At 46.5% G+C, this 288,358-nt stretch overlaps 6 protein-coding genes across 17 annotated transcripts in view; 2 read left to right on the forward strand and 4 right to left on the reverse strand.

Annotated features, from left to right (window-relative positions):
* The window catches only part of oxr1a (oxidation resistance 1a), a 106,340-nt gene extending 90,294 nt beyond the window's left edge, over positions 1-16,046 (reverse strand). For 2 of the 3 annotated variants that reach the window (XM_035525886.1, XM_027009529.2), the window contains exons 1-3: positions 15,913-16,046; positions 15,635-15,775; positions 6,551-6,644 (exon numbers count right to left, since the gene is read on the reverse strand). In XM_035525886.1, coding sequence (XP_035381779.1) covers positions 6,551-6,567 — 17 coding nt within the window. In that variant the 5' untranslated portion in view covers positions 6,568-6,644; positions 15,635-15,775; positions 15,913-16,046. The remainder of the gene's footprint in view (positions 1-6,550; positions 6,645-15,634; positions 15,776-15,912) is intronic. The other variant, XM_035525883.1, reaches the window with a different exon arrangement.
* A 14,367-nt stretch (positions 16,047-30,413) lies between these two features.
* On the forward strand, positions 30,414-49,655 carry si:dkey-122a22.2. 2 transcript variants are annotated; one of them, XM_027009474.2, is made up of 11 exons: positions 30,414-30,531; positions 31,739-31,898; positions 32,616-32,687; positions 33,153-33,229; positions 35,057-35,157; positions 37,247-37,363; positions 39,164-39,238; positions 46,441-46,579; positions 48,839-48,921; positions 49,064-49,160; positions 49,273-49,655. In XM_027009474.2, the coding sequence occupies exons 1-11, from the start codon at positions 30,469-30,471 to the stop codon at positions 49,438-49,440; spliced, it is 1,152 nt and encodes a 383-aa protein (XP_026865275.2). In that variant the 5' UTR covers positions 30,414-30,468; the 3' UTR covers positions 49,441-49,655. The 2 variants fall into 2 exon arrangements, with proteins under 2 accessions (XP_026865275.2, XP_026865274.2); XM_027009473.2 differs by lacking the exon at positions 30,414-30,531 and adding an exon at positions 30,545-31,197.
* Positions 49,656-49,721: 66 nt separating this feature from the next.
* On the reverse strand, positions 49,722-158,904 carry zfpm2a (zinc finger protein, FOG family member 2a). Of its 2 annotated transcripts, XM_027009469.2 has the most exons (8): positions 158,533-158,904; positions 129,868-130,023; positions 121,691-121,786; positions 104,684-104,808; positions 89,201-89,312; positions 54,738-54,944; positions 53,660-53,884; positions 49,722-53,272 (listed from the first exon to the last, which is right to left on the reverse strand). In XM_027009469.2, the coding sequence occupies exons 1-8, from the start codon at positions 158,570-158,572 to the stop codon at positions 50,790-50,792; spliced, it is 3,444 nt and encodes a 1,147-aa protein (XP_026865270.2). In that variant the 5' UTR covers positions 158,573-158,904; the 3' UTR covers positions 49,722-50,789. The 2 variants fall into 2 exon arrangements, with proteins under 2 accessions (XP_026865270.2, XP_026865271.2); XM_027009470.2 differs by lacking the exon at positions 129,868-130,023.
* A 53,249-nt stretch (positions 158,905-212,153) lies between these two features.
* Positions 212,154-227,200, forward strand: dpys (dihydropyrimidinase). 2 transcript variants are annotated; one of them, XM_035526601.1, is made up of 10 exons: positions 212,154-212,738; positions 214,282-214,440; positions 214,623-214,802; positions 216,428-216,617; positions 217,071-217,227; positions 217,312-217,453; positions 218,177-218,319; positions 220,301-220,508; positions 220,694-220,733; positions 227,115-227,200. In XM_035526601.1, the coding sequence occupies exons 1-10, from the start codon at positions 212,487-212,489 to the stop codon at positions 227,144-227,146; spliced, it is 1,503 nt and encodes a 500-aa protein (XP_035382494.1). In that variant the 5' UTR covers positions 212,154-212,486; the 3' UTR covers positions 227,147-227,200. The 2 variants fall into 2 exon arrangements, with proteins under 2 accessions (XP_035382494.1, XP_035382495.1); XM_035526602.1 differs by lacking the exon at positions 227,115-227,200 and having other exon boundaries at positions 212,155-212,738; positions 220,694-221,136.
* Positions 221,300-223,869, reverse strand: LOC113577068 (dendritic cell-specific transmembrane protein). Its single transcript, XM_027009527.2, has 4 exons — positions 223,774-223,869; positions 222,341-223,401; positions 221,821-222,153; positions 221,300-221,549 (listed from the first exon to the last, which is right to left on the reverse strand). Exons 2-4 carry the CDS (start codon positions 223,385-223,387, stop codon positions 221,472-221,474), a joined length of 1,458 nt encoding a protein of 485 aa, XP_026865328.2. The 5' UTR covers positions 223,388-223,401; positions 223,774-223,869; the 3' UTR covers positions 221,300-221,471.
* The window catches only part of rims2a (regulating synaptic membrane exocytosis 2a), a 72,351-nt gene continuing 8,997 nt past the window's right edge, over positions 225,005-288,358 (reverse strand). For 2 of the 7 annotated variants that reach the window (XM_035526597.1, XM_035526599.1), the window contains exons 3-24: positions 288,035-288,154; positions 286,966-287,065; positions 286,590-286,713; positions 286,101-286,147; positions 285,806-285,918; positions 281,623-281,753; positions 281,314-281,485; positions 280,591-280,744; positions 278,607-278,675; positions 275,493-275,631; positions 274,340-274,405; positions 270,728-270,919; positions 268,259-268,365; positions 261,731-261,763; positions 259,591-259,697; positions 253,769-253,938; positions 246,577-246,845; positions 228,676-228,817; positions 228,396-228,508; positions 228,110-228,211; positions 227,880-228,019; positions 225,005-227,710 (exon numbers count right to left, since the gene is read on the reverse strand). In XM_035526597.1, the coding sequence (XP_035382490.1) occupies positions 227,495-227,710; positions 227,880-228,019; positions 228,110-228,211; positions 228,396-228,508; positions 228,676-228,817; positions 246,577-246,845; positions 253,769-253,938; positions 259,591-259,697; positions 261,731-261,763; positions 268,259-268,365; positions 270,728-270,919; positions 274,340-274,405; positions 275,493-275,631; positions 278,607-278,675; positions 280,591-280,744; positions 281,314-281,485; positions 281,623-281,753; positions 285,806-285,918; positions 286,101-286,147; positions 286,590-286,713; positions 286,966-287,065; positions 288,035-288,154 (2,826 nt within the window). In that variant the 3' untranslated portion in view covers positions 225,005-227,494. Of the gene's footprint in view, positions 227,711-227,879; positions 228,020-228,109; positions 228,212-228,395; positions 228,509-228,675; positions 228,818-232,004; positions 232,518-246,576; positions 246,846-253,768; positions 253,939-259,590; positions 259,698-261,730; positions 261,764-268,258; positions 268,366-270,727; positions 270,920-274,339; positions 274,406-275,492; positions 275,632-278,606; positions 278,676-280,220; positions 280,248-280,590; positions 280,745-281,313; positions 281,486-281,622; positions 281,754-284,485; positions 284,534-285,805; positions 285,919-286,100; positions 286,148-286,589; positions 286,714-286,965; positions 287,066-288,034; positions 288,155-288,358 lie in introns of those variants that run through there. The other 5 variants (XM_027009477.2, XM_035526596.1, XM_035526600.1 and 2 more) reach the window with 5 other exon arrangements.

Consider the following 288,358-nt stretch of genomic DNA (forward strand, 5'->3'; position numbering starts at 1 on the left):
TGAAGTCTGTGATTGGAGAAGCACCCTTGAAGACTCCACTTCTCAACCCTAGTTTCGGAAGGTCATACAGGACACTGACAGACTATCAGCCTCCATGTTATTAAAGCCTGATTGAGCCATCATGGTTTTGTAGGAGATTAAAATATCCCACCAGGACTTGTGCTCCCTGGGGTGTTTGTGGGGTGGAGGGGATGGGGTGCTTGCCTCCAATCCTTCTGCATACATAAATAATTAAGTACAGAGCCCTTGATGTTATTCACCTTACAGTCCTCTAGAGAGGCAAGCTCTGCTGTAGTAACTACATACGGTGAAGACCAGGAGTATATGGAGGACAGTCATGATAATGAGATGTAAAGGCAGTGCTACTTGTAGTGAACATTGGTGTTATTCCCTGCAGCCATCCTTCACACAAAACTTCCATGATTCATAAACTAAATCTTTTAAGCAATAATGTGAAGGCAAGAATCAATACCATTTCATACAGTAAAATGTTTTTGTTTTGTTTTTTTTGTTTTTTTTTACATAACCTTTCGCTCATTTAGTCACAAATTTCCTCAGATACATTCAGCTCGTGGCACAAATGTGACTCGAACCCGAGCCCCAGTGCCAGGGCTCTCCTCTGCATACCGAAGAGAACATTAGCTTGAATGTTAGCTTGGTTCTGTGCTGTGCAGGTTTTCACTTATTAATGTATTCACGTGACATTCATCATCCTGTTTGAAATTTCCCCTCTGAGGACTGCAGGCTGACACTGGTTCCCATTAACGTACGTGCCACTCAGTCTGCAACGACGACGCTCTAATGTCAGATATGCCAATTTCCCCTCATCCTGCCCTACACTCTGGTTAACGAGCGCAACTCGCACCGCTTGCGCATCGCTCCCATGGCTAGCCGTTTCAAACCTCAAGCTTCACGCCAGCAGGGTTCCCCGTCCAACGCAGGCTGGACGACATCCCCTCTCGTGGTTGTCCGTAACGACCGTTCAGCTCGGGAACGGGAGCCGAGGACAGGGGACACGCGGCCCCGAGATCTGGCGAGCGAATCCCTGGCTCGTTACGTCTCCCCTCAGCCGTGCGGCGCCGTGGGTCAGCTGGGAGGTTTTAAGTGACAAGGAAGATAGCTGAACTCAATCCGGGCACGGTGGCTCAGAGATGATGGGCTAGTAATGAGTCCAGTGCCTGGGGCAGCAGAGGAAAGGGGCCTTGGGTTGGTGCTCTAAACCGCCTGTAGCCATTCTGAGAAGTAAACATCAATGAGTCTCATTAGAGCCTAGCCTATCTGTGCTGCTGGGCAGATTCGAACATGGCTCCAGCCCCAAAGAGAATTAGGGCCCCTTATTTTCATACGGTGGGGGTGGGGTGTGTGTGTGAAAGATTTACAGTGGCGTGTCTGGGCGAAGTTTTTAATGAGTTGCTCAAACCAATGGCCCTTGCAAAAAACAGTTTCATTTTACATCACCCTCGTTAACTTCTTAGCGAGCACATCTGAACATAAGCATTTATAGTTTCAGCATTTCGCAAAAAAACATGCAGAGCAATGTACATATTTATTGGTATGAACGTTGGTATGAATGTGTGCTTCCTTAGACTCAAACCCATGACCTTGTTGTTGTTTATTATTATTAATAATAATAATAATAATAATAATAATAATAATAATAATAATAATAATAATAAGACTACCTGGTAGTAAACAAACTCATCAGTAGTTCTGTAGTGGAGAGCATCTTGGGATTTATTACATCCTGTCACTGATCCTTACTTCCTTCTAATATAGTCAACAATGGAGTGCTGTCAGCGGCTCAGCTGATTAAAGTTTCATGGGGGAGTGTTAATTAAAGGTGTGTTCTGTGTATTTCACGGTCAGCTCCTGTAACTCACTGGGATGCACTGGGACAGGATGTGCAAGGCTATATTAGACTAGTAATGCAGCTGAGCGTAAGACTTATAAACTGATAAACCCAGAGGAACAAGTTCTTTCTCTCTCGATCAGATTTTGAGATTTTCGAAGTCCCAAATCTGCCGAGAGAAGGTCTTCTACTTCTTGTCACCTTGGCTTGGTAAAACTGGTTTGATGTATTTCCAGTTTTTTTTATATTCCTACGCATATTCCTAATTTAGTATATAATTACTATTACAATTACAATGTAATTAATATATATTAATAAAATTATATATTCCTAATATGCTTATCATTACATCAGAACAAAGAATCCGTGCCCTACTGCAGTTTTCTGAATGAAAAAGAGGGTCTTTCAGTGACTTCAGTGCATCGTTTGAATGTTTGGTAAAAGCTGGGTTCCTTCCAATGAAGTGTTCCATTGCAGCAGCCTGGTGACATATGGGGTCTTTCTTACTCCTAACAGCCAGATTAAAAGCTCGGTTATGATGGCTTCATGGGAGAATATTTTGCTCTGGGTAAAGTTAATAACATTAACAACAACAACAAAAACAAACACAAACAAACAAACAAACTACAATGCAGGGTGGTTTTGTTTTATGCGGTATTGGACGGAGTAAAAAGGTAAGGAAACACATGCCATAAGTCAGCTACACCAAACCACAAATGTCCTTCTACTTATAAACTTTTAAAATTTATTTATACATTTCCTTAACTGCGTATGTGAGCAAAAATTGCAAATAAAATTGGGATCAATTTGCCGTATTCAAATCCAAATGCAAGGCTCACGCTTCCATCACTACAGTGGTAAATATCACTCTGCGTTTGTCGGATCCTTCGTATAACGCGTGTCATAGTGGTTACCATGACAACAGCACCATGCGTTTGCTTTCGTTTCGCTTTCGTTCAGTCTTGTGTTCTGTATTCGCTACCCTTCATTGTTTTCACTGAACTTGAGTTGTCCCCAGTCTACTTGTGTATATACACCCCTCATCTTCCTGTTTGTCATTCGTCGATTCCTAACTATTTAGCAACCAATTTTCCTGCCATTGTGTTCATTTATGTTCCATGTGCCCAGTTTCTCTGTTGAAGCTTCAGACATCAATAGTCACATGGTAATGATAACAAATGTTATCAAAGTTAACTTTGAATCAGTGCAATTTGTAATAGTGAAACAAGCTGTGTTTCAGTATTGAACATCCTATCGCTAAAAATTTGGAGTTACCTTCATAAACATTGCTCTCAAGCGCACTTCTTTCCTGCCTCAACTTGCTATGAGACTGACCGCTCTACGCAGAGAGGGGATACTCTGGTCGCTTCCTGTAGCAACACATGTCTTTAGACATATTTACACGTTCTTCATTCTGAGCCATTCTCCCACGTGTTGGTGGACTGCGTGGGTACTTTACCAAAGTCAAAGCCAGTGAATCCGTTTCTGCTTACTACAATGTGTATGTTAACATGTTTTCCTGAAGCTATTCCTGACAACTAAATTAACTGCTGTTGCTGTTAAGGCCTTGATTTGCTACTGATGTGCTTCCTGAGGTTCTTCAGACAGACCTTGGTAATAATATCATCTTGTCCATGTTGTTATAACCAGGGCAAACATCTTATAAGGTGAAGCATCACAAGGAGCTATTGAAAGATTCCATCAAACCTTGAAGTCCACACTTCTTACTTGCAACATGTGGCACAGTTCAGGAATCTCTTGGCCTTAGCCCTTCCGAGTTAGTTTATGCTGTGGTCCTTTGCAGGTTTTAAAGGAATCAGATGACAAGCCAAAATGAAATGTGTCATAGATCACATCAGTAGATTCAGAGCGAGGCTCTGTAAGGCATGGGCATTAGCCAGGGAGACACTTGGAAGTAACCAAGGCTCCATGAACAAGCATTATCATGAGAAAACGGCGAGCAGACATTTACCTCCTGGTGATGAGATTTTGGTCTTGCTTCCAGTTTTTGAGTCATGTCTCTTACAGCTGGGCTTTCCGGCCCATACGTGGCCATAAGCTTAGTGATAGAAACTGCCTTTTCACACTCAAGACAGAAAAGGGAAAATGCATTTGGTTACAGGTGATAAAGTGAGAGAGCCAGTTTTAGGTAGAGGCATGTAACTGGCTCACCTAGAAATGATGGACAATATAGAGTCTCTTCTTGGCTATTCAGATGTAGCTTCCCATCAGTATTCCAACGTTCACCTTCTCAGTGCAGTGTTTTGCAGCATGATGTACTACGACCTTCCCATTAATCAGTTTCTTCATCATGCCAACGTGGTTAACAGAGAAGCCTTAAAGAAGAAAGTCTCCTACTTCCTTGAACATGGTTTAGCGAAACAGAGTTTGATCCCCTTGCCCTACTTGGCATTTTCACAAAGATTGTATTTGTCGATTCTGCACAGACTATAGATGATTAAATTCAGTTTCTGTCTTGCTTCCTTTGCCTTGTATGGAATATTGTATACACAATTGGTTCACCTCATCACGTTCGTTACAATTGGTTCACCTCATTACGTTCGTAATTTATATCTACTTAAAGGTCACTGGCAAGTGACTCTTGCTCCCTTGAAGTGTTTGCTTTCGTGACTCCTGATTTCCTCAAGTATGTAGTAATGGATTTTGGTCTTTGAGATGTCCCAACTCCATTTCAAAAGTTGGTTAACAAGCACTGTCGGACGAATCTGGTCTGGCTGTGTAACATGTTTAGATGATATAGTGGCGTAATGGTTAAGAGCACATGAATTCTTTTCGGTTGGGGTTCTAGAAGCTGACGTTAATGCTTCCCATACGCTGAATTTAACCAAGTGTGAATTTGCCTGTGAGATGTTCAACATGAGTGGTTCGATCCAGTAAGTGGGGAGAGAAAGCCTGCTGGCACAGAGAAAGAGACTACAGAGGGGACACTGTGGCTGTGAAGGACAACCATCAGACGCAAGCATGTGCAGTGAACAGAAGAACATTGAAATTTTGTTGCACTACTGTTACGTGCATCTGCTGAGGCACTCACTGTAATCTACAAAGATGATCCTTTATCTGGTTTTTACATCATGTTTTCTTTCTTTTTGAAATTCCCTGAGGTCAGAAGTAAATTTAAAAACCTGAGTTTTGCTCATTAGAGACATATCTAGTCTGTCATGGATATGGGTACTGATATTAAGCTACTAGAAAGTACCAAGAGGTATTTTTCTGAACCAGACAAAACTGAAAAGTACATCCTAGGACACGCCCTCCACACAGGCTCCTCTCACGGTTAACAGTGTGCTCACCAGACCAATTAAAAAAAAAAAAAAAAACACTGGGAAGGAATAGAGAAGAATACAAAGAAGAAAAGAGCATTTTGGTTACTGTTAGATGTGATCAGTAACTTCTCTTTTTCTATCCGTAAATGATGAGAAGCACTTTCCCCTCCCACACAACGGAGTACAGCCCGCCCCCTGCCTGTGCGGTCTGTGCATGATGGGATATGTACAAGTAAAGTCTGAAATCAACAACAATCTCCTCCACAACAAAACACCACAATGAAACAACATTTTCCTGCATAGAGAACTAGGTGTTTGCTTCCATCAAAGCTCATGCCACCTTCAGCTCCCAACCAAACCGCCTTGTGGCTTTATGAAAAACACTACTTCTCAATGAGCTTTGCACTTGCATTTTTTTTCCTTTTCACCCATCTGCTCTGAAGACAGACAAGGCAGTGTACTGTGGTAATTGAGTTATTAACTAAACTTAAATCCGTAAAGTGTTTCTTTTAAAGCTTTGCTTAATTCATTCAACGATTGTTCACATACTAATATGATTGCCTTGGTCAATAAAATAAAACTTATGTTCCTAATGACAGAATCAGAAAACATCCATGCTTATGTTTGTCACATGATACCAAGATAATAAACTAAACAAAACAAATGAATTTGTCAATGTAAATAGAAAACAATTGTACGACAAATGGGCCATATTTTAAACCAATAGGCTTGACAAATGCAGCCATAAAACCCTTTTGTGAACTTCTCCATTTCTTTTCAGTGAACATGCGCAAGGGGTGACGATTTGTTAAAGGGAACATGAATTTGAATTGAACGCAACACCGGGTCTGCATTCCTTTCCCACCACTTTCCAAAGCAGTTATGCCCAGGAAAAATAATAATTCATGTTACTGACAAGTTGGGGCCAATTTGTTTTGTATTCAACCATCATGCAAAAAGGCCCCTGTGAATTGTAAACGAAAACAATAACTTATGTTTGATTTGATTTTGAGCAACTTCGCTTTTTGTTAACTGTGTTAATTAACACATCACTTGTGTTTTATTTTTAATTTAATGTTGGAGTGCACTTTAATTTTCTTTAATATAATATGCTTTAACATAATTGTCATTCTACTTAGTTCGATAGAACCAAAATGCATGTTGTTGAAGCCACAGTATACTTGCACACGATCGGGATGCAACCCACTCTGCCTCATTTTGAGCCAATAAAATCTCTGCACAACAAAACAACAACAAAAGCAAATCAACTGTCACTTTAGCCCAGATGCATTAGCCTTTCCCAAACAGCCCGCACAGAGGTCTCGTAGGTTTTGTTGTTGTTATTGTTGTTGTTTTCCCTTTCCCCCTTCACAAAGCACCAAAAAAAAAAAAAAAAGACGAACTTTGCCGGCCTCACCTTTTGGTGCTGAACATGTTGACAATGTCTCCGGGCTCCTGAGTGGACAGTTCTGGAAGTCAAGGGGAGAGGCTTTTCCCTTTAGGGAGCTGACCTAAAAAAAAAGGAGACAGAGAGAACCATTAAAGCAAAAAGAGCATCTTCGAAAGAGAGAGGGTTTTGAGGGTTCCACAAACAGCCCCAGACTGTTTGTTTTAAGGGCATTCAAACTGAAGGATCCTGCTAGCTCAGGGAGGACTCTCAGTAGAGGTCAGAACACCAAAATGCTTTCCTGCTGGTTCCTAATGAAATATAGGTCTGAGTCATTGAATCTCTAAGGTTTTTGGAAAGTCATCATTACAAATGTTGGGGCTGACCTCACTTTGTGCACATTCAAACACTGCAAAGCATTTCCAGGGACCAAAACCGGGTGTGCAAAATAAAATCCGGAAATAAAAATATCCTGAGAAAAGGAACACGGCGAACAACCAATCTTCAGTGGTGTTTCCCATAAACCTTCATCAGTAGCTGAATATTAGCTGCTGATTGCTGAATGCTACAAGCTGGGCACTTTCACAGATTGCACTATGTAGGTGATCAGGGCTACAATGCGCTCTATTGCAAGTCATCATAATCAAAAGTGCCCTCTTTCTTATCATTTAGATTAAAAAAAAAACAAAAACCAAAAAAAAAAAAAACATAGCAGACACCTGCTAATATCAGAAAGGGCAGCAGACATGTGCTAAGACTTAGGAGATGTAGGGAAAGGTTTTTCAAGTCTAGACAGAAGGGGTCATCACACAGCACGGTTCAATGCTCTCCTTGTATTCGACACACCCCATTTGTGATGCCACCGGCAGTCAGCTGATGAGATGAGCTCAGCTTCATTAGCGCAGAGAAGACGCTACGCATGCAGCGCCGTTGCCCTCGATGACTGGCGATTGCCGAGGTATTTAGCAGAGCTATCCATTTACACACAGAGGCAGTGGAAGGTATTAAAAACACTGAACACAGACTCTCACGGATCGACTTTCTCCTGCAGGTCTCCATTCATTTGGAACGCAGTGCCTTCTGGGATACAGGGCATAACGTGTTTGCGATTGAAGAGGTTAGTTCACTCGCAGGGAGGACTGGCCCACGTCATTACTAGTACAACTAGTAATTCCCCCCCCGGGAATGCCTGGGAAGAGAGGGAGAGAAAGTGGGTAGCGTTGGGGACGAGAGGCTTTAAAGCTGACTTCCGTTCGCCAGAGGGTTCAACCGTGCAGAGGTCTTCATTTTCATATCATGCATCCACACTGTGTGTGTGTGTGTGAGTGAGAGAGAGAGAGAGAGAGAGAGAGAGAGAGAGAGCACACCAGGGCAAGATGATTGAGAAACAAAAGGGGGAATGAGTGAATAGATAAAGATTACAGAAATAAGAGCAGGAGAGTAAAAACTTAGAGAGGGAGGGCATGAGCGAATAAGAGAACAAGGCATGGCAACACTGCGGGAGGGTATAGATGACACTCCTTTTTATCTTCGGAGGACGTGCTCCTTTGTGGCCGCTCAGACAGTCCCCACTCAAGCTCAGTTGGGATCTGATGTTGTGGTTGCTTTAAAATGATTCAAGTCTGACCTTAGAGCCTGAAGAATTCTGAGCAGGCATTACATTTTTTTTTTTTTTTTTTGGGGGGGGGGGGGGGGAGGAATTGAGAAAAATAAGCAAACAAAAGGTGGACACACAAGCCGTTTCATCCTTATTTAATGACCTAAACCTCATCAAAAACAGTGTTCCTGTAGGCCAGTGTTATAAAATGGGTCAAACACACAAAAACAGTGTTTTGGGGGTCCACATCTTTTTATAAACTAGTAAATCTGAGATGTGCTGACAGGAAAGTATACATGATTCAAATTTCTTTTCCGGTTTCTGTAATGTCCTGGCATAAACTGGGAAAATACATTTTAAAAAATAGGCGGTACCTTAAATACACTTTTGTAATGTGAAAAGTTATTTGTGCGTGTCTTTGTGTTTGGGAAACAGGGCATTTTCAGAGGACTTTCTTCCTGGCCTAATAAAAACAGATTTGCGTCCCTCATCTGACCATTCTGCAAATATACAGTAATTAAACTTGGAGGATTTGAAAAACAAACAAAAACAAACAAACAAACAAACAAACCACAACAACCCATCTCCCTACAGGATACTACAAAAAAGCAGCAAAATGCACAATAAAAACCAGCTGATTCAAATAAAAAATCTTGACTGCGCTAAAAATCTGCACGGCGTACATTTGAATTGCAAGTTCCTAATGCATCAAGCGTAATTTCATCAAACAGCTGATGTGAGAAATTGCTTCTTTATAGTAAAATGCCTCTTGAGGCCAAAACACTACACCACCACACAAACAAACTAATTAAATAATTAAATTACATGTAATTTAATTAAAAATCCTAGAACACTGAAGGTGGAACAGACGAGCATTATTAAACTACAAAAAAAAAAAGCTTCCCCCCCCTTCCCAAATGACTTGATCTTACACACTAGTTACAAATACTTAAGTAGACTTGGTGTTGTGTCTCCACTGGGTGGGAGAGAGGCTGGCTTGTTGCTCGGTGTAATTGCCTTGGCAAACTCCAAGTCCACAGACAAACACAATTAGCATCCAGGCAGCTGACGCGCAGAAGGACTACTCCATGTGTCTCTTGGGCAGGGCGTGAAACACACCCAGCACTCCCTGCACTCCCTGCACACCTGCAGACACAGCTCCCACACAGCAACGGTTAGCCGAGACACCATTGCCGCTGTGTCCATGATCAGCGTCCGTACATGTGTCCATGACGTGGAACATCTTTTCCATTTGACGGACAGGTCCATGCTTCATGCTTCAGAGAAGAAAGGACATTTGACGGACAGGACCATGCTTCATGCTTCAGAGAAGAAAGCATCCTTGTTTTTTCTGCCCTGAACGCATAAGGAATAAAGTAGAAAGTCAACAGTTCCATTTGTCCATTTTGGTCTCAGCAGTGAGGACTTGGCTGTTTTTAATCACTGGCCAAATGACTGATGGGGGTGCGAGTTGAAAACGTGTTCTGTCTCACTCCATCACTCACTCACTCCCTCCCTCCCTCCCTCCCTCGCTTTGTCTCACTCTGCCTCCCCCCTGTTTTTCTCTCAGGGTCTCAGGGGATGATTGTGATTTTAGACAGGCCCGTTGGAGGCACCCATATTCCCCTCTCTGCTTACACATTAAAGGTAGACCATGTTTCCAGAGATTAGAGGCCCCATTAGCCCTGCACAAGACCCACAGCAATTATGGAAATTCCTCCCACAATTACAGCAGATCTGTGCATAGGCCTGGTGTGGTTGCTGAACTCTCGCGTTCACATTGGCCTGCCCAGAGGCCCGTTATCACCTCAGGGCATCGCTCTCTCCTGCCTGTCGGCTCTCTTTCCTGCCTGCGACCTGCTGCGTGATCAATAAACACAGAATTGGGAATTTCTGGGGGAAAAAAAACAAAACAAAACAAAACCAAAAAAAAATAAAATAAATAGTGGTAGATTGATGATCACCTTGGGATGCTAAGGGGAGGTAGAACAAAGTGCAGGAGGACTGCACATTTGAACAAAGCTTAAAGGACGGACTGGTTTTTGGGTAAGCAAAATCACGACTGCTAGTTTGAAACATTTTTTGTTGTAAAGTAGATTTAAAGCAAATCTTCACTTGGGTGCAGTGCTATTACGCATCACAGACATTCATTTCGATGTTTAAACCTGTACTGCATACAAATCAGGGGAAATTCTTCAAGCTGCAATGAGGCCACTTACAGGCCACTCTCGGGTACTGAAGTAAAGTGGCCTGTTTAGGCATGGAAGTCTGAAATAACTGCTCACCAAGGCTGCTTCCTTGACTTTATATTACATTACATTATAAAAGCCTCAAGCAATATTGTTATAGGTCAGTACTTCTGGTTGCACCACAGTTACATGCACGAACATTAACTGTAGGTCAACGCTCTACCTCATGCAATTCCCTTTTTATGGCCGCCCTTGCTACGACGCAAGGTCGAGACCCCACTGATCCTGGCAGGAGGGCATGACGGAGCAAAGCCTCCAAACCATTGGACAGCTTTCGCCCTTACAGATCCACAGCCTCTGCTCCCCAGCCACGCCCCACTCATTTTCTGCAGCTGAAGGTCCTCGTCTGTCACGCCCCTGACAAGAGGCACCCAGCCCCCTCCCTAATTCCAGGCGCCGCCACTACGCCCGGTCATCAAAAAGAAGGCTGGGCGAGTGGCGTCGCATCACTCTCGGACATTAATCCACGGCTTTTCTTTTCCCTTTTGGCATGGCAGGTATGTTTTTCAGCTTCGCATACACATGCTGCCAAGCTGGGGAACAATGCAAGACCTCTGACTCAGAAAGGTGGGTTGCCTGCCAGTACTGTAAGACCAAGTGTAGATATTTGCCAGGACAATCAATCAGAGAGAGCATCTGCACAGGCCGCTGTGCGAAGATCTGCACTGCCATAACACTCTGCTGGACTGGTGGTGATCGAACGAACCGGTGATTTGATTGACAACAAGCCAGATGAATGAAGTGCTTCTGAAATCCAGCAGAGCAAATGAGAAACAGGAAAAAAAATGGCACAGATAAAGTCTCCTGTAACAAGACCATATGACCTTTAGCGGGATAAAACATGGCTGCAACTGATCTGAGCTGATGTGCTTAACAGTTGTATGTGGATGTGGGTAGAATACAACCGTCAAGCGAACACCCGGTGACAGCAAACAAGGCAACAGGATGGCAAAAACACAGAACATTTGCAGAATAGTTTCCCCTCTGTATTAGCTGAAAACAGAGTGCACAAAATAGGATTTGATTCAATCACCATTAACAGCTCTGTTAACCCATCTGCACCCTTGATTCACTGAATGGATCTTTGGGTGTGCCCATGCATGCATTCAAAAACAACCCCCCCCCCCATGCTTCGGAGAAGACAGCCATTTCTTCCATCCTTTTCTCCCAATTAATTAAGCTACTTTAATACAAAAGCAGGAAAAACATCTGGACAGATGCTTGGAGACAATATGAAGAGCACAATTTGTTTAGCAAAATGAAACTTAAGGAGTATCCAGAATTCTTCTGCATTTGTTTGTTACTTTTTGAAAACTAAGGCAAACTAAATCCATTTCATAACCCCAAAAGATGCCAAGAGATCTTCTGTAAAGATTGGTGATTGATGGAGTGCTTATATTACAAGATACTCTACCTCGTTTAAAGGAAGAAATGAATTGAGATGAAGTGTTTCCCGATTTCCTAAATTCGATCATACGGAAGGAATGGATGCGGCCTATATTTAGTGGAAATAAGCCTCTAGCCAGGCTGAGGCTCTGGCCAAACTATACGCTCAGGAGTGACGGCATCAGCAAAACAGTGGAAAACAGCCCTTAGCAGTGTCGTGGCTATTCAGCCATGCCCCGTAAGACTGCCTGCAACATGAAGAGACAAGGTTTAGGGTTCTTTTCGCCAACTCGTTCCACCAGCTAATATTCTGTTGATGGAGGCAAACACTTCTTGGGGCAACTGTTCTCCACTGTGACCTCCACTCCTGGTCGTGATTTCACCGGAAGTGCTGCGGAGAGAGCGGAGTGGCCTGGGAGGTTCTGCTTAGTGAAGGAAACGTACCACAGATGGACAGACTTCCACTGGAGTCATCAAGCTGTTTGTAATATTTATACAAAGTAAGGACACCTTCGTCCTAGGATGCTAAGCCATCTAACAGTTAAGGCCAGTCAGTACCTGTAGTTCCTTGTAGAGGAAGGTGCTGATGACACCAAGATCCTGGGTTTTGATTTCTGTGGAGCGCACATACTGTCATACTGATGAAAAGATGATGAAAGTTGAAATACTTCAGCATAGCCTGCACTGCTAAATGGTCCTCACCAGTTTGCTGCAGTAGCAACATTAGCATTTTTGGGTCACTGGCTACTGGTGGAATTAACTTGTGTAGTTACAGAGGCCCCTGCTTTAGCTGGTCCTCTGCCGTTTCCAGTGATTTTGTGTGTCCCCCACTTACGCCATTACAATGTCTTGAATGCTAATATAATAGAAATCTATAAAGAACAAACTGCATCTTAAATGTTGTTACAAACAACTATTATAAGAGGAAAAAAAAAAAAAAGAAAGTTGAGACTCTGCAAAGCCGACAGCCCGTGGCAGTCGCACAGCATTGGAGTACCTGTTCATGAAATTTTTAAAATCTGTTGATCTCTTCCTGTGACAAACAGTGAGATCATGTTTCCTCCTGAGGCATTTATACAGAGATAGGGCATGTGTGCCAAAACAAACAGCATCCTCAGCATCTGCAACCAAATTCATTCAAGCTCACGCATCTTACCAGTAAGACTATTTATGTGCAGGACGGGGATTAGGCGTGCTGACCCAATAGCATGGGTTACTTGAGTTTAGCTATCCGAATCCCTCCCTAATCCCAAAACAGTGCCATCCTGTTAGGTGTTAGTCACAATCTCCACTGCTCTCAAACTGCTCCCAAACAAACTGGCTACTTCAACTAGTTACCACCAATTCTTCTACACCAAAGCAAAAGGAAAGAAGCTTCCTGATTATTAATTTATAGAACAACAAATCAAAAACCACTGTGTTTACTGGCTCATCTGAGACATCTCCAGGACAGCAGGAAATTCACCAACTAAGGTTAGAGAGGACGGAAAAGTGTCGTTAATAACTGCCAATAATCAGACGGCTAGTCTAATCCATCACTAGTGGCAACACAGGGAACACCCACAGCTAATAAAAACTTGTCTATAGCCATGCTGCAGACACGGGGTCATACACAAAGGTGCACTGCAGGATTAATCGCAATAGTTTTGAAAAAAGGTTTGGGGTTTTTTTTGCTTTTTTTTTTAAAATCCAAATATTTCCATGCACCTTTTAAAACCGAACTATCTGGCAACCTAAATCCACAATGTTCCCTTTTCAAAAAGCGTCTTTCCATGAACAGTCCTGCTCATGTGGGAAAATCCTCTCTCTACTAAGATTTACCTTGTTATGCAACTCTGTGGGGTGAACTGCTGATACAGCTGTGTACAGAGGACAGCCACTGGGGTGTCCTAACTGAGCCATGTGCAGATATTGCATATGCACACGTACGGTGTGCTATTGTGTTCATGCATGGCAATTTAAAGCCTGAGCTTTAAATAAAACTACACCTAATTCAATCAAAACCCATTCAAATCAAGTAGCGGTTTGTTTTGCTGCTACTAAGTCATTGTGCAAAGCCGGAGCACAGGCACAACAAAGGACAGGGTTGTTTCGTGGACATACTGCAGATTACATCTAATCTTGGTTGAGTGCTCTCGTGAAAAAGCTTTCTGATCAGACAAGACTCATACGGGGTGCGGTGCACTCTAAGCCGAACACGCAAACGCGTCTCACCTGTATAGCACGTGACAGCGATGTGCTTTCAGCAGTAAAGAGCGTCTGCTCAAGGCCCGCCACACGCGCGCCCGCCCGCGCGCAAGCACTTAGCCTTTCAGTACAAGGTAAACTGTCACGTTTGCGTTGCCCCTCGCGCTATGCTGCTGTCCTATTTTGCAAACGTGAGCTGAAATTAGCCGTGCGTTTTACCCCGTTCACGTAGCCCTGTCGTTACAGCGATCGGACATCCGGTGAGGTAACTCTGGGCCGCCCTGAGTGGCTTTAAATATTTAAGAGTCAATGTGTGCAGAGGAGACAGTACAGGCTTTGGTGCAGTGGCGCTCTACAAGTTTAGCGCAGGTCGTGTAACTTCTGAAGCATGCTGCCTCTTCAAGAAACACTGACGCCAGCGCCTTTGTTAACAGTCGACAATGAAGTTTCGGAATTGTACGCGTTACTCAATTCACAGTTACTTCGGGCTTTTGTTTTGTCGCCAACTCATTCCATTTATATATATTAATATTTATCTACGACGGGACGCATTTTGAATTTGTGGCTTGTGCTGAATGCTCACGTAAGGGAACAGTCTTGTTTTCGCACATATAAGCGGATTTCCCCTTCTGTGAACTCCAGCGGCGGGGTTTCTGCTCTAGGCGGGTTGCTCAGACAAGCCCCCAGGAATTGCTGTGCCCTGCAGGCTTAGTTCTGTGGTACTGTGCATCCGCCCCGCAGGCAGCCGCGACACTATTATGAAGCCACTCTCACATATGAATAATAGAGCACCGGCCTGCCGTCTGTATGCAATCTGTGAGGCAATGCTGCTTAAGTCATGCCACTTCAATCAACTTCAGAAGACGGATCCTCACTGACGTTGATTTATGTCTCAATTAAACGTTAAAGCACCGGAGAGCTGCCATTTAATCCTGATGTTACATATTCCAACTTCAATTAGAATTTTAGTTACAGTTGTGCTAGTGGGAGGCGTTTAGAAATTGGCTAATTGTTACAAGTAAATCAAATCAAAATTTATGTATACAGCGCTTTTTACAACAGATGTCACAAAGCAGCTTTACAACTGTCTGAGTCCAAGCCCCCAGTGCGCAAACCAAGGGTGACAGTGGCAAGGAAAAACTCCCTAGAGCACGAGAAAGAGGAAGAAACCTTGAGGAATTGAAGAAGTAGAGCCATCGTGATAAAACATCACATCACTTTTTCTATATAAACAGAATCGGGACCAAACATTTTCAGCTAGTTCACCTGACTCAGACTACTATAAGAATCCTGGGACGGCTTACCCCAACTAATACCTGCTTCTAATCAACCATTTACAGGCAAAACCACTGTCCATGATGTAATACTTCCTTTGATCACATGCATTAAAAAAAAATTTTTTTTGAAACCTAAATAATTTAATTGTTAATGTAATTAATTAACTGTAAATGTCTTCTTACTCACCTATTATTAATTAGTATTGTTGGTGTTGGTAATAGTATTGATATTACTATCGAAAAGTCAAGAAGCCATATTTGTTTTTTCGGCCGCATATTTACATTACTGTTATATGCAAAGTATTACTAACTATAATGACACTTCTCGGAGCCACAAGAAATGAATAACCATCAGTACTGAGTAATCATGCACTTGGCGCATTTCTGAGACGTTAATTTAACAAAAGGTCCAACTAACCGGTTCCTATCCCAAGTTGCAGCAGCATTTAAAGTTGACGAAACGCTATCGCGGTTCATCGCGTACAGTTGCATAGATAAAACCCAGTGTATCCGCTCCGTCCGGTATCTGGGCACCATTCAGATCCACCATACATAATGTCTGTCGAATGAAAAACAGCAGCACAAAATTAACGTTCAAGAGTTGTGGTAGTAGACTTTTCGCTGTCCAGGCAAACCGGCTACATCATCTAAGGACCTTTGCGAAACAGGGCAAAGCCGAGAAATATTGTTACTTACTTTTACATTAACGCGTCTGGCATGTTCCAGCGTAGCTATTCGCGGAAAGGTTCACCGAAGAAACGCGCAGGTCCGGCGTCTATCAATCTGACGGGAGTCGCATTTCTGCAGAATGCGGGAGACATGCAGAGTAATTTGACCTTCTCAGAATAGAAAGTACCATTCCTCCCGGGCGGGGGACAGGCTCGGACCATACCAAAGCGCGGCACACTAGAATATATCAACTTTTTTCCTTTGTTGCCGGAAAGGGAACAAACACCTATAAAGTTATTTTAAAAATCAACATTTTTTATTTGTCCAACTATATTACATGCTCCAGATTAGCATTTTTTAACGTCCCAGCTAGCATCCTAAGGATGCTTGTCCTGCGAGTACTCTGAAATAAATATGGAAAATTCCTGCGGGAAAATGACGTTAAAGTACAGCTGTCTTTCTGGCTGTACTTTATACACATAGGTGTAGGTCAAACAAACAAACATCTCACGAAGGACAGTCCATGTGATATGTGCATGGGCAGGGACACAAGACGAAAGTTACTGGCACTTTTCTGTGCTGCCGACGGGAGCTCGCGCTGTCACTGCGGCACGCGGCAGAGCTCGCTGACTCCAGCGTTCTGGTTTGCTTTGAAATGCCACTGTGCTCGTGCTGGGAACCGCCCAGAGACTCCCACCTGGCGTGCAAACATCAGCCACAGACACATGCATTATCAGGATTTGAACCCTAACTGATGCAGTTAGCAGCTTCTCATTTGTTAAGCAACCATGTCGAAAGACACGGCCATGGAAAAGATGATAATCTGTTTCAGAAGGGTCAAATTATTGGCCTGCATCATGCAGAGAAAACATTTAAGGAGACTGCTGAAACTACTAAAATCAGGTTAAGAACTGTCCAACACATTATTAAAACGTGGAAGGACAGTGGGGAAACATCCTCTTCAAGGAAGGAATGTGGTCGGAAAAAAATCTTGAATGATCGTGATCGGCCATCACTTAAACGTGTGGTGAAATCAAATCGTAGAAAAACAACAGTAGAACTGAGGGATGTGTTTAATAGTGAAAGTAAGAGCATTTCCACATGCACAATGTGAAGGGAACTCAAGGGATTGGGACTAAACAGCTGTGTAGCCTTAAGAAAACCAATTGTCAGTGAGGCTAACCATCTTTAATTTGCTAGGGAGCATAAAGATTGGACTCTGGAGCAATGGAAGAAGGCCATGTGGTCTGATGAGTCCAGATTTACCCTGTTCCAGAGTGATGGGCGCATCAGGGTAGGAAGAGAGGCGGCTGAAGTGATGCACCCATCATGCCCAGTGCCTACTGTACAAGCAGTGCTATGATCTGGGATTGCTGCAGTTGGTCAGGTCTAGGTTCAGCAATGTTATGTGCCCAAAGAATGAGGTCAGCTGACTACCTGAATATACTGAACAGGTTATTCCATCAATGGATTTTTTCTTCCCTGATGGCACAGACATATTCCAAGATGACAATGCCAGGGTTCATTGGGCTCAAATTGTGAAAGAATGGTTCAGGGAGCATGAGACATCATTTTCACATATAGATTGGCCACCACAACCTGAACCCCATTGAGAATCTTTGGGATGTGCTGGAGAAGACTTGGTGCAGTGGTCCAAATCTCCCATCATCAATACAAGATCTTGGGGAAAAATGAATGCAACTCTGGACAGAAATAAATGTTGTGACATTGCAGAAGCTTGTGGAAACGATGCCACAGCGAATGCGTGCTGTAATCAAAGCTAAAGGCGGTCCAACGAAATATTAGAGTGTGTAACCTTTTTTTTAGACAGGCAGTGTATATGTGTATGTGTGTGGCTGGGATGTACTACATCAGGAGACAAGTGGCTGGCATAGTATACAGAAAAAAGTGGGATACACCCCCAAAGGTGGTGGAAAATGACCATAAGATCCCGTGGGACTTTGAGATACAAACAGTCAAAGATGGTAATGGCTAACCAGCCAGACAAAGTGGTGGGTAAACAACAGAAGATGGTGAGATAGTGAGAGATGTGGCAATCTCAAGTGACTGCAACATCGGGAACAAGGAACATTAAAATCTCGAGAAATACCAAGGGCTGAAAGAAGAGTTGTGGAAGGTGAAGGCAACTGTGGTTCCCATTGTAACTGTAGCACTAAGGGCTGTGTCCCCCAAACTGAGAAAATGGCTCCAGCAGATTCCAGGAAGAACATCCGAGACCTCCGTCCAAAAGAATTCAGTACTGGAAACAGGTAAGATACTATGCAGGACTCTCAAGCTTAAGATATATACATATAAAAAAAACACAGACGTGTGTGTGTGTGTGTGTGTGTGTGTGTGTGTTTGAGAGAGAGAGAGAGAGAGAGAGAGAGAGAGAGACAGAGAGAGAGATAGATAGCAGTGAAGTACACCTTTCAAGAAACAGAATGTTTGGTCAGATCCTTTACCAGTTGTGCCAGCAAAGCACAAATATACATATAAATGTCCCATTTCTCTGGAAACTTTGTGTGCTTCATTACAATTTTGAATCTTTGAATAAATAAATAAATTATATATATTATATATATATATATATATTATATATATATATATATATATATATATATATATATATATATATATAGTAGATGGATAGATATAGATAGATAGTGCCATATGTGCATAAATATTTGGGGTGTGCCTGCAAAGTTCCCTATTCTTACATGGCTCTTTTCTCACTGGTCAGATACTGCTTAACTACATAATCCCACTCTTTGAGCTGTACCTGGTTGCTATGGTGATCCAGTCCAAACTCCTCCTCAGTTCAAAGTGACCATACAGTCCCTAACATACAGGAAGGAAGTCTGTTCCCAAGGCTCGATGAGGCAGAAAAAGCATGTTAATAACATTGCTTAAAGAACCTTCCTCATTGGTTAATTATTATGATCATGTTGAGCCTGCCCAGCCCTTAAATTACTTATCCCAAATCCACACAATCATGGCAAACTACAGCTTGTGACATGGTGAGGTAAGATTGTATGTTCACAATAATAATGCTTCCAATGACACGAACCTGAATCGGCAGAATCCGTTATAAAAGACTTAAGTGTCATTTTTCTACACGTGATTATGGTCGGGTTGTCATGGTGACCATAAAGAATAATTAATAAAGAATTCGATGTAAGGCCCTCACACTTCATACACATGCAGAAAATTATTTATCTGAAGAGATAAATAAGGGATGTTGTATGTCACAGTGGGCCTGGAACAAACTCCTGAGTGTGAACGTAGGCTACTACTTTCAACAATGACAATATATTCTCACAAATAATTGACGTTAAAAAAAACCCCACTTTGTTTCTCATAGGTTTGTTTTCAGGAGTTGATTACCACACTGAAGTGATTCACTCTATATGAATGTGTTAACATTTATTAAAGTCCTGTCTACAGTGTTCCCTTAGATAGTACACAAAAATAGCATTTCATATTAGAGTACCATTCACAAAAAACAACTACAGATGAACAGCCAATTTTGTAGCCCTATGTACCAAATACCTTACAGAATATCATCAGAAGTGATTTATAGCAATAGTTGGTTCATGGCTAGGGTGGTCACTTTAATGACCTCTACAAGGAGCACAGACAGGGAACAGGAATATGACACTACAACACACAAAATTAAAAACACAACCTAACTAGCATTACAGAGGTGACCTATTTGATCTGTAATATAAATTAATGTTTACTCACAAAACTTAGCAACTATGTGCAATATTTAATCTGGCACAGTGTACAAAAGGCATGAAATCCATCTTTCCTACTCTTCAAAAGGGAAGGATTTGCTGACCACTGAAGTTATTTTTCTTTTTGCTGTTTCCAACTGTTGCAAATATCCTAACTGTCTAGCATTTAGATTGCATGGTTTCTGTTGTTAGCCGGTGGGTGAGGTACACATCCATCTGTTAAACCAATGAAATGCAAGTTATTTTCTTCACATTTATAAAATTGGCAGACAGTCTTATTTAGAGCAACTTACATTTTCTATCATGAAACAAAGGTAGATGAATGTAGTGTCAGTAGTCTTGCCCAAGGACTCTTATTGGTATAACCAGGCACTTGTCCAGGCAGGGACTTGAATCCGGGGAGGGGGGGGGCAGCATTATTACCCACCACACTATACCAAACACTGTCCTAGACTATAACCTACAGTACACAGACCAGCTCATCTTGACTAGAAATAGGTGGTGACTACTGAAGTTCAAATCACAGCATTCTTGCTGGATTCACATGAGCCGCCAAGTCTAACAGTTTTATGGATAACACAACACTTACATCCAGCATGACTCATACAACCAGATTGTCTTAAGTAATAACTCAGCCAAAAATTCACAGTAACAGTGAAAGAAGGCTAGCAGGCATGAATGTCAGCAGTTAGCATATTCTCGTCTGAGCTAACAGCATGAGCTAAGCACCATGCAATTTCGATTCTTCTGTCTACCTCAGACCTCTTGGCTGGTGAGGATAAAGGCTTTATAATGTTTTGAATACCTATTGTTTTATGCTTAAAATTTGTAATTAAAATTTTTCTTTCTTCTTTTTTTTTCATTCAAATATCTGCATTCCCGCTAAACCACATAACTACATTTCTACGTAATTCAAGGTATATGGAGTAGTCTGGGCTACATAACCTTCGAGATCAAACCCTTATCCAAACACAAGCCACTATCATGGGCATAACTTTACTTTGAAAAGTGCTGGTGACCAGAATGCGGACCGGGTGTTGCGTTCAGTTCGGCTCCCGTCGCATTCCCTTTAAGAAACATGGGTACACATATTCACTGACAGAAAGGAAGAGGTTCAAGTAAGGTTTTATTCGCAGATTTGTCAAGCCTATCGGCATTGAACAACAGCAGAATTAAGGTTTAAAATATATTTGTAGTACAATTGTTTTCTATTTATTCTGATTTTAAAAGGACTAATGTGTTTAATTTCACAAAATGTCAGTTGCATTTATTATATTTATTATATAATAATATATGTAGCATCAAGTGGCAAAATATAAATACTTTGTTTCTGTCATTAGGAACATAATAGATTTCATTTTATTGACTAAAACAAGCAAATCATTGATTGAATTATTATTGAATAAATCAAACAAATACTGCTTGTAAAGGAAATACTAATATTTTCAAAAGTACCCTTTCAAGAAGTGGTGGGAAGGTCAGCCATTTCAGAAGGTGGTGGGGATGTCTCCAGCGTCCCCAGCGTAATTATGTCAATGGCCACTACACTTACTACACAATCACACCACTTTAGTGTTAATCACTCACATAAAAATCGGACATTTTTGGATTTACAATTTTCAATTTTAAAGTCCATTTTTGAACAAACGCACCCCAAAGAAAGCAAACCAAACTCTTTGGGCGTGTGTCCGCCAAATTTGCTGCTGGCAGTTGTGGAAGTCAGGGGCCGCGGGATTGAAAGTGGCGCGTTTTCTGAGCAGAAATGAAGACTTGTTATCGTATTGATTGATGGGGGTGTCAGAGGCGAGAGAAGGAAATCAATGAGCACTGTGTGGAGTCTGAGGGTCTCCGTGAGTGATGTTTCTGATGCCGCCCATGAACACCCTGCTGGGCTTCCATTAATAAGTCAGGGAGCTGGCAGGGTTTCTTAGCCACAGAGAGGGCATTTAAAATAGTATTTTGCTTAAATTGCTAATGTCGTTATTAACGAAGGCCACTGGGAAAGGTTGTTATAACATTATTCAAATGAATCATGTTAAGCTGTCCCCACTAGCGTTCACTGACTGCTAAGCATCGTTAGCAATTTTTGGATTGCATATCCTTTTTAGGTGGATTTCAATGGCCATTCTAGCTTTGCGAGCACGTGTGGGTGACATCTGCACATGAAACGGCAGGGGTCTGTTAATGCATAGTTCTTCAGAGACCCTCCCAGAGCGTTACAGACACTCAGCCTTATCCCCTTCAGTGTACACGAGCTCTGGCCTGTGGGAGCATCGTTATCAGTCCAAGGATTGGGGGGGGGGGGGTGACACTCCAGGACAGGTGTGGAAGCAATAGAGTGCAAACGCTATACCTGTGTGACGTGACCTTCGGAAAGATCAGTGCCAAACACATCGCCTCTCCCTCCTTACACTTCTGCACTGCACTCAACATTTGGAAAACCATTTTAAAAAGGAAGAAGAAAAAACAGCCTTGCATAAGAAAAGGAGACACGTTCACAAATGTCAGGTTAACCTGAAGCGTGATAATATGCCCGTGCCCAATAAAGCACAAGGAAAAATGGGGATGTTTTTTTCAGAGACGCCCTAATGCACGTGTATTCGGACACTGGAAAGCTGCTGCCTGAGATGTAAAGTTGGATTAGATCCATGCAAAATTACCACTTTGAAATAGTGTTTGATTGGATTGCACACTGCTTTTGTGGTCATTGTGTAGAGAAATTAGGCTTTATTATATGTCTTGCCAGTGTTCTGCATAAGTTGTTTTCTGTTCTGGCTCTGAAATACCCGTTGCACTGCACAGTTTGAATCTTTCTACTGCTTGAAGACTCCAGCGATTACATTCTTGATGAGTTGAATGAGTTGTGTAATTTCTATTCTATATTTATTCCTACAAAATCTTTGCAATGCTTGAAAGTAGAACAATACAAATACTCAGACCTTTTCATGTGAGCAAAGGTACATAATTAGTTCATAATTGTATATTTCATCTCTTATGGAAAGGAGATGCAAGCTTACTGTACTTATAGCTTACAATACAAAATGTGTTGAGAGGGTCATAAAAGTCCATAGGAGACCAAAGTTTAAAAAGACTTCTCAGGTACTCCTCTACATTAACATATGAATCAGTGACAGGGATAAATCTAACCTGCATGAAAATAATGCCATGCTTTAAAAAAAAACCCAAACCCAAACAAACTCCGATATGTATTTTACATTAGAACAACGGGAAACTTGGAACAATGGGAAAACTGAAAGAACTAGGGAGGATGCTGACCTGCACAGAGCCAGAACCAATGAGGGAAAAGGAGGCGACGGAATTTGACGACTGCGATGTCCAGGGCTGAATTAATATTGGCAAGGAATCCGGTTGGGGTGGGGGTGGGGTGGGGAGATATGAACACCTGCCGCTTTTCCAGAGGGTGCCTGGCAGAGACGGATGATGCCCTTCTGTGATAAGGTTCACCCTGCGTGGATATGTTTTCCTGTTAACCCAGCCTATCTGATGAACAGATATGGCTTATAGGAAATGGGTTTTCACAGGCTCTTATGTTATCTCAATTACTGCTACAGCTCCCGCTGTCACTGTGGAAAAATGTGGAGAAATGTCGGGGGGTGCTCTGATTTTGGTTTGCTAATGCCACCACTGCTCGCTAAAATTCAACTGCAGTTTTGCTTTTTTAAATGCTCAAAGAAGTATCGATTAAGTTCAACGGACAATGCAGAGAGACATTTAAAGGTCTGCTGTAGATTATTGGGAATTATTGGGAGTCAAAAGACAGACTTGGTGCTACATTGTTACCAGACTCATAAGCATGTGTGAGTGTTCTATTGTTTAGGGTGTTTTTTGTGTATGCACAGATGAGATCTGGACTTCTCTTGTTGTTCACAATGTGTGTGTGTGCAGTCAGTTGCACACGGGAATGCAGACCAAATATGAAAAACCAGTGTGCTTGCGTTTTTTTTTTTTTGCCAGTGTTTGTGTTAGTCTTCCAGTGAGATGTACCGCTGGTTGTTTTTGAGTTGCATCTATCGGGGCCAGCTTGGCAGTGAGGAGTAGGTCCTTCCTGCAAGGTGAGATAAATCAGACTGCGCGAGCTGCTACTTCATGTGCCCTTGTTTGTTAAACCTTTTAGAGCGAAAATAAGCTCACCCTGTCCACTAAACTGCACTGAAACTAATATGGAAAAAAAGTTGTCAAATAAGCATTTTTGGAATTTTGATAACTACGTCACATGAAAAAAACTCCAGACTTGTGGGGGGTAGGTGGGGGGTGTCTGGCGTATGAAGACACAGGAAATGTCAGGGAAGATGTCAAGGAGACCTGGCTGTGCTGTGCGTTTCCATCTTAGCAACTCGATTATGCTGCTTCCATTGTTCTGGCAACTAGAGAGAGGCGAAGTGTAGAGGGGAAAGGTCACGTTTTATGACACTGTACAATAAAGAACTTTGGAAAATTACACTGAAATGTGTTTGTATAATTCTGCATATGATTGGCTCTCTAATAGTTGTTCATGGATTTATAGAACAAAAAAATTGGATCATCATGCAATGCATAATCATTTTAAACCATCTAGTTCAAAGTCTTTTTTTTCTCTCTATGGTCTCAAGGCACTGTATTCTTTCTCTGTATTATACAATAATTTGAGAGCTCAAGCACATATAAGCAAGGATATATTCTGTCCCCCTTTAACACATAACATTCTGTTAATGCCTGTACTGCATAGGAGCAGATCAGTCCACTCTGGAACTAAAAACACGGGGGAGAGAGTTGGGGGGGGGGGGGGTGTGGATCTTGGAATCTCATTCCCATTTTCTGAGCATTTTATCCACAATCTGCAGTGTGCAAGGCTTGGATCTGCGTGCGGGTAATCCAACAAATCACGAACATGTCTGCCAACAGCCGAGCATGTTGAGGACATCTGATGTGTAAATAACGAGACGCCGGCTACTCAAGTCCTCTCGGCAGTCCATGGGTGTCCTTACCTCTTGGCTTTACTGATTCAGTTCAAAGTAGACTAGCGGGATACTTCAAGAATTCAAACCTGCCTCGAGCCTGCAGCACCGTAGGAAAGGAGGCTGGATCAGAGGTTAACCATATGACAATGCAAATTTATGAGTATATTGGTTTTAGCAGTCAAAAGTTGAAGAATGGAATTTTCAAAAAGATTGGTGTTGAGTAACTGCCAAATGTCTTTCCTAAACATTAACTGAATTCTGCTTTTTACCACAGGTTTCAAGTTTCAAGTTTGGTTTATTTGTCACATACATAGTCATACACAGTATAACTCGCAGTGAAATGGTTGAGAGTGCTCCGTCCAAATTGAGGAAAAAGAAAAACAGGGGTGCACAGAGAAATATATATCTATATATATACAAAATATATTAACAATGTATGTACAGTATATGTATATTATGTTTATATACACAATGTACAATGTATATATGGATATGTATATATGTATGTACACAATGTACAGTTCCATCTTGTAATTGAACATGTTTGCAGTTATATGTTACAGGGTGGTGGTGGTCCCCACAGTTTATCAGTTTCCCTGATTCAGGGCCTGAATGGCAAATAGCGTAGAAAGTAATCATAGAAAATACACTGCAGTCATTGTGATGTTAAAATGTGTGGTGAAAATAAAAGGTGTTATTAAGGTGGGGGGGGGGGGGGGGATATTATGCTTTTCTGTTTTATCTCTTTCCTTTAGTGGGTTATATTGCATTTCGTACATTTAAACCTTCTTCAAAGTTACAAGGCCCAAAGTACATTCCAGAGTGAGTAACGCTCCTAAAGAAACCACTTTTCTCAGCTGCCTGAAATACCTTGTTTGAATTTCAGCCATTTTCTTTGTTACAATATGATGCAATCTCATAACACTTACCCACCTACCGGCAAGTTTCGGCACACCCTCACACAACGCATGGTAAATACTGCTGTAGACTTCTCGGCTAACAAGGATAGCTTGATAACTAACCTTATTGTGTTATAATGGATTTGTTAATCAGCTGCAGGACAACTTTTACCTAAAATTGTGTGTAAATATTGCAATGTTTTTTTCTCAGTCACTAGAATTGTGGATGTGGATTTATCATCACAAGCTGTAATATCATGGTTATAATTCATTCTACTGTAATCTTCTGCTAACCGGCTAGCTAAGTTTCTAATGACCTGTCACTGTCTAATCAGTAGAGAACTAACTACAGGTTTTCACTCCATTTTGCAGAATTCCTGGGAGAATCAAGAAAATTGTCACAGCACACAATCAGCCTATCTGGAAACAATCCGTACATCACCCTCTCCAGAATACTAATTGAACTCACCTGTTTCCATTTTATAGTCCCTATAAGGACTCTCTGGTTAGATTCTCGCCTTGTGGAGTACTGCTACTGTTTTTTCATTGGCATACAATGGAAAAAAAAGAAGAAAAACACAAAACAATTGCTGTTTACCTGTACTTAGTTGTTGTTTAAAAAAAAAAAAAATCTGGTCTAGTTGTTATTGTTTGGATTGCCCTTAGGATTTGCTTGGTATTCTTTTGCACTTTAGTTATTTTGTTCTTGGATTTGGACTGATTTCTGACCCTGGCTCTGACACCCCTTTGGCTGATGGTTCTCTGCTTTCTGGTTTTGCGTACTCACTACTCTTGTGGACTCATTTTTTCACATTAAAATGTTTGGTCCTTTTCCACGAGCATCTGCTTGTTTGAGATCTGTCACACCCGGGTATTTTTACACACATATTGCGCCAAGTTCTGCCTGCCTGCAGATAACTGCATGTCCGTTTGGAGGGGCTTAAAGACACATGAGCTCTAACAGACCATTTCAAACAGAGGGTGAAAAGAGATGCACATATGAGAAAAATAATGTGTGTTTGGAAGTATGTAAATCTATACTAGTAGATCCCAAAAATTAAATTATAAACACTGGAAATTAGCATAATAGGTCCCCTTTAAATTATACAATAGGCAATGTCATTGTGACAAGTCAAGGTCATTTTGGCTTTGATCTCACACACTCTATAAGAGCACTCAGCCAAACATGAAACATTTAATACGAAACTGGCCTATTAAATGGCTGTAAAGTGCTGAAAATGATTACTAATGTATCACAAGCGCACGTCAGTTTGAAATGCCGCCTCTTTAAAGTCGTGTAATGAATGCTGAATCCGCCAGGGTTTGTTCCCTCCCTCTGTTAAATGATTCATGAACAATTTATCCCCCTTTCCCTGAGCATGGGGTCCAGCAGGATTCGTGTAAGTGGGTGTACATGAAACAGAGAGCTGGCGGTCGCCGCGTGTGCCTGGCCCTGGGTCTCCTTCTCCACCGACCTTCCGACAACAGTGCTGCCAATCTCATCTCAGCAAAGCCGGCAGCGTGATCCACATTAGATTGGAAAGACTGAACTATCGTGTCTTTTTAATTTTTGGAGCACTCTTTCAGGGCGATGAACATGCAGCAAAATTACAGCTAACTGTTAAAAAGGCTCTGGTGTTCTGTCAGAGCAATTTAACATAAAGACCTAGTTTCCAAGGGCCAGCCTGACCATGGCCATCCGCTAAAAGCTGATTTTTCAACAGAGAAAGGCCACTTACGGTGCTGTTTAACACTAGAGTGTGTCTGCAGCTTGAAGTGAACCCAAATGAAGAGTGCTTTTCACTTATATACAAACAAACCAAGTGACCAATGGCAAGACACCTGAAAATACAGCACACAGCTGACTGACATGACCATTTTGCACTTCTCTTTTGCTTGCTTCCCTCAAGCATGTCTTGGAGTTCATTTCGCAGGAGTAATTATTGTAAATCAATGACTAGTAGGAGATAGAGTACCCCAGGATTTCAACCCATTTACATCGGCTGTCGGTGAGACCCAGATTATTATACCCTGAGACAACATAGGCCAAATATGAACAAAAACACAAGATGAATAACAGTTTAGAGAGCGGGAAACACACATCTGACTAGGACTAGCCATTCTGTTGGGCGTGGTACAAATGTGGGTAAAGCAGGCTACCCTTGCGAAGTAAAAATATGGAATTACAAAGGCGCGTTTCTATGTCCTCATGTTGGAAGCCTCTCCTCAGGATTCTATTTTTACTCAGTTACTTAAAAATTTAATTATCTATTGTAACTGAGTCTTCATTGAGTTGATATTCTTCCATAAATTTAGCAAGGTTGGATTAGGCCTACATATGAGCAAAAAATATGTATGCAAGACACTGTCAAGACACCGTTCTGTCATACAGGTTTATTTAACGTGCCTGGAGATGACGAGCAGAGCTGTCCCACGAAAGAGCTGAAGGAGGACGCGTTCACCGGCACACCCTCCTGTCTCAGGAAACATAACCCTCCGCTAGGCCTCAGCTCCGCTGCTTGGAAATACATAACCACGCCACCTGACATCCGAGTGAATAACTGCCATTTATCATTCTTACCTGCCTGCCTGTTTTTAATTACCGCAGTGAATGAATGCGCTGCTCCAGCACCCTTCACATGTGACATACTCGCTTTACGCCTTCTGAGGTCTTTTGGTTCCCGTTGTACAAAGCAGTAACAGGCTCCATGCTCGTACAGAAGCTGAGCATTTGAGGTGTTTTCTGTTGCAAATATCAAAGGTGTGTGTGGCAATATTGGTTTGAAATAATATAGACTATCTTCCCAGAGTTGTCTGAATAGTGTGTGATTGGCAGGTGAAGATTACTCCTATCTGCTTCCATGCAGCGGTGCTATCAGGGAAGACATTGCTTGTGCTGAACGTCGCAGACAAACTGTGTTTGCAATTATGTGCGATTTGCAGACCCCGATTCCAAACATAGCGAGGATCTATTTCTCTAGGCCTGGTTCCCTTTTACATGGTTTCTTTATCTGGAAACAGGCCTGGTTTCATTTAGCCTACCTCAGTGGCCTCCTGTGGAGAAGTGTTATTCTTTGCCAGAGTATAGTTTACAACAGTCAAATATATTTCAAAGGTCTTACAGAGGATGATACTGCTTTTGACTTTTCATTACTTCACATGAAGACACTATTTCCCTCTTGGAAATTCCACTTATCATTGCATACATAATTACAAATCTAACTGGACATTATAGATACACGGCTATAAGCCTCTGCATGTTCAGAATATATTCTGTTAGCTATGACTAAGACTAGCTATGTTCAAATTTCTCTGTTGATGCAGTTTTGAGCTCAGTCTGTATATAACTTTGCTCCAAACACCAATCTCAGTGGAATTCACCCGTTTTTCAATCTCGAACATGTGATGTTACTGACTAGGAGCGAGTGCATCAACTGCTGCCAAGCTGCAGCCCAAAGCAGAGGATGTTGGTGGGAGACTCCAACAGGTCATTAGTGGCACTGCAGGGTGGACCTATGACAAGTGAGCTCCCACTGTCTGGGACATAACACAACAGAATGAGGATAAAGTCATCGCGGTTAAAGTTTCACATGTGGTTGATGGTTGGCATGGGGTGAAAACATGTGTAGATCAATCATGCAGTAATAAAATAGGTGTTCTTCCCCTTTAAGACAGAGGGCATTGGAGCTCTGTTGTATTCTCAGTGGATGCCACTCACCTACTTCCCTAGTGACAGATGCATCTTCCTCTAAGAGAGTATTAAAAGCATCTTCTGGAACTGCGGTCCACCAGTGGCCCAATTCCTGAGAGAGTGAAACCTGCTATATCTAATCTGCTCCGGAAACCGGTTAGCACAGTAGCAGATGGAACAGTACAGCCCTATATGAGAACATTCTAATTACTACACATGCTAAAAGAAACTCTGGATACTCCTGTAAATGATACATGGTGTGATTTTTCAGTCATATAAGAATGGTTCTAACTGGTTTATGATTGTGGTCAGTATTGTTATTTCAAAGATAGGGTGGAATTTAAATTTTTTAAATATGTTTTTGTATTGTGGGTGAAACCTGTTTTACCAGTTGCCAGTTTTAAGTTCATTAGATACACCTACTCTATACAGGCACCTATACGCAACCATGTTTTATGGGGTTAATTCTATAATCTGAAGTTAGTTCACGGCACACTGCCTTGTTTCCAGTGGCATTTTACATGAATGGGCCAGTGATGTGGGCATATTCTTTGTATGTATGTATACATAAGAAAACTGACATTTTTGACCTTGTGGTTCCCACTGTTACAAATGTGTACATATATATGAAGACCATTCCAGAAAGCAAGTGGAATACTGTTAAGTTAAAGAATGCAGTATAGTTTACAAGGTTTCCAGAGAAATAGGAATATCCTTTATCATCTGTGCGAGAAGTGTTTTTGTTCATTTCGATAACATACTTTGCAGTCCAACGTGTGCACCTCGTTGAATATAGCATCCACAAGATCGAAAAACGAAAGTGAAGTGAAAACAAATATGTTAACGTTAACAGTGAAAACTGGTTTCACGTTACCCAAATCTTTGTGGAGCTGTCATATAAACGAGCCAGAGGTCTCGATTAGCTTCTTCACGCACTTTAAGCTGGCAAACTGAGCTAACCTACATGACCTATCCAAATTTAGTATATCCACCAACTCCTATTCGCCAATTTAACGTCCAAAGGCACGCACCTGATCATTGTTTTCCTGCCCAGACTGCTTATGTTTGCTCTCCATTAATCTGCAGTAACGTTAACTAGTGCTTTTGAAGAGTATACGGAGTTCTGGTGGCTGAAAAAACATATCATTAGTGACCCAGCTAGGACAGTTAACGTGCTATTGAGGCGTCAGCACAGACGGTCCCCTACAAACCGAACGTAGTTTGGTCTCCGGCGGCCACCGTTCTCTTCTCTTCCCCATTCATTCGCCGAACCGCGGCTCGGTTGAGCGCTGAAAATGTCACGAAAGAGAGCAGTCGCCCAAGAAACCGGTGAAAACGTTCGGGGTGACGGAAGGAAGGTTATATCCCTTTCCAGTCTGCGATTTCAAAAGCTTGGATTGATCATATATTGGAGTAATCTGTAGCCATACATAGCTAGCGGTTAGTGTTGAGATAGGTTAGGTTAGCACTAATGCATCGTAGCGTCACCTCACATCAGCCCCTGGCAGTGGCTTGGTCAGCGGAGGCTTGTTTTGCTGTCACTGCTCAGGCCAGTAATGATGGCCTCTGGGTACCGGGTGCAAAGTAGTTTTGGCTATTTTTAAAAGGCCAACTTAAACGTTGACGTAGCGGTTTCACTGAGCATTACAAGAGCATTTCAGTCTAGCGAGGTTATACAGTCAGCGTTAGCTAATGTTTAATATTAATTGTAACAGGATAGCTAGCTGTCCAAATAATATGCTAGAAGAGTGACCTCAGATTAAAGGCACAATAAAGATAGATAACAATAGATAGCTAACGTTATTTGATTGTTCACAAGAAAAGGTTAGCTATTTGGCTAGCTCCGCAGCTGTCGTCAGCGGTCATTCCATATGTAGCTTAGCTAAACTTAAATCCTACAAGGATCACGTCCGTTTACCTACTAACGATTTGCTATAGCACGTACAATTCATGCTAAAATGATACTTCCAACCTTAACAATAGTTAACACAGGAACCTCCATGTTGTATAAGACCCGTATGCAAGTATGTGAAAGGGCTCACGTCAAAAAATGTTACTCTGTATGAAATAAGCATAATCATGTAAAAATGTACGTTTTGTATAACCCAATAACAGTGCACACAGGACGTTTTCTGCATTTGTGTACGCTTCAAACTCATTTTAAAATGGATTAAACTCCTCCTGCCTCATTACTCTACAGAATATTCCATAATATTCAACGTGGGCAAATATTCAGACCCACAACTCTTGGAAGACTTAGTGGTTATAAACTTCCATTTGAGACTGATGGAGACCCTGCTCTTGGACACACACACACACACACACACAATATATATATATATATACACACACAGATGCTTCATTGTAAAATTGTGTCCTGCACATTAGTATGTGTTGTTATGAATGGAAAATTATGGTCAAGCAGCATTAACAAGAAGAAAACATTTCTCAGCTCAGTTGGATATTGGACATAAAAAAAAAGATCCTAAATGATGGAAGATATTGGAGAGGTTGATTTAAACAAGAAGTCCAATTCTGTAAAATGTGCCATGTTTTTTCTTGCAGGCCACAGAGGAGCCATTTACTGTGAAGCAACAACAGCCGGAGAAGAGCTGCTCAGCCACGTTTATTTTTTTAGGCAAAATTGTCCTCCTCGTTTTCTTTGTACCACCTTTCCTCAACTATGCTTCACTCCAACGAGAAGGACAAGAGCTCAGACCCAAAGGTAGGGCTGTCACCTTACCTGGACTGCACGATCTCAGTGAAGCATGCTGGCAAAAGTATTGGGACACCCCCCGGAGATTTTGTGGCGTTCCATTCTAAAGCCACAGGCATTAATATGGAGTTGGTTCCCCCTTTGCAGCCATTACAGCTTCCACTCTTCTGGGAAGGCTTTCTACAAGATCCTAGAGTGTGTCTGGGAATATCTGGATATTTAATTACATCCAGGATAGCATTTGCGAGGTCAGACGTTGATGCTGAATGAGAGGGCTTGGCTTACAATCTCCATCCCTGTTCATCCTAAAAGTGTTCGATGAGGTTAAGGTCAAGTCCAGTTCTCCCACACCAGGCTCACCCAACCCTGCCTTTATGGACCTTCACTTTGTTAACTGGGGCACAGTCACATTTCCAGTTTTCTACAATACCACTCACAGTTGATCGTGGAATATCTAAAAGGGAAGGCATTTCTGGCTTGTTAAAACAGTGGTATCCTACTACTGCACACCACTTGTTAGAAGGGCCCATTCTTTCAAAATGTTTGGAAAGGCAGACTGCATGGCTGCCTGCTTGATTTTATACACCTGTGGAACTGAGTGAATCATCTGAATTGAATAATTAAGAGGTGTGGCCCAATATTTTTGTCCGTATAGTGTATCTGTAAGTCAATTTAATCCAAAAAAAAAAATGATATTGCAATTTGTAATATATTTTTTTCTTCTAGGTGCACAAATGGTAGATATAGGTCTTGGCCAGAAGATCAGCCTAATTTGCAAAGGACAAGGACAACCAGTTGGTAAACACATTACTTGTTTTGGTTGTTGCTGCTTTGTTTTGGAAGTTAGGGCTACACAATATATTGTTTGTTACTTGACATTGCAATATTGGCTCTGAAGGTACCGATATTACACAAGTCTGCAATATGCAAATGAGATGTCTGACATCACAACACTACTTCTTGTTTGCTGTGAGCATGCTGGCCAGTCTCAGTCTTGGGAGATTTAATGAATTATAGGAGTATTCTAAAAAGAGTAAATAAATTTGACTATAAATAATAAAAGCTAGTGTTTAATTACATCAAGGGGTCCTCAGAGAATTCTTAGTGTTATCACAAAGCATATCACAATCATCGCAACGTAGTATATTTCTGCATCGTCCACTGTGATGTTCTGCTGGAAACCGCCAGCAGTCAAAAAATACATCCGCATATAAAGCTGTTGCTCCACGGCCTAAACTGCCTTTGCTCTCCACCCATTTGTAGTGATTCTCGACGCACCAACGGGGATGTCCTCCGACATTTGGCATCACGTGCAGGAGAGTGTGTCGCAAGCAACCAAGGCAAGTTGAAACAGGTTGTTGACTTTCTAGTGGTTGCCTAGCGATGGCAACACTGACAGACTACTCAACCGTAGGTCTTTCTGCAGTCTTTCAGTGGCGCAGGCGTCATCACACGTTGCTTGTGCGTGCGCACTTTATACACTGAAGCTGGACTAAACTAGACTGAATGTTTAAGAGAATAGTTGGTTGTTTTGGGATGTGTCCTAATGATTCCGGATTAGGGACCGGGAAAGCGCATGTCATGCGAAGTGATGCCGGGAGCACCGCGGGACAGATGGGTGTTACGGATGGGCCGAGAGCGTGTGTCGGCAGGTGTCTGTGGTGACTTGATGTCGACCCCACCTTTGAGTCCGCATCAGTCGAGACCTTGCTTACAGCCAACAGTTACGCTAGGCAGTTTACTTGTTTGTGGTGGCACTGTAAGGACTAGTGAAGACTAATGAATTTGTAATGTGTGCAGTTATTATCAAGAGATCAAAAGACCGAGACCTGCTTAAGTCAACTGATGTGAGATTTTTGTACTTATCTGCTTTTGCATCTGAGGATTGCGATTAGATTACGATTGCCTGAGACCTGTTTTTGAGCAAAATATAGCATTTTAATAGGTTGGCTAGTGTCAGCTACTTACGTCAGCCAAAGAAGAACACACAATATCACCTCTTTATATCATCAGATCTGCTAGTTTGCAGCGTCTTGTTTAAAGGTCACTGGCTTTGTGCGGATCGTTACGTCTACACCTCAGACTTGAAAAGCCGTTTCCAAAATAAATAGCTCCATCAAACGTGATTTAACAGACAGGAGTGAACCATTCAAGCAGGCGAAGCACGATGGTGCTGAGGTAATGCCCCCAGTGAATCGGTGTGGTGTGTGTGAAGAGCCTGGGCGGCCAGCCGCAGGTGCGGAAACATCTGGAAGGACATGCCGCAGAGCTGGACCGCGTGGCTGGCCCATCCTTTCTGTATATATAATGGGCTCGTGATGAGACAGTGAGCTCGTAATGCCAGGTGCGCGTGCCAACTGAAAGCAATCCCTTTCTGCGCCCAGCTGCTGGCAAACAACAGAAATAGTAGCTCACCGAGTGACCTGATTGGATTGTGCTGGCACTGCAGCCAGGGTGCTTGGTGCGGTCCTTAAGGTGCATTGAGAAGGATCAGCAGCTATATGGTATATATGGTCAGGATTATTCATCTTGTGGTCTGACCGTAACAACATGTAGATCTGTCAGCCCAAGGCATGAAGACATCAGCCTAATACCTCTTCAGAGTTCTTTGTTCTTCTGTTGTGGCCTTTATTGTGTGAATTTATGGCAGATTCATGATGGTTAGGTTGGACAGTGGCCACCGGAAATTTCCGTGATACTGAGATGTTTTCAGAGGTAGGTCTGTGGAGTAGAGATGGCCATGACATTGGTTTGTCGTAGATGTGTGGCGCTGATATACGTCTGGTGCTGAGATGGGTCTCTGGTGCTGACATAATGATATATGTCTCTGGTGCTAATGTTGGTCTGCAGTGCTGAGGCATGTCTGTGGTGCTGAGGCAGGTCTGCAGAGCCGAGGTAGGTCTGTGGTGCAGAGGTAGGTATGTGGTGCTGAAGTAGGTCTGCAGTGCCAAGGTAGGTCTGCAGTGCTAATGTTAGTCTCCAGTGCTGAGGTAGGTCTGCGGTGCTGAGGTAGGTCTGTGGTGCAGAGGTAGGTATGGTGCTAACGTTGGTCTGCAGTGCCAAAGTTGGTCTGCAGTGCCAAAGTTGGTCTGCGGTGCTAACGTTAGTCTGCAGTGCTGAGGTAGGTCTGTGGTGCTGAGGTAGGTCTGTGATTTGTTCTCTTGCAGGTGTGTGCCTATGACAGAGCTGGACTGGGCTTCAGCAGGCGAGCCATGCAGAACGAGACCACAGGAATGGAGAAGGTGTGGCAGCAGTCAACATCCGGAAGGTACCTTGGCTTTGAGGCCACGCCCCTTCTACACCTACCCAGCTTTCTCTTACAGACCTCCCATGACCTCCCTCTCCTGGTTTACCTTTCCACTTAACGGCCAGTTTTGCTTGGAATAAGAACTAAACCTATCGAAGAAAAAAAAATGAAATTAAAATATAAAGTGGATTATAAACTTAAATGAAATTAAAATCATCATCACAGTGCTTCATGGTGTGAGGAGAAAAGCTAAATGCTAAATGTGAAATGCTAATTGATGGTCTGTATATTAGTGGCTACGTGAGTACTCTACTATGATCCCTAACTAAAAAAAATACATAAACACTTTCAAATATTCAGAACTACAACTAAATGAAATTTGATTGGATAATGGAAAACCTATATAAATAAAAACCATCATATACTAACAAATGTTTGACTAACTCGAAGCCTCACAATCCAATTTTCAGATGCACTACAGTGCCGGCGTCTCTCTTCCCAACGCTGCACTCTGTCACCACAGTAATTGGAAATCTACAATAAGATATTCCAAAAGGGATTGAGACTTTTCCCACAATAATTGAAGTGATCATAGGTCATCCACAACATTCCAATGCAATATGCCGGATGAATCGGTGACGGGAGATGTCGGGCTGGACGTGATTTAAGCTGACATTGGCACGGCGGTGGGTCATGACGTCCGTCTCCATGGCGCGGGGCTTCTGTTTGCCATAATAACTTGCTTGAATGCTGTGAATTAATTTGAAATGATTTCTGAAATCTTTCCACAGCGTTCAGCTTGTTAAATGGACCCATCTCCGAGCAGCTGGCCGCTATGTCACCGTATCCACCACGGTGACTGTTCTCTTGTATCGGCTCTATCAGACTTTTCCCAAATGAGCCTGTCTGATATCTGAGCATCGGTCTGCCCTGTAGCCTCGAGGCGGCGATCCTTACCTCTCCCCTAGGGAAACCTTTCTCATCCCAATGAGGGCACGCGGCCGGCCCCTCTCCTGCGTGAGGGCCGGCTCCTGTTTTCAGGCACCGCAGGGCTCCCCATTTAACCATGTCGTAGAGTTTAGATGCGTATGTGCGCGCCCGCGTGTGTCCTTGGCCTTCCACCTTTTTCCGTCCTGCTCCGCTGTGTCCATGATTGTCCGTGATGCTCGCTTGCTGTTATGCCGTCGACACAGGTTCGCTCCACCCACCCGTCGGGACAGTGACCTGACTCCATATCAGCTGCGGAGAATGCAGTCCAATGCTGTTGCATTCATCAGTTTTTAGCGATGCTGATTAGTAATACTCAACACAGCTGCCTGAGCTTTCTGATATTTCTTATGTGGCTTTTATGTGTTTTGTAATACACATTTCTTGGAAGTGACTGTAAACAGCTTGCAAACAAAAAAACCCCACAAGTTTAGTTTGGGCACTGGACCAGCTAAGACAGTAATAACTCTGCCTCTTTTGTGCAGAAAAAAAACCCTCACAAATAACTTGCCAATTCAACAAATAGGAAGGGCGTCCTAAATACAGCCTTGACTCGCTTATGTTGACAGTTTAGGTACCGAGCATCAGTAACAACGCTCTTACAGACATCTGAGGTGCCTGATGTCTTGTGACTATTTCATGCAATGTGTCACTGAAAATGCTTCCAGATGGCATTGCACAGGACAGAGTTGTCTAGAAATCAAGACAAGAATCATTACTTTTTTTTTTCCTGTCTGGTAATTCAACATCACGCCTGTAACGTCAGTCCAAATGGCTCAAAGATTTATGATGCCTTAAATCTTCCCAAGTATGTGTTTTGGGCCCTCTGGCTAATGACAATGTCAGAAAAATTCTCCCTCTCCCTCTCTACATGGTGCATATTGCTAATTGAATTTATATGTTTTGACCTGGTGGGTCTCCTGTGTCACAGACGAGGACGGAGCTGACCGCTGAGCTAATGACTGCTCCTCTGTCTAGAAAATCTGAGCTTGAGGGGGGTGGGGGGGGGTGTCGTAGGTCAGCGGACATGCTGAGTCTGGCCTCCACTCACTGCGGTGCCTATTCGCTGGTGCGCCTCCAAGACGTCGCCTTATATAACTCCTCTTCCTCCCTCTCTCATCAGGATGGTGGACGACCTTCACCGGTTGGTCAAGGCTGCCGAGATCGCCACGCCCTTCATCCTGGTTGGCTCGGAGCTGGGCGCGCTCAACGGCCTGTTCTACAGCCACGTCCGTGACGTGTAAGTCTTCTCGCCTCAAATTGCTTGACAAGGGTTCGGCAAACTTTTGGACGGTAGTTCGGCAAACCTGGAAAGCGGCCGATTTGGAGCGTTGAGGTCACAGCCTGGACGGTTCCCTGCCTGGCACGTTTTAACTAATGTAATCATTCAGTGGGGGAGAACAGTACAGGGATGATGCCAGAATCACAATTCTTTTTCTATGAGATTGCTCAGAAGTCATTAAGGTTGATGTCTCCAGCAGTCTGGAGGCACTCAGCGGAATGAGTTTGGTGTCTGCGGTGCCCGGTAACAGACCCGTAATTGGTTATCTCCTCATTATCATGCAACACATTCGGTGCTTTAAAAGGCTAGTTCAGTCAAAAATGCTAATTTTCTCCAACAATGAATAAAAGTGCCTCGCCACCAATAAACATTATGCAAATGACAGCGAATGTAAACTGGTAGCCACCAATTAGCATGTTTGATCGAGCTGTTCCTTTAAAGCGCTGAATGGGGTAGATAATTACAAGGAGCAGGGCCAACGCGTCGCAGCTCTGGGCCCAGGACTAAACAGCAATTATAGCTGGTGGGGGTGATGGTTGCTGACCAACTTCCTGCTGTGATGTTAATTTCACCTTGCTCTGATTTGCAGTAGAGAAGACAGCTCGTTTGTGTTTACTTATGTTTGCTCATTTGTGTTTACTTTCGTTTGCGTTTACTTTCATTTTCTCGTTTATTTACTTTCGTTTGCTCATTTGTGTTTACTTTCATTTGCTCATTGGTGTTTGTTTGCTCGTTTGTGTTTACTCCCATTTGCTTGTTTGTGTTTACTCCTGTTTGCTTGTTTGTGTTTACTCCTGTTTGTGTTTGTCTTCTGCGCTCTTTTCTCTTCCCTTTCGTTTTTTTTTTTTCGGCTTTACCCATGGGGCTACTGTGGGCAATTTTGTTTTGTGTTTCAAAATTAGCAGGACTAAACCCATCAGGCCAAATAAGAGGTAGCTCAGCAACCTCTGACCAGTTTTCTGTATTTCATCTCATTATTATGGAGGAAATCCTCACATTGTGTTTGTAGCCCCCCTCGTGAGTTAAGGAGGTTCTTTCCAGTTTTTCATTTCATATTTCATTGACTCTATTTTTTTTAATCTATGTTTGTTGCCCTGACACGAGACAATAGATCAAGGGCAGTTCTGGAATAACAGATCCTCAGGATTGTAAGGTCATGGAGTGTACTGTCAGCAGTTGCTGCATTTTAATGTTTACTCCCATTCTAAGACAAATAAGAGAGCCAGACCTAGTAGTGGCAGTGATCCCCTCTAACCACATGAAAGAGCTTTTGGACCTTTCCTTTAGGGCTGTGTAAGTTCCCATTACTTACACCTGCAGGGCTAATCCACGCCTCCGCCTCCACCTCCACCAGTGCTGGCCAGAGGCGCAGCGGTGAGCGGTGGCGCTCCATAAATCCCATAAATCCCTCCTCCACCGCAGGTTAATTATGCTGCCTCCCTCCGTCGGGCAGATTTAGCTCTCCATCATCGGCGATGCAAAACCGCAAACCCCATAAATTTATCCTGCGCCGCAGAACGAATACGCCGCCCCCGCGGCACCGCCAACCCCATCTGTCCCGGGGGCGGGGATTGGCCCGGTGACGGCGCGCGGCCTGGCCCCCTCGTTAATCACCCGGGGAGGCTGCAGCTGGACCCCGCCCCCGGCCTGCGCTCGCGCGTGCTCGGCCTTCCCGTGCGTTTCCTCTGCGATGACCCAGCCCTCCGGTCGGTCATGCCCAGCACGCCGGACCCAACTGCCGTCTCTGTCTCCGTTCAGGCAAGTGTCGGACCTGGTGCTGATCGATCCGATTCCGGAGGACATCTTTGAAGATGAGTCGTGGCAGCAGTACTGGTGAGTCATCAGGAGAGTGAGACTGAGTGAGTGAGTGAGTGAGTGAGGTGGAAAGGACACACTGGCATAGTTCTGCTGGCCATTCGCTTCAACATGGAGCCCTCTTATTGAGTGGGCAGACATGGTTAGCGTCCCTCCTTATGTCAAGAAAGATCCATCTCCTTTGTTAAACTCGTCCCAGCCAGCAGAATCGATAATACATCACTCATACATTTTTTAGCAGAGCAGTAATTGGTCATGGAGGCACAAAACACACACAAATATTGTCCTTATAATGAATAAATATTTGCACTGCAGTTGGATCAAGAAATGGTGAATACATTCTGTATGCAGTACATTTACCGCGTTTTGCAGACGCTCTCATCCAGAGTGATTTAGGTATTTGTCAGTATAACGGTACATGCGTACCCTGGGGTTTGAACCCATGACCTTGGTGTTGCCATGACCGTGCTCTTCCTGTACTATGTGGAGCTACATTTTTTATTCTAAGAAGCAGAACGGAGTGGTGAATAGGGACGGTGTGCCAGAGGTTTGCTGCGTCATTCTGAGCAAACAGCCAGGGCTGCCTGCCCCTACCATGTCCCGTCCCGTACCGTTCCGACTCCCAACCTCTTGACAGCCGCTATTTATCCCCCTGCTTCCGTGACGCCGGCCGAGCTTGGCGAGATAAGGCATGAATTCTTCACGCTGGGCTCATTTATATGTGACCGAAAGTGATGCAGGCGCCATTTATTTGGGATGCGTGTCCAATTACCCTTTGATTAATAGGCGCTTGGTCCCCGGCAAGTATGAAATGGCGGACATGGAGTCCAATTACTCAGGCACGGCAAATAAATAGCCGGGATATTAACTTACGACTTAAGTTAATATAATGTACATGGAGTTGTATAACTGATTTTGTTACTTCTGTAACAGGAGGATGTCTCCCACAGCAGGCTCCCTGAATTAAAGATGCCCGTGCAGACACCTGATACGTTGTTAGCCCTGTGCTGTTTAACCCGGGCTGTTGCTTGCTTGATTTATCGGAAACAGGTTTTATTTGTAAGAGAACCCTTGCCGTCTGCGCGCTGCTGTGACGTGGCGCAGGATGCGGTCAGTCACGCGTCGCCGTGGTCCGTCGTATCCGAGAGATGTAACGGCATCGTCAGCCTTTTGGGTCTCTTGACGGACCCTTCACGGGGTTTCGTACCAACGACATTAACAGGAGTGGCGAAGGTTTTAGTGCGCGGGTGAGCGCAAGGCGTTGATCTCACACCAAAGTATGAAATGCGTTCGTTATGACGGGGGAGATTTTGGTCTTGCTGAAGTGTTCAGACTGATGTGGGGCCCCGTGTGAGTTAAAAGCAGCGAACTTACCGGCAGGTTTTGGCCCGAGACCTGCAATCCCAGATACATTTTTCAATATTTCACACCACAACAGTGACTCTGTGAGAGGTTTTCCATTGAGTTATAGTTCACAAATTGTCTCTTGATTAAAATAAATGTGAGAAAGAGTTCTAAAATGAGTTTAAACGTGAATGAATATGTGCTGTATATAAAATTTTAGCTGCTGAGTTAACAATAACCTGAACCTTAATAGCAATGAATGCAATGAACATAATAAACAGTTGATCTTTTTCACCCACAAATTTACACGGTACCGTCACTTAGCGGCTACTTCATTAGGGATTGGATAATGAGTGTCCGATTACAGCCTGCTGCCTGTGTGTTGCCATACTTTTTCCATCAGCCCTCTCTGTCCCAATTAGAATTGTAGTTTTAAATGATTATCAGCTGCCGTGTCCATTCCTGTCAGTGAATGCTGGATGGGCGTCTGTTTGCCTGGCCTCCGGGCCTGCTCTAGGTAGGAGTCTACCTAATAGGAGCTAGAGGGAGTCCTTCAAAGCCGTATTGATCCAGACGCTTCCTGAGTTTACTCAGCAGGCTACGGGGAGTGGACATCAAACCCGTTTTATTGACCCGGCCATCGAGTGGGGCCGAGGCAGACGGCGTGTGCTGGCTGGTCCCGCCGCCCGGCCTCGGAGGAAGAGGGCCAAATGAAAAGACTACAAAAGAAAAACCCGCATCGCGTCTAAAACCCACCACCACTTTCAGTTTGAGACGTTGGTGCCTCAGGCCGAGGACCGACAACTAGGCGGCCCATGGAGGTGTCCTAGATGAGGTGACGCAGATTAAGATCAGCCGCGGTCTTAATTACATGGCCAGTGGAGATTTGCGTTTGAAGATATCTGGGACAAGGTCGCTCTACATTTGGTAACAGGGTAGAATCCGTTGCGCCCGGCCCCGGTCAGGGAGCTCAGGTTTCTGCTGGACGCTACGCCATATTTAGCCCCATATTTATTCTCGATTTGCTCCTTCTGACAAGTTTTCCAAGCTGGAAGTGAATTTCCAGGTCGGGAGCTCGATTCGACCCGACTGTCGCTTCATCATCTTGTAGAATAAAGGGGTAAATGAATCAGTCTTGAGCCTTCTTATATTACTCTAGGGTGATGAGTCCTTCAGATGTTACGTTTTACAACATTTAGCTGACGCTTTTGTCCAAAGCGACCTACAATTATGGCTGAATACAACTTGAGCAACTGAGGGTTGAAGGCCTTGCTCCGGGGCCCCACGGTGGCAACTTGGTGGTAGTGGACCATGAACTGACAACCATCTGATTACTATTCAGGTACCTTAACCACTGACCTACCACTGCACCAGATGTTTGAGAATGTACGGAATGTAGTGAGAGATCGTAGTTGATGTATTTAGGCGACTAATACGTGCAATACAATACAAGGAAAAATTATTATTTGTAAGTGATGTATAATGTAATCTTTTTATATAGTGTGCACACCACAATACACTTGTGTGTGATAGTTCATCTAGTGACTGGTATTGGATTGTATGTAACCTAAAGGAATACTTCTGCAAAGGATCAATTGTTAACCACTCTAGCTCTGACATGTAGTCATTTGTAAGAAACAAAATGCGTATATAGTATAGATAAAAAAGCTATCCTAATCCTGCCATCGTTTTTTTAGACTTGTATATTAAACGTTTTCCATTTTAAATGCTTTCTCTGACAATTTAGCAAAATGCATTAATTACCTAAGAATATCTTTTGAACAAAGTGTGATGCTGTAGGCACAGTGCTTACTGGCAGCTGTTTCTTTTTACACGCGTTAGCCCGGAGGCACCAGTGCAAAACCGTAGACACAAAATCGAGAACAGGACTTTATGGTATGGTAAGACATACATGAACTAACTAACTAAATAATAACAATTACAGGTATTGCTCCTTCTAATGGTGTCAGCTTAAACATACATTTTGACCATAAATTGCATTTTGTTCATTGTAACATTATTGTATTTTGACAGGGGACATACTAACTGAGATACAAAAGTAGGGATTCAACAAAATATGGCGTCCATAAAACAATTGCAGAAAAATAATCAAAGACAGGAACGAGGAAATAAGCAAACAGCTTGCACGATGCCTAGCCATCAAAGTAACCCGTACTTTGGCATTCAGTGTCCATGAACCAGCAACCTACCGATAACAAGTCGAGTACCTTAACCACTGAGCTACCACTGCCCTTATGTAAAAAAATTATGTAACATTTAAGGCAAAAGAACCATATGCATGTCAGGATTTGCTTAACTTGGACTATTTAAGACACGTCCCCAGTCCCCGTTCTAGTGAATAAACGTGTCTGAAGGTTTAAGAGGATACAGACTCACTGAAAGGAGAGCAAAGCAGGTAAAAGAACCACGCCGGGACTCAAGTGCTCCCATGTCCTTGGCCCCGCCCACGGCCTTGGCCCCGCCCCCGCCCCGCCCCGCCCTCGCCCCCGCCCCCGCCCCCGTTAGGGCTAGTGGGGAATGGCACTAGACGTCAGAGGTCTGCGGGGTCTGGGGCTGAGATCGTGCGCTAGAAAACGACTTCAGAAGCACAAATATGAAGAAGTACGGCTGCTACACACTGAATGTGTGTATGTTACATTTGTATGTTACAACATCCTTTGTATATCTTCATACATTATTTATGTGGTGAGTTCGTTGTTGTTTGTTTTTTTTTTGATTACTTATGTGTAGGCTAACGTGTGTGTCTGAAAAACAGAGTGAGAGAGAGAGAGAGAGAGAGAGAGAGAGAGAGTGAGAGTGTGGTCTTTGCTATGTGAATTAAAGTAACTAAGTTTTACTTTAGTACCAAACACAATGGCCACGCATGCTTTGTATATAGCAGTTCTGTTCAAATCTCAGAGGCGATCTGTTCGTGGTCCGATGAACACTGCTCTGAATCTTACCTGAAGAGCCAGCCTGGCTCAGCGGCAGCAGCTTTTGATGTCCGTGTGCTCATTAGCATAAAGTATACGCTACGGTGATGTGAGAACCCCTGTGAGATTTCAGAGGGGAATCCGGGATGTCGTTTAACAGCAATTAGCACTCCTAACGATATAACTCCTCCTGCCGTCTCCCTTAATGAAGCAGACTGTACAGAACCTTATGTGTTTGCCTCTGCCTAATCTATAGTATTGATTCACATTTAGAGGGAATCGCAGGGCTCGGCGATACTGCAATAATGCCAGCGAGTGGACCTCTATTGCCCCCTTGTGGCTGTGAGGGACACTACGCCAAATGCATGCTGTCGTTCTTTTATTGCGGTGTCGAGCTAGGCTGACCTGCGATTTTCACTTACAACATACACTTCTTGTTTGACGGTTACTGTAAGAATAGTTTCGCAATAGGCTTTGGGAGAGAGATACTGTGCTCATCCAGCCAAAAGACCACGTGTACAGTATTTAGTGTTTGTCAGATGTGTTTGGACCCAGTGACCCCACCAGGGCTGAGTCCAGTAAAAGGACCATAGCACAGACACTATTGTAACATTATTATAACGTCATGGTAGTGATACTGTTCTGCAAGTGTCTCGTCTTTAATAGTTGAGATAATCTTGCACTCGTGCGTTATCTGTACTCTCATACCATGGACGATGGGGAGGTGTCCAGGCACCCACACACACAGCCACGTAAATTTCTAATGGTCCTTATCGGACCTGAGGATGATCGGACTGTGTGAGCGTGTGCGTCCGTGCTTGCGCTGTGGCGCGCGTGTGCGCGAGTGGCAGAGAGAGTGAGTGCGTGACATTCCGACAGTGGGTCATGCGTTTGCTCCTTACAAAAGAAACAGACTCCATTCAGCCTGCACTAATCCAGATGGGAAAGTCAAAGAGCAGAAAGTCCACAGCTTCAACCTCATTTCATCACTTTCATCGCTACCAAAGGAGAGGGAGAGACAGGAGGAGCGAGGGGGTGGGGGTGTGTGTGTGTGTAGGGGGCGGGGGCGGGAGAGGAGCAGCTCAGGAAATGACCAACATCGGCGCCGCACCTCGCTCGACGGCGCCTCACAGGCCCGGTCCTCTGTGCCTGTTATCTGGTTAATTCATCCCACCAATCTGGGCTGTCTTTTCCCTCGCTAAATTGCCCTTTGACACGCATGCCTTCCCGCGCATAATCCAGAACTCCCGGGCTGAATTTAAAAATTTTTTTAAAAAAAAACGCCCGTGAATGGGACCTGAAGATGACAGGAAACCTCGAAATAAAATGTCAATGCCGGCGGAGTGATTTGACTCCGAATCAAACCACCTCGGCAGACACTGGATGTGTGTGTGTGTGTGTGTGTGTGTGTGTGTGTGTGTGTGTGTGTGAGAGTGTGTGTGTGTGTGTGTGTGTGTGTGTGTGTCGGGGGGTGGGGGTGCAGGGGGGGAAGGACACGTATGCAGATGCAAAGGTGTCAGAGGAGCTCTCAAGCCTCCAAAGTCTCCATGGCGATGGGGGAATCTAAATTGGGAGTGGAAATGACTTTGGAAACGGATGGCAAGGTAGCGAGAATGAGATGAGTGTCAGAGCGGCTGTCTTTAATTTTCGGTATGAACATTTCCCCGTGCTAAAGGTGGCAAGCGAAGCAGGAGTGCAGGTTTCTCCGTAACACCGGGTTATCATTTTGTCACCGGCTCCGAGGAGCTTCTGAACAAGTAGTGCCTGAAAAGTTTCTCCCTCCCAGTACTGAAACGGAGGAGAAAGGCGTTTTCTCCCAGGTTCAGTCCCGGTCTGGCAGCGTTTTCTCAGCTCCGTAACCGCAGAGCCAGTATTAACCTGGCGAGGGCCTTGTTAAAGGGCTGGGGAGCTGAGGTGGAGCTGCGGTGAGCCGTGAGCTCTCTGCGCTCTGCGGTGGCCAGGACCTCCGTAGCCACGCTGGCAAGGATTCATCTCCTACAGGATCCATTTCAGCAGGGCACGGAGCACAAATAAAGTAGCAGGCTTTACGGGAGCAAAAGAATAAAGTCTGCAACTTTACGGGTCGCGATAAATCTCTCGCCTAAGTAGCTCTTGCAAGTATGGGCCACACTGCTGCGCCTGTGGGGATACCTCTGTGTGTGTGTGTGTGTGTGTGTGGGTGGGTGGGTGGGTGGGTGGGTGGATGCCTGTGTGTGTGTGTTTGTTCTGTATTTATTGATTGGGCTCAGTAGGCTAAGACTAGTCAATTCACAGCACCAGTGAGCCGAACCGGATGGGGCCACTTGATTTACAAAGCCCCCAGCAGCCGACCAGCCCGCCCCCGTTTCCCAGTCGCAGGGCAGGTGGAGGCCCAAGAGCCAATAAAGACACGCTCATACTCAGAAACGTGGATTATGGAAATAGACGCAAGACTGCCGGACTCTGTGCGGCAAGTCCGTTTTACAGGTGAATGTCTGTGTTTGACGCTCCTGTTTTTGCCTTTACGGATCTGTTTCGGAAGCCCGGAGTTTCTTAATGTCTCACACACACACACACACACACACACACAGAGTGCTTACACAGGCAATGACCAGCTAAACGCTTCTGCTTTGACCGGTGGCTCGTTTCGCTCCCTTAAGCCTCGGGGGGAGAGACGTCTTCTCCCACTACCTGCTCACATAATAAGCGTTCAGTCGCTGCGGCCTGTCCAGCACAGACACTCGGCCTGTGCACACGGTTGCCACGTTTACCGTGTTGTGCAGTGTAATCTCCACACAGGCTCTCCTGTGGTAATATACGATGTGCGAGTGCTGTCTACCCACCTGGCCTGTCTTGTTTTAATCACCTGTGTTCTCGGGGATAGTTGAGTGTGTTTGCCTAAGCGCTGTGCATCTTTGCGATGGCACCAAAGCCAATCTCGGAGAGGTATGGTGTGTGTTTCAGGTCGGCCCACCTGGTTCCCTCCCTGCAGGCGATGCAGCTCTCTGCTGCGGCGGGCGCGAGCCGCCTACTCCTCATCCTCGGCCTCCTGCGACCGCCGCTCGACGGAGACGCCGTCCCGGAGGATGTGCTCCAACGGCAGGTAAAGTCCCAGAGTCCTCGCCTGCAGGCAGCCGTCTGCACCCATGCGTGCTGCGCACGCTGGAGCACTGCTACAGCCGTAGTGCAGGTCTTTGCGGCCCGACCGCGCAAACCTCACGAGTCCACATTATAAACCTGAATTTTTACGGCAAACTCGGTTACATCAGCTCTAGTGTGTAAGAACGTTCCGTTTAAAGATGGCTCATTCGTTGGAACTTTTTAAGGAACTTTTGAACTTTTTTCATGCATTTTAAGTGCATTCGTGAGCTAGTTTGCGAAGACTGAACCGGACTGAATCGGCTTCCTGACTTTGCTCTCTTTTTCATGTCTGACTAACTCTTTCATCCAGCATTTGATTATGACCGTGACAATGAATCTCCAGACCCTGTCCTTTCCTTAAACATTACTGCCCAGGTCAGCACAGGGTCAGGTCGTCTGAAGCCCCTCCCCCGTCTGCTGCCCGTCTGGCCCACGTGCACTCTGACTGGCCGTGTTCTTCAGCTCTTCTGCTCTCTGAACCCGAATAGGTTACTCTTACACCATCACCTATGGGTTTTTGGGTTTTTTTTTGTGTGTGGAGGGGGTGTTGTTTTTTTTTAGTGCACACACCGTCTTCACCCCTGCTTGATGTTTGTCCACCTCGCTCCACGCAGCAGAAAACGTTAACCAAGCCGTGCGATTCACGATCTGTGACCACGATTTTGTGCGTGCGCTTCTCCCAACGGCCACATGGTGGTGCTGTAGCGCAAGCTATAGCAGACGCCGACGGTTTGACGGAAGCGCGGGCAGCAACGCGAAGCTTAACGACTTCCCACCGATTTGATCGAGCGTGGCGGCGGTGAGGCCCCGGCGCCGCGGTCCATTCGGGTCTTCTTTTTTTCCCTTTCGTGCTCCCTTCTTTTCCGTCTTCAGACAGGCTCTCCGAGGTCGAGGCGGTCAGGGTAGCTGCCTGTTCTCCGCTCTACTTCCACCCAATTTCATGCACGTTAACGTGTGTCCAGGAATATGCAAACCGCTTATTAGAAATTTTTAATTTTTTTTTTTTGTATAGCCACTCTGCCTCTCAAAAGGCCGCCGATTCCCATTTGCGACATGAATCGAAAGTTGACCTGAGTAATAGAGAGGAGCGATACAGGAGGAATGTTTGGCTAAAGGAGGTTGGAAATAATGAATGCTAGAGAACCGGCAGCAGCGGTGACGGTGGTGGTTTTTTTCCCCCCCTTGATGCGTCCATCACATTTGCTCTATCTGTCCAAACACACCCGCGACGGTTTGAAGGCCTCTGTCTCTTTTGTATAGGAATGCTAACAAGCCGCTGATGGAAGTAATACTAATTAACGTCTGCCTCTTGTAAATAAACAAACAAGCAAACAAAAAGTCCAACAAAAAAGTTTTCCTGCGCCGATCAGAAGGAAAGGGCCGACGACTCCGTAACACCACCTACACTGCGTAGCTTTAACCCCACCTATGCTGGGTGGTTTTAATCCCATTGAACTCCATGCTGTCTTTGGATGCGACGCCACGTTGGTGTGCGTGATCTTTATGTCCATAATCCGTATTCTCTCGTCAGCAACACGTCAGATCATCACAGCCGTGACACTCGCCGCAGAAACGGCGCCTACGCGCTCACGCTCGTCTCTTCCGTGAGAGACGGGAAAATCTGCCGGTCACGCGGCTCTTTAGTGCAACCGACGAGACGGACCCCAATGATACAGACTCCCGTGGGACAGACTCTGTGATTGTTCTTCGCCAGCAGGACTGGGACATTTGTTGTGCAGTGGAAGCGTTTGTGTTGAGGCATGAGAGGGCGGGAGTGGGTCCCCCTGTTATCTGATCCGACCTTACCAGTGCCAGGTCATGGGATCGCTGGAGAGAAGGTCACCAAGAATAAGTGTTTCCGTTGCCCAGGCAGACAGGTGAAAGAACACTGCCAGCTTCTCTAAATGCAGATGTTTTAGCTTATTCCAGTTTTCATCATGTTTATTAAAATGTCACTCACGCTGTTGGTATTACTGATATCAATAGGGAATATTAGAGAATATAGAATAGCTCATTGTAAATTGCATGTCTTTTAACGAGATGGCGTGTAGTCATACTGCACGTTGTACAAATGTCAGAGGAAAAGTGATGTGGTTCAAACTCAAATGATTCAAATGGTTCAAAACCACACTGTTCAAAATGAACCCAGTGTTCCTTGGTGTCAGGCTATGTGTATGATTTTAGTCATTGCCCCTGTGATGGTCCTCTCTGCTTGCTTCAGAAATACCTCCTGAGTAACCCGGCCCACCAGAGCGGCGCTGTGGACGAGCACTTCTTCCTCAATGAGAGTCTGGCTCAAGTCAGGTACAAAAACCAACCAACCCACAGCAACAAGCTTATTATTATTAATGGTTCCAGATCCAGAGTGCATCTGGTTTTTTTTTTTTTTACCTCCTTTTCCTTGAAGTGTTTGTGTTGGATTTGCGTCGCTTTGCCCTTTATTCAGGGAGATCTCCAAATTCAAGCCACTTTCTACCCAAATCTCCCTGAGCGTCATCACCGGAGACTGTTTCGACGAGCACCTCCCTACGCACCTCAACCAAGTGAGTGTTCCCTGTATGAACAGCGCCTGACTTAAAAGTGACTTTAGTTTTTTATGAGGATTCTGGGAAAACTAGTTGACGTACGTTACTCCCTGCTTTCTCTCGGCATCAGGTTTTTGCTGAACGTCAGAGCAGGGCTCTGGCGCGCATCTACCCCCAGGCCTCGCGCATTCACATTCCAGGGGCGGACCGGCGCGTGGTCTATAAAAAGCCGTCATCTGTGAGCAAACATTTGCTGGAGCTGGTGTCAAAAAGACAGACTAAACAGCTCAGGCAATGAGGCGCCTCTCAAACATGCCTGACTTCCTAACAGCAGCCTGAGGGGGGGAATAGTCACTGGCATTCACAGCTCTGCTGCGTCATCAGAATCTGTTTTGCAGGCTTTTATTTTATTTTTTTTATGTAAATAAACGACATAGAATGTGAAACCTCAACAAAATGTAACTTGTCAAGTTTTGATGCTTCACTATAAATGTAAATAAAAAGTTTTCTGAATTTTTTTTGATGAAGAAATCACATTTGTTGTCGTGAGAGAATACTGTTTAATATTTTTTAAAAGAAAAGAAGACAAAACATCATCAGATTTATCCTGAGGATTGAAGTTTAATTATGACACCACATCAAAATAAAAGTTTCCAACAGCTCTGGAATTTTATTCCATCCATATACATGCATAGCAACAACATTTTTAAGAAATATTTTTTTTCTTCCATAATAAGGACATTGGAATGATCATCTTTACAGGAACCCTCCCAAAATCCCCTTGACCCTATTTAATAATTAACATCAATAAACTTACTTTCATACAATCGTTTTTCCCCATGGATTAGAAATACTCTGCCACACTTCCATTGCCGTAATACTGCTTTCCGTAATGTTCCCTTGTTTTTTATTATTTTTTTTTTTACAAAGTATTGCGTCGAGAGCAAATTTTAAAAAGGGAGACCAAAATGTTTCGCCAACTGAAATACGAGTACTATACAAGAACGCTGCCGTCCTGGTTATAACATCCACTTCTGAATTGAAGAAAAGGAGACAGAGACCAACAGCTACATACAAATGCAAAGCCATATGTATATGCCAAAACATGAGATGCAGAGTTGTGCCTGGTTATCCCTCCAAACAGTGTTTTAAGGCTGAGAAGTCATGAGTATCGCACTGCAAATGACATTTAGGCATATACAAACAAAACAACAACAAAAAAAACCTTACAGCAAATGAGAATACACAAGTGCTTCAGTAGCTATTTTTGTGTCTAAAATGCATTTAAGTTTTGTATTGTGTCTATCGTCTCATCGAACCTACAATACAGTGTAAACAATGTTTGCTACACAAGAATGACTATACAATAACATTACAAACAACTCTGATATAAATTTGCTTTGTGTTTAAATTAAGATCACTACTCCTATTAATACTGATTGTAAAATAAATAAATGTGAAAATGGCACCAATATTACACTTTTTTTTCTTCCCTTGTCGATTTTGCATTAAGTCGTGATGAAAAATGACAAAAGATGAAGCTTCTCTTGATTGTCCACAAGCAGCTCATAAAACTGCATGATGCTCTATTCCAGACACAACAGTGTAGCCAAAAAGATGGGGGGGGGGTCGAGGGAGGGGCCGATTTCATTTCACATGCTCGGCTGCATGTGATGAGCAGTAAAACTTCTTGTGAGTGATAAAGTTTGACAAGTTATTGAACTGGATGTCACAGAGGCGGCAGTACTTCCCGCTCCCTGCTGGCTGGGCCGACCCATTCATGCCTTTGGCTGCGGTGGGCAGCGTATCCTCGGCAGGCGATTTAGACGTGGGCGATGCATTGTCACTGAGGTCCGGGGGGTTCTCCGAGCCCCACGTGGGCGACGCTTGCCCGTCTGGTGGCGAGGTGCTGTTGGGCTGGTTCTCTTGCTGAGTGGGTCCCGGCGCCTGGCACTCGTCCAATTTGTGCCCGCCGTTGACGATCACCATTCCCCTGCTTTTCGGGAGCAGAGGCAGGGCCTCTTTGCCAGGGTGTGGGCAGCCGTTGGCCGCCGGTTGCTCCTTGCCTTCTTCACCTGCCCCGTTGCTGCCCTGCTCTTGCTCGCTGGGTTCACCCTGCTTAACCGTGCCCCCCGCCATGTAATCACTCGGCTTTATCCCGAAATATGGCGATATTGGCTCTGCGCCTTTTGCTTTTTTTATTGCTCCAGGATAAAGGCAGTGAGGCAAAAACATATTCTTGTTCTCTTCTTTGGAGGGCAAGAGCTGGGGGTCACCGAAAGCCTTCAGCTCCGGCATGGTCCCGAGGTGTGGAGGGAACAAACCGCCGTTCTGCCCCATCGGCTTGGTGACGCCGTTTTTCTCACATTTCACAGGGCTCTTGTCAAACACGTCATCGGGATTATTGCCTTCGCTCTTCATGCCTGGAAACACGGGCTGATCCAGGCTGGCGAGCTCGCTGTGCTGAGCAGCTGTAACTGGGCAAAAGTTCTGTTTATGGGCTAAGTAATTCTCCACCTTGTTAAAACTTATCTTGCAGACGGTGCATTCGTGATAGTCCAAGAGTCTTTTGGGCGAGTTGCACGTCTTGTCAGAGACCGGCGAGCACTTTTTGCTGAGATCGATCGGCGCGTCCAGCTCGTGTGGGTCGGTAATTGCATTGCTTTTGGGAGCAAGAATGGATTTCGTGACCGTAAGAGAAGCCTCGAGGTGTTTCGGGACCATGCCCGGAAAGATGTCGCAGCGGGGGTGGAAGCGGTCAGCGAGGCTTTCCACGCTTTCTTGGGATGTGCAAGGGTTTCCCAGAGTGGGAACGCCCAGGAATCCAGGCTGTGGTCCCATGGGCTGTCTCTGTTCCTGGTCTGGCAAGCACATTTCGTACATCTTCCTACGCTTCCGTGTCCTCATGGTCCTCTGCATGGCGGGAACCTTGTTAGAAGACATGCGCTTCATGGGAGGGTCATGGCGCGTAGCGCAGTAATACTGCTTGTGTACCATGTAGGTTTCATGGCGACTAAATGTGATGTTGCAGGCCTCACAGGTGGTCTTGTTTGGGTCAATGTCATTGTCCACCAATGAAGTGTTTGGGCTTTTCACCTCTGCCTGCTTGCCGTTGAGCCTGTCCTCAGCACCCGTTGGCGTGACGACTTTCTTCACCTGTCCCGTTAGGTCTTTTTCAGGCACTTTGCCACCAGCATTCATAATGTCCAAAACTGATGAATTCAAGCAAGCCGAAGGCATCAGATGACTGTCGGCGTCTGATGGGAGGCATCCGGTGAGCATTCCGACTGAACTGTGCCCACTGTTGGGACTCACAGAGTCGGTCACCTTGTCTGAAACGCTGGAGAAATCTGGAGACTTTGCCATATGTTGCCAACGACTGTTGCAGTAGTGCTTCTTATGGACCAGGTAGTTGTCCAGGTTATTGAAAGTTATGTTGCATTCAAAACAGGTTGCCCCTTTGGGCATCAGGGGACTATAAATGACCGGTGGGTAACTGTTCCCACCGTGGCGTAGTCTTCGGTGCACGAGCTCTGACATTTTGGCTAAAATTTCGGACGCTTGCGGCACTACTGAAATGTCTTGGGAGAACGCGAACTGCGACAGGAAGGGGCCCATGGGAAAAGTGGGTCCCATGTTGTGCTGAACCGGTGAAGAGGCCAGTCTGGGACTGGAAGGCTCCGATTTGATCCTGGTGTACGAGAAGCTGGCCTTGCCACTGGGGTGGCCTTCTCCCTTCTGCAGACCCAGCGAGAGCTTTTTCTCTGTCCTGTCCGGCTCTCCGTCGGGGCTGCCGTCCTTGTGGGGCGTGCCCTTGGGACTCTGCATGACGACGTCCTTCCTGGCGACCAGCTCAGCCCGGGCCTGCTGCAGGCTCTCCTCGGCGCCCCGCGGGGAGTGCTCGCCGTCGCTCTCCCGGTGGAGCTTGCCGGAGTGGCCGTGCAAGTCCTGGTGCTGTGAGAGCTCCCTGTGGTTCTGAAAGCTGATATGGCAGTGATTGCATCTGAAGGCCGCCTGAGAAAGGTGAGTGAGGATGTGGTGCTGGAATGTAATGAGAGAATCCGCTGTGTAGTTACAGACTGTGCATTTCAAGCTGGTGCCAGGGGGCAGAGTCTCCTCCATTTTGACACCTGTGAGTGAGATAAAAGGCGCATTTCAGATCCTTTGCTCTCACGTCTCCCTTAAAGATAAGTACAACACATCACAAAATCTTGCATTATGCCAAACGTACCCCCCACCCGCATGATACTGGACTCAAATCACACAGAAAACACTCAAGAGAGTTGGCTAACAGAGACGGGTACATTTCTGAGACACCGTAGAGCTGTAATGCTAAGTGATTTACTATAAAACATCAAACCATCAACTAAACCATTCAACCAAAGAACACTTGATCGCTGTGGAGACCAAGCACACTTCGCACATGAAGGACACAAAAGCAAAAAGCCGTTTAAAATGTGTAATTATGTCACTTCTTTGAGGGCGTAGGCTTAACGGCTTGATGACATTTCGCTCACCGCTGTGAGTGCTGAGGTGCATCTCCATGGCACGGGGGCTACTGAAGTTCTTGTTGCACTGTGGAAAAGGGCAGATGCTGGGGGTCTGCTGGGGGTTTGCCTCGTTCTCTTCAGTCACACTCTCGGGCTCCCTCTGCCGCCCGCTGCAGTAGTACATCAGATGAGCCTGCAGGTTCCTCTCGCTTCTGAACCAGATCCCGCACGCCTTACAAGGGAAGATGTCCTCTGAAAGACAGGTGGAGAAAACCGAGTACAAAGCTGTTCAAACCAAGTATTTAAGCCAAGTACAAATGCACTTTCATTCTAATTGCATTCTGGGGTTCGGGTTTGGGATTTTTCTCATAATAGTTAAATGGAGGAGGTTTGAACAGCTAACAGGAATTAGATACGTGGGTAACCAGAATTTTCACTGTAAATTACGAATAATTACAAATCATAAATGACACATTTAGTCTCTACATGATGTGTCATCAGCAACTTGCTAAATGGCTCTCCATAACCTCTTGGTTCCTTTATTACCAATATTAACCCCTTTAACATATCTGGCTAAAACATTTGCTTCAACAACAATCCTGTCATGCAAATTTGAACAGCAGCTTGAGAAACTTCCAGAAGGTTAGTGGCCTTTCCTCCAGGGCAAAGGAAAGCAGAGCACCATCTATTAGTAGAAGCCTCGCTGGCATATTCGAACTCTAGACGGGTTAATCTAGTCAACAAAAACCATCTTGAATTTGTCACAGGTCGGTCTGAACGAACCGCGCCGAAAGACGGCTGTTCTTCCACGCTACAGCGACTGATCCGTGAAAACCTGATGCGTGCGGCACGTCGCGTTTTGTAGGTGACTATGTGACGGGGGCCGGGCTGGCTCAGATGGTCGGCCAAAACGGGGGACAATAGGGGTCGGGGGAACAGGTGAGCGTCCGTACGAAACGCCCTTGCCGCCAAATTTACAGCGGGGGTGAGTGCCGTGGCTCTACCAGGACACTGTGTGACTGGGCTCGCGTGCCGTTGAGCCTGCATGCCTCCCACGTACCATAGCCTGAGAAGGGTCCTGGCGTGGGAGCTAGCTGCTACTCACTGTTGACTATAGCAGTGGGGAGGATGGAGGCCATGGCAGCTTGCTGGGGCAGGAGCTGGATGGTGTCCAGCAGGCGCGCCGGGTACATGCCCTCGCTCAGGGACATGTGGTTGACCGCTTGCAGCCGAGAGTCGAAGTCCACGACGAACGCCACCAGCTCCTCTCCTTCCATGATGTTCTTGGTTGTTGTGCACCATAGCTGGCCGCCTGCAGGAGAGACGAACACAACGTTGACTGGCTTCGCACTCGTTTGTTTCCGAGCCCATGCGGCAGCTGGGCACAGACATATATGAACATATTGTTTAATGAATTGTTTGATGCTTGCGATACTGGTCACCGTGCCAAATCATATGTGGTAACACATTTAAAGGTGCATGTGCAGTTAGCGTTGCGTGTTTAGACTTTTACATAAATAGACATGTCGGCATATGTAAAACAATTCCGCTACGTATAACGCTGAAGGTAGCTATGTTCCCGCTGCTGTTGCTTTCGGAACCCGCGGTGAGGATGTCGGCGGATGATTCACGGCAAACAACCGTCGTTAGATTAGAAGCTGGTGTGTGAACAGCTGAAACTTTTCTTTAATCAGTTCGTTCCTTAGCACTGCGGAGGTTCAGGAATTCATCGATAACGCTGAGAGACTACAAAGGAGACGGGTAGAAGCGTTTTCCCTTCAAAAGGGAACATCCAGTTATGTACAGAACCAAAAAAAAAAAAAAAAAGGGGCGTACTACTCTCTAGCCGTGGGTAGATGAAACATTCGACTGGAGTATTCTGAACACATTTATTAACGAAGAAGAACAGAGACAGCGTTGGTGGTGGCGTACTGGAAGGTTTAAGCTCAGATAATATTTATCTCTGCACATGACAGGGCTTTCACTGGCTCTTCATTTTCCATTCAAGAGATTAAAGTTTTTAATATGACTATTTACAAAAATCTGGCTGCCGAGATAACAACAAACTATGATATGCCGGCACTAAACGGCAGAATTAGGACATTGTTTCGGAGGGAAAGCCGGACAATTAATTAAAGCGCTCTGTTAGCTTTCAAAGATGTGCAAACACTCTGACAGAGTGTAAGAAGGAAGAAGGACCTGTAATTTCAGTCCAGCTGTTGGCAGAGGGAGACGAGGGCTGGGAGGGGGTGCATTCGTAAGAGCAGAAACAAGAGAGGTACAAGAACGTTAGTTCCAAACCCAGTGCCAAAGGAGCTCATTAGGAATGTTTATAATAAGAGGAAACTTGAAGTGAGGTCGCTGCACGCACACGTCCTCGCCCCGCAAATGCAGTCCTCATTCTCAGTGGGTTTCATTCTGCTTCCAGACCTTTTATACAAATGCCACAACGCTGCAGAGACACGCCGTCGACACGGCCCACCCAGCCGGGAACGGAGGGGGTAAAGGAGCGCTCGAAAGCGGGCCCTATCTCTCGGCGCATCTGCAGCGAGGACACGCACTCTTCACCCCCCCCCCCCCCCCCCCCCCCCCCCCCGGCCTCTTCATCGGCTGGAGCCTGTCACCCATGCTGGCTGGAGAGACTCTCTCCATCCTTATCTCCTAATTAAAAAAACAGGTAGCATCAGCACAGGTTCAAACTGTCACCTTTGGGGGGGGGGGGGGGGGGGGGGGGGGTCAGGGCCGGGGGTGCTCTCCACAGCACTCGCCTGAAAAAGTGCCAGGCGTTTCATTAAAAGCTCGTCACTTCACCTGGTGAGGGTGGAGATGAAAAGGGGCCAAAAAGGCAGAAACGTTGCGGGGATGATTTCCTGTCAAAACATCCTCTGCCAGTTGCATGTTTGTATTTTCCCAAACCAAAAGGCTTGTTTTCTCTTTTTAAACGAAATAGCCACTGTTATGGTGAACAGAGCTAGATGCAAACATTTTATGAATGGTAATAGTCGCTTCTTGTCTGTTAATATGTTCATACCTACAACATAAGCAAGAACACAACTTAGAGATGGTCATACTGGAATGGGAACACTGGTATTGGTATTTATTGGAGGCACACTGATGATGTAACTGAGCATGAGGGATGACCAAGAAGGCCAGCAGAGTAAGAACAAAGACTCTAATGATTCGCATTTTTCATATAATTAGAGTTTCTCTAAAAGGCACTTGCAAATCAGATGTTTTGTTATTATTATTACTACTCTCTCGCTTGTTTTATTACTTAGAACAGATGATAACACGTCTATCGATCATCCAAGCTATAAAAATCAAACCATTTGTAGGTGACACTAGAAACCCACACGTCATGCCGATTTACTGCAGAGCCCAAGCAAGGCTCGACCTCGTTCAAGACTCAAGAGGCAGCAGTCGTGGAGGAGCAATGGCTGAGCACAACCACACCCAAGAGCGACCATCTCCACTTCTCCACTGCAGCCAGGTCAGATAAGCTGCAGGCAGCGGCACGGTGGTCACCGGCGTTACCATACGCACCGGCGCGGCACCTGTAGAGGCCCGAGGCTGCCCAAGCGATTCCCAAGCGCGTCCGCCTCCCGTTTGGAGGCTGACTCTTGCTCCCCCGGCGGGAAGTGGTCGCTCGAGGCTTCCGGTCCGCTTCTCTGCGTTCTGGTTGGCTTGGAAGCAGCTGGGAGAGCACGGTCGAGGCTGGGGTTTGTGGGTGGTGTCCACACCTACCACGCGCACCCCCCACACCACCCCACCCCCACCCACACCACCCATGACAAGCAGCACGCAAGTGCTGAGGGCCTTTGTGTGCCGGCCACTGCCGCTGCAGCATGAGGCTATTGTCTACCTCCTCCTGCATTGCACCTGATAAAAGAATAAAGAACTCTGACATATTCCAAAAACAATGGAGCAATTAAGGGGAGACAATAAGCCAGCTGCTTCATTTAACCAATCAAAACCTCGGCATCCTGTACACAGTCCAGATGATTAAAAAAGGAAGTACGTTTTTTTTTTAAAAAAAAAAAAAGCCTTTTTCTGCATTCCCTCAGTACAGCATCTGGTAGCGGACCTACATCAGGACTACATGTGCATCCAGTCAGCAGGCTAATAAAGGCTTTAAACACACAGAAACGAGGAGATGGGAAAAGAACAGAAAGCAGAAAAGGTTGTTGAGTTGCGCAGCTGAGATCCCTCCCCCCAACACACACCCACACCTCTCTGGCGATCCAAGGGATGGGGTCCAGCCCCCCCCCCCAGTGTTCACAGGGGGCCCGATTGCTTGGACGTTGTAGAAGCACATGAGGGGGCGGGCCGGCACACGGAGCGCCAGTCCACTTTGCCCAAACACTGGAAGCATACCTTAATGCTAATGGAAACACACACCGCGTCCACACACTCGCCCACGCCCTCCCCTTCTCCCAGGGAGATGAGAAAGTAGTGATTGCTGACAGAAGGAGGAGGCTAATGAAACTGGCCAGAAGACAGGTATTCAAATGTTTGTGCGTCTACACGGCACCGAGCCTCCAACAGTTCGCAGTAAAACGCGTAGTTAAGCACACCAGCTTGTCCCTCGCCCATCTGTCCAGACGCGCGGCCGTGGCGCGAGCCGTTACAGTGTACAGGAAAGCCACGGCACACGAAACGCGAGTCCAGGAGAAACACCCACTCTGCCTGTTCCAGCAATTACGGCGGGTTAAAAGGTCCGACAACGATCAGATCTATCGAGCTGGGCTCCTACGTTCGGTTCTCCACGCCCTGCTCCAGTCGGGCCACAACTTCAACCACTTCATACGAGCGTGGGCCTGAAAAATCCTTTTCGGATCCCCTTCAGATCTCACCATGCTTTAGGGTAACGCGCGATGAACGACCCGTCAGCGAACATGGGGTCCCAAGTGATCAAATTTCCAGTTCCCACCTCTGAATGCCAGGAGACAAGGCCTTGGAGTGACTCACACTGACTGCAACCCCTTTTACGATGATCTTAAGAAACAAATAACAATAAATGTGGTGTGTGCGTTCCATGAGATGCACTGTGTGGTACCTGAAATTTAACAGCTGCAGCTGTCTTCAAACAGCTGCAACAAATTGAAATATTCGAATCCCGGATAGATTTGGGCACCATTCCAAGCGCTGACATGGTGGGTAATACCTTCAGGATGTCCCCAAACTAAAACGGCTTCTCTTCAAAGCAAAAGTGGGTTTATGTGGACGAGAGGTGCAAGGGTCGAGGCGATCCGGCCAGCGGCATCGGCACAGCGGGGAGCCAAACGCGGATGCTGGTGATTCCGGTTTGTGTTGATGGAGCTCATGTCCATGCCCACTGTTGGCCTGCTAAAGGTGGCGTGAAATTGTATGGAGAATGCAATCGGGCCTGAGGCTGTGTGCTATTAAGGTCCTCCTTAAAAAGTGCAACTGACTGCAGCGCACTGGCGGGGCTGTCCAATCACATGCTCCTGTCCAATCACGTATTCTGGTGATAAGTACCCAGGATTCTCTCGCAGCCTCTAATGGGCTTTAGAACCTGATATCTAGAATCTGGAGCTTGATGGTACACACGGTACTAATCTCTGCTGTCGCGTTCCAAGCGGGAACAGGAAACCTCGGGCTGCGGCCGGCCAGCCTGCCTGCTGCTGCTCTGCTTCTAACCATAAGGGGGCACTGTTCCCATGCTGCAATACAGTGGTGAGGTTTCATGATGGCAAATTGGGGGATTCTTAAAAGCTCTAAAAGCCCTAGACAACTGAAAGGTGAGAGGAGAAAACTAAAAGTTTTTCTCCTTCCCTCTAGCCAAAAACAGGAACCTCAGCTTTAAAACACAGGTTTTGTTTGTTTAACGTATTGAGGGGGCCTGTGTGGCATGCTATATGTATGTAAATACATATGTACATGTAGGCATGTCTGAAAACATGAAATCAGACTGACTACCTGTAACGCACGAATATAACCATGGATTCTTCAAAAGAAGAGAGAGCTTACAATCTTTCATCCTACAAACCAAATGTACAGTGATCAGTCTGTGCCATAAGCTGCGTTTGGCCAATGCAAAGGAAACAGGATTTTTTTTTTTTTTTGTATCTTTGTTTTCAATAAAGCAAGACGCACGTATCCAGGTCACTGAGACATAACAGGTCCTTGAGAGAGGACCCGAGAGAGCCAAGACATCAGGCTCATTTAGAGGAGTACAAGAAAACGACATCTTTCATCAGTTCCCTTTTATTCTTTCTCTGTCGCTCTAAGTCACACACACACACACACACACACACACACACACACACACATTGCTGCTTAGAAAATACTCTAGCTTCAAGTTCTGATCTGATAAAGCCAATGATTCATAGTATCTAAAATGAGATATTTTTCCACATAATGAAATGCTGTTTCTTTGATAGGTCTCTGGAGATGCCAGCTCGTTCCTGACTGAAACTGATACTGGCTCAGTTTGCGGAAATGGTTGGAATAAAAAGAGCTATAACGTGAATTACTGTAAACCATTCTACACGTCAATTAGTGCAAAATTACCATTTATTTATACACTACCTTAAATAAATAAACAAGAAAGAAAGAAACAAGAATCTCTAGAAATTGTTTTTTTTAAATGTTAGTTAAAATAAATAATGTAATAGCTAATTTCTAATTGTAAATCATTTTGGTATGACCAATATATACTATTCATTTACAACGCAACAGTTTTGTATAGCTTTCTTCTCAAAAGAGCACGCATACAAACGAAACAAAAAGCAGAAACAAACAACTCAAAGTCTACATGCTAGTTATGCTAACCATTAGAAAAATAACCGTTAGAAAAATGACCATTAGAAAAATAGTTACAAATATTCCGAATTCAGCAAAGGGCATTCAACAGCCAAGTGAAGGCCACAGAACGTTCCGCAGTGGCTTTGGCAGAGGGATGAATTTCAGCCACATTTATCAACACAGTACCAACTAATCTCTCCGGCGCTTATTTCTAATGGCCATGCCACAACCTCCACGGGAGTCAGTGGGACTCCGAGACCCTGAACTCCTGCCTTTTCCCCAGAATAGCAGGTCGCGTCTTATTTGTTTTCTTCTCTGTGTACTGGTTGTGGCTAGTCGACATGTGTTTACCGAGGCCCCTGCTGGGATTCTCTCTCACACACACACACACAGCCCTGACCAGCACCATTAATGGGACACTAGTCTCCCTGCGGCAGTGGTAAGAGGCGCAGGGATGAGCGGGCCGCTGGACCCCCAGCTGTGGCCGGTGGCCCGTGTCCCCCCTACCCAGCATGCCCTGCTCTGGGGAGCAGGTGAGCCACGCGGCCCGCCTCCAACATGGCTGCGTCTCCCTGCCACATGGGCCCATGGAACACTGCCCTCCCACAATTGCGCTTTGGCCTGGATGAGGCCGGGGGGGGGGGGGGGAGGCGGGAGACGAGGCTCTGGCTCCTCTTTGGAAAAGGTCCGTTCAGGCCTGCTGGCAGGGCCAGCGCCCGTGGGAGAGTGCGCCAGATTGATGCACCTGTCAGCCATTTCGGAAGATGACAGATCGCCGCGACACGGGCTAATCGGCGGAGGAGAGCTGACAGAGATGTCGGCTGGGTCTGCGCCGCTGTGATCTGGCATTCCGGGATGGGCAGGGCGCTCACACACGCGCACGTGCCACGTGCACGCCCCACATCCACCCAGAGACGGGACCCGCGGCGGCCCCCGTGCCGGCCCGCAAGACCGCCCCCCCCCACCCGAACCGTCCTGTCGTGCCGTGCTCCCGAGCCCCTTCCGCATGTTACTGGGCGAGGGTGCTAATTATGCTCCGCCGCCGCCTCGTGCGGGTAACCGCTGCCTGAAGGGGCCTAATTGCGTTTGTCGGCTGGAGCGGAGGGAAGGCGCCCGCCGCCGTTCTGTCGTCCTGGCGCGTCCCCTCTCCTGCCCCCAGGTAGCGCGGCGTGGCCATCTGGAGCCGACATCTGTCCTTCCATTGATCGTGAGGGTTTAGCACTTGATCAAACACACGGCGACAGGAAATTGCTCCTCTCCCTGCAGGAAACGGCGCGGGGCTTATGCGGGGGTAATAGAGCGGAACAGAGCTCCTCGGCCCGCTGCTAACACCGCCACGGGCAGCGGGCGTGGCCCCGGCCGTGGGTGGTAGCAGTGCCGCTGCCACATGAGCTGCCAATGTGTGTGTGTGTGTGTGTGTGTGTGTGTGTGTGTGTCACGGGGTATTTTAGTCCAATCTACATATCATTTCTTGTCTTACTTTCTCCTTTTCACCTCTTTGTCTCTCTCTCTCACTCCTTCCACCACCCCCCCCCCCCCCCCCCCCCAAGCATCCTCAGAAGAAGAAGGAGGGGAAAGGGGGAATTTGAAATTAAAATCATCCCCTCAAAAGGTGTCAACACGGCGTTAATTGTGGAGAGGAGGGAAAGTTGGCTCCTGTGAATTCCGCAGCGGGCTTCACTCCGAAGGCACGCGCTCGGAAAAGACGAGAAGCGGGAGAGGAGATCGAATCGATTTGAAGAAAAATAAAAATAAAGAAATAGAACGTCAAACGTGACTCTCCCCCCCCCTGCAAAAAAAAAGACTCCTGCAAATCAAATGCACCAGATGGTAAGCAGTTCTTCTTTGTCCAGGAAAGCGCCGGTATCTTTGTCCAGGAACCGGCAGTATCGTTGTGGTCTCAGCCTGGTGATGACTGTCATTTTGAGTTTAATGTTTTTGGAACAGCTGCTAAAATTCCTGAAAATGCCCATTCCAGATGTCACTAAAAACTCTTCCGACTGTTCGGCACTGCCACCTAATGCCTGCGTGATGATAAATATTTGTCTTTTCTTTAATAACACAAGCCAACTAGTCAATCTCAACAGTGCGTTAGGAGCTAAACGTGTGAGGCATTTACTACAGCGTGTCGTTCGACAGGAGAAAAGAATATAAATGACCCTGCCTGAGTTCATAATTAACCTGAGTTCATAATTAACCCTGCGGTACAGGGGCTGTGGTCTCCTAAGCCAAATAACCACTTGGGTGATTTCAGTGGTTTTTGAAGGCTTCTGTGCGCTACTCACTTTTAAACTATACGTACATGCTGACATCACAACCCAAGCAGCGGGGAACACTCATCACATTCGGTCCTTGGAAAATACCGCGTCCGACCCGTGAAGGTTCGCGGACCTTTCCCACTGGCGTGCTCACAGCACGCGCCACCCTCCTGGGAGAACCCGAGCAGCTGCACCCAGCCGCCGCGCTGCCTCTCCGTCACGCGACCGCACGGGCCGGCGCGGTGAGGTGCTCCGTCACTTTCGGGGGTCCCCTCCGCCCAGGGAAGGAAGTGAGGCGCGCGAGCGCGCACACGCGCGTCGGCACTCGCGTGTTTGCGTGCGTGGCGAGGAATATGACCAGGGGAGGTGATAAAAAAAATTATCAGCGAGTATGTTTTCCTGTTTGGTTTTAATCTACATTTAATTAAATTCTTATCTACTGTGTGCTTATGGGTGCATTTGAATTGCGTTCCTGCATTCATTATGAATGGTAAAATTGAACGGGCTGCATTGTGCGCGACCCAATAAAGAGGTGCGACTCGTGCTGTACCGCGCGCACGGGGCTCGGGAGAGGCGCGCAGGAAAAAATAAGTCAATTAAGATGGGTCGTTAAATTACTGCTGTATGAAAACAAGGGGCGAGGGCGGGCAAGTGGGTGGGTGGGGGCAGGGTGGTGGTGGTGGTGCTCCATAATAGAATCCTGACAGTCGGGTTGCGCGGAGCTGACTGCGGCTAATGTACATCACATTCCAAACAGCCAGCCAGCTTGTTAGCGCAGAGCGCGGGTGTAGATTTAGCGTTCCTGGTGCTGATAGGGTAAAGGCGCGGAGTCGGGGATGCTGTTTAATAAACACAACGAGGTCAAGTTAAATAATATTTGTCAGGAGCGCAAAAGTGAATTAGCCATTGCAGGAGGTAATGCAGGAATGCGGAGAAAATATGTGCGACGAAGGTGACAAGATTAAACGCTGGTAGGTAGAAGACACACACACACACACACACACACACACACACTCGTCTCTAAACAAAGGTTAAGAAGATATACTGCATCCAGCTTATGGCCTGTGTGCTCCTCCATAAAGCTCAGAGATGGCGTGGGGCGTGACAAAAGCAGGTGGTGGTAGAAAGCGATAGACGCCTGTGCTCGGCGAGGCCGGCCTGCCTTTTCCTCGCGCCTGCCCCTGCTGGTCCTTCTGCAGCCACCCTGCCCTCGCGCTCTTCCTCATCTTCATCCTCATCCTCAACTGCATACAGTACTAGCGGCATACCCCTGGTTGGAAGCACACATCAGTGTGTGTGTGTGTGTGTGTGTGTGTGTGTGTGTGTGTGTGAGAGAGAGGTGTATGCGTAAGGTGTGTGTGTGTGTGTGTGTGTGTGAGAGAGAGGTGTATGCGTAAGGTGTGTGTGTGTGTGTGTGTGTGTGTGTGTGTGTGTGAGAGAGAGGTGTATGCGTAAGGTGTGTGTGTGTGTGTGTGTGTGTGTGAGAGAGAGGTGTATGCGTAAGGTGTGGTGTGTGTGTGTGTGTGTGTGTGAGTGTGTGTGTGTGGGAGGATGAACGACTGCTGCGTCGGTGAGGGATCGCGGCAGATAATCGCTGCACGGTGGAGCGCTCCGATCCGCTCCTCTGAAGTAATGTGGGGAGTGTGGAAGGTCCAGACCCCCCCTCCCCCTCCGCTCCCCAACCCCCTCACCACATGCTGCAGGTTATCTCACCCCTCCTCTGTCTGCTGTTTAAATCTTAACGGGACACAAACGGCCGTGGAGAGCAAATACGTCTGGAGTGGAAACGGGAACTGGAGTGGAAATGTTCCTGCAGGGGGGGAGGCAGAGATTAGCTGTCGCGCAGGCCTAAGGAAATGAAACTCCTGTATTGCAACGGCTTTTGCTTCCTCCCGCAGATGAGCAATAAGCAGAGGTGGAGAGTTGGGACGTCTCACCTGCCGCCGTCCGGTCTGACGAGCCCCGCCCTGTCCGTCAGCACCGCATTAGTGCATGGACCACGGAGACGCCGCTAACCTATGGCGCCGAGGCCGTGAATACGTTACTGCAACTATAGGAAAACACTTCTGCAATATTTATGCAAGTATTTCAGTCCCAAAGTAGGTCAAAGGCATAAATTCTTTAGTTTCTTCGATGAATACGAGTGCCTCTTAGTGCTGTCGCTGCCATCACTTGAAGTTTTGTAAATCTTTTAAGCGCGCCCAGGCGCGCGCGCGCACGCGCCCTCACACCACCCCCACGCGCCAGTTGATAGCCGTCTCGTTTTGTTTTATTTATTTTTTGGGGGTTTTTTTTTTTGCCATGCTGTCTGAATGATTCATTTGTGGCACTGTTTCAATTGTCTTTGTAATTGACCGCTGCCACGGGTCCAGAGCGCTGGCATACGGCCGTTATCAGCGCGGCGTGCCCGTCCGCGAGGCACCGCGGCGACCTGCGCGCTCGGCCCGGCCTCCGCTCCGCTGCACGCCGGCCCACTTCATTACCATCACAAAGCTGAGCGTCAGCGCCGCGGCGACATCCGCCAACCTTTATTTGCGCGCGCTAAAACAAAGGCAGACGGACGCGGGGGGAGACAATTACCTGTGCTTTTATCCGCCAGCTAATGTATGCGCCCATCAAAGCTTACGGAATATTCATTTTCCCAGACACTGGATCTGGAAGGGACAGCATGTGATATTTACGCAGTCCATAAGGATGGAGCGAAGTTCGAAGAAACGCGGCTCGGGGCTTTTTAGGAAGGATTGCGGCCGCTTCCGGCTGGCTGTCGGTCCGGGTAACCGGCTTGCTGTCGTTCGGTGCCACTGCGCTGCCCGGCTGGACTAAGCTGCTTTAGAACGGACACTCTTCGATAGGCCGGCGCTTCCCAATAGAGCCTACCCGCGCCATCCAGCCTCTCCGGGAAGAAAGGCAGCCTGCCTGGCACGCACCCGGAGTGGCTGCGCTGTCGCCGGGGCCAGGGGGGTGGGGGGGAGACAGGGAGGGGCTTCAGATCGTCGCATCCGGGGCTGAGGAATGCGCGGCGTGCCACACGAGATGCCCCTGCCTCTCAGATGCCCCCAGCTGGATGTGGGGATTTCATCAGGGCGGCGCAGTGGGTGGACCGGCGGCCCTGCACCTCATTAAAGACCCTTTGACAGACTACGCCTTTAATGCTCCCTTAATCTGCTCCAAATCACTCTAAATGTCAAGCCCGGGTTGGGGACTTAGAGGCCGTTGCGTCAATGGCTTAGCGGAGGAGGAGCCCCGCCTCCCCCCCCCCCCCAACACCATACCCAACACCGCGGACGCGCAAACTTTTGGAGCTTTTGTTAGAGAGCTCTTTTGGAACATGGCGAAAGTCTGAGAAAAGCAGAACCTCCACCCATGTAATCAGAGCCTCTACCCCAGCGAACAGATCCTCCACCCATTTCCCATCTTCCTCACCTGAAACCGTCCGAATCTGTTCTCTGTCGTTCTCCCTCGGATTCTTCCTCTCTTTCCTAATGAGAAGCAACGTCCCTCGCTCATCTGAGAGAGCCAAGGGTGGGGGGGTGGGGGTGTCGTCAGAGAGGGAGTTTGAGAGGGACAGAGAGAGAGAGAGAGACTGGGGCTGTTTATTAATAATGAATTTGGATGTTGGCGTGGAGGAATGTTATCACCCCACACACAATCCGTCCAATAGTCTGCCCTGATGGGCTAGCTGGGTTCCTCATTAGCCCAACATATTTAATCCAGAACTTTCTTATCAAATGTCACACCTGCATCTCCAAATGGCATTTTCACATTGAGTCGCATGTATTTGGGAGATGACGCTCCAAGGTGCTCGGCCGAGATTATGCGCCCAGTAGAGAGAGCGAGCTTATTTTATCATTCCACGGGTCTGGAATGATTCCAAGCAGTTTTTGTCTTGTTGTTGTAATTAGAAAGCCTTTTAAGTGATAACGCCGGCATCGGAATATGAATATGGAGCGATCAGCTTTGCTCCATTCTCCTGTTCCCCCACCCCTTCCTGTTTTTTCTACCCCCCCTTTCCCCATTTAATTGTTGAATGCAATGTGGGCTTTTTTTTTTTTTTTGTATGGTGAAGCAAGGATTAACTCCAGCTTCAGAAGTTTAATGAAAGACTTGAAAGTAGGCAAACACTCCACTAGGGAAGTCAAACATTTTTTTTTTTTTTTTGCTCTTGACAATTTTTTTTTTCCTTCCATAAAATCGGAAGGCAGCCGTGACCAGACCCCTCTCTTTGCGGCCTCTGTGGGACTACAATAAGTGAGCGTCTCCCCTCCCTGAACTCGAGGCGGGCGGGTTAGGGAGGGGCGCCTGTAGGGCTGCGGCCTCGCCCCTGCCCTGTCCGAGCTCGTGCGGGGCGGGGGTGGGGGTTTATCCGCGCTAAAAGGGGGCTTTTACGGGTGCAACCTCGGACGGGACTCCTGCACGTGACAGAGACACCCCCTCAGCCTTGTGAGATGAAAGGGGGGGGGGTTAGAGAGAGTGAGGGGGGCGGCAGAGCGCGAGTTCGGTCCCTGGTGTGCTTGAGGTGAAGCTGCTAACCACTGGGCCTGAGATAAGTGCAGAAGTGAGAAGTATTGATCCAGTAATAGCAGCGGGTGCTTTGGTGGAGACACCTCGCCCTGCTCTGCCAGAGTGACAGGGCCTCTCTGGCCCGCCCCCTTAACACCTCTCTCCCCAAACCCAACAGGGCGCACTCGCGCACCGCTCCCAAAGTGCCCTAATTCACCCAAATCATGGCATTTTCCCCATATTGGTTATTTTTTCACTTTTAAGAGAGAGGAAAGTGCAAAGTGAGTTAGAGTTCAAGAAAAAATGGTTGTTTCTTTTTTTTAAATTACTAATCCCCAGTTAACCTGTTTAATTGTTCCTTCTTTGTATGGGGTGCAGTACAGCAATTACCATGGAAATGGGGGGTAATTGTTTGTGGCTACACCGCATGACATGCGGCGAGGAGGGGGTGGGAGTGAAGCGAGGGGTTGCTCTGCAGTGCTCCGCCTTCCTCCTGCATGTGCCGGAGCTCGGAGCAGTGTGGCGGCCTTCCATGTCGTCTCGCTCACCGCGCAGAACTGTGGAGGGCCACCTGGGTCACTCGGGCCACGGACCAACCGCAGCGTCCGACACCCTCACAAGTATCGTCTTACCCTCACTGCGGCTAGCAGAACCGCAACGGTAGTCCAGGTTTTTTTTTTGGCTTTGTGCCTTTTTTTTTTAACGAGCAAAGGATGATGGGAGACTGCAGGAGGGTGGCGCCAAACGCTGACATTATATGCAAATGTTGTTTATGAACCGGCGGGCACTGCGGCGCCTGGCGCGGCTGAGCTCGAGGAGCCCACGGCAAGTTCCCATCGGCGTGGCAACGCCGGGGCTCCTAATGAGATCTCCGGGGCCGTAGTTAGCGCGCCACTTTGTTCCACGGTAGTTGGGAAGTTGTGCAGCAACTCTGAGCCTTCCACACATTTCCCAGGAGGCTGGGAGATGAGTGTAGTGGGGTTCAGCAGCGCACACAGACACACAGACACACACACACACACACAAAGGTAAAGAGTGCATGCTATACCAGAGGGGATCATTGTGTGTGTGCGTGCATATTTTATATATATATATATATATATATATATATATATATATATATATAATAAAATAAAATTTGATGGCAAAAGAAAAGTTAAGCAGCTATGAGCACAATGGATATGTATGCCTCTGATTTAAGAACTAGGCAGACACACACACTTGCTACACACACAATGTATACTACAAAATACTACAACGCAGAACTACAAAACTCATAAGAGATGACTAGTACCCCCCCTTGTTCTGCCTGATTCACTGGCTGGAAGTGTATTTTTCACACACACACACACACACCCATCTTGAGGGTTGCAACGCCGTGTCGTTACTGGCCACTTGACGTGTACGTTAAAATCCAGCCCAGCTAGACCCAGGTCCATGGAGGCCCTCTCCCCATGCCCAGTCAGCTTTCCCATCAGCAGGCCGGCTCTACCCTTCAAGCCCAGCACCTGTTCTCACGCCGGCCGTCCCTCACCTCAGCCTCGCCGTGACGGGTCACGGCGTATGAATGGAGAAAAGGAGTCTGTACGGCTCATTAGCTGAGGTTGAAACCCCCCTCCTCGCAACCCCCCACCCCCACCCCCACCCCCTGGGGTTTTTTGTCTCATCCTTCGAATCCGGTGCTAGATCTCTATGTTAAGGAACGAAAAGGCGGGAGATTAGCATCGCGCATACGCCGCTAGTCTCAAATGAAGAGGTTCACACCGAGCAGATAAGAGAGATGCGGGGAGATAGTGGAGACACTGTCGAGACTTTGTGCGGGAGCTAAAAAAAAAAAAAGGGCAAAGAATGTGTGCAAATTGGGACTCACCCACTGCGCTGCCGTGTTATTATCAATTAGCGCTAGGTTTTCACTGACATCTCCGCACAAAAGCCTCCCCCCCTCCCTCCCATAGAAAGAAAGAGGCTATTGTGCGGTGCGTTTATTCGAGCAAGTGCACCAAAGCCGCTCGCACTTTATTCGCGTCGCCAGAATGCGAGCGCTTTAAGGCGGAGACCGCGGCCTGAAGGCCGGCGAGGAATCAACCAAGCGCAAAGCGATTAGGGAGCGCGTTTTTCTCTCCTGGGTCGAGTCGGGTGTCGGAGGTCCGGAGCCCTGCTCCCTCACGAGGCCACTATCCAGCCCGTGCCGAAAACGGGGTTAACGACTCTGGCGATTAGCCGGTGCGGAGTTGGGGACTGATCGTGCGTCACCGTGGTCCGATATGCCGCAGACCGCGATAAGGTTTCGGATACGGAGAGGAGTGTTCCTGTGTGCCAGGACGTTATCGCCATAGCGACTGAAGACAAAACCAGCATCAAGGTGAATGGACCGTGCGTTATTTATTTTTTACTTCCGTGCGCAAATTCGACGCCTCCCGCTGCGATTAGACTGGCTTAGCTCTTGTAAAATTGAGAGTGAAATGTGTATGGGGCGTCCATGTGGGAAACGAGTCTGGCATGGCGGGGGAGAGAGAGAGAGAGAGAGAGAGAGAGAGAGAGAGAGAGAGAGAGAGAGGGAGAGGATGAGATTGCTGGCAGGCGGGGCTGAGGCCATATCAGCCATGCCAGCGCCATGCGGAGAGGCGGGGGAGGAGGGAGCCAGCGAGTGCTGTGTGAGGAGAAAAGATCAAACAACCAGGGCTGCAGATCTCCGCCAATCTGCTCCGCGAAGGCAGCGGAGCCAAGGGGGAGGCGGAGCCAAGGAGAAGGCGGAGCCAAGGAGGAGGCAGAGCGAGCGGCGGCCACGGACGCGTGGCGGGGCGAGGCGAGGAACCAGCCTGGGCGGGGGACGGGACGGGGGCATCGCTAGCATGTGCGCAAACACGCACCCGCGGACACACAGCCCATACAGAGCCCTTCTGCTCCAAACACACACACACACACACACACACACACACACACACACACACACACACACACACACACGTCGGTCCAGCTGTGTGCAGGCTCAGACCCAGCTGCAGCTCACAGACGCTCAAACCACTCCGCGGTTCCATACAGCCCCTTCTCCACCTCCTCTAACATATGCCTGTTCTGCAGAACATTCAATTAAAAAAAAAAAAGTTTTTTTTTTCAAAAATCACCCTGAGTGGAACAGAAGGTGCTTCCTCACAAGGTAGAGGCATTTCCTGAGCCGGCTGCCTTTTTCCCGGAAGGCCCAGCTCTGCGTTCTCACACAGCCGCGGTGGGGCGCGTCAGCGTGGGGCCCAGGTTCACCACGCGGCGACACGCTCCAGGAAGCGCCCACCGCAAAAAACAAAAGAAAGAAGTAACCCACAGCAGACGGCGTACGGACTTGGGAGGGGCCCCTCCATCTCTTCCTCGCGGACAGATGGTGGAACGAGACAATATGCTTTCCAAAAACACACACATAAACCCCCCCCCTTCCACACACCCCCGGCGGCTGTGGTCATGTGCGCCGGGTTTGGAGTGGCAGCCCTAGCGATGCCGGATCTGATGGCACGCGGGAGCCAGGGTTGGGGCCAGGTTTGGCACGGTCAGTATGTGGGTGGGGTTGTGGCCATGGGTGAGGGCACCCAGCAGGTACGAGTGTTTCTTGGGAGCTGGGGCCTGCAACCAAACTTTAGTGGTCTAAGAGAGTGAGAAGGGCAAGGAAAAAGAGATGATGATGATGATGATGGTGATGATGATGATGGTGGTGATGAGGGGCCTGGCCTACTGAAGATATGAGGTCAGAGACAGAGAGGATCTCACCTGCGGTGATACAGGAAACAAGATACAGATTTGAAAGAACAATGCTTCTAATTCTCTCTTAATGTGTTAACATGAGACCCAATACCGTGCAAGACATAAGGCTCTGGAGATTTATAATAAAATAATGCCATTAATACGTAGCCTCCTGTGTGAGCCATCTCAAATCTATATTCAGCACACGTGGTTATCACATGTATTAAAATTAAAATATGTCCTACTGTATTTCCCACAAGAAAGCAAAAGCTTCTTTGTGTCAGAAATTCTATGAATTTCATAAAATAAAGCATATGAACCTGATAAGAAGGAATGTTGTTGTTTTGTTTTTTTTTTAAATAAGGAGTGAGAATTCAAGGCATTTTTAGGGGTTAATTACAGAGCGATGTGCTGTAAAATCAAATCTCCTAGGACTCCCAGGCAGCAGCGAGGACCCAGGTGACTGGAGCCGACACGGCCCCCGGGGTCCCACCGAAAGGGACCATCCTTTGTACCCCCCCCCCCCCCCCGTTCAGGCAATTAAGCCCCACGCGCTGTTTTCCGAGCGGAGCGGTGGAGGGGGGGGTGTGAGGCTGTCACATGAGGAAAAAGTCATTTTGTGGCAGCGAGCTCCTCAGTTCCAGTTCTGCTCCATACCGGGGCAAATTAAAACCTCCCGCTGGCCCGTATGTAAATACGGCCCAGCGGCCGAGATCCGCTTTAATGAGCCGTGATATGAAGGACCGGCGGTAGACTCGCACAGTGCTCACTAGCCACTTGGCCACTCACAGGTGTGACAAACTTTGAAGACGTTGCGGGGGTGGGGTGGTGCTCTGGAATCTTCCAGCAAAGTTTGGGCGCGACACGGAGCAAGCTCGAGGCACTTTGGAAGGAGGATTGTGGGTAGAGGTGGGGGGAGGGGATGAGATGTGTACTTTCTCCTGCTCTCAGACGCTTTTAGAGAAGAAACAGAAAGAATGCACATGATTCAATCCTTAAATAAACTAACTGCTAAAAGCGTGGATTACCAATCGCTAAATCTGCTAAATCATGCAGTGGGCTAAGCTGTGAGGAAACTGAAACTGATGTATTTAATATGACGTCTATCACGGGATGCTGCACCTCCGATTAATCCTCGAGGCGTGCGCCTGACACGCCTGCACTACACGCTGTATCGCAGGAACCGTAATCAAGAATGGGCCAATGAGGTGTGGGGGAGTGGGGGGTGGGTGTGAGGGTTGCAGTTTTGTTCCATAACCTTTAATAAGGGGCAGATGCACATGTTTGCGTGAGGCGGAAGATCACCGTGACACTCGGTGGTGAAGGATGTATCAGCTTCGGCTGGAGCATGGGACGCTGCTGCTGACCCCGTAACGGACACGGTCGCATCGGCTAGGTAGCGGACGTGCAGGAAAGTGGTGTGTTGTGTGTAGAGCTAATTGCGTTAATTAAGATTTCCGTGTTTGCTGTTGAGATTATGGGCTTATTTGTGTTAATGCCAAAAAGGCAAACAAGGTCTATGACTGTCAGTGCTACTGGAATAAAAACATAATCTAGTCAACTGGGGGGGAGATGTATGTGTGTGTGTGTGTGTGGGGGGGGGGGGGGGGGGGGTAAAAATAAATACTTTCCTGAAGTAGTAGTGCATACGAGTATACTAGTAATAGAGTATCTGTGTACTAATGTAGAAGTGTACTAGTGTATTAATGTAATAGTGTAGTAGTACACTAATGTAATAGTGTATTAATGTAGTAGTGTACTAGTATACTAATGTAGTAGTGTACTAGTGTATTAATGTATTAGTGTAGTAGTACACTAATGTAATAGTGTACTAATGTAGTAGTGTACTAGTGTATTAATGTATTAGTGTAGTAGTACACTAATGTAATAGTGTATTAATGTAGTAGTGTACTAGTATACTAGTGTAATAGTGTACTAATGTAGTAGTGTACTAGTATACTAGTGTAATAGTGTACTAATGTAGTAGTGTACTAGTATACTAGTGTAATAGTGTACTAGTATACTAGTGTAATAGTGTACTAATGTAGTAGTGTTCTAGTGTAATAGTGTACTAATGTAGTAGTGTACTAGTATACTATAAGTGTACTAATGTAGCTGTGTACTAGTATACTAGTGTCATAGTGTACTAATGTAGAAGTGTACTAGTGTATTAATGTATTAGTGTAGTAGTACACTAATGTAATAGTGTACTAATGTAGTAGTGTACTAGTATTCTAGTGTAATAGTGTACTAATGTAGTGGCGTACTAGTATACTAGTGTAATAGTGTACTAATGTAGTGGCGTACTAGTATACTAGTGTAATAGTGTACTAATGTAGTGGCGTACTAGTATACTAGTGTAATAGTGTACTAATGTAGTAGTGTACTAGTATTCTAGTGTAATAGCATACTAATGTAGTAGTGTAATAGTGTACTAATGTACTAGTGTATTAGTGTAGTAATGTAGTGTGCCAGCATCTCCGGAATGAAAACAAGGAGAGCAGATATGAAGATTTGGGGATTTTGAGGCCTGAACCAAGCAAAGTCATGTTAAATCCGTTCTCTAAAGTACCAGAGCAACTACAAAGGTGTTCCAGAGAAATGAAATAGTTCTATTGTTGTCTCATCTGACAGCTTTGCGCAGGAACAGCAGGGGTGGGGTGGGGGGTGCGGAGACAGAGAGACAGAAAAATGGTGGAATGTCATGAATTTAAACTGAGCTGCAATTCAGAATCCACCATTTCATACCAAATTCCCAAGGACTCAAAAAAGACAGGGAACAGGAAGGGTGTGTACATCCAAATATGAAGGCATCACACGCTGGTCTAAAGAAAAACGGGTCAATATGTGTTAAGCCACCGTTATATGAAAACAACAGTGGTTCCTTTGAATCAGTCTAATGGTCCGTAAAGTACTAATTCCAGGGCGGAAAATCTTAAAATGCAACCAAACTCCAGTTATAGATCAAGAGTGTGGTAAGGAGCCTTCACGGACCAATGGCTGTGGCTCTCAATGCACTGACAGCCAGCACTGTTCAGTTCTCTTCCTTTCTCTTTATTTCTCCCTACGCACTGCCAGCTAGCACTCAATTTCTCTTCCTTTCTCTTTATTTCTCCCTACGCACTGCCAGCTAGCACTCAATTTCTCTTCCTTTCTCTTTATTTCTCCCTACGCACTGCCAGCTAGCACTCAATTTCTCTTCCTTTCTCTTTATTTCTCCCTACGCACTGCCAGCTAGCACTCAATTTCTCTTCCTTTCTCTTTATTTCTCCCTACGCACTGCCAGCTAGCACTCAATTTCTCTTCCTTTCTCTTTATTTCTCCCTACGCACTGCCAGCTAGCACTCAATTTCTCTTCATTTCTCTTTATTTCTCCCTACACAGTGCCAGCTAGCACTCAATTTCTCTTTATTTCTCTGCATTTCCCTCAATTTCTCTTTGCCACTCTGCATTTCTCTTGATTTCCCCTAAAAGCGCTGATAACTTCATTTCTCTTCGTTGCCTGGTCCATGGAGGCTGTGGAGCACTGATCATGGAAGCCTGCCTTTATTGATTTATTCAGATGTATTTTTTTATTTTTAACACAAGCGGCTGGTTTGTCCTGACAACTTTGCCTGACCTTGCATGAGGTGTGAACACGACAGTAAAATTGATTGAGCTCCTGCTAATAAAAGGGCTCCAGCATTATCTGCATTCTAACTCTAATGAACAGAAGCTGGGGCGGATGAGTGATTCTTTACGAGGAGGCCGAGGGGCCGTTCAAACCCCATAATAATCAGGGTCCTGTATTTCTGTTGATGTGTTGATGAATGACTATTTTAAAAAAACAAACAAAAAAAAACAAACCTGGAATGTCTCATAGCACCAATCACACACGTGCACACACACACACAAACGTGTGTTTGCTAGTACAAGATGCACCCTCCCTCCCTCCCTCCCTCCCTTTCTCTCTCTTTCCCTCTCTCTCGCTCTCTCCCTCTCTCTCTCTACTGTTCTTTCATTAAGTCTTTCTGTGTGGGCATCATCTCACTGACCTGAACCTTCATCTAGGGCAAACGGTTTAGGTGATCAAATTGCCCAGGCCAGATAGAGCTGAACCTTCCTTGAAAGTCACATATAAGCACATGGATGCGCATACCCACACACACTTTTTAAAATGTAATTTTAGGGACAAATTCAGCTGTATACATTCAAGGCTATAGCGTAAACGATCACAGTAGCTCGGCATACTAATCAGATAACATACAATACATGTAAAACTGTATTATAATACTGGGCAACACACAGGAGCCTATCCAAGTACCACAGAGCACATGTCCAGGAAAGGCTGGCAGTGATCTGGTTAACCTCGACAGTCTGAGGTGAGGTGCTGGACACTCCGATCCAGCCCGCCTTGATAAATTGTGGGGGAGGGGGGGTGCATCTCAGTTATCTCTCATAATTAGGAGCCCGTGAAGTCAACACTGCCCCCCTCGGTAAGATAACTGTGGTCCATCCTTCCTAATTTTGCTAAGGAGGGAAAAATCCTGCATTTGTCCCCAACGTCTTATTAATTCTCGCAAATCCTTGATTATTTTCCAATCTTTCACTCTGATAGGATGCCTCAGTTTCCCCCCCCCCTCTCTCTGGCTGGCCTGTCTGCCTTCTCAATCGCCTGTTTTGTTTCTCCTTTTAATGAACAGTTGGATTCTTTTATTTCCCTACAAGGGCTGGATTTGCCTTATCAACCCCGCTCCCTTTGAGGGTTGCCAACTGGTTTTATCCGTGGATGTATCACTTCTTCGTCTCTCTTTCCCCCTCTCCCTCTCTCTCAATCACTCTCTTCCCCTCTACATCTCTCTCTCCCTCTCTCCGTATGGAAGAAAGGGAGCCTCTTCGTCAACGAACCTCTCTGGTGCGGGAGAGATTAAAAACCTCGGCATCACCTAGCTTCCAGCTCTGCTCCCGACCAGCACGCGTAAAACTCAATTAAACGCGTCCCCGCTGAATTCCACATTACAGAATGTTAAACGGGAATTCTTCGAGCGTGATGACAAAGCCGCCGACGTCAGCCGTGCCGATTCTCGCGCCCTCTGGAGCCTCCGCGGGGCTCGGGCCTCTTCCTACACAGCCACAAACAAAGCTGGCGATCCGCTGAGGGAGAGGACAAAACTTCCGGTTCTCCGTCTGTAGAGCAGGGGCAAAGTGCGGGAAAGGGAGGTCGGATCAGATCCGTCCGTGGCCGCCGTGTGAAATCCCAGCTTTTAATGGCTAATGAGGGCTAACTGGAGGCCGCTGGCCCCTTTGACAATTAAAGGTAAATATAATCATATGGTCTCCCGTGCTGAGAAATTGTGTCCACGGTGGGATTACGCCTTAATAAGGTGAGACGGTTCCCACGGTTACGTGTCTGGCTGTGAAGCTACTCAAACAGGCTTTAATGGCATTTTGCTGGCAGCAGTATACTGCTGGCTTGAGGATGGTCACATGACCGGTCACATGGCTTGCCCTGACAGACAAAAAAACAAAAAAAAACAAAAAAAAAACCCTACATGTTGACTTAGCAACTAGAAAAAAACCCATCCTACTTTCCCAGTCTATTATGTTCATTGCTTCCTACTTACTACCATGAAATAATATTCATTTTTTATAAACTTATCCATGTTTTAATGGATATTTCCACTTAAAGCATTTCCCCTTTATGTTGACATAGCATAAAATCAAGATAAGATGATGAAAAACAGGCCAATCTGATGACACTGAAAAATATCATAATTACAGTTTTATAATAATGGATGAAGTGTTATCTAATCCAGGCCTAAGCGCTCTGCCAACACACAGATAAGAGCCTCGCACTTTAAACATCTCAATCTTTAAAAATTAAGGCAGGACCAATTATTTTGGGATCAAAAGAGGGAGCCAACCACACCGAATTCAGCTGCAGCCTTTAAACTGCATGGAGGATCTGGCCCCCCACTTCAGTATGTCATTCTTATCAGGGAGGGTGTGTGTGTGTGTGTGTGTGTGTGTGTGTGTGTGTGTGTGTGTGTGTGTGTGTGTGTGTGTGAGAGAGAGAGAGAGAGAGAGAGCATGTATTTCCTCCTTTCCTGCCCTGGAATGCAGGAGAAGCACCCACACACCCTCAGACACACACACACCCACACACACATCCACACCAAGACACACAAACACACACACACACACACACAGTGTGGTTTACTCCCAGGTTGGGTGCAGGCCCAGCCGCCCTCCTTCATGTCTAGAGTGGTTCCTGCGTGGCCCAGCAATGGCCATTCAGATCTGCGCATGCGGAGATACTTGGGATGAAGGTCAGAGCATGCACACATGCGCGCGCATGCGCGTGCGCACACACACTAAAAAACACCTCACTCCAGGAGTTTTTAGGACTCATGTTAAGCATTTAACTATCAAGGACATGGTTTCACAAACATCCAGGTGGCTCTCAACTTTGCACCCTCCATGGGTCAACTCCGCATCCTCAACTCCACACCCTCCGTGGGTCAACTCCGCATCCTCCATGGGTCAACTCCGCACCCTCAACTCCGCACCCTCCATGGATCAACTCCGCATCCTCAACTCCGCACCCTCCATGGATCAACTCCGCATCCTCAACTCCGCACCCTCCGTGGGTCAACTCCGCATCCTCCATGGGTCAACTCCGCACCCTCAACTCCGCACCCTCCGTGGATCAACTCCGCACCCTCCATGGATCAACTCCGCATCCTCAACTCCGCACCCTCCGTGGGTCAACTCCGCATCCTCCATGGGTCAACTCCGCATCCTCCATGGGTCAACTCCGCACCCTCAACTCCGCTGCTTTGCGAAGCCTGTGAACGATTCGGTGGGACAGGGCTGTGTGCGGCTGGAGCCCACAGAGCCTCCCACCGAAGCAGAGCCTCTCTGAGCCTGTAACTCCGTCTATGCTCATGGCTCCGTGCTCTCCCTGTTTAAAAGTACTGCTCTGTCATTCGCCTTTGTCAGAGAGGAATTACGGCACATTTTGGAACACATTAATGAAGTTAATGTTGCGTCCCCCCCCCCCCCCCCCACTGCTGTGAATAGGCTTGGGTTGGTGTGTAAAAGATTTTCACCAACACACTACTCACCCACACACACACCCACACAAACGGTCTACTGTCGCCTGACAGCTCAGGCTTGCTGAGGGAACTGTATTTATGTAAAATGAAAACACACACACGTATACAATGCTTATAGCCCTTTAAGTCCTTAATGACTCACCCATGCCTATAACAGCATGTCTGAAAAGCCCCCCGCCTCTGAGACCTCGCGCTTCCGAGGAGATGATAGATGCTTCACTTTTCTACTTCCGTGAAAAAAAGAAGAAGAGAAAAAACAAAACAAAACAGAAATCTCACAGTGCACGTCGGGGTGCACTTGCCTAATTCACAACAAGAAATATTACCTGTACCGTGCAGCGAAAACGAGCATCTCTGTTCGGCGGGGGCCGATAGCATCCGTCCGCCCGGCCCGAAAAACCAACAGCAAAAGGATGGGGGAAAAAACAAAACTCTCTGACCTTTCACCTGACACAGGAAGTACAACTGATAAGTCCCTACCAGTTTGGTTTCTTTGTTTTTTCTCCACATGTGACTTTTCCTGGCTCTCCCTCTTCTCTGGCCCGAGTTTCACCTTGCTGAGCGATTGCCCTTCCGTTAAAGACGGGAGCGGCTGCCAGCCTCCTTTCTGCTTCTCCCGATTTGTCAGTCACGAAAGGGGAGCGGGCCGGATGATAAATCTTATTTTGCCAGCTAAGGGCTTCTATCTCACCGAGCGGAGAAACATCCGGAGCCAAAAACACTTGCTGTGTGCGCTCGGGAGCTCCGGATTTAAGCCTTGTCCGCTCTGATCAAACCAGGATTTATAGAAGCATCATAACTCCCGACAACATCCAGCAGCTTATTAATTTTATATATTTCTGTCTGTTCCCTGATATTCCTGGCCTTGACAGTCACTCAAGATAAGCCAAAAGCCCTCTGACAGGATAGAGTGCGTATATATTTTTCACTGCACGAGCTCCCTCTCTGTGAATAGGTCTGAGCTGAAACCTTGAGAGAGCGTTCCTGGAGTTTGATTTGTCGGGCCCCTTTTCCCTTTTTTTGTCTTCTCTGGCAGGTCTGTAGAGCTTTGCGGCCTTTAAATCAAGCCAGAGTGGTGGAGACCCTCACGGTGACTGACACACACACACACACACGTGCGCACGCGCACGCCCAACATATACCCCCACTCCACACACATGGACACAAAACATCCAGAATCACTACTAGTTGCCAGATACTAGTCAGAGATTAAAATGCTATTTATTGGGACACCCTCTTATATGAAAGGGGAAAGATGCTCTTGGAAGTTTGATTTCCTCCATGCTGGGATTTAGGGACCACCGCTCGGAAAACCTCTCCGACACATGTCCTGAACACCTCTCCGGTCCTGAACACGCCTTGAACACCTCTCCGGTCCTGAACACACGTCCTGAACACCTCTCTAGGTCTGTTCTGAGCACTGCCCTTAACACAGTTCAAGCTTAACTTCTTTCTCCTGAAAAGCTGGAAAGATCCCCTTTAAAGACAGAGGGAGAGCATACTGAACGAATGTCTTACAGGGTGCTGGGGGGGGGGGGGGGGGGGGGGGGGGGGCGCAAGTTCGAGACCACCACTCCAACAGCAGGCTGCTCCAGCACATCTGAAAGCCACCTCCAGGTCCTCTGTCTTCTTGACATGAAATTCAGTATTTACCGAATTTCCTTTACAATATCTGAGCCATCCTGACATCTACTAAGGGTATTCTTGTCAAGTGTGTCATGTCTTGTTGTGAACCAAAAGAGGTTTGATTCCCCCAAACAGAAGAATCAGAAAAATTATTTCTTCACTTCAAGAATGCCCAAAAGGTCGTGTCGTCATTTGGCCTTTTGGTGAGACTGTGTTCCAATGTTCGCCTCATTGATGACTCGTGAGTTCATCTGTCATAAATTTTCATGAGCCTCAATAAACCAGGATGACCTCGGCCATGTAAAGTTTATGACCGCATTATGGCCACTTTATGATAGCACCCCTAGAGACCGTCCAGATGGCAGTACCCACCGTCTGGTGGAAACGTGACTCCCCCCCCCCCTTACACACGTGTGTGTGTGTGTGTGTGTGTGTGTGTGTGTGTGTGTGTGTGTGTGTGTGTGTGTGCTGGGGCATGGAGGGGTGTCCTCATCTGAGTGATCAGCTGATAAAGAGCAAGCCTGTAATTTTTTTCTTGTGGGGGGGACAGTGGGAACAGGATTAAGGGTGAGGGAGATTATAGCACCACTGACTTCACACAGCAAACACAGCATTAGCAGCGCCCCCTGCAGGTCTAGCAGGTCAGGGCCACAATCATAGGGCTCTCGGGGTGACCCCGGGTGACGGGGTGGTCCCACGCTGCAACATAACTACACCATTTGCACAGAGGGTTGTGGCGAGCACTGCAATGCACAAACAGCAGGGCAAAGATAGGGAACGTACACACACACACACACACACACACACACACGTGCCTCCGTGAGGACGTGACAAACGGCCTCCACACGGATGGCTCACTGGCAGAATGTAGAGGAAGCAACATGACCCTATAACATACCCCCTCTATACACACACACACACACACACACACACACACACACACACACACACACAAGGATGGATGGTGCTGTCTAGCCAAGCAGACACACACTGTCATCCAGTCTCCTGTACCTACAGCAGGTCTGTACACCAAGCAGCAGCCAAGTCCTGTCAGCAAGTGCCCACACCTCCACAGAGAGGTCACTAGTGTCTCTCTCTCGCTCTCTCTCTCTGTCACACACACACACACACACACACTATTATCAGCATTATGGCCACTTAAATCAGCAGAGGCACAATATCATTCTCAACCACACTCAGAGATGCCATGACTATACAAATCCAATCATATCCTTTAATTTTAAATAATTTACTTTTTAAAAAATATTTCAAGTTTTTTTTTCTTTCTTACAATTTTTTTGTTTACAAAAAACAACTGCTTACATTGGCTATATGGTTGAAAACATAATATGCTTATGGAGGTCAGAACAGGACCGTGCCTTCAGAAAATTGTGATTATGTTGTTTACAAACAAGTTACAGCTTATTCACACAAATGACTTGAATCAATCTAATATTCGCTCAGAACAATGGCTCTCTGATCTGTAGATGAATTCAAGCCTTTCCTTCACATTTGTAGAAAATAAAAGCAAATCCTTAGCGATAACTATCGCAAATCTTTCTTCTTCTTCTTTGTTTTTAGATTTAAAGCGAATTCTAACACAGCTTGGGTCTCTATAATAGTCACTTCCTTCAGCCAAGGTGCTTGGACAGCTCCGCGGACAACCGGATGCCCACACGCCGCTGACCGCGTCCTCCCGGACAAGACCGAAACCTCAGAACCGCACGACCCCTCAATTACACCGAGCCAAAATGCCCGGAAACATCCGAGCGGCGTTAAAACGGCATATAATCACATTAGTCTTCGGCGAGTTGTTGTTTATTATTAACGCTCGGAAGCGGGCACCGGGTAAAGGGAGCGGAGACCCACGAGGAATCTGCACGGCGGAAAGATCCTAAATCCACTTATCCTGATCTCCAAACATGCAGCGAGATAACCGCTGTAATGCACTTTCCAGCCGCGCCGGAGGGGCTGGAGAGGGGGCTGGGCCCGGGGCAGGATTTCCGCGTTCCGATGCTCCCCTCCGTCCTTTACAGCGCGCGGCTGAACGGGGAGGCATTACAGAGCACAAGCAAGATGTCGCGCGCTGCACACAAAGCGGAATTAGAATGTAAAGATTAGAACGCTTAAAAAAAACAAAACAAAAAAAACCCCAACAAAAAACAAAAACAGGAGCCCAGATGTCTTGTATTTAAAGCCCTTTGCTATATTAATTTGTCCTAATGTAATATTAAATCTAACTCTGACAAACCCCGAACAGCGCGAGGAAGGTTTAATGTTAGAATACAGTGTGCTGATTTGCCTAACTGTTAGAAGATAAGAGTACCTTTGTGTATTTTGTGTATGTGATTGTATATATGTGCATGTCATGTGCACACACACACACACACACACACACACACACACACACATATATATTACACACACACACACACATATATGTGTGTGTGTGTACACACGTATGTATATTGTGTGTATTTGTGTATGCGTCTGTGTCCTGCTTGTGTGTTACACATGTATGTTGTGTGCATGCAGTGTTTGTGCGTCTACACCTGTAATGTGTATGAGGGTGTGTGTGTGTACTGTGTGTGTTTTATTATGTTTATTATGAGTGTGTATGCTGTGTGCATCTGTTTGTGTTTGTGTGTATGTGTGTGTGTGTGTGTTGTCTATGTGCATGATGTGTGTTTGTATTTGTATGCATGTGTCTGTGTGTGCTATGTATGTGTTACGTGTTTGTGTGTGTGTGCGCGCATGTGTGTGTTTGTATGTGCATGATGTGTGTATGTGCATGTGTGTGTATGGGAGTTGTCTATGTGCATGATGTGTGTTTGTATTTGTATGCATCTGTCTGTGTGTGCTGTGTATGTGTTACGTGTTTGTGTGTGTGCTGTGCGCGCATGTGTGTGTTTGTATGTGAATGATGTGTGTATGTGCATGTGTGTGCGCATGTGTGTGTATGGGAGTTGTCTATGTGCATGATGTGTGTTTGTATTTGTATGCATGTGTCTGTGTGTGCTGTGTATGTGTTACGTGTTTGTGTGTGTGTGCTGTGCGCGCATGTGTGTCTTTGTATGTGCATGATGTGTGTATGTGCATGTGTGCGCATGTGTGTGTATGGGAGTTGTCTATGTGCATGATGTGTGTGCTGTGTATGTGTTACATGTTTGTGTGTGCTATGTGCGCATGTGTGTTTGTATGTGCATGATGTGTGTGCGCGCAGGTGTGTGTGCATGCGTGTGTGTGTGTGTACACGTATGTATATTGTGTGTGTGTGTATGCGTCTGTGTGCTGCTTTTGTGTTACACGTGTAGGTTGTATGCATGTGTGTGTGTGCATGTGTATGTTGCGTGTATGTGTTTGTGTGTGTGTGTGTACATATGTATATTGCGTGTATATTTGTGTCTGGGACTGTGTGCTGCTTGTGTGTTACACTTGTATGTTGTGTGCATGTGTGTGTATGTTGCATGCATGTGCTGTTTGTGTGTGTATGTTGTGTGCATGCAGTGTGTGTGTCTATACCTGTAATGTGTATGTGGGTGTGTATGTGCTGTGTGTGTGTTATGTTTATTATGAGTGTGTATGCTGTGTGCATCTGTTGTTTGTGTGTGTGTGTGTGAGTTGTCTATGTGCATGATGTGTGTTTGTATTTGTATGATGCATGTGTCTGTGTGTGCTGTGTATGTGTTGCATGTCTCTGTGTGTGTGCTGTGCGCGCGTGTGTTTGTATGTGCATGATGTGTGTGTGCACACGTGTGTATGTGTGTGTGTGTGTGTGTGTGTGTGTTCAGATGAAAGCCGAGACCAAGGCAGTGCTTAAACGTCCTCGCTCCCATGTTGACAGCGAGCTCAATCTGCCTTCTGTGAATCGATACGCAGGCATTTCTCACCATCGATTATATAATTATGCCGGGTTAAGTCATCACACCCACATACACCATTTAACGACACACACACACACACACACAGACGGAGCTGCGGCACTCCAGGTTGCAGGTACTTCACAGAGCTGATTAGGATGCCGTTCGGGTGCAGTACATCACTCTTATTAGCCCCTCTGCCACACAATGGGATCATAATTAATGTGAGCAGCAGGACCCAGCCCAGGCCAGACACAGGGCGAAGCACAGCGTGTGTACGCTTCATAGCCACTGCAAACACACACACACACACACACACACACACACACACACACACACACCTCGCCTCTTCACTCCGCTTTCACTGGTCTTCTCTCTCCCTCTCTGCTTCACTATCTCTCTCTCTTTCATTCTTTCTGTCTCTTTCTCTCTCAAATAAACCTCCACAGCACTGATGTAAGTGCCTACAAAATTAACGCCCGGCATTTAACTTACAGGGGGAAAAAAAGTCATCAGTCAAAATACACAATGTGGTGCTATTTATTGATACTCCCAAGTGGATCATTTATTTTGGGTGAATTTTGTGGATTTATACTTACACATCGGTGGATGCCTCCTAAAGTAGTGTCTGTTTGTGATCAGTGGGGGGATGAGTGATGTGGTGAATGGGAGGAAGTAAGAGAGACTGGAGTGAGTGTGTGTGTGTGTGTGTGTGTGTGTGTGCGCGTGTGTGTGTGTCCATGATTTTCCCTCCATGCATGCAGGTTGGTTCGAGGTTTGCATTTTCTCAGCTACTTACATTTTCCGGCCTAATATACCTCACCACACTTTTACACACACTTTACACAGATATACTTTCACACAGCTACACACACTTGTACACAGCCGCACACGTTCTAAGCTTCACAAATTCCAAGCAAAATGGCACACTGGTTTCAGCATCAGTACCACTCCTCCAGTTACATCAAAACACCACTTGCCAAAACATAGCACACATCCTCCTTTTTGCTACAAATTTGCTACAAGCAGACAAACTGACAAAACAATTCTTCGTGTTCTGCTGAACTTGCGATCTCCACTCATACCTGAATAAATGTGAAATTTCATTCAAAGATTAATTTTCTGAAATGTACTTTGACATAAAAGGGAAAAGCAGAATTAAAAAAAAATGACATTCTTGGGAAGAAAATGATCGTCCTGTCCAAACAAAGTTAGAGAAAGGCGCTGCGCACCGACAATGACACGCTTCATCTCCGTGGGCGTGTAGAATCATCGACGTGTACTCGCTACCGTCCCTGAGATCCTGTTCTTACTGGCAGACGAACCGGCTGCCTCAACGTATTCCCTGCTTGCAGATTACTTAGCGGGATTAGATGGCAGAAAGTGTTTGCGTTTCGGGGGAAAATTGCGTTCTTGCTCCGTCACGCTTTACTCCCGATCAGCTCTTTTGACGGACTGGCGGATCTTTTTCCTGCCTTTGGACTGGGAGGAACTACGACAGAGAGGTCACCGGTCTGAAATGTGGGTCTTTTTTATTTTGCTGTGCACATCCACTCAGGATGCAGACGTGCCTAAATGTCGCGTCGAGTCCGGCGTCGGGCCAACTGAAGGCATGCGCACTAGATTTTTCTTGAGCGACTTCTCGAGTGTGTTCTGACGAGCTGTGAGAGCAGCTAACGGCGCCGAGGAGTGTGTGTTTTTAAAACAGGACTCGTCAAACACCGGAGATACTGTCACGAGTGTTATGCTTCCAGCTCGGGGGGTGGGGTGGGGTGGGGTGGGGTGGTGGGAGGTGTTTTGCAAACAGCGTTTTGGGAGTTTGTGATTAGAGAGAGCGAAAAAGGCTGGGGGGTGGTTTGGACGAGCGGTTCCTGGAGAAAGGCAAGGGTGCAGCCAAGCGCCCGGATCCGTGTGAAAACACTGAGCGACGGCGCGCAAGCAATCAGGAACACTTAGAACTCCCGTTCACCTTCGGGGTACAGGGATCTTCTATGTGGATTTTCTCTTTTGAACAGAAACTCTTGCTCTGCCTACACAGTTGCTTCTGAAACACCTCAGCTAAGAAACAGCGTCTCGAAACCCCCCCCCCCCCCGGCGCCCTCGTTTAGTCAGTCTCTCTCTCTCTCTCCACACACGACCCTGACCGCGCACACTTATCGCCTGGCTCAGTGCAATCAATTATTGTTGCGGCGGAATCATTAATAATTTCCTAATGAAAACGATTCTGTTGATCTCCGTTGTGTTTTAATTAAACGTAATTACGGCGCTGCTCGGCACTGCGGCAGGGACCCCTTCAGGGTGCCGCGAAGTTTTAATACACTGATAATGAATTTTTTACATTGTGTTGGGTCGTTCGGTTATTATGCGCTCGCGCTATTTCCCTGTGTTCGCAGATACGAGATAAAAAAAAGTAAAAAAAAAAAAAAAAAAAAAAAAAGAAGAAGCAAGAAAAGAAAAAAGAAATCCCGAGCAGCTCTCCGTGCTTCGTTGCCGTGGCGCTCAAAGGGGAGGTTCAGACGGAAAAAAAAAACAATTATGGCTCACCGGCTGTTTTGAAACCGCGGCCTCTAGCTTTTGCCGAAGCCGTCCCAGAGGCAGGCGGCCCGGGCGGAGGCTCGGTGTGCCGCTCGCCGCCTGGCTGAGTCGTTTCGTCCGGTACGTGCCTGTCGTGCGGGAACGGAGGCAGACGCTTTGCTGTGAGGTGCTGATTTGTTTAAAAAAAAAAAAAAAAAAGGCAGGATGGGAACGGTTTGGTACCTCGTGGCAGGGGAAGTCGGGGCGACAGAGAGGGAGGGACTGGAGGAACGAGAGGGGGTGAAAAAAATCCCTCGCTGGGAACAAAACGAGAGAGAGAGAGAGAGAGAGTGAGAGTGTGTGTGTGTGTGTGTATCTGGGGTAGAGGGCTCCGAGACCACTGTGCATGAGGGCTGAGTGAATTAGTCTGATCCAACAGTGCGCAGTCTTATGTAAAACACCCTCGTTACACTGGTCAATTTGCACTGGCACAAAGGCAAGCACTCAACCCCCCCCACCCCCAACCCTCCAAACCCAGCCCATCAAGAGTCCTCCGGCTGGCTGTAGCTGAGCGGATTTGGCCTAAGAGACTTAACACTCAAAATTTAGGTGACCTTTGCAGAATAATAACACCATTGTGAGATATTCATTGTCCCATGTCCGAGCTCAGGAGCGCTGTGATATCAGGTGATGGCAGTGGAAAAGACTAATTGTGAGATTTGTTCAATGAATAGATCACTTCTTTCCCCTTTGGAAACACTTTTGGAGGCACAAAATGTAGTAATATTGTTCTGACGTGTGTAGAATATTGCATAATCCATCTGATTATTTTGGTGATGTGATTATTTTGTACTTGGTAAGAATGCAACAAAAAAAGTCCAAAAAGTTTAATGCATAACATACAAAGGATGCTAAGCTTAATCCTATTTTTTCATAAAAATGTCTTAGTTCTAAATGTTTAGTGAACAGTATTTTCAGTTCCCTTCACTTGAGCCAGTAGAGCCAACACTGCTACCACTGCCCATGCAGCATCACACTACCATCTGAGCGCTAGCTCAACCCTATTTGCTTTTATTCATTTTTAGCCGAGTTAGCAAGTTTGGCTTTACAGGTTTAATGGGAGTGGAGCGGTATGGGAAGGGGCGGAGCTTGTTGGAGGGGAGGAGCTAGAAGAAGCTACTGTTGTTTATACATAGTGAGTGGCTAGGGGGAGGGGCTTAGCGCAGGCTGGCTGGAGCCCGGGGGAGGGGCGGGCAGTAAATACGGTCATGCGAACTGCAGCATGCATGGGCAAATAAACGCACGCACGCGCGCGCACACACACACACACACACACACACACAATCTCTCTCTCTCTCTCTCTCTCCTTCTCTCTCTCACAAACACACACTCTGTTTTACCCTCAGAAACACAAGCACCCCCGCACACACTGTATTCACACACGCCACAACAGATAAAAAGAAATGCTTGAATGGACAGCACAAGGCAAAAGTAACTGCTCCTCCACGCAAGTGTCAGTCTGAACGTACGAGACTCCGCAACCAAAGATCCATCATCAGCCTGTGTGACATGAGTTCTATTTTACAGTACGACAACCAAACCTGGAAATGTAATCTGGCCCGATAACTCTACTAACTTGGCTCGCCTGCTTGCTGTAGTTATTAGCCAGTGTTCTATATATAGGACCGAGCCTGTCCTAGCTGCTCAGCGCCTTACAAAGAGGACTCGCACTCGACCAGCAGGCTTCTATATAATGAATTAACAACCACATGGCATGCTGGGATACATTCATTTCCAGTGCATCCAAACATTTTTCATACAAGCCCCTCTCCTTGCCGAGCACGTGGGGCCTGGGAAAGGTGTTGCCAAATGCAGGTTTGATACACGCTTGTGAACGTGTGAGGCGTAGAAGATTTGACTACGGGCTGATGCAAGTGCTAGCAACAGAAGTGTCGCGTCTGTACGCACGGTGGGCATCGCGCTCCCCCAGTGCACTCGGGGCACTGGGGATTGTCTCGGGAAAGCCGGTGGAAGGGGAGAAGCGCCGTGGACCTCCGGCCCACGTTTTCCACCCTCCCTCCACCCGGCAGCAATGACACAGTGGCGGCCCCGTGGCCTTAATGAGCTCCGTTAATGACTGGCGAAGACTAAATCCAGGAGTGGATTTAGAATCAGTGTGCCGAGTTTAATACCTGTGGACCTGTTTAGGCAAGCTGAGAACGCAACACGCACACGGGGGAACGCACAGGGACCCACCACCACAGCCCTGGCGCTCCTCTATTAGTGTTCCTTGCTTCCGTTTCTTTCGCTCCGTTATTTATTTATTTATTTTCATATATTTCAGTCCTCTGCCGAAAAGACCGGGTGACTTTAAAGCACAGTGTAATCTTCTCCAACAGCTTATCAAAAACTTTAATGATTTCATTGATAAAAGAGCAGAAAGTTAAGTAGCCGGTTAAGAGGATAACTCCCTCCAGTGCCGGCTAGTGATTAGCAGTCGGGAAGCTGAAAATCCCGGCCGGCAGATCCGGATCCTGCCTCTTCTTGCCGAACGGAAGGAACTCCGTTCTGGAGGCGAGGTGCAAACGTGGAGTAGTCGGTTTGGAGGCTGATGAACGCGTCCCGCCGAGACCCCTCCTCCACCTCCCCCTGTCCCCTCCCCTATTTATTCATTTATTTCCCCACCCGGATGTCTTGTAAAGGAGCATACCCATCAGGAGGGAATTACCAGCCGGAGCGTCGTGTATTCTTAAAAAAGCGAGGCCTTGAAATTTGTGGTGTCAGCGTGCCACGATCTGTAACCGCGGCGCGAGCGCGCCAGCCGCCTACATCCGGGATGAGATAAATGCGTGTTGGCGGCGGGTCACGGATATCATCCTCGATGCTTTGTTGCGTCCTGACAGCGCGGTTGGGTCACGCCGCCTCACTATGAAGATGTTCGTGGAGGATAACGCGCGAGGCGACTCGACAGGGCGGAAAACGACAGGCGTTCCTCGCTTGGGACGCAACTTACTTACTTAATGACTGACTTGCTGGCTTTGGCGTTTATTTATCTCAATTTGCGTTCTTCTTGCATGGCGGCTGCGTGGCTCCGGGAAGGACCGTCCCGGTCCTGCCTTCGCCTGGCCTGCGACTGTCCCGGGCTGCAGAAGCGGGGCTCCTCTCCAAAGCTACATGCCAGCACTGGGAGCAGGAGAGATAAAGCCAGCCACTTACCTTTGCTGTACACCACACAGTTGTTTTTGTTGTCTTCTGCTCCCTGCCAAGTGACATCCAGAAGCCACCTGGGGCCTGAGCTCAGAACTACTGGCACTGGAGCCTTGGTCTTCTGCAGGAGGAGAGATAACACACACACACATGGCATTAACTTATTTTGGCGGTGATTAAGGAGCACATTAATAAGTGCGAGATACGCTCAACTGCCATGAAGCTATAAACATGAACCCTTTTTGTAATGCCGGCTAAGGGTGGGATCTCGTGTGCCTATGGCAGGAAGGGGAAGGGGGCGGGGCCTGGGGTGGGGGGGTGGTCAGGGGATCGAGGGCGAGGGTTAGAGAGTTGTTAGGGCTTGGTGCAAACCACCCCCCTCAATCCCCCACCCCCAACCACACTGTCCTCACACAAGAGTCCAGAGCAGGGAATTGTGGGAATTTTTCCCCCTCAGAAAACCGGTATCAGATCGCCCCGATTAGCTGCTGATCCAGGGTGCTTGGGAAAATTACGAAAAGAATGCAGATGGCTTTGGGCGAGGCGAGGAGCCGCGGGCTGCCCGCTGAACTTTGGGCACATTGTCCCGTGCTTATCCCGCCTCATCTCGCCATTTCCTGCAAAAAGCGGAGGAGCCAGGGAGGAATGTAAAGAATCGTATCCGTTTCAAAGGCCGGCAGAGGTTACGTTTCATAATGCGCTGGCAAATTATTCCGAATGGGTAACGTCATTTTTCTTCCTCGGGAGCCGGGTCAGAACCCGGAGCTTTGAGTTATTTCTCTAAATCAAAAGGGAAGATACCGGGCCAAGCCTCTCCAAACGGGCCGCTGCACAGGGAGGGGCCCAACCCCCACCTGGGATTCATTCTCCATCTGATTACTCAGTTTGTTGTTTGTTTGTTTTTTTTGTTGGGGGGGGATTATTTGACCCCCCCCCCCCCCCACATACATAAAGGGCAGTGAGAGCTTCGAGTGCATCCTCTGTTCGGGAGGGGTGCGAGTTGGTCAGCTGTTACGGCAGCCTATTACCAGCAGGCAAAATGTCAGACTTTCTAGGCCATTACTTGTGAAGCCTGGGGCTCTGCTTCATTAGAGAGCCACAGGAACGCTTTAGCTAAGAGGAACCGGCTCGGCGCGCTGCCTCCTCTCCCTCGCCAGCGGGGGCGCGTTCTCACGTGAAACCAGGGCCGCCTGGGCGCGCCGCCGCGATCGTGTTGCGGGAGTGGCGTGTGTGCCCCCCACCACCCCGGACTCAAAACAACGTGTTGCATGCGGGCATTACGCAATCCTGCCAGGGATCCGGGCCGTGAACGTCGTCAGCGACGGGGCTCTGAACTGGGCGTCGGCCGGTGCCCGCTGACCCTCGCTGCACCCCTCCCCCACCCACATGTGCGTGCGTCTCCCCGCTGACAGCGAGACCGCGGCGGTGGTCATTCATGTTGGCTCTCGTTTCACCAGCTCAAATTAGCCGGACAATAACGTCTTACATGCAGGCAAACCTGCAGATCCCGGGACCTGTCACAGGAGCAAAGGACACGGCCTGATTGTTGCCACGGTTACTATCTAAAATGAGAATCGGATTAACCCTTTCTCTTATCCTCTCCATCCAGAGCCGATCTCTTGTTCTAAGGCCTGAGGTTTTTTTCCTCCCTCTCTCTCTCTCTCTCTCTCTCTCTCTCCTATATTCAAGTTAAAAAGATGCAGATGTTGCTGACTGGTGTGCGACCATTTTGATTCTGATATAATTACTGGCGTAAATCAAACATTTGTTTCACTAATATCAATGGCAAGATTTAAAATGATAAAATGGAGCTTAATTAATTGAACTGAAATCCTGTTAAATAGATATCAAATATCTTCTTCTGTGCTTCACTACATTAGTATTTTCACAGATGCAGTGGTAATAACGAGATGTAAGAATATGTACATGTACATATATTACATGTTAACATAATAATAACTACTACTGATGTAATGACATATTAATATATCAGGTTGATAAACCAAGGGCTAAAAATGATAAATGTACAATTAAAGTGATAAAAGACAAAAAGTCAAAACACATACTTGGGGGGGGGGGGGGGGGGGGGGGGGGGGGGGGGATTAATCTACCTGACATTTGTTATATACAAGTTGCTTAAGGCAAGAAAGGGTACAGTTTAGCTTCCAGTTTGCAGCAAATATAACAGAGGATTAGGTGGTTACAAATATCTGAATCACGTTTGGTGGTTGCTGACAAGTTGTTAAACAGTGACGGGGTAACAGTGCAGGTTTAATAGTAAGCTGCCCTCTCAGCAGTGTGTGTGTGTGTGTGTGTGTGTGTGTGTCCATGCGGGTCTGCATGTGCGTGCGTGTCTGTCTCTGTGTGTGTGTGTGCGCGTGTGTGTCTGTCTGTCTCTCTCTCTCTCTCTGTGTCTGTCTGTGTGTGTGTGTGTGTGTGTGTGTGTGTGTGCGCGCGCGCGTCTGTCTCTCTCTCTCTCTGTGTGCGTCTCTGTGTGTGTGAGTGAGTGTGTGTGTGTGTGTGAGTGAGTGAGTGAGTGAGTGAGTGAGTGAGTGAGTGTGTGTGTGCGCGCCTGTCTCTCTCTCTCTCTGTGTCTGTGCGTCTCTGTGTGTGTGTGTGTGTGTGCGCGCGCGCGTGTGCGAGTGAGTGAGTGAGTGTGTGTGTGTGTGAGTGAGTGAGTGTGTGAGTGAGTGTGTGTGAGTGTGTGTGTGTGTGTGTGTGTGTTGGTGGCGGGCCTCCAGGCGTCCTCTCCCCTCCTCTCCGTGTCCACGCGGCTCTCGTTTTTCATCCGAGCTCGGCTGCCTCTCTCCGTGTAAGAGATACAGTGGGCCAAACGGGGCAGTCCGCGGCCCAGTCATTACAAACTGATGCTCCAAATTCGCTATAAAATGAAAATCAATATTTCCGCGAGTTGCTGCAACATAAAAGATAACCTTCATTGATTTTCCCTGACTCGGGCTCGTGCGATAAAATCTAATATAAATTTTCAGCCGCTTGGATTTGGATCAGAACAGGAGAAGCAGGGCTGCCGATAAGTTTCCCTCACACATCTGTTAGAGGTGATTTTTTGTTCCTTCTGCCCTTCTCTGAGCCACGGCTGTACTATTTATAATTGCCCCGATGCGAGCGGAAAGCTTCTATCAGGAATCTGCTCTAATTTTTTATTTATTTTTTATAACTGAGAAGCTAAAGCCAGTTCCGGATAATTTGGAAATTTCAGGGGGAATTGTGATGCCGCTGATGTCGGCGGTGGCGAGGCTGGCGCAGAAAGACGAGCTAACCTGTAATAGCTTGTGCGCCCGACTCTGATTAAATGATGAAAGACCCTGCCTTCGCTGCAATAAATTAACCAATCGCACAAATCCCAAATCACGGCTAATCCCGCCTTGATACCATGATCCTCTGATCAGCTGAAGGAGGTGAGAGGAGACAGAGTTGCTGGTGGCAGCCGCGACCCTCCCTGACTCCTAGCTCCCGGTGTAAACAGCCAGCTAATGATAGCACTCCTGACCGCCTTCGTGACACCCCAGGAGCCTTTTAAACCCCAGTCTTTGCTTTTTCGAGCTGCCAGAAACAGGAGTTAATTTGTTTTTTCCCCCCATATTCCTCTTTTTCCTTTCCAAACATTGAACTTCCCCCCCCCCCCCCACTTGCTATTATCTCTGACTGTTAGGCGTTGCATTAACCTTGTTTTGTTTGCTTACCCCTAGAACATACAGTCATTTAGAAACGATGGAGGATGAACTATGAAATCCTGCTGTTTCTTCCTTGGGCCAAGCGTGGGTTGAGGGATTCCCCCCCCCCCCCCCAAAAAAAAAGCCAAAAAAACCCCCAAAAAACAAAAAAACAAAAAAAATTAAAAAATAATAAAATCAAACAAACAACCCCCCCCCCCCCAAAAAAAAATTTTAGTAATGCAAATTCAGCACCACGAGCAATGCTTTTGGTAAAGGCAGCATATCCACGGTAAGACTCCCTGAAGAAACATTTTAGAAATTTGGGTTGGACCAAGATGGTGATGGTGGGGCAATTTATTCAGCACTGGAACATACCATTGGCATTTGGTACCTTGCACGCACAGACTACTCTAAGACTTTATTCAGTATTGTTTTCCAGGAACATGTATTGTTAATAAGCATGCTATGGACGATCACAATCATAATATAATTATTGTTAATTATGTAAAGCGATTTTATCAAAAATATTTAACAGATTATTATAGTTGTGTGCAGTGCTGGAACTGTGTATAAAGGGGATTAAAATAGCTAAAGAGAAACCATCTGTAATTCCATCTACATCTACATCCATTCGGTGTCTCGTCAGAAAACGAAATGCTACATAATACACTGAACAGACCTTTTGTTTTTGAAGGAGGACAAAATAAGGGTTAGACTTGATCATTATTTCATACTTCCTATATACCTGAGACCTCCGTAATATCTGCGGCATGTGAAAATGGTACGATAGAGGATAACACGTCTTTCTTCTGTCCTGGTCTCATGGACAACCTTCAGATGCAACGCATCTGCCCTAAAATCACGTGTAACGTACATCATCGATTAGGATATTTAAACCCACAATCCAAACCAAATAACAGCGATTTAACTACACAGGAACACCGTTAACTATTTACAAATGCAGTGAGAACCAGTACAGACCAGTAAAGAAATGGAGTTACTGTGTTGGGCTGATACGGCTCTCTGCTCCAGGAGGGACCCTCCGGCCCAGATCCACGACGTCAGCGAGCAGTCAGCGTGAAGCGGTCATGTGCGGGGTGGGGGTGGGGTGATCGCGGCACGCACGTGTAGGACAGGACGACGGCCGTCCCAAAGATTCTGTTTACATCCCGCCTCGTCCTCCCACGCCCCGATAACGCGACCCGCAATTAGTTGTTCGCCATGATGAAACAAATTGCATGTGGTCAACTGGAACTTTCATTAAGGGAGATTTACCTCCAGCCGGCCTTATCACTGAATATTAATATTTCCCCCTGGCTTCTGGCATGGATGACTTACAGGGAAGGTTTCCTCCCCATTTGCAGACGAAAGGTCCCAGGCCTGTTACGTACACACGGAGGCGATCGTGGATTGAACGTTAAAAAAAAACCTAAAAGAAGCATGCCACATTTTATTTACATTTTCTGTCCCACTATTTAGAAGGTGTGCGTTTTAAAATCGCTGTCTGCCTAAGAAACGCGGCTTGTCGAGTAGAGGCCAACATCTGCTTTGCTTCTTCCCTCATTTAAACAGCGGTGGCTTCATCATCTAAAAAGAAACGATACCTTCTTAGTGCTTTATTACTTGTTTATTTATTTAAATGATGCATCCCCCCCCACACACAGCCCCCCCACCGGCATCTGCTATCGGGAGACTAAATAACAGAAATATGCAAGAAAAAGGAATTGCACGCTAATTCCCTTTGGAGATAGATCTTGGCACCTGCCCTGTCATAAATCAGAGAATTTTTTCGATATGAAATGAAGCAAGCTGCTCTAATCATTTCTGCATTTCAAATTGGATCACTGGCTCAATCGCTTGGCTTTTAAACTGCTCGCCTAAGAGCAAATGTGAGGTGTGAGATAATGGGGGAGATTTGGAGGTGTCGGGTGGGGCTGGTCTCGGCAGTGCCGTGCTGTACTTAGTTTACTGCTTGAGTGAAAAAGAAAGCGTTTCTCTGCCCCGCTCCCCTCCGCTCCCTGGCTTTCTCTTTTCAACTTTGTTAAATTGACTTTTTCTTTTGAAATCGATAAAATTGAGAATCGCGGCGCGGCCGCCAATCTCTTAAGGAACACCCATTAAGGTTCCCACAAGCCATTATTTCCTGCCATTCGCAGTCACTATAGGGACAGTATGTTGCGCACTGATTCAGAATCGCCTTTTGCAAAACACCATTTGATTGTATGCTGATTCAGGCTGCAGAAAGGCTTTACATTCCCTGGGATGGCAATTTGCGCAATGCAATGTCAACATTAGATACTGACTATGCACAGAGAGCGAGGAATGTAAAGATTACACACATGGCCAGATGTCGGTAATGTGACAATAGGCACAAGGCTTTAATGTGCGATTTCGTAACAGGCCAGTTAGCTGCTCCCAGTCCTTCCTGACAAGCACGGCCTTAAAGTGTTAATGACGAGTGTTATTAGCGTTTATCTGATGCTGCCCAGGAATCATTTCGGAATATCTGTGTTATCTGTGCGCATTTTCTTCCTGAAACGTAAGACACAATAAAGTGTCAGCGAATGCAATGAAAAGAGTGAGGGTAGAAAGGAAAGGAGTGTGTGTGTGTGTGTGTGTGTGTGTGTGTGTGTGTGTGTGTGTGTGTGTGTGTGTGTGTGTGTGTGTGTGTGTGTGTTCATGCGGGGGATGCCTGCCAATTCCAAGCATCTTACATTCTCACAGAGCTTCAGGCATGGAAGTATGCTCCAACTCTAAAGCCATCAAGTTTAGTACATGCTTAGCCTGCCTTCGGGACAAGAACTCTCTCTCTCTCTCTCTCCCTCTCTCTCCCTCTCCTTCCCAATGCTTTGCTCACAGTACTAGTTTTAAAATACAAATTTTATAAAAACTTATTTTGACAAAGCTCTTGAGACATTTACAAAATGCATCTTTAAAAAAAAAAGTTATTTGCAGTAAAGCACTTCGCAGTACTGGACATGTTTATGCAAATATATTTACAGTACCTGAAGATACATGCATTAGGTGAACTTCACAAATAGAAGATGACCAAAACCAACTCATGAAATACAGACATCCTAGACGGTGGTAGCAAGAAAAACCACCACACACCTTAACCGAAGACGAATCCGCCTCCAACATGCGCGCAACAAAGCCACAAGTGTCCGGGACTCGGAATTTTTTGCTCTGCATTCTAACAGTGACTGGAAGGGACGGAGCGCGCCCTTTCCTTGGGTCCCGAAGCAACGCGCAGTGACATGCCTGTTTGCGAAGACCTCGCCATTTCAATTTGAATGTCCCCCTCCTCGCTCCGAATCCCGCCGCTGGTCTGTTTGATCTCGTTGCGGGGGGAGGGGGTGTCGGCCGCCTCCCGCGGTGGGGGTGAGCAATAATGGGGCTGCTCCCTGCCAAAGTCCCGCCAACCCGTGCGAATCATCCCGACGCCCGAAGGGGAGTGGGGTGCATTCTGACCGGCCAAGCCAGGCACAACACAGAGGGCCAAGTCTCCATATATGCCGCACTGCACCACAGACAGGCAAATAAACCCCCCCACCCCCACCCAAAACATTAAATGCCAGACTTTTCTCAGAACTCCTGTTGGAGCGCGCACCGGAGAGATATGGCACCCATGGCCTCCTGAGAAGGGGTTATTAACACATGCCGGGAAATAACACGCAGGTTATTATAGACCTCCAGAGATGGGGCAGAGAAATTACTTAACGATGCCCGAGTCAAGACCGTATGCGAACCTTTCGCACCTTTGTAGGAGAAGCGACAATTTGCATAATCTGACAGAGGCTGTACTAAAGGTGCACAATTTGAGCAGGGTGGGTGTTTTTTTTTTCCTTTGAAGGATGCACTTTGGAAAGATGGGTTCTTCGCAAATGTACTCTAAAGAGCAGCAATATTTACTCAGAGGTAAAGCTGATAGATAACCGGGGTGAACCCGGCCCCCATCTGAATGCATTAGACGTGAACTCCCTTATCGGGGTGTCTCGGCACCACGGCATGTCACTCAAGGACGGGCTTCCGGCCCCTGCTATGCTCTTTGTTACTCAATTAATTTACCCACGGGCCCCTGCGGTCCAATATTCCTGCTCCGACAGCCACATAGACACGGGCTTCATGTGCTAGACCGCCAGCACAGACGGCCAGACGCCGTCCAGACGTCCGACTCTCCGGCCCCTTCTCGAGCGTTTTCATCTTACGAGAGAACCGGCTGCGATAGCGCACCAGATGACTGCCATGAGGAGAGGGAGAGGAGACGAAAAAAGGAAAAGACAAAAAAAAACAAAAAACAAAAAAAAAAAAAACCCACACAAAAAAAAAAATCCAAAAAAACTAAATCGCCAACGATTTTCGCACTGAATACTTTCATTCTGTGCTGTTCGTCCATCTGGAGTGGCAGGGGGCTGGCGCAGGGGGGCTCGCTGGCATCCGACAAAAGGAGAGCGCGTATGGATGACCACGGGTTTCGGGGGGGGGGGGGGGGGGGGTTGGGCTTCAAGTTCTGGGGCTCGGGGACGGCGGTCGGGGGCCAGAGCACGAGGGCTGGGCGGCAGAAGGGCCGCCCTCCCGCTCGGAGCAGGGCAAGGCGAAAGGTTTGAAGTCCCGGCCAGAGCGGCACGTGGGGACGCGGAGAGACTGAAGTGTCGGATCTGAGAACGGGAAGGGAGTCGCGCAGGGAGAAGCGCGCCGCATTCGTTACAGGCCCCCGCTCCGAGACGGCGGCAGAGTTTACGGCGACCGAGTCCAAAATCAGCCTAGATCAGAGTGGCAAAGCCAAAAAACCCCCCCCCAAAAAAACAAGCAAATTCCTACGGAAGAACGAAGGTTTCGCGTTAACCGCACACGATGGGCTGCCAAGGCTCGAACGCGGCGGGCCGGCGGCGTCCCGCTTCACACTCCGCGCTAGCAATTAGCTCGCTCGCCGAGCGGAATGCCGAATTCCGGTGGGGGTACCGCGTTCGGCAGCGAAAAAACAATTGCGGATTATTTCCCCGACTGCTTTCCAGGGAAGTTGCCTGGGCGTCCCATGCGGAGAGCCTTGGCGGCGACAGATGGAGAAGCAGCTGGCGTAGCTCATGGCCCTCTCCATCCCACTCGGCTCTGTTTGCCGTGGAGTTTACTAGTGTACTGCCGCACCTTTGGCTGGAGCCTTGCGCGCAGGCCAGGGAGAAGACAGAGGGCGCGCCGTAACCGGGGCCATCTCCACCGAAGGCGAATGGCATTGTGGAGATAGCGCTGACGTGCAGTTTGGTTTTCTTTTTTTTTTTTTTTAACGATCGATTTCGTAACGGATGTGGCTTCTTCTGTGTTACGGAGGCGCGATCTTAAACGGGCTCGTGACTCAAAGTTCTCGCAGGGAATTGATGACAGACTATTATGTTGTTTTATAGGCAAAAATAACGAGAAACGCTGTACTTTGGGAATCCTGAAGGATGCAGCACATGCTGGCATGTCGTTGGCACGGCTCGGATCCCATGTTCCTGTCAGTCTCCAGGACCCCTCGCTACCTCCGCCGGACACAACGGAATTGTGGTAGAGAGACGTCTTGCCAACTCTTGATCTGGGATAGGTTTCAAAACACCTCTGTCCTGTTCCCAGACCATTTTCCTTCAGAGAACTTTCCCTTACTGGCTTCTCCCTGAGCCGAGACCAACCGAAACTATCCATGCAAACAGCTCCTCACGTTCCCAGTTCTTCCCTGATCTGAGACCAGCCTGAACTTTTTATGCAAATGGGACGGTACTGTTCCTGGGAGCTCCCCGTGTTCCCAGCTCTTCCCTGACCTGAGATCAGCCCAAACTGTCCGTGCCAACAGCACTATCCCGTTCTGTTCGTGCTGTCCAGATAAATCAGCTCTTAACATGATTCAATGATCTCATGAGCTTCAGGTTCCGGCTCGTAAACAAACAAAAACCACCTTGCTGTTTCTCATTTTTCGCTCTCGAGAAACACTTCTGGCTGACTGTAAACACACAAAGAGGGAGGAGCGGGGACTACGGGAGATGAGATCTTGCCAAATATCAGGCCCTGAAAAGCGAGCGAAAGAAACCGAATGGAGATGAATAAAACACAGCGAGTAGCGAATAAACATCACTATCTGGCACGCTGCCCCCCTCTTTCCAAAATGAGACGCTATCGTATTATGGCCCAATTTTTGCCACTCTGTGTCTGGGAGCAGCGTTCTCCGGCCGAGCGTCGCGAAGCTTTGAACCTGCCGCTCCGCCCGCCGTCCGACGAGCAGGGGTACGACAAGGGCCACGTTCGCACGGCACGCAGGATCCCAGCATTGCTCATCTGTGGCCCCCAAAAGAGGCCCGCATGACGAACGCTGTCTGGCCAAGAGCCGCGGGGGAGAGTCTTTAGAGGGAAAAACGAAGAAAAAAAGAACCCCCGACACCTACGTATCACAACACCCCTTCCTCGGCGGGGTCGCCCACCCCTGCTAATCTACGCTTCTCCACCCTCTGGGTTGTCAGGGTTTCTTTGAGGAGAAAGAGATGAGAGAGAAGCCCGTCTCGAGGAACATGGCCTCTGTGTTTGTGGTTCCGGGTGGCGCCACACGCCGCCGCCTTCTGATCCGAAATCGACGCCACACCAAGCGCCATTTATTTATCTGCCGCCGAATTCTTTTGCTTAATTGTAAATGAGTTTGCGCCAAAAGCAAACTGCAAAGCCGAGGTCCAGGAGCAGCAGATCATTAGAGACGGCCCCCCTCCCCCCGCGTCTGACGGCTGGGCAAAACCCAACAACGTAATTGGTGCATGCAATCACAAATTGGTTCTCCGCCTAAAATTTGGGCCTATTATTTCATTAGATAAAGCCACACTCTGGATGCCAAAATCATTTGTGTGTCCAACATGGAATTAAAATCCTGTTATTGCCTGATACTAGACCACATTACCAGCCTCTGACGGGGAAGATTTCCACTCGGATAAAAATAAAGTAAGCCGACGGAAATATGTGAGAACGTTGTAAAAGAAGAGCGGTTTGCCCAGCTGTGCTCAAGTGCGCTGCGCGTCTCTACGTCAGTACTCCCTCGGTTACGATTATATAAATACCACTTGCATATATAATTAGATGTAACTGTATATAATTGGTTATGCATGTGTGCACATGAGAATAATGTTTGTGTGTGTGTGCGCGTGCATGCCTTTTTCGGGGCGTGCGTGCGCGTGCATGTGTGTGCGTGCGTGTGTGTGTGTGTGTGTGTGTGTGTGTGCGCGCGCGTGCATGCCTTTTTCGGGGCGTGCGTGCGCGTGCATGTGTGTGTGTGTGTGTGCGCGTGTGTGTGTGTGCGTGCGTGTATGTGTGTGTGTGTGTGTGTGTGTGCGTGTGTGTGTGTGTGCGCGCGTGTGTGTGTGTGCGCTCCAACCATACTCCACTCTCAAGTCCCACTGATTCTGGGTTCCAGCCACGCTGAATCCTCTTTCCTTATCAGGCCAGCCCAGGCCTGCATCAGGCTCTCCTTGCTATGACAGAGGCTACAACAATGGGCGTGCGATACCGCTGCTTAGCGCTGCGTTTCGGAGGGGAAACCTGCCACGGGCACAGATTAACAACACACACACACACACACACACGCGAACTCTCCCTCACAAACATACACTCGGTATCACACGCGCACATCCCCGCGCATCCCACAAGAACAGATTGCAGCCGCCAAAACAAAACATTTTTCAGAAGTTCGAGCTCTTGATTAATGAAGTAATGACAAGAAGAAAAATATAATTTGGGCACGGGAAAGAGGAAATAAAAACGAGCCGCGGTCCGCCGCCGCCTGCTCGGGTTTGGGGCTGTGAACAGCAAGCCTATGTGGAGGAAGAGGGGAGGAGAGAGGGAGGGGATAAACAGAGGAGTGACGGCTTGAAGAATTCCTCCTGTGCTTTGCCTGTGTTGGACCCTCTTGCACCTAACCTCCTGCCAAATTACAGAATAAAAGCCTCCAGTTCACCCTCTCTCTCTCTCTCTGCAAAGGAAGACACTATCTTGTCATTCTGCACTGGTTATGTGCTCCACAGCCACCGCCACTGTGACTGGCTACAGGCTGATGCTCTGTCGGTCTCATTAATGGCTCAGAGAAGGCGCAGCACACTCTGGACCGTACAGTCCAGCTCTTCAAGGTTCTACAAGCCACACCTCCTGGACGTAGGACGAACCTTCTGGACAGAGGACATGCCTCCTGGACAGAGTGCACATCTCCTGGACGCAGGGCACACCTCCTGGACAGAGGGCACGTGTCACGGACAAGGTGCACATCTCCTGGACGTAGGACACGCCTCCTGGACAGGGCGCAGGCGTCATGGAAAGAGCGCAGAGCCGGACAGAGAGCCCACACGCCTACTTGGACTGAGCTGGCTCAGGACGGGTGCCCTTGCCTCTAGCTGGACGTCTATAGCCTCTGTAGGTGTTTATCCAGTGCTACGCCCGTTCGTTAGCCGCCGTTCAGCAACGGGTGCTGCCCCCTGACCTCCAGCCACTCCCCTGGCAGAGTCTGGGCTCCGTTATTAGTCGGCTTCCGAATCAATTATGGGTTCTTAAAGTGGGATGCGGGCGGACGGGCAACCCGATGCCGTAGGGCACCCGCGAGGGCCCCAAGGGCCGGGTCTGGGCCCCGTAATTATCGCCACGGAGACACCTGCTACTCAATAACCCTGACCTAGACTGGCAGGCGGGCCGCTGCTTGGCACACATTTGTGTCGGCGTGTTTTCATTAATTTGCGTCAATTTCGGTGGTGTGTTTGTGTTTGCACGTGTTGGGGGTGGGGGGTGGGGATGGGGATGGGCGGGGGGGCGAGCTCATAGCTCACCTGGAAAGGACCTGCTGGGTAATTGAGCTCTAATGACCTGATTGATCTGTGAAGAGAGAAAAGAAAGAGAGAGAGAGAGAGAGAGAGAGAGAGAGAGAAAGAAAAAGAGAGAGAGAGAGACGGAGAGACAGGGAGTGGGAAGAGAAGAGGGAGATGAGGACAGAGTGACAGAAAGAGTGGGAGAGAGAGAGAGAGAGAGAGAGAGAGAGAGAGAGAGAGACAGAGAAAGATGGAAGCATTCAGCTCAGCCAGCCCTAATCACACACACCTACGCAGGCAGGGAGAAAGAAGACACCTCAGCAAGACCAGGGGCGTGAACATCAGCACTGCCCAGGGACTTACAGCGTGCTGAACATGCAAAACACCACAAACCTCCTTCACCAAGCTGCCTGATTCAATTTTCAGCCTATAGTCCTTGTTTCTCGGTTTCTCTCCCTACACGCGCTGCTCCTCCTCCCAATCAAACGCTCCACGACCTGCCCAGAAGTAGATGAAAGTGCGCAAATTCTTATTTGAAGAATGAAGCTCTTTTTTTCGCCCCTTTAATGCAAAACCTTAATTTGAACGCACAGGGCTGAGCAGAACAGCAGCAATGCTGCTTGTTTCCTGAAGGGCCAATATTGTATGGAACAACGTCACAGTCCGAATGATTCACTATCCCGACATCTTTCAGGCAAGCACTTCAATGTTTAATCAATAACTGGAACTTTTGTGAGAGATGACTCACAGAGTCATACATTATTCCGGTGAGTCATTTAATGGCATGGTGGATGGCGTCCAGGCTGCATTGTGTTTTGTGTAAACACACACACACACACACACACACACACACACACACACACACACACACACACAGAGACCCCCCCAAATACACACACACACACAAACAAACACACACACAGACCCCGACTCCCACACAGAGACCCACCTCCCCCCCATACACACACACAGACCCCCCCCACATACACACACAAACAAACACATACACCCCCAGACCCCCCCAACATACACACCCCCACACACACACACACACAGACCCCCGCACACACACACACAGACCCCCCCCATACACACACAGACCCACCTCCCCCCACACGTACACACACTATCACACTGTCCTATCAGCTGTGAGATCTGCCCTCCATGCTGGCCAGGTGTCGTTACGTCTCAGGCCTGCGGACGCCCAGATTTGGCATTGCCACACTCGCTCCGTCTCTCTAGCCCCGATTCCATGACACCATTGCCCCCAAATCTGCACCAGGCACTAGCCCCACCTCTCTGCAGTCTCATCCATCACCCCCAGTCCGGGTCTGGCCCGATCGCGCCGAACCCGCGACCTCCTCATCTCCGCGCACACGGGCGATCGCGCGACGATTATTCAAAGAACTCATTAGGGCAAAGAGATAGTGGGGTCATCGTTCACATCTCGTCACCCGCATAATAATAAAATCGCAGATCTGCTCCGCGGCACGGCCAAGATCACCCCGGGGCGAGCCGATATCGGCCCGCCCCTGCAGGCGGGCCTCTCTCCCCGTGTCTGAGGCATATAGGAGGGGTCGACCTGCTTCAAAGTCAGGTGGGGCAGGCAGTCCTCCGAATGGTTTAGGGATCCCTCGGAAGGGGGGGGGGGGGGGGGGGGCATAAAAATGGTGATTTCTCCCACTGACACGAAAGAACCAATCAGCTGATCTGTGAAACCGTCTGGTTCTGTTTCTGCGGTAATAGCCCTCCACAGACGCAGTGGCGCATTTTGGACAGAATGGTTCAAATATCTCATCTCTCGGTTATCAGCCACACCTGAGACCTCACCAAGGCAACTGATACAGTACTGACATATACTAACACTTATATAACAAAGAGCAATAAATTGATTTATTCACATAATGCTATAATGCATTATAAAGCATAAACTTATAATGCTGATTGAACATGTTTTTAAAAACGTACTTCCAGAGCCTCATATAATATATAAAATTGTATACAATTTAAATGCCAGGAATGTGTATATAGAGATTTCAGCACAGATTGTACCTTCAAGCACACTAAATCCTAACTGTAAACGTCTGAATAATCTATAAACAAAAATCTAAAAAGAGTTTTGGTGTTGAATAGAATGTCACAATCATTGAAATTACAATAAATTAAAAGCTATTTCAGATTTCTATTAAGAAACTGCTCTGAAATGTTATGGGGAAATGATTTAATAATGTATAAAGTTACGTACTTAAGTAATCCCTAAGAACAGCGTCTCAGAGTGCAAACTCCACCCGGACTCTCCCTTATGTTTTTAACAGGATAAATATAAGATTCGTTGCAATTTTTAATAAGTGTTTCTTAATTAATCCACATTTCAAATGGGGTGTTAAACCCTAATGGACTCTTCTTTCTTCTACAGTAGCCAGGTCAACATGTCTGTCTGTCTCTCTGTCTCTGTCTCTGTCTCTCTCTCTCTCCCTCTCTCCTCTTTCGCAGTTTTAAAAGCAACTGCCCTTTAAACATGTGGGGCCGATTGATTGATAAAGAGGCGGTCTAAGAATACCATCCAATACAACAGATCATGAATCCATTCTATCGTGTTCTGGACTCTACTCAAAATCCACCAATTAAAGTATTTAGACATAAAATATGCAGATTAAATGGTTAAAATGGATGCACTTCAAAGGTTTTTGATGGAGGCCAATTTGACTCCAGAACAGTCAGAGTGATGAGTTTGTGTTCGAATGTCATGGGAGGTTTTTTCCCCCCAACCTTTTCTCACTCTGTTCATTAAAACGGGCATAACTAGCTCAAATGTATTTGTGCATGGAACTGTCTACAAAGCAGGAACTGAAAATAAAAGGCTTTGAGGAAAACTGGCTTCCGGTCATCAGCACACCCGAGGATCAACCCCCACAAATATTTATCTCTATAGGAGCTCGCGTGGAGAAACCACAACTCGGAACATTGCGGACGGTTCGTGCCAGGGCTGAGTTCGGTGCCGGAACGGAAGGCGGACGTACCAGGCCGCTGGCGTTGGTGCTCATCTCAATCTTGCCGTCGAACGGGCCCCACGTGGTGCCGACGGGAAGCTGCTGCCGGCTGTGGATCCGCCGCTCGCCGTCCTTGGTCTGCAGGTCCAGTTCTCCTGCGGGACAGAAGGAGGAGCCCGGGTCACTTCCTGTCACCATGCAGTTGCTGCTAGAAACTATTCTAACTAGCTCACGGTGGACCATGTTTATCATGTTCATCTTCTGTACTGATCTGACATCAGTTTTGTGCCTTCTAATGCGGATACATTTATATGAGAAGAGGCAGATGATCCGAGATCAGTAGGGTTTTTTTTTTTTTGTAAAGCTGGATAGTTCTGGTCATGTGAGTAAGTCTGTAGGTGTGTGGGACAGTTTTCTCCATGGGGCACCTGTTCCCATAGCTGCTCTCCATCAGCCAGATTGTGTCCAAGTGGCGTGATGCTAGTCGCTCCTGACCAAGCAATGCCCCCACCCCCCACCCCGCCGACAATAAAGCCTCGCTGTGACGCGATATGCTGTCTGGCTTGCTGCGAGGGGGCCTATTTCAGTTTTTCCGGGAACGGGCCCAGGCCTCTTGTTAGCGACGGGCAGAATGCGGCCTTAATTAGCCGTCCTGCGACACGGCGCGGTGCGGCTAGCTCCCCGGACGCCGCTATCTTATCAGTCCGATTTAGTGGACTTTTTTAGGACGGTGATTAATCTAATCTAACGAACTGCCTGCTCCCAGCTCCTCTGTCTCATGCTGGCGCGTGTTGGGGGGGGGGGGGGGGGCACACGTCTCCAGCGCATAATTCCGGATCGGAAGTCCTCGAGATCAGAAGTACCGAAGGAGGGGTGGAACTCGGAACTCAAGGGTCGTCCTCTCCATCTCCCCGAGGGCGACCCGGATGGATAAGGGGGAGCTTACAACCACACAGCCCCTCGTTTCAGAGACCTTGAGCATGTAATGCCCAGCCCTAGACTGTAGCACCAGATACGCCAATGACTCTACAACCGCATAGCAACAAAATTCACCTACTGTCAAATCCTGTCCCCACCCCCCCATGCCTACCCTTGCCACATTAGAGCTCAGAAAGTGTACCTCCCTCTGAGATCTGTAGAAAACACTGCGCTGCCAAGCTCACGTCCCCCTGACATGCTCTTTGTATAAGAACCAACATGAGGCCTGAACTTTATAATGACCTATTCAAGTGCTTCTTTCCCTCTGTACATATCAGCCGTGTATCAGCGACGCCCTGCCTTGTTGCTCTGCTGGCGTGGAGCTTCTCTGTCACACCGCTGCCGGCCGAGGGAGCGCCGTCAGGTGACTTGTTTGTTAAATATCACGGCCACCTCCGTAAAGGCTCACGCGGCAGGTCAGGGAACAAATGTGGATGCCTTTTTTCCCAGCGGGTAAATGTCTAAACCCGTAAACGCAGGCTACCTGTCAGTGGACGTAACGTTGCACGGCTATGTCAAACGCTGTCTGTCATAAAAATAGACTTTACAATGAATGGAGTACAGGATGTTTTACTGTAAAATTAACAGGATTCCAGTTAATGTAAAATGCATCTCACTGGGTTATAAATCTTGGGTCATGGATGGTAGACTCCTCCTTTACTAAATGTAAATGTAATAAATGAAAAAGGATCCAAAGCTAAGCATAACTATGTTGACACTGAGCGGGTTACCCATAATCCCCCCACATAGGTTTGGATTTTAACCCATAAGCCCTCACACAGGTGTGGATTTTGGTAGGACTGCAAACAGAAGCAGGGGGGAATCCAGTGGCACCGCGCGCCCTGAACGCGAGACGGCCCCACGATCGCTTGTACATCGGGACGGAGAAACGAGGCCGCGCCGGGGTCTGTGGGAGATTTTGCGGTGAGCGGGTCCCTCTGAAGCCTGACGCGGCCCCCACTGCTCTGTCAGAAGGTGGGCAGGCTCATTAAAGGGATGTAATTAAGCAGTGGAGCACAGCTGGGCCACATCAGAGACAGGCTCGCTCTCCAGCGCCTGACGCTTCCTGTTCCCACTCCGATAAGACCCCATGGCCTTTTGCCATGCGCACACACACACAGACACACACACACACACACACACACACACACACACACAGGGTCTTGCGTCCTGCATGCATACACATTTCTCTTTAGCCTCCGCTTGACACTTTCAGCAAAGTCCTTTCAGCGAAGCTGTGCCATGACGATGGAGTTGGTGACTGGCCGTGTGTGTGTGTGTGTGTGTGTGTGTGTGTGTGTGTGTGTGTAAGCTGCGCGTGTGGCAGTGGGGTGTTTGAAGTCGGATAGTGATCGACTGCCAGTCGTCTGTGGGCCTGCATCCCAGCTGCTGCGTGTTCTTCACACGCCCGAGAGACCCAGCGTCACGGACCGCCCCCGGGGGTGCATAATCAACCCGTCCGCTGCCAAAAAAAAGAACCCCCACCCCCCTGCACCACCACCGTCTCCTTCCCCACCAGCATTCAGATGCCGCACTTCTTTTGGTAACGAGACAGAAAAATACGGGAGGTTATCCAGTCCTGATCCCAACTCGGGAACGCCAGGAACCAGTGCCGGAATCCTCTCCGACAGCCGCCTCTATTCCGGCCCGTCAGGAGGCGTAAGCTCACGGGGCCGTGAAAGGAGGATGGGGAGTAGGGCAGCTGCCCCGCTCCGCTCCGACCTGCCTACCATGTAAAGCCCCGGTTTGGGGGCCTTTTAGGGGAGCACGTTCCTTCCCACATATTGGCTATAGGAGATGGCACCCATAAACTCCATATCCTTGTTCAGAATACGGGCATCGTTTGAGTCTACAACCTTTATCTGGCAGAAAACTTGTGTGTGTGTGTGTGTGTGTGTGTGTGTGTGTGTGTGTGTGTGTGTGTGCGCGTGCGTGCGCACGCTTTACAAGCAGAGTAATCAACATGGACACAACTAATCTACAACTACAACGCAACTCCAACCACAACACTTCTAATGGCACATTCACACCCGAGAACTCCGAACGATGGCGACATATGAGAGATATTAGGTCTGATATACAAGGCCTACATGATCCATTTAGTTTTGGAATCTAATAAAAAACTATACTGTGATCCATTTTAATGTTGGCGCGGGCTAAGAGGTCCCTGAGCTGGGATTTGAGCTGCTCCGGGGTTCTCCTCGCCATGCCTGTCGGCGCCCTGTGCCGAAATGCCACGATCCTGGCAAGGTGCAGCCGACGATGCGACCAAAGAGTGAGCTCTCCTCCACCCTTCCTCTCCTCCCTTGATAAGATCATCATCTGTCGCTCCTCCTTGGGGCCTGCTCCTCTCTGCAGATACTTGGCAGGGGCATGAATGTCCCTTTTGTTGGGAAAGGGGGGGAGGTGTTGGGTGGAGGGGTGAGATCCTCCTCCCGATTGCAGCCCCGAAAGACACTACGTGCAGGCATGTGTCTGTCGTCCCGGTAATGGCGGAACGGTCGGGAAAGGGGAGACGTCGTACCCCGCATCCTCGTTGCCGGGGTACGACGTGGCCGCCGGCCACAGCAGAGATAGTCCAGAAAAGGCCATCATAGATGGGACCGTGTCTTGACTATGGGATCAATTTCTCATAAATGCCATGATCAAGGCTATATAAACTATAATGAGTGGGTAATTTGAAGGCTGTGGGGGTGGGGCTTCTATTCATTACTATTCATCATCATTGTTTCAGTCCTTCAGTGCTGCTCGGTCCATTCAAATTAATTTAAAACATTCCCGTGGAGAAGAAAAGACTGCGTGAGACCAGCCTGGCTGGAGCGGTCAGCGGGATTGAGGGGAGAGGGAGGGACGTGGAACCCCAGTAGGAGCACTGCTACGGGCTTTCAAACATCTGCAAGGCACATACGGCACGACGTAACAGAATGGCTTTGCCATGGTCCAAGAAAAACAATAAATCTAAATGTAATATTAAATTGAATAAAAATGTGACAAAATAAATATTCTATTTTTATTCCAAAGTGCACATTTCAAAAATAGAAACGGACATGAAATGAGATCGAAATACGTTACTGCCGATCGGTTAGTAACTAAATGTTTTTTGTTTTTTTTTAATTGCGAGGCGACGTTTAAAAAAAACAAACAAACAAACAAAAATGAAATGTTAATGATCCAAACTGAAATGGTACCGCAGGACGGCAAAACAAGAGTTCCTCTTTTCTCAGGCCAAAAACGACAGCCGTCCAAACAGCCGGCTTATGCCGAGCGTCTTCTGAAGGCATGAAAGCGAGGCCGGGTCCAATCGGGGCGTCTCGGAATCAGCTCCGAGACGCGCGGGCAACCTGCTGTGGTGTGGAGGCCGTTCCGGGCCGGAGCGGAGGCCTGGGACTGTCCCTTCTAGGCGGCGTCAGACGGGATACAAATTAATATACCGACTCAAGAGCGTGTGGGCGGGGGGTGGAGACGGAATGTGTCGTACTGTTCCACAAAAGGGGTCTTGAGCTCGAAAAGAGATACGCGATATGAAATTTTACAGCTGAAGGAGAAATGTCAGAGCGCTTTGATAAGGGAGCGATGAACTTTCCCCCCGCTTCCTCGCCCCCCCCCCCCCGCAAAGCCCCATTATCGGGACTGGGAGAACCAAATGCATCATTTATATCCCACAGTCTCTATTATCTCTGCTTCAGACACTTGTGTTAAAACACAGGAGGACCTTTTTACCTCTCTCTCTCTCTCTCTCTCACGTGCGCGCTCACACACACACACACACACACACACACACACACACACAGCTCTCTCTCCCCTCCTCCATCAGACCCCCCCCCCCCTCTGACTGGAGCCTTCCTCTGAACTGAAATTCCCCTTCTAGCAGAGGAAGTCCGTACCATCGAGCCTGGCTGTCGGGAGACGCAATCGGTCTCCAGCTCGCTGCTCCGCCCACCCTTCTCGCCAACGCCACAAAACACTCCGCCTGCCGTTTATCTGCGCGCTTTGGCACGGGCGCATCAGCGCCGATCCTGAGGTTACCACCGGGTGGGTCCGGAAGCGGCCCGAGGCCCCGGGCTCCGCTACGGCCCCGGCGCCGTCAGGCGCGGCGGACGCGATGGCGATCTCCCGGGTGCATCCATCTCGCTCGCCACGTGGCGCCGCCGGGTGCTGGCGCGTGAAGCGGGAGACGGCGGTGCGGGGGAAGAGGGGCTATCTTCGGCGTCATCTAGAGGACAGGCGGCCGTTCCCGGCCTGACGACTCTGCCTTCCTGTGAGGTGGAACGAATTCCGAGCGCCTGTGAGGGATATAATTCCTCTTGCCTGTCAGCACGAGCTGAGTAATAGCGGCTATATTTACGGGGAGCAGCACGATCGTGCCTCGTTGATTTTGCGCCGATATCCGTCTGATCCCGGCCGCGCGTCTTTGCGGAGAGGCAGGCGGGACCTCAAGCGAACACACCGCATGCGCTGCAACCGAGTGATTCTGGAGGGTGCACAACCCTTCACACTTATGAGCGCTCACTCAACTCTTAATGCGCCAACGACCATCAGAGGATTCGCCCCACATATGTCTCTGTTTCCAGGTGCCATTTTCATATGGCCAGCCCTAGTGAGTCATTAGCCCCTCCCCCAGACTGCCCTTCCAGCCAATTACAGCTTCTCCCACTCCCCTCCTGCCTGCGACGGCCTCGCCCGCCTTGCCTGACCCAGTTGTCTTTTGTGACAAGGTCTTAGCCCCAGCAGTTTGACAGTCAACAGATAAGATGGATTAAGGATTTTTTCCTTCCCCTCCCTCTCTCTCCCTCTCTCTCTCTCTCTCTCCTCTCATCCAGTTGGGATAAGAACAGCGTAAAAGGCAGGGTTAAGTCAGCTGGCTTTCGGGACGGAGTTTTTAAATGACTGGAGGAGGGCGGAGGATCTAAACCTATGAAAGGTCAAGGTCAGGGCTCCTAATCGCTGGCCTGCTTCTGATGTGGGGCAGGAGTTCTCAGGGCGGGGGGGGGGGGAGGGTTTGAGTGAGTGCAAACAATCCCCCACGGCAGAGTAATGGCCCTGGGTCGAGGCCGCACAGGTGCCTTGCGTCCAGACGCGCTTCATTCGAAATCACAGTGGCGGCATACGTGCGGCGCGATGGGTCATGCCGGCCCCCGATGCACGGAGGGGTCGAGGAAACGTCTTTGCGGGGTGAAGGGTCAGGCTAAGAGGGCTTACCGCTCCCTTCATCCTCTGGCAAGCACAAAGCCCCTCCCCTCTGGCCCCTCCCCCCAGCCTTGATGGCCCATAACCTTCCTGTTCCTACGGGGCGCTATCGCCGACGTGCTACCAGAGGAAAACGAGGGGAGACGTTGGGGAAGAGACAAAGCGTTTAAGGACATGTTCGGAGAGCATGAGCTTGAACGTGGCGCGCGTGTGTGTGTGTGTGTGTGTGTGTGTGTGTGTGTGTGTGTGTGTGTGTGTTTCTCTTTTTGCTCCCCTCATGTCACTGACAGGGAAAAGTAATCCTATACACGGGCTGCTATTGTGAAATGGGAAGCTAGCCTCCTTGGCTGCCAGGGAGCAGATGCACCTCTCTCTCTATCCTAATCTGGAAACGACTTAAAGGAGTCTTATCTCCAGGCTCTCCTGCTTCATTTCATGCTTGATTTACTTTAATTTGTCTGATAGGGCACAAGGATTTGGAAATGGCCCATCTTTCGCTGGAAAATGTTCTGATTTTTCTCTGGCATTGTTACGTGGAGGTTTTTTGACTCTCTCTCTCTCTCTCTCTCTCTCTCTCTCTCTTCCCTCCGCGTCTTCCTCCCTCTTTCCCTCTTTCCTCTCTCTTTCTCCTTTTCTCTCCCTCTCACCCTTCCTATGACGAGGCCTCTCCGCTCTGGGCCTGCATTCCGCTCAAGTGTGTACCGACTCGGGCAAACGTGGCACCCAAGTAGAGGTCGTGGCGCAGGAAGTCTTGTGGAGGAGGGGGAGGGGCTAGCGGGTGTGGGGGCAGTATCCGGGGGGGGGGGGGGGGGGGGGGGCAAACACGGGTTCTGCTCAAACACGCACTTTTATGAGCAGGCGTCCGGGTGAGAGCACATGTCCGCGTGCGAGGCCAGTGTGGCGATTACACTGCACTTTCGTTGTGATGGCAAGAGGAGTAGAAGATTTTGGGGGGGTTAAACCCCAACGCGCCCCTGTTTGACTGCTTCTGGAGGCCGTTGCTCGTCCACAATCTGCTCAGCGAGGAGCTGAGGGGAGAGGAGGGAGAACTCCAATACCCCCACCCCACCCCACCCTAGCTTCTCCATAGTAAACCTATGCCTGTTCCTGACCCCAACTTTACACCTTTGTCGTACTTTAAAAAAAAACAAACCAAAAACAACAACAACATTGCAGAGTTCATTATGCAAAGAAGCTCACGCTCAAGGTTACCAAAGTGCCCTGACATCTAAATACATGCAGATACATGTGGATACATGCCTTCTACTCTAAACAAGATGGTTAGACAGTCCATGGATTGGATGTCGGTGTAAGGACAGGAGCGATTTTCTGAGAGCTACATATTTGTCCAGGCATCTAATGTGATGCGGTGTAAATGCTGATATCAGACAGACAATAAGCTGAACATCTATTTCAGATTGCGTTTACTCTGACAGCAGGCAGGGGTGAGTCACCCAAGCAGCTGACACAGGCAGGTTCAGAACTCCTTCCCTCTCTTTCTCATGCACACACCCACCCACACACACACCCACACACGATAAGCAAGAAGAAGGCAACATCAGTCTGCTGCAACTAATTACAACACAATTCGTCTCTATAAGCATGCAGACCTCCTCACAATGGAGGAGTCTCTCCTGGACTGCCGAGAGGCCGCGCTGCTTCCCGCGCTCCCGTATTCCTGCTCCCTCTTTCCCACTTCCCATCACATGCAGCACAGCGCAGCACATGCTTGCACATGTTCATGAAAATGTAGCCCCCCCCCCCCCCCCCCCCCCCCCCCTCAATTTCTCTCTACACCCCCCCCCACACACACACGCAGATTGCCAAACATGGTGGGAATAAAAGGCAGGGGGAGGACATTGAAATTCCTCTCACAGGCTGAATTTGCCTAACTGCGGGTGTGTGAGCAGCGATAAACAGAGTGATGATCCGGCAACACGTCTTTATCCGCGCTTTGCTTTAATTAACGCCAGCATGTTTGGTGAAAAGATGATTAATATGCCAATGAAAACTGCATAATTGAATACCGTAACACTCTCACAGTGAGAAGTAAAGTATCATTTTTCAACTTCTACCAGTATTATTATTATTACAAATATTACCCATTCTTTAGTTATCGTCGATAATAACAGTGGTTAATAAACGTCTGTATTTATGTCGCAACCCAAGAGCCGCAAGTAAGCAAGCTGCGGCTGCGGGTGTGGGAGGGGCCTTTTTTTGCTAGATTCCTCCATAAAGCCCTCCCCGCCCATTCCCCGCCCCTTACTCTCACGTCACTTCCTCGTATTTGATTCCCTGTGGGAGAGTTAGACCAGAAATGGACAGCCTGAAGCTGTAGGAGTTCCTTTCTGAAACTAACAGCAAATCTAACAGCAAAAGTGTAGTATGGTAGCATTTCAGTCTGTGTGTGTGTGTGTGTGTGTGTAAATCAGTGATGTGGTCAGAAAAATGTAATAACATTTGTGGCCGTCCTTTAAATGAATATAAACTAATATATCCAACAGTGTTCTAATAAAAATCACAGCTTTTGTCAATTCATGGAAACATATATAAAATATTTTAAATTATGCACGTACAATAAATACAAGTGTATATTATCCAGTGTGTGTAAAAAAAACAAAAACAAAAACCACCCTTCCACAGGACCTAGGCTAAACTGTCTAAATAGTAATTACATTAAATTCACACCATAAGCACCTTATTACAATAAAAAAAAAGTCAGACTACAATCTTCAGATGTTAAGAAGAAGGGCGAAACGAGTGCGCTGGTTTGGGCGCCGTCTGGAACGTGTTGCGCTGCAGGATGCTAAACACCTGGAGGCACGCGACAGCATCCAGCCTCGCGCACAGATCCCTGAGGCGAGAAATTCTGCCCCGAGCCGTGTCAAAACATCGCCGCCGTATTTAGCCGCAGAATTTCAAATCCTGTTGAATTAATCGCACGCTGCTTGTCGACGGAAGGCGGGGGTGGGGGGGGGGGGCAAACAAAGATGGGATGGCGGGTTGCTTGGTCTTTCCGCGCAGAGAACGGAAAGGGCGAACCCCGCTACACGGTCTCCGCACTTTCAACAGCTTCCTGGCTGGCGGAGACCACTGCTCATACGGTCTTAACGCATCGCTCCGTGATGAAATAGAATAGTCGTATCTTTGTTTCGATTATAATGGGGAGTGTATTTAGTGCCTTCAGATTGCATTAGGCCTATTCCAGATTGCTTCCATAACTAACAAGCATAAAGTTTTCTCTTAAAGCCTCTTAGCGTATCGGATCAGTGGCTAAATTTGCATCAGGGCACTTTAAGACTGCGAGCGGAGTGATTTGTCTAATCTCTTGTTGCATATTTCATCGCCCCAATCAGACACTGTGCCTTATTTTGAGGGTGTGAGTGTGTGTGCGCCTTTCTTAGGGAGGGACTTTTTAAAGGCACGGTAAGACAAGGTAAGTTTTTTTTTTTTTTGTATATTTGACACCGAGGTCATTTGTATTGCTTCATACAGGGATATTGCTTCAAACACTAAGAGCATACGGTTCTTAGAAGTATAAGACAAAATAAAGAGAGTTAAAAAAAATAAGACCAACTACACAGGCATTTAAAAAGGTATAAAGCATACAATTTGAAGGCAATTTACAGTGATTAAGAAAAATCTGAAACATCAATTTAAAGAACAATGTTTTCAGTCTAGATTTTAGTTTAGCTGAGGGGCTAGGATCTCTAAGATTTTCTGAGAGTTAGAGAAGCACTGGCTGTTATTACAAAACTATTAAAAACATTATGCTCTTTAAATAATTACATTATTTTAAAAAATACCTTTTTGTAATATTATGCTAAATGCTATTCCCTAAGTGATTCTCAAACTACAATCTTGTATCCTAAATTGCCATATCAAATAAATAAAAATGGACATCTCTGCATGGCTAATAGTTTTTACCTTTTGTTATTGCCCGGCAACAAATCTGCTTTGTGCGTGTTTGTGAATGAGGAAGCATGTTTGCCCTTACATAACACATCTGGACTGGGCCTAATTAAGACCCTCTGCTATAATAAGGGCAACGTTGCGATGCCGTTTCCAAACAGTGCGCCACGCACATACAAGGCGAGCGCTGGATTCTACTGGCTCGGTGATGCGATTTCGCCACAAAAGCCCCCCACCCCTTGCCCCCGTCTCTGCCTGACTAGCTGAAGCGCTCGCCGCTAAAGCTGAGTGAAAGGCAGGAAGAAGACGCTCTCGCTGGGAGACAGCGCGGCGGCGAACCGTGCCGCCGCTCCGCGATTAGATCGGGAGCAAACAACTCCGCGCCAAAAAGCTTCCTCTCCAACCTGCACGCTCCTTCACGCGTCGAAATCTCTGGGGCGAGGCGCATTAAGACGCCTAGCGTGCCCCGCCGATGCTCCCTCCGGGTGCCTGCCGCCTGGGAGTTCCGGCTGTCGCGGGTGTCGGCCCTGGCGGCGGCTCGGACCCCGGGACGCGCTCTCGCCGAGGCCCGAGCCGGGCGGAGTGCCTCGCCTTTTTAATCCGAGCCTTTCCGCCACGTGATCCGTCGCCGTCGCCATTCCCGGCCTCGCCGGCAGTTTACCAGTCTCTGCTTTCTAAGACTTCCTCACTTGCTCTCTTTTTCTCCCCCTCCATCTCTCTCTCTCTCTTTCCCCCTCTCTCTCTCACCCCCCCCCCCCCCGTGTGTTAAAGGCTTGAGGGGTTCAATCAATGGCTCTTTGATCTCGGCTGGAACTATAATTATTTAACATTGTTACAAGGATTTCTCTAATCCATCGTACCATTAAATCCCCTTTACACCCTCATCTCCAGGAGTCCCTAATCTGCATCTGGGCTGCGCGTTCTGCCTCTCGTAACCCTTCTGACGACACCCTGAGTGAACGGACATCTGCGAATAATTAGGCAAATTTATTTTTTTAGGAAAGTAGTGAAAGGGGAAGGAAAAAAAAGTCTTTGGCTGTGTGAACAGTTGTTGGCAGGTGTCTGGTAGCTGGAGGAAGACTTCGATGCTGCTGCTTACAGTATTTACCTGTTTGGGTCATTCCCACATACCGCGGGCGAAATTTATGTGCAATTCAAAGAGATGCCGTCGGACATCATTTACCGGGCTCGTCCAAGGAAATCGGAAAAAAAAAACTCCGAAAACTTCCACAGAGCTTTCAAATAATGATTTAAGCATTTTTTTTTTTTATTGAGCTAACTTCTCTCCATCTCCTCCCATGATTCCACTGGAGAGGCTTGTGCCCCCGACCTCGTCTCCTGAAATCCAGACATGAATTTCATGCTAGCGACATTGACCCTCTAAGTGCCATCTGTTTGTTTCTGGGTCTGGGGCGGCGCAACCTGCTCATGGATCTTCCTGACGCACGTCAAAAGAGAGAGTTCCCGCCGGCTCTCCGCAAATATTTGTGCCCGGGCCATTTCTCGGCGATATAAATAGCAGCGCGGCAAACGCAAACATTTGCCGGGGCACCTGCCGTGCCGCTGCGCCCATCTGCTCCTCCGATTCACTTAGTGTGACATATGTGTGTTGAAAGCTGAGGTGGGCACTACCTTGTGTGCTACAGGGAGCTGGACTTGCTGGTTGCCTGGGGTGGAACAAGCAGGGGATTGGGAGGGGGCAGGGAGCTGCTTTGTACCCCTGTAGCTGCCTCCCAATTGGGCAGAGAGAGCAGCCTGATCTGATACGTAACCCCGCCCCCCCTCCCCTCCGCTGATCCCACAGCTACTTCCCGGCAGTCTGCTTGCAAACTGGGCCAAGGCCAGTGGCTGGCACCCAGCTGGCATGGAGGGATGGGTCAGGCTCAACCGGGCACAGAGCTTCACCTGCTCTGAAGTTTGTGAGGCTCACAGATCTGGCCGACGGGTGATAAGCTCTAGGTGTGGGTTACTTAATGCTCACTGGGTGGTTCAGACACCTTGACCACTCGGAATAATTCTTACGAGAAGAAAAACTACAAAAGAGCTTCCTAGTTCCTAGTTAGCTAGATGTACTAGATGTACCACTGGGGGAGGGGTTTAAATATGACCTCAATTTGCCCTATAGCAGTTTTAGTTGTGTTATTTAACATATTGGGTTGGGATAAGGTAGGTGAAAGGAATGAGAGATGCAACAGAACCATCAGCGTGAGTCACAGACGTTTTGCCAGTATATCTTGAATAAACGTCCTAATTAGGATAAACTGAGATCTAACCTGGCTTCTAAAACACATTCATCTACCGTGACAACCGTAATAATCCAGCCAATCCAGGTGGGGCACGTATTCATGCTATGACTCACATAATGAAGAAATATACACTGTTTCGTGTTTATTAAACTGCACCTTATTTTGACCCGTTCTTTAGACTCCATGGTTGCTGACAGTCACTGTCGTTTATAGTTTCTCATGTGCAGGCTTCCTCGTCCGTTCTTCACCCTTCAGCGAGTGCAATGTGACCCAGGCCTAATTACTCGTCATTTCCACCCCGTATTTCACTCGGTGTCATCCAAAGGCTCAGCGTAAAAGAAACCATTTTACATTTACGGCATTTAGCAGACAATCTTATCCAGAGCGACTTACAAAAGAGCTTTGTCATCTACTCATAGAATACACCCCAGCTAGTAGAGTAGGTTAGAGTCCAATGTACCAATGATCTAGAATACTGTAGAAATACAGTAGTAGTGATGGTAGTGATATGCTTCTGTGCAACATATAAGACGGGCTTCTAAGGCTGTTCACTGGAGTATAATCTACTGGCCCAGCCAATAGGAATAGCCTGAGCAGTGCCTCATTACCCCCCACCACCAGCTTCTTTCTGCCTTGAGGAACATGTCGAGATGTGTATCAAGCAAGTCCGTGATAATTAGCAAATTGCTGTACAAGCCATCACCACTAATGTACACGAGGCTGCAAACATCCATGACGAGGCAGAACAGAGCGGAAGACGGAGGAGATAAGCGAACGTGTCCAACAAGTGGCTACTGAGGAGCATGCAGGGAGGTTCTCCAGGTTCTTCCCTGAGGAACCACGTTTATTATGGTTCAGCAGGGAGGTTCTCCAGGTTCTTCCCTGAGGAACCACATCATTATGGTTCAGCAAGGAGGTTTTCCAGGTTCTTGCCCAAGGAACCACCTCTACTGTAGTTTCTGAAAGGTGGAATGCTGGAGGACCTCGGTAAACCCAAGCACTTGAGACAGACAATGTTCACAGTGATACTGTGATACAAGGATTACAGGAGGAGTCCAATTAGGGCGATGAGTTGGCCTTGGTCACTTCTAGCACCGGAGACGGATTGCAGAGTTGGTTTTAATGGATTCTTCACAGTAGGTGGACTTGGTCAAAGTCACTTCATTAAGAAACACTCCCTCTTTTAGATGTAATGGCCATTATACTTCCATTCAGATACCCTTGCTGGGAGTGATTAAGAATTATCTGTTACCGATCGTAATCGCACCTACTCTAACTTAAGCCTAGGAATAACAAAGGGGATTGGAACGTTCCGGATCTGAGCATTCACAAAAAGAGAGCGATAACAGGATCGACTGCCTCAAACTAAATAAATTTGCTTTTAATCGCTTTGAACAGGAAGTCATGTCATTTCAGATGTTCATATTTGATTGTCTGATTTTCCACTTTATTCAAATTATAACATGCTCATCTGACTTTTCCGACACAATGGGAAAGATGAAAAGGGGGAAATGGCCTTTCAGGGAAGACATGATGTGAAAGTTAATGTGCTTATTACGTGCAGAGATTAATGCCCTGCACACTGTACTCCTGCATAAAACACAATGTTGTCATTTTCGGAGCCGTGTCATTTCCTGTTTTCGGGGTGGACCACTTCCCATTGGGCGACCACGGGATGCCTCTCATTTACATTCTGTTCTCCCAGAAATCCCCAAGCACGTAACATTCCCCCGATGGTCTGTGACACTAATGTGAGTGTCTGTGAAAAAGGTGGGGGGGATGTTGGGGGGTGTTGCGTGTATGCAGATGAGATCTTATCTGGGTAATGTAACAAGATTATCAGTAACATGGACAAGCGTCGGTGCTATTGGTGAAATCTCTGCCTGTCTGAAAAATGTAATTCAAAACTAAGATGAATCAGGCAAATTAGGTAATTAATTAGGTAGATCTGGGCCAGCTTTCACAGAAGTATCATAGTGTAACAATCGCCATAAATGCCAGAAATATAGTTTAAGTGCATAATAAAGGTACTGCATTATAATGAGCTTTGCACTGTGACGCTCTTGAATAAGCAAGAGTCAAAATTGATTCTGAGTTCAAGTTTTCCAGACATATAAAAAATAACTTGCAAATAATATGATGTAAACAAGAATTTCCTAGGCCAGAACCAGGCATAACCTGGATCTGATCCTTTCCGGTTGGACTTTCAGAAAACGTGTAACACCAGCAAAGCAATCATTTCTTTTCTCAATAAAATGTGCACGAAAGGTTAGTTCAACTGTTCAGTGTCTGTCTGTCTGTCTGTCTCTCTCTCTCTCTCTCTCTCTCTCTCTCTGATGACTGGACAGGACTGATAATTACAGTCACCCTAAGCTACAGTATCTACCACCCCCTTCTTTCTTATTCCTCCTCTGCTTCTTTTTCAAAAGCCCAATTTGAAGATCAGCGTTTCTGCAGTCCTGGTCCGAACGTGATGCTTCCTCCGTTTTTTTCTTCTCCTCCTTCCCCCTCCTCCCCTCTGTGCCCCCCGCGGTTGCGGGCCTGACCCCCTCAGCCTCGCCCGCCGCCTGATCAGAGTGATGGTTTATTACCGCCGTCGCCGTGCTCTTATCGCCCACTGCCAACGCTCATTTCCTTCCGCAGATTGAAATGCAAATGTGAAATTTAATGATAAATGCATTATCTGATAGGTGCTGATAACACTGATTCACTGTCAGTGTAAAATACACACCCCGGGGGGCTTCCCAGCCGCCAACTTGCCCAAATCCACTTTTTTTCCCTCTTTTTTTTTTCGTATATAAAAATAACTGTATGTACCTGCAATAAATTCTGGAGGTCATATGCATTAAAAGGGGAATCATATTTTGTGCATTCAGCAATGTGACGCCACTGGCGAGCAGTAATTGCTGGTGTTGCTATCTTGTTCGATGCATTATCCATCACTTTGATGAAGTGACTTTTAAGAAGAGAGAGAGAGAGAGAGAGAGAGAGAGAGAGAGAGAGAGAGAGAGAGAGAGGAGGAAAAAACCAAGATAAAACTATTTTTTTTTCTCTTCAAACCCTCTGAGAAAGCATGGGGGGAAAATCTACATGGTAAAATGAGATTCCTCAAGAAGAAAAGATAAATATGTTTTTATGCGTGTGTGTGTGTCTGTGTGTGTGTGCGTGTGTGTGTCATAAGCTTTCTGTTGGGGGTGCACAGTCCATGTGGAAGCACACATGCAATAAAGCTTTGGAGTAAAGCTATTTAATCCATTCCATTCAACCCTGCTAACTTTACTTATAATTCATTGGTGATAATAAGTTAATTTAAGTCCATCGTTCCAATGGTCTGCATTGGCTTTCCTCAGAATGCAATTTAGTCCAACTTAAGATGCTCATGGGACCACTGAAGCATGCAGCTGCTGGGTTTTTACACACGTCTCTCTGTTTACTAAAAGGCATGTTTATGTTCATGCCCTAGAAGAAAAAAAAAAAAACCACATCAAAGTCTTATCTATGATCATTTCAAAAAGGCATTTTGATCAGCCTTGTGAAATTCAGTGCAGTAAGATCCCAACTACTGTTGAAATGCCAAACCCTCGTCATAAACTTGTTACTTTGTTAGAATCGACATGCATGTATACGTTGACTCGGTCAAAAAACTCAGCATAGCTTTTCTGCTTGCCGCGCAGTTTTGCGGTAGCCATATTCAGACTCTGTGACAACTCTCCCATTCATTGGCGCCGAACTTCTGACCACAGGACCGCCGTTGACCAGATGTTACTCGTGAGCCTGCCCGTCTTCAACGCAGAGGGGCACAGGTGGCTAACACTCTGTATGATGGCAGCAATTTGGCTGCAGTGTGAAACTGCACACCTGTAAATCGCACCTGGAAGACAGGTGCACCCAGGGAAGCAGCCGGGGAGCGAAGGCGTAAGGACAGCGTTTCTAATACAGAATGCGGTTTGTTTACAGAAGGTTCGGCGTAGCCAGACTTCCGTGGAAAAGTTTTAATCCAAACGATGAAGCTTTGGCTACTAATTTTGGCCCTTGTTAAAAGCTTCTCGGAGCTCAGGGTTTGTACCTCTGTACGGCAGCCTTGTCAAGGATATCTTCAGATGCCCTGCCATTGAACAGCTCCAATCCCCTCGATCCCAGATGGATTCGTTTAAACCGTGTCGTAATGGGCCGCTTACAAGCGATTACTAGCCACCGCCTAATGGGCTGTGAGCTCGAAGAAAGGCCAGGGACAATCTGATGTCAACCAGACCTGGCCAGATAGGACCTCGAAAGCCCCGTCACTGAAGGCTTGGCCACGTGTTCGGTCCTTTAAAAATGTAAGATCGAGGCCACGTCGAAAAGCTGATCTCAGCCCGCGATTCTCCGTAAGCGGCGATGGTAACACGGTCGCTGTAGTGGAGGATGAATCTCCAGCCTGTTACAGTCAAGGTTCCTCACTCAGATGTCTTCTAACCCTGAATGATGTTCGCTGGGCGCTATGTAGACTACGATAAAACCACACCGTTAAAAGTATAATGTGACCTCGAATGACACCGTATCTGACTTTGACTGAAAGTCAGTAGCGGCGCTAGGAGCGACACGGCTATCTGCTCCCACGCATGAGCAGACGCGACCTTTCCCTTCGCTGTTCATTAAGTGCACGATGCAGGAGACAAACTTGGGCGTGCGGAGCCAAAGGGCCACCACGCCACGGCTAGTCCAGGACACTTACTTGGGCCGTCCCACTCTTCTGCTTCCAGAGTGGGGGGTCTGGTCTTGTCGTTCACTCCATCCACATCCGTGTTCCCCAACTCTCTGCTGCTGTTCTCTGGAACAAGGAGAGAAGAAGCGGGGGTTATTCCCTTTTTTCCCCCGACGTGTCTGTCTCCAGATCTCGGAAGGAGCCGTGACCCCCACAGCTGTGGATTAGCGATTGTGAGTATGTCTTAAGGATGCAGAAATGCTATTTCATGTAAGCTACGGTCACTGCGGAGCTGGAAAAAAACCAATCACAAGTCATTCCCGCCTGCGGCAGCATTGAACCCAACAGTTATATTCAGCTGGATGTGCATCGCGTTCCTCAATTCAAACAATTACGTACCCAGTAGAAATAACGCGAATGACACAATGACATATACCCCAAACTCACATGGTACGCATGTTAAACCTCACATGGACAGAAAGCACTAGTCCTTCAAATTCTGAAATCACACGGAAATGATCCGGGTACTTGTCCTGGTGGTCTGTACTGCGTAGCTGGGAGCAGCTGCAGTGGAGTTGGGTTTTACGTTCGGAGGCCCGTCAGGCTGTGTGGAGATCTGGGAAGGTCTGGGCGGATCCTCCTCAGAGTGCACTTCAGAGTGCACTTATATTCACTGTTAACCCCATTACCAGAGAACTGTGGGTTTCAATTAGTCTTTGCTACATTTGTAAACACTCCCAAATACTTAAGACTGGCACTTTCTCTGTTCAAGGGGAACCTTGGCCAAGACTGAATATATATGTGTTTGCCATCTCACAGAGGTTTATGGTTGTCCATGTGTTCTATGGCACACGCGCAGCGGTAACACGGGTCCTCTGCGGCAGTGGCCGAGGTCTGTACGGTAAAAATCTCAACCGTCTGGCCTCCACAGTTTCTCTGTTTTACAAACAGTGATAGCCAATGGAAAGATAAAGATAAAAAAAAAAAAAAAAAAAGCAAATGTCAAGCTCAAGTTTTGCCTTGCAAGTCTCCAGCTCCTGTGTCCGGACCCTGGGGTGGAACGGCGCCCACACGCCCATGCTGGTCACATGTCGGGGACCAACAGGCATTCTGCTTGACACTCTGACCTTCCCTATAGGGAATAAGAACAGCTCTAACAGTAATGAGGCAATTTTTGTGACGCTGGTTTATGACAACATGTGTCAAAAATGTAAAAAAAAAAGCTGAATTGTATTACAATGTCTTATACATGCAGCTTCTCCTTGAAGAAATGTAGCAGGGACTGCTTGCAACTTTCTCACCTAATGATATTAGTAACACAAATAAGAACGAAACGTTAAGAAAATTCACACCCATTTTGAGCGGAGGATTAAGACATTGCAGCTCTGATCCAAGTGATTTCACTGTGAAAAAGGGGGTCGAGTTGGTATTCGGCTTCTTACAGCTGTTCTGCTCCCACAGAACTGGGCACTTACGTAAGCGTCTCTGAACCGCAGCTGTAATGGAAGCAGAAGCGGACGTTTGCTATGCTGCGGCGGCCGATAAGATTTACTTCTGAAGGGGAGAAGATCGATGGGCTGGCATTGATAAGAAACCCCGCTCGCTTGCCCTGCCCGCGCAGTAACGAAGACGCGACCCGCGCGGAGGCCACCCGGCTAACGCACCGGAACGGCCGGCGGCGGGGGCCCGTCCAGGCGGGTTAATCTACAGATCGAGATGCCTCTCCATGGTAGGCTTAAGCCAGTTAGGACATGGCGCACTTCAAAGGCGGGCAGAAAGCAGAGCGGCTCCGGGCGCGCTGCGCGCCGCCCTACTTACCCATGTGAGGTCGCCGCGACCCAGATTCCCTTACGCAGGCTTCCAGCCTGGCTCGGCTCCTTTCCGTCTCTCTCTCTCTCTCTCTCTCTCTCTATGTGCCTATCCCCACCCCCCACCCCTTACAGTTATTAAACCCCCCGAATGCCTGTTTGCACTGTCAGGCCAGGGAAGCCTCCTTAAAAGAGCCTGCATGTGTAAGAATGAGGAGAACGATGCAGACTATCAACAGTTGCTGGGAGGTGTATAAGAAGCAAGGGGTGAAGCGAGAGAGATGGAGAAGAGAGAGGGAGGGAGTGAAAGACAGAGATGGGGGGAGAGAGAGCGAAAGCTGGGGAGATAACATTAAAAGCACTACCTTGATCTGAGGTGAACACGCTAAGCCCTGTAACGAAACACACTCGCGACTGTTTAATTACTGCTCAGGAAATGAAACTACAAGATGATTCCTTAATTAACCAGTGATTAAGGATTTTCTGCCTTCTATCTAACACAGTTTGCAATGCATTTTAAACACAATCGCCACGGCAACCTCTCCGGGAACAATGTCGACAGGCTTGATGAAGTTTTCTATATATTTTTTTAATTCCAAGAGAGCGGTGGGAATGGGAGGGGGGTGTGAGGGATCGTGCACACTGGCACATACTGTCCCGGGAGTTATGCTATTCATCAGAGACTAATCTGCACCCTGCCATATAGGTCGGTTCTACGACTGCTGAGGCAGAAATTTCAGCAGGGCCATCACTTGTTTAATAATATATGCCCTAGTATTTTGCCATATATTGAGAAATTAGCTGCTTTCCAGGTACAAATATTATAGTCAACGAATATAATATGGCAAAAGACCTTCTCATTAGTGAAAAATCGGTGCTTTGCATATTGCAGTATGAGACGATAGAGTGTGTGTGTACGTGTCTGTCTGTCTGTCTGTCTGTCTGTCTGTCGCCGGTGAGAGGGCTATCAGTGGCCTATCAGAGCGCAGCCCCTCTGTTAGGCCTAACGGTAACCAGGGACACGCAGGTCAATAAGCTTAAAGGCGATTTCCACAAATGCTTCCTCCAGCAAGGTAGAAACAAAGTCATATCGGCTCCCTCCCCCCTCTCAGACTGAATTCATCGGCCGAGCCCTTGAAAATGTCAATCTGACGCGGCCACGTTTAAGGAGATGCAGAGTTTCCTAATCCAAAACAAAGTGAGACTGAAAGAGAGAGAGGCTGAGGCACAAACAGAGAGAGAAAGAGCGAAAGCACGCACATGAGAGAGACACAGAATGCAAACAATTAGCTATTAAGGATAATTAAAATGTTCCCACTTTCTTCCCAGTGTTCAGTAATCACATGATTGAGTCCATTGTGTATTGTTTTTTGTTTTTTTTCAATGTTAACAAGCTAAGGAAAGCTCACCAGACATAAAGAATAAACAACCGAGTCTCGCAGCGCAAACTGACAGAGCACCAACACTCAAGAGTTCAAATGGGCATCGGCAGGACTAAACCGCCGATTCACAATCCGTCCTCAGCTCAATTTCGCCCAAATCTCTCCCCACAGTGACGCCCAACAAATATGAAATGTTGTCTGCTAGGAAAATGATGGGGAGCATGAGATTGGGGGGGGGGATGTGGAATAAACCCTGCAAAATCCCACCAAGCGCCCTGGTGGAGAGAGGTGATTAGTGAACGATCCCGCCACGGTCTCCTCCGAGGCCTGTAAATTCGCCGTCATTACGGCATCTGGCAGGTGGGCCAGCCTCTGCTCCCGGCCCGCCTCATCTCCTCCAGCTGCTGCCGGTGAGGAGGAGGAAGATCTGCCTCGTCCAGGTTGTCATACTTTCCGAACGTTAATGAATAGTTTCCCCCGGCCCAGCCGAGCGGAGGGTCGAAAGGGGACGGCTCCGCTCGTCACACCGCTCGGCAAATTAGCGCGTCCCCGCCACATCCCCAGACCCTGCCGCGGCGTTCCGGTCCCGACTCCGAGGCCGGCTCCTCGTCACTCTGCTGAGGGAGGCCTTTCTGCCAGTGGATCTCACAATTAGCTCTGAAATGGCGCAAAACAACAACAACAACCACAACAACCACCACCACCACAAAAAAGGAGCGTAATTAATACTGCCACTTAACTGCTGGGCGGGCACTCCGGACATTTCAGGAGTGGCGCGGGGAGCAGGTGGGCAGAGCCGCGGGGTAGAACGACTCCCCCGGCCACGCTCGAGGGCTATTATCTGAGACGGTGACGTGTTGTCATGGCAGCAGCCTTCCGTGGACGAGAAAGTGATGCGGCTGCCTCCAGTGCTGCTGGATACTGGTGTTAATTAGCCTGCAAGCCGTCTTGACTGGGACTAGTTCTAGTTTTTGAGTGGCACCGAGTCCTACAGGAAATGCGTGGCTAATGGACAGAATTTTCACAAGACATTTGTTATTGCAAATGTGTGTAATTGGTGGGCAGGAAGTGTATTACTGGATCTCCATAGGTTCAGTGCAGCCTATACGCATGATCTTATAACGTGCCTACACCCGGCCAACATTCCACTGTGTGTTAACAGTCTCAATTATTTTCATTATCTATTCATTCTATTGCAGATTAAGAATATCTGTAAAATTTTGACATGTCCTGGTATGTTGGCAAGGGCAACGTGCTCTGCGATGCCTCCCCTCGTACCACGCTACCGTGCACCAATCACAAAATCCATCCAATCACAAATTCGTCTGCGGGAGCAAGGTGAAATTTCATAATTTCTATAAAAACGTAAATAAATAAATAGAAAGCCCTGTAACAAAGCCCAGTTAACAAAAAAAAAAAAACCCCACATCGCTCTTACAATTACAGATGAGGGTGTGACAAAAGGGTGTAAATTCTGTGGGACTTGGCGTCCTGGAGCGCCCCCCACGGGAGGGGAGCTGTAAACGTGGCCTCGGCCTGTCCTGGGGTTTCAGAAGGGCTTCTCTATTCGTCAAGGAGAAGGCAGGGTCGCCTCTCCGGAGTATTTGGGTATCTTGCGTTCTCCATTTTTTTTTTTTTGTTTGCAGTGCGTGTGTGCGTGCGTGCGGGGGCGTCTGAACGGGGCTCCGTCATGTTTAGTCCCATCCTTCTCCTCAGTTTTCCCTATTCAGTGCCCAGAGTTCATTTCACACTGTGCTGTTTCAGCACCATTACGTGCGAAGCTGCTGACGGGGAGCCTCAGATCGTTCCACGGTACGTGACTGGGCGGGGCTCCGCTCAGGGTGGAAACGCTGTCCAGATGGTGGCCACCAGGGAGAACGCTTCTCCCCTCAGTCCGGGGCCCCTGCAAAAACGCTCGGGGGTTCCCTTTCCTCGAGATGTCGCAGTGGCCTTACCGCTGCGGTCGGGAGGGATCCGGCGTCGTCGCGCGTGACGTTTTTGACGGACGTGCCCGAGCCAAGGTCAAAGGGCACGGCTGAGGGCGAGCTGCGCTCACCAGAGCCTCCCCCCAAAACAACCGGCCAACGAAAACGATAGAGCTCCGTGTTTGCTTGCCACACCGTGGATTAAGGAAAAGGAGAAGGTTTTTTCGTAAGTCGCGACGAGGCCCTCAAGGTGCATCAGTTATCGGGGGGGGGGGGGTTTGGGGTGTCTCGCATCCCCCCGCATCAGGTAGACGGTCGCGGCCTCTGCCGCCCTTCCGTTTCCTGACCTTTGTGACTATAAGCGGCTTTGCGACTCTGCCGCGCTCCGATCGGAGTTAATAAGAGTGGCGCCGTGTTCATTAACACGCCGTCTCTGCTCTTTGTGTTCCGACAGCTTTCTAATACCTCTCACGGCCCCCAACTTTTAATGGAGGTTTTAGGCTCTGTTTGACAAAGCCCCGCATCGGGCCGGGAGGCTGGGCTGCTGTCGGGTCTGACGGGGACTTCGCACGGCACGGCGCTGGTTCTCCGCCCCCACCCCGACCGATAACGGCCCGACGAAGATCGGCTCCTCTTAAGAAGCCCTGCGTGAGATTCAGCACTAAGACTAATTTCACATGGGCATTGCACTGCGGAAGGTTTCCTTAAAGAGGAGGCCTTTGCTCATATGTTCTTCTAATGGGGCAAGAACACTCGTACGCCGTTTCAACGTCGCCAGGGCGGCATTTACGGTGGCCGGAGAGAGTGGGGCATGTTTGAGCCATTTTGATGCAGGGCTGAATGACTTTTAAATAAGTCTACCTGAATAGAGGATCATGGGGGAATACGGATACACCTACACTTGCTTGCCAAGTGGATGAACAATTACTGTGCTCTGGTGTGACAGGAACGTGGGAGACTTAGAAACAGAGCTGACTGGAGAACAAATTGACAAACAGCAGGTCTGTGACAAAGGAAAGCTTTCATAAGTGTCCGAAAAATTAAACAGCTGGACGTTTGGGCCACAGATGGTCTTAGTTTGGACCCGGACATCAAAAACATTAAAGGAGATTTAAAGGTTTACTGCTAAATCTCTTGGTGTCGTCAAAACAAAAGTTACTGAGTAAATAGTAACACACTCATTTTAATTCAGTGTAACAAACTGCTGTGGCGTTATTGCTTAAGGCAAAACTAATCTGGCGCCTATGCCCGACCAATCATCTTGTTCCATGCAGTTATCACAATCCATTTCTTTTGCAGTGGTAACATTCTCTATATACTACGTTTGTATGCCTAATTTCAAGATTTATTCAATATATAAAAAATTAATATTCAACATTGAATTTTAAATATAGTTGCTCTATAACTCTGGCTATAAAACTGTTTTTTTTTTTACTGAATAACCACTAATGCAAAAAAAACAAAAAAAAAAACCCCACACAACTTTTTTCCTAACCCAGCAAATATTACTCCATCTGCAATAATTCTTAACAAAAAGTTTTTTTTTAAAGTTGAAAAAACTTAACATGCGTGTCTTGTATGTACTTACTGCTGATATTGTACAAGTCTGTAAATGTCCCTTTGAGTCAGAATGTCAATTACAAAAGCATAAACCCTGTTTCACCTTGAAATGAGACACCGACACTGTCATCAATATTAATGCCCTCAGACTTACCTGCTGTTTTCTCTTCTTTTCAAACAACAGAAGGGAACCATCATTACGCTGCATAGCTAATGTGGAACATAAAAAAGATGTTTTTCAAAGAAGCTCGCCATGCAAAAGTCCCGGTAGGCACAATGGTGTTTAAATGGCGTGTGACAGAATCGTAATTCAAAAAAAAAACAAAACTTCCGTTTGAAGGAAAGGAAGATGTTCAGGGCAACAGCCGTTCATTAAAAAGTCAAATGTCTGGCGAAGGCAGGCGGAAGAAATGGGGCACTTCTGGGGTTGTGCGTCCTGGAGCTTGGAGGGGTGAATAGGGGTGTGTATGTAGTGTGTGTGTGTGTGTGTGTGTGTGTGTGTTTTGGGGGGGGGGGGGGGCTTGATTGACAGCTCTGTCGTCTGTCCCCATAACCCGGAGCAGGCCGCAAATCAGCTTGTGATGGTGAGGTGAGACCAAACACACAATATATGTAACGCATCTGAACAGCTGCCTAATTGAAATTGGAGTTCAAAGAGGACCAGTACACTGAGCTGGCCTTGGCTTTGCTAGTTTGTGTGCGCTCGCACAGTAAGCCATACTACTTTTGCTGGTAATAAAGTGATGCTTACAAATGCCCAACCACACACACACACACACACACACACGCACGCACGCACGCACGCACGCACGCATGCGCACAGAGCCTGGCTGCAGTAAGACGGAGGCTAAGCCAGGTCCGTGGCCGTCTCCCAAATCAAACTGCCATCCTCAGGTACGCAGCAGACATCGTGCATCAAACAGCGCTTCTCCGGACCTGGGTGCAGAGGTCCTGGAGGCGTTCCCGCCTTTCCCCTGGCCAGGATCACGCTGGCCCAGCCGAACCAGACAGGAACCCCAGTTCTGGAGAGCCCGGCCCGCCAAGAGAGACCAGGCCTCTACTGGGAGCCAATTATCCCAACTGGGTACTTCTTTCGATGTTAAGTGCTTAAGATGTTCGGCCACGATTCATCTCGCTCACCGTGATGAGCGCCGCGTTGGAAGGATGCTTCGGTCCTATTGGCAGGAGGGAGGGATTTCGGGTAGGGAACGGGTGGAATTCCGAAAGCCCTTCGCCACGCACTGAGGTGCATCCTTAATGTGACGTGTAGACACATTTATACTGCGAGAACTTTTGCCTCTAACAAACCTAACTTTGTGCAATGATCTCTGATCAGTGCTGAGACTTCCCATCACATGAGACATGTGATGGGAAGTCTGCGTGTTAAACGAAGACTTTACCCAAAAGGGGTGAAGTTACAAATAATTAACCAAAAAAACAAACTCTCGACTTATGCTAGCTGCACTAACGTCCAAGTCCCTGTTAGCGAAATGTCCCCGTGAACGTGTTCTCCATCTCTCTGGGAGGCCGACCTTTATTGCAGAAGTACTCCACGTCCTCGCAGGTGAGGTTCTCTGCCTCGAAGTCCGCCGCAAAGTTCTCGTCCGCGGAGAATTCCTCCTTGGCCGCCAGCTCGTTCCCCTCCGATATGCACTCCTCCTCCTCCTCCAGACCATCGTCCAGGGGACCTACGCACACAAACATACGGTCGCGCACCCTCATCAAATGCCCCAGCGTCATCGTCTGCGTCACCAATCGGTCGCCCTCGTCGCAGGACGCCACGGCGTAACAGCTGCATATTCTTTAGTCAACGCCAGGGACACCACCTTCACTCCCAAATTAACTGTTTGGCTTCGATCTCAGAAATACTGTCAGAATTAGCAATCCCTGCGACATTACACCAGTCAGTCAATCGGATTCTGTAATTCCAGTTCTGATGGAACAAACAGGTTTCTCCCCAAAATGTATGCTGGGACTTCTGACAAAGAAGGGATGCAGAGAATGTAGCCAAAATCTAGATTGATGAAAAAGGTTTGAAAACGGTACAGAAAACTGACCGACTATCAGAACATACTCTGATACGATCACCGTGTCTGAGGGCCTTTCTTGGAAAGGTAAAAGAAAGTACTGTAACATTCTGCAGCATCTCAAATGGTTCTTCCTTTCCGGAAGCAAACAGTAATAGCTGGGGCCATCGGCTTTGTAGCAACCGCAGAAGAGCACCATCCCACACGGGTCACCCCACGGTGCCCGCACTCAGAGCTGATGACTCAGACGTGGTCTCTAAAAAAACCCCGCGCTGTCCAATACGGTGCGCACACTCGTTGGTGAACATCACTATTTCCAGGAGAGGTAGTGTGGCTGCGTATTCAAAACACACACACAGACACCCACACACAGCCTTACTATAGAGTCAAATGTACACGTCCAGAAGCAAAACCAATTGCTCATAACCAATCACAAAAATGCAATAAATCAGCTCATAAGCACATGCAGGAAGAGCAGGACTGGGAGCCACTGCGTGTAAACTCCACAAGCGTCAAACCGTCAGGACAGGAGAGGAAAGTTGCTCGATGCCTCTCCACTCCAGAATTAGCACGGGAGCGGCAAAGAAACTACTTTTATTAATTTGTTCGCCTTATCACGGGGTGCAATGTTGATTTTCCATTTGCGCTCCATGCCTTTGGCTACTACAGCACCGCAGTCTTAAAGGCGGTGCTTTTTCCGTATGATTAACAACCCCCCCCCCCCCCCCCCCCCCCATCCCCATCGCGCAAATATTATTTCTTTAAATCTAAATGCTTTCAGGACTTTTGGCTTGTAGCTGTACATCTCTCACACTCTGATAATTGCATGTTACAGTTTAGCAGCAATCAGAGGCAGTGACGGAATTACATCTACCTGTATTACCTACCACCGGGAAAAAATACCAATTTGAATAAACCACGCGGCTTTAATCCCAAAAAAGGGGGAAAAAACCCGCCTCACTATAAATTAGGTGCATAGGGGAAGGTGAGTGATTGCAGAGCATTGTCGTGAGAAATGTAGACATTCAACATCAGTAGTGAGGTACACCAGGTTTCCAGAGAAATAGGGTGTTTCCGACCGAAGTCCTTCATCAGCCGTTCGAGCATACGAACTACTGGGCGATTATTCCGGTACTTCTTTTATTCGGCGGTCCGCTTCGCCGGAGCCGTCGCTGCGTTCGTTGGACGTTCCCTCGCGCCAAAGTAGCGGGGTTCCCGCGTTCACAGCCATCCCGGGAGGAGAAGGCCCCGGCGCGCCCACACACCGCAGTCCGGCCTCGGCGGTTCAACCCCCCCCCCCCCCCGAGCGGCTTTTCTTCCTGTGAAAGACCGCCCCTCCCTGCCCCCGCTTCCCGATCTGCGGCGGCTCCTTCCCGGCCGACCCCCCGCCCCCCGTCGCGGCTCTTTTCATTAGCGCTCATAAGCGCGTCCTTTGTAGCGCGGCGGCATCCGCGCTAACGTGAAGAGAATTAGCGCGCCGATCTCTAATGGAGCGCTGGAGTGCCGCACTTTAAATTAGCGGACGGCTGCGCGACGTTATCGCGGCACGGGTCCTTTTGCGCCGACGCACGGGAGCGGGGGTGAGCGAGGGAGGGAGAGAGAGAGAGAGAGAGAGAGGATGGGGGGGGGGGCGTTCAGGCGCCCGCTCGATACGTCTCAATATGCTAAAGTGCTGCCGTGGCGATAAGCATCGGACGGCGTATCTAGGGGAGACCGCTGAAGCTCGACATGTTTGGCAGTGTGGAGGAGAATGGAGAGGAAATGTTTATAAACACATAGCACACGCAGAAAGCACACGCGCTTGCGCACTCACGCACGCACTTTTTGCATTACTCTCAATGGAAATATCCTACAAAGACTTGGACATGGATAAACAAATAGTGTTGTTCCTAAATCTAACCTGAAACTGCACATTGCTTTTAGTTTTTCAAGTTTTTATTGGATTTACCTATATGTTTATTTTTGTAGAAAAACATTTTTCCTTGTGGGTACCAACATGTCCACGATTTTATCATGATTTTCTATTTTCTTGGGGCCACAGGGGTCCCCACAAAGACCTAAATACATGCCCACCCACCCACATACCTACCCACACGCATACCCACACACCTTTCAAAGAAATAAATTCATGGCACCAAGAGAGGGGACCCCTGTGGTGTGGGAGAATGCTAAACAAATCTCCCTGGGCCCCGGTCAGCAGAGCAGAGCAGCTAACGCAGCCACTAAGCACTCCAGCTACGGACGCATGGCGTCTACGGGACGCCCTCGGTCGATCACGTTAGACAAATGTTCGACCCGTTCCGCCCACTCCGACAGGCTGCTTCGTACATCCAGCTGCCGCCCGGTTCCAGTAGAAGTTCTCAGGTCCTTGGTACACATCTGGTTTATTATACTGTACCGAGAGGCTTTGCGATAACTTCAGACAGCAAACGAGAAGGAGAATGGCTCTCTGAACAACGGGCGCCTCTCCTCGGTTCCTGACAGGGCTGTCCATTGCTCTGCTGCTGAGAACCTCGCCATGCTGCGGTCACAGGCCTGTAGAGATGAGACTCACTGGATGCTGGCAGGAAGAATTCGGTATCGCACCCCTTTCAGCCAGCAACGGACCTCGGGAGGCCATGGCTCTGTTTTGTCAGTGTTTGGGGAACACAGAGAGCAGTAGATAGAATGGCCGTCCGCAGACAAGAACTTTATAAAACGCATCTTAGAAAGCGCCATGGTCTGTCATGTACACTGACTGTCTGTCTGCATATTACTTATGACGAGTCATGTATGTCCTGAAACTATTTTAGAAGATGTTTAAAGTCTAAACCAAACAACACTTAAACTAACTGCTGCTGCTGTAACTTGTAATTAGCTGTAATTAGCGTTATAATCTGGAGATATAACTGGTCTTCTGAGCTCTTTGGGGACTTACTGAGTATTACGAAATTGCAGCAAACTCGTATTACCAAACTTGCTGGAGTGAGGGGAAAGGAAGTGTATCATGACACACCAGAGAGCACCCCAAAATGGCACGGAGCACTCCAACATGGTAGAGAGCACACCAAGACACACTTGTCCAGATTAAACAGTGGAGTCCTGCAGCGTACAGTCACGCACCAGGTCCCGTGGGAACACCACCAATGGAATGAGGACTGTATACTCACTGACAGAACCTTGTCCTGTCCAGCACACACACTCCCTCACTCTCTCAAATAAAAAATCCCACCGTGGATCGAGCTAATGTGTCCAGGCGTGTCCAAGAGCTGTCCGGACCACACCTGCCTCTCGTCCCTGCGGCCTCTGTCAGACAGGTGTGAGGGAGTCCAATCCGGAGATACCCTGCACGGCCGCCTGGAAACACCCGAGCGTGAAAGCGAGAACCTCAGCCGACGCGGCTTCGGGAACATCGGACCCCGGGCCGTTCACGGGGCATGCTGCCTCAGAGAAGCGCTAGCTAAACAGGATCAAACTGAGGAGGGGTCTGGTGCATGGCAGGCCGGCGCCGCTCGGTGGCCCCTCTGATGACAAGGCTGCTTGATCAGCGCCAGACCCGGCAGGTCACCACCTCCCCTCCTCCGCACCGCCTAATTAGGGTGGAGGTAATTGAATCAGGACAGAACAAAGCATCAGATATCAACAAGCATGCAAATCACTTCACTCCCACCTCCATCATGTGGCTTTTTAACATTCCCCTTAAATCTCACCATGCCCGTTAAAAGCGGGGCTAAACGCGGGGGTGGGGGACAGAGCGCGGCGCTGTGACATCACAGCGACACACGCGCGGCTGGTCGATGTTCACGTCGCCGCTTCCACGGGTTTTGCCCATCATCCCCACAGGAGAGAGCAAATCTCCTTCAGCTAAGGACGCTCGACAGGAACTGATCGAACATAACGGTAGCGGAAGGGGACGAGAACTGGCGCTTTCCAGTGTGGAAGTGCGGGGGTATGCTGGAACATCCGTCCGCCCACGTTGCTTCCCAAGACGGACAGGAGGGAGGCCAAGATCTCCCCCGATCGCCTCTAGGAGCCCAGGAGACACTATTAGGGACATGCATCTGCACCTCCAAGGCCCACGCGGTACAATCTCGGCACATTGCCAACGATGCTATACGTTACACATACGAAGCGGGTACTAATGCGATACAATACGATTCACCCCATTGCAATGCTGTGTGAACTGATACGATCTGATTCAACACAGTGCGATTACAAATGATACGATAAGGTGCAGAAGTTCACCACGCCGTGCTGTTCAATATGAATATGATGGTTCGACTTTAGATCTTGGTTCTTCTTCTAGCTTTAATTATTAATTCGCCTCTCTGTGCATCTTTGGCTCTCTCTGTATGTCATGTAAGTGGCAAGGTCAAAGTAACTTAAGGTGCTGAGACCTATTCATTAATAGGAGTACAAACACAAACCACACATTTATGTTTATGGGAATTAACGCTAGTTGACGTCTGAGTTCATAACATTTGCCAGCTGGTCTGAGGTCAGTGGAGAACCAATCATGCCATTGCTGAGTGAATAAAACTTGCAATGCAACTTTAATGCAACGTACGCTGCGCGCTGCCATAACATGACCTCACTGTTTCCACATTCAATTTAACATTTAAAGATATGAGAGTGGGGGAAAAAAGCTTCTAAGTTGTTGGTGTCCTCACGGGTAGTTACTGCCCTGGCTGTGTGTGTGTGTGTGGGGGGGGGTGGGGGGCGTGATAAAGTAAGAGTCGACCGGCCATGCCTCCGGCTCACGCGAGACTTGGCAATGAGACTTGGCAAGAACTGGCCACTGACAGCAGTGTTTAGAGAGGAGGGCTCAAATGAAATATAAAATTGCTGGTCACGTTTCCAAAAAATAAAGACACAGGGCCTCCACTAGTGATTCTATTCAGATATATTTAAATCAGATTTTACTGATACAAAGACGTTAGAAACAAGGCATTTATCCTCATTTTTACCCAGTGCACACCTTTTTAACAGGCGTAGTCCCATCTTGAACTGTAATGCCAGTAGGTACCTTTAACTCTAGAGTCTATACGTTACAATAGGTTCCTGCACTAAGAGGCCAAAAACTAATACAGCGCTAAGAGTTCTGCGTTTACTCTGATGTATCGCTGCTGCTCTAAGAGGGGACACTGGCCCTTTTATTTCTGTGGCTTGTGTGAAAAATGAAACCAGTTTATCCAAGTCTGTGCAGTGATCAGAGGAATGGGGGCTAATATTCTGATCGCAGGCCAAAGCTAGCGGCCATCTGCGAAGCCGAGGTTTAGTGGAGGGTGGGTGTGCAGGCGTGTGTGTGTGTGTCTCTCTCTCTCCGTGCATGCGCGCGGGATCAGTTCAGACCGGTGTTCTCCCGTAGCTGCAGTCTGTGACCGAGAATGAACGGTGGCATTGTTTAACTTGATTTTCCAGTTGCTAAGCAATGTTATTCCCGGCGATTAGAAATGGCCATGCTCCTGAATTCGTTCAGCTCGCAGTCAACAGTCAACAAACCGTTTCCGAAGCCTGAGCAACAGGACCGGAGAGTGAATGTCTCGGAGAGGAGAACGGTAATCGGGGCAGCAGGCACACATGCTAACGGCGCTGCGCGAGTGGCAGCGGGAATGCCCCGTCAGCACCACGGTTGACATTTCACAGTGCCACAAGAACAAAGAAAAGCTGCCGTTACTAGAGGAAGACGCTAGTGTAAATGCGTTTGTTGGAGTTCTGTGCGAACACTTTTAAAATGCCAGATGTTCACTTAGAGAGGGATCTCTGTGCTAAATTACCCCAGTCCCTGACCAAATACGCTGCGCTTCTAGTATTACTCTTAAGAGTTAATGAACGCAACAATTTGGAAGTTCAGTTTCAAATAGATGTTTGTTAGTTATATCCATTAAAGGCAAAGAGTCCTAATTATAAGATTCGACGTTTATCACAGGTCATCAGCACAAATAGCATTTCATTATAATCACTGTGGGAAATAAACACGCACGCACACACACACACACACACACACGCATAAAACAGAAACACAAAACCAAAGTCAGCATATCCGAGTATGTGTGTGTGTGTGTGTGTGTATCCTGCTGATTTCCGTGTCCAGCTCCACCAAGCAGGAGAGGCATTAAATCCTGGCTGCCATTTGTCTGGCCTATTAAAAGTCTGGAAATGCCAGCCTCTCCCAGCTCCTGAGATCTGGCCATGACCTTCCCCCACCCCCCACCCCCCACCCCACACACACACACACACACAGACAGACACGCGCGTGTGCAGTCTCACCCAAATTGGCAGCTGCACCAATCACAGAGTGGCGTGCTCCGTGAAGCTCAGGTGTGAGCTCTTATTAGCTCCTGCTCTCGTCTGAGCGTGAGCCCAGTGTGGAGCGTGGAGTCTTCCGCACGCCCACGCACGCTCACACGCCCACGCATGCCCACTGACAGCTCTGCACCAGTCCACACGACCCACCAAAGAGGAACAGGCAGGCGAGTGCAACTCCGGCTTTGTTTGTCTGTTTGTTTCATACACTACTCCTTTCACAACTTCGTTGTTCAAAGGGTGAAGTTCTGAGCTGGTAAACCCAGGCTGTGTTGATGCAGAATGGTTTAGGCAGGAATGATGTTCCAAAACCCAAGTGGGGGATTATTCCAGAATGGTTTCCAAGATATGTAATTTACGTTAACTGTCTGGTTGGCGTCTGTGATGGGGATCAGCTGGCCGAGCTCTCCGAGGGCAGCGTGGCCGCCAGCGTCAAACTGTCGCTGCGCCCGTCGCTGTACTTTAAATCAGTCAAATTCCACATTAATGAACCAAATGGGAAGCCTTGGAATTAAGCGTGTCAAATACTCCAGATAAGGGATACACATACACTTTTCTTCCATCAAGGAGCAGTTTCCGAGATGGGTATATCTGACACGGCAATTTCATTCCGACAGTAAAAGACAGTTTCTTTTGCAATAAATTCCTCATTAATTCTAATTTGCTTCTGGTTCTCATTTCTGCTATTGATAGTGCCGCTTCTTAACATCCCGGCCAAAAAATAAAATAAAATAAAAAACACACAGTGTAGTAAGTGTGTGGAACCAGAGTAAAGGATAAGATCTAAATATTAGCCATGCCAAAGAGAAGTGCGATGAACATTTCAAAAGAACAATTCTTTATGGATCAGCTAAATCTTTTCCACTTTTTAATTAAAAGTAAAGAAAATAGAAGTTAATTATCCTGTAAAGATTAGCTGGTGGGCATCTTTCTGTAAATTAGTTCTAATTAAAAGGAAATTGTCAAATGACATTCAAAGTGCTGTCCTTTAAAAGTGAGACAGAAACAAGCCCCCCACACCCCCTCCCACACACCCCGCCCCTCTCTGGTTCCTAATTCTAGCCTCTTGAAGCTTATAGTTGGAGATTAGAATTCTGTCTGCGGCAGCAGGGCAGTATAAGGAGGAAGGGGACATGGTAGAAACACGTAGCCCCTCCACGAAGACTCCTCGCTGGGGAGCACCTCCTCCGCTCGGGGTGCTCACGGCTGCTAGGGGAATTGTTTGATAGTGCTGATTGTTGAGTGCTGTTTTAGGGTCAGGGTCAAAAAGACAAAGGGTGGTTCAGGTCCGCAGAATGTGCGCATGACGGGACGACACGGCTCTTCGGGGGGCGGGGGGTTGCCTGGACGAGGGACAATGCCCAGTGACCACTCCGACGACGCCTGCCGTGATGGAGCTGAACACCACCCTGCACGGCTGACGGTCGGCGATATACACACCGCCCTCTTTACCTCCTCACTTCATTTAGCCAGAACAGACTAACGCAAAAGCTACAAAGCCAACATGGGGAGGGAGAGAAGGACCAACTGCAGGCCTTGCAGGTTCCCAAACGCACGGCAAGCGTCGTCGTCTTAGTCACACGTCATTACGTGACATCAGTGACGACTGAGAGTGACGTAGCAGAACAGCAGGGCCTGGAAGAAACTAAAAAACCCTTTTATCTTAAGCTTCATTCACTGCACGCTGACTGGTGATTAGACTTCATAAAGGAGACATAAGGAGCACTCAAACACTGCTTATTACGTGAGAAAATTTAAGCTCAGGCTATAGATTTGAAGACCATAAATGGCAGCAGTGTAGTTTGGCAAAAGGTGTCGACGGTCCGTTAATTAGGACAAATATTTTCTTGAAGACGGCGGAAGAGGAATCAAACGTGTCCACGCGTTTTATTTATTTTTAACCTTTTCTTAAAGGTCTTTATTCAGCAGAGTTGCCTAGGGTTGCCTGTAGAACCAGAGATCCAGCTCTCCCTCAGAGGAGTGTGTGGTGTGTGTGTGGTGTGTGTGAGAGAGAAGGGGAAAGCCTCCTCCATAGGGAGGAAGAGCTCTGGCAGAAACATAGAAGACTCCACAGTGACCTTTCAACAGAGCAGAGGAGAGAGAGGGCCTCTGTCAAAAGACTCCTCCAGAGATGACAATCCACCCTGCATTCCACCTCACACACACACACACACACACACACACACACACACCACTATACTGCGACCTACTCTACACCTAGACAACCTTGTGTATTGCAGCTCTTCAGTCAGTAGAAGATTATGGTCTGATGTACTTCACCACTGCCCTAGAGCAGGACCTAAACACCAATCATTTTAAAGAATCCCATCCATTTTCCATCAAAACCAAAACATTTCAAAAGGACAACAAAACTATAATTGCTCGCACCGCCAACGCCATCCTCATCGTCATCTCCGTTACCGGTGTTACCGTTCTAAACGCCACTGTGGAGCTAGCAGCCCTGATGATAAGAAGTAGTATATTTGTTACAGCACAGAGCCGCGGGACAAAGGAGGGGTCCATTACAATCGTATCGCCCAGGCCCTGGGAGAATACTCCATCCCAAATATCCCAGGCTCCCTTTTACAGAACGCCACCACATTACAAGCAAATTACTAGTGCAGCACGATCGCGGCAGGCTGGAACAAAGGCAGGCCGCCGTAATTATGCCCGGCCGTGTGTGGCATGCGAATGGGCGCCTTCCTCCAGCGGGGCGCTCCCTCGAGGACCCCGGGCATCAGGACGCCGGCCGAATCATTTTGCGCTCGGGCCCCTGCCCCGTTATCGTGTTTGCCGCGGGTGCCCGGTGTTTACACCTGACTCGGCCAGAGAGGGTGACGCTCGCTCTAATTGCACTCTAATGTAGGAGCTCGGCGGTGGGGATTTAAACAGCGGTCTGCGGCCCGCTTCCACCCCCGGGCGAACCTGTACAGTCCCCCCACCCACACCGCCCCCGTCCCGGAACCCGTCGTTTCTCCGTGTGCTCCTCTTCGACTTTGCTCAGAAACCCACGCGACAACGGAAGCCTTGGCCACTGCAGGAGTGTGATATGTGCAAATCACATTTTGCAGATGAGCTCGAGACTCCTTAATATTCAGATATCTGACGCGCCGCTCTGCACACCCCCACTAAGATCTGGGGGGGGGTGGGATGGCTGGCGAGAGAAGAGAGAGAGAGAGAGAGAGAGAGAGAGAAGAGAGAGAGAGATCTGCTCATCATTACAGCGTGCATTTGCCAGGTTTACACTATTAGATGTTTCTCCCCGCAAATTTGCAGCCGGATGCATACATCGTACTTATCAACGGCAACAATGCAGGGAGTCAAAACCCTCCGGAAGATTCGGGGCGAAAATCCAAAGTCGTTTTTACCAAGCCTTCCCCTCGTCTGCGGATTACGGGTGCCCCCCCCCCCTTGCAGAGGAAGTTACATGCCGTAAGCTCACTTGGCAAAACGTACTGTTGCCGCGAGAAACGCAGAACGCGTGCGCCTCCCCACCGCTGGCAGCGGAGCGAGCCCAGTTCGGGACGGCGCCATCCAAATGCGCCCGGGCCATTTTTAGTCCATTAGCTGCCCGGAACTGCGACGGGGCCGAGCCACTCCCGCTCAGCGCTCGGCTTCAGAAAGAACCGACCCCAACGTTCACTCGGCGAGTAAAAAGCTTTCGGTCATTCCAAAGAGCTTGAGCCAATCAAGCGGCTAGTTTGTTAGCATTAGAGAGTGGTGACCGGTGCGGGTGTGCCCCAGGGGTGTCTGCTCGGCCCCTTGGGTTCCATTACTTGCTGACATCTGCCCCCTTATCTCCCTTAAAATTTCATTCCTCACTAATTGGTTGACAGCAGCGCTGCAATTTCGATAAAGCAACCTCCCCTCCCTCCCCTATCCACATCGTATTTGTCTCCGGCTTGTTACACCCTATGTCAAATTTGTCTCCGTGCCATTTTAATTACAGCCTCAGCAATCTCTCCCGTGGCATTCTGGGACAACACTGATCTGCAAAAAAGGTGATAAGTGGCAGACGCCACCCAGCTTTGGTATCAGTCATAAACAGACACTTAATTGAATCATTTGACCTCAGAGGCTGATCCGCATGCGGTAGTGCACGGCAAAGAGAGGAGAACGATTTTGGGAATATCGAAGGTGGTTTGGTCTGCAGCCCGACGCCCGCAGTAGGTAAAACGCAGCGGTTTTGGCCGCACGCCCACACTTCGCCAATGTGGGCCACCCTATAGGACTGATAAATGTGTCTGGTTGGCGCACGCGCATGTACGTATGCGCGTGCGAGCGCGTGTGTGTGTGTGGAGGTCCCATGTTCCCTGTATTTACTACAGCAGTCTGCTCTTTAGGGATAGCTGTCAGGAGATGATGGCATGGGTTCAACACTGCAGCAGGTACACACACACACACATATACACACACCCAGAGTTCAGCGCCGATTTGACTGCTAGCATTCTTTTCTGCCCCCCACCCCCAACAGGCGGGCCTCTTCCAGATGCAGCCCAGTTATCAATCCGAACAGACACGCAATCCGGGTCCAATGTCACTTCTCCTCATTATGTTAATGGTTAATACATGCAAATGAAAACATTCCGGCAATTTGATTTCTTTGAAGATAGTTTGCATATTGTCTTAGCCATAATGACTGCACACTTTGCGCCCTGACTTTCGATTTATGCAAGGCTAGTTAGTTCATTTTTATCAGCACCAAGTTCATTTCTAGGGCTACTGGAATGTGGTGCCCCCCCCCCCCCCCCCCCACACCCCTTCTCCTCTCCTCACTATTTAACTAATTAGGATTCAGGTAACATAAGCAGATTTTTCACGCTATTGGTGTTTTTCTTAATTAAGAAACAAATGAATTCTCCCCAGCAAAATAGATGGAACAGCGGGATACGGTGCCAGGGGGCAGATGCCACTGGTCTTAATTAGAAGTCACTCTATTGTCTGAGCCTTTCAAATGGAGCTCCAATCTAAATGGATATCAAAAGAACTGCTGGAGTTGTGTGTGTGTGGGGGGGGGGGGGGAGGATACGACCATGTAAAATAATAAGAACATAAAGATAATGGAGGACAAAAGATTTGTCCAGGCATTCGGAGACTTCAACCTACGGGGGAGCGGGGGTTACTTACGCACACACACAGAGTTCATGGGTGGGGCTAGCGACTCTGATCCCCGGCAAAGGTTGTTTGTCGCCAAGCGGCTGCTCTGAAGAGAAGACATTCGTACTGTCGCCAAAAAAAGCGGGAAAAGTGTGGTGCAGTGAGTAGGAAGTGCGAGCCCCTTCCCCCCCCCCCCCCCCCCCCCCCCACACACACACACATCAGGTTACCAAAAGTTACAAAAAGAAACAAACTACAAACCACAAGGGGGGGGGGGGGGGTGTCTCAGGGCGGAATTCTGTGCTAAGTGCAGCCATTTAGGTCAGCTGGATGTGTGCGCTTGCGTGTGTCTGGTGGCGATAACATCGCCGGCCCGTCTGCGTGCCCACTTGAGCTGCCAAGCCCACGGGTTCTTCTTCAGACAGCATGGCTCAGGAGCTCCCAGCGGAGTGGGCCAGGGGCGGGCCATCCGTGCCCAGGACCGCCCGCATCCGGGCCAAGCCGCCCGGTGCCCAGGGGCTGCGCCATCTATGCCCGCCTGGACGCAGCCCAGCGGCCCAGCGGCCCATTTCAAAGGGGGTGGGGGCGGTTTGGTGGATCAGGTATGCGGTGTGATATCCTTTTCTCTTTGTAACGCACCCTGTCAGAGACAGAGCCAGATGGACGGTTAAAATCGCACAGAGTCGCGCTTTTCATTCAAGCCTCGCTCTTGTAATTGATTTCGGAGTTTTTCCGGAGAAAAAAAAAAGTCCGAATGCCATTTGAATGCCGGATGCCATTTGAAATTCCGAACGTGGGGGAAAATTCTCCTCATTGCAGCTTTTGTTTCAAAAAGTCGGCTGTTAATTGAGGTTACGTTGCAACACCTCCCCCCCTCCAAACATACTGGCAGAAAATTTGAACAAACTATCTTATCAAGGACTAGGCCAGATAAGTCAAAGAGGATTTGAGCTTTGTACAGCTTTACTGCTTCACACTACAACTTCAATCAAATAAATTAGCCAGAAAAATGTTTCATCACAACACAAAACATGTAATTTCATCCATACTGCTGGCAGTGTGCTGTCAAAACATTTCCAAGAGAAGGGGGGGGGAACACACTGAACCATCATTCAAAATCTAACAGTTTCATGCAAAGCTATGCACATATGGTTGCCTAGGCCGTTAAGAGTGTCTTCCTCATTAAAACAGGCACGTTTTAAACACCTCTACTTATCCCGCCAAATTACCATAATCCTCCCTCCGTTCACCCCTGAGCTCTCGCTCATCTGCACTGCCGTTTGTTTATTCCCGTCTGCCCGGGAGATTAGGAGGGGAGATTACCTAGCAGCGAAACACGAGACGCCATCAAAGACGGCTGGGATAATGTCGCCGTCTCCGCGGCCCCCCTCGTGGTCCCCTCTGCCTGCGACTCACCGCGCACTCGGCGGAGCGCGGGAACAATGGCGGCAGAGGTGCTCCGCAACGCGTGACAGCGGGACGCGCTCGTCCTCCGGGACGGGCCGCGTGTCAACGCTCGGGCGGGACACGGCTCCGCGCTACGTCCCGACAACCCCCCTCCCCCGCACGCCAAACAGCACCCGCACCCCAACGTGGCTGCTAGACTTCTTCTGCCAATTTGGAATATTGTTATTATTCGAATCACTCGGTGGGTTTACGTATTGAGAACCGCTGTAAGGGAGGGTGGTTTGCCCTTCTATAATCAGTGACTGACTTATGGTTTCAACTGCAAGTAGATAAAAATGTGACTAACTTTTAAAAAACAGTGCTGGCAAATGTTCCATGCATAATCGAAAGATTTAACTACATATACTACATAAAAACGCTGATACCAAAAGCAACAAATAACGAAATAACTAATCCTTCAGAGATCCTTCTTAAATCTGTCACACTAACTCCCCCCCCCCCCCCCTCACAATCTATGCACAGAAATGCAAAAATAGAAAGGACATTCAGCTTCAAATATCCAATCTGAATGATCAAAAACTTAGACAATGTCGCCTTATGCAGCGCTTTTCTGTTGCTGCCTAATTATTTGTCAATTTATTTATTTATCAGGGCAATACACATTGATCAGCGTTAAGTAAATGTGCCAGCCTTCATCCTTGGGATCCTTCATGGTAGCCTAGCAGTGAGCGACAGAACGCTGCGTGTATCTGATCTGATCACCCATGGGGGGGGGGTCAAGAGTCGACGAGGTCGCAGGTGTCTGGGAGAGAGAGAGAGGGCAGCACACCTCTCTCACGCCGGCCGGAATTTACACAAAAAGAAAAAAAGAAGAAAAAAAAACCAACCGCCTGCACCCTGGATCCAGGAAAACTGTGTCACCCTGGGTCTTGGAAAACTGAGAAAGCCGCTTTAGCCCCTCTTGCAAGGACTCGGCAGTTCTCCTGGTGAAGGCGCGGCGGGTCGGGGGGGGGGGGGGGGGGGGAATTGGAGGAAAGACAGATGGAGCAAAAAAGGAACAACAGAAAGAAAAGAGAAAGAAAAGGCAGAAGGGGTGAGACGGGGACACTAGAGCAACTAAAATAAAAGCGAGATTTCAAACCTTTTTAACAATTCTACATTATAGCTCGTCACGCTGTAATGGGATCTACAGGTTGCCCCCGACAACCTTGGTCGAAAAAACCAAGAGTCATTGGATTGGAATCTGCCGGTGAGCCCAAAGGTCGCAAGCTGGGCCTGACCAGTTCACACCATCTGTGGCTCAGGGCACAAACGCTTGAGTCCTCCGAAGTGCATGAAGATGGACATCAGCTTCCTGCGTTACTTCCATTGAAGCATTCAGACCGTCAGTCCGGGTCAGACCAACTCTATCTTGCGGGTAGAACTGATGAGCTCCAGGTGTGTGAGACGACGGCCTCAGGCTGCATTCACACACTACCACAGGTGTTGGCTTCAGCTCTACCGAGTGCCGGAGCTCAGCTACACACGCGCTTACTGGCCGGACGGAACCGCCACGCCAGTCTTCCCCTACCGGACGGACCCCCTTCCCCCGTACGACAGCCGCGCTCAGGAGCTTTCCGCACAGAATCCTGCTCGGCTCGTGAGGGCGAGGGACGTCTGGTGGACGTGTGAGGACTGAGCCAGCTGACCAGCGTCTGAGGAGACCGGGTCTTCAGACTGGGACGTGCACTTCGGACACCACCATAAAAATAAAAACAACAAACACCAACTCCTCTCAGTTCCTGTCAGTGATGTATTGTATTGTACACTATGTCATGATATATATGATGCGTGTAATATATTGTATGTTAACTGCTCTTGCAAAGGCCTACTGGCCTTTGCAGTATTGATACTCTATTGGTTGCAATATGCAAATGATTCCTCAAACAAGACTTTTTTTTCCCCTAACTGTGGCACTGTGGCTTCGGATGCCGAGGTCGACAGTTCTCTGGATGTTTTGATGAATAAAGGCAGTCTGGTGATCCAACGATAACAAACATTTATCTCAAAAATAACGCAGGCCAGTCTTCAACACAGTCCCATTTAAAGGTTCGCAGACGTGTTTTATAAATGACGTTTTGTTTAGATTTTTAAAAAATATGTTGCCAGGCATAAGCACTGCGGCAGTGCGCAGCAGTGTAACTGCACCAGGACGTGCTGTCAGTAGCAGGCAGGCCTAGTTGCTACCGCACACGCAGAAAAAGTCCCACTCGTGTTTTTATTTAGCAGTCGGGAAAATCGGCAACCCACCGCAAACGCTTTGAGGTCGTTACACGGCAAATAAACCCGAGGGCCTTTTTGCTCCGTGCCATTCCTGACATCTCCTCCGACAGTCCGGGGATGCCATAAGCACGATGCAGACTCTTCCCGGCCGCTCCGAGCCGTGCCGTATGCCAGCGAGAGTGGAATACGGCAAACACGAACGGAAATTCTGCGCTCAGTACACCGTCCCAGGAGCACGCGTGCTGATACCTCGTCGAAGGCCCATGGCATGGACGGAAGCCACACCACAGTCGCCCTTCCCTAAATAAGAGATTTTTTGCATCCGGAGTCACAAAGCTCAAGGTCAAAGAGACATAGCTGTGCCAACATCATATATCTGAAATAAAAAACTCTACATAGATGGAAACCTCGTGTTCTCTCCTCTAAAAATAAAGATCATATTCTGTGGTACTCATGTCATTGACATGTCATGCCAATTCTTTTAATTGCACATAAACACAAAGTCTCACACACGAAAAAGTCTCTCACTCAGAAACTCTCTCTCACTTTTTTTTTTTTGCAGTTGCATGAATAGGTTAATCATTACTTGCAAAATCTGAAAAGAATCTGGAATCTATGACCGTAATCTACACCTGTAATCTATGTCTGGAACAAACTATACAGGGAGACAGTAAGATAACTGCTGCATCACCTTTTGATGTAAAAACTTCACAAAAATGTGACAAATATAAAAGCAGGCAGACATTAGAAAAATAAATAAAAATATGACCGTCAATAAAATCCCAGTGGAATCTGATATTAGTGAGCAGGCCAATCCTGTAAGGACTAGATAGCTTTGTTATCCATCGTTATCATCCTACAGTCTTAGTTTCATATGGAGTACTATGGACATAGATTCCATACTGTAAACACACACAAATCAATGATTGGGGGACCCTGCAGCTCAAAACAGGTTAGCTGAGAACAGAGAAATGCACCCAAAACACAGAGCTAGGATCATGTTCTCAGATGGGTTTCTCAGACGGGAGCCTTACGGAAGTTTGCGTCAGTCTAATCGCGTATACTGTGCAAGACATGCCTGTTTGGCTTATTAGTACCAAACATCCCACATTTGTGCGCGCGCGCGCACACACACACACACACACACACACACACACACACAGAGAGAGACAGCATTTTAAAGGTCTCTGGACCTGTGCACTATTATTGATAAGAAACAGAAGCTGGTCAATATACATCATCTAGCTGAAAGGATTACATTCTTATCTGAAATGATATTCAGTAAAGTATGACCACAGAAACGCTACTGGAGTGTTCGTTTGGATCTGGTCTTGTTCTTATTTTTAAAGGGGGAGTGGACACTTTATTGGAATTAAGATCCGTGTCAAGATTAGCCGGAGAAACAGAGTGTGATTCTCCTTTAAGCCTCTCCTCCGCCGAAGTTCCTCGCGCGTTTGATGCGGTTTTCCTCCGGCAAGCGACCGATACAGGAAGTTCCTCACGTGACGCATTCGGTAACGGTACTGTGTCTGCGGCTTAAACGTGTCGCACTAAAAAAACAAAATACCCCCCCCACACACACACACACAGGACAGTTCTCCTCGCTGCTGCTACTTCAATCGACATTTTGGAAAGAACTGTGCTAAAGCCGAGCGATCTCCAAGTGTCACGCTGATAAGTGAGCGGGGCGGGGGTGTTTTTTGTTTGTTTGTTTCCTGCCCTCAGCACTTTATTATAAAACATATTCAACATCAACAATAACTTAAACAACAACAACAACAATAATAATAGGCAATAAATTACTTTGATCGTGGGGTTAGATGGCTGGTGCAAACTTGTGTGTGGCTAGTGTTTCCCCCACTCTTCCCTAGAGTAAAGACCACCATATTATAACCCGCTGTTCTAATGTTATCGAGTACGGCCCATATCACTCGCTCATTTGCGACGCTTAATTAAGAGCCTCTCCTCCCCTCCGGTATGCCCACCAATTACAAAAAGATCATTTGCATACTCCACGCAGGCAGTTGGTGGGAGGGACCTCGGACAAAGAATCTGCATTCATCACCTGCCTCCGCCTCCCGCTGGTCAGCTACTCAGCGAAAACAGTTTGCTGTTAATGCCGCCGACGTGAATCCACCACTCTGCACACGTGCACCATCATTAATCACAAACCACTTGAATCAATATGAAAAATACTGGAATACTTTGATCTGATGATTAATTACAAGGTCAAGTGTTGAAAGCATCTACTTGGCAGGTCTCTTATAATGCAACCTGGACAGCTATAACTAATAACAGCGGTGTAGCATGTATAGTAGGGCCACATCAGGCCTCCTCCTCCTGAGACGGTTCAGAAGCAGAGCTGGACGTGTGTGTGAACAGCTTCCCGGGAACTCTGGCACCTGATGAAGGGCACAGTCACACACACCCACAAGCCATGGTCAACGCACCTGGAATCAGCTTGGCACTAAGGAGAGGGGTGTGTGCTAAAACAAACACACACACACACACACACACACACACATGCGCGCGCGCACAAACACAGACCCGCACACACACACCCACGGCCGGCGTTTCTAATTGGCTAATGTATGCAGGAGCCTCTCCAGGTTGGAGGGGTATCAAAAAGCAATCAACGCTCCATGCTTGATGAGGCCGGCGCCGCAACTCGGCCAGGCCATGAGGAGGCGATGCTCTGGCACGGTGGAGGACCGCTCGTCTCCAAGCGCCGCCCCCCCCCACCCGCCCCTCTCGCATATCCACCGCCCCCGCCCCATGCCCCGGCCCTGCCGAAATACCATGCTGTCGCAAGACATTGTGCTCACATAAGGAATCCAGGAAAAAGAGAGAGAGAGAGAGAGAGAGAATGAGTGCGGGTTCATCATTCCCATCACAGTCGGAGCGGGAGAGACCCATTTGTGCACTCGTGCATGCGGCCGCTGGAAGCCAGTGGCCTTAGCGTTGACTCGGAGGGGTGGGGGCGGGGTGAACGGATACCGCGGGAGCCCCGGGAATGATGTCTGTGCTGTGAAAGGAAGGTTCAAACAATGGAAAGAATAATTATCCTGAGAGGTTTTAGTGCAGTCCTGCCATGTGCGCTGGGATCGGACAGGACTGAGGGCATCTCCAGCCTGAAAGCAGCGCTTCTGTTTTGACTTTAGTAAAGAAAACCCATTATTGGGACCTCAATTTCAATTTTTCCATGACTGAAAAAACATAATAAGGGATTTCTTTGGGGGGGTGGGGGGTGGATAATTCTTCAGGTTGCATGTGTGTGTGTGTGTGTGTGTGTGTGTGTGTGTGTGTGTATGTGCGCATGCGTGTACATGTGTTTTACTGTGTTTGTATAACTGTGTGTATATGTCTTCAGGATTCCATAAAATCTCATTTCATGCACAAAGCTGCCTGCTTCAGTTATACAAGGTACAGATAGGCAGGTAAAGTGGCTAAGCTGAAGGAGTGCGTGTGTGTGTGTGTGTGTGTGTGTGTGTGTGTGTGCGCACATGCATGCGTATACGTGGGTGTGCACGCATTTATTTGCATGTGCTTCCATATGCATGTGTGTGTGTGTGTGTGTGTGTGTGTTGTGGTATAAAATCACCGGTCAAAAGCTAAAACACACAGAAGCTCCTGCACCTCAGAAGAGGTCCTGAGGGGTTGTGTGTGTGTGTGTGTGTGTGCCTGTATGTATGTACATAAAGTACGTTAATACAGTGTGAAGAAGTCCACACGCATACAGGAGGAACACAGCGAGTCTATACAGAGCACACTGGACCCTCATCACTCCTGATTCCCCCCATCGCATCTCTCTCTCGTATCAATCTCTTTCTCTATGTCCCAACCCTTCTTTCTCTCTCTCTCACACAGACAGAGAGAGAGAGGGGGGGGGGGGACACTGGGATCAGAGCTCCACTTAGACCCAGAGCAGGAGGATTTCACAGATGGCCACAGCCAGACTTCAGCCTTTGCCGAGAGGAGAGTGAGAAGCGCAGGCCTGATTTCACACCGGAGCACGTGTAGATGCGCGCGTGTGTGTGTGTGTGTGTGCGTTCATGCCTTCCTGCAAAAAGCAGACCTATAATCCACCGCCTGTGACAGGCCTGGAGCGATCCAACCTCCCAGCCTCCGCCCAAACCCCGGGTGGAGCCACACATGAGCAACGCCTTGCCGCTCATGCCCACCTCTGGGCCACAACCCCCGTGACCGACCCCCTCCCCCCCCCCCAATCACATTGCCCTACATCTAGCCATGAGACGACACTTGGGCTAACGCGACCCTCCGACCGGAAAACTGCACGGACACTAAACCCGACGGAAGCATCTGCAAGTGTCAAAAAAAAAAAATAAATAAATTTTAAAAAGTAGAAAGATGACTTGCCATCAGAAAGGAAAAGATCCTGAAATCTACAAACAGGGGGACGAGTTCTAAAGAAATCGCCGCAATGAAAAGAGGGGGTTCGACTAAGGGAGCGGTGGCACGTCGGACGTAGCGGGACGGCCGCGGCCGGAACGCCTGGGAGACGGTCCCGCAGTTTCCAGACTATCGACCGGGATCTGTCCGCAAGATGGCTCATTGTTGCCGTCAGAGGCAGTCACCAGGACCTCCGCGCGAGGAGCAGCTGAGGTCCTGCTTGCTGGAGACAAACGGTCTCCGTCAGACGTCTCGTGCACAGCTCGGGCAGGACCGCCTCCCTTTGGCCCACTATGTCCGAGGGGTAAAAGGAAACGATCCTTTAACAATAAAGGCCCGACTCCCTCAGTGGAGAAGAGGCGAACGCTGTCAGGCTTAAAGATAAGGGCGTGGTTTTGGATCCAAAGGTGGTAAACACTAGCCAACGTGCCCGTTTAACCCAACGGCGGCACCGCTTGGAGAAAAAGAGGGACTTTTATGCTGACAGTTTGTGAGGCAATTTTCTACTGAACTCGCCACTCAAACCTACTTGAGGCAAAGCAGAGCAACAAACTCACCCCCCCCCCCCCCCCAATGTCCAAGGCATATATCCTAATGTACATCCTGCTTAGTAGGTGCATGCTAACAGTTCAGGGTAAAGTGACCAGTATATTAGTGCGACACATAGTAACACTAATATTAGTGCTTGTTCAGGAAAGCCTGTGATGACTAATAAAACACAGCACTGCATAACAATGTAATGGAACATGTGCTCCAGCCCGCGCCATGACCCGTTTTCCAAAGCCAGTTTCCTGAAAGCGCACAAAAGGTGGAGCAGCTGAGAGGGGAAAATACGGAGAGAGAGGAAGGGAGCGAGCGAGAGAGAGAGAGAGAGAGAGAGAGAGGGGAAGACAGACATCTGTGACCTTCACGTCCTTTGTATTTGCTTAGTTTCCTCTGCACTTCAATCTGAGAGCGTGGAATCATCGGATCCCAAACGAACTGTCAAATGTGGGTGATGGAGGCAGAACTAGGCATCAATCAATCAGGCCCCCACCCACACACCCCCTTTTTTTTTTTTTTTTATCACCCGGGTTTTTCTGCTGTTCCTCTTATCGTCTGACCCAGTCATCCTCTTGATCTTAAAGCTTACGGTGAACCGGGCGATGGTGGACACCTGGGCCAGAAGCTGAGAGCACCACACAAACAAATAAGCACTCTTTCCTTCTTTCTGTTCAAAACAGCATTAGGAGACTTCTGTTTTTTGAAACTGGAATCATTCAAAAAAAATAATAATTTTTTAAATCCTTCGAAAAATCATCTCATCACGGCCGAAGATCTTTGCGAACTAGCTGCCAGCAACAATGGGAATTATAATGGTCAAGCATGGACGCCATTTCGGCTCATATCGGCCGGGGTACAGTACACACGTACAGTAGACTACACACATATACACAGCCAATCATAGTCACTGTCATTGCTTGCTGTATAATCACCCCCTGCTCCCTTCCTTAAGGACTGAGGTCAGGAACGTCCCGTCGACTCACCCGAGTCCTGACGCTCCCGGAGCCGACGTTCGGGAACAAGCGAGCGGCGCTAATGCCCCGGGAAAGCGAGACGTCTTGGCAATCAGCTTACTCTCGGTGAGGGTCAACACTGCTCCACAGTAATAAACTAACACTTTACTATGAGCTATTAAAGACACTTGATATGCAGTGAAAAAAATTAGGTGTGGGGGTGGGGGGAAATTCAAAATAAAGGCAGAAATCATCTTCGCTGAAACGCAGAGCAGGCTGCATTTGAATATAACTCAACTCTTGAGAATCACCGCTGAGTTTAAAACCAGTAGCTACTGATGAACCGTAGAATTCACCCTTACAAAGGACACAGTCCCTCGACTGTCATTAAGCACGTGTGTGTGTGTGTGTGTGGGGGGGGGGGTATGGTATGAGAGGGGCAGCGTGTGGGCCCGACGTCTGTATCCTTTACACGCTGAGATTGCAACGACAGAAACTGCTCCGGCACGGAGAGAGCGTTCCTGCAGGCCGGGCGGCTAACCAAACACACTTAATTGAGCCGTATCCGCGCAGCGGCGGCGTGCGCAAAGGTGAAAAGGAGTGCAGGAGTGAAATGAATGAATTCGTAATGCAGACGCTGCCTCCCCTCCACCCGCCTCCTTCCACCTCCACCCCACTCCCCACTACCTCCGGCCTGATGCCCCTTTCAGCTGGAGCCAGACTCGGAATGTTAAATGAGGCAATTGTGTCCCCGAGGCAGAAGTGTGAATGTGTGTGTGTGTGTGCATGCATATGTGTCCGTGTGTATGTGTCCACGTGTGTGTGGGGGCGGCGGGGGGGCGGGGGTGTTGGGATTGGGGAGAAAACAAGAAACGCAAGTGTGTGTGTGCGCTCCTTACTCCTGGGACTGGTCTGAGGTTATGAGGATTATGAGTGCAATGGGTATACCAGTATACTTGGCTTTCTTTGGGAGAGAGAGAGAGAGAGAGAGAGAAACAGCAGATAGGAAAGACGTAGGAGGGAAGAATCTTCAATGATTACAGTGTCATGTGATATTTATGATATATGTGACTCTGTTTGGGAATATTAAGTGATCTCTACCCATATTTGGAAAATGAAACTTTATTAAGCTTATACTAAACTGTCAGAAGAATGAAAACACGCCGTAAGGAAAACAAGACACTCCATGAACCTCGAGAGGTTTTACATCACACTGTCCGTAAGGAGGAACTGAGATTGATTTATCTCAGAATTACTATTCATCACTGATGTATTCAGTTCAGTCAGTTCATTCTGACGCACTGTAGGTGCATCACAGCAGTAATGTGTACGTGTAGTTTACCTAAATTGCACTGTGTGTAAAACACACCCACTGACACAACACGCACGCGCGCACGCACCCACACACACGCGCGTGCACTCTCTGAGGTGGCAGGCTGATAATCAGGGCTTTGTTTGGGCTTTAAAAGGACGTACTTGAGTCGCAGGACATCTCCAGGGCCCTCCAGTAAGAGCGTCAGAACATCAATATTTAAATCTCACATCTCTGTTCTGATTAGAATGCTGAACCGCCCCTCCCCCTACCGTTAAACAGCAGCGAGGGGGAGGCGAGTGGCTAGCGAGACAAAAAAAGCCCAATCGATGATCTTAGAGTCTAAGCTAGATTCCTAAGCAGTTTGTCACTCTCCGGCACAAGATACGATAAACTTCCTTTGACCTCCGAGATGAAGTTGCCATGGCGATCAGGGGAGTCCACTTTCTCTATTGATATTTTGCTGATGTTACAACCAGGCGAACGAGATGGCGGGGATGATAGCGCTGATTAATTAATACCGATATTGATCCGCGCGGGCACGAGACAGGGCTGTTAACTGGCCGGCTGAAAGTCGATTGGTGCCCGCGGCCGAGTACGCACCGGCGATATCGCGGACGCGAGCGGCTCGGCGACAAGCGGGCATTTGTTGAGCGCGGGTTCGCCGCTCGATCTTGACGGGGTCCTCCGAGACAGAGACGGAGCGCGTCCTTCTGCTTCCCGACAGGGCAGAAGAGAGCCAGGACCCGGCCGGGGTCGCCTGGACGCCTCCGCGTTCCATGCTGCCGACAAGGGCTGTTCGATGGCCAGTTCCCTGTCGTCGAGCAGGGGTCAGGGGTCACTCCCGGTGCATGGTGCCTTGTGGGAATCTTGGCAGCAGAATTCAGAAGGAAACAGGAAACAGGGGATGGAAGTGACCTCCACCTGCGGACGCCGGCATGACATGCTGTTTTCCAGGACCGACAGGGAGAGAAACACATGCCACGTGCGTCTTTCACACAGCGGTATAGACTCCCGACCCCCGCACACAAACGTCTACGTCTCCGTTACAGGAAGCCGCCATCTGCTCGCGCTGCGCACCCCGGCCCCTCTGACACTGCAGCAGAGTCGGTGAAAGCCTCTCCCGTGAGATAAATGGTTCCTGATCGCTTCCCTGTCTCTTCCGGACGTACCCCTACTGCCGAGCGGGCAACTGACGATAACAAAAACAACAATAACAAATAATCTCAAACGAATAGCTGGTGCGATAAAAAAAAAAAAGAAAAAAAAAATAAGATAAATAAAAAGAAAGACCCAAAACAAATTGTCTGTATATTGCTCCGGGCGGAATTTGCATATGCCCATTTGCATAGCATAATATGGCGGCTTCGAGCAGATACTCTCGGAGGCAAGCGCCGCTTCCTGAGCAGAGGAGAGGCGAAATAAAGGGCCAAGCTGTTAGCTGCCAGCAGATGTCCGCAGAAAGCTGGCACGTGGCGGGCGCTTTGGCCGCGCCGGGGAGGGACGACGGCGGCGAGCACGGAGGCAGGAGGAGCACTCGAGCGCGAGAGGACCCAGCCGGCCACGGCGGGAGGGAGGGACTTCAGACCGAGTCAGAGACGCGACAGAGCGGCTTCGGGTCCGGCGTTACGGCCAAACGTGTAGGCGAAGCTGAGGGGGGTGAACTACAGTTACCACAATGCACTACAGTTCCACCCCTCCATGTTCCAAAAATGACGAATAAGCGTCAGTAAAAAATATAGGCCAAGCCACTAAAAAAAAAAGAAAAAAAAAAGAATGACGCTTCAAACGTCACATGCCGCTGCAGTTTTGAAAAAATAAAGACACACACATGCCCACACACGCCACCCCTTACTGTTGCTAAACTAAGCACTTTCCCGTCCGTACGCTTGTACAGGAATCTATAACTCTTTTCCTCTGCAGTACCAACATTCACATCCATTAGCGCGCGCGCACGCGCACGCACACACACACACACACACACACACACACACACACACGTTGGCAGCCAAGTCAGCAAACACTCTCACAGCACCACACCATTATAAGCTGCGATAAATCCCGCCCAGAGATCTGAGTGTCAGCTGATAGGCCCGAGCTTTGAAGTGACATCATCGGCTAACGCATCGCAACGCAAAAAGGCTGCACGGGTGCGCATCGGCGAGAAGCTATGATGTCAGAATGACAACCTGTGACATGTGCCGTTACCGCGAAGGCAGGAGCTCGGTCAGAGCTCTCCATCTTGCCAGTCCCACCTCAGCGTGCGAGGCGGATGTCTTTGGTAAGCCTCGAGGCTCCCGGTTTACCCTGCACGTCTGACTAAACCCCGATACGACACATTTAACACCTGCCTTCCTGTTCATTCCACGTTTACTCAAGGTGCTCCCTCACCGCACCTGTTCGCACCTGATCATCCGACGAACCGATCCATTCCCTGGCTCCGCAATTAAGACGATGGATCAAAAAGTTCTTTGCAACAACTCCACTAAAGGACGCGGATGAGGAATTTGGCCATATAGCAGAAACACCTTCACATACATTCACCAACATACATGCATTCCACTGCGTCCCTCTGTAATGACGGTGAATCGCTTGTCCAATCACTAAAGCGCAACAGGCCTGACGTGGCACACGGATGCAGCATCAGACCAAGAAGCGCCGCGCACACACGTACAGCCGAACGCCGCTACACAACAGAACGCGCAGCCCCTATAACTGGTCCATTTCCCTCCCTGTCTGTGGAGAAACAGAGAGGCACCCTCCTTAAGTCGGCCAGCCCTCTCCACAGCCCCTATCCCCAATGTTTTGGGGGGTGGGGGTGGGGGGGTCAATTTTACAGACAAATTCCACCAAAGGCCATGGTTTCATTTTAACTCCCTGCATGTCCGCCCTGCCAATTAGAGCAGCAGAGTACATCCAGTGTGAACGCACCAGAGAACCTGAACAAACGCTTTGTTTGGGAGGTGGGGTGGAGAGGAAGAGAGAGATAGGAGTTCACACCTCACACATCAGCCACGGCCGATTGCGAATCCGTCCGGCATCGGCTATATTCTCGACACTTTCCATCATAAATTTGACTGCCTCGACGCGGCTAACAATCCGGGCGATTTATTGGCACACGGGCGAGCACGGCGACACGGGCCAAGACCACAACAGCAGGCCTCTGGCGCAGAGATACAGGCCCGATAACGCTGAACTGAGACTGCATACACTCCCATAGCAAACACCTCCGCTCCTATCAGCTCACCCCATCCAAATCTTATTACAATACACAATAATAGTCAAGAAATAAAATTGGGGGGATCGGGGGATGTGTGGGTTCTTTGTCTGTGGCGGGGGGTGGCACAGAAAACACCAACCTCCGAATATATAGATTTATTTTAAAAAGATAGCGAGTGAAGAAATCAGATGTAACATTTGCCCACCAAAAAACAAGGGAGAAAAATACATAATTTATCAAGGTATTATCGGGATATCCAGGCAGGCCAATCAAGGAGCGGAGAGGGACCCTTTTTTGCCTTATCATCCAAAGGGGTGGAAACGGAGAAGGGAATTATCAGGCTGCTGCAGATTGCCGAGCTGGAATTTTAATGGTAATAATCGGGCCCTCTGATGGTATATCGCTCCGTCCTATCTTTCCCATTATCGGCCGCTATCTCCCCAGTCATCGGAGCAAATTAATGGCGCTCTTTCACCATCTCCTTTTTATCAGGGCTCCGAGAGCGCCCGAGGGGAAAGAAAAGGCAAAATATTAAAATACTGCATAAATCACAATTTTAGATAACCGGGGGCCCGACGTGTGCCGGTGGACGGGTGGGGTGGGGGTTTAGGTTGTGGGGGTTGGGCGTCAGACTGCCCGCCCCCCCTTCTCGTCCTTCAGAATGACTCTGACTCGCTGGTTTTGATCCCCCCCCAGAAGCCAATGGTTCAACCCGATGGCAGCACAGCACAGTGTGACCTTTCCTCTTTCAAAGTGGTGCGCTGCAACAACGTCTGCGTTTTTGCGCTTTTGATTCGGGCCTGCACGACAGGTGCTTGGGGACGGACCTCGTGATTGGCTCGCCTGCCCGCCACTCCTAGCGGTGTTCCCCTGCAGTCCAGCACCTATTCAAAATATTTTATACCATCTCGTCATGCATGTTCTGATGCTTGTATGTTACAGGGCCAACAGCACAACCAGTGTTCGCTGCATTCCATCAAACACACCTTACTCGCTGAACTCTCTGGCCCACGGTTCGATCAGTAACCATTGTTACTGCACACTTGGCAGCCTCCAGTCTTTACACCACTGACCAAAACTGAGCAAAGCTTCTTATACAGCCAATTGGGTTAATGGACATCTACCAGCCTCGATCCGTTTTTACATTTCAGTTTCCTATACCATTTGTGGAATAAAATAACAATTAAATGCTAATAGAAATGTTCATGTGAAAAATCCACCTTCTCATTTGTAAAAAAAAAAAGTTAAATGAATTTAACTGGACATAGATTATAAAAAATAAATAAACAAAACCTTTTTGACTGTAAACAGCTTGAAGAAAACCTGGACTGTAAACACACACACACACACACACAAAAAAAAACACTGGTACAAATGGGCATAAACACAAACAGACAATATTGATTTGAGAAAAAAGGAAATGAGTTTAAGACATACTATCCCCTCAATCCGACTGAGGAGAATACAGAGTCAAGTAGTCCAGGGGGAGAATTTAACCTGTCTCTCTAAACAATTAATAACAGTACAGACACAGTATATACACACACACACAGCTACTTTAAGGCCTTGCCTCCTGAATATCAAACATTCCATTCAGTAGTGTATAAATCACACGAAATGCACCAACGACATTTTGCTGTCTTCAAACTGTTCTTCTTCTTTAATACATCTACATCACATCATATGACAGATTCTGAAACCAGACAAAACATCCTGAAACCAAAACATCCTTTGCCAAATATTAAACAAGGACCCTAATCCACCTTTGTTCTGTTTATGTATTTTCATAAAATATAATAATAGAAATCACAATGTTTACTGTTATACTGATCATTTATATTTATTTTTATACATATTTTGTGCCACAAAAGCAATCAGAAAAACTCAGAAAAGGTAAATATTTCTGCTTCAAGCAATTATAGGAAAATAAGTTCACACACACACACACACACACACACACAGATATTTAAAAAGGAATGCAGTTAACTTCCTGATATAATAATAAACCCTGTAACAAGGACAATCACCATTATTGTTATTATTATTGCCATCATCATCATTATGGTTAAAATAAGTTATTATATTGTTTACCAAAATGATATATGCCCAAACCTTAAGATTTAAAATGTGTGTGTGTGCATTCATATAAAGCAACATATCTTGAGTATCCCAGATGATATGATGGCATGCTCCTTAAATGTACACGTACACACACTCCCTTTTTTCCCCTGTCGAAATGACGACTCTGGCGCTTCAAAGCATGTTAAGATGAAGATCTGCTCAACGTGGCCCTGTGGCGTACAGCACCATAGTCTGACCGAATACCTTCGATGGAAACCGTGATGACATTTCTCCAGGAACAGCAAAAGGAAACGCAACGATTTGTTTTTCACGGTAAGCCTAAAAGAGTGACGAAACGCCACAAAACTAACCCCAAAGTCACACACATATACCACAGCTTCCTCCACAGAACATGGCATGCATACACACACACACACACACACACACACACACACACACACACACACACACGCGAATAAACCCCCACAACAGCCCCGCACCTGCCGCCTAGCCAGATTTCAACCATGCTTTACAACTTGTGGGCCGTTATCATCAACTTTTCTCCCCCGAAGACGCTGGCCTCGCTTGAAACCCACTCGAATAAACGAAGTGAAACTTACGTTTGATTTGCCGGGGGTTGCTCTGCTTTCGTCGGGACATGCCTGTTGTAAAGTGGCCAGTGGATCCAGGTATGACACGGACAGAGCGATAGGTTATGCTTCATCCAAGACACCAAAGGGTCGATGATGAAACCGAGAGGGACGGCAGCGATGGCTTTCTGCTCAACTGTTATTCACGCCGCCTATCGCTCCGATTCTCCTGTCCTCTCTCTCTCTCTCTCTCTGTTCTCTGGCACGCTGCTCCCTCCCTCCCTCTCTCTCTCTCTCTCTCTCCGTCTCTCTCGCTCTCTCTCTCTTCGTCTCGCTGTTCTCCGAGGCGAGGCTTGCACAGTGCGGCGATCCGCTAGGACTGACTGGAGAGGTGAAGGCGTGTGTCGGTTTTGTTTGAAGATAAGGTTTGTGCCTGCCCGGGTCCCGTAGGCGCTACTGCTCAACTTTACCACCGAGTTCCGCCGCTCCGGTGCATCCAAGCGGAATAAATGATCATCCACGTGTTGTTTGCTCTAATGCATCACGCACGTCGACGCAACAAATTTTCTTTTATGTTTTCTAGATTGCTTTGATAGGTTGGTATCATGGTTAAACGATTTTACCGCGATCAAACCTGACTGAATAATAAAAATGTTTGCATGTTATTTGAGTGAGCTTTTTCCACTGTTGACCCAGCATTGATGCGCGCACGTGGGATCATTTTTCTTCACCGAACACATATTTCTCACATAAAGTTTTATTAGGATGAGACTTTATCCTCATTAGAGTCTGTCCAAATGACTGGTTTAGATTTGGTTTAAATATCCTCCCCTGTCATGCGCGGAATAAACTGCAGGACGCGAGCACACAAGTGGCGACTTTTCGCGTGAAGGTGAATGACGTAGCGGCGATATTAAGACTTGGACGCTGCCCATTACGTCACGGTGGCTATGCACACGGGATTTTACTACTAATGTACTTTAGTCTAATGCGCCATAACGGTGTGTTAATAATAATAATAATAACAACAACAACAATTATTATTATCATTATTATTGTTATTATTATTATTATTATTATTATTATTATTATTAATAATAATAATAATAATAATCGAATAAAACATCACAGTGTCAAGAATTAGCCTGTTTCACGTACATGCTGTGAAACTGTAGGTTAAGATAAAATTTGAATTAATTTCGGTTCTGTAAATCTGACAGGCAGTTGATGTTTTTGACTTGTTTTTCCCCATAAACTCCCCCAAGATAACAAAAAATTTTTTTATTGTGTGTGTGTGTGTGTGTGTGTGTGTGTGTGTGAGAGAGAGAGAGAGAGAGAGAGAGAGAGAGAGAGAGAGAGAGAGAGAGAGAGAGAGATTATAAGGAACAACTGCAATGTACTGTAGTTAGGAATGTAGAGGTAGTAAAAATAATTTTTTAAAAAGTCAATTTTCTAACGAAACAGGATGCTTTAGACATCATCTCTGGAAATCTACACTGATTTATTTTTTACTCTGCATATATTCTATAGGAATGCGCAAACATTGCGAGACAGAGCAGTTTAAAAGTTTAGATGTGCTGCAGTTACATTCCTGCTGCTGCTGTTGCTGTTGTCATTCTTGGTGTGTTGTTTTTTTGTTTTTGTGGTTTTTATATAATGATTTGATGTGTCATTTTTGTGTAGATTTAAAAAAAAATGACAGTACTTTTGCTTTAGTAAACAATTGCAAATAAATATTTAGTTTGTTGTCCTACATTTCTTCAAACTCTGCCCAGTTACATTACATTCCTTTCTGCACCCTTAAAAATGTATGCTGATAAATTAGCCCATGGTCATACACGCCAGTCTCTTTATGTCCACATTTTGTTTTTTCCCTCATCTGAAAACGTCCAGTGGTAAGTTATAATTTAGTCTCTGTGTGCTGGTTCCAGATCCAACAAAAACTGAAAGAAAACTATAGTCATATAGCTGGCCAGTAAAATGTAATGGTAACGAATAGTTTCTCTCTGAAATAACTACTTGAATCAATTTTTTTTTTCAGTACTGTTTCCAGTGGCGCCTGAACCCCGATCCAAAACAATTTCAGTACCCAATCTGGCACAACCAAACTTTTGAAAAAAATTTGGCATGTTTGCATATAGGGAAAAAAAGTCATTTTCTCTCTCTTGTACACATGTCCAAAATAAGAAAAAAAGCTTGAGACAACTTTGAGTCCTTTACGATTTTTTCTTCCCATGTTTGGCCTTGCATAAAGTGAAAATTTGCTCATATATATTTGAAAAAAAAAAAAAAAAAAAAAAAACTCCACGTCACCGAAAATCCTTTTTATCATCATTACTCAGATTTTAAGTATCATTCCTTAAACAGTTGCAGGGACTGGAAATCGCCTTCTTCAATTAGCCAGTTGAACTGCCAAGTAAGACAAGCAAGTCGCCTGTGAAATTATCTTGTAACCCAATTCCAGGACTTTGGAACGGAGTGGGAAACTGCGGCATAATTTCGAGGGTTAACTAGTCAGCGGCACCTTGAGGAAGCTTTTATCTGCCTTGCTCCAGTCTGCCTCTGCCTTCCCTTCTGCTGGCATGAGGAAAAGCCTCAAACTCTCTCTCTCTTTCTCTCTTGCTCTCTCTCTCTCCATCTGTCTCTCTCATTCAGCGGAGGGGCCGTGTAATGGTGCTACCCTAGAGGAAACACAGATTCGGTAAGGCTTCAGAGCTGTTGAGGTGTCCGTAGGGCTGATGGTTTTTTGTTTTTTTTTCCCCTTAACTCTAGAAAGACCGCCATGATGGTGGAGTACAGTAAGACCTTCACAGATGCAAGCGTTTAAGCTGTTGCATGCTGGGACTGTCTGCGAGATGATACTCCCAGATACAGTTGCGGCAGAGAGCCTGCTGCTTCGCCTGCTGTAAACAAGGCAGCTGCCTCCAAATTGCGTGTGGGACATACAGTACAAAATTAAAGAGAATGAGACATGTGCATTCAAGTCACACAACCCACAACTTTCTTCTTTGTTTTTCAACTTTCATTTGTTTTCTGTTTGACCGTGTGCTTAAGCTTAAATTGGAGAACTGATGTGGGTGCCGATTCACAGCCCCAGTGACTACTGCAGCCTAATCCCGCCTCGAGTCACTCCTACACCTGTAGATGGGGCTTGATTTTTTTTTTCCAGTTGTCACTTTCACTTCTCCAAACCTCCATCTTTGTAACGCACCACAATTTAGTCCTGCCTTTTCTTTAAAAAACAAACAAACAAACAAACAAACTATTCTTAAGCTTCTTAAATAATGTAACTGAGGGAGGGACTGTAAGATTTATAGGGGGAATCTCCCTACATGTCAAATGCTCTTCATTCGCTGTGGTTTGGGTGGTTTGCTGCCAAGGACAGAAGGCCCATTATGACTTAGTTGTTTCTGCAGTTAGCTCCTCCACCCGCAGTAGCTCCAGTTTCTGCAGTCAGCTCCTCCACCCGCAGTAGCTCCAGTTTCTGCAGTCAGCTCCTCCACCTGCAGGTTGTCAAAAGGCTCTACGATTTATAGAAAGCGGCACCTTTAAAGTAATTAATTTACCCCAGGCAATATTCCACATCACCCTGTTTTTTTCCTATCACCATCACCAAGGTTAGAATTGTTAGATGTATTTGTCCTTAAAAAAGCTACAGGCAAGGCCCAGGAATTAACCATTTTATATATATATATATATATATATATATATATATATATATATATATATATATAGAGAGAGAGAGAGAGAGAGAGAGAGAGAGAGAGAGAGAGAGAGAGAGAGAGAGAGTTTATAATACAGTTTGCGAAGGAAGGCTGGGATCATCTCTGACTCTCTAAGAAGGCAGTAGAATTGATATTTTGGTTCTCCTTCTGTTTTTTTTTTTCAGACCCAGATCAAATAAATCTCAGCAGGGCAATCAATAAGTGACATGCAGTGTTATGAGTTCCTATTGTTTTTATGACACACACACACACACACACACACACACACACACATACATACATACATAAATATATGGAAGCACACAGGTACATGTGCGCACACACACCTGCGCAGACACAAACTTCAGGAATTTCATAGTGGTTAGAATGTGGGTAGGGACATAAATGTTTTAAAGGATTTGTAAAAAAAAAAAATTTTTTGAAGTGGAATTTTTATGAACAATGATTTTATTCTTTGAATCAAATAATACAGCACTTTTCGTGTACTTTTTTATTAACCTGGTGCCATAATGAACCTTGGAGCTGTCTTAAAGGAACTCATGTCCAGTTGAGCAAGCTCCAGAATAATTTCACACTCTTTTTAAATCCCTCAGGATGTATTTATGGGTTGGACCCCATTCCCACAGCCACTGGGCCTCATGGTAGCAGCACAGTTTGACTGACAGGTACAAATCTGTTTGGGGTGGAGGATGCCTGTACCATGGGTTAGACCAGATGGTTGAAATAATTAACATGATACTGTTCCCATCGCTAGGGAAATCATTCTTCTGGTAATCTAAAGAACATACAGTGTGTGTTGTGTGTAGTTTCTCTGTGTGTGTGTGTGTGTGTTTGGTTGGGCCAGGTTTTAAAGTGGAAACAGGAGAGAATCTGTTGATGGCGCTGATACATTTACTAACACTTCTAAATCATATACAAATACAGTCCGTCCACTGACACCATACACTTCATAAGCAATATTTTGATTTGTGAATATGAAAGGGCTGGGTTTTTTTTCTTTCCCTACCACGTTTCAGCAGCTCATATCAGAAAAGAAGGCCCTTGATGCTATAGTGTCAAAAGAAGGTGTGTAAGGAGGAGAAATGATTGCACACGGGGGTGAATAATGGCAGGTATGGCGCGTGATTGTTCGCCCGGTGCCCAATGCAATCGCCTGAAAACGAGACCCTGCTGTCCTGGCTTCAGAGCAGCATCAGCAGCGTGGCTTGATGATGTGCCATTTGCTGTCACGCTGTATGATGGGCACACCAACTGGCATTATGGGACTGGCGTCCATCCAGGAGGGCCGAGGACAGAGGGATGGAGAGAAAGAGAGAGGGGGAGCGACGCAGAGAGAAAAGGGACCGCGAGAGAGAGAGAGAGAGAGAGAGAGAGAGAGAGAGAGAGAGAGAGAGAGAGAGAAAATGAGAGTGGGAGACAGGGATGAGGGATAGAGAAAAAGGGAGAAATGGGGAGAAAGGAGGAGGAACAGAGAGGGGGGAAGAAAGACAGAGAGGGGGAGAGGGAGTGTGTGTGTGTGTGTGTGTGTGTGTGTGTGTGGTCACACAGACAGCTGGAGCGGTGGGCAGTATCAAGGCCATTCATGCTTGTGTGTCTGCTCAGAGGGGGATTGAAGGTCTAATGTTGCTGATGAAAAAAGAAGAAGATGACATCATTAAACATTACTGGGAGGCGGTAGAGACCTGGATTCTGCCTCCACTGACCAGAGACCTGAAAACTGTAAAGGGTACCACCAAGCTTTTACCTCTCCCTGCTTTCCTGCTCCCCAGTTTGTTTCGAGGCACGGCGCCAGCCTAAGGTACGCTGTAGAGACTGTTGCGAGAGTCGCGGTGGGCATCGCCGTGGCGACGCCTCGAACGGGGGCATTATCAGTGTGCCACGATCCTGCCGGCCGTGGCACCGTGCCCCCCCCCTCCACCCCCCACCCTCTGCCAATGGCATCGGCAGCAGCCGAGCGCAAACAGATGTCTGAGCGCGTTCCCGCTCCGCTCCTCGGCCTGCCAACCCCTCCGAGCCATGCCAGCGCGCTGGCCCTCCACCCGCTCCTCCGCCCGCTCAATGCCTGCGCACGCGTGCGCCGCCTCAGTCCTCGTCCCCCCACCTTCTCCTCCATGTCTCTGCGCCACGTCTCGCTCGTCTGCAGTTCAGGATGTATTTGTTTGCTTGTTTGTTTATTTACGTATTAAAAACAAAACAAAAAAAAAGGGGGAAGAAAATGAACAAATTTTCACCCAAGCCGCGGCAGAAAAACAAGTAGGCAGTTCTCTTGTTGGGGAAATCTATGCTTTTTTTCTTTTACATTTTTCTTTGCGTGTGTGCGTGTGTGTGTGTGTGTGTGTGTGTGTGTGTGTGTGTGTGTGTGTGTGTGTGTGTAAGGAACAAGACAGGCCAACAAGTGCTGTCTCTGTTGAACTTTCTGATGACTGCATCTCTGAAACTTCCTTTACCAAGATGGCCACAGTGACTCAGCATTTTGACGTGTTTTCAGAGGCCTAAGACTCGAACGCATCCAGGCAAGCGTAACACTATAAACTGGCAGGCAGGGAAGGTTTATTTTATTTATTATTTATTTTTTTAAACGTCGTGCTGGCTTGATTAAGATTGTGGATTATGCTGATTGGAGATTTGTACATTTTTATGAAAGAAAACAGAATGCTGAAAATAATGATATTTACTTGTTAACTAATTTCCTCACTTAAGAATAAAATATAGTTAAAATATATGAATATGTGAATTCCTTGTACAAATTTTTCAACATTTAAAATTCTGAAAAACATTTTCTTCACTGTTTTCTGGAAATTATAAAGAGTATCAAAACATGTCTCGAAATATCCCAGACTGTCTGTTATAAATACTTCTAATGAAAATACAGGTAACAGAATGTCCAAAAAGTTGTCTTTTCTGTGACTTGGAACAGATGGAGTTGTCTGCATTTTTAATTTGATTGATTTTATCTGAGCGTGTGTTACATTTTCCCTTGAATCTCATCTTCATCTATAGCAATACCAAACATATTGTGGTGTTTTCATCTGCAGAAGAACCCAACTCTGGAGGGTCTGAAATATGAGCAGCTTTGATGTCATGCAGTGTCTCATTTAATATCCTCAAATGATTTATTCCATATTATGACTTGTGAGCTGTATGATATAACTGTTATAGTTGTTAAAAGTGTCCACAGAATAAAATTATCACAAAACACAAAATTAACACAAAATTGTACAAGGAATCTGCTGAGCAGTATAACATCAGTTCACCCACTTTTTTGGTTTACAAATGTTGAATTCTTTTACTATTCGAAACACTGTTTGGAAAAAATAAAACGTTTGGATGAGCATGGACCAATTTAGAGAACATTTACAGAATTGTATAAAGTCTCAGAAACAATAAACAGGTGACGAACTTAAAAAAAAGAAAAGAAGAACATCTGCTTGATTTCGAAATGAAATGTTGCAGACCAGGAAAGGCATCACGGTATCCTTTAACAGCTCAGATCCACACGGGACACTCGCTCAGGTTCAACTCCCAGCGGTGCCATGTGGCACCCCCACCTCGGGGACTCTCTCAGCACAGTAACCTCTCTCCTTAGCTCCTGCCTGTATGCGCTGTGCTGACTTGTCAGACGTTTGCTGGCTGCTCGTCACCCAACCTCCCTCCTCCCAGCACAGGCAAGCACTCAGCAATACTGCACGCTGGCCTTTAATATGCAACCCGGAGGGGGAGTGTTTCGCTTTTTACTCGCATGGTCATGCAAAAGTACACAAGCTATACAACAACAACAACAACAACAAAAAATGGTACTAAGTTCAGTTTCTCTTCTTTCGTCATTATTCTCCTTCTTATTATAACATTTAATAAGGCATACAACATTTTTCAGTAGACCTGTATCAGATGGATATGGTGAAATCATATAAACATCATCCAGAGATTACGATCCACTGAACTAAAGTTCATTTGTATGTACGGGTCAGAATGCTTTCGGGTCTTTCCGCTCCATTGTCATCATTTGTATGTCTTAGTAGTTCCCTTTCAGTCGAGCACGTACACCATTAAAAAGATACCAGATAACACCTTCTACGTCTGCTTATTATACATTTCTGCATTATTATTTCCTATCGTTGGTTCTGGGTGTAATATACTCCCTTGGTAATTTATGTATGCATGGCAACATCATTTGGCTTTGTGAGAATAATATACGATCAGTATCAGTCAGCAGTGGCATATGGATACTGAATGCATAGTGCTCAGACACAAGGTTTTGACAGATTAATTGTCGTGAAATACAGCTGCATCCAATTTAAGCAGTATCTTCGCTTAGACTTCCAAGGCAGATAGAGAGAGCGAGAGAGAGAGAGAGCGAGAGAGAGAGAGAGAGAACCCAGACAAACTATCATGTTGATTGAACCATAATTATTAAATCAGAAGATTCCAGGAATGGTCCACAGCAGTCTTAGTTAATTACATTCTTGCAGTGGTTGCTGCAGCACATGACAGACGCAACAATAACATCATGATGTCCCGTTTCATATCCAACAGTAGCTGCCAATTAATCAGTGTTGCTTATTCTACCACACCATCCACTAGGAAGTGGAAGGCTGATGCAGAGTAAGCCGGTCGAGATTCGGAACATATCCCTCACCGGCGAAATAGAGCCGGCCGCGCCGTTTGGAGAAACAAACGGCGTTGCTTTTTATTCATCATATTTCCCCGCTACGCACAAGTTATGCACATTTTAGTAAACATATCCATCATGATGCAGCTGTAAATGTTTTTCCAAGGTGCGATCCTTGCCTGCTCTGTCACCGTGCGTCGGTAACCCCGGCTGGCTCCCTCTGTGATTATAATACCGACTGCTTGTATTAATGCATATGCAGAAGCAACAGTACACACCAGGAAAAAAAGACGAAGCGGGGGGGGGGGGGGGTGAACCAGTGGGGAAACGCACAAGAATATTCGCAGGCAGACTGAGCGTAGACAGCTCAGAGAAATAAATCTACATCTGCCAGCCTCCATGCAAAATAGCGCTGCCTGCCTTAATGGTGAAACCATCGATGAAAAAACAGATAAAAATATTAAATATTCAGACTCCCTTTTCACCCAGTATCAAAAGCCACCAGATGTGTGAAGCAGGAGTTGTTATCAGGCAGCCAAACGACAGGCATTGAAAGAAAATTCCTCTGAATTTCCAAACCATATAAAAGTATTTTATGCGATGCAAATGAATGGTAATTTCTGACTATGGAGGAGAGGAGGGGATGAGAGAAAAAAACCATGCCAATAAACCCTATGATTTGGGACTGAAAGTCCACAAACAGGAGTCACTTTCAATTTGCCTCGCCCGTCTCCCCGCGTTAGATGGTACCGATTGCCGCGAAATTAATCCATTTACCAATCTGTGGCTTAAATTTGAGGATTTCCAGGTTTTTTTTTTTTGGAATATCAATAAGTTCCAATTGAAGAGAGGAGTCTTTTGCAATTCAGGCATGTGAGGGCGATAACGGGGGGAGTTGGCATGAGGAGAGGCAGAGATGGATTAATTATGCAGGGAACATGGAAATTCCGCTTATCATCACTCAGCAAAGGAGCCCGGCTCACACAATCAGAAAACCCGGAATGGGGGGGGAAACGGGGGAAATAACAATGCAGTGCCACCTTCCAGCCCATCATCTTACAAGTTAGATTTTTCCTGTAATTAAAAAGTAACATACAATTATATTCATATCTCATAGGCAGACTATGAGTGGGTGTATATTAAATAATTGCATTGGGATATAAGGGTTGGGGGAAGGGATGAGAAGAGAAGGACAGCAGTAGAGAGAGAAAGAGAGAGAGAGCCAGAGCGAGAGAGCGAGAGAGAGAGCGAGAGAGAGCGAGAGCCAGAGAGAGAGAGAGAGAGAGACAGAGAGAGAGAGAATAAAGAAAGTCTGTGAAAACCTTCTTACACTTGGGTATAGGTCCCCTGGGCTGGATTGAACTACTTGGAAATGAAAAACTCAATGAAAAAATCATTTAAAACCAAACAATGCCAAAGCTATGAGGGGAATACACAGACTACACTTATTTGTGGCTCAAAAACAGTTATTGAAATGTGCTATGATGCATTTAGCCAACGTTTATCGGCCAAACTTTGAAGTGAATGTCCATGGGTGGACTCAGCAAATCCCCTCAGAGCAAGTGTGATATCGGCAGATAGGCTTTGTTCTGCATTCAATTCCACTTTGCTGATAGGACTGCTATACATAGAGGGGAAATGTTGGATAATTTCACATTTCCATGAGACAAATTGGGAAACTTTGCAGCAAGAGCAAAGAACAAAACCCTTTGTTCACGACGCCATTTGCTTTTCCCCCGGAACAGGAACAAAGGTATCGGTCTTTCCCCAAAACAAACTGGTACTGGTTGGTGTTTCACTTCGCCCTCAGTCATAGGAATGATAGCAACTCTTATTCACTTATTTCCTTCCAGTCAAAAACTTTGCGAGAACTAGAACTATTAAAAAAGAACTACAAAAGGAGAGACCTTGGATGGATCCACACTCGAATTCCACTGTAGAGGAAGGAGCGGAGTGTTTACTTTGAGGAAATGAAAACTGAGTTTTTAACGCTGAATTACACCAGGAGTATAACAACAACAACAACAACAACAATACTCCTCCTCCTCCTCCTCCTCCTCCTCATCATCATCATCATCATAATTAGCTAACTTAGTTTGTTGAAGGAAAGCTTGTATTGTCATTTCACTGCCTTACATTCTCTGCAGTAGACCAGCCTAATCGATCACGTGCACTCTACTGGAAAACTGGGATTTAGCACCACTCTCTCATATCAGTGCCATTCCCTCTACAGTACTTACATCATGCATATGTGTAGTAAATACCAAAATGATCTGTATGTGACCTGTACTGTACATAGTACTCTTACGGATTAAGCGTGGTTAAGCCATGTCCATATTCCTCAGTGTATTTTCCTTTTGTGCTTTAAAATAAGCAATGTGTAGGGGAGGCTAGCCTGTAGCAAACACTTTGATGGTTTAAGTAAATGAGCAAATGAGAACATTTTAACCTTTAATCTTTAAGGAAGATGGGAAATGTACAGAGTAATAAAATGTTTCCAAACCATGTGTTAATTTGCCATGTAGCGTGAGCTGTTTATGTATTTTGTGTAACAGTAAAGCTAATAATATAGCACTATAAACTAATAATGTAGCATCATGTCTAGTAGACACACTGATCTTTAAATCTTTGCTTTAATTCTGCCAGTTTACTTTTTAAAAAATAAAAAGATCTCTTATCCCACATAAATATATGCTTAGCCAACTTTGTGTATAATTTTGAGTGTGTGTGTGTGTGTGTGTGTGTGTGTGTGTGTATGTGTGGGTACATGCATGTGCATGTGTGTGTTTGTGTGTGTTTGTTTTAGCCAGATCTTATTACTACACAGATTATAGTGCATTGTTCCAGTTTCCATATATACATGAATCACAACCTAATCTATTCTTATAGTTGTGCTTTGGCAGATAGAATTCAAGAATAGACCAAGAATAGCCCGGAATCCTAAAATGGTAAATGCAGTGATAGCTGTCACAGAGAATTAACTTATATATGCATAGATTTTATGTGATTTGTGGGGGGTGGGGGGGTATAAGATTTTATGCATTTTTTAATGTTATAAGATTAGTGCAGAAACTTCCATCAACAACCATTCTACAGCCTTTAGTGAGCCAAGAATGCGTATGTATTTTGAGGAGAAGGAGCACCACAGTAGCAGACCATTATTTCACCCATCCTGGTCCTGCAAACTCCTTCAGAGTGTCTCGCCTCCCTCTCCAGGCTTTGCCTGAGCAGCAGACCCTGTGATCACGAGCTCTCTTCCCGAATCCTCTCAGATCTTCTCGTCTTCGCCGAACCCGGACGGGCGAGCGGAGGAGCTTCAGCCGCAGGACGAAACAGACCCTCCACGCCGGGGGGAAGAGGGGTACGCCCGTCATCAAGGCCTTTCGATCTGGACGCTGTTTTGGAGGTCTTGGGGGGGGGGGGGCAAGATGTGGAAGAAGAAAAAAGAAGATAGCGAATGAGAAAGGAAATAGAGAGTGAGAGTGAGAGAGAGAGAATGAAAGAGAGAGAGAGAAGAGAAACAGGGAGGAGAGAGTGAGAGAAAGTGGAGCAGAGATCTTTATCAAAAGGAGAAAAAAAATCTCTCCAATGGACAATGAGGCTTTTCCCCCGCCATTCAAATGTATCTGCAGAATGCTTGAGTGATTCATTACAGATGATCCAGCAAGGCCACAATGGGCCAGAGAAATGAGTGATGCTATCTCCTACCTGATGTCATTTTCCTGATCCGTCTCATCCCTTGGCCCTGTGTACCTCCATTAATTAGAAAGTAGGGGATTTCCACTCATCAGCGTGGACCCTCTCTCCGCGCACCGTTCCACCACAAAGCTCCAGCCCCTGCTATCTCCAAACCTCCCGAACCTCCCCCATCTCCGTGGAAGGAAGATAAAGAAGCCAAATTCTTGTTTTGACCAACACCTTGCTGACTCCAGAATGGAGATTGGATCGCGTGTGCACTTAAGACTTACGAAAAGAGCAAAAAAAAAAAAAAAAAATTGTAAGAGAGTGGTCAGAGCAGTGTGACAGTTCACTTGATTATTATTTTACCTGTTTTTGTGAAGTGATTTGATTAGCAGTTATAATGCAGTTTTGTCGTTGGATTTCCTGATATTAGTGAAAGTTCTAGAAGGAACCTCCAAAACATGAAAATCCCTTTTTCTTTTTCTTTTTTTGGCTCTTTACAGTTCAGATAGGGTGTTGTATAACTGTTACAGCATTGCTGTTCTGATGTGCTCTGCCATTGGGCCCATCTGTGAGGTACTAATGAACATTAATATGACATAAAGGTCCTCCCCTTAAGCAGTAAAGATTTTCCCTTTAGGAAACAGGGTTAGAGTTCGAATAGACTCATCCATAACCATCCTGCCTACTGACCATCTGGTGCAATTCTCACCACTCCCATGTTCTAGTGATCTTGGCACCTTCCACACTGGCCAGCCTAGCCTCTGATGTTGCTAGGTGACATCAAAATCTATAGCCACACTGACTACTCTTCGTGTCAGTCACTATGGCTACCGCTCTGAATGATGCAAATGGCTTGCAACAGGGCCCTTTGAAACCCAATTTACAGGATTCTCCACTGCACTCTAGGTGGTTCTGCCGCAGAAGTGCTGGAAGCTGCTGGTCAAAGGGCCGGCAAAGGCTTGTCCGAATAGGGCGCAAGATGTCAGCCTGCTGGGTGCCAGGAGCCTGCTTCAACATAAACAAAGCAGGAAAACAATCTGCAAAAAGGGTTCCGATACATCAGAAAAAGCTCCCAAACAAGGCACAACAGATGACCTCAAAAGGACCGAGCATGTACTGAAAATTAGAGACGTTGTTTTCAGTGCCATAAAATGCATTAGTGTAGTACAAAGCATGCTCATGGTTTAAATGACTGTACGTTAGACAGAAAAAGACAAAAAATAAACAGAAGAAAGAAAAAGTACCATGTGAGAAATGTTAGAGACACCAAGTCATATTGAGAAACAAAATTAAAAAAAACAAAACCAAAAAACAACCATTTTTCACTTTAAACACAGCAAACCCAGGGAAACGGGAACAAGCGTCATGCATCCTTAATGTGAAGCACTGCAGCTAAGAGGTCTTATGGATTTCCTCGTCGTGTGTGTGACTGTGAGGTTGCTCGAGGGCAGAGACCTGCAATTAGCAGATACGTGGGTGGCCATCGCCGGCGACGCCGAGCAGCGGTGATGACAGCGCGCGAATGAGGCATGAGGTACCGCAAAACACGCCTGTTTTCTGCTTGAAATACAAAGGCATTAATGTTGATTAGGCTTTCTAATTAAAGCACGCTCTCTTGGCAATAGAGGTATTTGGGTGCAAGGCCTCTGAGTGTCTGCGTAGTTTGCTGAAGTAACGCTAGATATGCAGTATACGCATGCAGTATAGGCGACACGCGTGTGTGGGGTATGGGTACTGCTGGGGTTCCCTGGGTACAGGGGTCACCGTCCTTGACCTGGGAAGTCGTGAGCAACCACAGCAGGTGTTTTCATTCATGTATGTAGCATGCAGGTGTTGCAACGTCACGTCACAAGTTAGTAAAAAGCAACCTGCATCATTTGCATGTGCCTGTCAGTGTGTGTGTGGTGTGTGTGTGTGTGTGTGGAGCAAAGGTCAAAGAGTGAGGGGCCACTTGACTGCTGATGTGGTTTCTAATAAGAGTTTGATCCACAAACTCTTACATACAGTCATGAACACACACACACACACACACACACACACACACACACACGGGACATGACTGGGCAGAAAAAGAAGCCCCCTCATCTGTGAAATTAGCCTTGGCAGGATGGCCTGTGGACATGAGGCTCCTGGTCAGTGTACAGTTATTATTATTGAGATTCACTCACAGATGACAGATGAAATCTGTCTCCTCAGGCAGGTCAAGGAGCTGCAGGTGATACTCACACACACAGAGAGAGAGAGAGAGAGAGAGAGAGAGAGAGAGAGGCCTTTAGACCCTTCATCTCTGCTGGGTTGATGTCACAGCTGCAGGTGGCTCTGATCCCCCTATATTACCCCTCCCTACCATCACATCATCACTGAGAAAGCATTGTGCATAGGTAGGTGTGTGTGTGTGTGTGTGTGTGTGTGTGTCTGTGTGTGTGTGTGTGTGTGTGTGTGTGTGTGTACACACAGAGATTCATACAGAGCTTTTATCTCTAGCTCATCTGTGTGGTCTCAGGCATGATGATCTTGGACTCCAGCCATGTCGGCCTTGACGGGGCTGGTGTGGGGGGGGATATCAGTAAACCTGTTCCATTTCAGAGCAGCTTGTTCAACTCACTCTCTCTGCTTATGCTCACAGTTTCTTCCTGCAACATGTTTTTCTTCCCCAATGTTCTTAGGCTGTCATGGCAGCACTGCTGCTATTCATGTTTCCTGAGAGAAGCTACCCAGTAGCTTAGTTCTACATACAAAGCTGACAGAATTAGCAAATTTACGATTGAGACATGAACAGCTGCTAGTCGCCCAACCCCCCCCCCCCCCCCAAAAAAAAGCCTAGTTTTCACGCTTTTTCCTAGTGAGGAATGCGTGGATATCCTTATTCAATTCGGTTCTGTAAAAACAATCTTTTGCTCAAGTACACAACACTACACTGTAGCGCCTTGAATCGTATTGCATTGCATTAGCCCTGCGTTGCGTTTCCGCCCGATGTTTACCGCACCATAAGGTGAACAGCCCGCGAGACACACTCGTCTGCGCGATGCGGCGTGCAGTGCTGTGCAGGTCCTTGGTTGCGCGTTATCTTATCGCTGGAAGACACCTGTGGGCGGATGAACAGAGAACAATTATGTGCTCCCGCCGCCGGACTGAAACAACGCGAACCCTAAAACAAGCGCTCGCCCGTGCAGCCCCCGGAGGAGCCGCGCACGGCTGCGGCGGCGGGCCCCCTCGCGCCGCCTCCTCTTCACAGAGCACGAGGAGAGCCTGCGCGTGACCTCAGCGTAAACTTTTAGAAAGCGAGTGAAAAGCGGCGTCGTTTGCGGGTTAATGTCAGGTGGCTTCTGCGGTAAAGAAGACCGTTCGGTTTTGTCCGCACACGATTTCTTTGTCCAGTTCGTCACATGGGAGCTCGTAGGCATTCACATAAACACATAAAAGTTAGAAATAACTACTTCAGTTTTTCTCTTGCAGTGTAATAAATTCTCGGCATTTATCCTGTTCGCACAGTAGTAGAACAACAATTGCTTTCCATTTTGGCATTCAAAACTGCACCTGCCTAAATGTAGTAAGGTGGGGTTGTATGTGTGTATGTGTGTGTGTGTGTGTGTGGGGGGGGGGGGGGTTACAGTGCACAATAAGCATGCCATTTCTTGAGTTAACCGCTGTAATCACTTCATCGCGAAGGAGTGTTGCTTAATTAATTTCAGTAATTAAATGTTTAATCAATCTCAGAATCCAAATAAGAATGAGCGGAGACGTCTTAAGATTTGTGTGAGAAAGGTAATACATTTGACCAAAAAGAGGCAGAGGGAAAAACAGAAGACTTAAGCCTGCTTCCAGAGCCTTCGGTGTGGAAGTTCCGAAGGCTTCTAATTAACCTTTGCCTCGATAATGTGCTTAATTACTATTGCGCTTTTGTTATACGTCCTGATTTCGCTTCCCCTAAGATCGTGCCTCTGTATTCCGAGCTTAATAAGTTATTCGGAACGCTTCAGAGCTGTCTGGTGGATGAGTGGAATCAGCGTTCCTTTTTAAGGGTATAGATATGTGGTGCAGTGATTTTTTTACATTGAAATCAACGAGAAGCAATCGGTATTTCAGATCAAACTGGAAAGGGCAGAAGTAAATGTGTATGTTTAGCCATTTCATTGGTTTTTAGAAAGAAAGAAGAAATCACTTGTCATGACAACTACCATTAGTATTGCAGCACTTTAAAAATAGGCACTGCTCAACTAATACCAAATGTGTCAGCATACATTCAGATCTTCTAAACCTATATGCACCAGTGCACACACGCAGTCTTTTGTATGTGTCATTCCATGTTTATATAACATGCTTGTGTCTCCTGCCACATAAACACGCAACACATACAGCGCATACATAAACCGGGCATATTCTAGGCTTTCTTTCTTAGAATTAGAACATCTGCTTTGTTTTTCTCGGTCCACTTTAATCGTTTTGGGTGGCAGGGCAGTCTGGCCGAGGGCCGCCTGTTAGTGACTGTGTGCTACTGCCCCAATGCAGCTATATTTCTGTGGTCAGTGATGGCGATGCACAATATATTACAGGCTGTCAACACATACTTCATCTACTCATCCTGCAAAACGCGTCCATATTGAAGATCCGTTTTGAGTGGTGTTTTCAGAAACGACGCGCTGCAGAAAAGTGAGAGGCGAGAAAGTGGCCCAGACGAACCGCTCACCTGCCAGGGTCAGTCCCTCTTCAATTCGGTCGCATTTGTTTTGGTTCGGTTCATTCGGTAAAGTGTAACACCTGCTCGCTGCTCCGTTAATGGCCTTTTTAATGCACTCCTCAGACCCATTTAAGGAACAGTCCTTTCACCACTTCCTTAATTTCTGATGTAATTTCCCCCCTGTAATTACTCTTTTCGTTCCCCTGTTTATCAGACAATGTACCTGTATTGGAAATATAAGACCCTGACTCCACTTCCGCTGGACCACGACGAAATTTAATTTGATGTGTTTGGCCGTCGAACATCATTGTCAGAGGGACGTAATTAAGACAATATTATCTGTTTTTTATTTGTTTGTTAGGTTTTTTGTTTGTTAGTTTTTTGGTTTTTTTGCATTTTAGCCGCAGAGCTGAGACATGTGGAGGCTTTCTGATAAGAGGGTAAGAATGCGACACAGAAAGGCAGCTGGCCAGTAGCGGCGCCTGCAACTTCAGTGGCTTCCAGTGCAATTAATGGCGTGGAGATTGCTGGGCGGCGGCGCTAATGCCGGATGCAGATGTGCTTGTTGGCTGGCCAGGTAAGGAAACAGAACCCCCCCCCCCACACACACACACCAGGCCGCCTCCAGCCTACTCACACACTGAATGGAAGTCAACACCTGAGTGTGAGTCATACACACTCTGTCTCCCATTTCCCACCGTTGAACTCCTATAAAGGCAACTATGGCTTTTTTTTATCACTGTATCGCTTGTCTCTCTCTCTCTCTCTCTCTCTCTCTCTCTCTCTCTCTCTCTCTCCCTCCCTCCCTCCCTTCTGAATATGTCCTTATTTCTGTCTCTGTCAGTCAGAATTGTAACAAGTTGGAATAACAGTTTTTCAAGAGTTCCAACTACTCTTGATGAAGAACCAGACTGTTCATTTTCGGCAGCAACGCTAACAAGCAATCTGTCAAATATTTTCAAAACGCAAATTGATGAGGGTGGCAGAATGTGGCACATTCTGACAAGCACGTAAGAATTAGTTGGGGGGGGGGGGGGGGGGGCAGCTGATTCAAATGTAAAATGGAGATTCTGTTTGCAAAACTGCAGGCTTTGTTATGGTGACTGCATTCTAACAGCCACAGAATTCCTGCTCATTACGACAAGTGAGACAGATCTAGCAAGCTCCCAAATGGCCTCTTTCATTTGTCAAACTTGGGCAATCGTTACATGCAAATGTATCTCCTATTTAAATCTCTCTGCAGGAGTTGGGGTTCTGAAGAGACACAAACCTGCTACCGCATCGAGAGGAGCGCCTACTTGGACATCAGTGTCTTCCTGTTAACAAGGACCAGCAGACTCGGCCGGGCCTTTGCAGGGAAGTTGTCGTGCTCGAAAAAGCCCAAATTATGTAGCTTCACGTCACAGCCTACAAAAAGTTAGAAAGTCAGCCTTACAGAGATAATTTTCCCCAATCTTTTTTTTTTTTCTTGGGACTGTTACGCTGTTTTGAGCAAAGCCAGGTTTTTGAACACAACCTGCTATATGTTATGCTGTCAAAACTGTGGATGTCCCAGTGCAGGAAAATTAATGGAGCTGGCTATGGAGAATTAGTTCTCGCGTTTGTACTGGTTCTGGAGGGTGCCAGAATGCAGGTGCACAGCTGGGGGGGGCGGCTGGCCAATCCCATACCTTCTGTGTCTCACATGGCTAACTGCACAGCAACTCTCTCACTCACTCTCTCTCTCTTTCTCTCTTTCTCTCTCTCTCTCTCTCTCTCTCTCTCTCTTTCAAAACAAAGTACTTAGAAGCACTACTGTAGACAGAATGAGAGAACAAAAACACACACAGATATACTGGAAGGACAGCGATGGCAAAACATGCTAAAGAAAAACGCGTTACAGTAATGACGTAATTACAGCAGACCGGCTTTTGGTCATCTGCACTGGCGCAGCTTGGCGTGTTTGAAATTTGTGACAAAATGTCGTGCTTTTAGCTGAACTGCCAAGAACCCTGCAGTGCACAAACGATGCCGTGCAGCAACATAAAGCGAGTGTTTTCTGACAGGAGTGCTTCAGTACTGACACTTCATTTAAAGCACCAATCAGTAATTACAAAAACAATGACAACGCGACCCTCTCAACGTTATTAACACAGCGCTCGGCAAACAACAATAGCGCGCTTTTTAGCGTCTGCCGGCTCGCAGGACTTTAACATCTCATTAATGTTTCGGATTATGTAACAGCGCTTTGTTTGGGAGTAGCGAAAAGCTTGTCATAAATATATGTCATGTATAGACACTTAGGTGCAGTTTATGCAACAAGACAAAGAAGTAAAAGTGGAAGTGTTGAGCAGAAGTATAATGTACCAAAAAATGCATCAGTTATGGGCACATCAGATCAGACAACTCAAATGAGTCAAGCACAAGTACAGCTCAAATGAGTCAAGCACAACTCAATTAAGGACAGCTCAAAGGAGTCAAGGAAAAGTCGAGCAATTCGAAACGTTTGCATCACGCAATCCGTTTGTGGAAACCGAACCAGCTAGCTGCCAGTGTACGCGACCTCGCTTTGGCTTATTTGCATCCCCCCTCCTTAAACGCTACCAACACGCACCTCTAAGTGAAGGGAGATGAGGCGATAGGAACAGACTCTCAATTAACAGGAATCTTCATTACCCTCACACTGCCAACGCTACCAATGCAAATCGCGGCGACGGAGGGGCAGGGAAACGGCGCGCGGCCCTGGGAGGAGAAAGCGGCTCGCTTCTGTTTGCCGAATTAATCGCTTCCCAAATGGCTCGGGGCCAGCCAAAAGTTAACATTTGCAGTTTCAAAGGTTTTCAGCGCCTGCAATGAGCCATGAAATTACTGCATGCCAGGCGAGGAGCAGCAGCTGATGAAAAGGCTCGAGGAGCGGGTCCCACCGGCGGCCGAGGCGGTCCGGGTGAGGGGGTGGGGGGTTGGGGGCGTGGCTCCTTCAGGATGGCCTCCTTCTGCGGAGCAGGGAGGAAGAGGAGGAAAGCGAGGGCTGGGGTTTCGGGCGGAGGCTCTGTACTCCGCGGGAAAAGAGGGCGCTCGAACTTCGTGCCTCTTAGAACCTTGACCGATTCGCTCGTGTTTGAAAAGAGGAGGGGTAACAAATGGACATGGAAGCCCGGACCCTGCCACTGTAATGGGAGAAGCCACAACTGGTTGAGGTCGTGGAGGAGGGGGCAGGACTGAGGTCATAGTTCTAGCATCTCTAGACAAAATCCAACAAAAAAGCCTCATAAACACGATGTGCACGACAAATTTCCCTATGCCGTAAATTAGGGAATGTTAATCTCAGTTCCTACAAATTATTTTTGTGGTCCAAAGTGGAGGTTTGAATGGTAATGTGTTTGTAATTATAGTGATGATGAAGATAATATATTTACTTACCTGTAATCGTTCAGTCTGCTTTTATGTGTATGAATGTGTCCATGTATAGCATGCATCATCAAGTGTGTCACCATTTCAGCTGCTAGATATTTTGGTAGGGAAAGTATTTGTATAAAACAAACATAAATATAAGAAGTGAGCAGGGTTCTCTTTGAATGATCATGGGTCTTACAGGCAAAGCTTTTTTTTATTTGCTATTTAACCATTTCTTCCTGATTGGAAAGCAAGTTTTCTGGATAACTTGTAAAATAGCCTGAAAAGAACATATTTCAAATTCTCTGGGTTGGAAGTTCCAAAAATCCAACTAAGCACAAAACCCATGGACTTGATGTCATCACTTTAACAGCTCCGGTATTCCGAATGCGACGGTGATTTTTGCGAAGGCATTCCGTTTTCACCTCTTCTCCTTACAACTTTCTTCTCCGCACTCGGTACACTTCCACACTCCATACCTCTGTTCCCCGCTGCCCGAGTGAAACACGTGTCACTCCGAGGAAGAGCGGGAGGAAGAGGAGGAGAAGAAACGGCGGAGGTCTTAAGAGGAAAGGGGCAGAACCACCCCACCCCCCCGGCTCAAACTCCCTGTGCCCTGAAAAAAAGAGTGCGAGAAAACAGAAAAGTTAAGTTCCTCTTGACTGCCAAAAGGTGCAAGATTGCAGGCCAGATAGACTGCATGGGTCCACAGGCATAAACATTCTGAATGAGTGCCAAAGGCAGGGCGCTGGAAAAAAAAGACTCTCTGAGAGACTCTCTCTAGCCATTTTGTTTGTGTTTTGGAGATGATGATGATGTCATTGAAACATTAATGATGCCAAACAGAAGCATAAAGTGAGTGTTTTGTGAAAAAAAAAATGTGATATTGATCTGCACCTGTTTTTCACAACACTCCCGAGTGCCAAGGAAGTATATTCAGAAGCAGATCTGAAGCTGTAGACATTTTTTTGGTGTTTGTTCTAGCGTTCTGATACTTTAATATGGTATCTGTGTGCAAACTGTGTACTCTGATGAAGGGAGACATTTTGGAATTTTCTCCAAATAAGTCTGATTCTTATGACAGGATCTGCATAAAGTGATTCTTGTGAATTTATCCCAGAGGAATAATTCCTCAGAGATTACGCTCAAACGAAGGGGACCAAAGTCTTTATCATGTTATCCCTCCATAAAGCCGATCACATTTGAATAAAACTGGAATGACATCATACGGAATGTTTTGCTTATCTAAATTTCACTAGGATGTTTTTTTAGTAAATAATTTCTGACTAAACCCCCCCAGAATATTTCATGTGGCTTCTTTGCCGTTTGATTTTGCATTCCTCAGTACGTTGGCAATGCACCTTAGAGATTACCTCTCTTCTCAAAGCCGTAGACACCTACTGAGCGCGTGCAGAAGCACTCTGGGTGTGCCTCATGGATCAGACTGAGCTGGAGGTGGGAAACGAACATGGTGCCGTCCAAGGAGGGGCTGACCCTTATTTCAGACCTGTTTCCCATCTCCGTCCTTTCGCAAAGCTGAATGCTGTCCTTCCGAAATGTTATTCAACAAATGCTTCGTACACTATGGGTCAGGTGGGGCACACTCGTCGGAAACGTGTTACAGCAACGTACGACAATGTCAAGGACTATATAATTAAACCATCTAATTATTATTATAATGATTGGCTCGGATACAACATTTCGATTTTAAAATCTGCTAAGGTCAAATGTAAAGTTAATCTGTAATTATTATTTGAACTAAATTGAGGGGAGCCCCAGTCTGCTCAAGACTCCACCTATTACTGCTAATAGGTTCTGAATATGTTTATCTAGCTGTTAACATATTAATGACATTTAAATATGTTATGCCTGAAACATAAAACATTAATGCTCCATTGTTAGGTCGGATTCGGAATGGAATGTTTATAGATGGGCGCTTAATTAATTAAAGAATGCATTAGGATTTAATGTGAATTGTTAACTTTCTGGCGTCCTCATTAATATGAGCCCTCTGGGCAATGCAGTGCTATAATTTTAGCCGTATCCTGCAGGTTACTCTCTCTCTCTCTCTCTCTCTCTCTCTCTCTCTCTCCCCCTCCATCCCTCCCTCGCTCTGTCTGCATCCCTGGGTATTTCATGCTGCTGTAGATTGATGGCTGACAAAGTAATTAATCACTGGGAGAAATGAAGGAGCTCACTGGCCCATGTGAGAGTAGCAGCAGCAGCAGCTGAGTTGATTCTCTCAGGTCTGACACACGTCCCACGGCTCGCATGGCCATTTTCAAAGGCATCCAGTCCACATAGAACACCGAGGGCCCGTTGCCTCAACGGGGCTTAACTAAGACAACTAAGTCGTAATTGCTAAACGGGTAGCTAAGACCGTTTTCAGTGAGGGGCTTATGCCTGTTGCGGCAAGTGAAGTTACGCCTAAGCGCAACTAAGATTGGTGGTAGCGGTGTGTGACCATGTGAAGCGTGTAGCGATGATAGTTGCCAAGAAACTTGCACTACTAAGCAAAACCGCTACTCGTGTTTACTATCGACAAGCTAATCTGCTATTTCCTACTAGCCTTCTTGGTAGGGAGCAAAGAAATAATTTTAAAAATAACAGCAACAGTGAAACACGTAAATGAATTTAAATATGTAATTTACATAAATCCACACCGACCTCTAAATATAGCAGCATATTAAAAAAAAAGAAAAGAAAAAAAAAAGTTACCTCAAACAGTTCCTCTCCTCCTACTGCTCCCACCTATGCCTGGCCTTAAGAGAAAATTCAGCCTGTGACCCGTTGGTTTAACTGTCTTAAAAAATTTACAGCTGACTTAGCTTATAAATTAACTTATGACCAAGAATAAGATCTGTTCACGCAACCGGCCCCTGGAAAACCTCACAGGGCATCAGCAGAGACCTTCATTCAGATTTATCCCTCGGTATCAAAAACTCAGTAGTGTCAAACCCCAACTATAAGGGGGATTTTATATTCCTAGCATCTAGACCGATCGTGAAGTACTGCCTTAAAGAGCAATTTTTTTTTTATTTTTACGACCAATCACACCAATCCATCTTGTTTACTTCATTCATATTCAAATGGAACGCGCCGGAGCAGAGCTGCATGAACCGAGCCCCTCCCGCCAGCGCAAACATCACGCGGCGCACGAGGTAACGGTGGCGGAGAAAGAGCAGCAATGTGGCAATTGCTCGACCAGGGAGCGCTGCCATGGCGAGCGGCCCTAGGGCCAAGCGACTCCCGGGTGCCCGCCATTCACCGCCGGCCTGAGCCCCAACCCCCGCCCCCCACAACTCCAACCTCCCACCTCTATCCACCCCCAAGCTGAAGCCCCCCGGCTCTGCTACTGGCCCCTAATTACCAGCGCCTCTCCAGAACGTCCTGCGCCCCCTCCATCTGTCCCGACGGCGACGGGCAGGCGGGCTCCGGTCACCTCGGGGAGTGACTAACAAATGGCAGGCTAGCACCCGGACGTGGCAGAGGTGCCGCCACAGCAGGGAGTCCCCATTTCCCAGCTCACACCAGCAGGCTCGAGGGCTAGCCAAGCCCAGTGGCCACCGCTCATGTGAAGAGAGATTGGAAACATATAAGAGTTATTGGGAAAGACAGAGTGATACAATTCAGAGGACACGTAAACAGTGGACAGAATTGGAGACATACACTATGTTAGTGTGAAGAAAGTTCCGACTATTTGGCAGGCTTATCTGAAATAATATGCACAGACCTCTATATTCTCCTCCATTTATCAGTGTGATCTCAGAATACGGAATTGCTGAGAGGCTCGCACACTACGGGGCTTGATTCGGATCTTGGGCGCAAGCCATTGCTACCGTGAGATGGAGACAAATCTGCAGTTCCAACAACCCTCCTTGGTTCTGAAATCCTTCTGCTCCATTTGAGTGCCCACTAGTATGAGCAATGATGCATGGCTGAAAGCATTCAAATTCCAGGCACAGTAAACGGCCCCCTGCCCAGGATTCTGCAAGGGGTGTCATCAGATTCTATAACTTTCAGTAGAGACTCGATACTGAGGCTTTTATCTGCAACTGTTCGGATTTTCAAGGGTTCCACCTCCGGTCCATCCGAAGTTTCGAACCATAAGCTCCAGCACCTTAACTTTCTTTAAGTAACTTTCTCTGATAACTTTCTTATCGAGCACGGCTTCCCTCAAAAACGACATGTGTCATGCAGCATGTCACAAATGCCCCCAGTAACCACATCCAGTCCCTTTTTAAATTTCTCGGCTGTCCTTTTTGGCCTCACAGGTCAAAGACTGACCAGGCCTGCTCTCAGCTTTCAGCAAGGAGAGTGTCGAACGATCTTTGGCAAGTTCTGACGGGCTCGCGTTAACGCAGGCGAAACTTTTTGAGGGCTGGCAGCAGAGTCTGAGATCTGAGGACAGGGCAGAGCGAGAACTCTGCGCGTTTGTCAAACTAAGAGAGACCGGGAAAGGGCAGGCGAACCTCCAGCGGCTCGGGCTGTGCTCATCTCGCTCTGATCCAGCCCAGATTCTAAGCTCTCGTCTTCCAAGCTCCCTCCCCCATCCAGAAACACTTGATCTTCTGTGTGTCAAAATCGCCTTTCAGGAGACGAAGGAAATGAGGGAAAGTAACTGTTTGTCACGAAACTTTCAGACTTTGGAGAGAGAGGCTTGATGGCACTTTGAAATCTCCCTCCGCACTGGACACAGTTTGAAAAGCAGCTGAGAGGCTGTTGTTCCCCATGAAGCGTCTCAGAAAAAACAAAACCCAACCAAAAAGACAAAGAGACCACCAAAAGCTGATGAAAACAACCATGCACTTCTTCCCCACAACATTCCTCACAGACGCTGTTAAGCAACCAGCTTCTCAGAAACACACTCACTAGGGTGAGTTCTCCGCGTTTATAAGACGGAACTAAACAACAGCGCTCGGAACGCTTCCTTGCCAGTTCCAACCAGATCCAACCAGATTAAACCGACACCAAACCGCGAGCTTATCTTTAACTGGCCAAGGACCACAGCGCACCATAAGAGAGTGCCATTGTTCTGCGAGTGCAAGGTGAGCTTGATGAGCATGTCTGGAGACAGAGGGGCAGAGCGTCCACGGGGCCCCACAGGGAGGATCCGGCTCTGCTTGTTAAAGCGGGTTTCGACTACACTGCTCCGCTCTACTTAGGCTGACATTTCCAGCAGCATTGTCTGTGGAGAGACTCTCAAACAAGGGAGGGGGGGTGGGTGGGGTGGGGTGGGGGGGGGGTTAGTGGTGAAGAGGGGGAGGGGGCGGCGGCACCGGAGTCACTTCCACGGAGGTGAACGCTGGAGCTGCCGCCCGCCACCGGTGTTAAATGAGATCCCAAAGGGAGTCTGGGGAGACAGCCAGGGGAAGGGAGACGGCATTATCTAACTCGCTAATGAACGATTGTCTAATTTCCATCAAGAGCAGTCCACAAGGCCCACTCTGCCATTGCTCTATCTCTCTAAACACTGTCACGATAAAGGAACGCTAAAAGAAAGGGGGGGGGGGGGGTGAGAACTGTCAAGAGGGGCACCATGGTCAGGCTGAGAGAGCCGGAGGAGGGGGGGGGGGAAGAAAAGTTCTCCCTCTGTCTCTCGTTATCTTCCATTTCCTGAGCTCTGCCTGACTACATGAATAATCTTAAAGTACAGACAATCACACACCGCTGCAGAAGATAAAATGCGGGTGACAAAATATCAACTTCCTCCTTAAAGAAAGAAGCGCCACCAAAGTGGTTATTAGAATATCAGTACAGGCAGTAATTAATTTCAACTTTAATTACTCATGCTCTTCCTGCCGATTAGATCACACTTCTTAGATGGGTTATTCAAACAGCTGGGAACTATACCGTGTGTAAATCTGAGTGCGCATGCAGAGGAAAATGTGCATATTCGTTTTCCCAACTTCCTCTTAACCTGCCTGTTGAATGTCGCGGATGTGTGTAACGCCACAAAGACGTGCATGATAGGGGTGAAATAAAAGGGACTTGACCAAGGGGGGGGTGATGAAATGATGAAGGGGAAAGCTCGTTTAAAGAACGCTGACGGAGGCGGAAACGACGACAGCGCGCTATCGCCGGGCTGAATAATGCCACGGCAATAGTCAAGTTTTCGCCTGTTTGTTTGTTTCTGTTTGAAGGTCACTAACAGTTTAGAATGAATATGGCTTTGAGATATCCAGGGAGCGTGATTAGCAGCACATGCTCTGCGGATTTGGCTGGGAATCTAAATCAGTTCTAGAAGGACGCTGATAAATGGCGCGTGATTAGCGTCTTCCTCGGCACGATGTGGAGCCGCTGAATTAATGTTTTATCATCATTTGGTATCAATGCGTAAAAAAAAAAAAAACATTGAAGGGAATAACATTAAAATCCATAGCTTCGCAACGCCCCTGTGGTTCACATCAACACGATGTAGTCAGCACCCTCGCTATTCACTGTTCAAGGTCCGGTTTAGCATTTATTTTTTCAAGCAGAATCCTGCTTGACCTGTATGTACTTCTGAATGATATCAAACTGTAGCATTAGAAGCCATGAAACACCCCAACAGGATCAGGTCTTTCAAACATATACAGTATATTACCTTTGATTGCTTCAGTGCCTTTCTACAAAATGCTGCATCGTGGCTAGAGTCATTTACATTTACATTTACATTTATGGCATTTATCAGACGCTCTTATCCAGAGCGACTTACAAACATGCTTTGTCATCTGCTCAGAGAAAGCATCCTAGCCAGTACAATAGGTTAGAGTCTAAGATACCATTGAACCAGCATTCTGCTAAATAGAGTCAATGTTGATACCGAGAAAGAATTACAAAATGAGTATAAATGCTATAGCAAACAAGAACAAGTGAGTTCAGTTAATCAATCGTAGTGCAATACAATATGTCCTTAAGTGCAGGATTAGTGGTCATTTAAAATACTGCAGAAGTAGAAGAGTCTTCGGTCTGCTCTGCGGGTGGATGTTTGGCCCACCATCTGGGAGCCAGGACAGAGAAGAGGCTTGAGATGCAGATCGGGTTTTGACTGTTGCCATCTTGTAGGGAGGGGTTGGTCCATTCTTGGCTTTCTAGGCAAGCGTCAGGGTTCTAAATCTGATGTTTGAAGCTACTGGAAGGCAGTGAAAGGAATGCAGCAGATGAGTAACTGCTCCCAACTGAGTCACATTAGAGCTGTTGTTTGGTGAAGGTTCATATTCTGTTCTGACAAATAGCAGGCCAGGAAAGAACTAGTTACCAGCCTGGGCTGTCTCTTTCTCTGGCTTGTCTGACTTTATCTCAGACTCCAGCTCAGACTCCAGCTCTGGCTTTAGGTCTGCTTAGGCTGACTCCAGCTTTGGCTTGCCTGACCCCAGCACTTGCTAAGACAATTTCAGCTCTGGTGTTGTTGACTCAAGCTCTGACTCCAACTTTGGTATTGCTGACTCCAGCTCTGACTCCAGCTCTGGCTTGGCTGACTCCAGCTCTGGTGTTGTTGACTCCAGCTCTGACTCCAACTCTGGCTTGGCTGACTCCAGCTCTGGTGTTGTTGACTCCAGCTCTGACTCCAGCTCTGGTGTTGTTGACTCCAGCTCTGACTCCAACTCTGGTATTGCTGACTCCAGCTCAGACTCCAGCTCTTGCTCTAACTCTGGCTTGGCTGATTCTAGATCTATCAAGGCTCACTCCAGCTCTGACCCCAGTTCTGGCGAGGCTACCTTCCAGTCAGATTCCACCTCTGTCCAGGCTGACTCCAGTTCTGAGTCCAGTTCAACTATGATTCCAGCTCTGGCTAGTCAATAAAATAGCAAACATAAACATTGTGTGTTTGTGTTTGTATGGTGGAGACTGGAATGTACGTGAAGACACCACTATAGTCACACTGTAATGCTGCCTTTGCAGTTATGTCCTCCTGATGGTAATGATAATATTCATCAGTTGCTTTTGACTATCTTATATTCCACCCCCTCTCTCCCTCTGTTTCTCTCTCTCCCCCTCTTTCTCTCTTTGATGAAGAGTATGATTTATGTACTCAATAGATCTGATGGCAGGTCATGCATGATTGCGATTTATCGTCATGCATTAATACGCGTGCGTTAAGCCGTTTGCCTTAAATCGTGCGAAGCGAGACGCAGCCGGGTCTAATAACTGCGCTCGGCATCTCTTTCCTCATCAATCAAAGCCCCATCAGAGACTCCGCCCCCTTCTCTACTCCGCACAGCATATGCAAATTATCCCGTGGAGCATTTTTTCCCATCCTGCTTTCCCGTAGGGGTATTAGCTGCAGGACTGCAGCTTGCCAAGAGAAACAAAATACATCACCATATATGCCCCACTGAGATACCTGCATCTCCCCCAGGTAGTCTAATTTATTAAGTCAATATTTTGCACTTTTTGTCAAGGGTGTGGCCTACCGAGGTCGAGGATGAAGGGGGTTGGATGGCCAATCTGAAAACACTCTCAATCGGCCGCTCAAAGCAGGGAGGGAACGAGATATGGAAGATAGGGCTTAGTAACAAAAGTGGATACCAAAAGAGGAAGATGCTTCGTAATGAAGAGAGTGGGGGTGGCTGGGGATGTTGAGAAGAAGTTCGAGAAGACAGATAAAGCCTTGGAACGATGCTATCTGCCGGATTGAAGAAAGCACTCAGGCAACCAAAGAACACTTCCAATCACTTAATCAGTGAGACTCCACCCAAGACCATATGCCTTCCTCCATCATATGTTGTATCCCCACTCCAAACAGTCTATTTTCTTTGTGTGTGTGAGTGAGTGAGAGAGAGCGAGAGAGAGACACAGGATGGAGAATGATGGTTTATAGTTCTGATACAGATAACACTGATGGATTGCGAGTTTGTATCGAAGTGCCAATCCAAGTGACCTTATCAAGGTTCAATTAAAATATTAAGTGACCTTTTATTTCTGAAATGATGACCAGCCGCTCGCTTAGACGTCATCGCCTAGCACCGACGGGCTTTTATTTATACCACGTGCATTAGGGAGATACAGGATATTTATGTAGTGTCAGCAGAGGTTATCACTGGGCTCCCAACTCATTTTTACTTTAAAGGGGCCGATCCCCATTCGTTCCCAAATTTACATTTGTTTACTTGCATAGTGACTTATCAGCCGGGGAGCGTAAGGGTATTCGCTGAGCCATATGTCATGAGAGTGCTATTAGCACTCGAAAAGTCCAGCAGGCCAAAGTCCCAGATGATGACCCAGCTCACTCCTGTTAAGACAGACGGAGCGTCAGTGTTACAAAGCTGCGGAGGCGAAGGCCAATAATGTTCCCCGTTCAATCAGGCTTGCTCGGGTGTGAGAGCCGTTTTTGAGGACGCGTTCCCGGAGAAAGCTTCTCGGCTCACCCCGAAGCTTGTTTCCAAGCACGTGGCCAACGTCTCCGCGCGTGCGCTTAGCAGGCCGGTGGCCACCCCCGAGCGAGGGCCAGTGTTTTGGCTTGGCCGGCGGCTTGGGCAGTTGTAAGAGTCGGAGAGGCCAGAGAAACCCCTCTGAGAAAGAGGGCAACAGTACCCTGTCCCCACATGGTTGAAGAAAGATGCTCTCTTGTTGGTGAGGAGTGGGCAGTAGAAGGTTAATGAATTGCAATGTAGTCTGTGTACTGGTGCTCAGTGGCTGTCAATGAGAACTGGTCAGTTTAGTATGCAATCCAGCCATAAGAGGCCAAAGTCACGCGTAACTATTATGTAATAAGTTAATACGTAACGATGGTGTCAGGCTGAGAATGTGCTTCTGTAGTGAACAAAGGGATGGGAGGTTAACTAAGAGAGAAAAAGGTAGAGAGAGACACAGAGAAAGAGAGAGAGAGCAAGACAGAGAGAGAAAGAGAGTGAGAGAAAGAGAGAGAGAGAAATAGAGAGAGACAGAGAGAAAAATAGTGAGAGAGACAGAGAGAGAGTGAGAGAGAGAGAGACAGAGACAGAGACAGAGTGAGAGAGTGAGAGAGAGAGACAGTGAGAGAGAGAGAGAGAGACAGAGTGAGAGAGAGAGAAAGAGAGAGAGAGCAAGACAGAGAGAGAAAGAGTGAGAGAAAGAGAGAGAGAGAAATAGAGAGAGACAGAGAGAAAAATAGTGAGAGAGACAGAGAGAGAGTGAGAGAGAGAGAGACAGAGAGAGAGACAGAGTGAGAGAGTGAGAGAGAGAGAGAGAGAGAGAGAGAGAGAGAGAGAGAGAGAGAGAGACAGAGTGAGAGAGAGAGAAAGAGAGAGAGAGAGAGAAAGAGAGAGAATGAGGGAAAGAGGCACAGAGGCAGCATGAGACAGAAAGAGTAGACAGCTATTTGAAGGCCTGCAGAAAGGCATGACTGCACTAACTGGACACGGCTGAACGGAGCAGTGACTGAACGCTTGCAAATTCTGGAGCCCACTGCATTCTGCGAGCTAGGTCCATCATTTTCCATTGGCAGCTCTGAGCAGAAAGAAACATCTTTAAGCCAGCACTCAGGCCTTGCTGAAATATGTACAAGGGATAATCAAAGATATTAAACTGAATATTAAACAGTTCTAGTAACTTTGTGTACAAATTTAACTTCCTGCATCTCTCCCTTTACTGTAAGCAAGTCAAGTCAATAAAGGCAATCTTATTTTCTAAACGGAGCAGGACAAATGAGTTTATTCTCTGCAGAGATGATCTAGATGGAGGGTGCATGGACACACATTGCTGGAATGTCTTGGCTTCTCTGTTTAAACAAAGGCAGAGATAAGATTCAGAGACAATAACAGAGTTGAGGCAACCCCCCCCCTTCGCATCAGAACACAGCCAGCACGGTGAGCTATCAGACCTCTAAAACACTCCATCATTCTGCAGCTTTCTTCCCACGGTCAGGGCACGCGCTTCCACGCTGTTCCATTTCCACGGCTGTCCAGTTCTACAAACAGTTCCATGCATGTCCACGTGTCCGGTTCCCCGAACGTATCAGGACGGGAATAGCGATCAGGAGGGCGTCTTTAACCTACACACTCAAACTCATACGCAATTCCAAGGCTTTCTAGGTAACGGCTGCATAAAAAAACATCCAGCAGGACTGTAAGCTCACAGCATCCATTTTTCTTGCTGATGTATACCATATTCATATGTATAACGAATTGTTCACGGAACGTTGCCTCTTTGCCTTGGTATGCATTTTATAATCTATAATTTCCTGTTTACTTATTTATTTTGCTATGTAAATGTATCCTTTCCATTTAATTGCAGGAAACTGATAAGGAAATACAACTAGCAGGAAGCAGGTAGGAAAATGGGTCAAAGTAAACTTTTGTTATTCTTCTGATTGCGACATCAAAAGAATACATAACATTTTGTAACATCGCACAGTAATTTATGCTAATATATATATATATATATATATATATATATACGTTTACACATAAAAACACATTGGCAATTGTATGAGACATTTTATGAAATTGTAGTGCATGAGGAGAGAAGTTTCCCACAGCAGTTTGAAGCGCGAGAGAAATAATTAACAGATAAAAACAGATTGCGTTAATGAGACTAGAGTTTGACTTGGATTCTTCACTTGACCTCCATATTCTTCTCCAGGCCATCGCAGGTGTAATTTATTATTTTTTTTTAAATTGGCTGATTTATAATTACATCCAGCAATGCACCATGACATTATTACTGCGGAATACCTTTTTGAAAATGTTATCAAACAATGACTTTAATTTCCCCCTCCGGAAACTGTTGCTGGTGCACACTTCGCAAAAGTAGACAGGGTAGACCGTGTGCCGCGTCTGCACCCTGCAGCCTCGAGGAGGGCTGGTAACGAGGGGATGTGTCTATTCCCTCACCTCCTTCTCTCTCTCTCTCTCTCTCTCTCTCTCTCTCTCTTCCCTTGCTCTCTTTCCAAAGAGTGATGCAGCGGCAAATAAAACAATTCGCAGATAAAACCGAACGGTTTTATGACACGATGATAATCGTCGCCAGAATACATGCCAGTGATAACCATGCAGCTGTGTTTGGAGAGAAAAAAAAAGAAGAAATAATCCCTTTTTGTGGGCCTTTAAAAAAATGAATCTCAGTTGAATCACATCAAATGAGAGGGGGAGAGGCAAAAAAAAAAAAAAAAACCCAACAACCCAAAAGACAGTTCAGAGATGAGCCAACTCTAGGAGAATATGACCTCCTCGTTCTGGTGATAAAGTTCTAGCCAAAATATGATATCAGCTCGGGACGTGACTCATTAGAAATGTGTGTATAGCGTGGAAGCTGTTCTCGCTATCTGGCAGTGCCTGGCTTGCGGACTGATAAGCGGCAAATGCAAATATCCTGATAAGAACTGAATGCAAATATTTATGATATGATATTCCCTGGGAATTATGCGTGGATAAAACAAAGTGTATTATTTCCTCTGGATTCCTTTTCAGGTTTGCCAAAAATACCCACACTCTCTCCCCCCTTCTGTTACTGAAATTTGCATTTCTTCAAAATTGATTGGGCCTGCGTATTATGTTAAGCTATTTGTTTGCTGTGGATGGTAATTAGTTACTGTAATTACAGCGATGACAGTTGCTAAATTGTTTTTAAAGCATTACAGTGTGTCTGTGCCAGAAGATTGCACTACTTATTTTAGGATTTAAGCAACTGCTGGAGAAAGAAAAATCCCACTCCAAGACCGGAGTGCTCTGTTTTTGAACTACAAAGGCCCTATTTTCCGAGCAAAGGCATTTTTTGAAAATGTCTGTTAATTTGTACTAATTGCCCAGTTGACTGTGTTTCGCACTTCACTGGTTGATCACGGACTCGCCTCTGATAGGAAGTCTGGTGGGATCACAATTGGCTTGAAAAGTTGATACACGTGTTTGTGTTTGCTTTGTGGGATCCTTTTAACATGTACTTTTATGCTTTGTGTCAAGAAGCAAATTGCTGGCGCAGGCATAATTGCAATTATAGCACAAAGTCTTGACGTTGCACACGTCCTTTCAAGCTTGGTAAACATTCATTTATTCAGCCGTGGACTTTGATCATTTAAAGAGTGTTTCTTAAACTGTACTAGAATTGGGAAACTATATGGTTCGGATTGTAGAAAGTCTTTCTACACAGGCATTGTACTGGTCACCCAAAACAATTTAATTAAGTACACTGAACCAGCTGCACATAAGATTACTGTGTGCAGCAAAGGGTGTTCTATTTGTTGTGAATTATGTGCAGATTCCTTATGTTCCTGTGGTACTGATTTATTGATATCGAATTACCCTTCTAGATTATGTCACTTTTACCAGATTCAGATAATACGTTTTATCCTGGACCCGCAGCTCGGTAAACAATCAATGTCTTTATTCTATAAACTACTGGCAACATTTCTTCCAAATTCCAAATGAACATGTTGCCATTTAGAGCAATAATTTGCTGAAGATAATTGGTCAAAATAACAACAACAAACAAAAGATGCAGTGTTTTCAAACCTCAAATAGCTCAAAGAAAACAAGCTCATTACCATTTTTAAACAACACAATATCAATATTTTACCTCAGGAAGTGTTCAGCAATCAATATTTGATGGAATGCCCCTGATTTTCGGTCACGGCTGTCACGCCTCGTCGTGCCCTCCATGGGTCTTTTGCATGGCACAGTAATTAGATGTGTTTCAGGTGATCCTAGAATCAGTACCTAGATAAACAGAACCACGTGTGCCTATGCCTGGAAGACACGGGAATGGCTTCCACACATGTAGAGGTGCAGATCAAGAGCGCACTCTTCACTTTTCTCCAGAGCTGTGTATTTATTTTGTCTTCCACAAATGCCATTTTATGCAAGTAGTTATGAATGTCTCTCTAGAGCCTTCTGTGAAAAAAAAGTACATAATACATAACACCGGGACATTGTACAGAAGTTGAGGTGAAAATCTTTTCAGTCATTTCAAATGTTTCTAGTTGCATGACCAGCATGCAGCGCCTCTGCCGTCGAACAAGATGTTGGTTCCTGTTGGTCACGTGGAAAGCACCTTTCTGCATGAAAAACACCAACGCGAGACATAACAGTAGAGCGACTAGGTCTGTATTAATAACCCTTCCCCGCCCCGCCCCGCCCATTTCCCAGCAAGCCCCATTACCAGCTCGGCACCAAGTCCCCACCCAATAAAGAAACGAGTGTCTCACCCGTTCTGTTGCACGGGTATAACAGGATTTATTACAGCCTTAATCAGGAAGCACACATGTCGACCGCCCGATTCCCTGAGCTGGACATAGTGGGAAACGACTGTTAAAACAGGCCTGAACATACAGTCCAGGGTGCAGACTAAATCTTTACAGCGGTGCTAAGAAGCAAGAAAACACGATGCAGAAACTCTCAGAGGGACGACAGCGTGTCCTATATCTGGACACCAATGTGTCCAGCGAGAGCAGAGAGGAAAGCCTCCTCTAACTGGCATAGCAAGGCAGTGTGAGAGAGCGAGTGTGTGTAGGAGACCTGGGAAGTGCGTGCAGGGGACACAGGAAGGGTGTGGGCTCGACTGGGAGCAGGGCAGGACTGAGGGGCGGGGTGGGGTGCGCGCCTCCGCCACGTGTCCGTATGAGCAGGGCAGGACTGAGGGGCGGGGTGGGGTGCGCGCCTCCGCCACGTGTCCGTATGAGCAGGGCAGGACTGAGGGGCGGGGTGGGGTGCGCGCCTCCGCCACGTGTCCATATGCGTTCTGCTGTCATGCTGTGGCGCCGTCGGCAGTCGAAGATCACGACCGCAATGACGTTTTTAACGCAACAGACACTCAAGAGGGAGAGAAAAAAGTTCAATTCCAGTACACTTTGCTCTGAGCCGTACAGAATTTTAAAAAATTCTGCGGTATTTTTGTGGAATAAAGACTTCTTCTACGATTGATATCAATTGTAGAAGTAATTAAACACAGCACTAGTCAGGAAGGAAAAAACAGTATTCTAACTGAATCTGTCCTGCATACTCACTCTTTCAGAAACGTCATCGTGATTTTATTTTTGTGTTGTTGTTGTTTTTTTGGGGTGGTTCTGAAACCTGACGGTATATATGATTAATGTTCCAGTACTTTCCTTTGTCCCGCTCTCATCAAACCACACAGCCTTTCACTGTCAGTAATTAGAAAGCTGGATCTTCAGATGTTTGGGGATTTAGATGTGGGTTGTTTATCTCTTCCTCGGCTGTGCAGGAGAGCAGCATTGCGCCCCTGGTTGTGGGCTGACCTCCCAGGATGCATTGCAACAGTATAAACAGCCCAGATAGGCTCACTGCACGGCTCCTAGGCAAACGCGGCCTTTAGCGAGAGTTTAATTAGCACCTCGCTGCCCTGATCTCCCAGCATTTTGCCTTCCCCAAATCCCTCCAAAATCATGCAGGATTAACAGAAGTTGCTGGATAAATTGGGGTGTGCATCTGTAAATTAATTGCATCTTAGACGATTAATTAACAAGGTACCTATGTAATAGTTAACATGTGATTTCTGTTAATTAACAGCTAGTTATGATAAAGTCTCCCTGAAAAAAAAAAAACAATTAGCACATGGAAGCAAGTGTCTTCTATAAGCCTTCAATTGTTCACAGTAGAGGTAATACAGCTTGAATGATAAAGATTGAATAACACATTTTAATTAGTAAATCTAAATATTTAGCATTCATGGGGGAATTAACATGCTCTCATTACAAATACTAAGCCCACTACAACAACGAATGTAATACAGCCCGTATTTTGAAATTGAAATATTCACTTGAAGTTATTCTGTCAGTGCTCATGGTGATAGGAGAGATCCAAGAAAGGCTTTTTTTTCTGCTCAAATGATGCTCTTCAAATGACGCTGCTCAAATGATGCTCTTCAAATGACGCTGCTCCAATGACGCTGCTCCAATGACGCTGCTCCAATGACGCTGCTCCAATGATGCTGCTCAGTACTCAAGCAAAAGAATATTTGTTTGCTTGTAAAATAAAAAAAAATAATAATAATAATAATAATAAAAAAATATATATATATTTAATGTGAAAAAGAAGAAAAAGAAGTAAAAATAAAATAAAATAAAATGTGAAAAAGAAGAATATTGTGACAATCTCTAAAATCTAATTTATTAATTATTATATTAAAGAACAAGTGATAAAGAACTTTCCTGAGTGAACTAAACAAGGTGAAGCAACTGCTAAAGTGATGATAAGTTAGCTAGCAGAGCTCTAACAGCGCTTGTTCTCGTCTGGAGGTTTGGCAGAATTGTCTAGGTGCTTCAGTGTAGCAACAGCTTAGATGCACTTTGTAAAAAAAAAAAAAATGTTTGAAATGTTTAACAATAACTGAATTAGTGTGTAATTTACAGCATAATATCACCTGCAGTAATATCACATATAATCCTTTAATGCCCTGATAGAGTTTCAGATTTCAGATTTGCAGAGTCTCTGCTGTCTATGGAGCAGACATCTAGCCATAACATAACTGTGCATTATGCAACTTTTCAGCATCGGAATGTAGCCACAGTTTTTGCGATGACAGACTAATACATGTGCTTAGCACATGACCAGTGATTTATGGATTCTCTGGGTCTGCGTCTTTTATATTTTGGTGCTGAAAAGTTGATATTTTTGCAGATGAATGATTATGATTATGCAACACCCACAAAAAGAAACCAAGCCTCATGTTGTACTACAAACACATGACAGTATGACCTCAATAGACCGAGAACAAGCAGACAGCCTCTCAGTATCATGAGTCTTTTTTTGGCTTTGGTTATGGTGCCAATAGCCTAGTTATTTTGGGTTTAAGTGAAGAACCCCCATTTTAGAATTAGTCAGTCGGATTACGCAGTATATTGGTCAACATACAGTAGAACAGAATAAAAATTGAGGTGCGATGTTACCCTCAGTATGTTCACTGAGGGACTGGATCCACAATTCTGTACATCTGCTTTGAGACAACAGCTGCTGTGAACCAGCACTTCAAAGAAAACTAAAATGAAAGTAAAACTCATGTCAAATATAGATAGCAGAATAGTGGGGACATTTCTAGGACAAAAACAAGCTGTGTGTCTAAAACCCTGCAGACCTATCCAGCCTTTTACAGGTCAGTTTGTCGGGTTATTAGATGTTCTTCCATGACCTCAGGCCTGAGCAGTCCCGGTGCTGACCCCGACCTCCCTGACCTCCCTGACCTGGGCTTCATCTTGTCAAACAGCCACACGCTGGGGTTTTGTAACCAGGTTAATGGACAATCACAGCCTTTCCATATCAATGCTGTCAGATATTTATCACCTAATATGCAAGATTCTGGGTAAATTCTCCAGTCGGTTTGGTTTTGTTCAAGACGCTCACACATTTAAAAGTCTTATATTGCCTGCATGTTTGAGGCATTCTTCAGCTCTCTCTCTCTCTCTCTCTCTCTCTCTCTCTCTCTCTCTCTCTCTCTCTCTCTCTCTCTCTCTCTCTCTCTCTCTCTCTCTCTCTCTCTCTCTCTCTCTCTCTCTCTCTCTCTCTCTCTCTCTCTCTCTCTCTCTCTCTCTCTCTCTCTCTCTCTCTCTCTCTCTCTCTCTCTCTCTCTCTCTCTCTCTCTCTCTCTCTCTCTGCATGTTACAGATAGGGAAGAGTCCAGTGGGAAAGAAGGAACGGTTGGATCTCCACTACAACGACTCCTGTGTGTTCGCCTGTGTGTGCATGTGAGTATGTGTGTGTTTGTGTGTGTGTGTGAGAGAGAGAGAGAGAGTTTTGTGTGTGTGTGCATCTTTGCACCTACATGCATGTTTGTGTGTGTGTCAGTGTATTATGTGTATGTGGGAGCATAATGAAGTGGATGTCGGAATATACTGTTTATTAGTTCACTTAGCTAATTCAGGGTGTTACTGATCCTCACAGTCAGAAGAGACAATCTCAACAGCAGAAGCAGCGATGAGCAGCGCGCCCGTCTGGAAAGCTCCAGCAAATGTTGCTCTCCGCAGACACTGATGACTTACCAGAGGTCCTGTAGGGAAACACACATAGGCTATCACTGCCTTTTGTTCACAGGTGAAGATGACAAATATCTCCTACTTTTGTTAGTGAAGCGCAACCGTAGGCAAAGTTTTCCCGAAGTACCATAAGAGAGCTAACGCAGTACTAAAAAGAGCTTCACAGAAATCACAAGGAGTGCGAGACGATGTACGGCGTGTGAATGAAGCCAGAGAAGTGTGCAGGGAACTGCCCCTCACTCCTATCGTCCTCCCTCCTGGTCCTTCACGCGAGTCATCTCCTGTGCATTCCTTAAGGCTCTTCGATCTCGGGATCCCGTTTAAACGGGTCCAGAACAGTGTGTGTGGGGGGAGACAATAGCGTCAGCATCATTCAACGCCCGCAGCACACGGCGCAATAACAACATGTCGCTGAGCATCGTTTAACCTTTACAGGGCCCCGTATTGATCCGCACGCCGCTTATCAGGACCCGATCGGAGCTGTGGGACGGCTCCCGCACAGCTTCTCCGTTCCTAGAGCCGTCGGTAGAGACAAAGTGATCCCAACGCACTCGTTAGGCGGGATTTTTCTCGGATGGTCACACCCCCCCCCCCTTTATGTTCTTATCTGTTTTCTTCCTTTCATGCATTGTCACTTGGATGCCTCTTTATTTTGAAAGACAAAGACACGCTGCAGGCAGAAGTTGGAGATATAAAACCTGCAAAGCTTTGAAGCTTCCCAGTGGCACCTGAAAGCCTGAAAACCCATTTACTGTAGAGTCCTGAAACTGCTGTCCTGCAGACCTGTTTACTGTAGAGTCCTGAAACTGCCGTCCTGCAGACCTGTTTACTGTAGAGTCCTGAAACTGCCGTCCTGCAGACCTGTTTACTGTAGTCCTGAAACTGCCGTCCTGCAGACCTGTTTCCTGCAGAGTCCTGAAACTGCCGTCCTGCAGACCTGTTTACTGCAGAGTCCTGAAACTGCCGTCCTGCAGACCTGTTTACTGCAGAGTCCTGAAACTGCCGTCCTGCAGACCTGTTTACTGCAGAGTCCCAAAACTGCTGTCCGGCCTGGTTTCAGGTTTCCTTTTCTTTCACACACCTAACGCAGCTTGTAAAAGACATGTAAAATAACTTTGATATAAAATCATTTTGTCTTATGATCTGGTTATACAGAATTCGACTGATTAAGAACCATTTTTGTTGGCAGTCTTAATGATTACTGAAGAAGTAAGTAGCAAGTGGTAATGGGAAATTGCCCACAGTGTCACCCCAGTATACAAAGCACCCACTAAGGCACTGAAACGAACCCCTGCTCCAAAGCAGACCCTCAGAAGAGTGTGCCAGTTCACAGATAGATATGCTCACCAGAGAAGTTCTTAAATCTCCTCTACATGCTGATAATAGATATGTTTGTCATCAAGGGAACTGGCACTATAATAGACTTTTTTAACTTGAGATCTTGGAGCAAAATTAAACGTATTGCGTAATTGAATTCCTGGTTCTAATTGCACCACTCCTATTGTAAATCAGTCCCACTCTGTTCTACAGTCTTCTCGCGCTCACTAACATTCCTCACACGGAGGTAGGGCATTTCCAGTCTCTGATAAGCACTAACAAATTACTCAAATTTCAAAATTAATGGCTGACTGCCTGCCACTGAGAGATATCATTGTGTCCCTTAAATATTTTGATCTTGCGATTAGATCGAAATGTGGTGAATTCCTAAGCAGCATCGCCCAAGCTCGCATGATCGCAGAAGAAAGACGCTTCCCTATTTTTTAAAAGAACCAAATTGAATTTTGAGTAAATGTGCTGATATGGAATAATTAGAAAAAGTTGGATCTGCATTCACATTACTATTGGTCACAGAATGGTGTGATCTAGAGCTGTGCTCGCTCTCTCTTTCTCTCTCTCTCTTTCTCTCTCTCTCTCTCGCTATATATATATATATATACATAGAGAAAGAGCGAGAGAGAGAGAGAGAGAGAGAGAGAGAGAGAGAGAGTGAGAGAGAGAGAGAGAGAGCGAGCGAGAGAGAGAGAGAGCGAGAGAGAGAGAGCGAGAGAGAGAGAGTGAGTGAGAGAGAGTGAGTGAGTGAGTGAGAGAGAGAGAGAGAGAGAGAGAGAGAGAGAGAGTGAGGGCAACCTCCTGAAATTTTATTAAGATATTTAAAAAGGCAAGTATTTACCACTGACTAAAGCATGGTGAGATGGTGAATTTAATTTGCAAAGAAAATGCAAGTTAAAAAAGTGTGAAAAACCCCCACACACGTAGCACTTAAATGCCTTGTATTTTTCAGCAGTCTTCCTCTAATTACACCCATGCGAAATCACATCATTTGTGCTTGTTCTGTGTTTGGAATGTTATTATAAGCACCAATCATTCCAAATCTGAATTAGACTCAATGGCTACCAAGCAACTAGTATGGTGATCCATATGCAAACTTCAATATAAGTTGGAAATCATTATGGCTTTGTAATTGCTTAACAAGGTTTCTTTATTTACTCGTCACAATGATCCCCTCCTAAACATCACCGAGCACGCTAACACACCTCATGTGTGCGCCATCGTATTGAAACTGGTGACTTTTACCTCCATTTCCACCTGACAGGCGTGGTCATTGCAGCCGGCGGCGCTGCAGTTCCAGAGCGCGCGTGTACCGTTGTCGTTTGGGTCTTGGTAGGCACGGTAACGGTGGCAGTGATTTTCCATGCGACGCCAGGCGGGCGGGCGGGCGGGCTAGGGCCTCGGCAGGAGTCCGCCGAGAGGATGGCATCTGCAGAGCTTCTCCTGGGACGGGCCGGTGAAGCCTGAGCATCCGCGACGGGCTGCTCATTAGCCAGAGCGGAAAGGAACCCTCACAGATGGCTGTCAGCGTTCGAAAAAAAAAAAAAAAAAAACCGCAATCGTCTTCACCCGACAATTCATTCGAGGTTTGAGTTCCTTCTGCACTTTCACGTGACATTGCAATATTCAAGCGCTATTTGTTTATTTCCTCCCTGTTAGCAAAAGTGTGTGTGGGTGGGAACAAGTTGAGGCAAATAGAGGAGCATGCTGACATCTGAAAATGTGCTCTCTAACGAGGTCGCCAGTACTGAACTCCAGTCCTGCAGCCTGTCACTCATCAGCCTAAATCACTGGCGCCGCTCCTGAGACGTAGACGACAGAGCGGGCGCGGGCGCCCCCGCCAGCAACGGGCCCCGCGTCCCTGTCACAGTTTCAGCTGGAGGGCCCGGCCCCTTCCCAAAAGCTCCGCCCTTTCCTGTAACCCCAATAAGCATACAGTCCATCCAGATGTGGGGCAGTAATGTCAACGGTGCCAGCCCTGCCTGATCTGATCAATCTCATGGTGGGGGGATAATTACCGGCCCACCTGGCGCGGCACTGGGCTTGCGGAAGCGCCGCGCGTGGCCGGGAGAAAGGATTAGGATAAAGCTCGCTTCCTGAGTGTGACACGGCAGTGTTTCTACAACATGCACGAGTGTGCACATCTGGGCCAGGACGTACCACGTGTCTACAGAGCATGCTACAGAGCATTATGACCTGGTCTCATCTTGCATTAACATTGTAATTACGATTGATAGTTATTTAGTCCTTCATGTGCCTAATAGAATTATTATTTCAAGATCATTTAACTATGCCTGTGACTACTAAAGAAATAAGAACAACCGTTTTGCTGGGGAACCTATCCCAAAGCTGTATTATTTAGAAACTCTTTCCCACATTTATCAGTCTTCTTGGGGTAGAACTCTTAATCTACGATCTTGAATAATTTCTTCCTAATAGATACAATTATTTGGAGAATGAGGTCCTGTTTCCAGATCAGTGGTGGTGAGTTTTGGGGTAGCCGAGCTTGGGTTGCACCCAGTAGAGTTTAGGCTGCGTTTCGTCACAGAAGAGAACTGCAGGCTAATTGGTGCAGCTTAGGCAAGTTTCACTGGGGAACTGTAATTGAACCAGGAGCAGTAGGAGGCAGCGTTCGAGATGACCTACTTGTGAAGCTCTCAACCCCCCCCATCAACTCTAAAAATAAACCCACTGTCCGCTTTTAGCGGTCTTTTAGGAACACTTTGGCGTCGTGGTGTAAACGATGCCATTAGAAGCTCTGTCCTCATTAAGAACCATATCCTACTAAACTCACATCATGCCACCATGCAGCTGATTTTCCTTTATCCACACAAAATCCAAATAAATTGTATTAAACAATTCAACCCAAATCCAGAAGTTGCTATTTTCTGCACTTCTAATAGTGTGAGTGAGAGTTGCTGCTATTCACAATCTTTTTATTCCAAAATAGCCTTTTCTTTCATTACATAATGGAATATCTTAAAGGCAGTAGTTACATCAGGCAGATAATGAATTTAACTCATACGTTATCCATTTAGATTAAGAATTAGCTTCAAAGGAAAATGAACCCACTGCTGGATTCCCAGGCTGGGATATGTGATGCTGCTGACTTATGGATCCAGGCCACCGAATTTCCCTTCCCTCTTTGTGGACTTGCACTGCATCCTTCTGTAGTGCTTTTGAAGATGGTGGTGGTGGTGGTGGGGGGGGGATTAGTGGAACCCGGACAGCCCCCGTATTGTCCAGCCTGGCGGGGGCTCCATTAGCCAAACCCGAGAAAGCCCGCCGGATCTGACGGAGTCGCACAACAGAAGGACGGCCCTGTGTTTACGGAAATAAACACCCGAATCCGCTCTCACCCAAAGACCACGCAAACCCGTTGAAGGGATGGTGCTGTCCACGCCAGCTGGTATTATTCTGGGACACTGGCGTGAATCGTATGAGGCCAGCGTTGGAAACCAGGCCCTAGCTTTGGTGCGGCGCATAAAGTGGACGGAATAACGAGTCCCTCTCCAGCACCGGAACAGTCCAACCTCTGAGAGCTTTATGGGCAGACAGCTTTGAAGGGGCTGGAACCAGGAGAGCATTTTTCTATGAGGCCCAGACAATGCCATGGATTATCGGCCCACACGCCTGCTTGCGTGAGAGCATGGGGCCCTTCAAACTGCATCCGTTCGCTCGCATGTTTGCTCGTTTGGTGGAGAGAGACTTAGGGGGCGAGGTTACGGGGGGAAAACGTCTTCACGACGGCTCTGTGATATCGCCCTGCATGTCACGGGATGTCAGACTATGTTGCCGATGTCCTCTCCGTTTCATTTGATGGCTCTGTCCCGGCAGGCGAAAGCGCTGTGGGTGTGTAGGCGAAGCGCGGTTCCGCCGATGGCGCGTTGGAGTAAGCCCTAAAGGCACACCGTCCTTCACATCTCGGCCTGCTACAGAGAATGAAGCACCTGAGAGTCTCTCCCTACCCAGACACATAGCAGGTCCCTAATGGACAATAATACAACCATGTCAGATTCCTCATTACGGTTTCGAAAGTTGCTCCGGTTGGAGACACACACACACACACAAACATACAAGTGCACACAAACACACACACACACGTACACATACACGTCCATCGTTAAAGAGGATGATTGTGATGGCGGCTGACGGCCGCCTAGACGCACCTCCTGCCTGACCTGCCCGTCACTTTGAGTGACAGGACGAAGGCGGGAAGGGGGTGGGGGTGGGGTGTGCTTTTCAGCAGCTCAGGCAGCTGCGTGTGCACCTGCGATTTCAACCACTGCCCTGCACATATGCACGTTCACAGCCGGCACTGCCCCTCTAACTAAGCCTAAGGAAGCCTAACGAAGCCTAACGAAGCCTAACGAAGGCAATGAAGGCATTTGCAAGCATTTCAAATGATCTTTGAGTGAAAAGAGTCACCGCACAACGAACTTGACAATGAGGAGGCTCTCTAGACGGAGAAAGGCCTGTAAATGTCATTAGAGGTGACCCTGGAACTAACCCTACTTTTAATTGTCATACAGTGTTTTGTATGATCTAACACTAGCATATAAATGAAATCACAGGCTTGCAATGTGAACATCAGTGTCCACACTGTGCATGGATAAAAAGCCACCGTGTTAGTTTATACTTATCTTAAACACGCAAACACAGTATTCATCCGTAGACGTGAGGGCAGAGCCGCGTTTCTTTCCCTCTGCCACCTACTACCATTTTTTTTTCTCATCAGTACCATGGCTGCCTCATTTTCTGTTTTGTTTTGGGCTTTTTTCTTTTATGTCCCCCCCCCCCCCCCCCCCCCACCCCCACCCCCCCCCCACCCCCCCCCCCCGAGGGGTTCTACAGTGCTACTTTGTTGAGCCCACTTCCCTGTTCACATATACGCAGGGAGCTGTCTGATCTTCCTATGTCTTTATGTGAAACAATTAAGGGGCTGTTTTAGGTCAAATAGGAGCTCGGCTGCTCCGCCCGAACCAGCAAAGCTAGCGCGAACAAAAACGGGGGAAAAAAAAGAAAAGCATTTCAAGGCCTCGTCGCCCACACACGCTTTTTTTTTTCTCATCCTGGTCCTTTAAGACACTGAAGGGACTGCACTTCGCCCGTGTAAAAAGAGCCCATTATCAAAGCATTGAGATACAATTAGACCGACATTTTCTTAAGAAAACCAAGCGAGCAGGGGTAAGAGAGAGAGAGAGAGAGAGAGAGAGAGAGAGAGAGAGAGAGAGAGAGAGAGAGAGAGAGAGAGAGAGAGAGAGAGAGAGAGAGAGAGAGAGAGGGGAACGCGGAAAAAGAGCATGAAACGAAAGAAGGACTCCGCACTCCAGATCTTATCGTGGGGGGTAGCACACATACTGATCTTTGAAGACGCTTATTAGGGTGTGCGCTAAGAAGACAAGTGGCCCGGTGTACAGATCAGAGGAATGCGCGTACAGGCGCGTAAAGGCACCTGCTAGATGTTCACTATCGTGGCGCGTCACTCAGCGGCGCCTGGGACCGTTTTTTAATATCGGACTGTTCTTGTCTTTCATGGCCCAAAGAGACTACTTGGAGCTTTAGAAAAAAAAGACGTTCTGATTAGGATCACATACAAAAATATATATATTTCCCCCTGCCTCTTTCGGTAGACAGGAGAATGTGTTACATGCACACAGATCTTACAGCCGCCGTTTCCCCGTAGGCGTTATATCACTGAAGAAAGGGTCCACTGTTTCGCACGCGGCCATCGCTGAGTTAGCCGGCAAGGTCCTTGCAAAGAGGCTTAGACCACAAGTGTACTTCAGCATTTCGGCATCGCTTGTGATGCAAACCAAGGCAGAATGCGTAGCCTGTCTGTTTGCTCGCTGTGAGTCACGCTACCATAACGCAATATGGAAGCCACCAATTTTTGCTGTCAACAGATTTGACCCGCAATTAAATCTGGACGTTCTGATTTATGGTCTGGTCAACTGGTCTTGTGAAGCGCAAGCTTTTACATCTATGTCTATATAATATGTAATAAGCTCTCTCTCTCTCTCTCTCTCTCTCTAATGAGGAGTGCTGTACACTGTGCTTCTCCTGCTGCGGTAGACCCTCATCGTGAGTCGCTCTGGGACGGCTGGAGGAGCCACGACCCACCGTTTCGCAGCTCTGCGCAACCTGCTGTCTCCTGCCTCACCAGTCCCTACACTGGGCTCACACACAGGGCCCTTGCTTAATTAAAATAAAAAAAAAAATAAAAAAAACATCGTCCACAAAAAAATCTAATAAATAAAAATAACGAAAGTAGGAGAATCGCGATGTTTGAGAATGATCCTGACTGCCTGCTCCCACAAAGCAGCAAGAAACCCACGATGGATCAGTTCTGCGTTTTTATGCATGCAGGGTTGTAGAAGAAAAGAGGTTGTGGAGGTTGAGGGAAAGGAAATCTAAGCGTTCTAAGCGTCTGACACTGGATCTCTGACACCTGCTCTCGTCTAGCATCCTCTAAATGTCACCTTGCAACAAGTCCACACACTTAATTGCCCTTTTAGCCACATGTTTACAGTGGTTACCATAGCAGCTCTGTGACAGAGGTCCAAAAGGATGTTTAGCGCACGGGAGCGACGGGGCTTGGGAAAGTGGGCTTCTTGCTAATGTTATGGGGAAGATCAGAGCCTGCATCGGTTGATCCGCTTGCCTTTTGCCATCTCATGCGCTGGCTGCTGCAGCCACTCGGGAAATAATGCCACGGCTGTGCTTGTTAGGAGGACATCATTATCACAAGCTTTCTGTAGTAAGCTGGAGATTTGGTTAAATGTAGTGGTGCTGTTTTGTTTCTCCCTCAGTCTGTTTTTTGGTTTAAGAGGGGTGGGGGCAGATGGAGAGGGGGTGGTGTAAAATCGGGGCCGAGCCGATCCCCCCTGTGACGGGTCCCTCACATCAGGCAGCCAGCGTTCCCCTTCTTCCATGGCTGCGGCCAATCTCGATGCTAAACTCAGCCCAGGGAGGCGCCTGAAAAAGCGACTTACACGTTTTCAAAGCATGCTGGGAATTTGGGAGCAGGCGAGAAACCCAGAGAATTAAAGCTTAGACATTCACCAGGGCTCTGCAAAGGGCCTGGGCGTGCCCGTCCGAGCAGTCTGCCATTCCGAGCGGACGCGGGAGCTTGCAGATCTCGAGTCTGTTTCATGTCGATGTTTACGTTTTCCATCGGCGGAGTTGGAGGGACAGAAACATTTGAGTAAGTAACACAGAGGTGATCTTAAAGCGAGAGGAGCTGAGCCCATTGCGAAGGTATGCAGTGCCAATAGCATCACAATGTCCTCCACTTGGGAGCCTCTTACCACTAGTGCTCTTTTTAACACAAGCGCTAAATCCAGCACTCTGGTCTTGTTTTCCGTCCTCGTATGCATTGAGAAGCCACCCCCTGAACCATGTAAACGCATTCAATTTGCACACCCACAAATCCACCTCGGCTCCTCCCCCCCAGATTTCCAGTCCCACGTTAATTAGAGCGATCATCTCCTCCTGGCGCAAAACAACAGCAAACACAAAAGTCTCTCGCTGCACCGTTACGGCGATCACCTCACGATAAGAGCACGGTGTCGTTTGCAGTCTGCAGGCGGGTACGTGTCATCTATTTCCACGCGGCAGTGCGCGCTCCCTCCGAGCCCCCGTGGCTATCCGCGAGGAGAATCCTATGCAACATCTCTGCTGCTCCTCTCCGTATTTGCTTAGCTGTCATGGAGTGTTTGAGCAGATCATTCCATGCGGGGGGGGGGGGGGGTGTAATTGTTCCCTCCATGGGGACTGGCCCTCCCTCGGTGGGGAAGTAGGATGCACAGGCGCGCTGGGGGGGGGGTTGGGGGGAGATGGCCCCACCCAGACATTGGTGGGACTCGTTTTAGAAGGAAAGTTCCTGGAAAGCCAGGTAGAGATGACGAAATGCCATGCATGCCAGGAAGCAAGACCTAACAATTGAACTAAATGCGGTTTTTTTGTTTTTTTTTCTAGCGGCACATAAACAGGACTCGGCCAAGTGGGCAGTGGGATTGTGTTCAGATGTAAAAATAGAATCTGTGGAACATGCAATAACCAAACGAGGTATTAATATTTGTTGTACATGCATCTCCAGCACAGCGCAGAGCACCAAGTGTGCGTCCTCCTCGCTTTCATTTAATTTGTTTGTTCTTGTCTTTGCATAGTTCACCTACGTGACCTTTAAGAAGAAGCTAGACAGGGTCGTGATGTTTCCTCTTTTATTTAACACCACTAAAAACTTAAGACACCGGGAAATGTCCCCGTGGATTCTGAGGGAAGTTTTAATACCGGCCTTTGCTCTCCACCCCAGTCCCTAAAGCCCACTGACCCATAACTCCTTCCCGCGTTTCAAAGTGCCGCCATTTAAGTTCCTCGAAGAGCTTGTTTGGATGCAGTTCTTCGCGAAAGAGGGTAAAATACCTTAATTTACTTCGCGAAGAGGGAAGGGAGCCAGACTGACCGACTGAATGTAAGAAAGGGGAAAAGAAAGAAGGAACGAGAGGGGAAATGGGATAAGAAAGAGAAAAGAGCGAAGAAGAAGTACGAACCGCACCATTGCTCAATGGTGTCATCTAGTGGTCATACCATATCAGAGCCAGCAGGGGGAAAAACGAGAACGAATCGGAGGCTGTTCATAACGTAAGAGAAGGAGAAATAAGAGCTCAAATGTGTGTATTATTATCAGTATTATTTGCATTGGCTGATTCCCTTTGTTCTCAGATTCATCAGACTTCAATTATAAGAATAGCATTAAAATATCAATTAACTCAGTGGTAAGCAGATTGATTCCTTCTAAATAAACATCAGATTGCAGAAGCAAATGAGTTGAGTACAGGGCTGTAGCAGGGGACCGGGGACGGGGGGGGGGGGGGGGGTTGTATGTGACTATCAGCTGACACGTGTATTTGCAAATCTTTTAATTAGCCCAAATAGATAGTACGAGGACTGCGGAGGAATTGCGTCAAGCATCCGGAAGACGAGGAAGGAGGAATGCCGGATGCTCTGGAATTGTTTAGAGATGTGCAGCGAGATCGTGACCTTGAACCATCGCCTTGGCCTGAGTTCTGAGATACATGAAATCCACGAATGGCAACACATCCTTTTGCAAAAGCCAAAGAGACACAGAACTGAAAATGCATCTTATGGAAGTGCAGTGGCTCAGATGAGGTACCTTCTCCAAATCTAGGACATGCTCATAATATGTGAAAACAATGCACATCTCTTTTCTAAATTTAGATCAAAGAACCTGATTGGTCCACATAAGTGACGTTTAAGGTGCTTCCGCATGTTACAGGATTGGACACTCAGAAGAAGAAAGAAATTTGATGCAGAGTTTGGTCAAATCTAGAGACATCTGCCTTCAGCTCAATACTGAATGCAACTAAACAACTGCACTGTAATTTCATTTCATCTTGGGCATTTTACATGGTCACAAAATTACAGAATATTAACCAGAACTGACTATGCACTGTTCATGTTGGTATCACAACCTTCTCTGGAGTCTGTGCACTAAAACTACAAAACTCAAATTCACAATAGATATAAAATACACAAATTCAGTCTCTCTCTCTCTCTGTGTTTGCCTATCTTGCATTTCAAAGCAAATGTTTACTCAGTTTATTAAAAGCCTTACTATAATAGTTCTACATTATATGTATAAATACTCATACAAGAAATCAGAGAGAGAAACCAGTTAAACCAGCGTTATCACCTTTGTGGGAGAATCCCTGCATTTGCATTTAAGATGTTTATTCGCTTTTGGAATATATTGCAGTGTAAATTCGCTTTTGGAATATACTGCGGTAAACAGTAACTGTGTGTTGTGCACTTGCAGAATGGTGCCGCGTGCCAGCGTTGAGGAGCGAAGGAGCTTAAAAGCGACGCGCGCAGAGAGCGCCGCGTGAAGCCGCCCTGTCTGGGAGCTACCGTCAGCATCTGCACAAGCAGAAAAGCCTTAATCAGAAAGATACCGCTAAAGTGCATGTAATACTTTCTCGATTTAATGCAGTTTTTAATTGGATAGAGGCCCATTATTTTTCAATACAGAAAGGGCAGTGAGGCACGCAAAGCTCTTGAATATTTTTGCAAATCGTGTTCGACAGCATAATGATTAGCCGTGGCACTAAATTTGCCTCGCAAAATGAAAAGCAAACTTCATGCAAGGCGTAATTTAATTGTTTCCCTTCACATCTGCCGCCTCTCATTGTTGGAAGCTTAACGTTTTTTTTTTTTATTGTCCCGGAGTCTGCTTAACCTCTGCCGCGATGCTCATCACGCGACACTGTGGCACGTCTGGTAGTACCTGGGAACTTGGCGTTTAGCCCGCCCACTAAAACAAACTTACCAGTGCAAAAAAATTTAATAATTATAAAAATCCACAAATATACAGCCATATATATCGTAGTCATACTGTGTGTTCAGCACAATAATCTGAAGGTACCCTTATACAGACCAAGACTGCATGCTGTTTCTGAAATTTCCTTCTGTAGCCGATTGTTTGGATAGAACTATTTAGTTAATTCTATGAATATATAATATATATTGAAATATTTTTTTTCAAATATTCAAATAATTTACTGAACATGTAATGCATTAAGAGCTATAAACATAATATTGATATTTAAAAAAAATAAATCTAGTCAGCTTGTAAATAGTTAGTAAGCCTATTTTGCGTTCGCCTATGTTAAAAGTTGGTTCTTTTTAAATAAATATATATATATATATATATATATATATATATATATATATATATATATATATATATATATATATATGATTTCGTTTTCTAATATGATTTTAATATGTTTTTATATTAGTTAATTTTCCTCAATTCTATGGATCGAAATTGTTTGTTATTACTGTACGGCTAAACACACTGCGTTCTACCATTAGTGGAGACGAATGCTGCCATCTGGTGGTAGAAGCTGGAACATATTTAGCGTTTCTCCCTTCATACAGAGCTTTTGTGACTTCAGTTGTGCTGATCTGAAAGCAGTAATACTCAGTATGATCACTGCAATTAAATATAAATAAGTATAAAACAATACAAATAAAAAGGTGTTCACAGCAACGATTTTCAGTGATAAGAATCGTTTTCACCAATGAGACCTTGACCTTTGGGATCAGCTAGACTATAAAAGTTCCGTTGCTGGAATCAGTTCAAACACCATGTTCACAAAGCAGGAGTCAAAACGAATTTGATACCAAATGTTTGATGCAGAGGTATGGCAGTCAAAGTAGCAGTCAAAGATGACTGAGCCCCTTAAATGTTTTGACCGGCTTTCAAATTATACAATTAAAAAAAACCTCAAAATGGTGAAATAATTATTAGTCACGTAACTGTGAACAGATCAGGCCAAGGTTTGGGCTAAAATAAGATCACATTCTCTTAAAACATTCAGTGCTACTGAAAAGGAAAAACATTCAGTACTCCTGAAAAAGAGAAAAAAGACTTGAGCCGAGTTGCTTTGGAGCTACCAAGTCTTTCTCGTTAGCATTTCATACACTGATTGCACTTCACATTGCACCGCAAATCCTCTTAAGGCATGCGGTAGCATTTACTCTGTATCTGTGTGTGTGTGTTTGAGAGAGAGAGAGAGAGAGAGAGAGAGAGAGAGAGAGAGAGAGAGAGAGAGAGAGAGAGAGAGAGAGAGAGAGAGAGAGAGAGAGAGAGAGAGAGAGAGAGAGAGAGAGAGAGAGAGAGAGAGAGAGGTATTTGTAAGCCCAAAGGACTTGCTTATCTCACCAGTACATGCATCTTTGTCTCTCTGGAGCCTTGTGCTTTTCTAATTCTTAAAGAAGCAAAAACAAATAAAGTTGCACAAAAAAAAAAAACAAACCCACGATATGACACTGACAGTAACCCCCCCCCCCCCTGCTGATGGGATGCCAACACATTGTTCGTCCACTGATGCAACCATGTCATGGCCCAGAGGATGTTCACACACCTCCAGTAATGAACTAATGGTCAGGGCAACGTGGAATAGACACTATTCACATGTTCCAGGGGGACGCAGTGAATGCCTTGAGCATGTAACCAAAGAGAGGGATTGCACAGTCTCTGGCAACCATATGTTAATCTGTGTCTTACAGTACACCTATTGCTGCTGTGATCCAGAGTTGCAGACATAACTGACATTCACTGAACACATTAGGAAAGGGCAAATTCAAGCCATCACTGCAAATAAATAAATAAATAGATAGATAATCCAACGTGAAACTCATAGAAGATCAAAACTAAAGCCCCCAAAACCTGTTCGCTGATTAAGATAAGTCAAATCAAGGCCCCTATAGACAAAGTGCAAGGTAATTCTTACCTGCGTGTTTTTCCAACAGACTTCAGCTATACAGCACAGCAGCAATTCAACATTGACAGTGACTTCTAAACTGCATCAACACAAGACAGGACCGTTATACACATGCAAACATTTATACACATACAAACAACACCCACAATATACATGTTTGACATGGTAAGAAGAGCCAATAAAAAGACAAATGTCAATGAAATAAAGGGCCTTTAATATTTTCTGAAATAGTGGATCTTTTTCTTAAACCTACACCCCAAAATCAACAAAGATAATCTGCAATGAAATACCACAACCAAAACCCTCTTTTTAAATCAAAATGCCATGCCTCTTTTTCCCTCATGCTCAAAGCCCCACCCCCTTTGGGTTCAATGCTCGCCTCCCTAATTTTCAATGCCACACCTCCTTTAGGTTCAAAGCCCCGCCTCCATAATGTCCAGTGTCCCAACTGCTTCATATTCAACACCACCCTCCCTTATGTTTAATCAATAGTTGATCACATGTTCAGTGGGACAGATCTCATCCCCACTCTTCGCCATACTCATCCTCCTCAACCACTCACTCCTCACTCCACACTTAAGGTGACTATTTATCAAGCCCTGATTTCTTTGTGAACAGATTTCATATGTGTTTTCCCATATAAGGACTGGATGTGGCTAACTAGAATACAAGTTGTAGTATTTTGGTCGACTGTGCTTTTCAAAAGATTTTAAAAAGCTGTGTGTAGTGTTTGGCAAAAAGATTTACATTTCAAACCAGACTAAAAGGCAGGACATGTGTTTTTGTTTTTGCAGACATGGTTTAGAGATTTGGTGCATAGCTTTCCAGTTTTAGTCACTATGTCCCAATTTTCAGCTGTAGTATGTAAAGGATTGTGAAAATTTTGTTAATTTATTATCAGGCTACTGAAAATTGTTTTAATTTTTGATCAGGCTATATTAGCTCATAGGTTACACTGTAAGATCAGCATAATGTAATACATGAACAAGCAAAGCAACAGCTGGATGTCTTTCCCTGCATTACTGATGCCAGTGCATTTGACAGGTTTGTTACATGTGTTTTGTTTTTACTCCTGTTATTGCCCCCCCCCACGTCTACCAATTAAAATCTACTTATCCTATACATATACAAACAGCGCTCTCTTGTGGACACAGTAATAGCTAAACGCTTAAAGTAAAAAAAAAACTAAACAAAAAACCTGCGTGACTGCTAAAAATGAATAAAAGCTGATCCAGTTAGAATAGCCCGATTTGCATCATAATTTAGTAACTGGCTGCTACTCGTTAACTTATGAGTTGGGTCTGACTTTGTTTGTTTCTAGCATTCCTGAGCCAGATGTTGGGACGGCTGACGCAACACAGATCTTACTGGGGTAAAAGTCACGCGCGTAACTGAAAGGTGTTATTTATGGATCCTATTCTCGGGAAATATTAAGTTAAGTTAGTACTTGATGCGGAAAAAAGACTCAAAACTGGATGGAGTTGTATTGCTTTGTTGTATAGATGAATGTGTCCTAACCAAATAGAAGCCTCAACGTCGTTTATGTTTCTTTAGCTGTGGTGCGGTTGGGGTTACAGTCTGTCAGTCACAGTTCTATGGTTCGAAACCGACCGCAAGTGAAAGGATGCAGGATGGCTAACACTACATGGCACCAGACAGGTTGCTAATCAATGAATTCATGTTTCTAAATTAGTATACTGAATAACGTATAATTCTCCACCCCACTACATGATTAGTTGCAACCACCTATGAGGTAATGTGTTCAATTCTGGTAACAAATTCTCTCCATCTACTACTTACATGAAAAATAACAGTGCAACATTGCAATCATGGGATGCGTTAAAATAACTTAAACAAAACGTACACATTTTGGTACGTGCTTAAAGTCGATATATATGACACATAAGCGATCTGATTCCGAGAGAACTCATGAAATGAAAAAAACCCCGATGGGTTTACGAGGACAGAGAAAGGGGTGTTTTCTTATAATAATAAAAATTAAAACAACAACAAAAACGAACCCTTTTTTTCGGGTCTGGTTCGCAAAGGAAGTTGAGGGAAATATTTGACACGCTGACTATGAGCAAACCCGAGGGTGTGACCCCATGCGTTGCCAAAACAGGTTTTTGCAATATTTGCTGCAGATCAGAGGACACTTCTATCACCAAGCACCATAAGTCGTGTCATAGAACTGTTGCTAATTGTTTGTTTGTTTTTTTTAACGTCGTTGGAGAAGAAGAGGGGTTAAAACATTAAAAGAGCGTGAACAATATTTTGTTTGGATTTACCAGGCCGAATTGAATGCAATTTGAGTATAGTCATTTTTTTTTCATTTTCATTTTACTTGGTAGTCTCATAGTTTCATTAGTCAGGAGGACACGGTTAGCCAAGTATGACAAGCCAAAGCCGAATTTTGATAAAAGGAGGCAAAGTTGTAAATGAGGATTACTCTGAGATTGCTGACGTTTATATTGAAAATGGGGTTATACATGCAGTGGAGCCAGATCTAAAAGTTCCGGCTGGGACGCGAGTCGTCGATGCCAAGGGCAAACTACTGATGCCCGGAGGAATCGACACGCATACACATATGGAATTGGCATTTATGGGCACCGTGGCGGCAGACGACTTCTACACTGGTACAAAGGTAACAGTAACCTAATATCAGTTCCATTTTAGACCACCTCGGTGACGTCCGCAGGCAATGAAGAATTCAAGTGCGTAGACGCGCGCGGGTGTGCGCGCGCGCGTTTTGATACTGACAAATTTAGTTTCTCACAAATTTTACCGCCTCAGTTTTTAGATCCTTTTGTCAGATGTTTATATGGCATAGTGAAGCACAATTGTAAGCATTTTATAAGTTTAACTTTTTACTGACAAATACATCCAGTTTAAGCAAAGACTTAATATTCACAGTGTTGACCCTTCTTTTTTGGAATGCTGGATATCAGCTTCTGGGCAAAATCTTGACTGATGGCAACCTATTCTTGCCTAATCAGTGCTTGGAGTTTTTTTGTTCTTGTTTTGTTTTGTTTTTGTTTTTGTCCACCCTCTTTATGAGGGTTGGCCACAGATTCACAATGGGATAGAGATCTGGGGCGTTTCCGGGCTATGGACCCAAAATTTCGATGTTTTGTTCACTGAGCCACTTGGTTATCACTTTTGCCTTTTGACATAGTGTGCCATCATGCTGGAAAAAAAAACAAAAACATTGTTCATCATCAAATTGCTCCTGGATCGTTGGTAGAAGTTGCTCTTATAGGATGTTTTGATACTATTCCTTATTCATGGCAGTGTTCTTAGGCAACATTTTGAGGAAACCCACTCCCTTGGATGAGAAGCAACCCCACACATGAATGGTTTCAGGATGCCTCACTGTTGGCATGACACAGGACTCATGGAAGCACTCACCTCTTCTTCTCTGGACAATCATTTGTTCAGATGTCCCAAACAGTCCGAAGGGGACTTCATCAAAATAAATCGTCTTTTGGAGTCGGTCCTGGCGATTGCTTGACTTTCTTGGGCACCCTGAAGGCTTCTTCACTGCAATTGAACCTCTCTCCTAGGAGTTCTTGATGATTCGATAAATAGTTGAGTTAGGTAGTATCTTACAAGCAGTAATGTCATTACCTGTCACGCCCTTTTGATGCAATGCAATGATGACTGCATATATTTCCTTGAAGGTAACCATGTTTAACAGAAGAAAACTTCAAGCACCATCCCCCTTTTAAAGCAACCAGTCTACTCTTCTAATCAGCAATGCAGAGTGATATCAGCTGTCTTGTCCTCATTAACACTTTCTTCTGAGCAAAATTATGTTAGCATGCCATTCTGTGGCAGGAGTGAAATGCAGTGGCTGGAATGCAGTAATTTTTGTGATTACGTTCATTTTCATGGCAAGGAATGACTGCAATTAATTGCAATTCATCTAATCACTCTTCACAATCTAGAGTTAATGTAAATTGCCACCATAAAAACTGAAGCAGCAAACTTCGTGAAATCCAAAATGTGTGCTAGTCTCAAAACCTTTGGCCATGACTGTTATAATATTATAATAGTAAGCATTATCACCAACTATGTTCCTATGAAGTTCAGTGAAGCTGCTGTTACACAATAAATTTCTCATGAGTTCTCGGTGAGCCCAGACTGGCTTCCTGTGACACCTTCTTACTCTCTTCCCATCTCCACAGGCTGCATTAGCTGGCGGGACCACCATGATCCTGGACTTCTCCATCCCACAGAAGGGGGCTTCTCTCCTGGAGGCATACGAGAGATGGAGGAGCATAGCCGACCCCAAAGTCTGCTGCGACTACTCCCTTCATGTGGCCGTCACCTGGTGGAGCGATTGGGTAGGTTACCCCACAGCAAAACTCAGCAGCGTTTAAGGTTTTAAAGCTTCAAGATGAAAGCAGGTTAAATCTGTGCGATTACAACATGACCTTGTTCACGGATGAGATGGAACATCATTCTTTTTTTCTGTTATGTTTAATAATTCCTTTGATTATTAAAATTAGTTGTTGACATATTTTAGGTGAAGCAAGAGATGGAGACTCTGGTTGAAGAGAAAGGAGTGAACTCTTTCAAGATGTTCATGGCTTATAAAGACGTCTTCATGCTGAGTGACCAGGAACTCCATGCTGCATTCTCCCAGTGTAAGGACATCGGCGCGATTGCTCAGGTGCACGCAGAAAATGGAGACCTTATTGTTGAGGTCAGTAACATCATGCACCCACCCACCCACCCACAAACACACACACACACACACACACACACACACACACACACACACACACACACACACACACACACACACACACACATATATATATATATATATATATATATATATATATATATATATATATATATATATATATATATATATATCTATATATATATATATCTATCTCTTCTCAAGGTTATAAAATGGTTAACCCTAGACTGGCCTTTGGTTTCTGTGGATTGTTTGCCAGGGGTCATGACAGCCAGTGGCGAATAATTAACTTTTCGCTTCCCCGAACACAGCCAAGTCTAGCCACATCTAAACTCGGTGTCAAGCAGATTAAATAAAATTCCTGCCATTGGGATATGGGAATGAACAAGAAAGTGTTGCAGTACGAAAAAGGAAAGTGTACTTGAATGTTCATAATGTGATCACATAAGACCATAAAGAGACCGTGGGAGGCAAACAGTGCTCAGGTGGAGCAGAGGGTTTGCAGAGGGAGAGAACCAAACCCACTGCAGACCTCTCGCATGTCTTTTGACACCAGGGTGGACCTTCCTGCCCCGGTCATCACAGACCTGTGTCGGGAATGCCACGTGATTGGCAGAGCACGCTGCTCTTCATGGCTGAACTGTCACACGTGGCTCCTCGTGGGACGAATTTGAGCAAAGCCTGCCTGTACATGCCTGTGCATTCTTTAGTCATGAAACTCATGATGTTAGTCAGACATCAGACACGTGACAGAAAACGTTCGACAGGTGATGTTAGACAGATATCAGATGTTGGCAGAAACACGAAGTAAACGCCGAGCCACCGAACATCCCCATGCCACGTTCCAGACACAGAGCAGATGTATGTCCTGCCTCATGGCCAAGTCCATTTAGAGTATTCACAGAATGTTTCGGTCGAGGGCCATATACGTGTCTCTTATGGAGACAAACTACAAACTACAAACTACAAAGCTCAGGAAAACTAAAGTGCAAACCTCTGTGTTCATTTATATAGCCTGTAACACTCCTACTAGTAATATGGACATGTCAAGTTAAGTTTCTAAAAATAGTGAAGCCTCTGTTATTGGACAGCATTTTTCCAGTTTAAAAGACTAGCTCTTAAAATACAGACAAAAAGCTCTTAAAATATAGACAAACAAGACCATAGTTATGGTAGTTATGGAGTTTTTGTGTTTCATTATTTATGGATTTATACCAGCCATTTTTTGAAGACGTTATGGTAGTTTCTGTATTGCTTGTTTTACATGCCAGGCATTACATTAATAGTCTCTACCACTAGAGGGCACCAAATACAAATTTACCAAATGGGTAAACCGGTTGTTCTATCTTATGAGGAGCTGCCTTAAGTGGATTACGGGCAGTAATGTACATTATTTTGAAGCAGCAGTGATGTCACAGAGGTTTTACGGTGTTGACACTGTGATTTCATTTTATTTAAGTATTTCTTACAGTGTTTATTTGAATCCAGGCTCCTTGACTAAACACAGCTCAGAAAATTCACATATATTTCATGTAACTTCGTTCTGAATGATGTCGTAATATAATGCTGAAGACCCCATAGTTTGTTTTTCACAGAAGCACTTGTGGGCGGTGTGTGTTTAGGGTGCCAAGCGGATGCTGAAACTGGGCATCACGGGGCCCGAGGGACATGAGATGTGTCGACCTGAGGAGGTGGAGGCCGAGGCGACACAGCGCGCCATCACCATCGCCCACGCCGTCAACTGCCCACTCTATGTCGTTCACGTCATGAGCAAGTCAGCCGCCAGGGTTGTGGGAAACGCCCGGAGAAACGGTGGGTGGGCTCTGCACAAACCCAGGCCTCAGGGGTCACTGAGGGGTCACTTGGGGGTGCTTAAAAACATCACACAAAACAAATAAACTGGAAATGGTCCTTTGGATTCAAAACTTCAGCTGACTCCACGAAGCCAGATGTTTCAGGTATGACTGTAAAAGACTGGTGGCACTGAAATGTTTTACATGGGTTTAAGTGGCAGACTGAAGCCGACACTTTTTATAGCAAACGTTATGCCAGAAAGCAGTTAAACTGAACAAAGTAGCTGAAATTGGCTAATTAAAAGCAGTTCGCTTGAGGCAACTTTCTTTGTTGTTTCCTTGGGGACGAAGATGGACGGTCAGGGTTTGCTGTTAATTTAGATAACTCAAATTCAAATTTCTTGTTGCTATATTTCCTGTGTCCTCTAGCTTCTGCACTCTAATCGTGTGGTGTGGTCCCGGGTGTGTGCAGGGTGTGTTGTGTTCGGGGAGCCCATAGCAGCCGGCCTGGGCACTGATGGCACTCATTATTGGCACAAGGACTGGGCCCATGCAGCGGGTTTTGTCATGGGCCCACCACTGAGACCAGATCCCAGCACTCCTGGCTACCTGATGGACCTTCTCGCTAAGTAGTGTGGAACTTCCATACAGTGATTTCAATGTCATTGTTCTGAATAACCAGTTAATAAACATGCTTGCTTTCTCCACTGCAGTGATGATCTGACTGTGAGCGGCACAGACCACTGCACGTTTTCGGTGTGTCAGAAAGCTCTGGGCAAGGACGACTTCACCAAAATCCCCAACGGGGTGAATGGGGTGGAGGACCGGATGTCTGTCATATGGGAGAAGGGTGTGGTCAGTCTCTGGCTTTCTGGATTCTTAGTCTTCTTTTCACTCTTTTCCATTAAGCTCTCAAATGTCAGTGCCATGTAAGCCGCTTAAACCCAGTTATGCAAACCCCACCCCCACAGCATGACAGAATACAGTATGTTATGTATAATTTCCAGTACATGTCAAACAAAACTAAGAGCACACACACAATCATTTCTCAGAATTTCTATTCTTTTTTAAACTGTAGAATTGTCTTGTTTAGAGATATTGTGTAATTTAGCTAATGTGATAAATGCCGCATAGAGAAATACACTGTGTACATTTACCTGGTTGCAGTACATTCTCCAACTCCCACTTACTTATCTTACGTGTTCACTAGTCACATCCTTATTTCTATAAGGACATTAATTTTTAGGACATCTCAGCTGTATCAAGCAAACCGTTTCCCTTAACCATTTTAGTGCAATTTGAGCACATTTGAGTTATACCATGCGTACCGTTTCCCCTTCAGCTCACGGCAGTGGTGTAGAGCATAGGAAGTGCGTGCCTGCCGGGTAACCCGTGGGTCCGTCTCAGTTTTTGCCTACTCGACTGAAAGTGAAAACGCTGTGGCTTGATTTATGGAGCAGGAGAGGGACCTGCTTCTGGCAGTTTAGTCCATGTTGGACTCACTATGCGTGCGAAGGGTGATGCAACCCCTGGGACTTGGTGCAAAACACCCACAATGTTCATGTTTGCTTTCCCCAGCACAGTGGTAAAATGGACGAAAATCGATTTGTAGCCGTCACCAGCAGCAACGCGGCAAAAATCTTCAACCTTTATCCCCAGAAAGGGAGGATTGCCAAGGGCTCTGATGCAGACCTGGTCGTTTGGGATCCCAAAGCCACGAGGTAATGCAGTGCTGCTCTTCCCACACGAACGGATGTAGCTCCCTGCAGCCCATGTATTCGGGAATCTAACAGCAAAGCTCAGATTTGTCAACAACCTCAAATACCTGGGTTAATGCGATTAACAAAAAGTGAAGAGCAAGTAAGCAGAGCGCTCCACTATTAGAAGCCTATGTTTAAATATCTTGTGAGAGAGGTAACAAGAATGAATGCTTTATGTGGCTCTGTAATCTGAATGGATTATATAAGAGCTTTGAGATGAGACGATAGCTTTTTAAAAGTTTAATGTTATAGAACACTGCAATTATTTATTTATTTTTTTGCACTTTCTTATTTCCCACAGTTCTAAAGGTTTCACTTGAGAAAATGTTATGAGTAATGAGCTGGAATTATCTGTTAAAATTAAATAATATAGCACCGTCCCTTTCTCTTTTAAATAAAACACTGTAGTATGTGGAACGTAATTAATCATAGTTTAGACGTTGGCATGTCATCATACCGCTGTATTACGGTGCATCGGGCGTGCTGCGGTCGGCACTAATCTCACGCATTTACTACGATGTTGTCACTTGACGCAGAGTAGGATTCTGCGGATCGGGTGAAACTGTCGAAGCATAAATGGCAGCGCATGTAGCGCCTGCAACCAAACGTGCAAAAAAACAAAAAAACAAAAACCCAAAAAAAAAAACCAGCGCAAAGTGCAGTTGGATCATCCTCGCGATACAAGAACGCGAGCACGCGCAGACGAGCGCGCGCACAGCTTGACACGAGGCCACGTGTCTTACGTAAGTCGGTTTTGTTTTTTTGCTCCCCATCCCTAGAATCTGGGCTAGTTCCCGCAGGGCCGATAACTGAGCGAGGGTCGGCGCGCTGAGAGGAAGATATGAAACTGAACAAGAACACGCTAATAACGCGCGGCGAGCGCAGTAAGTGCAGGCCTGGATAAGGACAGAAATGAATTGATTCCTTTTTAATTAAAGGATGCATTTATGATGATCAGCAACCGAAAGGATGTTGATTGTTTATATGCGTAAAGAAATTAAAGTTTTAACGGTTTGCCCAAACGAATCGCTTCCCACTGCTGTAAAAACGTACATTCACCTTCTTTATTAGTAACAACTAACTGAAAGATATACTGAAACTGTACACATATAAGAGGTTTCTTTAAAATATGTGTACAATAAGGTGACTCATGATCGTGCATTTCCAGATAATGCGGCTATCAGCTTTCCAGCTTTTCCGAGTTCCAAGTATGAGCCACGGTTCTTAAAATTCACCCAGGCTCTGTTGTTAATCAAGCTTCAAAAACAAAGACAGCTATGATTGCAACAGCAGCAACAACACCCCTGGTTTCGAAAGGGTTGCATATTTCAAACACGTGTTATTTTATGAGGCAAAACGTGTTCTGTCATTTACATATAAATGATCTTATTTGTCGTCACGACGGACATACGCCTGTTTTCCGTCGCGGCAAAGATTCTGAGACGCTTTGCGCAACGCATAATAGCAACATTTTTGTGGGTTGCTCTTTTTTGTTCGTTGCTCTGGATAGCGCCGTCTGGCAAATGACTAAAAATAAATACAAAGCACTTCTGCTTACCTATTTAATTTCCGCAAAACGGGCCGCTTCCAGCATCTAGCACAGATTCGGGTAAAATCGACTGGATGAATAATGTGTCTTTGTGATTCAATATGTAACAGTAACGTGGAAGTGTAGGTTATATGACTAATATATGGCTAAACAAGGTATGCCTACAACATAGCTCTGGCTTTATCCAGTCAGTCATGATAAGTTTTAACAAAGCACCAAAGCTTAAAACTGCACTTGTTTCTTTGTTATGAGTTGTTAACTCATTCGTACAAACCAGATCATGCAGGGAAGAAAACAGTTCCTTAGCTAGATGCTCACCGAACTGAAAACCACAGCCATAATCCACCTGTCTCTTCATTCATACACTGTTGTATCTTCTTGTATGCTGTGCAGGTTGATTTCGGCAAAGACCCACCACCAGGCTGTGGACTACAACATCTTCGAGGGTATGGTGTGCCACGGGGTTCCACTGCTGACCATCTCCAGAGGGATGGTGGTGTATGAAGGGGGCCGCGTGATGGCCCAGCCAGGTCAGGGCCGGTTTATACCACGCAAGCCCTACGCTGACATGGTGTATAAGAGGATCAGGCAGAGGGAGGAGGTAGGTTTGCCTGATACTGCCCATCACGACTGCATTCCTCATCACTGAACTTAACGGTGCTGTATTATTGGATATAACAGAACCGGAAGGCATACTTTAATTTAAAAAAAACTGTGGCACCAGGTTGACTTCTCGGTCAAAGGGCATCTTGCGGTACATTTGTATTTTCTATGTTTATATTTCAGGTGAGGAAGCCTAGCGCAGTGGCGAGGAATCCCTACGATGGTGAGATCATATCTTTGGCATAAAATGGATTTTAAATTAGAGGGAAGAGCATGGAATTCTTTAGGCTTAGGAAGAGCAATCTGAGCATGGAAATCTGCAGATTAACCAGCCATCATAGTTTACCAGTCAGCCCAATCTTATGTTTTGCTGGGTGAGAATTCACTTTCAGATTTTAAGTGGTGTTAAGGTACACTTCAGCCTTCAAACTGTTCTTTTGTGTGCACATTGAGCACAAATCCTATCAAATGCACATTTTAGATGGGTCAAGGACAGATTTTGCAGTACAGAATGTATGAGAATATTTTGAAAATGAACACTCTTTAAATAACTCATAGACCTGATTACACAGACCATAACTGAACTTTGCCAGTGTATTTCTAATAAAAATTGTATATCAGTTTCACCTTTTTTGTTTTATTGATTGAATAAATATACATAAAGCATGTTAAATATGATGTAAGAGACACAATGTTATGTTTGCTGCATGGACAAGATACCCATATATATATATATACACACACACACACACACACACACACACACACACACACACACACACACACACACACACACACACACACACACACACACACACACACATTTAGCCTTAGAGTTCACCACCCCCATAACTCACATAACATCAGTACAAGTTACATGTGTTTCACCAAAAATATACAAGATAAAGATTTTTGGACACTTCAAGTCTGTAAGATAAAAGAGACACAAAAACAGTAGAATTCAGCTGAAAACAAACTTCATGGAATTTTCTTCATGTTGTGTTTCTGATGACAATAAAATGGGGAACCAAAACCTGAGCTGGAGAAAACCAGAAGACAAAAATCTAATTGATTAAAAGAGATAAACTCCTCCCCGGCAGACTTAAGAGAATCCAGGGCCAATTATTTGAAAATTGTTCAGATTTTTACATGAATAAATTTCCTATGTTTCTGAAAGCACTAAACTTCCCTGTGCATTGCAAACCAGAAGCCAAATGACTTGCGCATCTTTGAGAAAACATGTTCCAGATTCTGTGGTGAATGAACCAGATTCTGTGTTCATTATAAAGCAAAGAAGTAAGAAAACAAACCTGAGTCACAAATGATTTCAGGCTTGGTTGTATAGTCTGGACCTTCCACTTGGACCTCCTGCTCAGGATCTTTGCATGAAGCGCTGCAATCCTCTCCTCAGCAACATCAGCAAAGAATTGTTCAGACACCAGGACCCTCAGCTGGTCAAGCTTTGAAGATACCACAACCAAAAGAACCAGCAAGGCGAGAATGCCTGACAGTGGCATGAGTGATTTGTACAGCCACAGTTCTGGGGCTGGTAAACACTTCTTTTCAAAGATGAACACATCATAGGAAAAGTTGTACACCTTTTGGTCTTCATTGAAGCCAACACCTGCAACAAGTATTTCCTTCTGTCCCAGCAAGAATGGGCAGGAGGCAAAAAAGGAAACTGTCAGAAAACCAAAACTGTAGAACAGTGGGAACTAGTGCTGACTTGAATGTTCTCAGGACTGAGAGAACCAGTGTCCATTTGAATAACTAAATGATGAAATACAATGAAGTTGGCATTGATTGCCGTTTGCATGGGTTGGTTTTTACCTTCTCATTTAGCACCACAGGGACATGAAGGGGTTGCAGCTCCTCCAGTTGCCTTCTAAGAATGGTGATGATCCAGTACAGCAGAGCATCCACTCCTATGAAGAACATCCAGGTCATACTGTGGGTTACGATCGGGAAACTAAATTTTAGCATGGTTTTTGCCTCCCTCCTCGTGAACCTAGCTGACGGAACCATGATGTAACGTTCTGACTCCTTCCGGCTGAGCGGGAAGACGGAGGGCTTCCCCAGCAGTCGCTGTTCTTCATCGTACTTCAGAAAGTTTCGGGTGATGAAGATGTTGTGCTCTCTGTCAGAACGAAACCTTCTCAGATACAGGGCCGTGAAGACGAAGAGCAGCAGAATGCCCAAGGCTGGAGACACTATCTTTGCCACTGAGGAAGCTGTATCGATGGCCACCAGCACATTCTCGGTGGTCTTGTTCAGCGTCCTTTCAGCTTCAGCTATTTTATCTTTGAAGTTCTGCGAGTGCACAGTTGGTGTAAGTGTGAAGCTTGTGTAGTACCTGCCAAAAACATTCGGCTTCTCTTTGATGGCTTGCATAAGTTGGCTCGCTACACATTTTAACAATTGGATGTAATTGCTAAGTGGAGAAACGTCGACATCCAGCAACTTTTCCTCCATAGTGCACAAGAGACTCTTCGCCAGTCCCCTGAGGTTCCTCAGTGAGTTCTGAATGTTCAAGAAGACAATTGCCGTCGTCCCAGCCGTGATGAGCAGATTCCTGCCCTCCTTCAAACTGATGGAGATCAGCAACAGAATCCCGAAACAGCGGGCTCTCAGAGAAAAGCACGTGGCCAGCGTCACGCAGAGCCAGAGCACACCAGTGACAGGGACAGAGACCTCGAAGCCATAGAGAAAGGGCACATGGAGAGCAAGGAGGAGAAGCAAAGCCAGCATGAGGCTGGTGATCAGACAGGAGATGAGCAGAAGAGCCCTCTCCATGCAGCTCAGCCTGCTCATGGCTGTGTCTGAGGTGCAAGCGTCGGGCAAAAGCTTACACAGGCTCGCTTGGAAGTTTGACCCCATCGCTTGCAAGCTGTCTGAAACATCATGGAGAAAGCTAAGGTGAAATACCAACACCAGCATTTTTCAAGCTGCAGCTAGAACATACTTCTGTTGCACATGCTGATTATTGTACACAATGTACAGAATGCAGATCTTCAGATACATCATTAAATAAGGCCGTTAAACGCCATTAGCTGGAGTGTCACTGCAGTCTAACTCTGAATTCAATCTGTCAGCCCTCCAAGCTCCATCCCTTGAGCTACTGAACAACACAATAAAACAATAACTCTGCAATGTCAACGGAGTCAACTAATACCCAGCATGCTCTTTTTCCCAAATTAACAATGCAAGAGTCTTATTTTCACTATATTTTCACCTTTCCAAAGATATTTGAATTTTTCACCTACCCTGAATTCATACGCAGATCTAGGTACCGTTGCAACTCTGAATAGTCTGGTCTTAAGAGGAAGCATCGTGTTTCCTCTTTTTTTATTAGAGATTTTATTTAGTCAGAGCTACGTTTTTTCACAACTTCCATGAAATGACTCAGAAGCTGGAGCCACAACCACAGAGACAAAGTGAAGAAAGATTGAGTGACACACTGATACAGTCCCAAACTGGACTAAAATTCACAAAACATGTAATTTTAGATAGAATTTTAGATAGATGTTTTAGACGTTTTAGATAGGATGAATTACTTATATTTGAGTGTCAAAAAAATTATATTTGAGTGTCACCATTTTTTGTTGGTCTGCTTTGGGTATTCAGGTAAATGTTGCAGGACACTTCACCATTGCTGAATTCTACTACCCATCCCAATAGAGTTCATATACAATGAAATCTTATGGTTCATACTAATGGTAGTAGGTGCACTAAACCTAACCTTAACCCCAACACCAACCCCAGTGCTTGACTAAACCTAACCATAATCCCAACACCAACCCCAGTACTTGACTAAACCCAACCATCACCCCAACACCAACCTCAGTACTTGACTAAACCTAACCATAATCCCAACACCAACCCCAGTACTTGACTAAACCCAACCATAACCCCAACACCAACGCCAGTACTTGACTAAACCCAACCATCACCCCAACACCAACCCCAGTACTTGACTAAACCTAACCATAATCCCAACACCAACCCCAGTACTTGACTAAACCCAACCATAACCCCAACACCAACGCCAGTACTTGACTAAACCCAACCATCACCCCAACACCAACCCCAGTACTTGACTAAACCTAACCATAATCCCAACACCAACCCCAGTACTTGACTAAACCCAACCATAACCCCAACACCAACCCCAGTACTTGACTAAACCTAACCATAACCCCAACACCAACCCCAGTACTTGACTAAACCCAACCATAACCCCAACACCAACCCCAGTACTTGGTCTGTCTACTCCTCACATCATTGTGAATGTATGTTCAGTTATATTTGTTTGTTAAGTTCTTGCCTGACTGTTTGCAACTACTGCAAATAATTAGTATGTAATGTGCTAAGTGTTTAATTATATGGTATTCTTATTAGTAACACTAGTTAGACAGCTACCCCCTAATTCCACTAATAATACGTGCTTCCCTGGACTTGCATGGCCAGTACTTACAGAAGCCTCAAACGCACAAGTTCAGTGTGGTATCCATTTTTTATTGTTTAATTTGAAAAATAACTTACATAAATCTCTGTACTCAACCATACTTGACCAAGACATAGCCTTGGTATGAACACATTGCACCAGAAAAAAATGAGAAGGCATTCAAAAGGGTGTACAACATGTCTCTGTCATCAGGTGAGACATTATCCCAATTCCGCAAGGTGTTCTCTATAGATGGATGTTTGTTTTTTCATCCAAATTCCATGACTTATGACACCTAATATTGAAATCTGAGGAAATCTACATATACCATGTTGCAGAAAAAAAGCTATTAAATGAACACCAAAATATAATTCAACTTACATGGAAGAGGAATAATGTCTCCATAGAGTTCTATTCAGACATTATAACAATAAGAGTCATCTACTTCCCAGATATGAGAAGTTTTGATAATTACTAAAAATAGAAAATAAAAAATTAACTGGTCTTGGCTTGTAAATAAACTAACAAAAATATATTAAATGAACTTTCTGAAAATTAAGTGAGAAAACTAAAGTCTATAAATTCATGTCATGTGGCAAATTCCCAAATCATGCAACCCTACTCATCAACTGAGCTCCAGTAGTGCGATGTTTGTGCATCTGCACTGCCCAATACTGCACAATAGTCGGTGAGATGCAGATTCTACTCTTACAAATCCAAGTTGGGATCTTTTTTTTCTGGAATATTGGTGGGAGGGGGGTATTCCTCTAAACTATTTCTAACAGGATACAAATTTTCCCATTGCAATATTTTTTTTTCCAAATAATTTTAAAGAACTGCCAACAAAATGTGACATTATTGGGTGGAATGTTTCATTCAAAATTGTAGTGTGGAAGTCTGCCACAGTACAGCCAAATTCTCTAAAAATTTAATTCAGGGTAAGGGATGAAACTAACATAGTTGACATGCACTGTACAAGAAACTGCAAAAATGTTATTCTTTTTTTCTTCTTCCAACTATCATCTTTATCAAAACATGCTGTGTTCTGCACGGTGTGCCCGAGGCATGTCGCAGTAAATTCTTTTCAACATGCTTGTTAAAACCAACTGAACCTAAATGAGGTGCGAACGAATAGAACACAAGACTGCAGGATCACCAGAAAGACACAAGGGTGGGCGGAGCTAATCTGATGACAGCAGCAATGGAAAGTACAACAGCCACCCTGGGACAAAAGAGACGGAAAAATAAAGGAACGTGTACAATTTGCACATTATCTTTATAAGGCTTCTACCTTAACAGTGAAATAAATGATCATTTAAAAATGTTTTCTTTACCTTCTTTTCTACATGAACAGGACTTTCTGGAAATAAATCTTTAATTTCTTTAACTTCTCCAAGTTCTCGGTTTGTATGTGTTGTAAAAATACAGTTTAGACCAAGGAATGTTCTTCAGGATGATAAAACAGGGTTTCCCTTTTTTGAATCACAGCATTGCATTCAATCTCCATGAAAACCATGCACTAGTGAAATTTATCTTAAAAATAATACAAATTGTTGAAAACGGCTGCGCTCTGTTTCTTTTTCTTCAGCTTTTTTTTGCAGGTTGCAGTCAAGAAAATAATTATTTATTTAAGTTCAGCTAAACATGAGTCCATGCAAAAAAAAAAGAAAAAAAAAGAAAAAAAAAATTTAAATAAAAAAACAAATATTAAAAACCAAAGGAAGAAAAAAAAAAGAGAAAAAGTCCCCATTTAAATTTCATACACGACCACCAGAGAAATCATTCTACTCGATGTTCAAAGTTCATCCTGACGATTTCGAATCGTCACTTCTCGGTACACGAAGGCCTTTCTCTGTATTGCATTTAAAAATCTAGAAACAGTCTCACTTCTTCTCAGCTAGAGTGTGTGCATATCGGGAGGGCAGGTGACTGACGACTGCGACAGCGCGTGTTTCGGGATCTCCATGTGCCTCTCTGGGTCGGTTGGCATGGCATGACCCCAGGCACTGAGAACAAACACTGTTAGCCCATTCATATACAAATACATCAGCATTAAAACAAACAATGAACCAAATGCGGAGGAAAAAGAAATCTTGAAGATTGAAACTGTTTTTTTTTGTTTGTTTGTTTGTTTGTTTGTTTGTTTGTTTTAAAAAGCAGGGCTACTGTTGAACTCAGTGACTGGTTCCTAGTTCAAACCCTCACCCGATGGCTTCGAGCAGGACTAAACACGAGTCCGTTTCCAGCTTCATCTGCCTGTCCCCCGTCTGTAGGGGCAATCTTCATGCACGATGTGTGCAAGATTTCAGGTTATATTTATTTACTTATTATTATTATTATTTTTATTATTATTATTATCTTTTTTTTTTTTTTTTGCGAGCAAACACAGGACCGCTTTTTATTTTCACCCCTAAGAGACAAGCTCAGAAGACACGACACCAAGCATGCAGTGTGTTACGGGGGGGCAGGGGTGTGATCCGCCGCCAATCTCAAAGTCCCGCCCACTTGCTGCTACAACAACGCTACCGCTCAGCTCACCGCTATGAGCGGCCAAATGGCCCGGACCCGCTGTCCAGAGACGACTGGGAAGCTCTTCTGGTCAATGGGGCCAATGTTGGGTCCACCAATGAGGAAGGAGGAAAGAGCTTGAACCAGCCAATCACCATGTTGGACAAGTCCAGCTCGTCTAAAAGTATCTGGACGGCTCCCATAAAAGATTTATGGTCCATGCGCCCATAGTCCCCCCACACAATGATCTGTTGGGGCAGAAAGACAAAGAACAAAGGGCTTTTGATACTTAACAAGTTATCATTATGGAAAAGACATCTGGACAAAGTGGACCAAACAGGACACCAACAGCATCCAGGGTAACCTTTCTGGGGTAGTTTTCCTGGATTGGACCCCCAGGATGGAGATGTGGCTCACCTGTAAGACCTTCCCTCCTGGACTCTCTTCAAATGACAGCTGCTGCTGGTACAGAGGGTCCAGGGTTTTGCGTGCCACCTTCGTTTTCTTCTTGGCTATGCAGGCTCCGTTCTCCAGAAGATAGACCTTCACGTAAGGGGCTGGACGGGAGCAAATGGGTTTGGTGGGATTTAGCTAAAGATGGGTTTTTTCAGGACATCGTCGGTCTCATCGGTGCATTCAGCTCTTACCTGGCAGTGATTTGGACCCTGGTTTTCCTACAAGGCCTCTGGCCCGAATGACCTCCACTTCCAGAGCTCCTTTCTTCTCCACCATTCCGATCTGAATGTCACCTGAACGTGGCAAGAAGGAATCCGGAATAAAAAAGTTACACAGCTGTCATGCTATTACTACGAATATCATTTTACTGTGGGGCTTTCATCAGTGCAGAATTCTGCTCTTGGAGCACTAAGTGTATAGAAAGTGACACGACAAAGCTGGTATCTTTAAATAAAGGGCTTTATTTCTGGCACTTACCCATAGGAGGTGTGGCCAAAGTCTGCCGGCCCACAAGCTGGGCGGGGCCTAGTCCATCCAGGAAGTCACTGAACTGGCTGTCTGAAGACAGTCGCACGCCAGGGAAGATAAGGCTGCAACAGAGACAACTTTGGTTGCTAAGACTCTTGAGTAAACATACTTGTGAACATACTGAAGAGATGGGACCTGTGTTTTTTTTGAGAGTATGTTTGGGTGTGTGTGTGTGTGTGTGTGTGTGTGTGTGTGTGTGTGTGTGTGTGTGTGTGTGTGTACTACTTACTTTCCCTCAGAGCTGAAGCTGTTCATGCTTCCGTCGGTGGACTCGCGGCTGGCCTGCCGGGTCATCCTGTTCCTCATCTCCACAGCCAGACCCGTCTCCGTGCTCCGCTGAACCGTACTGCGTAGTTTCTTTCCCCCTGCTTCTGTCGAGAAACGGAGGAAGAGCGAGCGAGCGGGTTAGTCCTGGTGGAGAGCATCTGTTGCGCACCTCTGAGATCCAGGAAGGGGCACCATGAGCTCAGAGAATAGTTTGTTGCTACCATACACAGCCAACAGCCAACACTAGCAAAGCCCCATACCAAAAAAACCACTGCGACTCAGCAGTCACCGGGTTGCAGTTGGGTTATACCAAGCACAGAATAACAAACAGTCCCACAGAAGAAGCAAACTAAAGAGAAGAACACAATGTTCTGCAGTGACTTTATGTCCAATACAGGATGTGACACATTCCTCTGTGTCTCACACACACACACACACACACACACACACACACACACACACACACACACACACACACACACACACAGGATCAGCTTGTCTGGCAGCCCTGGGCTGATGTGGATGACAGAAGACTTGCTGCCTGCACTCTGGAAGTCCCAGGTACTCAGTGCCTTCCTGCAGACCTGCACGCACACAGCTTCCTGATACACCCTCTGCCACCGTACCAGCTCATCACGCCTGGCAGGCATTCCTGCTCTGGGTCATGGCACCAGGCATCCAGCAGCGGCAGCTCAGAGGCGGAGAAATTTACCTTCTTAAAGATCTCCCTCCTGGAGCTTGTCATGATATGATTGCACCTCACGCAAATTCACAGATGGCACCATTTCAGCCATTTGATAACTCCCTTCTGACATTCCAGTTTTTTTCAAAGAATCATTTAGCTGAGAAGGCAATGCAGGCCGCCTGACTAATCACATCCCACCAAAGAGATGCACACAGTGATCATAACCAGCATGCAACCTTGCTGGCATCTTACTCATGTCGCGATGAAAATGTGAGACATTTGGGTGGTGTTTCGCGAGTACGCCAAGCGGCAGCTGGAGGAGGATTGAAGGACAGAATGTCCTTCATGTATCCTTCGTATTTCGAAATTCAGACTAATCCCAGGTGCAAAGCATTTACGCATACTGATCAGCTCCCTCTCCCTCTCCTGATGTGGACCTAAGTGCTGCAGGATAAATACATTTGAAATAATACATTCTAAATAAATACATTAATAGGTATAAAAGTTGAAAAAAAATGTAATATTTTGTGGCAGTCACATCAGCATTTCTCCTGTTCGGTGAACGTCTGTCTGATGACTAATAGAGGTTTAATATGAACTACCCATCCCCAGGAGACATAAACAGTCTACTGTCATAAACATAAACAAACCTGTTATTTTAGCCTGAGCTTTTTGTTAGGGTTTGTAACAGAGACCAGCTTTAACATGTGCTTAAGTGAAAATGTAGCTCTGTTATTATAAAAAGGGAACAGACAGATAAATATTTTAACAGCAGATGTATTGCGACAGTCTGGTCTCAGATAGTCGGGATTCCATTGCAATCACACACACACACACACACACACACAGACATGTAGACAAAGGCTTGCAGACACAGACAGACACACACACTCACTCCTTGCTTGTAATTTTGCAAAATCCATCTCAAGTCCGAGGTGCTAAGCCCAAAACAATTAGGACATGTACACTGTCTACCCTACCCCACCAGTGTCCCACAGTGTCCACCCCCTACCCCACCAGTGTCCCACAATGTCCACCCCCTACCCCACCAGTGTCCCACAATGTCCACCCCCTACCCCACCAGTGTCCCACAATGTCCACCCCCTACCCCACCAGTGTCCCACAATGTCCACCCCCTACCCCACCAGTGTCCCACAATGTCCGTCCACTACCTCACCAATGTCTGCCAATATTCGTCCACTACCCTACCAATGTCCCTCACTGTCCACCCACTACCCCACCAGTGTCCCAAAATGTCTGTCCACTACCTCACCAGCGTTTGCCAATGTCCATCCACTACCTTATCAGTGTCCCACACTGTCCACCCACTACCCAGTGTCCAACAATGTCCATCCACCACCCCACCACTGTCCAACAATGTCCATCCACCACCCCACCAGTGTCCCACAGTGTCCGCCCACTACCCCACCAGTGTCCCACAATGTCCACCCACTACCCCACCAGTGTCCCACAGTGTCCGTCCACTAACCCACCAGTGTCCCATATTGTCCACAGACTGACCCTTCGGTGATGCCAGAGTCACAATCAAAGCCTCAGTGCATTCTGGGTTAATCAGCCCTCAGTAACGAGATCTAATTACCTCAGAAAGATAACCATTTCTAATCGGCATCTACAGAAGGAAATGCCTGTCGGCTGCCTCTTCCTAATGATGACTCCATCATTCATTACATCTGACCGGGCTGGATGATGCTTTGATGGCTGCAGAGGGAGTATGGGAAGTGGCGACATCGTTTGTTACCGAGATAATCGGAGATTCAAGACCTGATTTGGAGAGCTCTGGAACAGCCTGGTCTTTAAGATTTTTTAGATTAGGATTCTCCCTTCACATCTTGTTTAAACAAGGTTAAAAATGCTATTTCAACTAATGTCCGGGAGATTATTAGCCCTCCGATATAGTAATAATGCCAAGAAGCTGGGAGAGAGAGAGAGAGTGAGTGAGAGTGAGAGTGAGAGAGAGAGTGTATGTTAAAAGCTTCAAGGTCAGAATACTTGCACGCTCTTTCGATACTAGCCACTGCACCATCATCTTCATCGTTATAAGCATAAAACACATTTCATTCATATGAACATCAAAGGTACATTTAATCACATAGAATTATAATTAGTAGCACATGGTGACATGGGGACCATAATTCCTGCAACACAACACTGTTGTCTTGCACACTAAGGGCTGCAGAGGCTGCAAGCCCAGCAAGACACTGCAAACAATCTGTTGGTCTACAAAACTGGGCTTTTTTTCATACCGAAAGTGCACCATCACTTGGAGTAAATCACACCAAAAGGCATCTACATTTTTACATCCAACTAAAGCGCAATGCACGAATGCACAAACCCCCACAAGCAGACTGTGACATTTCTTTGATAATCTCAAAATCCAAGCAGTGCTAGATCTTTTCAAAGGACCCCCGCATGAGACATTAACATGTGCCCCACTGCTCCCAGACCACTAACAAATATGCGCGCGCACACACACACGCACACACACCCCAGGGTCTCTCTCTCCAACCCCTCACACCCCCCGCCCCATTCTCCCCCCATCCCCCCCCACCCCCTCGGGCCACCTGCCCCTCACCACCGCGCCTCACCTCCGTCCTCCTCGTCGAAGGAGTTCATACAAGGGAAGTAGACGGCCAGTGCCTCGAAGGACGCCGACAGACTCAGGCGGCTCTGGGAGCGATGCATGCGCCCGCCGCTGGCCGCTCCGGCCCCGCCGTCCTGGCTTTGACGCCCCATGTTCTCTTGCTCCGCAAGGGCTCTGACGCCGCACGCTGGAGCTCCCGGACGCTCCCGGACGATCGCGGCTGCACTGGTCTAGGGGTCCCCTCCTTGACGACCAAGGCCCATAGACGCCGGCTCAAGCTCGGGCAGTTGCTGTCGTCCCAGTGGATGGGCCTCTGGGCAGGGGGGTTGGTTGGTTATGGCCTGTGTGCAGACGAGGATGCTTCCTAGTGTGGAGAGAGGTGTCTGCTGGTGTGTGTGTGTGTGCGCGTGTGCGCGTCAGAAAGGTCCGTCTGGCAGAATATGCAGCAGTCGAGTACGCTTAGGCTCTCAGCTCGGAGCTCGGTGAAGAGAGGCTCTGTGCTCTTTTCAGCTCCTCTGCCTTCTCCAGCACACGCACGCACACTCACATATAGCAGGGAGTGGGGGAGAAGAGCCCCCCTCCCCTCCTCCTCTCTCAGCCAATCAGAGGATGCGCTGCGGATGAGCATCTCGAATGGTCCTCCGACCGCATGAGCTCTACCCAGAGATACAGCAGGAGTGTGTGTGTGTGTGTGTGTGTGCGTGTGTACGCATTAGTGTCAGCATCTCGTCTGCCCTGGCAGCCAGACTAGCCACAGGCCGCATGCCAGTCACTCACAGTTCACGTGCTGAGCAAACACACTTACACAAACAACCACGCACACACACACACCCCCGCCCCACTTATCTGTTCTTCTCTTCTCCTGACAAACACAGTAGGCTGTTTTTCTCCCTATAATTACAAATCTCTCACCTTGTCTTTTTTCCAATCCATCATCTCCCCTTGTGCATGCTGGCCAACGTGAACACATCTGAGCCTCTGAGTGCAGCGGGGAACCAAACACTGCTAGCTACTGGACTTTGCTACTATTTACACTTACCACTTATAAAAAAAAAACAAACAAAAAAAACCGTCAAAAAACAAATCAGGTTTGTAATATACATTACATGTGTACAACAACTAACACACGCAACATACATCACAGCCTTGGTAAGGACGTAACAATATACATGTTCACAAAGAGAAGCAATTGTTTTCAACACACTTCGAAGAAAGAGCTGCCCCTGTGTATTCTGTGTAGCTACTGACTTCATTAGCAAGGCCAGGAGCCCTTGGGGAGGCCAGGCCTCTAATGCTGATTGATTCCTTGAGAATGCCAAAGCCTGTGACATAATCATGACCTTTGCACTAAGAGCTCCCCGCTTTGAATACGCGCGTTTGAAGGAAACCTTCATCGCCACGGGACTCGAGACGCAGTAGGAGTACCGAGTGTGTACGCTCATTAGCAGACAAAGATCTTACTGGAGAGAGAGAACGAGAGAGAGATGGAGAGAGAGACAGATAGAGAAAGAGATAAGAGACAGAGAATAAGATATAAACAGAGGCAGAGAGAGAAAGATCGACAGACAGACAGACAGATAGACAGATAGATAGATAGATAGATAGATAGATAGATAGATAGATAGATAGAGCCCTCTGTGATTTCAGCTACAGGGGATAGCTCAGCTGGGTTTGAGCCCTTTCTATAAACATGAAGGATTGCACTTTGGTTGGCTACTAGAAGGTGCTTTAAAACCTATGACATATGCCACCAGAACTGTCTTTATGCCTGATATAATCTGATATAATACTTCACTATAACAAAATGATGAAGATCATGATTATTTTTGTTGTTGTTATTAGTAGTAGTAGCAGTAGGATTTTAGTAAAAGGAAATCATATCTAGTACATGATGTACACCACTATACAAGCCTAAATAAATCTATTTACAATATGAATACAATTTTGCACAGTAGACCTGTACTGGACTACAGAATTCACTTCTGTGCACTTCTGTGATCTGTATAAATAGCACTACTATGACCTCTCTGATAACACATCACAGCACAGGTAAAGATGCGATGACGTAATAATAATATATTCACGTTTAAAATGTTCTGCACACATCCCCTCCCCTTGACCCTGACGTGCAGTACTAGGACTCCACTAAACAATACTGTAGTTCCACTATGGCCTATTATGTCTGCATTCACCATGGGGCCTTTGCCAAGTGCCAGTCTGCTGGGAGCTGTAAAACAGCATGGGGGGGGGGGGGCGTGGCATCATGGAGGAGGCGATACGGGAGGACACGTCTGACAGCCTCAGCCGTCTCTGGAGTAAAACAGCAGCGGTTGACGGGCCTCATCAAACTGCAACTAGATACAGCAATGTTCTCCCACTGGCTGTGCTCCACTTTGAGGGCATCCGACAAGAACACGGAGTTGCGCTGGTGCACAAACTACGCAGTTCGACTTTCAGGTGGGACTGTAAGGTCATCCCTGTCAATGTGTAGCAAGCCACAATACTGTACAAAAACATGGCAGAAATCGGCTACCCTGAAATATTGTCCTAGCGTGAGTGTGTGCGAATGGCTAGATGCACGCATGCCCCGTGATGGATGGAGCTCTATACTGGATGTTATCTTCCATTCTCTTTCCTGCGTCCAATGCAGTCCCCCGGGGGGCTGCAGAATTCCTTTTAAGAGTATGCTGTTTGCAATTGGCTGCTGCTTCTCACTGTTGTGCTGACTGGATTGTGAAAGCTGTGTGTTGATCGTATAACTTCCTCGGTTCTGAGAAAGGTGCTATTTAAGTGGAACTTCATTTATTAGTGAACTGGAACTGTCTTGTTTATTATTATGGGAAGAGAAACATCACAGCTGACCCCCCACAAGAGTGCTGAGTCTTGAGAAACACTCGTCCATGCACAGCATGATACTGTGAGTGCATGTGTGTGTTCATTCATTCGGTGTATGGTCTTCACCAGCTAGCTGTTGTGTCGTATTAAAAGCATAGATGCCTCAAAATGACCGTGTGTGCATGTGTGTGTGTGTATGCCACTACAAACAGTGCCAAAAGTACAGTGGCTACAGAGAAAGAGGAAGTGCCCACACCCACACTACATATCTGACATGACGCAAGGCTCAAGCAGAACCTTGTGTCATAAGTCATAAGACAGATTGTCATGTCTGTTCAGTTCTTACTGCTAAGCTGCAGGGAGGAGAGGCAGCTCCGTCAGCCCCTCTAACACAGTATTTAGCATTTCAAAGCTTCAAGTCCTCATTAGAATGGATATTTATAAAAGTCCTTCTAAATTAAGTCAAAATATGCTCATCTAGGACAGGTGTGGCATATATATTTTCAAGTAGCGTGTGTCAGGTGCAAACGCCGCTCGGACGCACAGTCAGACTGAAATTAAAAGCAAATGTCAAGCATGCGTCATTGAGGCTGTCATGGTAGATGGTTACGGCGCATATCAGTTCTGCTCTTTGTCATTCAAACGCATGAGTGGTGTGGGCAGGGAGTGGAGAGCTCTTTCTAAAACTGCGGCTTGGGCACAGATAGAGTTGGTACTTGCTGCTTCCCCGTTTCAGTCTGTGGATGGTCGTCACCAGCTAGCTGCTGTGTTGTGTTTCAGGTATGACTCAAAATGACCATCCAGTTGACACCGACAGCCGGCCTTTATATTTACGCATATAAATGAACGCTAAAGGACCAGATAACGCAAAAGATACAAAACCGGCCAGTGGCCAAATTCTACACCACAGATGAAAAGTGGGGCAGCAGACTGATCATGGAGTATGAACGAGGTTGATATGCTTCACACATTCCAAGACTCCAGCATATGCATACACATATACACACACACACGCATGTATGTATACACACACATACACATGCATGTATGTATACACACACACACACACACATGCATGTATGTATACACACACACACACACACACATGCATGTATGTATACACACACACACACACACACACACACGCATGTATGTATGTATGTATACACACACACACACACACGCATGTATGTATACACACACACACACACACACACACACACACACACACACACACACACGGTAATGGCAACAATAGACTTACCTTGCTACTGCCCCTCTTGAACAAAAGGTACAGAGATGCAAACTAAAACCAGTTCTCGTGCTATCACACCACTTCAGGCACCTCAAAACTGGGTGGAGAACTTCATGTAGACTTGCCAGTGCCAACTCTGGAACTCAAAAACCCGGGCGCAAGTCTTGTCCCGCGTGCAGCCCACCGCCATCCCTGCGCATATGCCCGTGCTGGGGCAGCTTGTCACCTCGTTACCTAGTACCACCCCTATTGGGGCAGGCCGTCTCACAAGCCTGAAATGAACCACACCCATAGCTCCTTCACTTCACCTGTGTCTCACTTCTTGGGTGAGGTAACTAGCAGTGAATTAATAGAACAGACAGAACCCTATGCATGGCAGAAAAGAAAGAACAGCAGAGTTTGGATGGTTTATGGAGGATATGTACATTCACATAATACATAAAAAAATATGCATCACACACACAAGTTGTCACTCCCACTGGTGATAAACCAGCGACTAAATGCCCCGAACACTTCACATGCAGAGTGGTTCTTGCCCTGTTTACGAGGCTCTTGGTGGCAGTAAACCGGGGCGGTCTAATCACGTCCACATACCCGCGCATTAAAAAGATGACTTCTGGGGTGGGGTTAAATTAACACGGTATTGGATTTCCAGGGTCGGCTAACTCCACCTGATCCTCACAGGGAAAAATATTGATTGGCACGGCTATACGTTCAGGATGCCAACTACAACAACTGGATGGTGTAGGGGAACAAAGAAGGAATGCCGTTTTCTCCATCTAGATGTATGTCACGGACCCATATTACCTACTTGGGATATAGGACTATATAAAACAGGTTTATCAGCAGACAGATGATTCTGGACAAGTAATGGTTATGCAGAAATCAATGAGGAAAGATGTGCTCCTCAGAAACAGGGGAAAAAAAGTGTCAAAGCTGTCAGAGTAATGCATATGGTATTATCCTAATTTACAAGAAAAAATCAGCTCCTACCAGGGCCTATTTGTTCAAAATGTTAATAAAAAAAAAACAACAAAAAAACAAAAATTTAAAACTATAAACACATAAATCAAATCTCAGTATATCTGATGACAGAAAGTCAGATCGTGACTAAACAGTTCTGAAGAACAAGAGTTAATGTTGTTTTCTTTTTAGAAAATACCTCTTCAGCTAATATGGAATCACCAAAATAACTTCTGAGTGGCTTTCTGTTAAATCCTCCTGAAGGCCTGCAGACACTTGTGTGGCTCTGCAGCAGGCTCCGTGAGCTCTGGGTTTACACACAGATGATCGTCATCCAAACAATATGATTCAGACTGCAGCAGGGAGCCAGAGATGGGTCCCTCCCAGTGTGGCGCAGCACAAGAACAATGCTCGTAAGGAGACAGTAAAACATCCAGAGTCAGTAACGTTGTGGTTTTGGGAATCAAAAAAAGAAGCAAAAAACAAACAAACAACCCAGACAACAACAACAACAAAAACACACTCAAAAACCCACACTGATGTCAATAGTAAGTGAGAGGTAATATCTCAAAAGTCAGGCATAAGCAGGTCTGGTGAGTGGTGTGGATTAAACAGTGTGCGCACGTGCACAAACACACGACTCCGGGTGTGTGAATAAACAGCCGGTGGTGTTTACATCCTTTCCTGATCCTCCACAGCATGGCTGGCTTTGGTGAGACCCCCCCCCCCCCCCCCCGAGCCCCACCACCACCACAACCATCTCCCTAGGAGGAATGTCTGCTGCACCACACCGCAGTTTGAGATGGCACACCCTGCCCCACCTGAACATCATATAATCACACTCCCAGGTTGTACAGTAATAAACTCAAGGCTGGCTTGCGTTATCAGCCATGGCCTGGCACGAGAGGAGAGGCCTGAAGGCAGTGTTAATAGTCTCCCCTGTAGTCCTAATGTGGCCAGGTGGTGAGAAAACCGGAAAGGGAGACAGGTAGAAAGACAGACTGATTCCCTACATGAGCCCAAGCACAATTTCCTCATGAATATTTTATATTCATTTTTACATGAAACAAGACATACTAATCTGAATGACTGGGATCTGGGATTTGCAGTTGCACACTTGGGACCTCACACTGCCCTGCACAATTCCCAGTCTCCCCTACTTTACCTCTAACATGCACCTGATGCAGCTCTGTATGCAGCCAATCAGAACTGTGGGGTCCAGGCACCAGGGTTGAAATCACCTGTCCTTGACCAATCATAATGAAGCAGCATATTCTGTACAAAAGCAATGAGAAGAAGTGACTAAGAGACAAAAATTGAGACACTGATGTGCGATGTATCCACACACTGTCCCAATATACACGTGGAGCAAACCGGGGCATTCCCTTAAAATACTATTCAAATGAGGAAACAGGAAACTATTTACACACGTAAACCCCTGTTTTAACCAAATACAGATCACATGCAGGATGATGAGGATCGTCTCGTTAAGTCTGAGTTGATGCAGAGACATTCAACAGGCTCCCGAGACGAAGACCAGAGCATCCGCCGGCTCTTCCCCGAAACGCTGCTTCAACCCTCTGAAGTCCCAGCCGAGCAGCGGCTGAGGTTCACCAGAACCTCTGAAAGGGATGAGGTCAAGGGTTGGTCGTCTCATTTCACTTTGCCAGCAGCACATGCTTGAGTGGGTCCTAGGTTCAAGGCATTAATCACAATTGTTTTACTCTAGTCTTGGAACTTGTGTTCTCTCAACACTGCACAACGTACAAATTGTAGAAAAGTTTGTTTTTGGAATGATAAACACACACAAAGTACAAACACTTTTGTGACTATTAGGCACGTGTGACGGTACTTTATTCTTCTTGCAGGGATATTAGAACAATTAATCACATACTCATTTTAAATAATAGACATGCCTCATTTTAAATCCTGAGTCACTCATGTTATGAGCTGGAAATCCGAGCCCGTATGCCATCATTTATTAAAAACGAACATCTCAGTAAGAAAACGGCCAAACTTCATGGTACAAAGTGAAGCAACTGAAACAAGCAGGAACCATTAGCATGCTGCCACTCCCTGTAACTACTCAACAGTGTTCCATAAGAACCACTGGTGTTACACTATTCTTAACTAATTAACATTTCTGTGGCACTCCGTGATACAATTAGCCATGCCCCTCTCTCAAATGCACGGTCCTTTACACTTAGTTAAAATGTTCCGCTCCTCACACCGAACAAACACCTTGGGTGTAAACTTAGACGTGCTGTGCGGTTCACACTTCACGAGTCAGAGTTGGGATAGTGGCCTGCTGCCCGGCTCAGCTCCCACAATTCAGCAGGACAAATACAGGTTTCATGCTATACTTATGCCTAAACATGTTTCATTGATTTCACTGCAGTAACTTACTGTATGCTCCATCGCAGTGGTGTGCTGGAGTCCCAATAACTGAGCCTGTGGAATACGGTCATTGTGACTGTTAGTGCTCAACCTGTTAGCAGTTTTTAAGTGCCGACTTTGATGAGCGTTGTTGTTGGGAAGAACACCAAATATAGCTAAAAAGCTGCCAAGAACAAGAAATGACATAAAACGTTCCTGGACAGATTTATTCCTAGACCGTAAAGCTTCTTTGACGGTGTAATTTAGTCTGAGATACCCTAGGCTCTGTGTGTATCCAGAGAACCGTCTCTGGAAGCTGTTTTTTGTTTCACACAGAGAGCACACCTCTGCCAGTCCCAGACTCCATTGATCCCCATCCATAATACAGTTCAAAACTCTGGAGGAACTGCACCCTGACATGCTGGTCCTCACAGCACAATCTGACTTTTGATACGAGAACCCTCAAATGATTATGAAGCCACAGAGGCTCGCTCTTCCCATCTCAACAGCAAGCAGACAAAAAAAACCCAAAAAAACCCAGAAGCCAAATTGAAAGACCCAGGGAAAGATTAAGGCAAAGCTCCTCCTGCCCCCCCCCCCACCCAGTGAAGGTCGGTCTCACGTTCAGAGAGGCCCCGAGTCTGCGGAGATCAGGACCCACAGAGAGGAGGTGCGGAGTGAAGCCAGGCCTTCTCCCCCCTCCGGCCACCCCGTATATCATCCTGCCCATGCTTACACTCCTGTGGCCCTGCTGAGACTAATTAGAGCCCCCGTGGATGCCGAGGTGCCACGTGAAGATGTCTGCTCGGGGATAAGATGAATTGCCATTATCGCCATCTCAGCCAGTGTGTCTGCCTCATAAGCAGAACGGGAAGAGTGTGTGTGTGGGGGGGGGGGTGTTCACATCCCAAAGAACTACTGTACTGTATCACACACCATCTAAACAGAATCGAAAAGACTATAGACGAAAGAGGGCTGGACAAACAAAGGGCTGGGGGAGGGGTATTTGGAGCGAGCGCCACAAGCATGAATTACCATGGCGACGCAGAATCTGTGTCGCCTCATGCCACGGCGTGCTTGGATCCTGGCTCGACTGCCTTCACACGAGTTAGCTGTTTCCGAGACACCACACCCTCCCGCAACCCCGTTCCCATTACTGACACACTTTCGAGTTAAAACAAACGCCTTCTGGTGAGTGAGAAGATCCACACATTGTGTCGAAGAATGCATCTGCTCATGTCTGGCCCTGGATTTTACCCTTTTACAACTGCGGGATGAGAAACGGTGGGATTCAAAAGCCTCAGCGCCACTGGATGCGTAGTCCGGCTGAGCTCTGTCCTGTTGGGTTAGGCTGGATTCGGGGACGTAGTCTGAACCAAGTGCGGTCAACCCAAGAACAGAGCCTGACAGCCCCCAAAAATTGAGCTCATCATCCATGTTAAATCTCTTTAACTTCACGCTACAAGACAGTACGTGACTGTTTGTGACTATTATCTGTGATTGAACTGTATCGATCTACATGATCTGTGATTGATCTGAATGGTCTGTATTGACCTGCATGAAAGATCAAGTAGCGTGTGAAGCTTCTCAGACCAGCATGCTGGCATGTGCTGCAGTCATCCATCTGGGAGTGATGGTAGAGCAACATTGCAGTGCTGTAACTGCTTGGTGTGAAACCTGAGCTCAAAAAGAACTCTGAGTATTGCCCCATTCTCGCTCTCTGCAATGCAGCAACGCTGGCCATCTAAGGACTACAGTTCCTCACACGGTCATATTCCTCTCTCCCACACCTTCGAAAACCTGACCATGAAGGACGCAGGGCTTCTTGGACAGTCTTTGAGAGAGGATAGTCAACCGCGCACTGGGTCTCGCCAATCTGTACGCCATGCATATCCGCACTCTCGACAAGCGAGACTTGCAAACACATGGCACAGCAAAGCAAAAACATGAGTCCACATCAAAAAAAAAAGAAAAAAAGACCAAAGGTCATGAGAGTCGTCTCGTTTACACTTACACTGGTTATGTAATTAAGAAAAAAAAGTTCATCAGTCATTAAATCATTTATAGTGATGGCCGCTTATATTTCGGTGAAGGCATCAGCGTAAATAATGAGAAGTGGTAGCCAGTAGCACTTTTTTGACTGGTGCAAGGGAGAGCAGTTGTAGCCAATTGTAGTGAGAACAGCCAAAAACACATCTTGTTTGAAGCCCCAGACACAGAGACTCTGCAAGCTTTAATAGAATGGTGAGAATTAACAGCAGCATTTGAAGATCCATTCAGAGAGGGAGAGAGGGAGAGAGATAGAGAGATAAAGAGAGAGAAAGAGATAGAGACAGAGACAAGTTCAGTGTGCAGACTCCACCTTGAGAAACATTAGCAAGGTCACACCAGGCAGAGATGAAATTACATCCATAAACCAATCTACTACCAATATCAAGGGCAGCAATATCACTTTACCAGCTCTGAAAACCCTACGTGAGAGGCCTGCACCCCCCCCACCCCAAGCAAACCACACACACTCTCCATTTACCATGCAGTGAGTCACACAATACTTAGGCATAAAATCCACTATGAAAGTAAATATATATTTTTATGAAGATGTCAATGCCTTTTGTATCATTTTACTGGTAGTAATACTAAGATACACAAACGGGAAGCTTAACGTACAGCATAAAACAATGAAAGTCTTTAACTATTTGTGCCTCTGTGTCTTAGGGATATTATGCTAGTTGTTTTTAGTTTTTAGGAGTTAGGGAGGATCTCTATGGCGGTCAGGTGCATGTGATTGATATTTTGGGCTTGTAGGAGACTCTTTGTGGCAACTGAATATTATAAATAAGCACATGAGTTTTGATTTTCTCGTAGATAATATGGAAGGGGAGCTCAATGAAACTTGAATTCAAAGATGAATTACTGCAAGCCGCAGGTGCTACAAAGCTCTCTGAACAGTGTCGGTTCAGGTAAGCATAGCAGAGAAGGAGAGAAAGAGAGAGGATTACCTTTTGAAATTATCTTTGTGTTGGTTTCATTAGTAGCCATCAATGTCCTTTATTTTATTGGGATTTTAATGTTTTGATTTTTACATGGATAATGGTCCACCTTTCTCAGTACAAAATGACCAAGCTTGGGAGATGTTCCGGAATACTGGGAATACCTGTCTGGAAAACCAATCTTGGGAGATGTTCCAGAGCACAGATAATCCTGTCTGGCCTTATACTATTAAACCTGCATACAAACTGTTTGAATCATCCTAAAATAGGTTCAATTAATCGAAAGCATAGCAATGGCTTAGGATCTTCCATTCCTGATTTTTTCGGTTTAGATTTTGGCAGTGTAAATTTATTTTACCCTATAGCCTGGGATTAGTATGTACCGGAATAATATTCTCTGCTATATTCTTATCACAGCCTCCAAGTACAGCACATTCTTCAGATGTTAAAGCAATATAATCCTTAACTACAAGTACCAGAAAACATTCATTTTTGAGAATAAAGTTGGGAAGTAGTTGGGAAACATCTTAAAAAGTCTGAAAAGCCATTAGCCATCCATTACACTGTTATAACTACTACCATGTGAAAGGAATGTGCTGTTAATCTCATCCAATCTGCTTTAGGTGATTCCTCTGAACTGAGTTTCCAGGGAAGGAGGAGAATAACTGGAAAGACTAACAGGAACTTGCCAAATTAGAGTCAGCAGGAATTCCAAGGATTCAACCTGGTCCAATGAACATTGTAGGATGACAACTCAAATAATGAACCGGTGTCACCCATATATGGTGAGATATAAGATCTGAACCTCTCTACTTTCTGTTGTATTAATGGAGATTGAGCTGCCTCATGGTCCTCTAAGGAAGAGCTCCTCCAGGGTCTTTTAGGGAAGAGCTATTCTAAGGCACTTTAGGAAATATTTGATCCCCCCCACTCCCACCCCCCCTTACACACACACAAAGAGAACCATCTAAACAAGTTACACACATGGACAGTCTTCTGTTGTAACAATATAGCAGACACAGCCCCACAGCTGGTCCTGTATGAGAGTATAATGGGCCTGTTGCACTTGCTTTTACAGGGCTGTATTATGGAAGTATGAAAGCCTTTATATAAATAAAGCTCACTGCTATTAATAAAGTTCTTGGTCCTTATGGGACTGGCTAGCTCCTGGGTCTGCAGTTTTACTAATAATCAAACAATGAAACTATCACTAGGCCACAGGCACGCTCTGAGAAGTATGGAAATAGTCAAGGAGTTCATTTGACCACCAAAGCACGTCTCCCTGAGGTATACTGCTCCCTCCCTGGACCTGCTGGATGATAAACATCAGGGGGGATCAGAAAGGGGGTGCAATGGGTTCTTCCCTAAAGGACCATGAGGCAGCCCAATCCTCATTCATGCGCATGGCACCGAGAGACGTTAACACAACAGACAGTAGAGAGGTTCAGATCGTATTGGGTTTTTTTTTTAACCCACTATATGTATACAGGCCATAAGGCAAATGGCAAGTCAGGCTGGACCACCCCCTCTGCACGCCAAGGCCCCCCTACCACACACCCTGCACATTATGCATGTGAGAAGCATGCGCCAAAGGAAAACTGTAGCGGATTGTAAGAGCCGACTGTAAGAAAATATGCTCACACATTTACTTGGGCATTTTACAGAAAGAGAGAAAGAGAAAAGAAAGAAGAGTGAGAATGAGAAACAGATTGAGGGAGACAGTGAGGGAGAGAGAGAGAGAGAGAGAGAGAGAGAGAGACATATCACAGAGCCACTGGAGCAGACCGCAGCGCTGCTGGTTTTGGTGAACATTTAGAGCATCCCAGGACACACAATGCTCCCGGACAGAGTCGGAGCAGCTCACGAATCCCGAAATAACCCGCTTCAGAACAAACGCCAGCTGGATCCACGCCTCTGACAAAAGCATTGTTGGGTAAAGAGCGGTGGGAAGTAGGGTGGAGAGAAGAAACAGACGTCAGGCCCCGCGTACAGAGGCCTGTTCGAAATACTGATGCATCCTACGAATGACGATGTGTGCGTGCATATACACGTGCAGACTGACCTGTGCGTGTGCACGTCGTGGGTGTGATGGTGGTGGGGGAACTTTTGCACCTTTTGCAAGTCTGCCACGGGCAACCGAGATTGCTTTCTGGTCAGGTAAACGGGGCTACTGTATTACATCCAGCAGTGAGCAGAAGCACACGAGCAGCACCCTGCTGGAACGTCCAGGAGCTGACCAGAAGCTCACGTCTCCTACAGCCTCTCCCTCAGCCAGCTCTGACATTCATCCAAGTTTGTTTGTTTGTTTTTTAACTATCCACCACCTGCCTCTCCCAGAACTTGGAAAAAACTACTGCTTGGTTTCAGAGTCCAAAAAAACCCACCACATAACTGACATCCGATATCTAACTAATATCATTCCATCCAGCAAAAGACAGTATAAACAACCCACTGGGGGATTTTATCACTCTGCTGGAGATGATCAAGGCCTTAATATAAGTAATGACAAATGACCAACAGCCCCTGAGCCGGACCTCGTTCCAGGAATAAACCCAACGGTGCGATCTCCGCCTGGAAGCAGGACGCCACGGCTTCCTCGGCCCTTTTAGGCCGAGCTGGGGTGTAGACGGCGACCCTGTTTACGGATGGCAAGTGACAGGTGACAAGGCTCCGGGTGACCGGCGCAAATGATCCCTGTCTGGAGACAGATTGGCTGGCCACGTGAGCCTGCTGTCACGAGTTTCGCTGCCCATGTCTGTATACTTGCAGTGGCATACTGCAGCCGGACCACCTGGGGTTTACGGGTCAGCTGAAAACCGGATGCTTAAGCAACGGGAGTGAAGAAAGGCAGGAGGGCACTGGAGGACGGCAGTGGCGGCTGCTGCTATCACGCCTTCTCACGTGCTCGAACAAAGAGGAGCTGGACGTGGCGTGCGACACTGCTGAGTCCCTTCAACGGGTCAGCAGCAAACAGAAGACCTGTCTCTCCCTCTCTCTCAGTCTCCTCCGCTCTCACATCCTTTCTCATCCTCTCTTTTGCTCCCTTTGCACTCTCCTCCTCTCTTCCTCTGGTTCTCGCTCTCCTTTGCTCTCTTCCTCCCTCGCTCTTTCTCTCATTCTCTCTTCCTCTCTCTGACTCTCTTCTTTTTGCGTCTCCCTCTCTGTCTCTTCACAAGGCTATTCATTGAAGAAAAAAAACAACATAAATAGTAAGATATTACTAGATATGATGCATTGGGCAGACATGAGCACTTGTAATCAGAAATATCCTTAATAATTAATAATAATCACATTAATAATTTGTCATAATTATATCCATTTTTCTCCCACTCCATAACTGTAACATATTTTCAGCCCTTCAGATGACTATGATACTGCTTCAGTAATGCATGGAGACTCTGTCATCGTTCTGCTCCCTCCTATACCAGCAGGTTTTTTTTATTATCAAAAATAAACTACTGTGCTGTTTATTGCAATTTGATACAACTGCTGCAACTCAAATACCAATCAAATCACCAGAATAAACTACCCAAATATACTAAAAACTCTGCAGTAGTGCTCTGTACGTGGGGTCCATTTTTGTAAGCGGTGCATGCTCAAAAGCATCTCTGCATAAAACACACTTTAAACAGGCCCGACTCAGCTGGTGACCACACAGGTCAGATAACAGACCCATAGCAGGCAAAGTCGAAGAGCCCTGGGGCGCGACTGCGGCCTCCTGTAGACCTGCGAACGCAAGTCCTGCCGAGGCACGACGAGTGGAACGACCCCTTGCCCTCGATGAGAAGGTGGGTGCGAGAGAGAGAACAGAAGAAAGGATGGGAAAAAGACAGGGAAAGAGAGGGGATGCACGTTATCTAGGAAAGAGAGAGCAAGTGAGTGTCTGTGGCATGTTCGCTTCTGGGCCCTGCGACGAGACGAACGCTGCTCCTCTGGCCGGCGCTGGAAAAGGGCGAGACCTGTCGGACAGAAACCGTTCAGGAAGGGACATCTCAGAGTCCGTTAGGAGGACATGGGAGGGGGACCGAAGGAAAAAGATGGGGAAGAAAAGAGGTGTGGAAATGAAGGGCTCACAGACAGACAGGCAGACAGATGGACAGGCAGGTAGGCAGACAGACAGACGGACGGACAGGCAGGTAGACGGCTTGTGGCCCTACCTGTCTGGCTGAGCTGGGAGGCGCTGCGGCTCTTGCGGGACAGGCCCACCACGGCGGCCATTTTCACCCCGATGCTGGCGCGCCGCTTCTTGCCGTCGCCGCCCACCAGTCCCACGGCCGTGTCCGATTGGCTGCCGTCCGTCTTCTCCAGGGCGCACAGGTTCCCGCCCACGCTGGTGCTCTTGGTGACGTCGCCACCGCCGCTGCTGGCGGCGTTGTCGTCGCCCGCCGAGCCCGTTTGTCTGCTTTTCATTTTGGACGTGAAGTCGCTGTGAACATTTTGGAGGTGACACGGAGTCAGAGGAGAGTGAGAGGGGAGACAGAGAGGATGGAGGAGAGGGGAGGAGAGTGAGGGAAAGACTCAGGTCAACAGCGGATCCAGGGGAACTCGGGGTCAAAGGATCTTGGGTCAAAGTTTAAAGGTTGTCTCATAGAATGGATCTTGAGGTAAGAGGCACCATGGGCCATCAAGTTTCCCTTTTGATGCATTGTTACTTGTGCTAAAGCCATGTGCTAAAATGATGTTCTTTGACTCCAGTTATTCCATTTTCTTGTGCTGCTCATTAGGTCAGCGCTTCTATTATTAGTGCAACTTCGTAACTCACTCGCATGAAGCCGTAGTCCAGATAAAAGAGGAATCTTCCGAGCAAAACTGTCGTTTTTTTTCCTACAAACTTTTGTGATTTGGACTGCCGTATCAATAAGTTAAATTGATTTTGGCTGACGTAAAGACGTATGGTAGCATTAAGGCTTCAGACAGGGTTTGGGACAGAGGAATCGAGTAATGACCTAATGAGCGCAAATGTGTCCTAATGATTTAGCAGGAAGACATTTAACGCAATGACCAATTCTTCCCTCTGCAAACCGTTTTTGAGGGCAGCTTCAACAGCAGATGTTTTCAGATAGAGCTGTTAGTCATTCAGAAGTATAGCCAAAAATATACATATCTAATAATAACACACAGCATGTTAAAAAAATCATTGCTATTGCACTTTGAACATGAGCAATGTAAACTACAAAATACTGAAATGAGAGAGTAAAAAACAACCAAAAAGGAGAAGTGAGATCCAGAAGTATATTGCATAACCTCGATTTAATAATGCACACCATGTGAAAATACCTCCGGACTGCGAGTTCCTGGTAGCCAGTTCCACCCTAAGATGGCCTGGGTAAGGTCAGACTTTAAGACAGAAGAGGTGGAATTGGGTCACTAGAGACAGCTGGTCCTCTGATTGTCCCTACCAGAAACTTTGACATCATCCAGTTTTAGTCTGGCCTGCGTTCAAACTGCGAAGATTCAAGGAAAAATGTACATGGCCTGTTTTGGCTATGGAGCAGCTTCCTACCTGAACCCTCTCTGTGTTGGTGTGTGTTTGTGTTTGAGTGTGTGTCGAGGGGTTGTCTTCTTGTTCTCTCCATAATGAGGTAAGACTTATGGTGTCTATTGAGGTACAGACACGTGCACAGAAGCACACAGACACACACACTCCAGTCACAGGGCAGCACAGAATGCTAGTGCAGTTAATTAAAGTCACTCGAGCTGTCTCTATATCAGTTTCACCACCCCTCCTACCTCGAGGTCTGAGTGACAGGAAAGTCCAATTAGACCAGCGCTTTTACTGTGGAGGCATAAACGTGCTGGGCTGGGCTTCCATTATTACCACAGAGCATGGAACCAATAACGACACACTAGCTCAAAACCCCAGACAGGTGGCCTTCCAAAGCAAACACCCAAACGACGGCTGCCGTGGCAACACGTGTCGGTCTTGAATACGTGAGGGCGAGAGCGTTGCGAACTGCAAAGCGGTGCAGTCCGGCCAGTATGTGAGGGAGAGGTAAGTGGGTGGTACGTCATCGGAGCCCATGGCGGGATCACGCTTGGAACAGCAAGAACTGGCACGCTCATGAGTCGGAACTATGGGACTGGCTGGTCTTATAGCCAGCGAAAGTCCTGCAGTTATATACTCTAACATCCAAGTGACAGGATGCCATTTCTGCACAGTCTTCCTTCTTTTGGTGCAACTATGAGGTGCAATTAAAACAGATGTTTGTATATATATGTGTGTGTGTGTGTGTGTGTGTGTGTGTGTGTGTGTGTGTGTGTGGTACTCCGCTGCTGTGCTCCCTTCATTGGCTTCCAGTAGCTGCACGCCTCAGATTTAAAACCTTGATGCTTGCCTACAAAGCCAAAAATGGACCAGCCCCTAAACACATGATGTCAATGGTCAAAGCCCGATCCGTACCTCTAGTACTTCCTATACTGACTAATTAAATTAGTACTTATTGTAGGATATTGTTTATTAAGCTGATGTTGTCTAGCTTATCATTGTTTAAGACAGACCTTATGTATTATGTATTTTGTACTTCTAGGCATCAGCACTGATCCCTGTATTTCTACAGTATTCTAGTTCTTTGGTATCCTGGACTCTAACCTACTGTACTGTACTAGGATGCATTCTATGAATAAATCATAAAGCACTTCTTGAAGTTGCTCTGGATAAGAGTGTCTGCTAAATGCCGTAAATGTAAATATGTGTATATCACAGAAAGAGGAAACACAGAATGATGCATCTTTCTATCAAGGTAATCTAGGTGCTTCCCAGTGTTGGAACAGGCGACTCTCCTAAGAGAGAGACATCCAAGGTGTATAAAAAGAGCACACATGGCCTACTGGACACCGGGCACCATGCAGTGGGCAGCAGGTAGGTGGCACGGGGCGCCAGGCGCCGGCACTGTCTGTATCACGGAGGGCTTCGGAGCTCTCGACAGCAGCTGTACCCTGAACAATTATTCTTTTTAACGATCTCGCCAGATGACACGCCGCACTCCTCTGCAGCCGCGACAGGCCAGGGACATGGCCCAGGGCCAGCTGGAGCAGCCCCACCCCCTACACCTGATGCTGCAGCTCTTACATACACTGACACCACATAAATAAACAGATAAACAGTCCATCAGGTCTACGCAGCGTAACTGTTGACACCGGTTCTAGCGGGCCCATCTGCTCTAACGGTACCCGGTATATCTGTGCTTGTTTCAACAGCCCCGCGTTCAAGCATCTTGAAACCGGATGCGAGACCTGACCACTGAACACAAGTATTTTTGGATGAAGTGTTCCTTTAAATCTGTCCATTCTCACATAACTGTCGAGTTATAAACAAAGCCTACTGGGAACCGCTCGCCGAGGTGTCTGAGGTTAAAAGGTAAATGTATAAATAAGAGAAGCCCGATAGATCACGTTCTCCGAGAGGAGAAGATCTCGCAGCTGGCGCCAGAAGACAAAAAAAAAAAGCTCTCCGTCTCCCCAGTAATGGTGTAATGAGTGGCCGTCTCTCGCCTGACTCACGTGCACTTCGAGGCCAGTCAAATGCAATGGTCCACCCAGCAACTGTTCCAGGGACGACGTGGCCCCTGGAGGACGGAGCGTTCGGTTCACAGTGATCGCTCTGTGTGTGCTTTCACGCAGGCCGAGACAATCCGTCTTCCTCGGGGGGGGAAACGGAGCGCCTTGTCACATGATTCGCGCATGCACTCTACAGGCCCTGAAGTGCAACGGAAGAGGAGAAGTCTGATTGGCTGTCTTCTGCTCCCAGGATGCACCTGAATCAGCACACGGTACAATTAGCACGCGTGATCTGGCTCACTTCGAAACGGCCGATCATGGATGCCTGGATGGCTTTGAATGAAAGTGAAAATCGATCAAAAAACATTTGTGCAGTCACAAAGCCCTCGGTCTGTCTGTGTTTGAGCAGAACTGATCCATGCAGTTCTTGTATATGACATGTTAACATACAGAAACCAATATAAGACAATATAAGAATTGGTCTTGATGGTAACGCCTGTCACTCAGCCGCAGTTAAGAGCAGCATGAAAAAACGTAATAGAGGCAGAACTAGAAGATCATGGATACAGAATAAACAATCAGCTCGCTTGGTTTGTTCCTCCTCATAATGCAAAATGTCCAATGTAGGAAAGGGCCTTGCAATTAGTGTAGCCTAATTCCTAGAAGCCATGTGATGCTGAAAAGGAGGATAGTTTCCATGGGAACCGTGGTCCAGACGTTTCAACCTGTACTACTTATTTGGCATGACCTTTTTGCTCCAGCCAATGGCAATAGGCGTGCATGCTACTCAACGTGTGGATGGGCTTCTGTCCTTCCAAACATACTCCTGTGAGACTACTAACAAACAGAATCGCCAACTAAAAACTTGTCAAACAGCTCATAAGGAATAATAATCATCGCTTTTACATGTTTCAAGGTCCAACTGAATTAGATATCTAAAATAACGGTGATGTCTGGTGAAATCTGTTCTTTGCTGTCTGATTGTCCTGCATCTGCACCCCCCCCCGAGCAGCCAGCTGCATTACAGCTCCAGGAGCTCTCGTATAAACCAAGCGAGAGGGGTGGGGCTGTCGACTCCCCAAGAGAGTGTGGCCATGGAATCAGGCAGGGCGTCGCAGTTTCCGGGGCAACGGCAGAGTACGAGCAGAGAGGCGAGAGAGTGAATATGCTGATGGAGACTGATTCGCGTTCGCTCAGCTATGTAAAGACACGGGCTTCTAAAGGAAGCGGAAGAACTAATTCACGGCCCAGTTTAGACATGAACAAGCAAACCAGGATTGATTTACTCTTTGATTAAAATATGAATCAACACGGCATCGCATACATCATATTAAATAGGACACATCTCATATTAAAATATATAATACAAAGGAAAAAATAAGTATTAAACAAATATACAAATAAGTAGAATATGAACACAAGATTTGGTGAAATGATAATAAAGTTCCATTCTTTTTTTGTATCTGTCAGCGATGCCCATTAAAGATTTAGCATGTTTTGTTCATGCCGTGGCCTTTCCGTAAGCTGGCAAGAACAATCCCTGTTTCCCGGATTTGTATGTGCATGGTTTTTTAAGTTGTTGTTTTTTTTCTTTTTCCCCCTGCTTGTGCACGTTAACCGGCATATCCACGCCGTCCCGGTCAAGGAGGTGAGGCACAGCTTTGCATGTTACCCGGCGTGTCTGAGACGAGAGTCATGGCTGTGACCAGCGCGGTGGTCCCACGGCTCGGATTGGCAGACATGGGGGAGTGAGGTTAGAATCCTGCGCCAGCCTGCACCAGCTTCCACTTCTTAAGTCTCGCAAGAATAACACAGGAGGTCAGGCAAGAACCAGCTGCAGCCACTTTGAAAAGGCCACAAATAGCACAGACTGGCTTACTGAGAGACAGTGACCTGCTATTAACTATTCTCACAGCTCCAGAAGTATCTTTCCTTTACCCATGCAGTGTTCTTATAGAGTTCAGGATCAGATAAACAGGATCAGATAAACACTTCCCGGTTTATTGCTGCTTTTTTAATGTCTTAGTTTCAATATGTATAGTACATGTTAGTCACACATTACCTAAAAGGCCCATTAAATGGATTCTAGCCGGAAGATGCTGCTTGCATGTTACATAAGAGTCTAAATGAAGGGACATCTGCCAGCTCTTTGGCTCTTCTATTGTAACATCCGATGACATCACTTCCTGTTTTGAGACACTACGGCTCAGCAAAGCACTGATTAATGAAAAAAACACACGGCATCACAATGAAGGGATGGACATCAAACGGAGGGAGGTGGGGTTGCAGCCTCATCGCGCAAAGGCCAGCGTACCCTGCCAGAAACTGATTTAACTAGAGAAGAAATCATGTTCCTGGGGCAATCTGTCCGATTGCAAAACTGACCACAGTCCAACCCGCCCGGGGGTGGGGGGGTTTGGTGCAGGGTTTGGGGGCTGGGCAGAGAGTAGCATGACTCTACATTATGTCAAACTCGTTAAACAAAGCTGAGAGTCACCAGCAGCGTGGAGGAAATGGTGCCACCATTTCAAAGAGTGTTATGAAACACAAAAGTCATTATTAGGTCATTATAAGGTCTTTACAAGGTCATTACTTGCTAGGGAGGACACACATGCACTCCACATTTTAATTGTATTCTTTTGCATTTAAAAACCATCGCATGATTACATCACAATGCTCTTCTTATCTTTTTTAATGATTTTCTGTCAGGTTGATTCCCATTTGGAGGTCCTTGCAGGTCCAAAAATCACTAGCATGGGAGAATGACTTTATACAGAATACTAATCTGCCAAATGCGAAGCTTCATTGCTCAAAGATATTAGTTATGATCGTCATATCCCCTGGGACTCCACACTCACCATCATTGATTTGGCACTGCGAGATGTTTGTGTTAAAGAGGACGCATACATCCAACCTCTTAGGTATAGATCTCTGCAGTGAGGTCTGGAGAAGGTTCTCATATTTTTACTTACGTTCTGTGAAAACAAGAATTTGCTTTTACTCCAGTACCTGATCATGTGGTATCCTTCTAAAATGTTTTAAAATGCTTCTAAAAAAATCCTTCTAAAATGTCTCGTGCATATTCATTTGATACTGATATTCATTTATTCACTCTTATCCCTCTTAAAAGTAGTACAGCTTTGGGTCGTGTGGTGAACTGCCCAGACACAGTGGTATCGGATGCAGCAGCTCACCATGGTGAGCAATTCACCTGAGGTCGTTCTCCAAGAACCATCTATACCATGTGTTCGTTAGAATCCTCTTCCTCTCCATTTACTCTACTCGCCCGTCTCTCTGCTTTCCTAGCCCACCTCCCTGCCTTTTCCTGCAACCCCTTCCGGAAAAGCTCCTCCCCCTTTTAGGCACCGCCCTGGCAGAGTTCTGCTGTGGTCGGAGCAAGTGGTGGTGTGAGCACGACGCGCGTGTGACAGGTTGAACAGAAAAGAAGAGGCAGACAAAAGAAGTATGGTGAGACAGGAAGCCACACAGAGCAAATGACAGGACCAGGACAAAACCGCACAAAATAACACGGCGAGGTAAAACCTGACATGGGTTAAATCTGAATCGGCAAGCATGCTTGCACGAGTGGGTTCACTCTGTTCATCATGTCAAGTATTCTGCTGAGGTTTAGATGTTCAGCTTCAGTCATACGTCAACAGAACCAAACCTGAGCCCACTCAGGTCCACCCAGGAAATGAATCATTTACAGGGGCAATACGACAGTACAGGTGTTTCTACCGGCAGCTGATCCTGGAACTGCACCCGGCTCCACCCGAAAACATGTAAAAGTTATTTGATGTGTTGGCATGCCTCTGAGACCTCTTGACCCCTTGACCTCGTGCAGGACCTCACCTGATCCTGCGGCTGCCCCGCGGCCGCTCGGACTGGACGGACATGTGGCTGGCACTGCTGAAGCGGGACGCGCTGCTGCTCCTAGACATGGCAGATACGTCGCTCACGTCGCTGTCTGAAGACTTGGCCGAGAGGCTGTCAGCTCCTCGTGAGCCATCCCTGCCCGAGCGCTGGAGACGGAGGAAGAAACAGAGAGGGAGCAGGAGAGAGAGAGAGAGAGAGAGAGAGAGAGAGAGAGAGAGAGAGGGAAAGAGTGAAATGGGAAATGAATGCCAAGGTGAGAACAAAGCCTGCCAAAGATAACAGCGGCAGCAACGCGACAACGTGAAACTAGCGCTGGGTCATTATCAAGATTCATTTGTTTAATTCAATTCATCTTTTAACATGATTTTCAAAATGTGATTATTAAGATAATCAAAGCAGTAGGCGGCAGAGGACTGAGCATATAGCAAAGACGGGTGGTAAGACTTCAGTGATATGGAACTGATTTGGTACAGATTTGAAAAGACAGACGTGAGTGAATTAATGTAAAGGATCCAAATACAGCTGCAACCAAAACCAGCAGCACTTTTAGCTCCCATTAAAAATTGGTGGGTAAACAACCTTGGGTGTTAGAAAGGCACTACAAAAAAGAAAGAAAGAAATAAATACTTTTTTTTTTTAAATAAAAATTTGTACACTATTTGACTGATATTTCCAAAGAACTTTGTCCAAAGCCATGCAGAACTCAATACTGTAATTAATACCCATACCCAATGTAAAAAAAAAAGTACTTTTCTAATAATGTACACAAATAATAACACAAAGTCTCGACCAATAATGTACCTTACTACAATAGTGGGAATTTATTACATTTTCAGGTTGATCGTTTGTAATACCTTACTGGGAATGTACTGTTTTCATGAGTTGTTATATTCAAGATTTTTTTTTTAACAACTTATTTTGAGTGTTGGAGATGATTCATACATTATTAACATTAACAGAATTTATTTAACATTGTCATGAAAAAATCAAAGGAGAGTTTGGATTCAATCAAAGTCAAGTCTTTTTACACCAACCATAATACTCACAATGTGAGAGTCAAAACACCAGTGATCAGAAGCAAAAACAAGAATGGGTTACGGGAAATGTAGAATCGTGGTCAAAAATATCGGTAATATAAGAGATATGCGATTAAGCTTTAACTTGAGGTATGAGCACAAGTGATTCAGCCGTGCGCGTGAGGATTCGGAGTCCGTTAAACAGCGTAGTCTTAAACAAACACAAATATCCACAGAACTGAAAAACAACAGTGATGGGAGAACAGGGCAGTTTCCAATGCCACTGACTGGTGAATTGTGACAAACATTTCAACATATACGTGAAGCATTTGAACACACTGTAGTGAACAGTGAAGATGTACTGTTGGTATATTTTTTACATTAAGTAGATGTATTGTTGATATGATAAATGAAGTACACTTAAAGAGAATGTGCTCAATTTTCAAAAATGTTAGATTGTTATGAAGATTATTGAAAATATTATTACTAAAACTTCAGAATATTTTGATGGTTTTATTAGTTGAAAGATAAAGAGGGCTTAGCCCCACTAACCCACTGATACCAGCCCCCAGACCAAAACCTAATCCAGATAAATCCAGTTACAGAGTGTTGCCAACAGCATGTCTATAACATGTCTGTTGACTGTGTTGTGATGGTATGTATTGTCCTTGTTACATATTCAGTGACTTCTCATGTTAACGTCTACACATATGAACTTGGACACTTCCAATAAAGTGAAAAACAAATGAATTCAGCAAATAATAGGCAAATATTATTTATACTGACAATTAACTCTCAACAATATACTGCATGTATTGAGCCAGATACATGAAGTCTTTCAGTCAGGGTTTAGGCCTAATTATAGTGCAGAGACAGCACTAATTAAAGTAGTTAATTGCCTGTTGTTGGCTTCTGACCAGGGTTATGTCTCTTTGGTTATACTGCTTGATCTGATTGCAGTATTTGACACTATAGATCACAAGATTTTACTAAATAGACTCAAAAATGTTGTTGGGTTTACGGGAATAGTCCTTTCCTGGTTTAAATCTTATCTAGCCGGTCACTACCAGTTTGTAAACATAAAAAGAGACTTCTTAGAATTCAACAAGGTTAGCTATGGTGTCCCACAAGTATCTGTTCTAGGGCCTTTGTTTTTTTCTTTATATATGCTACCTCTAGGTGACATTATACGTAAACACTGTGATAGTTTCCACTACTACGCTGATGAAATTCAGCTATATGCATCAGCCAAACCAGAGGACAGAGGACATGTATCAGCTTAGTATTAGTGATGAATGCATAAAGGACGTCAGACACTGGATGTTGAGGAACTTTCTCTCATTTAATCCTGACAAAACAGAGTTGCTTCTATTAGGCCCCAAGACAGCTAGGTCCTCACTCTCTAATTACTTAATGAACGTTAAGTGGATCCAAGTCTCTTGTTCAAAGCTCATGTAAATAATTTTTCTAGGACCGCCTTTCTCCACTTCAGGAACATTTCAAAGATTAGGAACATGCTCTTTTCACACGAGAAATGCTAATTCATGCATTTATTACTTCAAGATTAGACTACGTTAATGCCTTACTATCTGGCTGTACCATTAAGTGCCCAAACAAGCTACAGCTAGTTCAAAATGCAGGAGCCAGAGTTCTTACTAGAACTAGAACATCTGAACAGTCAGGCATTTCATGAAATACTTTCCATCTTAGGGAAGGGGGGGGGGGGGGGGGTTCATGGACACAGAGTAAACTGGGATGCTATGATTTTGTCATTGCTCTTTTGTCACAAGTTTGTTGCTATGCTATGCTGCCATGGCTAGATCTGCCAGAGTCCATCTTTGCACATTATAGTTCCCCAATTTACACACCCTCATACCTGGACATGCCTAATAACCTATTCTCTCATTTTTCCGAGGTACACCTACACCTGGTGTCATGATGTTACTGAGCCTCTACCCGTCTCAGCTGCCATGGCTCCTCCCACCACCCCCTGATGCCCCCTGCTGTAGCCCACCACACCTTCTCCCCAGCCAACTATGTCTCCCTACACCCTTGATGGAGAGTCTCTTGCTGGATGTGTTTCAGCCACATGCACACCTTCGGGACAAGACTAGGAGTTCTAGAAAGCCAGACTAGACATGAATTGCTTATTTTTCCATCACCTTATCTATCTGTCTGTCTGTCTGTCTGTCTGTCTGTCTGTCTATCTATCTATCTATCTATCTATCTATCTATCTATCTATCTATCTATCTATCTATCTATCTATCTATCTATCTATCTATCTATCTATCTATCTATCTATCTATCTATCTCCTCTTAAAATTGTTACTATTGTGGTGACTGTTGTTGGCCAGAGGAGGATGCCCCCTCCCCTTTGAGTTTGGTTCCTCTCAAGGTTACTTCCTCATCCTCTAGGGAGCTTTTCCTTGCCACTGTCGCCCTTGGCTTGCTCACTGGGGGCTTGGACTCGGACATTTGTAAAGCTGCTTTGTGACAACACCTGTTCTAAAAATATATAATCTGCTATATAAAGAAATTTTATTTGATTTGATTAATTCAGATACCACGTTACCTTTTCATCATTGATTTGTTGTTTTTGTTACTGAGCATGCTGAATTTCTAAAAAAAAAGACCAGTCAAAACAAAGTGTCACCAAAATAATAAACTGCCAATGATGTTACATGGTATTAGAAATTATTAATCTGAAAATATAATAATGTATTACATTATTGGTAAAAATGCTATTACAACAATGGTCATGTTACATTATTAGGTAAATTATTACATTATTGGGCTTTATTACATTTTTGAGTTAAGTGCAAACTTTTATTACATATGGGTTTATCACATTATTGGGAAATAAATTACAATATTGAGTTCTACAGGTCATTCACAAAAAAAATATATTTGAATTAAATTTTCCCTTTCCAACTGCATTATGTAAAAACTGAAATCATAATCAAGAATTTGAAAAAAGGCCAGATTTTCAGTAATATCATCCGGATCTATGTGAAGCCATTGTGAGAGATTAACTTTCTCTTCCAAAAAGTGATGCATCACAGCTAGACCATCTTGCCTGTTGGTAATGGAGTGTTTGGACTCGACACAAACTCCCAGCCAGAGAGGCGCGACTTGACTCGGACTCATACAAAGTAACCCGCAAACATCTTTGGCCCTGTGCTCATAAACCTGTTTCCAGCTGCTTTGGTTATCTAACATCCGGCCGAGTTAAGATGTTTGAGCCTGAAACTGAAAGTGCCCTTGGACTGCTTCTCGATTCCAGGTACACAGAGTAGCTTCCTCCGCCGCTCGCGACAGGCCGACTGAAACCCGAAGGTCCTGCGCCTTTGTGTCCTCGTACCCTAGAGTTGCGATTGTGAATCACGCTAAAACATATGCACACCCCCCTCCCCCGCAGACCCCCCCAGGCATCACCACCATGAGCACGTGCACCGTGTCCTTCGCCGTGATGTCTCGAGGGCCCAGACTGTACACTTTTCAAACGCTTTCATTTTTTATATCTATCTAGTCTATCTTTCAACTGAAAACTGAAAGCTGGGCCAAGGCCCTGCTTCTAAACACCACACACTTACTAGTACGGTGGAGGGTTAGTTCCCAATAATCCTATCGGTTTGATAGGAAAAGAACAAACTACATTCACTGAAATGTCATTTTCTGGAGTCTTAAGGAGACCATCTGACAATCTGACCCAAGTGTGATGTATATAAAAAGTTGGTTTTAGAAATAAAACAACATTTTGAGGTGGCGGACATGGATGAGCCCTGCGACAGGGCCGTTACTGAACCAGACCATGCGCAAATGCTGCAGAATGAAGCGACGCTAAAGTGGGTTGTCACGGCGCTGGTAAAAACGTGGTCCATCAAAGTAGGTCGAAATGTTCTTTTGGTAATTCTGCAGAGCAGAGCAGGGAGCAGTCAAAGACACTGGCCCACATTAAAGGAAAGTCTGAGATCTAAGTCTCCGGACAAGCTGGAGGAACTTAGATCAGATGCAGGGTTGCATCTCATAATTAAAACGGTTATATACACGGAAGCTTGACCCTGTCTCTGTATCCTTAGTGTGAGGTCACAGCTCTTCATGATATTCTGAACTAGGTTTGTTTTTTTGTTTTTTTTTTAGTATTCCACACTTCCTATGGTCAGTGTTCCTGCTATTTGTAATGGTCTAAAGGTCATTAGATGTAGGGGAATCTTGAGAAGGGTCAACATGGGCTGTAATATGTACCATGTAATATGTACCAACATGGCCATGTAACATAAAAACTGTAAATATATCATTTTACAAACTGGATCTATACATTCTGTACATTGTGTACATATATATACACAACCATATACATTGTACATTGTGTATATAAACATAATATACATATATTGTACATACATGGTTAATATATTTTTGTACATATATAGAATATATATTTCTCTATGCACCCCTGTTTTTCTTTTTCCTCAGTTTGGACAGAGCACTCTCAACCATTTCACTGCGAGTTATACTGTGTATGACTATGTATGTGACAAATAAACCAAACTTGAAACTTGAAACTAATATGCATTAGACAGCCCATATGTGCCCAGAGAAGTAAGGAAAATCTACCATCTATTAGATGCTATGTGTCTATGACTTTGAGAATGGGACTTCTTTTCCCATAACCATATTCAAATCTGGAAATGAGTGCTTCAATTGCCAGCTTTTCCAGGGGTTTCCAGACATGGGCGTGAACCCCACCCCTCCCGGATGTAGGCAGGCGGGGAACTTGCCTTGGCGTGGCGGTCTTGTTCCAGCTGGGAGTCAGAGCCTGCTCCATGCCTGCACTTCTCCAACTTCAGTTTCATCTGCCGCGTCCTCTCCTCCACGTCCACAGCACCTGCCGGGCATACGGGACAGCGGTGAGCCGTGTGTGTGTGTGTGTGTGTGTGTGTGTGTGTGTGTGTGAATGAATGCGTAGAGAGTGCTGTCATAAAGGCCTGATGGGGCTTGGGGTTAGGGGAAGCCTTGATGAGAAATGGAGGGTGTGTCCAGAGGTTCTCTCTCTAACTGGTTTCAGGTGTAGTGGTACAAGATTTGAGAAAACCACACACCCCACCTCCATTAAATTCCATCTATCATATTTTTATCTTAATAAAACTGAATTCATCATGCTGTGTCTCTGACAGGACATGGCAACTGCAAAAAAAAAAGTTCACGTCTTCGGATGAAGTTGTTTTTTCGAAATAACCTTTGAGAGGGTCTTCAGTTTGCTTGGATCTTCTAAAACAAAATGCCAAGCAGAATGCTAGGTCCTTCCTGGACCTGCCTAGCACTGCTAGTTTGTGCTGACTTCTAAGCTTTAGCACTTTTCTTATCATATTATTTCTGCATCGCGATGACGAACACAAAAAATGAAGAAAAAAAAAACCAAAACAATATTCCGACTTTATTCAAGCTGTGCACACTTGCGCTTCTGCTTCGAATCAGCACAAAACCGACCTACACATCCATCTTTAATGTCTCGGGAGCACGCGGGGCGCTGATTCCGGTGGTTGCTTGGGCCGGGGAAAGAACCAAACAGAGAATGCGTGGGGAAAGCGAGCTGTTCTGCTATCGGAAGAGACAAGTGCTGCAAACAATTCAGCCAATTCACGACGAGCAGCACCCTGCATTTGCGATCCCGCACCCCATCACATTAGGCACGCACCCCGGGAAAAGCCACGCGAACCCTGCTAAAGGCGCAGATCACTGAGACACGGTGACTTTGCCTTCCCTAGTCGGAGGCACTGTCGGGGTTTCTGCCCGATACTCGAGCTCTCTCTTCTTGAAAATGAAGACAGACGGAGCTCTGGCTCCTTTTTCAAAAGCAACGCTCCTGTTCCGTGATTGTCTACTGCAGTCGCCACTGAGAACACCCTCGATTTCCTGACCGGAAATCTAGGTTATTTGGTTTGTTTGGACATCAGTGAGTCCTGCCCACATACCTTCACCTTCAATCTCTGTTCTCGCTTTCTCTCACTACTTTCGCTTAACACGGATGACGATGTGAAGCAATGCATGAAAGAGGTGCATGAGGAGGGTGTGAGTGACAGCACCGTGAGGAGCATCAACCATCAAACTCAGAGGAGCATCAAACTTAAACTACTGGGGAGACTTCATATCAATATCAGCAGTTCACTGATATTGACTTCACTTACTGACAACTCTGTTATGAAGCCAGTTTCATTTATGACCAGTAACTGGACTGTATGTGAGGTGTAGAATCAGATTTAAACTTCATTCTAAGACTCCTGCATCATTCTCTGCATCCTGCAGAGTTTAATAATTGCTAGTGTAGCCACTACTCAATGGCAGGAAAAGATTATCAAATTTATGTCAAGACAATGTGTCAGGGAAAGTGAAACATCTGTTTGTGGCAAGTGTTCAGAAGGTTTCATTACAGAGGCTTCATGACGGAGGTCAACAGTAACTCAGACAGGCTATCAATGCACAAAACGGAACTGTTCAAATGGAAAAGGGGTCCGAAAATGTGTGTGGAGTTGCTCAGAACACAACTGGCTAAGAACAGAGAGATCAGCATCGGATTAGCTGAAAGAGTGGGGTCACATCTGAGGAAGGGTGGGCTTCTCTCATCTGCTCTAACTTCTCGTACTACGAAGACTCCGCACAGTAGCTTTGATCAAGTGAGCCACAGACTTTATCCCCAGACACAGATTTTACCCCCCCAACGTCCCCACCCCCCAGAACTTCTATCACGTGTGCGATCAGGCTGTCGGGAGCGTGCTGTCGCGCGCGCCCGCCCAATCCAGGTTGAGCTCAGACTCTTTCAGCTGAAGCGGGATGCGCATGGCCAAAGAAGAGGAGGGGTCGGAGGAGGAAGAGCGCAAGAGGGGAAGCGGAGAGAAGGTGAGAGAAGTAGGGAAGACAGACCTGAGTTTGTCCGAGTGGGCAGCTCCGTGTCTTCTGAACGAGGATGAGTTGGGGGTGGAGTGGGGGCCACATCACACACAATGGACAGACACACACAGAGGAGATGGGTGTGAGAGGGTTTGAGTGCCGGAAAGGGGGGGGCGGGGGGGGGGGGGGTTGTTTTAAAAGTATGGAACATGTCGGGGTTTGGGGGAGGGGGGGGAATCCACAACACAGCACAACATCATCAATAATAACAACAACAACAACAACAGAAAACAAAAGGCGAAACGCAAATAATAAAGACACTAAAATGCATCAAGGCCAGGAAACACTGCACAGACCAAAGAAAGGTTAGAAAAGGAAGGAGGAGAATGGCGACTTTCCCGCAACGTTTCCTGGAAACGTTAAAGAGGCATTAATAGAGGATACCGACGGGGGACGGGCAACCGAAGATGCAGAGACCTGAGAGGAAAAAGAGGGGGGCGGGAACAGGGGCGGAGACAGGGGCGGAGACAGGCTTCAGAGAGAGGGGCGGGGCAGAAGAGGGAAGAGAGAAAGAAGCTCCAGCCGGGAACACTAGCGCAATGAAGGCAGAAGTCCAAGCAAAGGTTGGCTGCTTTCGCAAAGAGCCCCGCACCGGAGAATGGTGGCCCTTCCAGAGGTGCTTCAGCACTCAGACACACAGACACGCACACACACGCATGTACACACCATACAGTGCACATTACACAACTACATGTCCCTCCCTCATGACACCATTTAGTCCTAATTGAACTGTTCCTTTCTCCTGGATATTCAAACTGAACGTCAGCGTCTTCCTAGGAAACAGAATCTGCAGACGGTAGCCTGTTTTTCTCTTTACTAAGTGCTTTCATACGCAGGCATCATTAATCGCATGCCGAGCCTGCCACGTTAGATCTCGTGCGGCCCGACACCCTCCGCCAATGCCCGGTCGCCGACGCCGACGCCTTTTTGCCTAACGGGCCTCCCTCCAGAGAGTGACCCAGACGGCCAAGTCACTTCCTTCCCGAGGCACTCAGCCTGCCTCTCGGCGGTGTCTGCCCGTGCCTTGCTCTGCAGCACGGCCCAGTTCCTCGCGCACTCAGATGGAACGGAACACGGCCGTATGTCGGGAGATGGCTTTGGTCGTGCTTAGTCACGTCGCGGAGGAGGTGAGAGCCCACAGCAAGCCAAACGTCTCTGTGCAGGTCTGCTTCTCAACAAAAGAGGAGTCTTGCAGCATATGGCCACAAACCAAACAGGCAGCTCGCTCCCATTCATCTCGCCTCTCGGCGAGAGGGGGAGGCCAGTTGCCGCATTGGAAAACGCGAGGGCTCCAGCCGGCAGACCTCAGCAGAACCCGCACATTTCTACGCCATCAGATATTCTGGGATATTCTCCTGGCTAATGGGCCTGCTGATGTGCCCACAGGTTTCATTCAGGTCACATAACAATGCAGGCGGCAGTGATGCTCCTCCGCAGGACCTGCTGCTACGGTTTTGTTGGGGTTTTGTTTCACAGGCCTCAGCTCATCTGAAATGCCAGTGCAACGCAACAGCTAAGAGCTGAGTGGGGCGCAGACACGGATGAGCCATCATGCTGCTAGTTCTGATAGACCGAGACAACCTGCCTCCACATGTTTCCGTTTCTTATTTGATTTTATTCCCAACTGCCCCCTGCACTGCGGAACGGGCCCCTTCTTCTTCCACTCTCTCTTTCACACCTCGGCAGAGCCGCTCGCAGCCGGGCTCAGGCGATCCGGTCCGGTCCAGCTTCCGCACACCCAGAGAGACGGGCCAGGTGCTCGAGACACGTCCAAAGGGGGACAGAACAGAACGGCCCGGCACCGGATGACAGAGTGGCATGGCGGAGGGGAGGAGAGGCCCCGAGCGGGGCGGGACCGACCTGGCGGAGGCGGGGGAAGGGGCGGGGGCAGGTGGCCATTCGCTGGAGCGGGGACATCACACGAGTGCCGCTGGTCTTCCCAGGTCACTTCTACCGATGCAGGTTGGGGTGGGAGACAACAGGAAGAGCACAGGGTTGGAGCAGTGAGAGGTGGAGGATTTAGAGCACTGCCTGTAAACTGGCACTGCCTGCTGCTACACCACCCACTTGTATTTACCTGTCAGGCTTTACTGATCCCATCTTCATCCAAACCCACCCATAGTTGACTGATGCAAAATATAACAGCAATCCAAACTAATGGTTCAAACACATATTTGAATTATTTTTCATTTCAGAAAAATAAAACATCTGAAAATTGTTCAAATGAAAGAGTCTCTAACAACATAATTCCGGAACAGATGTCCAATTGTGCCACCTGAGGGTTGAGCTGACCATAAACAGTACATGAGTCACTTGTTTTGGGCTTTCTTAATGGAATATTGCAAGTTTTTTTTCTTGGTCATTTTCAGCACTTTAAAATTGAACAGCTCCTGTAGCGATAGGATTTTGCCCCATCTACTGGCCAAACATTGTAACTGTCACATTAAGGAAAATATATTTCCCCTTGACTCTCATTAGAATAAATATTAAAAAAAGAATTATAATACATGTGGATATAATGCCCTTACCTTTACCCTTACCTAATTATAACATTCCGACATAATAAATAAATTCAATTTAGAGTGAACAGCAGACAAAAATAGGTGCTCAATTTGTGTTAGTTATCTGAGCATATTTGACAGCCTCAGTGAAGTCAACAGCAGGGGTGGGTGTAATTTAGAGCATGGTGCTTCACACTAATAAAGACATACTTCACTGGGCCAGCAGGTGTGGTTTTTAGGGCCAGTGTGTTTGAGCTGGTGTGAGAAGATGCCACTGTGGATTTCCATCGCTTTCATTTAAGTGGGTCTCCCACAGTTCCCCTCGTTACATGCAGCACCATGCACGGAAACGATACACTGCTTCAGAATGCTAAAGCAGAGAGGGGCCGAGAGAGACAGCGAGAGAGAGAGAGGAAGAAACAGGGAGGGAAAGAGAGAGAGGAGTGAGAGAGCGACAGAGAGCTAGGGGGAAGAGAACAGAATGCAGTAAAAAGGGGACAGACTGACCTAGAAAGTAGATGCAGGGTAAGAGTTTGAGAAAAGTAAGAGGCACAAATCTTACACACACACACACACACACACACACAAACGCGCGCGCACACACACACACACACACACACACACACACACACAAACGCGCGCGCACACACACACACACACACACACACACACAAACGCGCGCGCACACACACACACACACACACACACACACACACACACACAAACGCGCGCGCACACACAGTCTCTATGTGGCATTCGGTAGGTAAACCACTGCAAAGTCCACACCTCCATCAGCACTTGCCTTTCCTCCCATTGGATGGCAGCAACAGACACCTCCCCTGACAGCCTTGCACAGAGAGCGAGAAGGTCAGCACGCCACGGCCTCACGTGAGCGGACACAGAGAGCGAGAAGGTCAGCACGCCACGGCCTCACGTGAGCATACACAGAGAGCGAGAAGGTCAGCACGCCTGGCACTCACGTGAGCGTACACAGAGAGCGAGAAGGTCAGCACGCCTGGCACTCACGTGAGCGTACACAGAGAGCGAGAAGGTCAGCACGCCTGGCACTCACGTGAGCGTACACAGAGAGCGAGAAGGTCAGCACGCCTGGCACTCACGTGAGCGTACACAGAGAGCGAGAAGGTCAGCAAGCCTGGCACTCACGTGAGCATACACAGAGAGCGAGAAGGTCAGCACGCCTAGCACTCACGTGAGCATACACAGAGAGCGAGAAGGTCAGCACGCCTAGCACTCACGTGAGCATACACAGAGAGCGAGAAGGTCAGCATGCCACGGCCTCACGTGAGCATACACAACCTGCCACCACACACTCTCCGCCAGCCTCCTGTACAGTAACCACCGCAGAACCCACTCTTACACATACACTTCGACTCTGTCCAGCTGGACACAGATAAACACTGTGTTTCAACACTGCATCTCAACCCTGTTCATTCAACATCAGGTGGGTTGCTGTGCAGACTGTCCCTGGTCACAGACTGTGAATGTGCCAATTTTTGGCCCAAACTAAAATCAGACTTCGATAACCCAAGAGCACAGCGCTCCTAACTGAATGATTCTCCACAGTTTGATGTTATTGTTAATGCATGCTTGGGAATGATGGGTGAAATATGAACAGTGGGAAGTGATTCGGTGGAGATGACGCAAACACACACGCAGACACACACACACTGAGGGGGGGTTAATTTTCATGCATAAAATCAATAATCTAGTGATCTAGAAAATGTGCACACGCAAACCAAATATGGCAAAATCTTTTCATTGTTCTCCAGAATAAACACAGTGAGCTCTTCTTCTCAACATTTTTCTCCCATTGTCCATATACAACTACGCCTTTCAGCTTTGTTAAGCCAACATCCATGAAATATGCAGCACAGACAGTACAACATCAAAAGATTCTTGTAGAGCATACACACACACACACACACACACACACACACACACACACACACACACACACACACACACACACACACACACGCATGCATGGATGGGCACACGCACACACACACACACACACACACACACTTGCACGCACACACACACACAAACACACACACCAAAGCACTGCGCCGGGCCTCCCAGAGCTGGCTAGCTGAATGCTCACACACTCTGTCAGTGATGAAAAGCTCTCTCTCAACGATCTGACAGCCCCCACTGAACTAAAACTCTCAACCCCCCCCCCCCCCCCCCCCCCCCCCATCCATCTATCTCCTATACAAGTGCCCAATCTCTCTTCCACACTCTCACGCAACACAGGGTTTTCCTATAGGTACAAAACTAATCGTTTCTGAAAGCACAATCTCATCATTTTCGACTAGCTCGTGGAACGCATCTCCCTGGAGCCGCTCTAGGCACTGGTAAGGAGGCGGGGGGGCTTGTTCAGCCAAGCCGTGGAAAGGGCCCAGGGGAGCTTAAGTGCGCCTTCAATAATGAGTAAAAACAGTGGTCACAATTGCCTTGTATTCACACCCATATTAGGCAGGCGACCCACTGACACGGAGATAGTATACACACTTATGTATTCTTCCGAACAGGATCCCACTATATGGAAGGCACCTCATTATTTCCGGTAACCAACCATTAACAAAAGCATGTAGGGCATTGTTGTTTACACAGAGCATGTTTGAAACGGAGCATGACTCACTGACATGGACGTAGCCCTGCGACGGAAAATGACGCAGCAACAGAACTTCCCATCGCGACCGCACACAGGAACCAGAGACTGGCTGGAATAGCTCTGGCCCCAGATGCCAAGCTACGAGTTAAAAGAATGCTTCTGCCAAAACAGTAGTGATATTGAATGAACGTTAGTGATGGCTGATAGTGTAGTGCTAATTTCCGTTCACCGTCAGCCATACTAAATTCCAAGCACTGTGAAAGCAGATAATGTTGTTTGGTTGAGCTATTCCTTTAAAAATACTAGATCTCAGACTGAGTGGGTGAACGTGGCCCTGGCGTGTCCGACCTGGAACGTGAGCTTTTTGTTATGGGTATATCAGTGAAATTTGAGAATGGGATCTCCGTGCTGAGCCAGGCCTTGTGGCTATTGCAGACGGGTTTAGCTGTCAGAGTGTAAACCCCGAGGAACAGGCTACACACCTGGATGCAGTTTCACTTCCTCCCGTCCGTCTTCCATGAGCAAAGCAAGAGGGGGAACCAGACTGAAATCAGGAAAGAGGGCAGCGGATAGCGCCGACAGGGGAGGCCACGTCCGGCTGCGCGCCAACTCCGCCCCGCCTCCAGCACTGGCGGGTTGCAGTGACTGGAGCACACTCCACTAGCATGGTGGTGGCCCAGTCGACTTGCCTCGAGTCACTCGAGCAGCCAGCAGTGAAGTCCAAACGGAGTCTGAGTTCTGAGTCACCAGTGAGCCAGTCCAAGTGGAGCTGAAGCCATCATATATAAAAATACCAGTCCAGTGATTCTTAGGTTTAGCTGAATAATAATCCAAAAAAGGATTTTTAGTGCTCTCTACAGAATAATTCTCTCTGCATTCCTTTCAACCATTACCAGCTTGCCTTTATTAGGGGGGGAAAAGGTTGCCGTATTATCTTGCAATCAGAAATTGCGGTTCAAGTTGAGCTTGAGTCAGAGTCGCAAAACACTGGCTGACAGCACACTGATGGAACTTCACGGTGAACTATTGCGATTAAATCGCGCCATCGGGTTCTGGACCTGTGCCATATCTCAGTCATGCTACTGTTCAAGTTTCCCAGGAAAAATCCAAGAACTCGAACATATAAAAAAAAACCCCAAAAAAACCCCACCTCGTATGACATTTCACTTTATAAGTGTAAGATGTTTTAGATGGTGAATAAGGTACACAAAGCAGCTTTTCAGCTTTCTCCGAAACAGCATTCTGTAACAACTCATCCCAGCATCATCGGAGCTTTTCAAAACGGCTCCCAACATAGCCAGCGCATTAAGAGTGAGATCCTCTTTAAAAAAAAAAAAATTGCAGAAACAGGAAAACACTTACTTCTTTCAAGCGTCCCCTTTGCAGGCAGCTGTGGCAGTTGCCGTCCTCTTCTGTTCATAGAGGTGCCAGTGGGACTGGTTTGGACTGATCCACTTCGGGGGTGCGCCCTGCCACACACAGACAGTGCCTCATTACCGTTACAAGCTTGCATGTGTGAGAAAAGGCCAGAGGTTCCATTAGCTGAGTGAATTAATCCTAACAGCATGTGAGTGAGCCCCAGTCAAGAATTACTAAAACTGAATGGTAGGCATTACAACAGCAGTTGCATGTTGTTGCTAGCAGTTGTTGTTGTTGTTGTTTTTTTTAAACTAATAACACTATGCAGATTTGCCAAGTCAGACAAACTCAAACATAGTCCAGAGGTGATCCTGACATAATTTCAGCAATTCACAACTGGGGCTTTAAGACTGGGATCACTTCCTTCCCAAAATTCCAAGGAATTCCATAAGGTAGCTAGCATGTTGCTGAACACTGCGCTCATAAGCAGAAGCCATTAGAAGTAAACCCACATCTATACATTAATCATACATGGAGATATAAGGTTATTGGTCTTTGCTGTATGAGAAGAATGAAGGGGCTGAGTGCTGAGCAGGTGACTGTAGCGATCCATCATATATATGGGCCTCCACATATATAGATCACCTGTACAATCAGGGCCATGCAGAGCCTGAGTGGGTGCAGGAAACAGGAAGCAGAAATCATACGAAGTGTGTGCTAAACAAACTTCAATTACCGGGGGTGTCGGCTAGGAGTGGGGGTGGGGGTGGGGGTGAGGTGGGGATGGGGGTGGGGGTGTGGGGAGAAGCATCGAAGTGCTTCTTGCATGCTTATCATTTCTTGTCGCATGACAGCGTCTGATGGCTGGGTGTGATGATAGGGGGTAATGGCTGTGTTCATAAATATAAAGGAGGCATACTCCCCAGACCACATGAACACGAACACACACCTCCGGCTTTCAATTAAGGATGGGTTCAGTGAGGAGGCTTTTGGGCTAAAAAAAAAAAAAAGTCAGAAAGTTGCTAAGAAATTGTTAGCTAATCTACCGTCAATACATTTTCTGTCAGATTCCTAGTAAAGAAGAAATATACAAAGCAATAACCAAAAAAAAGTTTTAGATGTCGTCTGTTAAAATATTGAAAAGACACCGAAACCCTCTTCTTTTGTTATTCCACAGACTGCAGAGAAAGCACAATATTCTAACCTACTGACTCTGGCGTAACAGACACACTGGGCCTGTGGTTAACAAGTGGCTGAGTATCCCTTCCAAGCCCTGCAGTAACGTACAGTATAGAACATGCAAACCATAGTTACTGCACTGGTAAACTCTTTTATGCTATCTTTTATGAGTTCCTACACTACAAACGCAGGGGCTGTGGCTTATTCCAGTCAGTGAAATGGGCTACTAGACAATGAAAAGAAATTAGCTGCCTGGAAAGCACCGTGCAAACAGAATCTGGCCTACATTCCTGACTTCTCTCACCACTCTATGTTTAATTTAGCAGCATTTACTTCACCATTGGTTAAGTGAGTAACACATGTTAGATTCTGTAGAGACCACCCGTTTGCACAGTGTTTTCAAATGAACTCTATTTCTGCACTTCAGTGTAAAACGGAACTGGTGGAGTGCTGAAGAAAACGCATGCAAGCAAAGATATACACGAGCTATGCAGAGAAAACTGCTGTATCCCAGCACTATCTTAGTGTTATCTTAGCATTATATTAGTGTCATCTTAGCATTACCTTAGTTTTATCTTAGCATTGCCTTAGTGTTATCTTAGTTTTATCTTAGCATTACTTTAGCATTACCATAGCATTATCTTAGTCTTATCATAACATTATCTTAGCATTATCTTAGTGTCAGCTTTATCTTAACATTATCTTAGCAATACTTTATCGTTATCTGAGCATTATCTCACACCTCAAGAAACAGAACACTGCTGTAGCACTGGCTGTACATAAACTACATGTGAAGGGGAAAAAACATGTTAGAACCTTTGGCACTTTAAAGCGTTTTCCACCATTGCTTCCCTGCAAGAAAAGAGCTGAACCTCATCTTCACTGAGGGAGGAGAACGAATGAGACAACGCATGCAAACAAAGAAGGAGAAAACAAAACGAAGCCTAAAGTCAAATAACCAGTCGTATTCGTAAAAGGAACTGCAATCAATGAAAACCCATCACCATTATACTCAGTCTGAATATAAGTGGTGTGTTTAGACAATGACGACGACAACAAAAAAAGAACTAGATGTTAGTATCTTGCAGTACCACAGCGTACGTGGCTAGACGGTCAGAAACTTAAAAGCACTGCTGTAAACAAGGAAAAAGCGCTGCTATAAAAGGAGAACGGAAAGGGAGGTGTCTGATTGATTGACCGGGCTGGAGGGATGGCCGTTGTGGGAGGAGCAAGGGGAGAGGATGGCGAGCGGCTATCGATTAGTCGGGGCTGCCGGGCTCCAGTCTGGGTCACCTCGTCAAGGCAGGGGAGGGCGGTGCAGAGTGTCCCGACGGCAGGGTGGGCAGGGACGCTCTCATGCGGTGGCCGTCGGCCGTGCGTTCGGTCGAGCGGGAACGGGTGTACATGGGCCGCTCCAGGGCTGGCCGCTGGTCGGCCGAACGGGACCTAGGGTGAAACTCGTGCCTGTCCGTCGTGCCGTAGTTCCTAAAAGAATGTCACGGAGGAGGGCAAACAGGTTGATGTGTGCTCACTGTAGGCGGGGTCATGGGAGGAGGCAGAAGCATTAAGGATGTGATAACCCCTCGCCCTATTTAATCAGACCACACTGCGGGCTCCTTGATGTGACGGCGTGTGTATGTTGCTCTTTGGTCTTCGAGCACTTGGCATCCTTATACTTACCCAGCTTCTATAAACACAAGCCTAGCAAACAATATAGTGACTTCATAAAAGCACAGTTCGGCCATGTTTGCTAATGCTTGTCAAAGAAACCACAAGCAACTATAGACTGCACTCGGAATTCTGGCAGTCAGTCCAAGCTGTGGGCCTGAGAGTGATTTGCTTTCACAGATCCAGAGATTGCTGACACTCTTGGTGTTTCATCGCAGTTCTGCACTGGCTGTCAGAATCGGTTTAAGGAAGTCAGTGACACTCGGCCCGATCGGCTGAGATAAACAAACAGACAGGCGCATGGTCTGTTTAACACTGCAGAACTGCACAGGAACACAACAAGGCAAGAAGCTCAGATGTTAGAGAAAAAAAATAATAATTATGCACAGTCTATACATACTGTATTAAACTACTTACCATGGAATGTCTGAAACACATTCAACAAGGGTGCAGTTTGCACAAATAAACACACAATACTGAACACTGCAACTAAAATATGACAGAAAGGTGCATTTTGAATGACTGAAAAGTAGTCCAGCAACTGTTCCTCCACTAACAGCAAGAGAATGAGCAGTCATTATATTATATTATTTCAGTCTATTTGTAAGGGCAGAAGAACCTTTAGAAGAACCACTCATCTTTGAGCTAAAGTGTGACCTTTAGCTCAACCAAACCAAACTAAAATCATACATTGAAATCCTCTAATTTGTAAAAGAAAAGCCCAAAGTTTGCTTGCACTATGGCCCATTATAACATTATGAAGCAATGCTACACTATGGCACCTCTAATGTCATGGCAGAAATGACCTTCCACTGTCTGTCTCTTGAGAATTTAGCCTTTGCGCTGGGCTTCGAATGAGAGATGAACCTCGAGGCCTTGTTCCCTCATACACCAGTTGCAAAACATGGGGTCACAGAAATAACTGGTATTAGCACGTGATAACCACACAACATTTTTGAAATTCAGTACCTTCAAATCAAGAGAATAGGGAATGGTCTGTTCTAGCCACAGTCACAGTGCTCTATAAAAACCATCAACTGCTTAGAGACTTTGTGTCCGGCCCATAATGAGACATAATGAGAGTTAATGACACAGACCGGCAATGCCACATCGAGGGAAAAAAAATTAAAAATCAAAACTTACAATAAAACCAGAATTATACCTTCACAGTGTTCTTTTTTTCTCTGTATAAAGGTTAGTGATATATCTTTAACTCCCCAGTAAATAAATGTGTATGCTATTGTGTGCGCGCAGGGGGCCTACAGTGCTCAGGCCATCTCTGACAGAAGGCTTTAATGGAACCTCACTTGCACAACTGTAAGCACAGATTCAGAAGCTTGGATATAAATAGCTGCCGTTTGTCTCCCGGAGGCCTACTCTACCTGCTTCTACCAGAGAGGACTTTAACCCCCATCTTTTCCTCTGCCTGTATGTGCACCCCCCCCCCCCCCTCTCTCCTTATCTCCAGAATCCCCTCTCTATACTCCCCAATCCTGAGTCTCTCTTACTCTTTGTTCTGGACTTCGCATTTATCATTTCTTTCTTCGTACCCCCGCCAGAAAGCTACCGTACCTGGTTGCCAGAGAATCACAGGGGTTGGAAATATCGACTGCAGGGCCCGAGTGCACGGAGAGAGCAAGCGCTGATGGTTTCGCTCACCCGCCACCCCGCGTTTTTGATGACACGACAACTTCCGATCATAGGGGTAAAAAAAAACAAAACAGACCCACCTCAGTGTAACTGACTGACAGCCAGATGGCAGCAAACACTGAGACAGAGGGAGAGAAAGAGAAAGAGAAAGAGAGAGAGAGAGAGAGAGAGCAATCTCTCATCTTAAGTCTCAACAGCTTACCCCCAGAACACCTAGTTGGAACGTCTGTATCTTTTACAACCTGCACTATGCTACCCAGACCCCACAGACCACAATGAGAACCAAGGCCATAGATGACGGACGTTGTGTTGTTGGAGCTCCAGCTGTATACCATACCTCTGGTTACCATCTTCGGTATACTACATGACAATATAACTTCCCGATGTTCTGAAGGAAGCAGACCAAAGATATACATTCTGTGTATATAGAGCAGGGTTTATGGGATTCCTATGCCATATGCACAGAATATATGTAAGGCAATGCTGGACGACTTTTCACGCAGACATCTTCAGATGCAGTGTCCTATAGGTTGGGGGACCACGCGGTATAACAGAATCTATAGTAAGCTTGTTCCTCAGGAACCTAACAGGTCCCCTAGGAACTGGTGAAGTACTGTATTTTCCGGTTCCCATCAACAGTCCACACTGTGCTGCACACAGCAGCACAATGAACACATTGTAAATTGAATCATAGGTGTCAACCCAACCCTTTTTTCCTCCCACGGTTTTGGACATATAAGTCTGGGATAAAGGAAGTCGCGCCTAATACGGTTTCACCATAAACTCCGCTCAATCATCATAAACACGTCTGTTTTAGTACGTAGATTCGATGATGTATTCAGTCTGGTGGTGCTGGCAGCATAAACACACTGTGATTTATGGGAAATTTTGTCATTGCACAGACTAAACATACGTGGCCACACGCGAGAAACAAACCAACTGTGTATGACAGATAGATTTGTTATTCAACTTTAGAACTACATTTCCTGTTTCTGGATGATGTAAATTAGTATGATTATTAAATGATATGTTTCACAATAAAGAGACACAAAACAAGATACACTGCTGCTAGCACAAAAGATCCTAAATGATAGAAACATTTTAAGGATACCAGTAATATTTATGCGGTTTGGAAGCTAAACATATAAGGGTTACTGTGTCTTGAGTTGACACCTATGCCAAATGATGTTAAATATGGGAGACAGAGGAGATTCTTGAAATTCCAAATGACATGAAGGAGAAATGAGGTCAAAGCATTCGATGAGTATAACGCAATAGAATGGACTTCAGGCTATACAGTAGCTCACCATTTGGATACACCAAAATATAGGCATAATTATGCATATATTTTTCACGTCACTGATTTTTGTTGGGGTTTCTCAAAGCCTGAGACCCTCCCGGACAAGGACTTTCATGCAAAGCGAGGCTGAAACTGCGTGTTTTCAGACTGCGACTTAAAACACGATTGTGTTAGCACGGAAATTGATGAGTTTGCATTAGACCTCATGAACCTCCAGGCTGGAGGAACCTTGCTGGCCTGGCGGGTGGGGAGACAGGTGGGACAGACACGGGTGGAGTAAGCTCTACCTGAGCTCCTTCTGCTGATGGCTGATGGGCTTGCTGTGTCTGGTTCGAGGTAGGGTGAGGAAATGACTGCAGTCAGATGGAGAGAATGGAGAGAATGGAGAGGAGAAGAGAGGAGAGATGAAATTTGGCAAGAGAAGGGGAAAAGTTCTCTCTCCCACGCTGGGTGAGAGGAGGGTACGGAAGGGCATTGGAACGGTCCACGCCATAACAACATGGTTCAGCAAAGTACGGTGACCAGAAAACAATTCCCCAAAATTCCCACACGCTTGGTTCTGAATGAGAAATTCATGTTGTCCGCAATGAAACTCCAGTGTGATATAATGCTTTATAATGTAATATAACATTATATGGTGGTTATATAAGCATTTACACTGAAATAATGCATTCATTTATATCAACTCGATATAAATTATAAACCTCCCTTTCAGTAACATTTAAGTTGTTTAAAAAATGCAGTTATTCACCAATGTAACACATTTCATAAAAGGAAAAAAGTTATCAGTATCATCACAGTTAGACCAATGACAAGTTAGAACAACGACAGTGATCAGAACAACGACAAGTTCATATCGCATCATCTATATCTAGAAACATACTGCAACCATTTAAAAATGTACATTAGAATGACCTGTGCTTTGTGAAATGATCATTCTAAAACGCTCAGATACATGCTTTTGTATCAGGAAAAAAGTTAACATCCACTAGAATATTTACACAATGACACAATCACATTTTAAGAATCATATCCATATTACTCTATAGGAAACATTTTTCAGTGCTGTCTCTTAAAATCAGTACAAATGTTACAAAGAATTTCAATTAAATGACAAAGGGACAAAGCAGTGTGGAGTTTTAAGTCAAGTCCTAGTGGCAAATGACAAGATAATCTAGGTTTTTGACCTTCACGACAGATTTACTGAAGAATACAGCATTTGTTAGAGGAATACTTCTTCCAAAATGCAACATAACACACGACGGTCCTCACGTGGAACCAGCCTGCATTATCTCATTCAAATAACGCTCCCTGCTTCCCCTGCTTCTGTTCTTTATTAGCCACATTAGCATTTTGGACAGAACATTTCCTTGAAAGATACAAGGCATGCAGGGAAAAGTAAAGAAAAAAATTTGACAGAGAGAGGAGAAGGCACCGTACCTCTGGGGTGGGGGCACGCTAGGCGACCGCGAGCGTGCTCGGTTAATTTCCACTGATCGTGAGCAGTGATTGGACGATAGCACCTGTTCTGGCACTGAGAGGGTGGAGCTCTGAAGGTCCCTTCCATTTTGCCTGTAGTCTGAAGAGTGCACATAAGAAGAAGGATCACTGAACCCTCAACAACCTGAGACAATTATCAACCAAACATGATTAAAGGGACAGTTTGGCTAAACTGTTATCATGACTAAAACTAAGCAAAAGCTACTGACTAATCATGCCAATTTGCGTTTGAGATTGCAAAATTTCTTTCTTAAAATGCAAGCAAATTTTTTTTTGCTGAAATATCTGCACACAGTGTCGATGCATAACTGAAATCTTTATTTTTATATCTTCCTATTGCTATTAGACTTTTGTTACCAAATCCCGACATCCCCACTCCCACGAAGGGGCAGACGTTAATGTAAATGTTAATGTAAATGTGATCCGATCAGTGAAATGGTCTTTGTCCACCCAACAGAAAAGATCTTTCCCAAATCCCAAACCCCAGTAAAGACTGCAAAACAGGCACTCGAGGAGACAGGAAGTTGTTATCTATCCGATGGCAGTGGTGTGTTACCCCTGCTAAGGTAAGGGTCCTGACATGACACTGTTGTCCAGAGAGCACAACACATTAACCAGGCAGGAGTATAAAGGAAATTTTACAAAGAGGTTTTGGGATGTGTGATTGTGTCTGCTTCAGCAGTTGTAATTGCTGTTGTCTAGCTTTGGTTGCCCTTTTTGGTTTTGTCTGAACAGGATCAATCTTTTTTTGTGAAGCTCTCAATTCATACTCAATTCTCAACTCTCAAAATGGCAAAAATGCCTTCACACTCAAATACCATGGCCGGTTTTGGACTAACCTTGGGTGTTGTACTAAGCAAGAATGCTAATATGTCTTAACTGTAAAGCGTCCTTTGGTTTCATGAAAGGCTTTATATAAATATAATTTCTTTCAAAAGAGAAATATCACCAGTTTAAAAACATGTTATTTGGTACTTGAAACTTGAGCTCATTAGTTATGTTTACTTTAGTCTCTACCACACACTGCACTATACACCTAGAGTAATGTATACTGTCTAAACCTTTTGTATATTACTGCATAATTTGTGGCATCTATAGGTAAATACCCCAAATACAGTGTTCTATTGTGGGTAACTCTAATAGTCCAGCAGATAATATACACGGTTAAATAACAGCAGTTGGTTGTGAAGGTAAAAAGCTCCTTGTGAACTAACAGACTGGGGGAAAATCTACAAATCAATACTGAAAGTCTTTACATTGGATCACAGTAGTCAGTTCTAAAAGCTTTCCCTTTATACACACTTGCAGACAAACACACACACACGCACGCACAGACTCACTCCTCCTCTCTCTCTCTCTCTCTCTCTCTCTCTCTCTCTCACACATACATACATACATACACACACAGACACACACACACACTCTCTCTCTCTCTCTCTCTCTCTCTCTCATACACACACACACATAGACTCACTCCCTTCCTCACACATTCACTCTCTCATACACACACACATGCTCAGACTCACACGCTCTTTCTCTCTCTCTCTCACACACGCAGACACACACACACGCAGAGACTCACACACATTCTCCCTCTCGCTCTCTCTCTCGCACGCACGCACACACACACACACACTCTCTCTCACTCTCTCATACACACACACAGACTCACTCCCTTCCTCACACACTCACTCTCTCATACACACACACATGCTCAGACTCACACGCTCTTTCTCCCTCTCTCTCACACACGCAGACACACACACACGCAGAGACTCACACACATTCTCCCTCTCGCTCTCTCTCTCGCACGCACGCACGCACACACACACACACACACGCACACACACACACACGCACAGAGGCCTACGGTGAATGACCTCAGCAGGGCTCAGTGCAGGGACTGCATCACGCAGCACTCCAGGAAACCTGGCGAAGCCAGCAGAGCCGAAAAACCACCACAGCAACTCGGGTGAGAAAAAAAAAGCAGCAATCTATAATTCCTCAGAATGGTAATCATCTCCTGCAGCGAGAAGAAGCGAATCAGCACCTCTGAGTAAGGGGGGGGTGGGAGGAGGGTTGCAAAAACACTGAGCCAACATGAAGGAGAGAAATGCAGAGAAGGAGAGAGCGAGGAAGAGAGAGAGAGAGGGCGCGGGTAGAGTCATAGAAATGAAAAGCGAGACAAGAAGAGCGAAAGGCAGAAAGAGTCAAAGAAAGTGTGTGTGTGTGTGTGTGTGTGTGTGTGTGTGTGTGTGCATACGCGTGCGTGCGTATGTGTGTAAGAGTGAAAGAGCGACAGAGAGGGAGAAGAAGAAGCAAGCTGCATTGCTGTGCATGCACTAAGGAATAAATCAGAATTTTAAAAAGGTGAGTGAGTGGGCGTGTGAGGCGATGGTTCCAGCTTGTGCCCTCTCTCGGGCTGCCTGCAGTAGAAACCAGCTCTCTGACAGCTGAGACTGTGTCTGCGACTGTGGACACGTTCATGGTCAGAAAGAAGCATCGCCCTATAAAAGACTTTTAAAAAGCCACAAGTCCCAGGGCTAAAAACAGATGAGCTATGTCATCAGAGTATTGCTTCTCTGCTTCATATGAAGTGATCAGTAGGAGTTAATTTGACACTGGGGTGTATTCCAGCATAACAGAAACCTGAGAAATTGCATCATTTGTCACTTTGGACTGATATTCTTCTTAAAATGACTAAATACTCATGCTACTAAATAAACTACACGCTCACAGGAGCACCTAAGGGATTGTTTCCTCTCAATTTTACAGTTATGGATCAACACACACACACAAATATGTAATTAGACCTAGCAATCTAGATTATTCTAAAAGACTTTGTTTGTGTTCAATCCTAACATGCTGTTTGACAACCAAAACAAAATATTATTAAAAATAATATAATAATATTAAAAAAGCCCTGTAAGCGCTATGATGTGAACAGGCGCTACATTACACTGGCGCTAGCTGAGTCCCTACAGAAGCATATAGAAGAGTTCCTATAGCAGGTGGCGTGTGCACACCTGAGGATTTATGGATCTTGGCAATTACCTGACACCACGCCCACACCGTCCTCTCCATCATAATCCGAGATCTCGCTGTCGCTGATCCGGTGAGATCCTGCACGAGGGAAAAGCAAACAGGGTTACGGACACTGGAGGGACAGCAGATGGACGCTGGACGCACGCTGGACGGACGCTGAGAAGACTGCCTGGGGCTACAGGTCTGGACTTCCCTGAGTGTAAAGAGAGTGGCAAAGCTCTCTGGTAGCAGAGGCGGGGAACGATTAATCAGTTCATCTGCCTGACGGACCCGTTAGTGATTTAGTGCAGCCGGTTTCTTCAGTAGATGTATTTACGAGCAGACATCACACTGCGGCTGTACAGGCTTCTATCCATAAGCGCGGTTTTCGGATCTGTCGTCTGAGCTGCTCTGCTGGGAAGCGCCGCCGAGATGAATCACCGCCATCGTGTCCACAGCGGCTGCAGGGGTGAGTGAGTTATCTGCAGCTTTAAGGGACGATGCACGTCATGCTGTTTACAGGGAATCAAGCCCATCAATCCCACGCTCCCCTCCCTCTCTGTCTCACCGTCAACTCCGCAACATCTTTATGGAAGACGTTCCAGCACTGTGTGGACAGGGGAACTTTGATCTCCCTCTCCTTTTTCGCTCTGTCCGTTTCGGTCACGAGAAATAAATGAGAGTTGGAGCATTTCTGACCCGGTCCACAGCACTGATGCTTTCAGAGTTGACACGCGGACAGCCGGTGGGGGGGGGGGGTCCCTTGCAGACTGGGAATGGGAGTGTGGGAAAAGGAGGCTCCACAGATATGCTTCGTGGTCCCAAGTTCAAACTCGGTCATCTTAAACCAAAAAGACACTCGAGCGACTACAGGAATGACAGGTGAAAAATGCTCCTTTGTGTCTCTCTTTCTCCCTCTCTCTCCCTCAGCGTCTCGTCTCAGCACTCCCATCTTACATTAGACAGCTCTCTCGCACACACAACAGCAGTCTTTTTCAGATACCACTGACTATGACCAAGATTAAATTAGATACATTTCAGGCAAAATGGCAGACTGAACCCTCCTCCACCCCCACCCACTGAGGGAAAACACACATGGTTATTTTTGAGGATAAAAAAAAATAAATCAGGGGTTAAACAAACAAATAAATAAATAAATAGAAGCATATTTTAAAAACAGAACACCACACAGACAAACACACAGAATGAAAAATACACCAGCCAGAAAACCAGTCAGGGGAACAGTTTTCAAGGATGATGTGACACAAATTTACTATGGACAGCCAGACACTGCAAATTAATAAGATAAAACAACTCGACAAACAAAAACAGCTTTTCACACTGATGTGTTAGCTTGTCAGTTGCATAAAGGTTAGTCTCGAGGGAGCGCAGACAGAACTGCACCGGAGAGAGGAATGCACAGTACTCCTGAGGACAGTCAGAGGGCAATGGAGGAAGGCGTGTGGGAGATGACACAATTTATTTCTTTTTTTGGTTTATTCTTGTTTTTGCATCATTCTTTTTTCTTTCTACAGAAGCAAGAAGGAAGAACTTGGGAGTGAGAGGGGTATCTGGTCGCAGGACATATGGAGGAGTTCATGAACAACCCCCTGGGGGGCAGAGAGGACATGCAGTGGTTTTTACCTGAACTGTACGAATACAGGCCTTGAGCTGCAAAGACAATGAGTTCAAGAGAAACGTCATGCACGGTTTGCCGGCCAACTATTTCACACTGTTCCTCGCTGGGTAAAAGGAGGCCAACTCATCATCACTTGTCATCACAGGCTTCTAGCTTTCATGTGAGTCATGAAAGACTACTGAGAAGGGCTTTGTGACTTTTTATGCACACGCAGGAGTCTTAATCAAGGGAGTGATACCACGCTTAATCTGCGACTGCAGCTGTAGTTCCATCTCCGTTGCGATATGCACTTTACGCGTAACGTGGAAGCCTTAAGTAAGTGTTACGGGCATGGCGTGTGCGTGCGGGGTGAGGTTAGACCGAGGGGAGGCGTACTCTGTAGCCGGCGGGCGGGGACGTCTCCGTGCAGAGCCCTCCGCTGCAGGCAGGGGGAGCTCTTGGGCAGGGGTACGGAGGAGACGTCGTGCGTCTGCAGCTTGTACCAGTGCGGCTCGTCGTCCATCAGCGCCGTCTCCAACTCGATCAGGATCTGGCGGTGGAAACGCACACAAAGCCGTCGTTACTTTTTGTCTCGTGCAAGCCGGCTGCAACAATTAGACCTGCCGCTGGCGGGTTGAATGTGTTCCCTGGCGTTAACGTGTCTTCTTCAACTCTCAGCAAGTCTATTCTCAGTTGGATTGACTGCAACAGAACGAGGAGGGCACTAAACTGTACAGTGCGTTAGCCTCTTCGCACGGCCCTGTTATTGACGTGGCCTTTTCACATCAAGTGCTCGTCAAGTGTAATTCATTGGCGAAATATACTCTGGAGCTACACTCTGAAATCTGTCAAGGACCAAGAATCGTGTTGATTTAAGCACAAACGGTTTAGACAAATGTGCCTGATTGGCCATTCTTTATCTGTTTCTGAGTTAGCCAATCACTAAGTTAGCCAATTACTGAGTTGGCCAATCACTGAGCTAGCCAATCGCTGAGTTAGCCAGTCAGGGGTTGGCGACTACAGTGCTTCGTGGGCTCAACCAAGAGCAGGATAGTGCAAAACTGGGCAGGACACCCGGCCTCGCTGGCAAACCGGAGGCTCCTGAACCGAGGGCCGCACCTCCCCGAGGAACTCGCTCTCCTCCTCACGGACGCGCGCCTGGTCCCATAGCGTCACCTCCAGCATGCGCTCCCGGAACTCCCGCCGGTGAACGGGCGAGTACACGAACGTCTGGTTCCACCTGGGCTCCACAGACTTCTTCACCGTTTTCGTCCGCCGCTTGCTCTTGTCGCTGTGGGAACAGGGGATTGGAACGGCTCCCACGGCTACCCCACAAGGTCAGACACGAAGTCCCGGGGGGCGCTGCTCACAATTGAACCTTTTGCTAACTTGGTCTTTTGGCTCCCTGCAGGCTCGCCGCACCCTTACCTTCTGTCCGGGAGGAAGTAGATTTTCACGTAGGGGTTTCTCGGCCGGCCGTCATCCCGTGACGGTAGGTCCTTAGCCCCCAGGATGGTGACAATGAGCTGATGACCCACTTTATCATACCAGAGTTTGACCTGCGTGGAGAGCAGATGACCTAAGGGAAAGCAGGGATGGGCTGTCCTGTTTAGGGACAGCATGCCATAGAGTGCCTCTGCTATACAGTATTCGTCACGCTGCGTGAAAATGATGGCAGTCTTGCTAAGTGCATTATCAAGAAGACATTTTGTTTTCAATACATAAATTACACTGGATTCTGTCCCATGCAAAAACAAAAAAACAAAAAAAAACAACCCTGTTTTTTTGTGTAGTTTTGCATGCTGAATCCAAATATGTTTTGGGGATTTCTCTATCACTCATAGTATTTGTTTGTTTTTTAAATTGTTCCAGTATACTTGTATGTCATTATGTATAATATGGAAAAGCAGTACTAAGGAAAGTGGATCTCCTCTATGTTGGCAGACTACTGCTGCACACTGAAGAGGGAGGTTCCTCAGGACTGAGAGGTAAAAATCATACACCTGTACATATTAGAAATAAGTCTGTAAAGAATGTAAGTGAATAAGTAATATAAAACTATGCATGATAGAAATTCTAAACAGATTCGAATTCAGCATATATAATACTTTAAGGTCCACCTATGTTAGTTTGTGGGACAAAAACGTTTTTTGTTGCCAGTGTTATTACTACTATTATTATTATTATTATTATTATTATTATTATTATTATTATTATTATTATTATTAAGGCCCAGCCAACAACAAATAGCTGTTTGTTTCTCCTAAATTGCTATCTGTAATATTACATGCACAATATGTAAAATGGTCTGTACATTATAATAAACTATATAAAAGGGGTGGAAATTAAAACTTGCCCCACTACCAGCAAGGCAAACAGGGGCAGAAAACATTTACCCCACTACCAGCAAGGCAAACAGGGGCAGGGAACATTTACCCCACTACCAGCCAGGCAAACAGGGGCAGGGAACATTTACCCCACTACCAGCCAGGCAAACAGGGGCAGGGAACATTTACCCCACTACCAGCAAGGCAAACAGGGGCAGAGCGGGAAACCAAAGGCACAGCGGCAATGTAAGCCCCTCATGCACGTGACTCCCGAGCCCCCTGCTCAGTGAGGCACTGGGCAGCACAGAGACACAGTCACGCAAAGAGAGAACAAAGTGGTCACCACAACAGAAAACACAAACAAACAAACAAAAACAAACAAACAAACAAACAAACAGACCAACAAAAGATGAACACCACCACCGACAGCAACGGCACAGGAGTAGAACCTTCTAGACTTTCGCCCATACTTGCTATCATGGCAAGGAGGGAGTTTGTTTATTTTTTGGTCATTCTTTTTCGGACAGAGCTTAAGCAGACCTCTGTGTAAAGGCGGAAATAAGCAAACAAGCAAAGGTAAGATCCTTTACAAGGGGATTTGGGTAAAAGGAACCTCACTATCATACGTGGGCATCATTTATGCTATTGAAGGCCATTCCGCAATCCCCAAAGCAAACAGACTGCGATTCTGAGACAGACTACACAAACTACACATTAGGGAGGTTTCAGCTAATAAATGGTTTGGAAATTTTTTTTTTTCAATTAATTAATTTATTTATTTATTGTACTACATGGATTGCAGCCCTAATACTGCAGCTAATAACATAATAATGTTTCAATAAAGTGAAATATAACTCACACTGGCAATGGCAGTCAGATAGCATGCTGTTTGAGTATGCTAATTGGCCCCAAAAGAAACCTTAAGCGAATTCCATCTCTGGGCTTGTTATTGCCATCAGTGAACCACTGGGACAGTGTTCTTGCAGTTACCATGATAGTTAGGACACTATAATTGGCAGGCAAGTAACAGTGTAACTGAGAAAAGCCAGATATGAAAACTCCCGGGCATTTCACACACGGGGTGTTCATAACATCCTGACACTGATGGCATTGTTGCTGAACAAGCCACATGACGTCCAGAGGCAAGAGAAAACGAAAAGCAGAACCCGTTTAGTCCGGAAACGATCGGACACTGTGCGTTCGTCATGTTTGGGAAATATAGAGTCAATTTAAGGGACCGTAGGTTTGAAATGCAACACCCGCCTTCCACAGGTGTCACCAAAGGGCGTACTGTTTAAACAAATGTTTAAACAAAACTATCCCGAGATTATTCTGCCATTGGGATGGTTTTCTTCGGAATTAACAAAACACCAGACCCTCAAATGAGCCACTGTGCCACCCCCAGTTCCGCAGAGGAACGGAATCTGTCAGCGCTCAATCTGAAAGGCAGTTTCAGGTTACACGGAAAAAACGGAATCAAATTTGTTTGTCCCTGCAAACTCTGCACCACTGCAACATTTAAAGAGACACAGTCCTTCACTGTCCGGTACAGCGTGACAGAGTTCTGCCAGAATTCTGAAACGATTGTTCCAGTATTTTGCACACGTAATTGCGGTATGGATACGGCATTGGAAAATGATGCTTGACTGTGCCGTGTTGGGCAACAGTTGTGTCTCTTCAAATATTCCCGTTCTGATTCCATCATGCAGGTGACTGGAGATGTCTTGCAAAACCATACAAACCCGCTGGAAAACGAGTTAACGAGAGTTGCGACGGCAACGATGGCGATTAAAACGATTAAAAAAAACAAAAAAACAACATTGTATATCGCACACAAGCAAACAGAATTAAAGAGGAGATGCAGCCATTTCGTTGCTGTGCATATTCACTTGAAGCAGAAGGATAAAAAGGGGGGTAGGAAAGGGGTAGAAAGGAAGTCTTTCTGGTAAGACAGTGACCATTACCTGAACCCTAGGGTTAAAAGGCTCGATTCTCCTACTAAGGCTTTGGCTCTGGGTAAGCAAAATGAATGACAAAACAAACAAACACAAGACGAACAAAACAAAAGAACAATGCAATAAAGCTAAAAACCCAAAGGGACACCAGCAATGTTAAGGGAGGGCAGAGAGAGATTCAGTCGAAATGCTGGGGGTTGTTCCCAACACCGGGTGTGTGTCTTCCAGACATAAATGTCATAGCCTTTCCTTAGAGGCCATCTTGTTCTCAAACTAATCACAAAAGATAACAATAGTGACTTTGGCCGGACAAACACAAGCAATCAGTCTCATTTTGCTGTTGTCTTTTGTTCTGTCAAGTTTGCATGTGTGACTGTTATGTTGGAAAAGGCGCTTTGTAAATAGCCTCTCTTGTTCCACTGTTCCAATAAATCCTCTTCTTTCAGGATTAAACCTGTCTGCGATTGGCTGGATAAGTGACATGGCTCTCATTGGGCCAATGGCCGCTGCGGAATCTCAAAGAGCGCAAGCATTTAAACTGAATCTCCACCCCAGCAAACAACAAATGCATAGAAATACACCAAATTATGCTCTTCACCTTCACCACACACACGCACACGCACACGCACACGCACACGCACACGCACACACATCCCCCTACAAACACATCTCACAGTGTTAAAAACTACAGCCTTAAAACCTACAGTGTCTGAGAAGAAACACAGGAGGCTGTGGTCAAGTCCTTACTCAGGACCTGGACAGAAATTCTCCTGCCTGCCGCCACTCTTCCGCGGAAGCCGAACGGCATTTAATTCTCAAGCATGCAGCCCTTTAAAACCTTACACCGGCGCTTCTTGTATCCGACAGCCTCTGGCCGGCCTACTCGCACAGCGAGGGGAACACGATCAGGGCCCAGCGTAGTCCGGCCTGGCACACGGCCAGGAACTCGTGTCTGTTTGGGTTGGTTTGTCATGCGAGCGCATGCCAGCCTCTTCACCAGGCCACAGGAACGCAAGCGTGGTGGCTGGTTACCTCAGCTACAGTGGCACCACACACGGTAGGTTGGAGATCTAAATAAAACCTCTTATGGTGGCTTTTTCAGCTGATGCATCCCACTGTTCTGTCGGTTTCTTAATTATCAAAGTGACTGAGTAAGTTAAAGTGTTAAAGTGACATGCTAACCTATAGCATTTAATATGTCACAGCAATCTTTGAGTATGCCCAAAATGTACACTTTTTTAGAAAGTCAGATATATCAAAAGTCTCTTAAAATAAACACCATCTTTTTTCCCTATTGACACTGTGCAAAAGCCCGGTGTGGGAACTCACTGAGAGCTGGCCAGATAAATACTGGGGTGCGTCTCGCAGCATTCCGGGGCTCATGGGAGATGTGATGGATATAGATGGCCGTTCCATCTTCTGAGACTCAAACGAACTGGAACCTTCAGGAGGGAATTAATGGGTGGGCAGAAATTGATTAAGGTGTAACACACGTTTTTATGTCCCACCATATTCTGCCTCTCCAGGAACTGGGTTATATGCATCATAGATGCGTTTTTTGTTTTTGTTTTTTTAAATTCACCAAAGTGCAATGCCCCAGTCCAGCCACATGGTGGCGACTCACTTGATTCCAGCTGCGTGTGTGCGCTGTCTGGTATCCTGGGGATATCTCTGCAATGAGAGGCGAGTAGGTAGGGGAGAGAGAGAGAAATGGAGAGAGAGTCAAATCAATAGAGGCTAAAATAGAGAGCAGGAGCTTTTAATGTTCCTAAGCACCACATTAGTCTTTCTTACGGTTGGAACTGAAAACAGTTTGGTTCGCTAGCATGCATTGCACACATTCCGGATTTGGATGCAGGGAGCTGATCCCACATCAGAACTTGGGCGGGAGCTTTTGTCAGCTCCATGTGTAGTGCAGAGTCAGGCCCTTGCACGGACACACCGAGGTGAGGAGCCTTCGCCGAACACGCGAGTGTGGCACGGCAAGAGCAGAACTCGCTCAGGGCTACATTCACATTCAGACAGGTCCTGGCACACAGGTGGAACTACTCAGGATATGAGAGAGCTCGGGCAGACGGGCAGAGGGCAGTGCCCGCCACATGGAGGCTCTTACCCGATAGGTCGGGAGACAACCAGCTCCACCTGAGGCTCTGGCTTGGATTCTAAAATGATATTGTAAACTTCTTTAAATGTGGCTCCTTGTAAGTTCCTCCCGTTCCACTCCAAGACCTGATCACCTATGACAAACCACAGGAAACGTTGCTTGCACCTTTAAAAAGATTACAGTATGATTAACAGGCACGTTATTCAATATTAAAGATACATGTGAGTTTACACTAATTAAGTCTTGACCATCACACTTACTAAACACAGAGTGATTGGCTAGAGGAAGATGTTGGAACAAAGCTGCTCCTCCTATACATTTCATGAAGGTGATGAAAACACAACAGATCATAATCTAAATAATTTTTGATAATAAAGAGGGGTACCTGGCCTGAGGTGTCCGACAGTGTCCGCTAAACTTCCCTTCCTTACTTTGGTAATGAACGCACAAAGTTTGCCGGACTCTGTCATCTTCCCCCCGACCACCTGTCCGAGACACAGCTGCGAGTTCATAGGCCGCCCAAGATCAAATCACTTACTTTATTACTTTAAATAGTATCAGAGATAAAGACTTATAAAAAAAAAAAAAAAATCAAATATAGTGCTAGAGAAACCCAACCACCCTTTCCAGGCTTTTTGTAACTTATTTTATGGAGGAGCTGTCCATGGTGCTGAAGGTCCGGACTGCTGGAAAAAGGCCCAGAGGTCTGTACTGCACACCCCACGAGCCCATTTCCCTTCTCAGAACATCATACAAAATAAAATTTGCACTAATGGTGGCCCAATGCAAACGTACAAAAGGAGATTATAGGGCCCTCTCCCGGAGGGAAATGGGTTTATGTAACGTGAGGCACAGAACTGCAGGGGAGTGAGTCTGCGTGTGTGTGTGTGTGTGTGTGTGTGTGTGTGCGTGCGTGTGTGTGCATGTGTGTGTGTGTGTGCAGGAAGCCCTGTGTTTGATCAGTAAGTCACTGCCTTGGACAGCTAACGCTCACAGCAGTGCTGGGATAACATGCACTCAGCCACTCAGGAAGTTCACTCCGTCAGGAGCAAGCAGGCCATCTCCCACACTGCATCACTCCACAGCCAACCAGGCCTTTTACCCAACCGGCCTCTCTTCCACCAAGGTGCCACACACACACACCAAGAGAGTGGGGCAGAGCCCACGTTCTCTCACACTCACGTGTTTACCAAGCCGAGAGCACATTTTCCCCTGTGAGCATCACATAATAAAGGTTTGCAAGAGATATCAAACAGTATCAAATGGAAAAGGCTATTAAAACAACACTGCATCAAAGAGGTATATTATACCACAGTGTAAACAAACATTTTTAACCTGCACTGTTGAAGCAGTTGGTACAAATTTTTAAATGATTAGTGAATCCCACTAACAGTCAGTAAAACCACAAAGTGACCATCGTGTTCGCGGCCAATGCGGGACTCCATGGGACTCACCTTCAAGCCCAGGAGGGCTCCAGAGTCCCGCGGGATGCTGCCATCCTTTAGCCGCTTGTTGAGCAGGATCCGGCCAATCAGGCGCTCGCCATCCTTGGATGGTTGCCACGTGACGGGGTGCTGGCAGGTCAAAGGTGAAGGGGAAAAGAAAACAACACCCTGTGCTTTACATCTCAGTCTTGAGGTACAGGCTTTATTATGAAATCTAGCGAGGAAGACTATTGGGGGGGGGAGTGGTGGGGGGAAGCAGCGCATACGGGTGATCACATGAACTCAGCCAATCAGTGAACAGCTGAAAACACGGGGGATGTGCCAAGTCATGCA

The sequence above is a fragment of the Electrophorus electricus genome, chromosome 5, assembly GCF_013358815.1.
Source record: "Electrophorus electricus isolate fEleEle1 chromosome 5, fEleEle1.pri, whole genome shotgun sequence".
NCBI classification, from domain to species: Eukaryota; Metazoa; Chordata; class Actinopteri; order Gymnotiformes; family Gymnotidae; genus Electrophorus; species Electrophorus electricus.

Bases quoted from the DNA above. Each gene is read 5' to 3' on its own strand.
- si:dkey-122a22.2 (XM_027009473.2), top strand. From the start codon at position 31,132: ATGATACTTCCAACCTTAACAATAGTTAACACAGGAACCTCCATGTTG. The intron at 31,198-31,738 runs GTATGTGAAAGG...TTTTTCTTGCAG, and splicing joins TGTATAAGACCCGTATGCAA to GCCACAGAGGAGCCATTTAC. The intron at 35,158-37,246 runs GTACCTTGGCTT...CTCTCTCATCAG, and splicing joins CAGCAGTCAACATCCGGAAG to GATGGTGGACGACCTTCACC.
- dpys (XM_035526601.1), top strand. From the start codon at position 212,487: ATGACAAGCCAAAGCCGAATTTTGATAAAAGGAGGCAAAGTTGTAAAT. The intron at 217,228-217,311 runs GTAGTGTGGAAC...TCTCCACTGCAG, and splicing joins CTGATGGACCTTCTCGCTAA to TGATGATCTGACTGTGAGCG. The intron at 218,320-220,300 runs GTAATGCAGTGC...TATGCTGTGCAG, and splicing joins TGGGATCCCAAAGCCACGAG to GTTGATTTCGGCAAAGACCC.
- zfpm2a (XM_027009469.2), bottom strand. From the start codon at position 158,572: ATGTCCCGACGAAAGCAGAGCAACCCCCGGCAAATCAAAC. The intron at 89,313-104,683 runs GTACGTCCGCCT...CTCCTCCTGCAG, and splicing joins GCACCAACGCCAGCGGCCTG to AAGACCAAGGCTCCAGTGCC. The intron at 53,885-54,737 runs GTGAGTAGCAGC...CCTGTCTTTCAG, and splicing joins CCCCACTGCTATAGTCAACA to AGGACATCTTCCCTTGTAAG.
- LOC113577068 (XM_027009527.2), bottom strand. From the start codon at position 223,387: ATGGGGTCAAACTTCCAAGCGAGCCTGTGTAAGCTTTTGCCCGACGCT. The intron at 222,154-222,340 runs GTAAAAACCAAC...TTGCTGGGACAG, and splicing joins CTGTGGTGCTAAATGAGAAG to AAGGAAATACTTGTTGCAGG. The intron at 221,550-221,820 runs GTTTGTTTTCTT...GGTTTTCTCCAG, and splicing joins TGAAATCATTTGTGACTCAG to CTCAGGTTTTGGTTCCCCAT.